At 40.6% G+C, this 288,358-nt stretch overlaps 2 protein-coding genes and 2 pseudogenes across 3 annotated transcripts; 2 read left to right on the forward strand and 2 right to left on the reverse strand.

Annotated features, from left to right (window-relative positions):
- The first annotated feature begins 23,106 nt into the window (after positions 1-23,106).
- Positions 23,107-178,891, forward strand: LOC141956223 (CNK3/IPCEF1 fusion protein-like). The gene is given in 22 exon segments (XM_074896532.1): positions 23,107-23,247; positions 55,500-55,663; positions 63,140-63,342; positions 66,190-66,277; positions 68,985-69,026; positions 70,888-71,007; positions 72,765-72,824; positions 75,634-75,702; positions 76,443-76,589; positions 78,338-78,462; positions 80,885-81,093; positions 81,574-81,668; positions 136,043-136,093; positions 142,044-142,080; positions 142,746-142,915; positions 150,752-150,825; positions 152,470-152,541; positions 155,508-155,569; positions 159,326-159,414; positions 164,764-165,130; positions 174,110-174,300; positions 177,785-178,891. Coding segments are annotated over 22 exon segments (2,688 nt in total). The 5' UTR covers positions 23,107-23,195; the 3' UTR covers positions 177,986-178,891.
- A 17,697-nt stretch (positions 178,892-196,588) lies between these two features.
- OPRM1 (opioid receptor mu 1) lies at positions 196,589-221,599 on the reverse strand. Of its 2 annotated transcripts, none has more exons than XM_074896535.1 (4): positions 221,163-221,599; positions 206,609-206,961; positions 205,182-205,702; positions 196,589-198,469 (listed from the first exon to the last, which is right to left on the reverse strand). In XM_074896535.1, exons 1-4 carry the CDS (start codon positions 221,495-221,497, stop codon positions 198,437-198,439), a joined length of 1,242 nt encoding a protein of 413 aa, XP_074752636.1. In that variant the 5' UTR covers positions 221,498-221,599; the 3' UTR covers positions 196,589-198,436. The 2 variants fall into 2 exon arrangements, with proteins under 2 accessions (XP_074752636.1, XP_074752635.1); XM_074896534.1 differs by having other exon boundaries at positions 196,589-198,991.
- A 5,172-nt stretch (positions 221,600-226,771) lies between these two features.
- Positions 226,772-230,905, forward strand: LOC141957560 (uncharacterized; annotated as a pseudogene).
- Positions 230,906-244,049: 13,144 nt separating this feature from the next.
- On the reverse strand, positions 244,050-246,379 carry LOC141957564 (uncharacterized; annotated as a pseudogene).
- Between the last annotated feature and the right edge of the window lie 41,979 nt (positions 246,380-288,358).

The raw sequence follows: 288,358 nt of genomic DNA on the forward strand, positions 1-288,358 counted from the left end.
TTATAGCGAGTTAAAACATGTACCCTTACTATTGGCAGATCCTTAAGGTTAACAGACATACATGTGCTGTTAGAATAACAGCTATGGTGTTGCTTTTCCATTTCTTTTTTTTGTTGCATCCAGAGCTATTTTTGGTTCTTTCCCCTTTGACACACATTCCTGGTAACAATTAAAAGTGGCTCTTCTTAGTATAAAATTAAAACTGATAGCTGAGCACTTTATGTATCAAATACATTTTCTGTTTAGATTATGATTATCATACATGGAATAGAAATGTGAAGTCTGATTTTCCTTTTATTTACAGTGGTGAAAAAAAGCAGAGATGGGATGAAAGATGGATAGGAAAATGATTCTGGGAATCTATTCATGTTCGATGCTTAGCTATCAAAAGAAGAAAGTGATGCAGAAATAGGGACTGCTTGTGACTGTGGGCTCTGAATGATCCCTGTCCCTGCTTGTGGAAAGTCTGCTTGGAAGGAAAAGCAATGTACAAGGTCATTCACAGCTTTCCCCTCTCGAAGGAGTAAGAGACAACACTGCACTGCATTGCACGAACAGGGTTTGTCTTGACCTCAGTGGGGATGTAAAACTGGCTGGAAAGGGCTGCTGTCGTTGTCCCTGCAGATTGTCACACTGGAGTTACAAATCCCATCTTCCCTTTGACAGAGCTGTTGCCCTTGCAGGTTGAGATGGACTTAGTATCTGTGCTCTGTCTTTGGACAGACTCTACCCCAAAGCTGAAAGGAGAAGTGGATGACCCTGGCCATCATAAATTCCTATAGCGGGCCTTTAATCTGCCTTAATCCCCAGGTGCTCTCACTGTTTTAAAATACTAAGTGACCCTGCGTCTAATTGATTTCCTACAGGAATTTATAAAGGTGTTCTAACCTTTTCTGGGGTCAGTTTCAGGGACTCAGGGCTCTCCTCTTTTCATATGGCCTGGGCTAGCCAGTAATATTTCCTGGGATGATTTTAGCTTTGCTCCCCAGATTTGAATTTCCAGGTGCCGGCAACAGAAGGTTCTTAGTGGAAAGTCCCTGGGATGTTGACTCATTTCCTCTTTTTTTTTTCCATTAGGGTCCAGATTTTTTGACTTCCAGCATGCACAGCCAGGAATACTTATTTAATTTAGCATTCCTGAGTCTAGGCAAAATGCCAGGAATTTATTTTATCAGTGGGTGGGGTGGGCAGATGGTGGCACAGCTTTGGGTATTTGCCAGTGGTTGACAATTTCATTTGTTTATTTTTCTTTAACTGTGCACTCTGCCTACACATGGCATTATAATAATGGGGGCAAATATCCATGAATAGTGATGAAGGAGATTAGCTTCTAAGATCGTCATTATGGTGAAAGGGTGTTAAACTCACAGCCTATGGACGTCTGCATGGAGTCCACAAAGCCTATTAACCCAGTTCTACAATGTAAATTGGAAAGTATCAAACCCCTCCTCAGGAACAGGTTCCCTTCAAGGGTAGTGTGAAGGTTTTAAGTCAGTGGGATTTAAGCACATGCTTGTTTCCTGAAGTAGGATTTCACTAAGTTTCATTTTTTCCGGCTCAGCTGCAGCATTGCTGTCTATTCTTCAGAAATGAAAAGGAACCAGAAAGTGAGTTTACACTTAGATTAGCTCTTGCACTCAGAGCCACTGGGTTTCCAAGCAGACTGCAATTACGTTTGGAAATGGCCAAAAGTAGGGGGGAAATGTCCTGTTTCCAGGGTGTTTGCTGGGATAAATGTTGAGTGTGGTCACCAATGGATGAAGAGGACTTGCTGTCATCCTGTGGTGTTTTGACAAACACATATTTCAACGTAAGAGCAGAGATACTGTATAGTAAAGAATATAAGAATAATTAATATGTTCCTATAATAAAGACTGGACTAGTCGTAGGCAGAGCATGATATGCAAAGGGAAGTCTCGTTCATTGTCAGTAAAGATCATACAGTTGGGCCTTAAAAGCAGTACCTGAAAGACAGGAAATATCATCTGTATCACACACTCTGTGTGTGTTATTTATCCTGTTGTGACATTGCCTGTAATTGCTCAGGTGCTTGCAAGCTTATGACACTCCAGGAGACCAAGGTGCACACAGAAGCACTTTTGAGATCCAGCATAGCCCAGAACCTGGTGTGACACTTGTCTGGGATGCAAAAGACTGCAACTGATGTTCATTAATATGCCATCAATGCTTTTATCAGGGCCACAAATCAGTAGTTAGCCACTTCTATGTACATGTTTAGGACAACTCTTTCTTGTGTAAAGTTGTTTACTAGAAACATTTGCAAGGGACAAGCTTCAACCCAGCCTTGAAAAGGCAGACTTATGTGAGCACTACTGTCTATGTGACAGCCTGAGTTTGAATCGCAGAAATTCTACGTAGCTTTTTATCTGAGTGTTGCAGGTGCTCTGATCATAATTCCTGTAATACTTCATCCCATAAACCCTCAGTACAATACATAACCAACACTGTCTGGTAGAGCTGAACTTTGTGTTTGCCTCATGATAGTCAATATTCATTCCATTTTAAGGGCCAAGCTTTCTGGTTAAGTTATACTTCTCATTACAAACTCTGCTCAGGTGAATACCTTGATGCACCATGTCATACAGTCAGGTGATGGCTGTTCTGCATCACTGGAGATGTTGTAAAGCCACAATGCTCAGCCCAGACCTAAGACAGCAAGGTGTTTGGTCTAGAGCTCCTATGAGGCAATTGGCCATTGGAAGGAAAAACAATTTATCTAACTGACTTAAAATGAAACATCTCGAGTCAATTCAGTAACTCAAAATACTGTTTTTCCCAGAAAATGACATTTAAGTATCATTGTCCTCTGGAAAGAAACAGATTTATGGGAACTGTACTTTCTGTTGGAAAGGCATTACATTCAGAGATCCTTGATCACTTCTAGTAATTTAAGCACTGTAGCTTTATGGGGTATTATTATTGACAAATAAACAAATGTGTCCTTTGCTCCTTTTTTTTTTTTTTTTTTTTTTTTACCTGCAGTGCCCTCCTTTCTCTTTCTCTGCTTCCACTGCATTGGCGCTAAAACGCTGGCTAGACAAACAAATCATCTAACCTCACCCATCTCGTCATTTTTCAGCTAATTACTCTGTGCTCCCAACCCCCAAGCAATTTTCATGTAAACATGTTTCAGGAAATATGTTTCATTGTGGATAATTCCCTTGCCACCCTCAAGTTCAGGCAGGTGTTTTGTTTGGTTTTGTACAGGTTCTTATTCTCTGTCATTAGTCTTTGTAAGTCATAATTTTTGTTTTAACTGCTTTGATCTATTCACTAACTTCAAACTAGCCCAAGTAAAAGTTGACTCCTGTATGTTTTCATTCATTGATTTTCATGTTATATTAATGTTCCTAAATACAGCTTAACTTCATTCAGCTTTTCATCTGTGCTCAAATAAATGAGATTTCTGCCACAAATCAGACCCACAGACCTTTATTTCCCACAAGAAGAAATACACATCATCGCATGGCAAGAGCTGTCAGGCAAAACCTCAACCTACATCTCACTGGGGATGCATGTACTGCGTGGTCATACACGGGAGATCTCCTGTGGCTCTGCAGGATGCTCAGCTGTGGCACGTCATGCTGTGGAGGTCCAGGTTTTGAGAAGAACACCAAAGATGTCCAGAGCAACAGCTCCACTCCAAATGCCAACCTTCAGCTTCAACAAGGTGGAGAAAATTTGTGCCCTGAAATCTTTCTTACCTCCAGCTTTTACCTTTTCCATCTCTTATCTCCAGCTCTGACTAAGCTTGGCTTACCTTTAAAATAGGTGATGTTGCTTGATGATTATACTGATGTATGTAAATTATCACTCAGTATTCTCCAGCAGATGCAGGTTTTTTTCTCCTCTTTTCTCATAAGTATTTTAAAAAATTGCACAATCCTAGAGGAGAGGCAGGGCCTCTTGGTATACACCTCTTATGAAAAAGAGCAGGTGAATATGCTGCCTAGAAAAGTGAGTTTTCAGAGATCAAATCACATGACAAAATAGACTACGGGGCAGTAGTTGTTGAGGTAGCAAGTGAACATTAAGTCTCTCTCTTGACATGCTGAAAGCTGAGATGACGTGTCAGACCACTTCTAAATTAATTGGAATTTTGTGATTGAGTTACCAAAGTTCCTTTAAAAGCAAAACAAAAAAAAAATCTTTGTTTCTTTAAAGCAATAAAATCTTTAAAACTGCTGCAGAGAAGGTGTCAAGCTAAAATATTGCCAAGTTTTATTCTATTTAGTGAATAATATAAAGAAAGGATGCAAAACCACTGAGGGAAATAATAGTATCTGTCTATAAAGCCTTTCATCTCTACACCTGGTATGGTCAGGTATACACAAACCTGTATCAATGTCATTACGCTCTTCCTGAAAAGAACTAGGTGGGGTTTTTTTCTGTTTATAAAAGAGAAACAGTGGAGAATGCTTAGCAGAAGAATTCTCCATCATAACTGACATTAGTAACATCTTTGCTGGTCCCCAGAGGGAAATCTATTGAATCTTTTGTAGAAATCCTATTGGCTTCAGCTGGGAGAGCAGCAGAGACACTGCAAGTTTCCAAGACCCAGCTGTCAAATACAGCGTGTAGAAAGCTATGATTTAGAGTTTCCTCTCTAGGGTTTCCCGGTAGAGAGTCTAAATGCAGAGTGTGGCTTAGGGAACCCACAGTCTCCCCAGGGAGAAAAAACAAACACACCCAACAGTCAGAAAATAATCTGTTCTCATAATATTTCCAGCTTGCTTTCAAACCAGCTGGGATTTTCACACTGTGAAACTTGGATCCATATGGGAATGACTGTATACTACTCTGACCCTAATTTTGCTTTCAAACTTTAGAGTTTTGTCCATGTCAGGGAAATAATGAAAAATAAGATCAGAATGGACCTGGAGGAATAAACATATTTGTGCAACACATTTGGCTTCACGGTTAGGCATTCTTGCTGCTAAACTCAGTAGTCAAGTCATTCATGACTTCCACGGGAATTTTTGCCTGTTAGTGCAAAGATAAAAAAATGCAAAAATTTATTCCTACACAGAAAGTTATGTGGTATGATTTGACCTGACAGTAAAAACAGTGCTGACCTGACTACCCCCAGGGTCTAATGGGCTAAAGCTTTAATTCACTAAGCTACCACATCACCTTGCCTTTCCCTTTCTGGCTGTTTTGAAGAGAGAGCTCATCTCCTAATTCCTTATGCCAACCTGGTCAGTGTGCCCTTCGTATGAACACAGTGAACCCCAGGGTAAATCACTACATACATTATCATTGTCTTCAGGTTAGTTCAAAGATGAGTGCATTTATCTTGTCTTCTATTCCTGTGTCTTGTTGCTTTCTTTATACAGTATATTGGGGTATGTTCTGACTTTCTTGCTATAGGGTGCAGGTGAGTCTTTCCCAGGTAAGCATAATAACTGCCTTTCCAAGGCGTAATAAAATGTATTGCCAACAGTGTTTGTTAGTACAGGAATAGTAGCAATAACATTACTACAATTGCAGATATGAGAGGGTACTTTCCTCAGTGCTTGGAAGCTTTCCTGTGTCTTCTACCTACATCGCATAAATGAGTATCTTCCTGCAATGCTTGCTTCTGTTTGTTAGTAACCTTAGAGACAGGTCCACATAAATTAATCCATAGCTAGGATTTTAGTTTACTGACTTCCCTAGGCTTCTGAAACTAATTAGGACTTAACTAATAATTAAATAAAGGATCCCTTTACTTTCCTCTCAACTTGCGGATCTGGAAGTAGAGTGGAAACAGACCTGGCTCCGTGTAATCTGTAATATTACTTCCATTATATTTTTTTTTCCCCCTTGAAACCTAGTTCCCTAGGGTTTACAAATCTGGGAAAATTGGCTGATGATACTTTTCAATTATTTGTTGATGGAAAAGGGTGCAAACTGATCCATGTAACCAAAAAAGTTTTAAAATAAGTCTCTTATGACATGGAAAGCCCTGCTTTGTCTTCACAAAATTAGCTTGTTCTTGTAAATAGGCAGTGCTTAACAGACCACATAGAATTTTTTTTTTCTTTTTTATTAGTATTATAGTGTAGTGTTGTAAGGTCATAGTAGCAGGCAGTTGTTTCAATTTACTCCATATGTTGCTTAAAAAAACCCAAACTGATTTTTGGCAGGTGTTTGAAAATAAAATATAGACCAATACAACTCAGAACTTTTCACAATGCAACTCTATCTTATGAACTTCTCATCAATGGCTCATGGAAGTTATTTGGTGCAGTAGAAGAAAAATTGTGCCCCTGTTAAGGGCAGTTTCTATAAATGAGCTCAACTGTAATACCAGCCACTAGAAAATGCCACATGGGAGACAGATGATGGCAATTTGGAAATGCTCTGATCATACACCATACTTTGTTACAGAAGGAAATAAATCACATGTCATACAGAGACATAAGAAACTGGTCTTCACAGCTCCTACTGCCAACTAGTCTGTTTGATTTAAACGAACTGTGTTGCATACATCACTGTAGAAATATTATTTTGACAAAAACGGAACAAAAGTAGAAGGTTCAGACTGAAGTTTAAAACCATACAGTTGCACAGGATGCTAGAACTCCAAAACACTATTTATTCTCTATTCCATTGATTTTTTTAATTGTATGAAACCTATAGGGCACCTTGTGCTGGGCACTTCTGGGTTTGACCCTATCACTGGTTTCCAAACTTCCAATCTTCATTTAAGGCTCTGACAGAAACCTTGCACTGAATCAATCTGTTTCCTCCCAGTGTTCCCACACAAGCTGTCCAGTGCACCTTTCTACTGGAGCTTATAATTTCTGCTGCTGAGTTGCCATGCAGCCTGAGTGGTTGTGCCTGGGCTGTTCCAATGCACACAAACAAAAAAGGTTTGAGCTTGGGCTAAGTAAATCATCTTACCTATACTGATCAGTGGATGGTAGCCACTCCTGTGAAATAAAGATGATTTCTCTTCTTCAGTCTCTTGCACTGATGGCTATGTTTGGATGAGGCAAGCTGGAGCCTGAAGCTTTTTTGTTTGCTGACTGAATGGACACAGAAGTCCGATGTGGTGCAAGCTTCACCAAGCTCCCTAGCAAACAAAGTTAGACCATAATTTCGAAATGTACTTAGGTACGTTCTCTGCTTTGAGCACCTGAGTAGTGCTCAGATGCTCAAAATGAATTTGCATGCTTAAGCCAGGCAAGATCTTAAGTGTGCTACTGAATCAGCAGCATGCATGGTGCTGCAAACAGAAGATGTGAGCTCTGGGCCTTTCTTTGCTATTGATTTTTGAATTACTGTGTGCAGATAAGTCAATGTTTATCACTTTCTCTGCTCTCTGAGATTCACTTAGCTATTTGTGAACTTTCTTGAGCTCCTTGGATGAAAGTCTATACAAGGACAAGTCAAAATACAGTATCATGATGTAATTCAGTGGAAGAAAAATATTCCTTCTGCTTAGCTTTGCCTGATAAGGTCAACATTATATTTTTTCTTTTCCTTCTGAAACCAGACTTTCATTAATGTCAGTGAGACCTCAAAGTGCCTTTTGCAATAATGTTTTTGAAATATCTTTTAGTAACAAAAATAAAGTTGCTGTTCCACTGAAAGGATTGGTTTCAGCAGATGCTCCTCATATTTGTAACATCATGATAAAACATATTAACAAGGATCCTCTTTCTTCTCCATTAATATATACACGATATAGATATTAATCTCAACTTGTTGCATGAGAATTTGGCTGCTCAGTTTCCTTCACTGCATGAGGAATTCCATGTATTTATTTGGCAGCACAGATTTTGATCTATGACAACACTGCTGAAGCATTTTGGGAGAAAAAAATGGATAAAAGCCATTATCTTTCTATTTAAACTTGGACCGCATTCTGTCTTACATCAAATGACAGAGTTAATTATATTTCACAGGCTAAGCCCAATATGACAAAATGACCTTTGAGAAAGAACTGAATATAGACAAATGGCCAAAGATCGTGACAAATATCTATTTTGTTATTATCTGCTTTATCAAAAAGCAAATTTTCCTTTTGATTCTTCTCCTTTCTTTTTCTGTAGAATGATTTTTTCCACACATTTCCAGAAATACGGGACGTAATCCAAAGGGGTCTCTTGCTCACTTCTTCTATACATGAGTCTTACATACATGAGTGGGGTCTTTCAGGGGACTAACTTTTACGTTATCTCATTCCTTGGGATTTGGGGAACAAAGGCTGGCTATTGGGAAACACGGAAGTTTAAGCTGCCAAAAATTAGGCATTGCAGGATAACTGCTTGTGTACCCTGTTATGTATTATTGCTTTCCTCCGCAGTATCTCCAGTTTTATTTATGCTCTTTCCTTTCTACTCTTTGATGTGTTGGGCCTGCCAGCTCCTTCCCCTAGAGTTTCTCCATTCCTCTATCACGCTGTCCCTGACAGACAGAATACCCTCCTGCAATGAGTGCTGCTCCCTCAGGCCTTCAGTTCCTTCTCCAAAAAAAAAATGTTGCAAGGCCAGTACCAGCTCTGGTGAACTGCTAACTAAAACTAGACAATCCTGCCTTCTTCTTTGGATGCCTGCACCCTCAGGAAAATGTGATTTCTCCACCACAGTGCTAGGCAGGTGTTTGCAGTTTGGTGGTTATCTCTGTCTGGTTAGAAGAAGAGCTCCTTGAGGCACAGGTTAACCTTAGGCTATTGTCTCTATCAGCCCAAGTACACCACTGGCACATAGCTCCAAGTAATAAATGTAATACCTGCCCACAAAAATCAGGAACTGTTATGCTGTTAAAATCTTTCCAAGCTGCAGGTTTCAAAAGTAAATTCCTTAAGGAATTATGGGTCATATTGAAGGAAAAGGAATAACTCAAGTTTAAAGGGTTATTAACATGTATGGAGAAAATATTTAAAAATTTGAAATAAGTTCATCCAGCTCCTCAAAGCTGAGTACAGATTGAATATATATTGCTGCCCTGATTTACTCCTTGGAATACTTTGGCTGCCTCAAGTTCTTTCTTTTCCCTTCCCACAAGTGTGTAAATAGCCAGATATTTGGACAAAAAACCCCAGATCAACCCTTTTGCAGACTCCCGGATAAGCTGAACATATCAGGACTGCACAAGAACTGTCTGGTTAGAGATGCTGTCACTTATATAAACCTCCCAAAAAAGATCTGCCAAGTCACTGCTGAAGCCACCAAGAAGACTGAGCTAATTATTGCCACCTCCTGTTTTAAGCAAACTCTGTAGCAGTTAGAACCACAAAAGCAATACATCACTTGCAAAATGAAACCAAAATCTCAATTAATTTGGAAGCTTTTAATATCAGCTATTGCTCAGTTATCAGAAGACTGAGAGTTAAGTGGGGAAGATAAATATGTGGGAAATCCATAAAGATAATTAAACAATGATAGCTAAAGAAGGATGTTTCGCAAAAGATTCAGAGTCTCCATTTAGTTCAAATCATAAACTCTTAAATAACTTGGTTATTTATCTATAATGACCTTTTGAAGTGCAGAATGCTGAATCTAATTTTATTTGTATTGAAGTCAGTGAGAGATCATTCACTGACTTCCTGTACAAGACATTCTTCTGTGTTAACAGAGACTACTATGAAATATCCTTACTTCAGCATTTGAAAAATGGAGGTGTACACAATGTCACAAATTGTGACAGCAAATGTCACAGTCAGTACTTACAACTTTGACTAAGTTCCAGAATACTTTGGCAAAGAACAAGACCAACATGGGATATCCAAGATTAGCACCAAATGTGGCTTAGTTCACTCAAAAAAAATCCAAGTAAGACCACTGGTCTTTACAAACGGGAGTTGCTTAGTATTTCAACAAGGTTCTGTATACCCAGGGGATTCTTGACAGGGGTCTGTATATCCTTAAGAGTCTACACAGAAGTTACCATAAACCACACATATGATATCTCAAAACTGTCCATATAAGCACAAGAACACGTTTTAAGAGACTGCGAGAAAATTGAGTGTAGTGATATGTATCCAGGGGAAGATTCATCTGAGGCCTGATCTTATTTCTATTGGTTTGAGCAGTTAAATATGTCAACAAGAAGTCATTCAAAAGTTCCAGATATCCTAAAGACCTCATTCCTTCATTTATAACCAAATCTTCTGAAGCACGATTTTAAAAGGTAAAAAGGTATAAAGAATTCATGATGGCAAAAAAGAAATAAAATTTTATCATTATGCTGCTATAAAAAAATGGATAAATGAAATGCAAAATCCCACAAGCTCCATGAATGCATTTCTGTATGGTTTTTTTTTTTTAGAGAGATCTGTGAAAAATAGCCCTAAACTGCAGTCATTAGAGACTGGTTTATTTTGCAGAGGAAGACAGTATTACTTAAACACAGAACTTTTGTTTTGTTGGCATTTTTGTTTGTTTGTTTGTTTTTTGTTTTGTTGTTGCTGTTGTTCCTTTGCACTTTTTGTTCCTGAATACCTGTTGTAAATGTCATTCATGAAAAAACATATGGAAGCAGAAAGAGCTGAGAGTGCACCACCTGTTTTTGTTTCTGAGATATTTTGTGTAGAAAAACAAATACTAAAACACCCACTTGAGCCTTACCAATTTTGTAAACATTCTCAAACGCCTTGCTAAGAATTGTTTACCCAAGTTGTGCCAGCTGCTTAATGGTTAAAGACTTTACCTTTCTTCACATTGAAGCAGCAGGGAAGGAGACACATGGAGGAGGAGCTTGCAATTAGGAGCAACATAACTGATCGTTCAAAGACCATCTGGAAAATTTGCCTGTTGATGGACAAACTGCTGATGAAGGTTTCAAGATGTTTAACACTTAACACCCAACACTACACTACGCTCACAGAATTTATGGATTTAGGGGCAAACTATCTGGCATCAGTACCAACTGGTCTTCTGCATTTCTTAAAACCGTGAACCTACATCTTCAGAATTGTTTTTTTACTTCAGTTAGCTAAATGCATTGATCATCTACGTTTTGCATTAGAGAGATTTTCCTTAAGAAGCTAACAATGTATCTCTTACTTATATTGACTATTTTTTTGTTGCTGCTTATGGGGTTAAATCCTTTTAAATCACATATTAATGATACTACTGAAGTTTCTGCTTCCTGACTTACAAAGGTATAGTCAACTAGAGAAGCTCATCTTTGGAATTTTAATAAAAGCAGCTATTTGATGACTTATCAGGAAGTGGGAATATTTTTTCACATATATGATTTTTTCCCTTAAATGAGTCATCTCAGCTTAGCCCACAGCATTAAGGTTTGATTCCACAAAGTACGTAAACACAAGTGTAACTTTAAACATATGACTAGTGGTACTGTTTCAAAAATAGCCCCATTGGTCATGCCCCTAAATTTACAAATGCTTAAGGACCTTGTTGAATCAGCAGCTTCAGCAAAATTGGCAAACTTTCATTGCTCTGGATTACATTTAGTTGCCTTTTTTTTTTTTTTTAAGTATTTTTTTTTTAAAGCATCTCCAAAACAAGAAAACCGGTGGGGAAAATCCCTGATTCAACTGACAGTAAGCAGAGGACTTAGTGATAACAGCCAATATATGATACTGTGAAACTGTGCCTATTAGTAGATAACTACACACAAAGATGGAAGAAGAGTCAAGCTTCACCAGGCAATTTCTAGTCCATTTCTAAACCTAATTTGTTCAAACATACGCCAGCAGCCTTAACTACAGATTGTTACTAAACGTGTAGTAGTTCAATAAAATCCCAGCAATTGATGACAGTAAAACTAGAATTTTGTCAAAAGATAGTAAAATATTGCTATATAAAATAATTTTCCAGTATGATAACACTGAATGAAAAGGGAGTCTATCGTGAAGCCTTTGGGATATGTATTTTATTTTTCCACTGAATTTGGCCCCTTTCAGAACATAAACAAAGATTGCACAGTGCTGCCTGGCTCTTCCCTGCTTTTTCAGGAGAAAAGATTTCTGCTGATCACTTTTCATGCGCAGTATATGTGTTTACCTTTTTCATTAAGAGGTTTGTGTTTTGACACAAACACTGCAGAAAACATTGTCAGGGATCCAGAGGAGGTAGGCTTCGTGTACACATGCTATGGGCTGTAAATGAAGAATCTCATTCATGTTAGTGTCGATTAGGCCTTTATAGAACAAATCCTGACCACACTAAGAGTCAGTGAGTGGAGAAGCTGCTCCTGGCCTCCAGAGCCAGAATTCACCACAGAAATCTGCTGGGAGTCCCGCATGGAAGCATGCCCTTTCCACTTACAGTGTTAAAATCTTGTAGCATCTTTTTCAGTCTTGGTTAAAATTAGGTCCAGTTTGGTCCCATGGGACCTGAAGGTGTTCACCTTTGAAATATCTGCCCACTTTTCCCATCTGCAGCCATGGGGGGCAAAATAAACAACATGAGAACTTCGAAGAACCCATTTCTCTTGAGCAAAACCTCCTTAGACCTCCCTTGAAACCATCAGAAAATGTCCCAGAACAAGCTGTAAAATAAAGAGAAGTATTTCAAGATTGCTGGAAGGACTTAAGTGATCAAATCTTACTAATGATTGACAGGAACTTTGTATATAATTCAGTGGAGGAGGGATTCATCCCACCCCCTTCCCAACCAAACACATTTGGCCTCTAGTGATCTCTCCCTGTGACTACTGAAAGGGAAGGGAGTCACTAAGCAAAGCTGACTGTAGGTGAGATCAGTCTTTCTCTTGGATTTTGCTTGAATACTGACAGTCATGCTCACACAGGACTTGGTATTAAAATGAGCATCTCCCAGTGTCTGGGCCAATTCCCCTCTGCTTTCTTGAAAAGGTAAGTAATTTTTGGAAAACGGAAACAGAGATCCTTACAAATAGTTGTCCATATACAGCAGGGCTGCAGTGCTTTGGCAAGGCTGAACGAGAAAATGGGTTTGCAGTGAGCTTTATACGAAGGCCACTGTTGCCCATGTGCTCAGCATACTGTACCTTTCTGTGCCTTACTCTGCAAAACCTCTTAGAGCTTTTGGTCTCTACATCTTCCCATGACCATGAAAATCACTTTAAAATTGAAGAACAAATGCCAAAAATATATAGTGCCATAAACTAAACCAAAACCACAATAAAAAAAGTAGGCCCCAAACTAATAAGTTGCAAATACAGCTCTGTGTGGGAGGGACGGATAATTGAGGGCCGAATGAGGATTCTGAACTCAAGCCGGATCCTTGTGGTGCTTTTTCTCTTTCAAGGAGCATGTGAGAGATGCCAGCCTTCCAACGAAACACTAAATATTTAAAAACAAAAACCCCACTCATCTGGTGGCTGGGTTTGAAAGAACAAACATCAGTCCATTGTCTGGCTTCTGCTGTCATCCTGTACATGCAGAAAGCCAAAGACTCCAAATAATTTTGTGGCCTCAGGCATCAACAATAAACTATGTATATTTGATGTGTTGGTCTAACTTCTATCCAGTGAATCTGCTGTTTTAAAGCTGTTTCCATGCCTTTTTTTTTTTATGTTCAAGTCTTTATATGCCCTGCAATCTTTTTTTGAACCTTTCTCAAGTCGTCCAGTTTCATGTTTAGTTTGTTGTTACTGAGGAAGAGGTGACCAAAGTGCTCTTTTACACTAAAAGCCCACCATAGACAGGTTTCTTGCAGAAACTTGCATTTCCAGTCTGGTGAACTCCTTGACTGTTGCTACACTTTCTAATTAAATTATCAAATTTTGGGGAAGAAGTCCTGAAAGCAGGGGAAAGGAAACATAATTATCCTTGCAGTGAGACAAAGAATACTTACTGAATGTGGTTTCCAAAGTTTTTGTGCCAGACTTCTGCTATGAAAATTATTGTCCAGAAGGGAGGCTGTAATTGTTGAAGATCAGTATGTTTCAAGGACTATTGTACTTCAGATAATTGCTTTAACCCTTCTCATATGATTTACAAGGTCTTCCAACACTTGTGGTACCAACATTTGTTTGTGACTTTTATTGCTCTCAGAGCAGTCACTGATTCAAATAACAGACCTACTCTTTGGTCTCTGCAAAGCTGTATTTTCAAAGGATTATATGACCTCTTTTCCCTCTCCATTCCTCTGAGCTTCTCTCCCCTGGGCTTCACTTTGCATCCCAGGCTCAACACAACCAACGAGTCAACTCTTTGCAGAAGCAAGAGTAATATACAGTCTAAGGAAGCGTTATATACATAATGTAGTAGTTTATTACAGGAAAAAGCTTGTGATGAATGTACAGGAAATATTTCAGTGCTGCTCCTTGAAAGAATGACAGGTATAAACTTCTCAGCAATGATGATAAAAAAGCTGTAATGTACAAAGCAAACTGTTGAGTGTGATTTACCATTTAAATTTCAAGCAGTGTTTTATAATAGTGATACTTTGTCAGTACCAACAGCACTTGCCGCAAGGGCAAGTGCCACAGAACCGAGGCATTTGTTTTCTCCTCAGATTACACAGGCAACATGTGAGGAGATCTGGCCACATAAAGGGTATAAAGCCATGAAATCTAAAACGCTCTGAAAGAAGTAGCTGAGCCAGTCCACTAAGAAATACTGCTAGTGTTAGACTGGGGAGGTGAAACGTATAGCTAGAAATGGCTCCAGGAAGCAAACCGAAATCCTGTGGGGTAGAGGTGAGGGGTGCTGAGCTGAGATGCCCCACAGCCTGGGTGAGGCTGCGTCTCACCCAGCTGGTGGATGGAGCCCCAGCGTTTTCACCGAACTGGTTTGATCAGACCTACTCTGAACATGCCTATTAATTCAGGATCCCCACGTGCCATGGGGAAGTGAACAAAGTTAGCACCTGAACCCAGAAAAGGCCTTGCTAAAAGGCAGTCATTGCTTTGTAGAGCTTGGCCAAGCCTGGACCGACGGCTTGGACAGATGTGTGCCAAGACAGCTGCAGCAGTAGTTAAAGGGTTGTGTTTCAAGATATTATTGCTCTCCTTCCTACTCCTGCTCTGCTCTTTCCGGCAGACCCTTTGCCACAGATCATCCCTCTACAGGGAAGTACATTAAATTATTTTTGGAAGCTCCTTAGGGGCTCCGATGGACAGTTGGACATGAGGCTGTTAACAGCTGCAGGAGGGTTGTTTGGACTTTGAACCCAAAGGTACCCTTAAATCTCCTTAATATGGAATTTTTTAAGCATGTTCTTCCCATTGAATTTTACGGAATTACTCTCACGCCTAAATTTAAAGCACTTCAGGATCAAGAGTATTTCTTAGTCTTGCATGAGCTGACTGTGACCGAGCAAAGCTTTGAACCTCTTTCTTTTGAAAATGAGTTGGGCTGTCTTAACCACAAGACCACAGGTATTTTATGAGACTGCTCATTAATGTTTGCAGCATGTTTTAAGATCTGAAGATTTGAGAATGCTGTGGAAGATATACAACGGTAGCTTGCTTTCCAGCTTTCTAGAGAAACTGTTGCTAAAGTTAATGGGGTCTTTGATTCCTGATTAGCTTGATTTTCTTGCCTGCAGTAACCAGTTGTGAAACTGCTGCCAATTCTACTTAAAACATTTAAATACATGACAACTAGTGCAATAAAAAAAAATTAAAAAATCAAACCTTCTGCTCAGATTTTAGGTATTACTTTTAAAGCTAAGAAATATTCAAACAATTTATTTCCTATTACTCTTTTCCACTTCCAAAAAATAACTTCTATTTGTAAGTGAAGCTCTAACAGCTAGAGTTAATGCACCTTTCTTTCATTTCAGAGTCTGCATATAAATTCAGGCTATTAAGAAAAACATCTGTATTAAAGTACTTGGATATCTAACATCCTTTAAATAGAAGAAGCAAGAGGAAGGCTGCAAAAGAGAGCAAGAAATTCTGTCTTCTTTTTAAGGCCATACAGCTTTTAAAAAAGCCTGTTCCTAGCTCACAGTTCGACTGCTGCATGCACACATTCAGCCAGTCTGGCCTTAAATCCCTTTGGCTGTTGTTTCCTGATGTCTGAAGACTTAAGTAAGAGAGGGAGGAGGAGTGGAGTGGTTTAGGCAGAACACAGGCTTCTTGAATCAGAGTCTTTAAATACGATATACAAAGGACTATCAGCATGCTCCATGCAGGAATAGCTCTGGTTTTCCATCAGTAAATTCCTGTCTCTTAGACCTTGAAACCTGAGCAAGTTTCCAGATGAACATGGGACAGGGTGTGCTGGTGCCATCTCTGATATACAAGAGATGATCTTCCCTGCTTTGGCACATGTGTCCCCCTTCGGTAGAAGGAGGTTTGCATCTGCGTGTGGTTTCAGGGGTGGTAGGGACATCCTGTCTGCTCCGTCGACCCTTCTCCTGCCATGGCAATCTCACTCCCCACACTTCCTGAGCCCAGAGCAGCGTGGTGCTTGAAGGAAGCTGAACAGTACCTCTGCCTCCTGCTCTGCTCTTGCACAGGGGGCTCGGCTATGCTGTGTCTGCTTCACATGCCAGTGGTAGAGCACTGTGCCACTTCTCACCCTCTCTGCCCTCCAGGCGTCAGGCAGGATTAGGTCCCGGTCTGCCTCTGTGTGCCTTTGGTAAATGACTACTGGACAAATGTCCGCAGCAGATGGGGCAGATGCTGCTCCCGCTAATTTTGCAAAGTGCTTTCCCTGCTCTACCAGCATACGCTTTTCCTTGCCTGTTTTAAACTCTCAGCAGTTGTTTTCCATTTGGGAACATAATTTTTCTGTATCTGATCAAACTGACTGACAGGGTGCATTCAAGACAAAACTTTCTTATTGAGTGCCATCTGGGCAAGGAAATGAGGACCAGGTAAAATCATCTCCCTATTTCTATGTTCTTTGGCTTTAAGTTTCTCTTTAAGCATTGATATCGGCGAGTTTTGTAACTTTACACAAATCACTTCTGTGCTCTACTTCCCTGAGAGTCAGACAGTTTCATAGCCAGGTAAAGGGATCTGAGGTACGTTAAAATAAATTTATAATCCAATTTTTATTAACCATAAAATATATATAATAAATTTATATTTTTCAAAACAGGTTTGTGATCTTATAAAACTTGCTACCTCAGCAAAAGGTGCAGTGGAGGTAATGATGTCTGTGCAGTGATTTGAGACTCACTGAATAAAATCACTTAGTGGACTGAAAATGTCAATATATGGCAATTCAGGTCCTATTTCTGCACTCTTGAAGGAAAAAAAAAAACCACAACCAAACAACTGAATAAAGTTTAGAAGATCTTGCTTTGAGTAAAAACTTCAGGAGAAGACCTTTCTTCTTACTGCTTAGCTCAGTTCAGCACAGTGTCACCAGTGTGCATATATACACACATATGTTTATATGTAGACATATATATACACCTATAGCAGCAGGCAGTGGCAACTTTCACCTAACTAGGAACTTTGTGTAGGTTGTTTTAAAGCTGAGTGGAGGAAAACAGGGACAATCCAAGTACAGGATCCAATACAGCTCTATCTTTAGGAAATAAGTAGTGCAGGAACCTTATCATGGGAAAAAAAACCCCAAACAGTTAATCTATAAGAAGTCTGATAGAGTCACTGATGTATGTAGGTCTTCCTAACAACTTTGTTTACTGATAAACCAGCCATAACCATAGCCCTCTTTATTAAACATGTGTTATATTATAGACAATTGTAAATACACAAAATAAAATTAATTTAGCAAAATCATTAAAACCACTTTGCACCATCTCTTATCTAACTATTTCTTACCCCTTTGTACCTAGAAACATTTCAGGTCTTAGAAATCTTTCTGTTAACTGGAGTTAGCAACTTATTTTTATTTCTATAGATATTTCAGGTATTTCAATATGAAGAAAAATGTCTCATCAATGTGAGATTATTAACCTTTGAGTGGTGACAAGATGGAAATACAGACATCAAATTATTTGATCCAGGCCACCAAGGGAAGTGGCATGAACACTGGGGCCAGAATTCATACCTTTCTGGTTTTGTTTTCTTGTCAATCTGTATTTCATTTAAGGTGAGACTTTTTATATACTCCATCTGATCTGAAATTATTATTTTTGTTTTACTGTGGGAAAGTTCAATTATCAAAATAATTCTGAATTTATGAGAGTATTGCATCAAATGACAGTACACCTCAATCAGCCTGTTCTCTCTAGGGCACAGGGAAGGCATGGCCAGGACACTGTTATTAAAAAGTAAGTGCTGAAGCCAGGAAGACCCCTCCTTACCCCATCCAGATCAAAAAGATTTTCTTTGAATGCATTGTATTCAGAAAAGGACTAGGCAGACCTATTTTTCTCAACAGGCTACACCGAGATCTCCCACACCTTCATGTATAGAAGAGATACATCACTAACAATTCCAGTATCAAGGTGAGAAGTAGGATGTTGATTCTTGTGCAACAACAGTTTCCCATTAGTGTGAATTTTTTTAATTACATGCTTATAGAACCAAACCCAGTTCTGAACCTGACTCACTCTGACTCAGTTAATTTACCTGTTGCAATTTCCAAATGAACTTTAAACACTCACTGACCTTACCAGGAAGCTCTCAATTGTAGTTAGGTAGAGTAAAATTCTCTTGCTATTGTGCAAAAAGTCTGCTGACTTCTGTGGACTGTGTGTGTGATTAAAGTAATGCTTGGAAAATCATACGTAAATTGTATTTTTTTGTTGTTGTTGTTGTGACAGTAGTAGTGATGGACGCTGAAGCATTATGAGTGACAAAAGGTCAGGGAATGACTATTCCCTAAAGATCATCTGTGGATTGTCAGTAGAGGCAAACAGTGGATTTTCTACCCATATACTGGCTTTTGTTCCTGATACTTTGTCAATTTTCACAGCTTTCAACTGTGAATATTAAATAAATAAAACTATAAGCCTTTCATGAATGATGCAGTGAAATACAGTAAAACTTTCTTAGACAACATTTTGCCAAACAGGATAAACATCCCTTCCACTCAAAGATACAAACTGCAATATGCTGACCCCTCTAAAAAATTTGAATCAATAAGAAAAATAACTTTTTGTGGCCCTGAACAGAAAACACACTTTTTAAACTTGGTATGTGACCTTTGGCTAATTACTTGTTTATTCATCCCTCTAGAGATGAGTAACAGCAGTTACCTTTCTTAGAGAAAGGGGCTTAAGACTCAAACCTGCATCCCCGCAGGCAGGGAGCCCTGCAGCTGTGCAGAACTGCTGCTGCCTGTACAAATCTGCACTGTGCCCAGGGACCTGCTGCGTAGCTCTGGTAGCTGGTAGTAAATCTGGGAACAGGCAGACTGCGATGCAGCTGTCAGGGGACACAAACAGCCATGTGACATAAAGTGATAATCTGGTCCACTAAACTCAATGAATTTTGGTGTTTTCTCTCTGTATGAGCAGGTTTTTGGTTGCTAGATCAGCCCTCATCTGTCCCCCTGATATCAGTTTGAAATCTGAATATAATCCTTACTGTACACTTCGGCTACTTTGCCAGAATGTGATCATCTACCTACCACACATGACTCAGATCCAAGCTGGTGACCTGAGAGCACACAGATTTGGTATGGAAAACTATGGCCTAAGAGTCAGGGTCAACCAGATTGTGTTTAGATAAAATAGTAAATCCAGTGTTAAGCCATACTAGAGCCAATATAGCTGCTGAAATGATGCTAAGCCTTTCCAACGATTCAAATATACTTTTTTTTTTTTTAAAACAAAACAAAACAAAACAAAACAAAACCCAATGATTTATTCCAGCAGACTTTCTGTTATAAAGAATCACCTGACCTCCTTCTGCTGACCAGCTGCCGGGATAGAATCCTGAAGGTGACAAACACTCTATAGCTTTCTCTGCCAATTTGACAGGGGTGCAGCTGTGGGTTTATGACTATTTTGTAAGTCTTTGCTGTGGAGTGATAGGAGAGTGCATGGTGCTGCGTCCATGACTATAGAACCATGATCTTGGTCCACACTGAGATACGTGTTGCTAGACTGCCTATGCAAACCAACCTGATGTTCCTTTGAAAACCTGATCTGCAAGGGGAAATAAAAAGAAAGAACAAACAAAGCAAGCAAGGAATCAGCAAACAATTGGTCTGAATCTCCTTCTCAGATCTTTCTCAGATTTCCACTTTTGTCACTGGAAAATTATAACAAATGAAAAAATGGGCACTTCTGGAGAGCTGGTAGTCTGGTTCTTGCCACAGCACTGAACTTTGTGCAAGGCTGCAAGCTGGGAAAGGGAACTGACATCTTTCCTAATGCTCCATACTGGCACAAAACTCATCTACTAACACACAGAGGATTGGAAGACATGCAAAGGGACAGTGTTATTTTTTGATTTGGCATTACTGGAAATCAGGCAGAATTGTTGTAAGTTTTTTTTAAATTTCTTTCGGCAATGCGTACTTTTTGAATACAATTACCTTACTCTACAATCAGAACTTCTAATTGCATCATGCCAATTGACTGCAAGTTAATCTCATCTCAAATAAAGACAAAATTGACATGATGCAATCATGAGAAAAATAAACTCAAAAGAACAGTTGTAATCTGGGTTTGGGAAAAGTAGCACAGGTAAGCAACATGGCTATGAATTCCTCTGAGAAACTGGAGACGTGCTGCCTTACCCTGTCAGCTTCCATTTCATTTGTCCAGAGCAGGCTGTAAAGCAGCTGGTGTTGGGGGCCATAATGTAATAAAAGAACAGACAGTCACTGCAATACCGCCCCGCTTAAAAAAAAAAAAAAAAGATTTGTCATTTTGCAAATTACAAAAAACACTGTCAACGAATAGTAGGTTTATCAGATTGGCAATCAGCTAGCAAGTGACCAGATCTGCATGCCTTGCTCACGAAATACAGCGCTCATATCATCTCATCCAAACCAGACACAGCCCAAGATATGTGACAGAGAAGGATGACAGCAGATGAATGCTCCAAACACCAACAGTGAGAGACATTTGCTTTCCTGCCTGCAACCTTGGGAAGCATCTGTGTAGTTAAGACAGAAGCACTGTTACATTAACCCTTGTGAAACCATTAGCAGGGCACATAGTAAGGTCCATCTGTTTACTCAGGCCTCTACAAGGGGCGAGATCTGCTGTTTTCTTGTTCTTTAAGCATCAATGACACATGATTCAATGGGGAATCAGGACACTTTTAGTTGTTGTACCAATATTAAAGCCGTGGTGAACTGTATTTTAACCTTTCAAATAGGTAGGGTTAATATTTCACAAACTACAAAGCAAATAAATTAGTTAAAATGAGTTGACCTCATAATCAAGAACTAAAAATACACCTTCAACCATCATGTATCAAAAAGAATGAACAAATAACTAATTTTTAGGTACACATGCAAAAAGACAATTTTTTAAACTAAATCCCAAAACTCAAACTTGTGAAGTGTTGCTTCCTGTCTCTGTGACAGGGGTGTGCCGCAACTGCGTGCAAGAAGGCAGATGTTTGTGCCTTGGTGGGAAAGCTGGGTGTTGCACAGCTGGGTGCTGCACAGCCACGCACAGAACTGACAGCCCCTGTCCCAAGGAGCCTTCGTTTCAAGTCCATGACTAGGCATAACAGATGGATAGAGATGGGAGCCGATGAAAACAATGGGATACAAGACAGTCTGAAATCCCAGCTGCTTATGCACTCTCTAATATTGCCAAGTTAAAATTTCACAGTCTTATTGTCATAGCAGAGTTCACTCTGCTCTTCCTCACTGAGGAAGAGGAGCAGCAAGACCTTGGTGCATGTTACAGAAGGGCTTTGGGCTGGAATTTGCTGCTGAACCAGCAAATATGATACACACAATAAAAATACCTTATTTCTCCACATCTCCTTGCTGCTTCATTAATGGAAAAGTGGTTGTAGGCTGAGATGTGTGTTCAGTAGCAAGGAATGGTGGGGGTCTGTATGCTGGGCACACAGTTTTGGAGGTCAGCACTTAAACATCTGAGTAGAGGCTGACACTCACTAGGGGCTTACATGGGCTTCAGGAGGTGGCCAGGACACATGACACATTTCCTCCTAGAAAAGCGAGCCTGAGGTACAGCAGATAGCTTAACGTAGCTCCCAAATGATGGTGGCAAAACAGAAGTAATCTATTATGGTGAAATGGCCTCCACACCCAAGGATTCTTTTAAGTTCAGGATTCAGAAACAAAAAACCCAAATGCCAGTACTGGGACAAGCACGGCTAAAGGCAGTCTGTAGCTGCTGCTAAGATTGCCACGGGGCCATGACTCACACAGAGTTGCCACTGAAGTGGGGTGAAAAGCCTGGCCACCACTCCACCCTGTGGGCAGGTCACCACTCCTGGGGGCAAGATGCCAGTCGGCTCCTGAATTGCCACCTTTCTGCCTGCCAGGCCTCCCCCATGCAACCTGCGGCGAGGGGAAATGTCCCGTACGTCCACTGCTCCCCCCCTTTCCTCACTGTGGCATCACTAGACACAGCCACCCCAGCGGTGGGCCTTCCTTCCCTTGCGTACATGGAAATCCTGAGCCTCCAAAATATGTTCATTTTAAAAAAAAAAAGCATTTATCACCGAGTACAAATTAAGCAATGCTAATGTGACAGGGGTGCATGTGAGTGGTAGTGATTGCTGTTTCTAGTAATAATTATTGTTTCTCTTCACTTGCTCTCTGCCTGGATTCTCTAAATTTTCCAGGCTGGTCTTCAGACCTAGGAGAGCTAAAACTGCATCTTGGCTTTAAAGAAAAGTGAGATTTGTATCACCACACATTCCCAAGAGCAGTGCCTTTCAGACATGACACACGTGAGGAGTCTGGTAGCGTGGTCTCAGCCACCACGCTGCTTCAGAGTGTCCTTTCTGCGCAAATTTATACACAACAAAGTCAAAGCTGGATGTGACTTACGGACAGTAATGAAATCAAAATGTTAGGCGAAGTGTCTGGTTAATGCATGTTTTTGGGACTTTACAGGCTACCAGTCTGGGGCAGGGGGTGCAGGCAGAGTCCGAAAGGTGACAGGCGTTTAAAAGCACTGTCTCCGCACGCCCACCCCCTCCCCTTTCCCCTTCCCGGGAGAAACCGAAGGGACCCCACGAAGTTTCCCCTCAGCACTTTTCGCTACGGCCGTAACGGCGCGGCCCGGCCCAGGCCAGCACCTGAGGGCGGAGCGGCAGCGGGGCGGGCCAGGCCGCGGCCGGCGGGAGGAGCCAGGCCGCGGGGAGGGGGCGGCCCGGAGCGGCGCTGCCGGGATGGGAGTTTGAGAGGAGACGAGGAGTCCGCGTCCGGAGGAGCCCGGTTGCGGTCTCCTGCGGGGCTTGAGCCCGCCATGGAGCCGGTGACCAGGTGGAGCCCGAAGCAAGTGGTGGATTGGACCAAGGGTAAGAGGGCGCCGGGCCCGGCCGGGTTTGCGCCGCGGGAACTTCCCGGTGCCGGGCTTGCCGCGGGGGGGGGACCCGCCCGCTGCCCCCGCGGCTTCTCTTTCCCCGGAGCCGGGCTCTTTCGGCGGGGCGGCCGCATGGCCGGCGTGGCGAGCGGGGCCTTGGCCAGCCCCGGCGCCGTGGCCGCCCCGCCGGCTGAGCTCCGGGACTGCCCCGACGCGCTGTTGGGAGTTGGCGGTTTACCGCTCCCTCCCGACTTGTCTCCTTACCTGTTAGTGCACTTGTGTGTACCTGGCGTTGTGGGGTTTAGGGCTTTTTGGTTGGGTTTTTTTTGGACGTGGGGAGGGGGGGAGGTGAGCTTTGCACAGGGCTGTGTGAGGGTGGCTGGCTTGGCGGGGCACGGTCCCCTTCTGTGGTCGTGCTGGCCAGTCTGCTTGCACAGAGATAGTAACTGTTCTCCTTCGGGCAGGTGGTTAATCCATGTAAGTTAACTTCCAGTTTTTCAAGCAGAACCCACACACTAGTCGCAAAAAGTCAGTTTTGTAAGTTAAGCAAAAACTTAATAAACTAGCTCAAGTAAGCAAGAACTCTTAATCCTGTTTAATGGTGATGGGGATTAATACCCTGGGCTCCCGCTCAGAGCGTTGAATAGCGGCCCCTTCGTCTGTCTGTCCAGCCATCCATAGAATCATAGAATAACCACTGGGTTGGAAGGGACCTTAAAGATCATCCCTCCCTGCCTCCCACCCCTCATCTCTCGTGTGTGTGCTTGTTTGTCTCCCTCTCTCCCTTATAAAAACTTCCTGCTCTGCTTCGAGGGACATTCACGAAGTTGGCAGAGCTGCGGGAAATCTCAGCGGGACTGATGGGTGAAGGAGGCCTTTGGGAAGCCTGTCCCTGCGTCCAGCTCTGGGAAGCACTTTGGTGGGTGGGAGAAGGTGGGGAAGAAGTGGGTGCTGGGTCGTGGGCTGTGCCCGTGGGGTACCCCCTTCCCGCCGTGGGGGACCTTTGCAGTGCAGGGTGTCTTTGGGTTTTTCTTTGGAAGCAGATTAAAGCTCAGTTTTGTCAACTCTGTTTGGACCTTGTGCCTGCTTTGTGAATGCCAACTGGGATATTGCTCTCACAGTTCCCACTCTACGGGGAGTAAATCAAAAGGGAATAAAACTGAGTTAGGTGAGGGATTTATGACTCATGAAATGTACTTCTCTTTTCTTGTAGGACTACGTTTTAGTGTGATAGTCTTTTGTTACATGAAGTATTTTCACAGGCTTTGCTGGAGTTGAAGTTGATGTGAAGTTAGGAATGTTTTCAGAGGTGAAAGTTTCCCTGGATTAGAAGCGGCATTTACTTACAGCAGCCATTACTCCTCTGTCTCAGGACCATAATGCTGATTAGACTGCGTGCCTGTGGTCAGCGCTTGGCAGGAGCTCGGCTCAAGTCTGAGGCAAATTTGGAAAGCAGGCTGATGTTTTCATAGAGTGCGAGATGGATACTGCCGGCCCTCCTGAGCGTGAACATGTGCATGAGGGGGCCGGTGCCAGTGAGGGATGGTCCAAGCAGCCTTTGTGAGAAGAGGATTCCATACAAACGTGCTGTGAAGTTATGCATTGACATATAAATAACTTCCACAGAAAGATGTCTCCCCCCCCCCCCCCCCCCCCCCGATTGGTATTGGTTTAAACAGCAGTGCATTGTTCCAATTGAAATAGGCTTTTTGCTTTGGCATGTGGAATATTTATATAATGCTTTTCCTTCATCGTGTTTTTTCTCTTGGGCACTGAAAGTTTGTTACCTTGCCAGATTAAAGAGTAAACCTGCTAATCATTTTAAAAGGCTTTATTATACTTAAGCATGCTTGGCTTGCTTTCTTGCATAATTTATTTTACTCGCAGGTTCCTTAAACAGGTAACTCTTTAGCTGGACTCTCAATTAGTGTTATGCAGAGTAATTTGAGGGCTGGCTGTAGTTGGGAGGTGGATCTTCTGACTAATGCGAACACGTGTCCTTTGAAATGCAAAGGAATAAATTAAAGACTGCTGGTGGCTTTTGTTTCTGCTGTTGTTTTTCAGTTTCTAGGTAAGCTTTTGACCTCTTTGGTGCACAGCGTCATTTTATGTCACTCCCTGCATGTCAAGACTGTAATAAAGAAATGAGATGTGAAAAATTTTTCTTTATGGTTACACTTTCATCTCTGCACGTTAAAATAGACACTGTAATAGCTAGCTAACTGCCTTGTTAGCACAGTGTTTCATAGCTTATTTTTAAGTACTGTGTAGTTCACAGCCACTGGATTTTATGTTTGACTGAAGACCAATATTCTGTGTTTTACCTTATGGAATATTATATTTAGTTCTCAACATTAGTTTTATAAAACCAGTGATTGGAGGGGAGTTTGTCATTTCTTCTCTTACACATGCCATCGAGGAAGCGTGATGGCCTGACTGTCCCTGAACTGGTCAAGCTCTGGGAGAAAGTATTTGGCTGGTGATAGCTGCTGCCTGTAGTTAGTGCTGTGGTGCCATATATTCTAGAAGAATGACATAAATAACTGATGGGAGATGCCAACTCTCAGTGGGGAGATTGGTTTTGCAGATAATGATGCATGCTTATCATACAACAATAAAAACATCTTGGAAGAATGTAGAGAGAAGCAGAAATAAGTGGTCTGATTTAATCCATTTTAATGTTCAGTGTAAAACTGAGAATATTTCTCCAGGAACCTCTTTTTTTTTTTTTTTTCTTATTCCAAATGTTTTTATAATCAAACACCTGTAAATCGATTTTTTTTTTTAAAATAGCTTTTCCAAACTAAAAGAAGCATGGAAATTTCCCCCTGTTCCATGAAAGAAACCCTAAAAATCAAAGTTCAACAGTAAGCTGTATGACCACTGCTGAACAGTTAGTTATTTGCTCTTGGTGAATTTGCCTTTGGTTTTTTTTAGAAGTGGCTTTTGAACTAACTTTTTTTAGCAAGGTAACTTTTATCCTGAAGAATTTTGTTATGTGATATTTTTTTTTAGCTGTTCACTCCTAGGTAAATACTCTAAATAGTATATATCTAGAATTTAAAATAGAACCTATTAAGAATTAGTAAGCTGAACATGATTTTTGTAGTCAGGTTTTAAATAAAGTGCTCTGGTCATTGTTACCAACAACAGCTGATACAAAATGCAGTTGCTTGTCTTCTCTTGCTAATTCAGACTAGAATGCTGCTATTTTTTGCGAACAAGGGTGTGTTTTTCTGGCAGAGTGCGCTGTGCTGTTGGTAGCAGGCTATGTAGCTAGTAAGAGTTGGTCTAGTTAAACCAAAGCTGCTGAGGAAGAGTTACACTTTTACTTGCTAGCAGTTTTCTGTGTACACAAGGCATTTCTCTAGCTTTGACCAAACATGTGATAACTTTTTAGTTAGGGCATGAGTGTTTGAAAACTCTGATATTTTTATAAGCACCTCCTTGCTTTCTGTCTGGAAGTAAGTGGTGGTATAGTTACAGGTTTCTCTTACAGCGTGACACACATTCAAATAGTATTCAGGGGCCACTGCCATGAAAAGGTACTACATTGGCTGGGGTGCTATGCTGATTTGACTTCTGGCTGAGTTGATGTGGAGTTTATGTTCTTTGAATGGTATAGCCTGTACTGTTTTCATGGATATACTGGGAAGACTTCTTTGTTTTTGTTGTTTTTGTGAGTTGATTCTTGTTGGGGTATAAACTAACATCTGGATGGTGTTGTGGCTGACCTGTGGTCTTGCTCCTGTGAAGGCTAAGATGCTTACAGGCTCAAAGTCCTCACCTGTGTCTAACAGCAGCCCCTCATGTGTCTGTGAGACTGAATTCCCCCAGAGGTACTCAAGGGAGATTCCTGGAGTTACTCAGGTTATTGTGGGACAGGTCATGGAAGTTGTAACACATCTGCAGTACACTGCTGGTGTGAGTTTTCTGGGCTATCCTGAGTGCAGAAGCCAGCAAGAACCTGTTTAGTTCCAGAGGATTGTGCACATGGTGAAATATCCAGCACAAAAGTGACTTAATTTTGCTGCTGTAGCAACAGTTTGAAGGAAACAGAATCATCTGATGATGTGGAGAAATTTTCTCTGGTCTTGGAAGCCCCTGGCCACTGAAGACCCTGTAGCTAAAGTCATTCCTCAAAAGATGCGAGGGGGAGGACAGCTGTATATGGAATAGAGGTTCCTGTGTGAGAAATGTCACTGTCTTTTTAGAGAACATCTATGTGCCTCCTCATTGTTTGCTGTAGCCTGATCTGTCTCTTCCCCCTGCCCTCAGGCCTCACATACTTAACGTGAGTTGTGACTTCAAGCCAAATTTTACACTGTAAAGACAGTTTGACGTGCTTGCGGTTAGAAGCCTTCGTTGTTGTGAGGCTCCATTACAATTTGGCCTTTGTCGTTGTAGCTGTAGACTCAGCTAGATGGGGATCATGCGTCTGCTTTGCTCTCTTTATTGCACTCCAGGTTTGGTTATTCCCTTCCTCAGTAGTTCAGTGATATCGCTTATTCCTGTGCCTCTTATATAATGAAATACTCTGATTTCCATTCCTGGTAAAGCTTTCGGGCAACTATATTTATTTATAGGTATGCCTGGGAGAAGAGGGAGAAATATGCTAATTTATTAATAGTTAGCAATTAATCGTGAGGGCCTGGTGTTCTTTTTTTGGAGCTATCTTGCTTACCCAGGGCAATTTCAACAAGGTCAGTTATGTTAACTGTGTGTACTGGGAGCTGTAAACCATAGCTGGATTTTAGAAACAATTATGGGTGATGCATAGCACTGGAGTTATTTTTTTAGCCTTCCTTTTCTTTTTAGGTACTCTCAAGTGAATGCTGTTGTGTTCAAATTACTTGGGAAAATCTAACATGAAGACACCCCTGGTTATTTTTTGAGACAGAGTATTTTGCTTTCAGTGAAGAGTAGAGAGCTGCCCACAGCAGAAGAATCTCTTTCATCTGTTCACTTAGTTACTTAAAAAATACTTGTATTGAGTATTTGTTAAATAGATCAGAAAATGACATTGAATAACCACTCTTTGCATATCTCATCTGAAGTTCTGAATAGAGCTGGCCCATAATGTTTTACAAGCAAAAGATAAATATACTAAATACATCTATTTGTATGTATTTGTGGGTTGAAACAAAGTAAAAAGTTGCATAATGAGTTTGTACTGCTGCAGTCTTAAAATTATTCATTCATTGTTGCTAAGATCAGTGAATGTGTATGAAAAAAATAAACCAAAGTTGGCCTCTATTCATGTGTTTAGATCCCATTTTCCTGTGTTTTGCTGTGTTACACTTTCTTGAGCTGCTTGTGGGTTCTGTGATTTTTATTTGGGTTTTTTTTTACTACAACTCCCCCCCCCCTCCATCTTTTCACGTTCACAGTCAGCTCTGTTTATTTGCTGTTGAGTTGCTGTTCAAACTATTTTAACCAAACATCAGAAAGTATAGATGCTGAATGCTGTCAGTGTAATGTCTGGAAAAGCAACACTTTAAATGCTAAAATCACAATGGGCATTGGCGAAAAGTTGATAGTATCCTTTGTAGAGGCATTTAGTGAAACTGACAATTTTAGGTATACAAGGTGTATTTAGGTAGTACCTGAACATAGGTAGTAGCGTTAAGAGCGAAGATTCTTACTTAGTATTAATCAACTAGAGATGTAAGGTGGTATTAAGACAATTTTCTTCTAACTGCTCAGTAGAAGTTGCAGAGATTGGCCAGGGGTCAGTTGCTTTTTTCCTTCTTTAAAGCTTTTCCTTGAGTGGCACGAAGTCATTTGTATCTGCTGTTGGAGACTTCTGCAGGAAAAGCCTCATTTTGATGAGGCTGCATGTGTGTCAGATTTTTGTAACTCCTGTTATGGGTTCATTCCTTGCACTTATGCCTGGGACCCCAAGTTTTCAGCGTGTAAATCCTGTTGGCCAAGGCTCATGCCTTTGTTTGTATGCTGTCTAGCACTGCAAGAGCTAAGGGAAGACAAAATACAGGGCACTGGATAAAATGTGTGATGAAATTTGTCATGATGTTTTACTTTAAGTAAAAGACCCTGACAAAAGGCTGTTATCCAACACATGCTATTAGATGATTTGCAGTTATGAGTGATGTGTGCATACAGCCTGTTAGCAAGTATTCAAAAGTATGTGGGGTTTTTTGGGTGGTGTTTGTTCTTTTCTTTTGATTTCTTAAACGTAAACTTCTGGATTGCCTCATTTAAGTCATGGTCTAACAGATGAGCTCTTTCCAGGTACGTCATACAGACAGTGACTAGTGACAGTTAGGGATTGCAGAAGAGGTGGTGAGACTGCTCAGCTTTCAGTTTGCTGCATTGTTTTAGGACAAGATTTTTACTTACAGGGAAGCTTCACAAAGAAGGTATGTTAATGAATAAATCCAAACAGTGCCTCTATGGATTAAATGGAAAAAGTTGATTACCGTTGCATTTTTTCCATAAAAGTGATGATATTGGTCTTAATTTGTACCTTGCATTTTCTTAATAATGTGGCACAGTCAGGTCTCACCTCCCAAGAGGGATGGTGTTTCCGCAGTGTCTTCTCGCTCCGTCCTGCACATAACTCAGCTATGTAAGTCCTGCTAAAGGGAGGAGGTAGTGTTGTTTTCAGCGCTAACTTGGGGAGAGGAAAGGAAGAGTGGAGAGGAGTTCATGGAGCTAGGGCCTGTATAGCAACTTCTAATGTATTTATGGTAGTTCTTCAGGACCCAACGTCTTGTGTTCATGGGAGTGCTCACAGATTTTTAGTGTGTTTGTCTACAGGGCTGCGGCAAGAGATAGGAAATTCAAATAAAAATGTTGTTTGACTGTGCATCTCCATCTGATGTTAGGCAGGGTATACAGTCTTTTTGTCATTTGGGCTCTCATTACTAGAGTGTGATGACTTTGGAGTCTGAGGCTATCATTCAGATCCTGGAGCCATGCTTCCTTTGCACGAGGAAATTGCCTGTGGGTTTCCATATGCCTGCCCCTGTCTTTTCAGAGCATAAGCAATAATGTTTCACAGTTTGGGGGATCTGCGGGAGGTACGCTGAGTCAGCCTGATCAGTTTCACTGGCTTTAAACATTTATTACTTATTAAAATAGATATTTATGCTATTATAAAATGTAGCTAATTTTAATCAAACATTACACATGCTGGACAAAACCAAGCATCTGTGTTTGATTTGGTGAGATCAAATCACTGACCTCTGTAACTTTGGTCTACTGACATGCATTCAGTATCTGGCTAAATTATGTTATAATATTGCATCAGTGCTGAGTTCATGTAGTTTCTTGTATGTGCTTCTCTGATACCCTTTCACATGAAGACAGTTCTTTGCCACTGCAATGACAGAATCTCTTTAGGTTTTTTGGCTGTTTTTTGTACTAGTAGTTAGGTGTAGGTAAGCAAAGTGCCTGGTGTGCTGTTGCACTCAAAGCTCTGTGGCATAAATGTGATCTTATCTTGCTCCTTGATCAAAGGAGAGAGCTCCATTTAAAACTTAATTGGTGCTCATCAAGGGCTAAGGCTTCTGCTAAAGCAAGTGTTGGTACATGCTTCTAGGCTAATGATCCTGATGTCTCTTGTGTGTGCAAAATGAATGTTGCTTAGGTTGCCATCCTTTTATCATTAATAATATCTTTCCTTATCTCAGAGTCTTGTATTACTGGAATGAAGTTTGCTGGGTGAATGCTTTATGGAAAGCTCTGCAACATGCCCATTTTGTCATTAAATAAAAGATATCTTGTCTGATACCTAGCCAGGACAGGAGGGAAGTGCTCAAGGTATTGCCTCCTTTGGATATATTACTACTCAATGAGACAGCCTGGTTAAGGGCTTCTGTTGGACTTTCTAGCTTTGTAGCTTGTAAAAGACCCTTATCTAATAAGAGAGGCTTTCTGCCTTCTCTTGTGATGTTACTGCTATTGCCAGTTCCAGAGACGCTTTGTTCCGAGCTGCAGGTCTTGGCACTACTTACTTCCTTCTCCTGAACTAGCATTGTGAAAGAGCTGTGTCCTTGCTGTGATGGCCAAAAGGCAACCTTTTGGTGACAGGTGGACATGTAAATAGAAGAATGAAAACCTACCAGTCTTTTTCATCAGGACCGCAGTATCATAACTCAGTCCCTTGAAAATTTAATTTTGAGTTGGCTGCTATCCCACTGCTGCAGGAGTCAGAAAGCTGTACCTGAGCAGGTATCTTGGCACCCTATTGCTGAGAAGACGTGTGCTTGGTTATGAGAGTTGGGAAGGAGAAGGGAACAATACGGGATGAAGGCTCCCCTGGCCCCCCCCATGTAGGACTTCCCCCGAGGAAGGAGGGCTACAAGAACAAGTTCGGACATGCCTGAAGAATGTGGACTGAAAAACATCTGCAGGGACCAGGGGATGGAGCTGTGCCCAGAGAGTATTGTAGAGGAAGAGTGGGAACCTAGTGAAATGCAGATGCCTACTCTGACATGAGTGTGTTTGTTTTTTTTTTTCCCCTTTCTTTCCCCCCCCTCCTGAATAGTTCTAGTGGTGATGTGTATTCACTGTTTCACTTGCCCATCCTTCACAAGGTGCAGGATTCTTGCTGTTTGTATTTTGTTAGCTTCACCAAACAGAATTTCAAAAGGATTATAGCAAAACATAAAACTTAGTAATTGTTGGCATTCCTAGTGCAAGCTGTAATGGAAGCTCTGGAAGAAAAAGGAACCAAAAGATAAATATGCTATAAATTCTGTGTGCTTGTATTTTTTTATCTTTAAAATTTGTAGTGTTCTGTGTAGTATTTGGACTTAGGCCGTACTCACCCGAGGATGTAATATTATACCTCTTGTGAAATATAATCCCTGTATAAACATAAAAGCATTGTAGTTATTTCCTTGTATTTAAAAACAGTCCTTTATCTTTTCTGTAACTATACATGCTTCACACTATTTCAGACAGTAACACCAGATAAATAAATCCATATGTGATCGAAAAAAGAACTTGGAAATCAAACCTGCCAATAAATTTTTTTATTTCTTGCTGGTTTTGGTTGTACCTCACAATAACACATGTTAGATATCACTGCATTATAAAAAAAGTTAACACCATTTGGCCTCAGTTATTATTAGGATTTAATGGTAATCTTGGAGGAACATATAATATTGGACTTTGACTGAGAATAAGATGCGCTGCTTATTCGGGAGGGTAGATGTGGGTTTAATGCAGCAGTGCCAAAGCTGGAGCATTAAAATGGACTGGGGTGGATGCTGTCCTTCCATAGCAGGTACTCACTGGCAGTGGGGGCTTTCAGTAGTGAGAGAGATGTTTTCATGGTTGCTTTTATGATCATTTCATGCTGCTTAAATGTTTTACTGCTTACTACTTTATTAGAGTATGTGTACCAGACTGATGCTGACTGGTAGGACTCTAGCTAGTTATGGTACTTTTATTGAGATTTCAAAGTGTCAAAAGAAGATGACTGGAATAGAGCCTTGAGAAACAAAGTCTCTGGGGGCTGATGAAGTGTTCTTGGTACCTTGTGCAATTCTTATCTTCATTTAACCTTAATCCATCATTATCACAGTGTTCCTGGTGTTTTACAGTCTCTAATTTATTCTTTCAGCACCCACTTCAGTAGGAATTTACTGTTATTTTAATTTTAAAGATAGGGAGTTAATTTTGTGAGGAATTTGGGGTGTGACTACCTTACACAGTGCAGGTCCAACTAATCTGAATTAGGCATCTATGTATCTATGTAGTAGAAACAGTATTAGCATGATTGTCTTAACTGTTTTCGTCACCTAATGCAGTTACATTGCTTATAAGGTCCTGAAACATCTGTTTGGGCTACTTCACATGTGCATTTAGGGTTGTGGAGCATATGGTGAAGGAAAGTGATTTGCCTCTGGTCAAATCAGGATTAAGACATGATTGAGATGTCTATACTCCTGTTATAGTCACTGGAGCCTAGAGAGTAGCTCAGCAGATCTTGTGCTCCGTGTCTGTTTCAGAGTGAGCTGAATCATGCTCTGGGCTCCATTTAGTACCGAGTAGGTCTCCACTGAGTATCCTGGGAGTTCAGGCATGTCAGTCTCCAACAGGGTCCATCCCGTGATGTTCACGGCAGAGGGAGGAAACTTGCAGGTCCTGGCTCAATGTTGTAGATACTGGCCTTTCCTCATCGGTGACCTGAGAACTGCCAGGGTGCAGAAAATCCCAACCACAAATGAGAAGGCACGCTCATTTAGAAATTATGTGTATGCTTAAGAAAAGAGATCATTCAGGGTTGTTGGAATATTGCTAGTCACTAGGCATCTGATGTACAAAAAAGTTGTTGAACGTAATCAGTGTGATTTGTATGTGGGAGAGCTGTAATTGTGCTATTTGGCACCTGATGATATTTTAACACAGACTTCTTGAAGTGTTGCATGTGAGAGTAATAACAGGTGCAAGTGGGATAATAACTGACCTCTTCCTTCTGCTTTGTCTAGCTCCAGTGCAGTGTCTTTAATTTGTGGATTACCTTATAAAGCTACATGGAAAGATGAGCAGCACCACATGTTACTTCACAAAAAGGCAGCATCTAACAGTTGTAATTGAATCAGGGGTAGATGATACTTTTTAGATCTTTGTGGTATAATTAGAAACACTTGGAGGAGCTTTCTGGGACTACTTTTTATTCTTTCACAGCAGAAACCCTCCTATTTCATGGTGCTAGCTATGACGGGAAACCGGTTGGAAAATGATGTTTTCCATTGATGTTGCTGGAACCAAACCTTTGATGAAGTAGCTAGTCTTGAATATTTTGGGAAGCTGTTGAGTATTTTTTTTCTTCTTAGACCACATCACAATGCCTGGGTTCCAAGCTAGTGGGCATCTTTGATGTATAAAATTGTCTCTTGAAAGAAGGCCATTGACAATTTGACACTGAGATGTGGCCCATAGTACCACTAGCAACACTGTATGTCAGGTTTTAATGTAGTAAGATTAGTACTGGCTTCTCAGAGCAGTGTATTTGGGGAGGAGTCCCAGCTCCCAGTAGAGTCAGTCCCATGCTAGTCATGCCTGGAGACTTTTGTTGAACTGTCATTCACAAAGTAGTCATTTCCTAGATTGTCAGCTTGTATATGTGCTTACAGGTTCTGCTCAAATTAACATGCCTTGGTTGCTGTGGAATACTGAATGGACTGTGTGGTTTCTAACCCATGTATAATTGAGCATAATTCATGTAATTTTATTGTCCAGTATCATCCTCAGTTTTCCAGGGGTTAAGAGTGTGTTGAAATGATAGTTGGAAACTTAATTATCTCTTGTGGCTTTACTGAAATATGTTTTCTCTTTAATATTTCCTCCTGTCGTTTGGGTGTTCTCAAAATTCTGTTAACTTTTGGAAATTAGTTTTATATTAAGATTTAAACTATTTTTATTCTGCCTGCGGCATCCCCCTAGCAGCTTTGTTAGCCATATGTATGAGGGCCCTCCCCAGAGATGCTTCTGGCATGTAGGAATTATATGCTCCCTGGAAGCTGCACCAATAAAGCTTTATTCTGTAACCGATCTTTGAAAAAAAAAAAGGCAAAAAAACCAACAAACCACCAAACCAAATTTAGCTGAAATGCTGTGAGAAAGAAGCAAGTAGCCATCAATTGAATTGCCTGACTTCTGATGGTGCTTTGCTGTGCCTTAAAAGTATCAGAAAGTTTGGAGCTTCAGCAGAGAGTCAGAAATATCTTGTCACTACCCTACTAAGAGGGTGAATATGATCATGCTCTTGCCTCTTCACAATCACAAAAAATACTGTATGAGAATGTCAGATGGAGTGGCTGAGATAGATACAGGCTCTTTCCTGCCCTCTTCTGCTCTACTTTATATTTAGGAAGGAGGTAGGACTCCTAGTAATGTTGGTAGTGTTTTGGATTTGTGTATGATTCAGACAGATCCCTCAGTCAGCTTTGCCACTGCTGATCTTAGATGCCTTTGGTTTTCTTACAGTTGGAGTGGTTGCACTTGAACTCTGAGGTCTCTGCTATTTTAGGAAGTAGCATCATCACTGCACACCTAGCTAGGGCTGTAAGACAACATGGAATAATGAAAATGTCAGTCAGCTAATTGTTTGAAGCAATGGTTTTAGATGTTTAAAGCAATTATAAAAATATGGGCAAGCTGAGAGATTTGGTGATTGACTGTTCAGCTGATAAACCTTGTTTCTGACACAGTGTGTTCAAAGGAAGCTGAGGTGCCTCAGCAATATGCTTTAAAATGCCTATTGTATTGACTGCCTTGAGGCAGGTTTCTCCTGTCACTGGGACAATATCATCAGTGTGTTTTGCTCCTGCAAAGTTTCTGGGATTTTTTTTTTTTGTCTAGCTAGATGTGCTGTCTTTTCTTCCCCTCTCTCTGCTGTCACTTTTATTGTGTCAAATGCCACTGTCCTGCTTGACATCCCTGCCCCTAAATTGGAGAGATACAGATTTGATGAATGGGCCACTTGGTAAATAAGGATTTGGTTGGATGGTTGCACTCAGAGTTGCAGTCAATGGCTCAATGTCCAGGTAGAGCACAGGGATGAGTGGTGTCACTCAGGGGTTGGTGTTGGGACTAGTGTTATCCGAAAAGTGGATTCATGCCTGGCACGCAATAAACCAGTGTTAGCACACTCAGGAGAGATACTGTATTTATTCAGGCCTGGGTGCTCGGTGGACTTTCTCCACAAATCAAGCACCAGTGCTGTTCAACATCTTTGTGATATGGACAGTGGGACTGAGTGCACCCTCAGCAGTTTTGCCAACGACCAAGCTGTGTGGTGCGGTTGACACGCTGAAGGGAAGGGACGTGCCATCCAGAGGGACCTGGACAGGCTTGAGAGGTGGGCCTGTGCAAACCTCACGAAGTTCAGCAAGGCCAGGTGCAAGGTCCTACGTGGGGGTTGAGGCAATCCCATGCACAAATACAGGCTGGGTGATGAGTAGATTGAGAGCAGCCCTGTGGAGAAGAACTTGAGGGTACTAGTGGATGACAAACTGACTGTGAGCCAATGTGCTCTTGCGGTTCAGGAAGCCAACTGTATCCTGGGCTGCATCAAGAGAGTGTGGCCAGCAGATTGAGGGAGGTGATTCTCCCCCTCTACTCCACTCTCGTGAGACCCCACTTGGAGTACTGTGTCCAGCTCTGGGTACTCCAACGTAAGAAGGTCACGGACCTGCTCGAGCAGGTCCAGAGGAGGCCACAAAGATGATCGGGGCCTGAAGCACCTCATTTAAGAGGACAGGCTGAGAGAGTTGTTGTTTTTCATCCTGGAGAAGAGAAGGCTCTGGGGAGACCTTCTAGCAGCCTCCCAGTACTTAAAGGGGCCTGCAGGAAAGATGGGAAGGGTAGTGTTAGGACAAGGAGTATGGTTTTAAACTGAAAGAGGGTAGATTTAGATTAGACATGAGGAAGAAATTCTTCACTGTGAGGGTGGTGAGACACTGGAACAGGCTGCCCAGAGAAGCTGTGGCTGCCCCCTCCCTGGCAGTGTTCAAGGCCAGGTTGTTCAGGGCTTTGAGCAACCTGGTCTAGTGGGAGGTGTCCCTGCCCATGGCAGGGGGGTTGGGACTAGATGATCTTTAAGGTCCCTTCCAACCCCAAACCATTCTGTGATTCTATGAAATGTGTGCTCACTGCTTTTTGCTCTCAGATCTTTGTGGCTTGGCCTTCTGGTGTTGCTCTGCACATCTTTCCTCACTCATTGTTGGGAACTCAATGGCTACTTTACCTGAGCACCTTTAAGCTTTCTGATCCTTTTCACGTTGCTGTTAAGCTCTCTTCAGAGCTGTTGGCTGTGATGGCATCAACCTTCTCAGCCCTTTGTAGGTGAAGGGTGATAGTAAGCTAAGTGAAATGGTTGATTGTCCAACCGGGTGGTGTAATTCCTCTTCTTAGGTTTCTCTCTCTGTTTCAAGCTCCCTTTGTTTGGACAGGGGTTAGGATTTTTGTTTTTTGGTCTTGAGGCTCCTTCTGTGTCCTGGCTCATGGGATGAACTCCAATGTGCTATATAAAATAATGCAACCAGTTACTTTTAAGAAACTAGAGTTCCTGATGTAAATGTTGTGGGGATTTTTAATATGAAGTAATGTATACATCCAAGTAATGACAGCATCTCCTAGAAGAATCCAGAAGTGATTTCTGGGGATCTGTCCATGATGGAAAGAGGTATTTGCCATCAGCATTTTTTTGTTCATTCAGCTTGCTATGAGGTATTAATGTGATTAGCAGGTGCTGATGGCTGGTGATTCTTATGTGCCTGTACTTATGCCTCCCTGGTGACTGCGAGATTGTAAGGTGCTAGTCATAGATGTTTTGTAACAGTGTAGGAAGTTGTCAGCTAGAAGGCTGGCTATCTGGCAACTACATCAGCTGTTTCCTTACAGCACACTGCTCCCTGACTAGCTCATGGGTGTAACAGCAATCACAGTGTTTGCAAGGGTGCATACACAAAGGAGAGGCAGATGTGAGTAATGGGCCTTGCTGCAATCAGCCAAAACAGTTCCACATGGTGGTGCGAGAAGGCAGCCAAACCAAATTAAAGGGATCACCCCATTTCTTCTTGGAAGCCAAGAGTCAGGCAGTTTTGCAATGTTCCCTCTTGTTTCTACTGTGGGAACAGGCATCAGGGTGTTCATTACCAGAGTTCAAGAAAAGGAGCTCTTGTGACTAATGAACTACTCCTTCAACCACAAAAACCTTGAAACTTTTAAAAAGCAAGCTCTTAATTGCATGTTTGAGATGAAGGCCCAAGGGCTGGGGGGGTTTTAGGCTGTATTAACCGTGTGAAGTTATCAGGCAGGTTTCATGTGCTGGAGACACAAACAGGTAATCTAGAGCATACTGTTACTGCTTTTAGAAAATGAAATGACTTTGTGCTTGACCTGTTGAAGCATAGTATTTATTTTTAGGGCCAGCAAAGGTCTTTTTTACTTGATAAGGAATCTTAGTGCAAAGATGTTGACCTATTTTCCCCGTACTGTTAAAGTTGACAAGCTGTGGAGGCAGCCACCGTAGGAAGTATGCCTTAAAGGGGACAGTGCTTTTGTGTTGCCTGTAGTCAGTGTTTAGTTACTGTGATGAAGATTAATATTGCATGTGATTGAATTCTGTGCTCATACTTGCCTCCATTTTATTCCTTTGGAAGAGTATTTATCCATGCTGTTGTGAAGATGATGTTAGCAACAGTAAACCAGATCAACAAAGGCTTGGTGATGGGATGTATGGGCTGATGGAAGTCCAGCTCTGGATAAAGTGAGCTGAAGTTTTGATTTTTATCTTGGAGAGGAATGGGTTTGTTGTTTTTTTTGAAGTTGGGTTGTTGCTTTGCCAGGGAGTTTTGCTATGTAGTTGCCTCTAAAGGCTTCTCTTGCCGGAGATTTCGGCATGGAGATGGAGAGAGTGTGGCTGGATGGGGGTTTGCCCTGGCCCCTCTGTCCCAAAGCTCCCCAGGCCTCGCCAGTTCCCCCTCTAGGAAGAGGGTGTGAGGTGCTGCTGTCAGCTCTGGTGTGCAGATAAATGCATGTTTTTGGTTTCTGTGGCCCTCATTCCAGCATCTTTCAGCAGGATTAGTGTTTGTGTGTGTGAGGGGGAAACACTAGTTGAAGCTTAGTGTTGGCAAATCAAGAGGTTGATGATAGTTAAATCTATTAGAATTGAAAATGTTGGGGGTATAAGAAATGTGTGTCTTATTTCATGTGCGTGGGATGGGATGTCTAGAGAGAGTCACTTTGGGATAAGAAGTCTTATATGTTACACTGTTTATTATATGCCAATAATGCTTTTCTGTGGATTGCTTGCTTTTGAGATACTGCTACTTCTGTCAGTTTAAAATAAATGCTAAGATAGGAAAATAATGAAAAAAAATGTGCTTACTGTAGTTGAAGCAGTGTAACTGTTTTAAAGGTTAGTTAAATTGCCTCTTGGTTGAGTTTCTCAAATGGAAATTTTCAATAGTAATTCATCTTTCTTCTTGAGCCTGTATTTCCCTTTATTCCCAGTATTTTCCTGTTATGTGGTCTTCTTTCCCAGGTGCTATTTGTCACATTGGTTTTACTTGGGTGGGAACAGCCTCACTGTCTCTTGTCTGTTTTATAACATTTTTCAGAAGATTTTGGACTTCCTTTCTCAGTAAAGAAGATGCCTATAGAAGTGACAAAAAGCAGCAAATGTTTTGATGAATTGCATTAGACCTTGGGTGAGAAGCCCTCATTCTTTTCCAGATAATGATAGGCAGAAGAGAGGAGTGCCTGGTAGCCTTTGTGGTGACAGTTTGGAAGTAAGTTGGTACTTCACAGCTTTCTGCTTATGAGTCTCCGTTACTTGTGGAGAGAGCACCGCTAGAAGTTTTGGTAGAGAGCACATGCTCTTGAGTAGCAAGCTTGGTTTGGGGATGTGCAGCTAAGTCTGCATGAAGAGAGATTATCTGTGTGAGACACTGTTTCTTTGGGGTTGTTTTTAGTAACTTCTAAAAATCACTAATGCTTTTAATTTGGAACTGAAACCCTCCTTTCCCTTTCTCTCCCCACCCCTTACCTTCCCCCACTGTTCCCTACCCTCTGTAAGACCTAATGATTAACCTAGGTGTACATAAGGTCACTACAGTGCCTGTAAGTGAAGAACAAAGATGAACATCGATCAAACAGGCTTCCATAAATCACTGTCTTAAATCCGTCACCGCATAGTTAACAAACAGAAGTACTCTCTAGGATTGAAGAGGATCAACCTGATTGCATGTTTTGTCTCCCTTTATGAGGTAGCACATCGAGGTATTACTTCTTAATTTATGTTTCAAAATACATCCTTGAGCACAGTGAGCAATTTCTCATGATTTGGAAGTTTGAAAATTTGATCACTAGCTAGAGATTGCTACACAGCACTAACCATGCAGCAGACCAACTTGTGGAAGTCCAAGCTGTGGAAATAAGCTCCAGCTTGAAGAGGTTGTTTGATCTCCTTAGGTAGTTTGGAAATTAGTCTCTATTGTACTTGAGATAAAGTATGCACCCAGGAGGGAGGCTGCTCAGGCAGCTTTAAGTTGTTCAAAGGAAATGACTGCATTCGGATAAAACTTAAGATATTTCTGGATCAAATATAATCTTTTTATTAGTGGACAAACCGCCTCTTCTAAGTTTCCGTGACTTTATTTCATATATTCTTCAACCCATCAGATGGCACTTTTATGAAAATGATGCAACTTTTAAAGATGGAAAAGGGAGGGGGGTAGAGAAAAAAGTAATTTTTTTAAAAAGGAATTTTGTAACCTTTTACATGTTTTGAATTAATAGCTCTAGTAAGTCCATTCTGTGATTAAGGTAATAACTCCCTCGAAAGATCAGGGGAAGAGGAGGGCATATCATATTTCAGTTTTGCTCTGGATGGTGATGTTGAAGGCAAGATAAGTTTTTGTTGGAATAAAGGGGTTAGGCTTCTTCCAAATCTGTATTTCAAGGACCAGCAAAGCTTTGAGAATTTTTCGGTGCTTATGAAATATAACTTAGCTCTTCTTTCTACCCCATTCTTCTCTTCAAGTGTAATGTTAGCCATGGAGCTACATAAGGCACTCAGTTTCACATGAAACCTTGCATTTACTGCTTCTCATTATTTCTACTCTTTGTACTGATTTGCAAAAAACACTGAACTTTGTAACAACTGGTAGTGGACAGCATAAAACCTCAGAGCACCAACAGGATGCTTGTTGTTTTGTTGTTTTGTTTTTTTTTTTTTTTTTTTTTAACTTAAAGATATTTGAAAGGTAAAGAGAGGAGCAGTAAGTAGAAAAAAAAAAAAAAAAGAAATGAATGTCTAGGTCACCCTAGAAATAGAAACTGGGAAGGGGAGCATACCGGATTAAAAAAACCCCAACAGGTTAAAAAATGTTTGCACCTACTGCTTTTAGGGACAGTATTTGTATCCATTTGTTTCTAGCCTGTTTTTCATCTGTTTTGGAGACTTCTGGATTGAGTTCATGCTTTGTGATTATCCACTGTGTTAAGAATAAGTGCAATAATTCATCTTGTGCTCTTTGCAGTTTCTCCTGGATGTCTTTGTAACCCAGGCTGGGGACATTACGTTGAAGAGTTTTGTCTGTATGATTTTATTGTTAATAGGTATCTCCTGTTAAGTGTTCAGCTGAATAGTCATATTCTTGTGATTATGTACTTGTGGTTGTTAAAGCAGGGTCTACATTCAGGAAACTGTAATATGCTCTGAATCATTAATATAAGTGTACAAGAATTATCTGTTGAATTTGTTTATATATTTATAAAAAGAGCAACTGAGGAGAGTGAGGAAGAACTGGACTTGCAGGGAAGCAGGAACGCAAACCTGTTGTGGTGCAAAAGTTAATAGATGACATTTTGATCACTGTTGTTAATACAGCAGCAGAACTGTAGGTTATTTTTGGTGCTTAAAGTAATGTTACAGGTTCAGGATTAGGGCCTCATTGTAAAAGATTGCATGCAATCTGCCACAAACACACACGTACACTCGTAGTGCTCTCCCCAGGGAATAAATTGTGTCAGACACTAAGAATGCAAACCATTTATGGGATTTTCATCCCTTCTTGCATCTGTTTTGCAAATACAGAACTATGAGCCTTAAGGTGAGATTGTCCACTTAACACTCTCTTAGAAGTAAGGCTGTTAAATGGTTAGTTTATCACTTTCACAAATGTTAACTATTTAGTCTTAATTAAAATCCAATTTAGAGAATCCTCCCCCTTGGTTACTGTACAGCTGTAGATCTGGCTGATGTGAAGCTTGATATAACTGAAATTTGGAGTGGGAGTATTTGAGATGAGGGAGAATGTTATGGTCCTTACAAGGTGGATCAGCCACTGGGTTAACAGACTTTTTCCTCCATGGGTGACTTAGTTTTTTGGAGGTATCTGCCTGGTTTTGCCTCTTGTAATTGTTGCTTTCTCTACCAGTTTCTGTCCATTCAGCTGTTGAATTTGTGCTTAACAGAGATGAGCATGGAAATCGTGATTATTTTTTTAATTGATTATTAATTTGTTTTGTATGAAAGCCAACCCTAATGGAAAGAGTTAACATAAAAAGAAAAAAAGATATTTTCCTAAACCAAGCTTTGAAAGTAACATTGTTCTTTTTAAAAGAAAAAGAACAGATAGTGACATAGAAAAAACTCAGTATGAGGTAAAATTGACTATACATAAGAAATCAGTGGTGCTATGCAGACAAAGAATTGTTAAATGCATGAGAATAATGAACTGAAGAAGCATTGCTTTGAAGTGTCAGCAGGCAAAATATAATATAGGTGGAAATACAGGTAGCTGTATTTTACTGAGGTTAACTCTCTGTGAAGCAAAAATATTTCCTCCTTCAAACAGCTTTGAATTTTTGACACCTTGAAGTTTCATTTTGTGATGGTGCTGATGTAAACTGCATGTTACTGTGAATGCATTAACATTACAATTGAAATTACAAGACTTTGAGGAGAATGGCTCCTGGGAATGCTCCCATGTCTGGTGCTGTTGTGAAAATTGTTTTTTAAATTTGGTTGTGAATTACTTTAAAATCTAGTAATATAGAAAAGTACAGTGATAGGGATCTGCCCCTTGGTAAGCTTAGCTTCATATATCTGCTTCTTGGAAAATTGTAGCAAGAAGATGTGAGGGATGAGGTGAAACCTGCCAAAGGACATACCCCTCAGTAAGAAGTGAGATGTTGCTTCACTTTAAGCAATATTATACGAAGTGACTGATGGTAGTAACACCCGGGTCCCAGAAGACCAGTCTGACCAGCAACCTGGGGATATAGCATGTGCAGATTTGAACACTTAGGCAGTAAATGCACTTGGTGTGCCTTGAATATTTTGTATCGGGGGGATATGGCGAGAGCAGTGTCATGCAGGAGGGACTTTATTGTTGTTACCTCAAATACTGGCAGTGCAGAGACCTTCTCTGTACATATCCCATCTTCTTCCCTGCGCAAACACCCACTGAGCAAATACATAGAGTCAAATAGGATTGTCAGCTATACCTTGTAGGACCATGTATTAATAATGTGCTAGCTGTGCAGCCCTCCATCCCACACCACACAGTATTCCTCGCTGTCCTCTGTTTTGTGGCATTCAGTACCTCTTGTCCAACATCCCATCAGTCATTACAGTGCTTTCTTATATTCATTAAGTCTGTGGTGCCAAATACAGTTCTGCGACATCTTTCTGGTTCCTCCTATATGGAACCTACGTAGTATATTTCCCAAGACCTGTGCTTTGCGTGGTGTCATTTATTTTCAGGCTGTGCATTAATGTCTCGGGGATTGTGTGTGCTGGTCCACAACACAGAGCTTGTCCAGCCCGCTATTTGCAGCATTTCTCTGGTGGACTGCTGTGCCTCCTAGAAGATGCTCAGACACAGCCAGAACACCTGATGGGGGTCCCTCATCACCGCTAGTTTGGCTCTCTCACCACTTTTGCTATGGATAGGATCTGGAATGTTTTCTGGTGAGGTGGCGGTAGTATGGTGCAGGTGAGAAAGAAGGGGATCAGGGATGTTGGTTGGAGACCGGAGTGGGATGGATGGTGAGAAGAATGACACTAGAGCGCCATACAACATGACTTACAGACTGTGTCCTAATTCTGTAATTTCCACAGCCAGAAGTTTTGCCTCTGAGGACTTAAATGATTTCATATTCCTGCTATGCATTAAGCTATAATATGTGTTTCACTAGAACAATAAAACAAAATTAAATTGTTTCCATTAAAAAAAAAAAAGATCTGGTTCCCGTTATCTTGTGGATGACTCCACAGCTAGCATTGAGACTAGTTTAGGTTCAGTGCTACTATACTTCCGTAAATAAAATGATAAAGTGTTTTAAAGGCTTGTTTTGAGTAGAAGTTCTCCTGCAAAAAGTGCATGTTAGAACAGTGGTATAAAAAAGAAACCACCCAACAAATTCAGCATGGTTGTGTGAGTTAGGAAATTCTGGGAAATGTATTTCTCTGTGGTTGCATTGGTTTAATGAAAACATCTGTATCTGATAGTAGCAAAAGTAAGATTTCTTTCGGCTTCTCTTTGGAGCTGCTAAAGGGTGTGAGGAAATACACCTCTCTGTAAGTGGGGTCTGCAGCTGGTCCAGTGAGGAACAGTGTGGAGGGGCTCATGAGATGTAAGTCAGGGATCTGACAGATGAGCACTGCTGGGCATAGTTGTGCCACCTTCTGTTGTTTGTCCCCCATCCCTGTGCAACTTTCTGACCTCGTCCTCTGCAGATGTTTTTTACTTCCACAATAAAGATGGCAGACCAGGTTGTGTCCTCCTACATCTTTTTCCAACTTACAGCCCTTTGTACTAACTGAAGCTGCTGCTGATGTTGATCTTATAAAGGTCCTATTGCAGTGGTTGAGGCATAGGCATCTGTGCAGCTTGGCATCTCCTGTCAAGATGCTGATGTTAAGTGGCTGGGATAACTATGTCTCTGGTGGTGCAGGGGAGCTTTATCTCAGTTTTGAATAAAAGTGAGTTGGCAGTAACGAACTGTGTGTCTGTTTGTGCCATCTGGGATTCAGTGAAGTGAATATTCTGAGGTTATGTTGTCCTCCTGTGTGTGGCCTACTTACTGAGAGAGTGAGTCAGGGTGTTGGACCAGTCTGAAGATGAAATGGCAATTGGTCTCCTACCTCAGTCCTTGTTGCCACCTAGCTACAGAAGAGACAAATGCTGTGGTATGCCCATGGGTGGTTTGTTTCTGAGGTAGTCATCCCATCTGCTCTGTGTGGGAGAGGGCATGTGGTAAAGTGGATTGATTCCCTACAAAGACTAGCACTGTACAGAGGGAGGGACAAAGGTCTTGTCTGTAGATTCTTCTCAAATGCAGCTTTCAGTGGCCAGATACCAATCTGCTTTCATTCCTGCCAAAACCCTACTGTGCCTAAGCAAAACTGTTATTTGTATCAGTGGAATGAACAATTACCTGTTCAGTGAGAGAGAAAAACAGACCTACCTTATCTACACAAGTTGCAAATTCATGTTTGAGTATAATTTAAAACATATTGGCCAGCATGTCTTAAAGTGTACTTAGTATGAAGAAAAAAACCTTAGTGGGGTAAGAAAGCAGAATACTGGAATCATCTGGTTTTCTCCACTTAGGATTTTACCACTTGCTTTTGTTTCCTGCTGGAGAAAGTCTTAGTGGTCCTTTGAGTCCATGTGCATTGGGGAACAACTTCTGAACATCCAAAAGGAGTGAGATTTTAAGCGCAGGGTAGAGGAGAGTCCCTGCATTTAAACTTTGGTGAAAGTTTAATTGTCGGAGTTTTGACACAGTGCATGAGGATGATGCTTTATGTCACTAATAGCCTGTAGGACACTAATTTATACTGATACATGTGGAACAGTTCTCCACTCATTGCTTGGGTGGAATTAATGAAGCCACTCTACGCTGGTGTAATAAGGTAACTAACTTCTGTTGATGCCCACTTTAAGCAACACCTTTTGATTAGTCACGGACATCGGTTGCAAGCAACAAAAAAAGACACAAGATAATTTTTAGGGTGTAGGAAGGAGCTGGCAGTGTTTTTAGACCTTTTAAATCCTGTTTAATCTCTCACTATAGCCATTTAGTTGGTTTTTTTGCCTTCCCTAATGCATGCATGTAACTTTAAAGTCACATTGAGTGATTATTCTTTTACCGTGCTAAAAGCTTCATATTTGCTGACACTGTCAGTCATGTCTTCACCAGCAAAGTGATTTTAATAGGTTGTGACAAATACTAGGGTATATTCACTGATGCGATGGCTGTCAAGAGTTTGAATGAGTGCATTCAAGAACAATCTTTTTTAGTAACAATTAAATGTGATTTTTTTTTTTAATGCCATTGCAGTAGTTACTACAATATGCAGTGCCAAGCTCTGTGGGTTTAAAATAGTTTTTCTGGGAAGATAAGTTGACTGCTAGATATAATGATAAAAACTTTGGGTGAAAAAGAATAACAAGATCTGACTCATACTTGCTGGAAGTGTTGCTGTGTCAGTGGAGAACCATTCTAAACCCATTTAATTAAAGTTATTTTAAATGCAAGCAACAGACAAATAGGCACACCTTTGCATGTATTAGTATATTGGGCAATTATTGGGTATATTTTCTTGTTTCAGTTTGGAGTTTGTAGTAGTTCTTAGATGCTACTTGAGCAATAAATGTTGATGAAATAAAAGGGCCTGCTGAAAGTGTGGGAATCATTACAGCTACAATATACTGCCATTTTATTTGGTTCACGTTACCTTGCTCATGCTGCAGTATACCCAGGGCATGAATGCGAGTTGCATTTTGCCACAAGTAGGATATTGTTTTTACTGTGAAGTTGAGGAGGATGTTGTCAGCAGTGTCCCTGAAGACATCTTGTGGTATTGGCTAGGAACCTATTTGGGCTTGTCTGCACAGGGCAGGTGTGTTCTCTGTTTTAATGTGTTTTGCATGCATTTGCTGAATGTTGGCTTTCATCATATGTTCTGTTGAAGATTAGAGTGCCAGGTCTATCTGCAGAGAACATATGGATATGCTCTGCTTCCATGTCATTTATTTAGTTTGCCAAACAAAATCTGTTAAAGCATGGAAAGATTGCTTTTGCCAAGCATAGCTGGTCAGTGGGTGATGCAATTGACTCTTAAGAGAAAACCAAAGCACGAGTGTTGTATTGTGTTAAGCTCTTCATCACATGGAACTTAATCCTTGATGCAGACGGAGAATGTACACCAAAGTCAGCAGGAAAAAATGATGTGCATCAGGGTTTTTTTTTTTCATCATCTTTCTCTGGCCAGCAGTACTGTTCTGGTGGTGGCAGGGATTAGCAAAGAGTTACAGCTGAAATGCTGCCAGCAAGATATCATGCTGCCAGGTGTTTGAGGTCTTGAATATGAGTTCTTGTTTGGGGTTTCTGTTCTTCCTTGTTGGAAACCCATTTTTCCAAGATAAGTATTTGGGGTGGCAATGTGGAGTCTGGCTAACTGGGGCTGAGTGGTAAGTGCTGAACAAGGGCAGTTCATCCCTTCCCTTTTTCCTTCTAGGTGAGTTAAAATTTCAGCCCCACAAGCCAAATACTACTTAATGGCCTAACATTCAGAGGTGGAGTCAATTGTGTTCTCTCAGGGAAGTGGGTGATGTTAGTGAGAATCGTGGCAGCAAAAGCCCCTAGGTTATGGCCTAGTACGTGCCATGGGCCCACAGATGTGCAGTCAAGCTCTGCTGGTGAAAAACGTGACTACATGGATATTCTGACCCATGTGCCTTCAAATCGGTGGAAATGTAATACAATAGATTTTTTTGTTTTGTTTGTGTTTCCTGGTGTACTCTGCTTTTTCATGTCTAGAGGGAATGCCCTGTCAAATTGGAAAAGGCTTTAATTTATGTCTCTCTATGGTTGTGGCATAATGATTTATTTTTCAGTGTAGTTAAGTATGATTGGCCTATGTTTTCATGCTTATATTTCTTTTATAAAGAGATTTTTCTGGTTAAACCAGTATGTCTTTATGCTGTGTCCTATTTTTTCTTTTTTTTAGAAATGTTGAAAGCCAGCACAATTTATTTTTCAATTTCTATAGCATTACATTTTAATTTTGCCTTCAATTGGAAGCCTTAAAACTATGTCATAATAAGAAAACCCCAATGGTAAATAGTAGAAATAAATTTCTCTTCCCCCACACCATTTTTTTTAATGAGTTCTCTGAAAAAGATCTATTAAAAAGAAAGAAAACTCAACTTTGGGTTTTAGCTGAAATACTTTTGGAGTTAAATACCATTAACTTTTCATTTATTGTGGAATTGTTATCTCAGTCTACTGTAGGCTATTATTCACTCCGGTATATGTTTGCAGTTCTGATGCAGGTTCACTCATTGTCAACTGAAGGTGCAGTTTCTAAATTCCCTCTTGCAATTTCCCACTCCCTGTTAATATCTCAAGCTGGATTACAACCCACAAGAGCAGCCGTGTGGTTCAGAGATCTATTTCCTAGTATTACTAGGGTCTATTTTTGCTGTGTTTTTTTTTTTTTTTTTAACCACTCTGTAAAAGCTTAGAGTATATCTTTGGCTTAAATTGATGTCACAATCCAGTATTGTTTATCCTTTTCCTCTATCCCCTCTCCTCCCTTCTATTTCTCTATATAGAATTTTTGCATTTTGGGGAAAAATCTTGTGTCACTATTACAGTAAATACTAATACCAATAGTAGCTTTCATTAGTGAAGAGATAACAGTTTTCTTAAGTCTTAGGATAAAAGTAATTAGAAAGAAGCTGCCATCTATATTTTGGTGCTGTGTGCGGCACAGCTGTGAAAATCCTGTGTCCTGTGCTCAGTGTCTGATCCTGAATGTTTGCCAAAAAGGTATATGTTAAGGAGGATCACAGGAAAGATGCCATATTGTGGGTTTCCTTCTGTAGGCTTCCTGAAGCCTTCAACAATTTGAGTATTTCAGAGTCAGACATGACTTCTGTGGCACTTTTTCATGAATCTGTTCACCTTCCCCTGAACCCATATGGGTTGAATGCATGTTGAACATGCATTGCATACTGCTGTGTGAAGAATCACTTTTTTATTGCTTGTTTGGACCTGTTACATGCTAGCTTCATTGGCACTCCCTAGTTCCTGTATTGGAAAAGAAGATGCATTATCAGTGCTCTTCCTGTTTTTCTGTGCCACTTCTGCTTTACGAGGCTTTATCATGTACTTCTCCTCCCTACAATCTCTTTCTCTGTAAAGACTCCACTTTGATTCCATGTCTGCTTAGTTTCCTGAAAATATTTTGTGAGGGAAATCTGTTTTTTTTCTGGATTCTGTAGAGAGGTGTCTTGCTTTGCAAACCTGCTGGAGTTCTTGTAAGGGTTCAGCCAAAGTGTGGACAAAAGCTATTGGCAAAATACTTCTCAGGATTTGACTCGATGAAACAAAAGTCAGAAAAGAAGTTTCCTTAACATATGTCATGATTTACCCTGTGAAGTGGTGAAGCTTATAGTTGTCCTCAAAGTTACAGTCTGGAGCATGATAATGGGTACTGCTGGAATGGTCTCAATCAATGGCTTTGTAGGAAGGACTGCTAAAAAGTGTAGCACTGCAGAAGGCCTGTCAATCTGAGATTGCATCTATATGGAGTGACTAAAGGTTAAGCACAGTCTCCATAGCTCTTCTGGTCAGGGTGGTTTACAACCCAGTTTTACCCACCAGTTCTTTTATTACAAGGCAAAGCTTTCAGTTTTTCATTAAAAAGAAGCTAAAGGATTTATAGATGGATTTTAAATGGAATGAGTGGATTTATTTTGAGGTAGTGTGAATGTATGTGTATGTAGTCTGTTTTTCCAGGCTAAATATGTTGGTTGGAAATACTGAAAATAGGAACATGTTGCAAAAGGCTTTCTGTGCAACTGTCAGTCAGAGGGGGACTGTAAAGCACTCATTATCAAAGTTGAAGGTTTTGCCCTTTCCTTCTGTCCTGCTGTGACCTTCAAGAGAGAGATGTCCTTTGCATCCCTGCTGGCAGACAGAGACCAGCAATTCCACCCCTGCAGGAAGGTGGGGACAGACAAGAAACGTCTGTACCATTCTGGCTGTTCTAGGCAAGCCTGTCCTCAGCAAAGCTAAACCTAATGCCTGGTGAGGCCACAGACTGTGCCTGCTTGGTTAGGATGCAGATGATTAAACAGAAATGTGGAAGAGTTGCTTAAAATTGAATACACGAGGAGAACTTCTTTTATAAACAAGCTGGCTTATGCAGGAGACATTTTGTGATGCTGACCATAAGCAGCTCTTGTTGTTCAGTTCTATTTGGTGGTGTTTTTTTTGGTTTCAGAAGTAATTGATACTTAAGAAGGTGGCAGTGTTATGAGTGATTGTGAAACTACTTAAAAAAACCCCTTGTTCCATTTTTTACCTTTGTACACTGGACAGTAATTCAAAGATCTCTTGAAGGCTTTTATTTTTTGTTGGCAAGCTAAGGCCTTTGAGCTCTTTTCTGGCCCCTATAAGTGGCTCACACCAACTGATAAAACTAAAGTTTTGCTTTGAAAATTTATGCAAAGGTAAACAATCATGATAGCTAAGAAATCATCAGGTGTGTGGGTCCTAGAAAGTCAGTTCTACCTAGGCTCAAATTATTACTGAATTAAGTTTCCACTGACTGCTCTAGATTTCATTTTTATCCTTTTAAAGGACCTTGAACTCTTCCATTAAAGTAATCCCTGTCTCTGTCTGTAATACTGCAGAATGGCATCTGTGGTGTTACACTGGAACCTTCCCAGTATGTTCTATATTAAAGAAAACTGTGTATTTGTTTTCCTTCTCCTAGAACTTTTCAGTTTGTTCCTTTTCACCCTGTACCTGTCCTATTGTGCTGCTTCAGCTTTTCACAGCTGTCTTCCAGACCGTTTTTACTTGCTTTCATTTGTCTTTTCAGGTGCTGGTTCACCCATTTAGTAAATAACTCTTTTTTCTTTCTAATGTTTGTTTGCTGTCTTGATTCTCTTCTGCCTTTTCTTTTATTAATTTCTTTCCGTCCTGGAAATATATGGAGGAAATGAGGCAGTTATCATAATAACAGTTATAAAACGATGTGGACTGTATAATGGCACGTACCGTGGGGTATGTCAACAATCCTCCTGGAACTGATGATCTTTCAAAGCTTGGGAGGATCGACTGAAGTTGGTGTGTGCAGGGGGTCTTTGGAAACTAAAAGTGGCAACTGGATAGATCCTGAAGGGGGAGACCAAAATAAGAGTGACTTTTTTAGGTCGGAAGGCTGTATTCTTAGAACATTTGAATGTGTGAAGGTAATGACGCAAAGAAGATATTGGTGGTCCTGCCTAGCCAGCTATCCAAGGTCTAAGGGAGCCCCTCGATGGGGTGAGGGTTGTAGTTGAACTTGGTGCTACCCTGAGACACCAGACGCTGTCAGTTTGTTAGTCACCCAACAGAGAAGAGATGAGTACATGTTCATAATAACAAGGCTGTATTTCCTTGAGACAGTGAGCAATGATCCCTATGGCAGTGCTGTGTGAAGGAGAAGGTCTTGTACTTATGTGTTCTTCCTCTGTTCAAGTGGCTTGTACTCCACCTGCTTCCTCATGGCAGCTTTAACATTTTATGAGCTATCCTGAGAATCTGTGCAAGTTCCTGAACTAATGGAAAATGATCCCTGTCACCTTCCAGTTTACCATCCCTTTTCTTTCCTCAGTTGCTTGCTCTGTCTATCTTACCTGTCCCTTGTGCTCTCACAAGAGAAGAGAGGGAGAAAGGGTGGGATGGTGTGAGGAAAGAAGAGGTGGTGAGTCAGCTGGTTTTGGACCTGTGCCTGTAATACATTAGTTAACTGTTTTTATTGCTTTATGGTAGGTAAATTATTTGGTAATGTCCAGCACAGAAGTTGAGCAAAAAACCATGAAACTACTTAATGACTCTACTTATAAAACACACATCTCTACTAGCTTGGGAGTCAGATATGTCATTGCTGAATAGCTGACATCTATCAACAGTAGAAGTGTTAATTCTCTCTGAATAGTAAACTGATAGTTAATGGCTTAGTTCCAGGTCTTCCCCTTAACCCCCTCAAAGTTTTTTTTTCTCCCCTCAATTCTTACTCAAAATAATGTTCTTAATCTGGGAAACAGACTGAGATTGGGATCAGTGCAAATCTGTAAGTGTAAGCCCTGTCCTAATGTTTTTGCATGAATGCAAGGTATCAGATGTCTTCTGGGGTGCTTTTCGTGGTGGTGGTAGGTTATTTTAGACAGAAAAGTCTAGACGGTTCTTAGGATCTATTGCACATCTCTACACCTGCCAAAATTTGGGAGGGAGTTTTGTTCAAGTTACACTGCCGTTCCTTGGAAGGGTTTTCACAATGCAAATAGACTAGACTACTCTCCCTCCTTCCCTGCTGCCCCTGCCCCCCTCCAGTCACTGCTAGTATTGTTGTAAAACTTGGGTAACATTCTGCAATTACTGTTTGTATTTCCATCTTCCCTTATTCTCTAACAGTTAAGTAAGTAGGAAGGTTGTTATGTTTTGTGCATGGTTTTGTTGTATGTGCAAGGAATACTATAAAGATTTCTTACCTGCAATTGAGACATGCTATTTAAACACTTTGAGTGTAAAATTAATATATTATTCAAAAGGGTTCTTCAGTGAGTAAGGGAGATAAATACAGGTATCTTTTCCAATGTCATCTTCATTCTATTTTAAAGAAATAAAGAAAACCATTTTCTTGCTTGAACCTGCTAATAGTGCACTGTTGAAAATGACCTGGCATGTAAGAAAGGGTCTCTGAGTAATATAGACTGCTTTTTATAGTTTTTACTTAATCTCTCAAAAATATCCAGATTTTGATAATGGGGAATATCAAGTCTATGTGAGGCTCTGAAGTTCACTGGGAAAATAGACAGAAAGAGCTGAGATGTTTAGAAGAATGAAAAAATGAATAGTAGATTACTGGTGGCATTTGAACGCTGACTTTTTAAACTTCAATTGTTACTTAGTTTATTGAAATGATTTAGGAGTCCTTTTTTCCTCTCTTTACCTTTCCCTCTCAGAGAAATAGGAATTTTTTTGGTTTGCATATGATGTTTAAACATTTCATACAATGGAAAATTGAAACCACATTTATAGCCTATTGTTTAATCTCAATTAAAATGCTTAAGATTTTTTCATTTGTTTCTTATTAAAAATAATAATACTAATGTTAATAATCTATTTATAAACAACTAGTAAATGCTTGCTGTGAGTGTGTGGGTCTGTCTTGCTTTGAATAGTTTTAATCACTTAAATACATTTCTAGCTGAGTGACTGTGCCTTTGACTGTTTTGAATCAATATTTGTGAGATTTACTAATACTTTATGAAATGTAGTTATGGTGTGATTGTAGAAGTATTGCTTTTAAGGACTCGTTACAAAAATATTTTAGAGGTAGCTGTTCAAGTTGTAGTAGACTTTCAAGAGCAGGCAAGCATGAATTAAAACAAAACACAGGCAAGCTGAAAGCCGTAGTTGTATTTCTTGGGGGCAATATATACATTTGTGAGTCTCATGTTTTAGCACAGAATGAGAATCTAGACAATTTAGCCAACACATAGAAAGGATAGTAGGGCAAAGGAACACTGCATCCAAAAAACTTAAAAACTTCATTGCATGCTGAGTAAAGTGTTTTATTTTAGGTGTTTGTGTAATTTGTAATGGAAAGTATGGGCTTACAACGGCAAATGATGGGAAACAGTGGTCTGCAAGACAGCATTAAAAATTGGGAATGCCAAATATGTGCAGTGTATGTCAGCCTTGGTTGAGAATTTGTTTTGAAAAAATAAATTGTTAAACAATGAAGGCCAGATCTTTTTATTATTTTTCCTGGGAAAAAAGTTTGTATAGCCTAAGGGAGAATTTAGTGCCTGTGGGAAAGAGAACACTGGGCTCAATTTTCAAAATTTATGCAGCCCTGCCAAGACAGATGGGAAGAAACAAGAGTGCACCCCAAACAACTGTAGCCCTGGGAGACTGCTCATCTTGCATGTGGGTTTTCCCATTCATAATTGTGCTTAAAAATCAAGCTGTGCACACTAGTAGCTCTGCACGTGGAGGAGTCAAGCTTGTTCAGCCAGATTTTGATATACGGCAATAATTAAGCTTGCCCGAGTCATGTAAAGGGGTGACTGTTAAGTGGCAGTGTGTCTATCCTTATTAATTTCAGAGTGAGCATTATAAAGGCAAGTGATGTGTGTTAAGTAAGCCTGTGCCTTTGACAGTCCATAATCTACAGATCTGCTGTGACTAGACACTGCAAGACATCAGTGACTGTTTGTGGTGCTGTTATGACATGAACATATTTCATGTGACTTCTAGAAGACCCTCTTGTGATTCGGCTTGAATGTTTTCTTTGCAGTAGAGTGTGCTGGGAGTGCTTGTTTTCCAGTCTGCTACTGCAGCTCCATGAGTGGAACTGAGTGCTGGTCTTCTGGCTCCCGTTTCCTTGTAGTTCAGGATGCTGTTCGTGTTTCTCATCTGCAGCATTCAACATCCTGTCCATCTCAATGGCTTCCTTTTGAGCCAGCATAGTGGATAAACATCCTTTATACAGCTTAAGGTTCAATTTTTTTAAAACTGAGTGGTCAAACAATGTAGCTGTTGTGGATGCTACAAAGTACATGTTGAATGTGTATTCTGTATTTTTGCTAGTGTCAACTATTTTTGGTGAATGTGGCATATTTCTACAAAACTGTTCTAATTGGATCTGTTCCTTTTGCTCCGGCGAATATGTTGAAGTGGAACACGGCATCAAGAGCACTGCATCATCTTTAAAATAATACATCCATCCAATTTTTTTCCCCAGATTGTTGCTGCTCACGGGATCTTTAAGAGCAGATCAAATGAGCAGAATACACAGGGAAACAGGATTAACACATGAAGTTTAGTTAAATAATGCAAAATGAAATCCTTTCTATAATCCCAGAGGAAAAGATACCGTAGAGAACAGGATCATAGAACCACAATCTAAAATGAGGATTTTGGGACAAAATATTTTGAACTGTTTTAAAAATACTTCATAGATGCAAAAGTGAATTAGATTTCTTCTGATGTGTGCCATTAATCCTTAGCAAGGGAAAGGAATGTCTGATTCGGGAAGATGCAGGGTCTCATAAATCAAGGGAATAATGAGACTTGAGCCAAACATCATTTTGATTGCCTTTGATTGTTCCATTTTAATCATTCATTCAGACCTTTTATATAAAGGATGGGGAACTGGGGGTTTTTGTGCTTTTGTTTGTTTCCTTGTTTAACTAGGATTTGGGCAAGATCTTTGTTCTTGCCTTGTCTTGTTTTGTTTATATTTTTTGTGGTCAGTTGTTATTTTTTGTTGTTGCTTTGGTTGCCGTTCGGGGTTTTGGGTTACACTGAGAGCTGACTCTGTGCACGTTCCCTGATAGCTTTGCCTGTGCAGACACCAAAGGGACATTCTTACCTGCTGCTGCACTTGTTCCACAAGGAGCGGGTGGCTTCTGCATTGACTTAGGTGACCCAAAGACCAACATAACCTGCATGCTCTGTTTCTACTCCCCTGTGGTACAACTTAAGTAGCACTGCAAGTTTCTTTCATAATTTGGCATTGCATAATGTATGAACTGGCAATTTGTGCCTTTTGCAGGGTTTGTTTTTGTTGTGTGTGGGTTGGTTTTTTTGTGTTTTGTTTTTAATTGTGGGAAGGGGAAGAAAAGACAGAAATTTCTAATTGCACCCTGTTCTCTTTCTTTTGTGTTTTGGTAGGCCTGGACGATTGCCTGCAGCAGTATGTCCATAAATTTGAACGGGAGAAGATAAATGGTGAACAGCTGTTACAGATTTCTCACCAGGACCTTGAAGATTTGGGTATCTCACGGATCGGACACCAGGAACTGGTTCTAGAGGCTGTGGATCTCCTGTGTGCACTGGTTAGTTAAGTGGTAAACAGACACACAAATAATTTTTTAAAGTGCTCTTTTGAGTGAATCACTAAGGCAAGTCTGATAAAACCAGAATACCTCTGTCTCTTGCTTTCTGTTACACATCATGGTAAAAGAAAAGAGTAGGAATTTCTGTCTCACAAACTTTGAATCTATAGCTCTTCAACTTTTTCCTAAGAGTCAATGCTAATTCATTTGGTTGCATTTCTTAAGAAGTTTTCTGAGTATCATTGTTAGATTTTGTGGCTCCTGTTAGTGAAAAGAATGATTAAAATTGCTGTTGAGTAGAGTGAATTTGCCATAGAAGATGTAAGATATATTGTTGAAGTGACAGCTGCAATGGTTCGTCACATCAGTTGAAATGGGTTTAGGGCAATTCTCTAGTCTACATACAAAATAAATACAGTATTTTTGAAATGAGGGATGTTTTGGTAACTCGAGTTCAACTCTCATTGGATTCAGAGCTCAAGCTTCTCCTCTGTCTTACTACTGACATATATAACTGCACAGATACTTTTAAAACAAACACTGAAAAGAACAGATATATTTCAGATTGTTTTGCTAGTGCAGGTTTTATTTAAAAGCTGTAGTTTGGACACAGTCTTGAAGATGTGTTTGATATAACACAGTGAATGAGAGCCAGAGGTATATATGATTACATCAGGGCGAAGAGTGGGAAAGGCTGCTCCATGATTCCTTGGCCAGCACTAGCCTGCCTTCCCTTCATAGGCAAGACTTGCAGCACTGAGCATACTCTTCTTAAAATGGAGAGTCTTTATTGCCTGTGTGTGGGCTTTATTTACTGCAGAGAGGTCTTGCAGGGATCATTGGTACTCCACAACCAGAACAAATTGGATAGCCTGTACTGAAAGAAGTGTATTTAATGAAATCACTTCATACAATCTGAAATGTTTCCCAAAGAGTTGCTCTTACATTTGGAAAATGATTTAGTTCCTCTTCTGTATTTGATCTATCAAAATTTTTTAACTTGAAAATCTAACAAAAGAATGTAGTTAGCCTGGAATGCAGTTCATGTTGTGGGAAGGGATAATCTGTAGGGCAAGTAAAGGGGTCTGGTAAGTTAGTAAATGTAGTGTATACTGTATACAATCCTGACTGAGGTAATGGATGTGGCAGCCCCCAAAGGCACTTTTTTCTTCTTTTTAAAATATTAGAATGAAATGAACAAAAGCTGGATGACCGCCAGAACCTAAAGCTGTGTTTTATCTCCTACAATTTCCTTCTAATTTCCTTTGTAGACAAAAGTTTTGACCTCAGACTCGTTTCTGGAAATCCTTTGTGAAATGCAGCTCAAGTTAATGCATTAGACAGGTTCACATATTGCAGCTGAAATGTCCTTGTTCCCTTTTAAGAGGTGGAGGAAGAATTCCTGTGTTTTAGTTATGCCCTTTGTCACCTTGATGCTCCTTCCCTTGAGTTTTGGGGATAGTCGTATAAAATCATTGGTTTTGTTCCTGAGGGCATGGTGTGTTTTAAGTTCTAGTGACAGCCATTTTTTTTACTTTGTGTTTCCTTTTTGTGAGAGAGAATAAAGGTTTCCCTAATCCACTTGTACTAGTTCTTTGAAAGTGGATCTGTGTATTGATATCATTTAGTGGATGTTTTTTGCATGTATGTATGGTGACATTTCCCTATCTTTTTGGGCCTTGAATTAAAAAGCAAAGGAACTATTTTTGGGATTTCTGCGGGATTTTTTTTTCTTTTTACCCCTTCCCACTATGCTTTCAACTCACACTATGGAAATGTGGTGTTGGCTGGGCCAGCCTGAGGTCAGGCTTTGAAAGTTGGCCATGTTGGCAGGGGGAGGGGCTGAGAGGGGGTTTTGGTGGTTCCCCAGTCTTGGAATTCTCATGAAGAATTTCCCTTCTTATCCGTTGGCAGAACATCTTTCTCCTGCAGTAACTCTTTTCAAACATTGACCATACAGACGTTTTTTCCAGCCTCAGTAGATCAATTATAAAAATACAGTGTGAAGGTAGTCCTTCCTTGAGAAAGGACACCAAATACCCTTTTTTAATGAAGATTTTATAGGGGTAGAGCCCTCTTTGACAGCTAGACTACCAAGCTGAAAATATGACTGCAAGTTGTGGTGTTTGTTGTTGCAGTAAGCGAACTCTAGAACAATTATAGCTGCAAGAGAAATAAATGCATCTTTCTCTGCTGCTTTGGTGATGAGGCAGCATTACCTCATCTCCTCATAGCAGTGGCCATGTGTGTGACAAAGCTGTAGCTGAAGAGGCAGCAGAAGAGAGGGTGAACAGGGATAACAAGTGAAGGTTTCCTGTGAGCACACTTCTGTTGCTCTTGAGCTGGTCTAATAGAATTTTCTGAACAGGTTTTGAAGACTTATTTAAGAAATTTAGAGGACTTATCCAAGTAACTGAATTCCCCAGAAGGGAAAAAAACATCACCTTGAGTGCCTCCATCTTATAGTTAAGGACAGTATTTGCTTGGGGGAGAAAAGGGATGGGAGGAAGATTTCTTAGTTGACTGAAGTATTTGGGGGGGGAGGGGGATGATGACAACACACACGAACATACATAAATATGCTTTTAAACTCATGGAAAACCACAAAAACAGGGGCAGGGATTCAGAAAACAAGCTTTCTCAGCCAAATAATTGGAACAAAAAGTATCTAGCATGGTGGTGAAAACTGAATACTTAGACATCATTCCCTGATGAGTAGACTTGCCTGTTTGGGCTTCAATATAAAACAGTGCAAGCATTAACAGGAAACTTTTTCACTTTTATTGTGTCCTTTGGATTAGATTTCTGAATCTTTACTTACACAAGTGCGATGGGAGAGTTTGGAAGCGAAAAAGCAGCTTCTAAGCAATCTAAAAAACCAAACCCAAACCACAAAACAAAAAGAACATAGTTCTTAGTGTTGTGCCTTTGGTAATTTTACTGGTAGTAATGTTCTGCCAGCATATTTGCAGTGCAACAAAATATAATGTCATAACATAAAATAGAAGATGCATACATGAGGACTTACCCTTTCTGGCTAATCATTGTCAAAAGCACCACTTCTATGCACCACCTGCTAAGATTTCAGCTTTCTAGAGGCATCAACTTAAATCTAGTGCTGTTTAGTAGGAAATTTGGGACTCCAAAGGATTATTTAGGATGCATTTTTCTTAAAAGGTAGAGAGCAAGAATGGGTGACTGTGACAGTACCTTGTGTTAACTCTATATAGGCATGCAGTGTGTTGGATCAGCTTTCGAGCAAGTGTTCAGTCTGTTTTTATTACATTTTTTTCCCAGAGCTGGTTTTCAGTTGGATTTGCCAGCAGATCCAGCTCATCACAGTGCAGCACATGGACATGGTTGTGAAGGGGAAGGCAGTGCTGCCCCTGGACAGCAGCAGAGCTTTCAGTCAGCCCAAGTCAGCTCTGACAGAACTGCTGTGCTCTTTTGACTTAAGTTAGTCAAGCCTTTTTTATTTATTTTTATTTTATGTTGGCTGCCTGATTGTGAGCAATTATTTGGCCAGTGTACTTTTTCTAATTAAATATAAGGGTGTTTGAAAAGAGCACTCTCTTGTACGCATGTGTTCTCTTGTGCACGTGTGTACGTTGTCTCTCGCTCCAGCCCTGCGCGTGGCTCCCCAGGTTAATGAGTAATAATCTGGGAGTGTTTGACTTAGGGTGGTCTTGACCTCTGGCTTCAGCCTGTGTTTTGATGAAAGCAACTTTGATGTTTCAAATCAGGAGTGATAAGAAAATAAAAAGTGTTCTTTGGTTCATAAGCAACATCTGCAACCTTTTGGTTGCTTAAATAATAATCTGTTAAATGTTGTAGTCTCAATCGTGTAGAAATGTTTCAAAAAGCCTGCTACATTTTGCAGTTCAACTGTGTGTCACTGTGAAGGCTGTTTGGTGTGCTGCCATGCTATCAGCATTCCTATCTGTCCTGAATTGGGGCTACAGCTCCATGACAAGTTAGATTAATCCAAGTCAGCTGCTGCCTCCACCCCCTCCTGTCCTTGGATTAGTGATTTTTTTTTTTTTTTTTTTTGTGCTTGCACTCACCTGACCCTGAGGTGAGCTAAGTCAGGGAGCTAAATGAGCTGAGAGCATGCTACAGTAAAAAAGGGAAGAGATTTTTTTGAATTGTGTAGTTCCCCAAACCAGCCATCCCAACAGACTGGACACTGAAAGTGAAGGAGCAGAAAAATAGCAGAAATTGGTGATTATGTGTGAGGTGGTCAAGATAGAGTCAGTTTGGATAGAAACATTGCTCTATCTGGTGAAGAGACATAATGTGTATTAGAGCAAACAAATGAGGAGACTGGCTTGCCCCTGGAGCAGAAGTGGTTTGGGTTGTGATGACCCTTTGTTCTGGGGAGTTTTATCCCTTGGGTCTGATTCGTAGCTGGAGGATTTGGTTGCCTATATTGAAAAGCTTCATGCTCCCTGTTGTGCTGGATAAGCACAGTGTTTATCCAGGACTTTTCCTAGAGCACAGACTGCTGGTTTAGATAACTCAGGTATACTCCACAGAGTCTGTGGGGGAGGTTGTAGGAAAGCTTAGTGTAGTGACTGGAGAGCTTGGCTGTGATGTGCTCTTGACAGGCTGTGGGGACACTAGTTGCAGTCATAAACTGAGCCCCTGTATCTCTAGAGGCAACACCTGTGTTGCTGAAGTCCACCTCAAAACTGAGAACTACATGACAGAATTATTTAAAACTAGCTGAACTAGAAAGGTCACACCAGATAAACTCACTGTATAAATAAGGTGAAAGAGGTGTGATAAGGAGTATGTGAATGTTTTGGGGCCAAAGCCAAAATCTGACCTGGTATATCGATGTGTGTCCTCTTGAATGCTGGGGCCATCTCTAGTCACAGACACCCATGGGTGGTCGGCACAGTTTCTGTACCTGAATGACAGAAATAAAGACCTGGAGATACTTAAATACTCTCTCAAATTCTGACGACTATACCACTGTACAGAAAAAAAATTATTTTTTTTTTCCATCCCTTTATGGAAGGAGGTGGGGGTCAACATCCTCTAATTCCCCTGTTAAAGGGGGAGATTTCTGGCACATGGATACTTTCAAGTTCTCGTGTTCACAAGAATTTACCCCACATCTAGACCTGTTGGTGAAAAAGTATTCCTCCAAAAATAGACTAATATGCAGTGTGCTATGAGGAGAAGAAAACTAACTGCAAGAAATGCATCTGCATGATGCTCTTGGTTTGTAGGTTTTTTTGTGTTAAAAGGTGAGAAGTTCACACATGACAGGGTGCAAGTACTTTAACATTGTTTAGTAATCCAAATCTTTTCCTTTCTGTGATCATGGAAAATTTAAGGATATCCTTTGCTGTTGCAACAGTAGCATTTTTTAAATTGGATATATCCTTTTAACCCCTACTTTTGGCTGCGCTTTCATGATACTTCCTTGCCAAGAGCCAGCGGGGAGGAGGGAGGCACTTGTGTGACTTACACCCACTGGGATCCTACCCATAGGAGGTGGTCAGTATTTTAAAGGTAGCTGAGTGGCTGAAACCTCTCCATACACTGGTGGGTTTCTCTGGGGCATAGGTTCTATTTCATCTTTTGTAAATGACTTTATCTAAGATTTTCCAGCCTGTTTAATGGATGCTTGACTGTGGAGGAAATGGAGTCACAAGTCAGCCAGCAGTGTGCCTTGGCAGCAAAGAAGTCATCGGTACCTCAGGCTGCGTTAATGGGAGCATGGCAAGAAGAGGGAGGGAAGTGATTATCACCTTTTACTTGGCACTCATTAATCTACCAATGCCCTCCACCCCCAAGTACAGAAAAGACGTGGACAAACCAGAGCAAGCTCAGTGGAGGCCTACCACGTTGGTCAGGGCTGGAGTACTCACTTGTGAGGAGAGGCTGGGACTTCTTCAGCCTGGGGAAGAGATGGCTTCAGGGAGGCTTAACAACAGATCCCCAGCACCTACTGTGGGGTGCAAACATGGTTGACAGGATGACAGAACTGGGCTATTCACAGTGGTGCATGGCAGGAGGATGAGAGACTTGGGCAGAAGTTGAAACAGAATGTTCAGGCTGGGTATAAGGAAACACTTTCTCACCCTGAGCATGGTCAGTCAGTGGATCAGGTTGCCCAGAAAGGTTGTAGAGTCTCTGCCCTTTTGAAGACCTGACTGGATAAAGCCCTGAACAAGCTGGCCTGAGCTCACAGCTGAGCCTGCTCCAGCTTGGGTGATGCCATGATCCTGAGTGGAGGTGTGAGGAATTCCCAGAAACTTGGAACTGAATGGAATTAAGATTTACTTTAGTTGCTCTAGTTTTTTGAGGGGGAAAGGAGAAATACTAGATGGTATAGCTGACTAAACTATGGAACTTTGAGGTTGATAGCAAGAATCTGCAGAAGCAAAAGAATAAAGGCAGGTAGGGTTTTTTTGTAGGGGGGGGATGCATGGGTTTGGTTTTGTTTGGGCTTTTTTTTGTGTGTGCTTTTTTTTTTTAAAGAAAAGTAGGAATTTTTACTCTAAAAGAGCTAAGCATTGCCTGGGACTTAACTTCCAGAAGATGTCCACGGAGGTTTTAGAAGATGAGATAACTCAAAACCAAAGATACTCAGCAACATGTTACTACATAATTCACATATTTGCACACTGACAGCAAGAAGATGATGATCTTGATTACAAAATTGAGTTATCTTCAGAACATATATAGCATTTCTGACATGTTTGGAATGAGATTGTCAATATATTGCTTAATTGGGTTTCAATCTTACAGAGTGTGGTTTGGTTGTATTTGAATTTTCAGAGTTGAAGTTACAGGCACAACTTACAGATTTTTTTTTTTAGATTTCAAAAATTTTCATAAAGATGCTGTTGAATGAAAAACATGACATCTAAGAAAGGTTTTAATTACTATGTGTAGTGTTAATGCAGTCCTCAGACTTGCAAATAATTGCACTGCTGTAACCGAGGAACACAGTAACTGAAAACTTGTGATCCAAATATTTATTCCATCTTTTGAGTGTGAAATTACATTTGCTTCCTGTGGATGTTTTTATCTCTTGCCAGATTAAACTTATCTTTAATTGTGAATGGAACGTTACTTCGGTGTTTATGTACCACAGTATAGAACACATTTTAAGAAAAAAACAGCATTTACTTTCCTTTAACAAAAAGAAAAGCAACACGGTCCTGTTAGTCTAGATACATTTTAATGGTAAATGACATCTGATAGGACATTGGGACTTGATTCTGATTGAAATATGTCCTCAAATCTCATTAATATCTAACTGAGGGGGTTTGGCACACACAAATACATTCTTTAGTGGCTGTAGCATAGAACAAATCTTTGATGACATTTTTGCCAAAAAACAGAATAAAATTGGACAAATCCTCAGACCTTTCATTCCATATGAGTTGGTAACTTGTGGTATAATAGGATGACTCAGTAGGGAGATTTATCAAGCTTAATAATAATTCCTTGCAGAACTATGGCCTTGAAACAGACAATATGAAGAACCTGGTTCTCAAGCTGCGAGCATCATCCAACAATCTGCAAAATTACATCAGCAGCCGTAGAAAAAGTTCAAATTATGATGGAAACACTTCTCACAAGCCCCCCAATGAATTCCTTACTTCTGTGGTAGAGCTTATTGGTGCTGCTAAAGCCTTGCTTGCATGGTTGGACAGGTAAGAATAAAATCTTTATATTTTACGTCACTTCTATAATGAATTGCTTCTCCTTGTAGGTCAATTTCTAGAGGCTTGGGTGTCGTCTTGATCTTGCTCACCCTAAAAGGCCTCTAGTGGACAAATTTAATCTAGAGTATATACTCTTGTGCTTCCACACTTCACAGAATCACAGAATCATTAAGGTTGGAAAAGACCTTGAAGATCATCTAGTCCAACTGTTAACCTAACACTGACAGTTCCCAACTACTCCAGATCCCTCAGCGCTATGTCAACCCAACTCTTGAACACCTTCAGGGATGGGGACTCCACCACTGCCTTGGGCAGCCCATTCCAACGCCTAACAACCCGTTCTGTAAATAAATGCTTCCTAATATCCAGTCTAAACCTTCCCTGGCACAACTTGAGGCCATTCCCTCTTGTTCTACTGCTTAATATTTGGTTAAAGACTCATCCCCAGTTCTCTGCAACCTCCTTTCAGGGAGCTGTAGAGGGCGATGAGGTCTCCCCTCAGCCTCCTCTTCTCCAGACTAAACACCCCCAGTTCCCTCAGCTGCTCCTCGTACGACCTGTGCTCCAGACCCTGCACCAGCTTCGTTGCCCTTCTCTGGACACGCTCGAGTCATTCCATGTCCTTTTTGTAGTGAGGGGCCCAACACTGAACACAGGAATCGAGGGGCGGCCTCACCAGTGCCGAGTACAGGGGTAAGATCCCTTCCCTGTCCCTGCTGGCCACGCTATTGCTGACACAAGCCAGGATGCCATTGGTCTTCTTGGCCACCTGGGCACACTGCTGGCCCCTGTTCAGCCGGCTGTCAATCAGCACCCCCAGGTCCCTCTCTGACTGGCAGCTCTCCAGCCACTCCTCCCCAAGCCTGTAGCGCTGCTGGGGGTTGTTGTGGCCCAAGGGCAGCCCCCGGCATTTGGCCTTATGGAAACTCCTCCAGTTGGCCTCAGCCCATGGCTCCAGCCTGTCCAGGTCTCTCTGCAGAGCCTCCCTACCCTCGAGCAGATCAACACTCCCACCCAACTGGGTGTCATCTGCAAACTGACTGAGGGTGCACTCGATCCCCTCATTGAGATCATCAATAAAGATGTTAAACAGGAGCCCTGGGGGCCACCACTCGTGACCGGCTGCCAACTGGCTTTAACTCCATTCACCACAACTCTTTGGGCCCGGCCATCCAGCCAGTTTTTTACCCAGCAAAGCGTGTGCCCATCCCAGCCACGAGCAGCCAGTTTTGCCAGGAGAATGCTGTGGGAAATGGTGTCAAAGGCCTTGCTAAAGTCAAGGTAAACAACATCCACAGCCTTTCCCTCATCCAATAAGCAGGTCGCCCTGTTGTAGAAGGAGGTTGGTTTTGTCAAGCAGGACCTGCCTTTCATAAACCCATCCTGACTGGGCCTGAGCATCTGCTTGTCCCGCACGTGATGTATGATGGTGCTCAGGATGAACTGCTCCATCAGTTTCTCTGTCAAGCTGACAGGCCTGTAATTTCCCAGATCATCCTTCTGACCCTTCTTATATATGGGCGTCACACTGGCTAATCTTGAATCTGTGGGGATCTCCCTGGTCAGCCAGGACTGCTGGTAAATAATGGAAAGTGGCTTACTGAAACACTTGTTAAAACCCGTGAAATGATTAACATTGCATACAAACTGTTATTTACAAAAGTAGGAATCTTCCCATTCAGGTCAGTTTCTTATACATGTGACTCTCTCCTCTCCCCTTCCTACTTCTAAAATACTTGTCATTGGCAGGTCCCTTTCTAAAAGAATTTTTCATATTCTGTGTAAATTGTGGCCTTAGCTCTGCAGTTTGAAAACTGAGCAGTGGGAGAGACTCTTCCCTCTACCTGTTTTTGTGGGGGTTTTTTTGGTTGTTGTTTTTTTTTTTTTTTTTCCCTTGAATTTTTTTTTTACCTGGCTAGAACCAGAGTTGTTTTGTGACAGCTGCAGCAGAAGCAAACAGGCAACAGAGCCAGTCAGGTGCTGGCAGGGATGCTGTTCATGATAGCAGGTAAACAAACTCTCAAGCCCCTTGCCAGCTTTCCTGAGAAGGAAGGTTAGGAGGAAAGCTGCATGGGGACTGGCAACAAGGAGCACTTTTATTCTTCAATATCCCTGCACTCCAGCAAGGAGTTGGTTACATGTCCAGGCAGTGATGTTAACAGCTTGTGCCTCTCACCTGGTTCTCTCCTCTCACCCTGTTGCTAACAGCTTGCCCTGAATATCTTCTGTAACTCACTGTCAGCCAGATGGCTGGTTTACTTGTTTCCAAACCTGCTGGGATTAATTCTCAACCCGCTTTCTAACTCTTTCAGTTGTCAGGGGAGCCTGAGCTAAGACTGTACAGGCTCTAAAGCTGCCCTATCTATAATGATCCTTCTCTAAGATGCAGCCTCACTGCACCTCTGTGTGTAAAATTCGAAAATCCACTTTTCTTCTTTTAGAGAAATTTCTTTTCTCTCCAGTCTGAGTTTAGTAATCAAGGACCTGAAAGTTAGGAATATACTCACTGGCAAACCTGAGGGTGTGATTTTATTATTTTTTTTTTTAACACACAGTGTGATCTGAACTCAAGCATGCAGCTGAGAGAACTGTAGTTTGGAAAATTGACTGTTTCTTCTGGTTTTGCTCTCTGAACTTGCTTTCCACATTTACAAATTTTGGTGCAAGGATGGAGCAGGACTATGCAGTCAGGAATACTTATATTGTAAAACTGTATCCTCATGGTTGTGTGGATGTCAGTTACAGCTCTTGCTTTCACATGCTCTTCTTCGCTGATAAGGTAGGATGGGAGAAGACTGGCCCCTCTGATCTAAGGGGAACTTTCTCTTTTTGTAGGACCCCATTTACAGGTATCGCTGATTTTTCATCAATGAAGAACAGAATCATTCAGCTCTGCTTGGATCTCACTACTACTGTTCAGAAGGTCAGCTGATTTATTTTTCTCTTTGCTTTCCAAAAGGGAAGGAAGGGGGGGGTGTTTGAGAAAGTAATGTGCTCAGTGTGTGCAGAGTGCTAATTGGAAGGCAGGTCTGGAAATGAGGGCTTACTTGAAACTGTGAAGTTCCACGAAAGTCAGTTTCAGTTGTCCATTTTTCGGAGGTGTTTTTTGTGTTTTTTTGTTTGTTTGTTTGTTCGTACCCCCCCCCCCCCCCCCCCCCCCCCTTAACATCCAGTTTTGCTGTTGTTGTCTGCATCTTAAGTCTGTGGTTTAAAGGCTACTTATATTTTCTTAAGCTTTAATGGAAAGAGAGATAGTTTTGAAATAGTTTGGAACTTGAAAATCTTAAAGTTTCAAACAACGTGCTGTAAAGCAGTTACTCTAAACAAAATGACTCCATTGGTTGTTACACCCATGCTTGCAGATTCCTTAGGTGTTGTACCATACAGAGTGTTTTAGCGATCAGATGGGAAATGCTGCATGTAATGGAAGGAGCTGCCACCTTTATGATACAAATCCTGTTAGCCAGGCTTCTTCTGCCAGTAGTGTGAGATCATGATCTTTTGTTTCAAAACTTTATCAGCTGTATGATGAGTGCTCTTATTGGTAATAAGTAAAAGGACATGTAGGAACCATGGTAATCTTGGCAAATGATGTCATTTTGCTCTCTGAATAATACTGTCTGTCTTTGAAACTGTTCTAACAGTGTGCCACTGCTTTGACTCTGAAGCACTGTGTGCACGCTTCAGTTCTGCCAGACTTGCTCGTAGTCGTTTGTTTGGCCGTATATTGTTTGAGCTCTGAAGCGCCATGTCTTGTGACATGGGTGATTCTCTCCCTGTTCTGAGTGTATGATGTCAAAGGATAGAAACATCCATCGAGTTGTCAAGCTATGATGACATCCAATTATATCACTTGGATCATTGTGAAAGGATCATGTCTGGGTATTGTAAGCTCAAAGGTGCACAAATTTATTTTGTTGCTGAATGCCCTTCTTGTTTGAGCGCTGTGTGTGCAATTGCAGAAAGTCAGTGATTTACAGCTACGGAGTTGCAGATTGCAAGTAGAACAGTAAGCGTTTCTAGCAGCAGATGGTGTTCACCTAAGAGTGCTATAGGAACTGAGATATGAGATTGCTGAACTGTATTAATAAAACTACTAAAAATGGCATCTAATCTGTCAGCTAAATATGCCTCTGATGACAGGGGAATGGAAGTTGGCAAATACAACCCTAGCCTTTTAAAAAAACATCAGAGTATTTCTTTGCCAAATTGATAGGAGCTAAAATAAAGAATGGGATTGGTGCATATGAGAGGAAGCATTAATGGGGGAAGGATCAACGCTGGGGCATTGCAGATACATTAGAATGGTCTGAAGAGGTCTGATGATGTGGAAGAGAGAGATACAATTCGAAAATCTTTAGGTGAGTTTTTAGACTTCTTATTGGGGAATAGAATGTAGGAATAAATGGTCAGTTCTCAGTGGAGAAGAGGCTAATGTGGTTCTCATGGAACCAGTGCTGCTCTGCATAATCATAAATGATGTGTAAAAGTGGGTGAATAATAAAGCAAGCCAGAGATGCAGTCATTATTGATTCATGCAGATATATTTAGCAGAGAAAATTACACTGATGTACAACAATGGAGTTTAAACTATGTAGTAGTGTCTTGAAGCTTTTGACAGAGTGTAAAAAGTGTGGCCTCAGTATTTGGTGCTCATTACAGCAGCGATCAGGGTGTTAAGACTTACTATGAAAAGATTAATCAGAACATAGCTGAGCTGGTTTTATGTATCCATTGTGTGTCCATATCTGGAGGACTACGGATTTTTGGATTTCTGTATTTAAAAGCACAGAATAGAGGTAGGAAGGAACAGAAGTGCTGAGGATGATCAGAAGTACAGAACAACTTCAATTCACAGCTCCTGGATGTATGTCTCGGGCTTTATGCGGTAGTTCTGGAGGTTGAGGTGTTAGGGGCAAATATCTTGGTATTTAAGCTTTTTTAAGTGCTTGGGGTTTGGGGTTTTTCTGCTTATAGATATTGTAAATCTTGTTTCACTATTCACTTGCTGTTTTAACTTTTTAACCTGACAATCTAATACCATTCTCTAGTTCAGCTCTTCTTGCAGAAAACAATGGTGACTTCTGTCGTTTGTCACATGAACTCGTTTCAGTTCAAAGGCTTTTGTACCTGGGCTGTGTAAATAATGCTTTGTGTGCGTCCTCTGCCCCTCAGGAATGTCATTGATAGCATATTTAAAAAAACAAAAACCAACCCATCACTTTTCATTCTATCTTTAACAATATGTTTTAGATCCATTTTGATGCCTGGGACAGAGGAACACTTGAGTCGGGGTTTATCAGTTTAAGGCAGGCTCATGTGCTTGGCCTTCTGAGAGTCTAGTTTATTGTGCAGGGTTCTGCTTTTCTGGACAAGTCTGTGGCTGTAACTGAATCCCATGTTCTCTTTAGTTTTCAAGGTTTATTATTGCTTTCTACCAGGGCCAGAAAATAGTTGTTCAACCAGTAGGGTTCAAATGTACTGTTAAAACTAATCTGATTAATCCCTGCAAGCATGAATAACTCTATTTCAGTTCGAGGTTAAAGTGACAGTTACGCAGAGTTTTCAGAGAGGATGTGCTTATATGTTTATTGGTTAATGTAGGGCTTTTGTTCTTGTTTTGTTTTTAGGACTCCACTGTGGCTGATATGGAAGATAAAGTTCAGACAGTAGTAAGTACAACTTTTTGTTGAAACTCAGCTGCGTGCATTCACATTTATTTCAGTGGTTTCTATGCTGACTGTACTGACAACAGGTTTCCAATCGCACACATAGAAGTGTATCATGCAAGTAAATATTGTTATGAGCCATTTTTTGAATATTCTTTACTGTAGAGGAAATCAGTGAAATCTGAACATATGGGTAGTGTGTGTAATAGCACAGAGTCAAGTATTCCTTAAAGTTTCATTGCACGACTATTTTTTCAAGATAATTTAGAGCTCAGATTTTCAAGGGAAAGGTAGTGCTGTAGAATGATTGTAGGCTAAATAAACCAGTTATGCCTGTGATGTGCAGTTAGTGCCTTAATAAGCAGATGCTATGCCTATTAAGCTTCATGTAAAAGAACCGCCCTGCCACAGAGCTGAAGTTCTGTCTCTGTACTTGAGCTTGAGTTTTCAGGGTTGTTCAAAGCAGCCTTGTGACCAAATGAGGAGCGTAATGGAATGCTCTTTATATTTTGTAACAGTTAATCATCGCTTCCTGCTTTTGACATGAACCAGGCTGTGCTCTTTGATAAGGCCTTCCGCTAGCTCATAGATGCTTAGGAATTTAGTAGCACAATAACTAAAAATAATTTTGTCCATAAATAGTGAGACCACGTAAAAGGGAGTTTTTTGCATCTTTTTCCATTTGTGCACACCCACTCTGGAAGTAGGTATTGTTGTTTGGGGTTCCCTTGATTGAGCAGTTCCTCACATTCACACTTAAGCATTGTTTTGGTTTATTCTATTGCTGCTCTATAAATGTGATGTAAAACAAAATAAAAGACGTTGGAGCTATTGTGTCTAGGGACCATTGTAATCCAAACCAGTGTCCTATGACACAGCTCCCCCCATCCTATAGTTACATATGTCTGCTTTGACTGAAGGAGTCAAACCCTTTGTGAAAGGTGTCTTACCTTGCCGGCTCCCAAATTGTGTATAACTAACTACTGTACTGTGTACTAATCCTCACTACCCTCTCCTTTAAGCTTTTGTAACCTATTTTGAGTTTCAGCATTGCTTCAGATAATGTCAAGACTCAAAACACACTGTAAGCCATGAGTGAAATTTGAGTGTAGGGAGGCCACAGAATTTGGATTATGATTTTTTTTTTTTTTTTTTCATGATTAATTAGCCATTCTGCTAGTTAAAAGTTTTACAAGACAAAGCCGTTCTGCCTCTGACTTTACTGACACACACTCAAGGTCAGAATTTGCCTTTAGTTATAATGTTGGCTTAGGATCAATTATGTTTTGGTCAAAAGGAAATATGAACCTTGCCTGCGTAAGCATTCCAGAAGAGGTCAGTTCAGAGGCACGGTGGAGAGAAGAAATGCTGAAAGGCTTAAGTGCTAAATGTCCTGACTTATACTGTAAAGCTTTGTGCAGATAAGTCAGTGACCAGCACTGCACTTCTGACACATGGCCAATTTTATTCTCATAGTAGAAATAAAGAACAACATGAAAACCTGTCAGTTGTTCCCACAAGGAATTATCAAAATGTTTCAGTATTTTAATGGGTCATATTTTGGTTAAAGCAAGCAAACCCCTAACCCAATTTTTTGCTCCATTTTGTGTGTTTATTTTTTTAAACAGAGGATATGTTGGCATCTGTTAGTGATGATGAGTTGGCACTAATAAAAACAGGTTGTTTATACTAGGTTACAGTAAGAAGATAAACATTTGTAGTATAGATCTATAAAAACGAATCTTCTATTTTGGTGATTCTTAACTAAGCTTTATTAGTGAACCCAGTTTTGAAACTCGTTTCCGTTTTCAGAAACTGAAAGAGGAAGGAGTCAGGAGAGAAACTTTGTATGTTCTCATTGTAGGCCAAGACTTTAAATGGCATTTGTGATAAAGCTATCCGATCAACTACAGATCCATTGATGAGCCAGTGTGCGTGTTTGGAGGAGGTTCATTTAACCAACATTAAACCTGGAGAAGGCCTGGTAAGAACTGATTCTGGAGCGTCCTGATATCCCCAGTGCTTAATAGGTAGTCTTGTGAGCCACTGCATGTGTGTGTATAGCAAGAGATTTCAAAACCAGTAACATTCTGTGGGGAACAGAAAGAAGTATGGGGAGGAACTCTGAATGGTAATTGTCAGGCGGTGTGCTGGAGTGGCTGCCAGAGGCAGCATGTTAATAGGTTTGATCCCAAATATAATTTTTTGATGGTAATTTTTTTCAGATTTGTGTCTTAACCAGGATGTTGGGGAATTTACAGATGCTTGTGGAATCAGTTGTTTTATTTTTGCAGGTTACTTTAACAAGCTGTTTTTCTAAGGGGGGCTTAGGGGAGGGAGAAGATGATGAGAAATGATGATTGTGTTTTGAAAGACATGTTTTTATGTGTGTTTATAGCAAGATTGAGGATTTTTGAGGTTTGCTGATAGAAGGAATATGAGAAATCCTTTTAAATGTTCAGTGGCTACGTAATGTTACTGAATCTGGTTTGTTCAGTGGATGGTGCTTAGCTGAGTGCTGGTTATGAGAAACTGAGTTTGACATCTTGGTGGATTTTCTACCTGGGGAACAGGCATGTTATAATTTGTTGGAGGGAATTTAAATTCTGAAGTGCATTTGTATTCTCCTGCCTCCCGCCTCCTGGCCCCGAAGGCAGAAGAGATGAACACTTTCAGAGGAAGTTTTACAGTCTTACTGTGCTATATAGTTTTACGTAGGTCACTAGATTTGACTGAATCAGTCATGCATTCTTGAAATTATGGGCACCTCTTTGTTAATGCACAAGCTACAGTGAAACAAAGTCAGCCTAGTTTGGACTAACTAAGAAACGAGGAGGTAGGTGCACACAATTGGATCCCGACAGACAAACGGGGAAGGGAATTGGCTGGGGAGGAAGGGGAAAAAAAATCTTGTGTTTTAACTTGTACTTCTAAGCAAATGTGGTAACTTCAGGCAAATAAACTGCCTGCGACTCCTGAATAACAGCCAGTTCCATACAGCTCAGTGTGAGTGCTTCTACAACAGACATAGTTAGGAAAAGTAGAGATGTATTTGTTCATAAATGATGAAACCCATGTACTGGTCACCTCTTGTGGGGATATCTATGTAATTATTAGTTAATAGTCTGCTGGTGATTTTTAATATGGTCAACACCCACTTCATCTGAGTTTGTCCTTGCATTCATGCTTAGTATTAACATACACAGCCACAAATACTCAGTTCTGCCAGAGCTTTTATTACCTACGTCAGCACTGTGGTTACAAGGCAGTCTGTATATTGACTTGCCTAGAGAAATTGTAAAAGAACATGTAGACGATATTTGTACTGCACTGTATAAGTGTGCTTTGTACAGAGAGAGCTGGTGGCCATCTAGTAAAACCTGCAATTCTCCAGTGCACACCAGGAAGTAAGGAAATGAAGTTTTGTTCAAGGCCAAAGCCTGACAAGGCAGCAAAACCAGCAGTGTTTGGTATTACCAACCAGACAGTGTTTCTAAATTGCACTCTGTATATTAGGTGTTTTAAGTCATTATAAATATTATAATTAATTACAGTAAAAGTGATCTGTAAAGAGGTTTAGAATGTTGTAATATCAGACCACACACTTTTCTAGGGAAAATATGTGCATTGTTAAGTGTTTTTAATAGTATTTTGAGTTTGTTGCCAACAGTTGTTTAATCAGATACGTTATGCGGGTTTTTTTGCCTTTAAACTTGTTTTTCCTTTTCTACTTACATTTAGGGAATGTACATCAAATCAACTTATGATGGATTGCATGTAATTACTGGAACTACAGAAAATGTAAGTGAAGTAAATGTAGATTAACTTAGACTGACATTATCTTTGATTGAGTTAGTTTGACTTTTTTACTACTTTTTCCTGTTTTGCATATGGCTTTCATATTACTGCTTTAAATACTGTGTGATGCATCATTTGTTTATCCAAAACTTGTAAATATTTTTTGTCTGTATGCTTCACTGTTAGTCTAATTAAACCAGTTCCTGCAAGTGTATGAGTTCAAATGCTTGGTCTTAAAATATTTGCTTTAATAAGTTACTGTATCTGCTGTTCTGAGTGCTTATGGTATCTTGCTAAAAGTCTTGAATGTGTTTGCTCTCTGCTGGCAAAGGCAATCACCCCTAATGGGAACATATAGGTGGCAGTGTGCTAAATTCAGTAATGAGTAATGAAATCAATAAGCTGTCCAGTGACAAAATTAACTTGCAGAGTAAAAGGACTATGAAAAAGTAAGACTTTTAATAGCGGTTTGCTGGAAGGAAGTGGTTGGCATGATAGGCAACTGTATCTTTTGCTGCAGATGGTTGCGTGTTTTACTCTTACATTAAGTTCTCTATAGCTGAGGCTTTAATAAAGATTTCTGAGCAGCTATTGCAGTGGACCTCTGGCCAGCAACTGGCAGCTGAGGCTGGTGGATGCTGCTGTGGTGTTGTCAGACATGCCGCTCTGCAGGAGCAGTGGCTGAAAAGAAAGAGCAGAGGAACTTGGCTCTTTTTGAATCATTTTTTGCAGTGACGCCTTTCTCTTCTCTTTTCTTTTTTGTTTATTTTTTATTTTTTTTCGAATAGGAAAGAACCACTGGTTTTAGTTGTACCCCTGCCAAGTCCAGGGGCCAGCGAGGAGTGGGTGGAAAACTGTGCTTGCAGTTCAAAGTGAAAACTGAAAGCTTTTATAGCTTTTATGTTATTGCCCTGGTATAACTCTGAACAGGATCTGCAACAGAGATCAAGTGCACTTGGACAGCAATTTCAACATCTGATAAATGCGAAAGAATGCGATGTTGACTGTCGACAAGCTACCTGTATATATACATCTCATTTTGGGGCCAGGAGCGGGGTTGTATTGTTTCTATAGCTGTGAGCATTGACCTAAATGTCTGCTTTTTTGTGAACATTGGTTCTTCCTCTGGTGAAGCTCTTTACTTTGGAGCAAGAAGTTTGAGAAGTGACTGAGAGGTCTGCAAACTGATGTCTTTCTGGTGGCGTGGGGTTGTTTAGATGACCCAGGCTGGGCTTTAGCTGGATTTTCTTGCTAGGTTTGAAATGGTATTTTAGTAGCTATCCCCAGAAGCCGGTGTGTTGGAATGCAGTGGAATTGCCCCCCAAAATCAACAGTACTGTACATTGTAAGGACTGGGGATGTCCATGCATTTGATGTCAGTCAGCAAAGAGAACTCTTGCGTTGTGCCATCCTACTTGTGACTTTCTGTGTCATGTTGGTCTAGATCTAAACTTTGCTCTTTCCTCTGTTCTCACAATGCAACTGCAGTCTCTGCTGTGCTCTAGCTGGCAATTGTAGGAGTCCTCTGTGCAAGGGTCCTCCACCCTCCCCCAGACAAGCTGTTGATAGCCCAAAGGACAGCTTGAAATGAGCTTTGTTTTCCACAAACTTGACTTTTGCCCAGCATTTTTTCATGATCTTGGTTGACTCATATATACACAGCCTTCCACAGAGGCATTTCCTCTCAGAGGAAGCAAGAAGACAATGAAGAAATGGGTTTACTCATGACAGCTAGAGCCTCCCACAGGTTCCCCCATGTTTTTTTTGTCTTGTTGCACTGTTTATTCCTATAGATCCTTTTATTAAAAAAAGTTACTTGAGGTTTGAAGGTGTGATGATGAAGAGAGTCCTTAATCCAAGTGCTTAGTTCTGGAGTCAGTAGGAAGAGCTGGCCTCGTGCCAGGTAGTTACTCATGGGGTGGGGGTTATGGGAGGAAAAGTTGTCCCGTGACTGGGGTGTAGTATGCCACAGTTTTATGCCTGTGCACTTTGGGTGTTGTCATGACTGGTCAGGGTTGGTGTGTTATATCAGTGAGACAGTTTTAATAACTTCAGTGATAGCTGGTGCATGGCACCAGTCGTAGATAAATCTAAATAAATATTAACACATTTAGCTGTTCCCTGCTAGTGGTTCCCCAGAGCTCGGTGTTTGTTCCAAGAAAATTGTATCTTAAGGTGTATAATTATTATTAGTTAGGTATTTTTCAAATATCTGTCTGTGCACACTTGATGTGTGTGAGAATATATTTTTATGTGTTGATCTTGATGATGCAGGCAGGTAATTTCATATTAAAGTTGGTAGCTCTTATTTACATTATGAAACAAAAAGAGAAAGTGCAATGGATCTGTTTTGTGGGTGGAGGGGTTTTGGTCCTTTGTTTTGTACATTCAGAATCCTAGTGTATTTTTTTAAAAGTCAGTATACGTTTATTTGAAAGCTAAGTTTAAGACAGTTACTATGTTAGGACAGAAGTCTTCAGTCCTCTCCCACTGCTGTGTGAAACTACAGTACAAACTGGAGGCAAAAGGACAGTGGAGACTGTCCTATGAGTTTAGTATGATTTGACTTGTGACATATGTAGGCTATGCTTCTGCCTTTCCCTGTAGTTCCCCCAGCATAAAAAATAAATCTTAAGTTGAATTTGTTTGCATTTCTCAACTCCTGAACAGATGTAATGTGTGATCTAGCTGTGGGACAGTTTTCAGCAATGCTCTTCATTCTAGATACAACCTTTGACTTAGCTTGGCAGGGATTTTTATGGGGGGGAAGAAAATCTGCTGAAGCACGTGCCTCTTGTTTTCCTCTTCGTAGTCCCCTGCTGATCGATCTCAGAAGATTCATGCTGGTGATGAAGTGATCCAGGTTAATCGGCAAACCGTGGTTAGTAACAAACACCCTTACCAACCTTTCCTTATGCTTGCTCTGCAAAGCTTGCTTCCCACAGGTCAGGAGGTGGTTCTGGTGTTCTCCTGTTGTAATATTTGAGGCTTTTTAAAATTTTGTTTTCAGGACAGATTTTATTCTTTGCAATATTTTGATAAATATGCAGTATTTCATGTTTAAATGCTGTGTGCATCATATTAAAATACTTCATGTTGTATTTAAAGCCTGTTTTAAAATGCATTGTTACAATCTACTGAAATGCAGATAAAACCAGCTTTAAACAAACCCCCAAGTATTTGTCAAATTGTTTGCATCTGAGAACTTAGAGAAGATTATTACATTTTTGCTTAGCACAGGTAAGCAATGCCTTTCAATGTGAGAAAAAAACATGACAAAACTAGTTCACTGTGAATTCTTGTGTTACACAATTTGAACACATCTATACATCCTTCTAGGACCAGACCTGAGGTACAAATATATAGCTGCGGTATAAAGCTTGATATCTCAGTGTTTAATTTACAGCTTAACTAGAGATCTCTCTTTGAAACAAAACAAAGTACAACCTTCCAAAAAAAAAGCAGCTTTCCAATTCTTTCCTTCATTTTGGCTTTTTTCTATCTCTGTTCTCTCTAGGTTCATTTTAAAATGACAGTTTGACTTGGGGGATTTGGGTTTTTGTTGTTTGTTCACTTTCAGAAAAGCAGCACTGAATAAAAGATGTCTTTATTCTCTTCCAGGTTGGATGGCAACTGAAAAATCTGGTGGCAAAGTTGCGAGAGAATCCTGCTGGAGTTAGGCTGCTGCTTAAGAAACGTCCTACTGGCTCTTTCCATTTCACTCCCGCTCCGCTAAAGAACCTGCGCTGGAAACCACCCTTGGTGCAGGTGAGAGGCTGCCGGCTCAACTCTGACACCAGGATGGGAAAGCCTTGGTTGCAACTTGAAAACGAGAAATACCAGAAATGCTTCCAGGTACTCATGTTTAAGTATAGATAAAGGAAGATGAAATGGCTGTCCTCTTCTGTGTCCTAGATAAAAGGGATAATGTTCCCCTCTGTTCTGCTCTTGATACACAAAGGGACTAGGTGTATTGAACATTTTAAGTTCTCCCAGTGGCACACAGACTGATTATCTGAGGCAAAGCTGCTGAAACCCCTGATATGTTTGGAATTCATCAGCATGGAATAATTAATGCTTCCTCTGTTTAGCAGAGTAATACGTTTTGCTGAAATAACTCAGATTATTCCATATATTTGTCCTCTTTTTCGTCTGGTGAAAGGTGGGAAAGTGTTTTTCAAGAAGTTACTTAAACTACTTGTTTAAATAAGATTTGATTGTTAGGCAGTTCACAGATTGGGTAATGAGCAGACATAGAAAGTGATATTAATAACTCTTAAATAGGTGTGTTGAGGAATGGCTTGTATTAGGAAGCTGAGGGCTTTAATGCTCATAGGAGAAAGTAACTGAGTTGAATCTGAACTGGTGTCCTGAAATAAAGAAAACCAGGGAGAGTTCCCATTCCTATTCCTGTTCTGATGTGGGTCTCCCTACAGCTGTGAGGATAATTTACCAACCTGTAAAACGCCAGTGGCGATTACAAGCCTTGATGCAGGCAGGTTTCTCTTAAACTGGGTAGAAGATGTGTACTTGACTCCTTTCTCATCCTTCCTTTCACCAATGCCTGTGTCTTGGTTTTGTGGCATAATGCCTTTCATTTAATCAGAGCCAAAGGAAAAAAAAGTGACTTTTCCAGAGTTACCCAAAGCAAGGGCTGTGTTACTGGTGTGAAGAACCGAGGTGGGCTGGGATATAGGCTGTGCCAAGGAGGGTTTCCTTGAGGGAATGAGTGATTGGAGAAGTCTGTTGACAGTTCTGGGCTCCAGTGTACTGACTGGTTAAAGGCAGGTGCTTGTGCAGGAGTGCCATTAATTGAATGGCCAGAGTGAAAGCCTGGGCAGACCCTTGACAAAAAGGGGAGAGTGCTGTCCTCTTGCTCTACAAAGGTGAAAGGGTCCTTCAAGCCTTTGTCTCCTAGAGGCAGACAGGAGCCTGGCAAGATGCTGGGGACATAAAAGTAAGCCACAAAAAGCAGAGTGGCAAACTTGCTCAGATGAGCGATACCAAATATATTTTCCCTTTGCTTCCCTTACTCTATTTATATCCCTTGATGCAATTTTTGGTGAACTTTACCATATTCCTGCCCATACCCCACACATTGGGCTGTATGGAATAAGAAGTGTGAGCTGGCTTTGTATGTGTTGCAGATCATATCTGTATTTAACAAACTGCATTCTTTTAATGGATCTAAAAATAGAAGAAGGGGTTTTGTTTCTGTTGCTTTTTCTGTCTATGGAATTTGCAGGAAAAATAGAACTGGAAAGAGCAAAATATTCTTGAGCAATGCATTACCCGTGGTAGGATTTCTGTAGGAGGGACTGCAAAGCTAGCCAAAACTGGGGGTGGAGGAAAATGTAAATGCTGAGAGTTTTTAATGTGTATATTAAACATAGAAATAGTAGTTGACTAGGAGATGATGCTAGGAAATGGTGCTATTGATTATTGAATTATCATTTTGTGAATAAGTCAGATGTTTGTGAATGACTCCGATGTTTGATAGCTGTCTAACATTTCAGACGAATCCTCCGCCAACTTCAACCCAGTCGCCAGAAAGCACCATGGATACCTCACTGAAAAAAGAGAAGCCAGCCATTTTGGATCTGTACATACCACCTCCACCAGCTGTTCCATATTCTCCTCGGTATGCAAATAAACATACACTACTGAACAGAAGAACTCCTTTATTACGCTTGTTTCTGAGCTGCCTTGCTCTTAGAGCTCTGTGCAGGTTAGCTTGAGGAAATTGCAGGTCTCTCAGATTTCGTTCTGGTTGCTTAAATGCACAGGATTGCTTAAGCTTATGCTTAAATGCATAAAGTATCATAATAGATTTTATTATTAGAAGATTGTGTGACACAGTTGTTCCCAAAACATGAATGGATGTCATCCCTGGTTTTATTGTGAAGTTATGTCTTTGATTTTGTTTAAATCTAACTGCACACAGCAAGAAGTTGTTTTTGTCTGTAACTTTTTCCACCTTTTTTTTTTTTTTTTCCAGCAAGTAACTGTTGTGGGAGTTAGGATAGAAAACAACTTGTTTTAAATTGTTAAACTTGCAAGTTGTATAAAACAGGAATGTTCCCACTGAAGGGAAGGGAGAGTCAATGAATTAATTTTTTTTTAAAAATCCTGTGCTATAATCTATAAAAATGGAAACCCGTGTACACAAAAGGCAGGGAGGGGGTAGGGCTGGTGGGTGTACACTATGGCTAGCTTTTGTTCTCAAGTCCATGCTGACTCGGATCAGAACGCTGCTAGGTGACCTGGGAAGGTGATGGACAAAAGAGTTTTCTGGCAAGGCATGCTTCCTGCCCTGCCCTGACACTTAAGGTTACATGTAGATAGCCCAGCACATAAACTCTGACCTTTTGCTGCAGGACTCATGGGAGCTTGCCTCCTGTCATGTAAGGCCTGGTACAGAGACCGAGGTTGTACTACTGCAGTCTTTGGGGCAGTGCTGGGGCCAGGGGAGAGGCTATCTCCAAGGTAGGGTCTCTACTGAAGTTGGACTCACCTTGACCTGCGCTGTCCCTGGCTTTCATGTTTATGTGTGTTCAGTTCTTAAGAACTTTAAGAAATGTAAGAACTTTATTTCTTAAGAACTTTAAGAAATACATTAAAATCAAATCTCTTGGCATAAAACCAAGTATATTTAGCAGCTCGGTTTAGAATGCCTTGGTCATTTCTTTAAATTGTTACATTTGAAGCCCATTGGTGAATTCTGTGCGTGTGCTCAGTCTTTTTATCTTTCCTAAAGAGTCACAAAATTATATCTAGCTTCAGATCCTTTAGATCTGAATCCCTGTTGACACGAAGAAAGTAACAGTGCGAGCTATAAAACTTGTCTTGGATGATGTGTAGAAAGAGGAAGGCTTCCTGACTTCGAATTTTAAAGAAAGCAAATGTGGGAAGCTGTGGCAGCCAGGAAGAGGAGAACAGGCATTTATTTTGCCTTCTGTTTTGCTCTTTTCTTTGGTTGTTTCTTATTTTCCCCCCTCATCATCCTGTTCTCTTACCTTCGTGGCATGGATCTTCTCTGGTCCACACTGCGGAGGCAGAGAGCAGTGGCTGGTTTCCCTCCTCACAGCAAAGTCTCCACATGGTGGTGTTGTAGGAGAGCTCTCCACACATACGGTTGTGGTGTAACGCTTCTGTGCCATTTTCTGTCCCTGAATCTCTATAAATAGCTTCCTCTCCATTCACTGAGCTATAGTATTGTTCTTGATGGAGAGCTGGAAAAAATGGTATGTGCTGTCCAGGGGCTCTGTTGTGAATACTGGGGCGTGTGTGTGCTTAGTCAGCTGTGTATTTTTATGGCTGACTTGGCTGATGGTTGCTTCAAGCCATAAGACTGTAGCTTGTACAGGGAAGGGGAAAAAAAACCCCAGGCAAATCTTAACTTGGAAGGTAGCTTTTCTTCCAAAAGTACTCACAGGAACTGGTTCTAAAAATGGCTGTTCCTGGCCTTTGGAATGAGGGATTGCTCTGGGAAGGGAGTTCATGCACAAATTGCTCAAAATCATATGTATATACACTATGAATTTATTACTGAAAGTCTCAAGGGAGAATCACTTTTGGATGGAGAGAGATGATGATGAATATTCAGTGGCAGTTACTGGGCTTTCATAACGACTGAAAAGCACAGTCCCTCAGATGGAGGCAATAGGTGTTGCCATTACACGGAGATGGATAAATCTATGTATGCATTCCTCTGTCACAACTGTGTACCGAACAGGCAGTGAAACAGAAGCTTTGATACCCTCAGGGCAGAAAGGTCTCATTTCTCAAAAGCTTTTTCAGGGGTGGTACCTCTAAACTTATCTAGTTAAATTACTGACTCATTAAAAGTTAATTAGCATGAAGGGAGATAGCTTTCTTTTCTCCTTGCTAAATGTGTTTATAATGAAGTCTTCAATCACCTGACTTGTTGGTTTTTTTCAGCTTGTTTTCAGCACAATGCCAGTTGTCAGGAGCATGACTGGGTTCTAGAAGTATCTTTCAAACCTGCTCATATAGCGTGAAACTCTTTTTAAGCTTCTAACTGAAGTGAAATGTTCTTTCAGAGATGAAAAGGGGAGTTTTGTGTATGGAGGAGGCAACAAACCCAATCAGCCACTACCTGGGTCCAAAGGTGCTGAGTCTCCGAATTCTTTTCTGGATCAGGAAAGTCGAAGGCGAAGGTTTACTATTGCCGACTCTGATCAGTTGCCTGGGTATCCTGTGGAAGCAAATATCCTACCAGCCAAGATGAGGGAAAAAACACAGTCCTATGGTGAGTTCATTCCTCTTTTCATTATTGCTGTTTATTGTGTTGCTGTTTGGTCAGTTTGGAATACTTTGTGTTAAAAACCTGCTCATTAGACTTGATGGTTATTAAGGGTAGTCTGTGCAAATTGTGAATGTGAATGAAATTCCACATCTGAAATAATTTCACTTAAATGCTGTTATTTCTTTAATGAATGTTATTCAGCTGGGCTTTGCTGCTGCTACGGTTGACCATTTCCATGTGTATTTCGGTTATAACTTCTGGTCATTATGTGCACTGCTACTGTAAACAAGCAGAGTGTGGCTGTTCAGTCTCAGCACATTGCTTTCTTATTTCACCAGTGGAAGTATCTTGAAATTTTTTATTCTGCAATTTTAACTCCTTATTGCTGTATCTCTTCCTTTGCTTAATTGTGAAAAGTATCAACTTAAATACTGTTTTTGTAAACTTAATGTAATTCCTCATAACCTTCTGTGTTGCCTTTAGGAAAACCTCGTCCTTTGTCAATGCCTGCTGACGGGAGCTGGATAGCAGCTGCAGAACCCTTCTCTAGGCCACGAGCACCAGGGAGAAAAGGCAAGGTTTTACGTCTCGTCCCTCTTTCTCTTCACTTCCTCTCCAAAATTTACTTGGGGTGAACTGGATGGAAGTGTTTAAATTAGCAATGCAGGATTGGTGTTTGAGTATTGCTGAACTGATCCAAGATGACAGTTGTTGGTTTTAGCAGGAATGTCAGATGGTAGTTGTGAAATTTGTGAGGCTGTTCAGTGCTGGGGCTCAAAGTTTGTTGTCCTGTCTTAGAATTCTTGTAAGTGTTAAAAGTAGACTAGAATGACTAGGGCAGATCTGTACTTGTCTCATTATAGCACAGGTTTGCCATTTTGCTCTTACATGCACCCCTGTCTTTTTCTTCTCAGTTAAATATCGATCATAAAATGTCTTTTTTGATAAGTCTTTCCGTTTGTTTAGCTCTCTCCGGAGACTGTTGTAGAAGCAAGCTTGTTCTCAAAAGTAAAATCTAGGGCCTTTTTGCAGTTTTTCTGCTACAACTGCTGTTAGAAAACAACATACCCTGCAAATGTCATGGAATGGGAGAGGCACAGAAACTCTTAAGGCTGGGTGGCTTTTTTCTTTTTCCCCCACTGCCCTTCTGTCCCTTCCCCCTTTAGCATCTGGAAGGCCATGAGTCCTGTTAGAGTGGGAAATAAGAAAGGATGACTATTTAGTTTATTACTGAAATCAGTTATGAAAGCTAATGTACAATTCTAGGGAAAATACAAACTGAATTCTATTATTTTAATGTAAAAATAGAAGCTGATAACAAGAAACATCAACCTGGAGGGATATTAGAAACAATCTAAGTAACAAGTCTAACAGAGCGATCACCAGGTGGCAGGGCTGGTTCTTATCTGTATGGCTGTTCAGTTTTGCTTTTGGTTTTGTGTTGGTTTTTTTTTTTTAATGCTTGAAATGTACTTCGGTGCTGCAGGCTTGTATGTAAGCTGTGTTGGATCAGAACAAAGGCTTGTCTAGCCCAGTAGAATGTCTCTAGCAGCAGCCGCCATTGTCAGCTGTCTAGGAAAGAGTAAAAAGAGAGAAAGCATTGCAAATCAGTGGTCAAAACCAGGGAAGTGCTTATATCTTTATATTTTTATCTGCAAAATTAATTTCTGTTGTCCAGAGGAATATTTGTAGCTTTGTAGTTAGTCATGAGTTACATTCGGGTAAACATGGATTCAACTCTGCTCTATCAGCATCTTGAATGATACATTACAAGAAGGTTTGTTAGGTCTCACTCGTAATGATTTGCATGAAGGCAGCCTGCACTAGCAGTTCTGCTGCAAGTGAATCTGAAATTTAACAGTCAAATGATAACTTCTCTGTGTGTGAATTTATTTTGTTGTTCTCTGCTTAAAAAAAAAGATGCCAAAAGCCGTAAATCTATTGACAGGTGCTTATGTCCAGGTGTGTTATGAAAGGGAACCAAAATCTAGGTAATTTGAAAAGTAACCAAAATTTTTTTATAAAAATAGAAAATGTTAATACAGGGTTTTGAAGTCAGCAATAACTGGTTATGCTCCTCCTCTTTGTACAGGTGAAGATGTCCTCTGCAGGTACTTCAGTAATGAAAGGATACCCCCAATCATTGAAGAAAGCCCCTCTACACAACACCCCCTCTCAAGGCCAGTGTCTGACAAGCAGTTAGTGAGGGGAACGGATTATATTCGAGGCAGCAGGTGTTTTATGAACACAGACCTCCACAACAGTGCAACAATTCCTTTTCAAGAGGAAGGTGCTAAAAAATCCTCTGTTACATCGTCCACAAAATCTTCCTCTGCAGAGCCGTCGCTGCTGGTCAGTTGGATCACAAGACTGAAATTGTTGACTCATTGACTGTTGTTCACAGGACTGTTACCAAGTGCCTTTGCTCATCGGTCAGACTTCTCCACTTTTCAGCTTAACTGATGCATAGTGACTAATGAGGTGTTCTTTCCTGGAGAATCTTACATTTTTGCCTTTTTGTTTGTGATTATTGATGGATCAGAGGTTTTCATAGTGCAACGAGGGGAGAAAGATAAAGTTCCTCTTCCTGGCCAAAAGCCTGAAGGCTTTTCCCCTGGAAATGAGTAAAATTTCAGTGATATAGAGGCCACGCATGACCTGAAAATATGCATAATGATTCAGAGGAAACATTGCGTTACCGTAAAGTCCAGTGGCACTTCAGTTGTCTGAATGCTTGGAGACTGGTGCAACTGGCGGGGTGTCAGAGTATGTAGAGCTCAGCAAAAATTGTGTTACTCTCCTGACCAGGGAAGATAAGCAGGGAAACAGCAGTTTCATGCAACTTAGTGATGCTGTTGCAACTACAGCATGAGATCGACCTTGTGAGGAAGAAGTAATAGTATTGCCTGCCTTTCTCTGATATCCAGAGATCTTGGGAAGAGTTCTCTTATTCAGAGATGTTAGGAAGTTGGACTAATTTAATTATATGTCAATCCAACCTGATATATAATCCATTTTATTGAAATCACAGTACAAATAAAGAGTGCTGAACAACTGCAGTGCTCATCCATAAAGATATATGGATTGCTACAACATGCCAAGGAAATGCATCTGTAGAGGTGGTAAAAGAATATATATTTTTTCCTTAATTGTTTAAGAATGATTTGCTGTTAACCAAAGTAAGCTTTTACATAGTCCTGTTGGACTTTATAAAACTTCTACAGTGGTTCAGTTTTTGAATGATGTGTTGTTTTTATGAAAAATATGTGCTATGATACATTACAATTGTAAGACATCTTGCTATTTTCTATATAGCTCAAATTTTTTCCCTTCCAGAGTTTTAAAGTAGCATTTGGGCATTTTGGGGAGGAAAATAAAACTTGTTTAACAAAAGAAGAGGATAATTAAAGAGGTATTGTTTAAAAAAAAATGTATATAAGATTGTTAGTATGCAATGGTTGTGTTTTAAAGTAATTTAAGTGCTAAATATAGTTGGATATATTTTTTACACTTAAACAGATACAGTTTGTACCTTCCTCTCTGGTACTGGGCACAGATTAGTCCAATGAAAAGAAAGTCTTTTGTATTCCCTGCTAATTATAAGACTAACTATTTTCATAGATCATACGTTGCCAACAGCCTTTACTCCTTTGGTCTTGCTGAAAAGCAGAATAATTTATATTTAATAATTTGTGGGGAAAAAGGAGGTTAAATGCTAGCCTGTACTTTGGTCTGGGGCAGGAATTGTATGTGATAACATGAGTGTTAAAAGCATACCGGAATTCTGGATGTGAAGATGTGACAGTTCTGCTGCAACAAGCTTATGAAGTTGTGCTGCAGCCCCTCAGAGGTGGGGGTTAAATTCCATTCTCAATTAATTACGTTTATTTGTGACTCACTGGTGATTTAAGTGGGGGCTGATTTGGACCTTTCTGATCAAAGCAGATTATAATATGTTTGTCTTGTGCCACTCTTCTCCACTCCCTGAGATGGCAGTCGGTACGAGAGATGTGGCCAAACACAGCTGCAGTGCAGTTGAACCCTAGACCAGTTTGGTCCTGCCTCTGAGAAGAGGGCTGAAACTGCTATGCTGTAGGCACTGTGTATAGTACAGTCCAGCCTCCAATTGACTGAACTGTTTTAAACTAAATCAGTTATTGAACTAGAATAAAGTCAGATGTTGTCTAAACCAGACTTCAAAATGAACTTTTGCTCATCTTTAATGTTGTGTTTCCCCATGGTTTAAAAATGAATGGGGAAGCATCATGCATGTTGGTGGGGAAGAACCTATGGATGTACTTGGTTTCTTAGGGTTGCACCTGGGCACACTTTCAAGACACTGAAAAGTTTGCCTCCTTTGTTTGGTTAGGTTCTTAAGTTTCATTTAAGAGTAGTGAAATAAGCTTGTCCTAATTTAACAGGTAGCTTTAAAATCACTGCAGCTGTGAGGGGAAAAAAAAATTTGTAAGCATTTAAGCAGAATGAAAATTTCAAAATTTGCCTTGTTGCCTAAATACAAGCTAATCCCTCACAACAAAAAAACCCTAACTAACCAATGTCCTCTCTATGTTCATCCTCTCCAAGCTCCAACATCCTAGCCGTGCTGAGTTAAGGTTCTGAATTTGACCTTTTGTCAGTCATAAGAATCCAGTAGTTGATTGTCCAGGGAAAGAGTTGCCTGATTCTTATGAACAGGGGAAAGAGAGGTACATTCCTGGAAATTACCAGGAGTGGTACTGCAGTTTCGTAGAATCACAGAACAATTGAGCTTGGAAGGGACCTCTGAAGGTCATCTGGTCCAACCCCACTGCTCAAGGCGGGGCCAGTTGCCCAGGACCATGTCTAGACAATTTATTAGTATCTCCAAGGATGGAAACTACACAACCTCTCTGGGCAACCTGTGTCAAAGCTTGATCACCCTCACAGTAAAAAAGTGTTACCCGATGGTCAGAGGGAACCTGTGTTTTATTTTCTGCTTCTGGCCTGTCACTGGGCACCACCAAAAAGAGCCTGGCTTTGTCATCTTTGCGCCCTCCCTTCAGGTATTTATACACATTGATAAGACCCTGCTGAGCCTTCTCTTCTCCAGGCTGAACAGTGCTGGTTCTCTCAGCCTTTCCTCATAAGGGAAGTACTCCACTCCTTTCATTATCTTGGTGTCCCTTTTATTGGGCTCTCTCCAGTGTGTCCATATCTCCTGTACTGGGGATCCCACAACTGGACACAGTACCCCAGATGTGTCCCCACAAGTGCCGAGTAGAAGGAAAGGATCATCTGTCTCAACCTACTGGCAATACTTAGTCTAATGCAGCTGAGTTTTCACTGTAAATTAGTCAAGATCATTGAGAACACATTCATGCATGGTTTCTCAATCAAAAAGGAATAACGCTGGGGTTTTTTTGCTCCTCTTGAGCTTTATCCATCATCTGCAGATGGCACTAAGTTTGGCAGGAGTGTTGATCTTCTTGAGGGTAAGAAGGTTCTACAGAGGGATCTGGACAGGCTGGATTGACGGGCCAAGGACAATTATATGAGGTTCAACATGGCTAAGTGCTGGGTCCTTCACTTGGGTCACAACAACCCTGTGCATCAACACAGGCTTGGGGAAAAGTGGCTGGAAAAGTTGCTGGGTGTGAAAGGACCTGAGGCTATTGTTCAATAGCTGTCTGAATATGAGTGTGCTCAGGTGGCCAAGAAGGCCAATAGCATCCTGGCTTGTATCAGAAACAGTGTGTCCATCAGGACTAGGGAAGTAATTGTCCCTCTGTACCCAGCACTGGTGAGGCTGAACTTCAAATACCGTGTTCAGTTTTGGGTCCCTCGCTACAAGACAGACATTCAGTGCTGGAGCATGACCAAAGAAGGGCAACGAAGCTGGTGAAGGGTCTGAGCACAGGTCTTGTGAGGAGTGGCTGAGGGAACTGGGGGTGTTTAGTCTGGAGAAAAGGAGGCTGAGGGAAGACCTTATCACCCTGTACAACTACCTGAAAGGAGTTTGTAGCAAGGTGGGTGTCAGTCTTTTTTTCCAAGTAACAAGTGATAGGACAAGAGGAAATGGACTTAGGTTGCACCAGGAGAGGTTTAGATTGGATGTTAGAAAAAAATTCTCACTGAAAGTGTTATCAAGCATTGGATTAGGCTGCCCAGGAAAGTTGTTGAGTCACCATCCCTGGAGGTATTTAAAAGACCTGTAGATGTGGTGCTTAGGGACATGGTTTAGTGATGGACTTGGCAGTGTTAGGTTTGCGGTTGGACTCAATGACCTTAAAGGTCTTTTACAACCTAAATGATTCTGTGATTCCATAATTATTGATGGACTTTTGGCTATTAGAGTATACATATGCAGAATATAGCAGAACGCAGTATACCTGTTTTTGTTGCAAAAGCCACATCCTTACTACTGTGAACTTACTGTAAGCTCAAGTAAGCTACCTTGACTTCTTGATACTCTTGTGTGCAAGTACTCCTTACTGCACACTATGTTGCAAACTTTTTTATATAATATATGTTATGTAGGAAACTTCCTTTGGGAAGCTGGCATCATACTGGTCTCAGTAGAGGGTTGTTGGGTTTTTTTTTTTTGCTCCTCTGATTATTAGATGGAATAGCTCCAGTAGCTGTTCTCAGTGATAGGCTGTTTTGGTTTGCGGTATGAATTGTACACGTTGGATGCATGTGCTTTTCCCTTGCCCCTCTACCTCTCGTGACTTTAATGCAATGACTTCACTTACAGTAACAAGCAGTTTAACACAGTGACCTAAAATGTGGCCTTATATCTGGTTTTTGAAACATGAGGAGATAAGTGCAGTTGAAAGACTTATGGGAGCAGACTACATTCTTTCTATTATCTGTAAACTAGAGCTTTTTGCTTCCTATGGTGGTGACATTGATTACCGAAAAACAAAGGCATCAAGAAAACTTCGTAATAGGTAGCTGTAACTTCAGGCATTGGGAAGGTCAATTAAACACCAGATCCCTTTCTCCTTTGCTTGGATAGCTTTCAACATATGTAACTTGACCTTCTTCCAAATGCCTGCATCTTTTGAAAGACCTGATCTGATCTTATGAAACAGGTAGCTGTTAAGATATTGGCTGCAAGATTCTCCTCTAATATAAATTTTTATTAACAGTTGTTGGGCTTTATGGTTATGCACTCATCAGTCACTCTGGAAATCTTGGTTCAAAGTGAAAATGAGTTTTACTTGACACACATTGTCCCTTTTCTCTCAGGAAATGTGTCAATTGTCTTTTATGGGAGAGACCTGTTGATAAATTATGTCAAGTTCAAGGGGAATTAACAGTGCCCTCTTCTTGCATGGAGCGGGGATGGGTCTGAAGAACTGGGGGAAGGCTGTAGGTCCATAGCCACCTGAAGCCATGGTCCTCCTGCAAAATACCTTGGGCTCCATAGACCTCCTCTGATCAAGATTATTCTTAACCAGTATGGCCAACCCTAGCAGAAGGAGCCTCACTTACATGTTCAAGGACTTTACAGCAGCTGCTTTGCCTATGTGTATGTCACACCAAAGCTTCTTTCCTCCATCCTCTGGAGCCTCTTGCTATGTGGGGTGATTCTATGTGGCTCTGAGAGGTGACCACTGAGAAAGGGTGTTTCTTGGCTCAGGTATGCACAAATAATGTCCGAATTATTTCTTTACCCAAGAAGGATGCATGTAGCTCTTACTTTTTTCTTTCTTTCTTTCCTTTATATATTTGTTACAAAGTGTTAATAATACTAGAAAGGTGTTTCCAAGAAACTGATGGAGTAGATGGGGGAGTCAGTCTCTGATCTGGAGAGGGGCTTGTTCTGTAGAGTGCAAGTGTGCTGTTGCTACTGGATGATGACGCAATCCATGGAATAAGCTGCTGCAGATGTGTAGTGGCAGTAAAGTCCTACGTTTTGTTTCAAAGAAACATTGAAATCCCTCACTGTATGAACCCCAAATGACAGGGAAAATACAAGTACCATCGCAGTAAGAGAAAGAAAGTGAAGTGGCAAGGAACTGGTAGAAAGAAGATCTTTAAGAGCGGCTTTTACACTGTTCTATGAAAAGCAGTTGGACTTTAGATGGTTTGCTTTCCTACATGACCTCTCTTCACTAGCAAAGGATAGAGATTAAAAACCCCAGCCTTTCTGTATCTGTGCACAACATGCGATATTAACTAGCTGATATTTAGCAAACAGCAACATGGCACAGGTCATTTACCACTATCATTATCATTTGGGAGAAATGCTGCTGTTGGTTTGGGAGGATGGTTTAAAATGCAGGAAAGACCCATAGTACTTCATGTCACAATATTCCCAAGAGTGGTTATTTTTCTTCTTTACAGTAAAAAGTTCCTGTTAGAAATTATAGTGTATAGAGAAGTGTTAAAAATTCAACCTTTTCATATTGTTCCTTTTGCATTTTAATCTCCTTCAGAGAGGGTGAAATTTGTCTGGTGTTTGTGTAATAATTTCTCCTACCTGTCTCTTCTGCTATTCCTCTTTGTACCATATTAATTGAAAAGTGAGGGGAAATATCTGAAAATTCTGAACTCCCAAAGGCTAGTGCACTTTCTTTGTCCAAGAGCTTAAATTTGAAAAATATTGATTGCTTAAGTTCTTACTCAGTGAATTTAGAGGGTGCTCTGTAGTTTGAGGGTTAAAAAACAGAAAGACCCATAGATCTAGGAATAAATCACAGGCAATATCTTTCTGGCTTGGTCTGAGAAAAATGTAGGTAACAAGATAGAAACTGCTGTTATGCAGAAACTTGGCTCGTCTCTTGGTACTGAAGGTACATGTATCTGTTGTAACAAAAACTGAGCCTAGGTTGACTTCCCTAATGAGTACATCATGTGTATCCAGATATCCTGCGATGGTATAGTACTCCACAATACTCTGAATACTTTGTTGTGGTGGCAAAACAAGAAAATTTAATCGGAAAAGATTGTAAAACCCACAAAAATATAAAAGAATATTTGGTACTCTTGCATATACGTATAGTAAGGTTTCAAGAATGTGCAGTTCAGAAATATTGAGCAGGCTTCTATTTTAGTCTGTAGAGTATTTGCATGTCAATACCTTGGATGTTCTCTTACATAACCATTGTGAAAAAATACTATTCTAGATGGCAATGTGCAAGAGGAAATAAGATATAAAAATTAATACTAATGGCTTGTAGAGACAGAGTTCAGGGCAATTCTTAAAGCAATGTGTTTCCTCTAATATTATGGAGAATTAAATTACTTAGTGTTGTAATTCTGGATGGCCAACAAAGGCGAATAGAGTACTGTGAGTATTACACTAATTTTATACTAATCAGTGAACTTTTTCCTCCTAAGCAGAGCTAGTTATAAAAACAACATACTGCATAAGCTGGGTGCTCATTGAACAGAAAGAGTAGGGAAAAAATTACAAATCTAAAACAACCAAACAAGGAAACAGATGGTGACAACTAGCTTTATAGTTGGAGAGGATAAAGAAATTTTTTTTTACAAAAATTTTTTGTTGTCCAAATCTTATGTCCTGTTTTATTGCCTTACGAACAGGCAGTCTTCACAAACTACTCTATACCGGCAACCACATTCTAAATAGACCAAGTTAAATCCCTCATCAGGCTTTAACTTGGACCTTGATGATAAATTCAGCTCAAAACTTTTTTACACGTTTTACTTCCTCAGGAGCTTTTCTGCATGCGTCAGTTTTTGGAGTCTCTTATGTATGGTCTGGGCAGCAAGACTCTTGTGTGCATGCTTTTGCCAGCAGGATTGGTATCTTGGAGGAGGGTGTGTGCTGGCTTGTGCTTGTGCTTTCTGCACTTAGATAAGTACTTCTTCCCTCAGCTTCCACCATACGCCCTAGTGCACTATCTCAGAGTGTGAGTTAGAAATGCTTGTACTCAGTTGGAAAGAAGTGTTGGGTCCTTTGGAGTAAACTAGCTTTGTCGTGTTGTAAAACTGTGGCTTCTTTAGTCTGAGTTTTCCTTTGCACGTGCTGTGGTTACGGAGTACACGCTCTTTGTGGCCATCACACAGAAATGCTTTTGTCGTATTGCAGGCTGTAAGGTTTTATAATGGACAAGAGCTCTCGAGAAAGCCATCGGCTTAAACTAAAACATAGAAAGAGCACTCCAAATAGACTCAGTTTGGAGAATGAAGAAAGAGGGGCTAGGCTAAGCTGAATGTATGGGTCTGCGTTGTGTTGAACACCATTTCAGCTGTGTAGCAGTAACTCTGCAGAGAAAACAGCCCACACAAGTGCTACATGCCCATTTGTTTCTTCTACTACATTTGTGTGGTGCTGCAATATGAAACAAGAGCAGTCACTCAAAGTAGTTATATATAGTTCCACGCATGGCACTTGAGCTGTAAGATGCACGACAAAAGCAGTCGAGTTGCTGTCAATATATAATTTCACCAAATTTTACTGCCTACACTGCTGCTGCATCAGTTCAAAATAGTAACCCCTCTTTATCCTGTAGACTGCACAACACAAACCCAGCTCTCTGGCAAGTGCATAACCATCCGTTTTGCCTTCTTTTGTGATAGTCTGTAACTGCTGGTGAGGTTGTGTCATTCCCACGGGGCCTTGCACAGTGGTCCAAAAGCTTAGTTAGTTTGGGTTACTCTGAACTCAGTCCAGAAGTGGAAAGTCAAATTTTAAAACAATATTGCTGGGCCAGTATCACTTAGTTGGGGATGGGGTTTATACATATTAAATATGAAACAGGCAGTTGTCGTCTGTTGCACATATTTTGTCAGTAGGAAGAAAAATGAGGGTTACATATTCAGTGGAGGAAAAAACCCCAGACCTTTGGGTGTCCTCCAGTTCCTGCCAGTGGGAGAAATGTGTTTGTTTTAGAATAACATAGAATAAATGTAAACATTTTTTTAAAAAATCTTCCTGTGTGGCCACCTCAGTTGTTCAGGATGATGTAAGCCACTGACTTTTCCCCTTAAGTGGCTTAATACATTTTTTGGGGGGAGAGGGCAAAGATCTTTCCTTAGGGGATTACATGATTTGTTAACTGGGTATGGAGACAGAAGAATAGACTATAAAACAAATGCTAGACAGTGCTGATTTACGGGGACAATCCTTGGGGTCAGCTTGTGATTGCAATTTCTGTTTGTTCACTGGGCTCTGGTGAGGATGAATGTTCACAACACAAGGTAGCTGTTTGGCAGATGAGTAGTAGCCAAAAAATCAGAGGACCACCAAGTCCAATTTATAGTGCCCCTTTCAGCAAAGTGGGTTAGTTGCTTGGTGGTGGTGTTGTGGTGGGGATTTTTTTGTTGTGGTTTTTTGTTTTTTTTTTTCCTCTAAGTGTATCCCTCTTTCAGTACAGATGGGCCAGAGTAGGAACTGTTGAAACGTACCTGTGGAGCAAACCCAGTGAAGACCTGACAAAGCAGTGGGCTATGCTTGCTGCCGGCACTCAGTCACCATGTGTTTTGATGTACTCTGGGAGTGCCTTTGCAGGTAGTGAGCCTCAGACCCTCGTGATCTGCACTCAGAGGCTTTTTTGTTTGGGAAGTATTTACTGAGAGCCATAGAAAATGCCACAGTCAAAACTGATGTATGTATTTAAAGTTTTTTTTCAAGTAATTGGGTGTTTCTCAGTGCTACTTATTAATGTGTTTCCCTCTTCCATCCCCCATTAGCCGTTTCCAGTACAAAGGCTTCTAATGTAATCCTTACATATTTCTAGTGAAAATGTTAATAATGCCAGGTAGTCACAAATGGACCACAAAGTTTTATCTGTAAACTGTAAAAAACCTAAAAAACCCAACCAAACAAAAAAGCAAAACATAAGAAGAAACCCCTTTTCTACTTTATGAATATTAACTTCATGAATTATAGTAAATAATAATGTAACTGAGGATTTTCACCCAGGTGAAATGATGAGCCAAATGTCAGTGGCTGCATCTTGGGTGATTTATTTAATTTTTTTTACATGATAGTAGGAAGTGAGGGGTGTAGTTCAGGTATTGTAGATTCTTGCAGAGCAACTGTGGTGTTTAAATTTCTCTCCACAGAACTTGAACAAAGACTTTCTTTAAGCATAACGCAGCTTTAGTTGAGATTCTCTTCCCCAAGCCCACTGAATGACCCATCGAACATGCAGAAGTCTTAATATGTTCTGGCACAGCTCTTGACTGTTTGTTTCTAGTGGGAAGTTGGTATAAGTTGCTATAAGTGAGTAGGATGAGAACAAAAGAAATTATCTCCAAAATTAATTACTTCCCTTTCCCTACTTCTTCCTTTCTGACCTTCTCCTCCCTACGTTAAGGCCAAGGGACTTTCCAGGAATTTATTGCAGAAAACAAACAGCTATAAAGCTTTTAATATTTATAGTGTAATCTAGTTTGCTTTGTTGTCCGAGATAGTTTTGGCCAGAGTTTGCCAGTAGAAATAGTGCTGCTGGCACTTCCAAGCTCTGGATTCACATAAGAATTCTTCTTGGTTTAGTAAGCTGTTGACTTAGACTCTACTTTGAAGCTGCTTAGACCACCCCAAGCAGTCCTTGGGCCTTTATCTCCAATTGGCTTCTTATCACTGGAGAGGAAGAAAGCTCTGCTTTTTCTCTTCACTCTGAGGTTTGTAACTGGTTTCTCGGGTCCTGTTGGAGAGATGGGTGTGGATCTACCACACAGGCTTCCTGCCCCTCTCCTGCTGTCTGTGCATTTGCTTGGCTGGATGGGGGGACGTGAAGGCAAGGAGGAGCCCGGAAGCTAAGTCAGCAGTTCCTCTCTTCTCCTCTTCCTGCTCAGGAGCTGAGTGATGGGCCTCTGGTTCAACTCTCAAAATACAAATCTAGAAAGTTTTTGGTTGTAGAAGAGACGAGTGATTGTTCAGGGTTTTTTTTTAGAAGTAATAAACTAAAAGACAGAAGGTACAAATATTTAGGATGGAGTGCACCTAATTGTTTCCCTGTTGGAAGGTTTGTCTGGGATGCTGCCAATGTGGCTGGGCAATAATCCTTGAAGAAGCAGGCCACTGGTGAGCTCCATGGCTCCCTCTCATGCTGTCATGGAGGGACTGCTCTGTGGCTTTTTTTGGAGGATGGGTTGGATTTTTACTAACAGCACCTGCCCTGACAACTTCCTGCTGCCCTGTGGTCAGGTTAGGGGATTTCCTTCTTTCCCCAGTGTAACTTTTTCTCTGAGCTGGGGACCAGGTAAGACTCACTCCCCCTTAGCAGGCAGAGTGTGGGAGAGGCTGACGTGGCATGCTGGGTCACACATCTGGTGCACATAGGCTCTGTGGTGTCCTGAGGTGAATAACCTGCACTTGATTGCTGTGACTGTGGTCCCAATGAGTTGTAGGTCAGAACTAACTTACAAGTATAGTTGAATAGCATATGAACCTGGGACTAGAAAACTAAAAACCAGAATAAAAGGCTAATGTGACAAGACACTGTTCTTTAATTTGCAGATTGTTTTCCTGTGGAAGCGTGGGAACAGTTTGGAGGGATGATGTTAATGGTGTTAACATGGAGGTAATGCAAGAGAGCCATTATTTAAAAACCAAAGTTTTAGTAGTGTATGAGCTCCTTGTATAGCATGGGCATGATTCACCTAGTGCTGTGTAGAAAGAACTTTAATAAAACAAAATGGGTAAGTAGTCTGGGGTTGTCTGTTTGGGACTGGGAGGGAAGCAAGGCAGTGAGACAGACATCTGGGGGTGTTCAGGCATGAGCCTGGCTGCAAGAAATGCATTTGACTTGCTACTGACTGGAGTTTGCTGTTGTGCTTGGATGGACAGGGTCTGTGTGTGGGGAATAAGGCCTCTAGCAGGATGTGGAAGAGGCTCAGGTTTCAGTATCAGGACTCATTTTCCCAGTGGTTTACCAAAGACAGGGAGTGTGATGGGAAGCCATGATGATAAGTACTCCCGTTACTATCAAGAAATGGCAGGGAATGAAAAAATCATCACTAGAAACTTGAAGTTTAGAAAACCTGAACCACCCTTGGTAATCAAAGCACATGATATCTCCCACAGCTCACTCCGGCAAATGTGTTTTTTTCATCTAGTTTCCAAGGAAGTATTTGACATGTTTTCAAAATGCAGAAGCTTTCAGGCACCCTCTGGTCTCACACAGTGCTTGCTGCCCACATAGCTCAATGTGATCAGAGATGTCTTGGCAAGGGCGGGTGAGTCCGACAGTGTTGACTCAGAGCAGGAGCTGCAAGGTGAGAGTTGCACCAGTCTGACTAGTTTGGGTTGGACATATATAACATCTCTATATCCTAAAATGAAGTGAAAGCCAGTTATAAAAACGCAAAAACAAACCAAAGCCATTAGTGGAAGAACAGATGCTGCCAAAGTATGGTTCTCTGGTTGCTTTCTTGTCCTCTTACCTACCTTTAACCCCTAAGACAAAATCCCAGGTGGTGTCCTCATGGAAAGGGGCACACTATGTGACCTCAAAGGCTTCTTTCTGTTGATCAAAGCACCAGGCCAAGCAATGTTTCTGTTATTTTTCTTGAAGTGTTGAGCGACCTCCTGGGATGACCAGTCCATTCAATCTGTTGCTTCCTTCTTCCTTTGCTTAAGCGAGGTGGCCTGTGGTGACATGGGTGCTGCATGTGCACTTGGGCAACAATGGTGTGTTCCTCTAGATAGCTCCAGTTTTGCTGCCCTTGCTGAGAACCTTGGGCAGTTCCTGCATTGTCACACTTGTGTGCCTGCAGAAGGCAGTGTTGCATTTGACTTGCTTGTGCTGCTTTTATACTCTTAACATTTACCTCTAGTAAATAGGACTTGTCTGGCAAGAGGTTTTGTCCAAGGCAGCACTAGGTCTGATTCTTCTTTTTACTTTGTGTCAGCTGTTTGATTTATTAGTCATTTCTGATTTATGGCTACAGAGTTGAAATGAAAGTAGGATCTTGTTGATGAAGAGGATTCAAGTGAACATTTAAACAAATGAGAAAAGGCCAAGGAAAATAGAGAAGTAGAAACAGGCATTGTTTCTTCATCTCTGAGCAGTGCTAAACCAAAAATACACCAAGTAAACATGTATGTGTTTTGCATTTGTGTATTTTTCTTCTCTCAGCCTACTGTCTGGAAACTTTTAATACTATTCTCCTACAAGTTTCTAGACAATGAGAATATCTTGAACTTTCAACATGTAGCTGCAGGTAACTTTGTGGAACATTTACGCTCAAGTTGCTGCTTATTGAGCTGTTGTATCTGGGAGAGCAGACTGCTTGCAACATCTGGCTTTTCTGTTCCTTCCCAGCTCTCCCACTCTAAAACCAATGCACATCACGTCAGGTGGCTTTCAGAATGATGAGCTTGTCACTAGATCCTCTTTTCACTGTCCTGTTTGGTGCAACTTTTGACAACAGTATAAAATGGATTCTTAAAGGCTGGAGATACTGCAGTATATAAGCACAGGTAGATATTATTATTAGGTTTGAAAAGTGGAGCTGTTGTAAGGTAATGGATACACTGCTGCATTTCAGAGTAAAAGTTGTTCTTCAACTAGAAATTGTGTTGATATGTACTTGGACTATATGCGTTTGATTCAGAAATGTACAAAGCACTATTTGTGTGCAACTTCAGTAAAGTTCATGTGGAAAAGCTGAATCATCCAAGCCTTCTGAATGATGCACACTATTTGATGGCTGTTTTCTTCAGCAGGCAGCTGGTGATCTCTCTTCCTGTATTCGGAGGGGGGGGGGCGGGGGGGAAGAAAAGGAAGATGGGAAGGAGTTTCCATTGCGGGGGGGAGCCCTCTTGCTTCATATGTGCAAACTATGATTTTCCTGAGAGATCTCTAGATTTGTGGTAAGTTAAAAGTATATTCAGAGGATTGAAGAGGCAATATATATTACAACCAGGTTATAAAGTGGTTTTATTTTAAAGTAATAATGCTTTGTATACTTTTTAGTCATGATTTGCTAAGCATATGTTATATGTCAAGCAGCCCTTGGTAGGGAGGACATGGGAGTTGTGCTAGGGCTGGGGATCCTTCAAACTGGATGGCTTCTGTGTCTCCTGCTCCCTTCTCGAAATCAGGAGGTAAACTATGAGATTTGGTGACTCTCAGCTACCAGCCAGAAAATAACTTATCTCTTGCGCTGCCTACGTTTGTAAACTTAACCCTTAATTTGCATGTTTATGTACCTAAGTTCAGTGGTACTGAAGGGCTATTTAATGCTGGAAAAAACACACAGCTAAGGGGTGGGACACACAGGTGATAGGATTTGGAGGGAACAGTAGTTTTGCAGGCAACCCCTAACATGCTCCCTGTAGTTACATCTTCAGTTTTCCATGTATAGGATGTATCTATTTTTTTGTGGGATATTTTGTTTACATTGACATTGTCAAACAAGTTAACTGTTTTTATGCTCTATCCTTTATTACAGTCTGTCTTATCTGCTTAGATCATAAGAGGTTTTTTTGTAGCAAGCCGTATCTTACAGTTGTAACTCCCCGAGTGTGCTGGGTCAGTGATTTAATTGACTTCTAAATAGTAATAATACAGTTCAAAAGGCCTAAAAAGCAGCAGAGTGGAAAAAACCCATGTGAAGAAGCTTTGCTCAGAGATAATCTTATTGGCTCAATTATTCTTTTTTTTTTTTTTTTTTCCCCCCCCAGAGCTGAAGAGGGACAACCAGTAGGCATTCATATCTTCTTTTGAGTCTATACCAAACTTTGTGACTGTGTCAGTATGAATAATAATCTGCCTGGGAAACAATGATAATTTACTTGTATTTCTAACCAACACAGAACAGATAAAAGGGTCGGGGCTCTTGTTCTCAGCAGGGTCTTCAAGAGAGTCTCTCATTGACTGTGCTAGAGCGGCGCTTCCATTCCTTTTGGTGACTGTCATTTTTGGGCTGGCACTGCCTGTCACATAACCTGCAGTAGTCACCACAGCAGGTAGTTTTAATGAGGGGGCAACAGCCCCCTTACAAGGCTCTTTGCTTAGAAAACACTTGCCTTAGAGGAAATATTAAATAAAATGATGCTGCATATTCTTAAGAGGTGACTGAATTAGTGTCATAAGAACAAAAATTATAAAAGTTTATGTAAGGAATTTATAGGACAAGAGACAATTGGCTAAATTACAGCATGGAGCTTGAAGTTAGTAGAAAAACTAACATCAAGGAGAGTTAAGCACCCTGCTGAAGGAAGCTGTGGAACCTCCATTATTTGATGTCTTTGAGAACAGGTTAGGCAGCCTCTGTCAGGAATAGTTCAAGTATAATTGATCCTACTGGGAGGGACAGACTTAATGATCTCTTGATGTCTCTTTCCAACCTCATGAATCTGCAGAGATGTGAGTAGGCTGTATATAATTGCATCCTAGTAGAGTTCATCAAGTGCTTTCAGGTTGTTCTGGATAAAAGCCACCATATGCACTTCAGATCACTATAACTGTAGTGACGTTTTTGAGGTTTAAAGGAAGTTGATTCAGTTTGCTGGCACCATACAAGAAAAAAGGACAGGGAGCAATAACATACAAAATCAATACTTTTGAAATTTTTTAGTTATCTAAAATAAAATCATCATCTTCTGCAGTTACTGTTGTCATTCCTTCAGTCAAGGAACTTGCATAACATTGGAAAAACACAGCTATTTATTTTGAAGAACTACATGGGGTTTTTTCCCCTTAACAAAAGGAAAGTATGAGGGGTGGCGCTACACTTTTGAGTCGTTGAGGGAAATCATACTGATAGCTCTAAAATATATTTTAGTCTCTGAAAACCAAGAGATCTATAAAATCTAGTCTTATATTTCTTCCTTTAATATGATAGAGTGGAAAGGTGACCGCCTCCAACTCCCCCATTCCTATTGTAATCCTTAATATTTAAAAAAAGAAAATAACTTGAGAACAGGCAGGGTAGCTCAGTGCTTATGGAAGTAGCTTGTTTCTGTGTATAAGTTCCTTGTTAAAACAAGCTGTGAGGCAAAAACTAGCTACCCTCATCTTTTTTCAGCCAGTGGATAAGGGCTTTGTGGGGAGACACAGTGATGGCATTATACTGAGAAATTAATTTCCCACACAGGGCAAGTCATCAGTGGCCAGAGTCTCCAGAAAGCAGCACCAGGTGCCCTGAATATTTGGCATGCAAGTCTGTAGAAAACTCCAAAGAGGAGGAAGTGAAAGAACGGTGGCAAGTCTCTTGCAAGCAATTTTAGAGATGTGGGACTTCATTTGCACATGAGTATGATGGCTTTCTTCAGCAAAAAGCATGGCGGGAAGTGGGATAGCATCTGCTGAGAGCCATCTGCTTTTCCATGTCACCACTGAACACTGTCTGGTCTGCTGTCTTTATTCTATGGACTATTCATTCTTTCCATAAGTAACACATGCACTTCTTCAGACCTATCACTATTACCCTCACTGCAATTCAATGCACATGTAAAGGCAGTAGTTATTTTAGGAAGCAATAGCTGAGTCTGTTCATCAGATTCTAAGATATGTTCTTGGGCAAGTTTTCAGATAATCCATTTATATGCAATTGAAGTGCTTTGAAGATATATAGTGCTATGTTACTGATAAATACTGATTAGTCATGCAAATATATGGAAATATTTTAATTAGGGCAATTTCAACATGACTCGTACTGTGGAAAAGAGCCTATATAAACATATTAAATAGGTAATTTATTAGTGGGAACAACCTGTGATTAAGGGCGTTGTGTTTTAATTTTTTTGGGGGGGAGGGGAATAATACAGCAAAGTAGCCATGCAAGAAAATAATAACCTGATAAGCTAAAACCCAATAACTAATAACCTCTAGTTTTCAAAGTATGCAGAAAGCTACATGAGACTTGTGTCTCTTCATCTCTGCTTGAGCCACTTTACAACTCTGAGTAGGTTGGGGGTGGTCGGATATATGCTGCCTGAAATGTGGCAGCTTTGCAAGCTGGTCGCTGCTTGAGTCTACCTACCTGTCCTATGATGCTATAGTAGTTTTGTTCTAGGATTTACCATCACTTTTCTGCCAGAACCCTTCTTTCTTTCAAAGAGGGTTTTTTTGGGTGATTTGTCAGCATCCTGACTGGGAGTAACAGCAAGTGGCTGGGAGCGGTTGCCACGAGGCCTTCGTGTGTTACATAGGAGATGTATGTCAAATGTTGCTAGGTCATTTTATATCTGTTTCATAGTTACTTTTGCTTTTGTGTACAATTACATGTAAGATGAATCTAAACGGAAGGCCAGGATCAAGGTATTGTGTTATGCTAGACATGTTCAGAAAGGCTTTGGAGAATGAGCCAGATCTTTCATGTTCTTGAATGTGGTTGCACCCTATGCTTCTATTACCCTTGGAAAGTAGGATCAGGTACCTCTGTGATGGGGAACGGTGCAGAATATCAGACTATTGTTATTGATATGTGTGTGTTTATCACCTTTGACAGTATATCTGGGCAATGTAAGTGGAGAGTTGTTGATGGACTATGGGAATGTATTCATTAAATTATTCCTTGTCTTTTTGTTTTTAGTGCCAGGACTTGCTTATAGTGGAGTGTACCACATTTCAATTAACCTCCAATTAAGAATCAGGAGAAGCAACAGTTTACTTCATGGTAAATACCATGTAGTGCCTCAATTTGCTATCTGTCAGTTAGTCACAAACACCCACAGTCTGTTGAATTTATGAATAAAATGCAAAGGTTTAATGTAAAGTGAATCTTCCAGTCCAGCTTCCTGGTATCAGTGAAATTTGCCTGAGCTTTGTATGAGTGCATTTACACAGAATCATAGGATGGTTTGGGTTGGAAGAGACCTTAAAGATCATCTAGTTCCAACCCCCCTGCCATGGGCAGGGACACCTTCCTGTCCAGCCTGGCCTGGAACACGTCATCACTTCTCTGGGCAATCTGTTCCAGTGTCTCACCACCCTCACAGTAAAGAATTTCTTCCTTATATCTAAACTAAATCTACTCTCTTTCAGTTTAAAACCATTACCCCTTGTCCTATTCCTACCCTCTCTGATAAAGAGTCACTCCCCTTCTTTCTTTTAAGTACTGTAAGGCAGCTGTAAGTTCTCCCTGAAGTCTTCTCCAGGCTGATGTGTATGTCTGTGGGTATACATATATATATACCTATGTATCTTTGAATTCTTCCAGATTTTAAACCTAAATATTTATCAGAGATGGAATGGCAGGATTTTTCATCTCTCTCAGCATCACTCTTTCACCTTTGCTGCAACCCTTCCCAAAGGATTTAGACATACAAACTATAGTCAAGGCACACAAGTCTGCCAGTTGCCACATTTCCCTGTCCCCACAGCAAGCTCCCTTACCTAGAAAGGGGATAAAACCCAGCTCAAGTGGAAGCTCTTGTGTAACTTGTAACTTCATGCCCGTACAAGGGTATATTTCTCCTGGTTTTGTTTGTTGCTTTTTCTTCAAACTGAGAATATAGAGCAATAAATTTTCACAATCATTGAGGTTGCGATGCTTACTGAGTAGGTATTTACTTTTTTTTTTTATGGCTGTCTACCCAAAGTTCAGTGCAAAATATCTTGATTGTTGCTATTCTCTTTCTTAGCATAAGGTTTACACACTCCAAGTGCAGCTGTGTCTGTCTCTGCCTTTAAAAAGAGGTCAAATTGACATTTAGAGTTGTGCTTTGAAAAAACTGCTGTGACTTCATGACCTTTCGAAAACTGGTATTCTCTGCCTTTTAAATAGGGACTTTCACTTGAAGGAATTTAAAACAGATTTTCTTCTCAATCCTTCACACTTAGATCCTGGCTTTGTTCCAGATTGTAGAAACTAGATTTGTAATTGCCTTATTTACAAGGTGTGGTTTCCCCTCCTCCTTGTTTGCTTAACTTGACAGATTGTAGACTATCAGGCGCCACTTAACCTTTTTTTAAAAAAATGTTCTATTTCAATTCCTTCTGCCTTAAAGATCCATTTGTTCTCTTGAGAAACTGTCATCAGAATGAATAGAAAAAGTGGATTATTCTGGATTAAATTTGTAATACCAGAGACTGTGTCAAATTGCAGGTTTAACAGAATGGGAGAAACTAGATTAAAGTTGTGCTCAGTTTGACTTAAAATTCCTGTTTTATTTTTCCCATAAATTTGCAGATTTGGATAAAATTTGGGTAGAACTGTGGTCTGAATTTTTATTCCAAGCTTAAAACAAGACCTGAACATAATAAATATTTCAGGGAACAAAACCCTTAATCCAAATGGTTTCTGGCTTGATACTATGGGTTATTTATTTTTACCTTCAGTCACTGACTCTGATATCTGTCTGGCATTAGGAGTCTGTAGCACAGCTGGGAGGGACCCACAGCCAGCACAGGGACACTTGTTGGGAGATTTTGCATTCAGGACATGCTCAAGCCTTTCTCTCCCAAACATGCCATCATGTGCCCTTCTGCCTACTCGCTGCCCTAAACTGCTCCTCCTTCTTCTTCACAACGACCCTTCTAGCACGTCCTGGGCTCAGCATTTCCTTTAGGAAGAGATAGTTGATGGGTAAGAGAGGATGTAGTTCAGTTTGTTTTGGGACCAATGGCTATAAGTAAGCTCCTGAGTGAGCTGGTTGTCCTTCTGGTGTCAGTGGTTCTTCACTAGACTCCTCCCACTGTGTGAAAGGGCTGCAGCAGGTCCAGTTCCTACACACAAGGGCTGGGGGTGGGGGAAAATGGTACCTCGTCTTTGTTGTGGTAGGGCCTGGACCATGGCTGGAGGAGTTGGCGTGTCTGTCTGATTATTCCTTTGTGCCAGAAGCACCGTCTGTTGTTGAAGATCCCTGAGGAGGATTGCAGATTACAGCAAAGAGGAGGATACCCTGCACCAAAGTAAGTTTGATGTCTGCAGAGTCCATCCACACATCACCGTTGTCGTGTGAGGTGAAAACAGATACGGTGGTACCACCACTGAACCTTGCTCCTCGGAGTCTGGCAACAAGTGACTTCCCAGCATTGGTGCCCTGAAGCATTTGTGCTTGTGGCACTGGTCGGAAGGTCTGTATAAGAAAGTCTTTTGCTGGGACGCAATACTCTTTGGTGCTTGCCTGCTGGAGCCTCCTCATCTTGCCCCCTTCACAGAGCATGCAAGGACATTAGAGGTACAGCTGGAGAGATCTGGTGCTTTTCTGCAAACTGCAGCATCTGGTGTTGGTAACGCTGGCAGACCCTCTATCAGTCTGTGGTTTTGGCCAAGATGAGAACTTCTGTGTGTGTGACTACCGAAATGTGTGTTATTTATACAGCATGTGCTCATACTGCTTTCTCTAGACTTATTTCAAATGAATCCATGCAAAAGACTAGCCCTCATCTGGAATTTCTGACAATGTTTTATTGCTGTATTATTTAACATCTTTTCTCAAATATCACTGTGTGAGCAGATGGCGCTTGCAGTCTGACTGATTGGCCAGTTAGACTTTTATCTCTAGGACTCTGCTGTAGGAGAGCACAACAGCAAGCTGGGCTCTACTGAAACATTGTCCATGGTGACTGGCATTGCATTTTCTGGTCTGCTCAGCCCGCTCTTATATTTTATGTCAAATAGATTGTGAAAACATTCTGAATTGTAGAAATGAACTTGTTTGTAACAATGTGACAGGCAGCTCGTGTATAACAGTCTCATGTACAAGTCCTTCAAAAACGCTTTGTTCTGTGGTTCCCTATTTGTTATTTGTGGCATTTGACTGCCCAGCTGAGATGTGTGGGTGTCTCTCTGTTCCCTGACAAACTTTTACAGTGGGAGAAAGATGATTTATTGTCCTCTGTGGCTGAATGCGGCTATTCATACAAAGCACAGACTGTCCAGTTGTGCACATAAATAAAAATCCATTCAGGATAATGATGATGAAAAAGGAACATACATACGTTGAATAGATCATCTTCTGTAAATCCAGATAATAGTGAGGTCTGTAGAATTTACTTAATTTAGGCCCTGGTCCTGCAAGCATTTATCAGCATGTGAATACATTTATGTAGCACCATTGACATTTAGAGGTAGTCCAAAGGCTATGGAATACCCAGAGTCATTCTGTTAAACCTCATCTATTTTAACATGTTACCATCTTCAGGCTGTGGTCATATGTATTTCATATTTCATAGGCAGGGGAAGACTATTCCAGAGGCAAACAGCTGTTCACTGGGAACTTGCAAGTTTTAAGCACAGGTCCCACAGCTGCTGCAGCCTGCCTGCTATCTTGCATCTCAGCAGTAGGAAAAAGAATGTCATGGTAGAGGAGGTAATGTTTAGTTCTCATATTACAAAGTCTTATAAGAGTGAACACTTTTAAAACTGTGAAGCAAACAAGAACTAGCCATGGCTCTTTATATTTCCTATTTGGAGTCAACGGGATGACTGATATTTGATAGTACATGTAGCTTATTGCAAGGTTGGGTTGTGAAACTTGTTATAAATGCTTTCGGGTTTGCCATCAGGAATAAAACTTAGAATGACTTGATTGGCCTCATCCACAAGCTAAAACAACCAAGGAAAAAGGGTTTTGGAGCTAAATGACGTTTAGAACCACTCGGGTAGACAAGACTGAACTTACTAGAATTTTTTTGAGAAAAAGAGATTTAAAGCATGTATATATTAAATACAAAAGCAACAAACATTGACAGTCATTTATAACTATAGTCCTTTTTGATACATTGAAGACTGGTAAGCTGTGGTTTCTCAGTAAATGCTGAGCAGAATGATGCTCATTCCTGAACCATCATTGTTGAACTGACTGAAATGTGAAAGTCCAGATGTCGCTTTAGGGGATAGTCTCACGCTTTATCATATATGTGTGTGTTATCAGAATTCACATTTGAATTGAATCCATGACAGTGAAAAATAAAGTATAGCTGAGTGGTAATGAAAACCTGGATACAATGAATAACAAGAGAACTTGGAGGGAAAGAATGAGAACAGGAAGTCTAATCTTGAGCTTTTCTATATATAGAAAGCACCTCAAGGGCAAGCACATACTGTTTTGTGTAAATATGTTTAAAATCTGTTTTGTAGGCACATATTTTCACCGTGTTGTCATGATTGGAAACACATGTAGACTGAAAAATTATGTGAAGCATGCAGAGCCCTTGCTCATACACATGAGTAAAAGCTGTGCACAGTGTATACGTGTGTAAATATTTAGCTGGAGGAACAGCCACATGAGAAGTACTTCAAAATCATCCCCAAGTCAGGAAGCCACAAATTATAGGTCTGAAATTTACCACACTGGCATGTCTAGGTAAATAAAACCAACTGGAAAGATAAGAGGGAGAAAAAATGCATTACAAATAGTATTAGATTAGAGAAGAGAAAAAGTGCTAAACCCTTTTCTTGGCTCTAATCAGAAGGCAGGAAGATTATTATAGGCAGGAGCCTGCAGACTTCAGCTAAACAACTTCCTGGATCTGAGTTAGAGTTTGTTTTTTTTTTTTTTTAAATTATTTATGTGTATGCATACTGTCATGTCTCTACACATAATAATTATTTTGATAGAGGCTAACAGGGGGCATGGTTGGATTTGGTTTTTCCTTTTTCAGGAACACTGCCATTATCTTATTCCCTCTTTATCTTTGCCAAGTCTTTGGGATGGAATGATGTCATCTTCTTTATCTACCTACTATCTACCATGCTGAGGCCTTGATCCTAACAAAGGGTGTTGGCTGTTTCATGAATGTTGAATTGGGAAGCAGCCACAGGAAACCTGAATTTCTATTGCAGACAGCAATACTTCAGCTAGAGTAAATACAACTGATACTTGTAAAACCACCAAGACAACTTCTGGTTGTCACAAGGCCTTATACAGGCATTGGTATGTCAGTCCTCCTCCAGTCCTCCCATCCTTTGCCTACACCAGAGCAAGCTCCCAGAGCTTCTCTCCCCTCTCAGTTGTCACATTTGCAACTTGAACTTGGCTGCAGCCAGGCTGCTGAAGGCTTGGAACTACTGGATGCTTCTCAGATCCAGGTATTCCTGGAGCTGGAGTAAGAACAGCAGGTAAAATACAATCCTTTGAACTGAAGAGTAGGAAAAGGGGATGTCATTAGGTCTGAAAAAAGAAAGCAAAACAATCATGTATGCTTGTCTGGAGTTGTCTTTTTCTTCTGTGTGTCTGAAGAGAATCTGAACAGAGTTGTAATAATCTCTGATGTGGAGCATCCCCACTTGGTACAGAAAGTCCGGCACTCACTTCATCTCCTGGTTGGGTCTGGGAGGTCTGTAGCACGACTGGCAAGAATGTAGCAATACAGACTTCTCCGGGCTTTGTCCACGTCCTCTGCTTCACCGGCTGAAGGGATGCAAGGGAGGAGGAGAAGGGAAAGCATTATGTAAGTTGGGGAGACTTCCTTATTATCTAGCAATGTCTGAAACTTTTAAATGGGGGGGGGGAGGGGGTAGAAGCAAGCATTTTCTTGAGACCACATGTTGTGAAACTAGAATTGAATGGCTTCAGCTTTGTCACCTGGCTTCTCCAGAAAGGAAATATGAGGAGTTTATTCTGTAAGTGCCTCAAAGCTGGAGGCTTGGTGTGGGGAACTCTTGCTACAGAAGAAGGACCGGTAGGTTTAGAGAGTTTAGTTCTACCCTTGGGCTTTGATGTCAGAGATCATAAGTGGACGTTGCATATCACCCTAAGGAAAATGACTGTTAAGAATGTGTCTGCATTAATGGCCTTGTGTGGCAGCTCCTGGGAACTGAAGCACTGGTAGCACCTGGAGCAGAGGTGTTTCTGTGAGAGGATACCTCCTGTTCTCTCACCAAGAGCTGACGTCCGTGTCATTGTAGCTATGGCATTGTCATCAGCTTTAGTAACTGAAAACCATGACAGTTTGGTCAGCAATTAGTAGTCTTTGCATCTTTTTAGTTCCTCTGGTTGAAAGGCTGACTACTACTATTAATGAAGTAGATTGATCTCGATTGGCATCTAATAATAAATACTTGTTTTGGGTGGTACCTGGGGACTTCAGTCCCCACAGCTGTGGAGCCAAAGTTCCCTATAGCATTTAGTGGATTTACGTCTGCTTTTCACAATGCTTCCATCTGCAGAAGAGAACAGCTGTCACTTTCGCTGGGGGATCTGGGGAACGGAGATGGAGGTAAGCCAAGTTTGTTCAGCACTGCAAAGCCAATGGGGGAATGGAAAGCCCTTGAATCGTAAACTAGTGCTATTCTACAGCTGGATTATCTTCCCTGCTGTCATCCTCTTAACTATTCAGTGGCTGTGGATCATTCAGTAGTATGTGGTGGTCCCTGAAATGACCTCTGTTTGATGGGGTTCCTGTGCCTGCAGAGAACTTGTCTGAACTGTATTTAATGAAGAGCATGAAAAATTTAAGTTTGCAGACTAGCATTGAGGAAAAACATCTAGCTGGATATTTCTCTGTCCAGAATGAGTTTTAGTCTGTTAATATTTTTAGACATCACTTTGATCTATTTGGAGTGATTCCACTTTCTTTTTGTGGTAACAGAAGTGGTCAGGGTCTAAATTTTTTTTTTTCTGTTTAATTCTCCTGGGTTAGAATATGCACAGTTCCCCTTACTAGAGAAGGGGAAGGAAATGGTTTGAGCTGTGGTATGGTAACGTTGTGTAAAGAGAGGCTCAAGGTTTTTGTGATGTTTCCACTGCCCACTCCACTGTGCATGTATAGACAATGGTCTCTCTGGGGACAAGATACATGTACTGTTGTCACCTTCTTCAGCAGAAGGCTGAGTAGACAGCTGCAGGAGGGAGCGTCTCTGCTGGGTTGTAATAAATGGAACATAGTTGTTATCTTTTACAGATTTTGGTAGAGTTGGATTTATACATGGCACTTCTTTCAAAATATCTTCCTACATATTTCCCCAAAACTTTAAAAATATATGTAATGTTCCTTTTGGATTTCCAAATATGTGATAGGGTAGGATTGGGAAAAGATGCTTAAATATTTAATGTGACTATTATTCATGGAATTAAAAATTGGTTATAACTAGTGCTTTCTTGAATACTTTGTATAACTGTGATGTCAAGAATTTTACACAACTGAATGGTGTTCCAGGATAACCAGCTTCTACCATGCTTTAGTTAGATAGAGCTGATGGACCCATACACAGAAACTAGATGTCTTACTAGACTCTTCTTATTTCATCTTGGAGCGCAAGAGATCCAAGGGAGACTCCCACTGAAACCTGAGCTCTTCACGGGGTGAGCCCTGCATGCAAGCATAGGTCTCTGCTTACCTCTCTGCTGGAGGATGTCACTCCACCAGCTGTCATGTTCTTCTCTTTAAGCCAGAGCTTCATCCAGCTGTGAAACAGTGACTGGACCAAGAAGTGTGCTGCTGATATAAATCCTCCATGGTCCAATACGTTGTTAATAGTTAAACACACTGTGGCTGGTGGAGGTTGGGTCATATGCTGGTTCAAATTTTTTATGTGGGGTTAGGCTATAGAGAAATCTTGAACTGCTGCAGTTGAGTGTTTCTGGCAGACAGCCTAAGGGATGGGATAGAAAGGCTTTTGTAAATACACTGCTGTACAAATGTATGCTTGATGTGTGGACGCATACAAAGTATTTATTAAACACGTAGCTTTGCATAGCAGGAGAGGCAAGCAGCTGTTCTGCATATGGCTGGGGCATGGTGCTGCTTTCCTGCAGAGCTTGGCCCCATCCTCTCCTGCCAGGTGTTCCAGGCCCCAGAGCAGGGCAGCAGCAGCACCCTGATGCTCACTGCAGCCTCTCTGGCTCCCTGCAGCTGGGCTGGCACTGCAGGGGGAGCAGTGCCCCAAGCCCTGGCTTTGGGGTGAAATTGCCATCGGGATTTTTCCTTATTATTGTTAATCTTCTAACTCAGGATTTCTGAGAAAAGTGAACATTGCCACTTAGTCTATAGGGAATTTCCTTCTGTGGATGAAGAAATCTCTCATTTCTAAAGATTGTTCAGTTGGAAGTGCTTATCAACAAGAAAGAAAACATCCTGGATAAAATTTTAATTCCAGCTGTCAGTGGTTAGGGGAAATGCTAAAGAAAGCAACACATCGCTCACCTTCATTAGGTTAAACAAGTGTAGAAACCTCAATGACTTCAAATTCAGCATCAGTCTGTTAGTTAAAAAAACAAATAAAGTAACATTAAACGGGTGATCTAAATGATATGAGAATGTGTGTTGAGACAAAAATAAGAGGAGCATTTAAAAGGACAAGCAGTTTGAAATGGCATCATGTTTAAACATGCCATTATTAGAAACTAAATGTTTATCACACATTAAGAAAGATTTAGAAAGTACCCATAATAAAATGAAAAAGATAGTATGTGTAAACAGCAAATTACAGGAGTCAATTAGAAATGAAATAATATTTTTTTTCAAAAAATGAAAGTCATATCCAATAGAGTAAAATGGAAAAGACCGTAAGTTCTGGTAAATAAAGTTGTTAGTCCTCTTGGTTTGATTGTTAAACTCCTAAAAATGGACTGGGGATGGAGACACACCAAAATTATTTCAGATCATCAGAAACAGAAACCAGAGAAAGATTTTGATACTGTTTCAGTTGGAAAGAGTGGGAAAAGATGACAAGACCATAAGAAACAGCGTTAAATGAGCCCTTGTACTAAATGTTTCTAGAGGAGAACCTTTTTCTGTGGAAGAAATCTAAGGAACTGTTTCAAATTTAACTACTGCAATAATATCTTTTAAAACAAATAAGTAATAAAGGCTTACAGATCGTCAGGACTTGGGAGTGTTCATGGAGAATTCTAAAGCAACTGGGAAAAGGAAATGCTAAATTATATACTTTGGCATGTAATTTATTGGCTGAATTAGTTACAGGATACCAAAGGAAAAGAAAGTGGCAAATTAATAACTTGTGGATTCACAGGTGTCAAGGGAGAGTAATACTAACTTTGTTTTTTTGGAGTAAAGATGATGTTCTTCACAAACCGAGTTCTTTGGATTTGTGAGACAACCTGAACTGCGGATGTGTCCAGCTGATAAAGAATGTGATGCCATAGGTGGGTTAATTCAGATCCAGAGTGTCTGAAGCAGATCTCCTGATTATCGCCACTTACCTTGCTGTGGTTCACATGGTACACTGATCTCACATTATACAAAATGAGTATCCTTTGAATAAAATTAAACCAGATGTGCTTCAGGAGTTCACTGCTAATCAGTCCATGAGATTAGACTACCAATTCTCATTTGCAGTACTTGTGTGCATGTCAGATCCTTGGCACCACCTATTCTGCTCTACAGATTTGTTGTGGTTGGTCTACTGCACTGCTTGCCCGTGTGTGTATCAGTGCAGTGGACGTGGATTTCCAGAAATCTTTTGTCAGGGCTATTGCCAAATTCTTGTTACAACTAGGCAGCTACAGGTCTTTTTCGAGTTAACAGCTAATTAAAAGATGGGAACTGTAGGTCAGAAACACAGTATGGTAAAGGGGAACTAGACTTTCAGGACATCTGGGCTCCTCAGCTTGAAAAAGTGAATTGGGAGGTAATGTGTTAAAGGTCTGCTGGTTATGACTGGCACAGAAATGGTTACAGGGCAGCACTGGATAGCTACTTTTTCACAGGAAAACTAATATGCACCATTTATTAAAACAAAAAACACCCCTCCTGCCCCAGACAAACAAACAAAAATGCCAACCAGACAAAAAACCCAACAAACCTGACAGTAAATTTAAGTGAAAAGAAAGTACTTTTTCTACACACCACACATTTAAATTGTGTGAGTTAGTCTGACTGTATGATATACTGTTGCTGAATGTATAAATGGGTTCAAAAAGCAAGGATAAAAGTTTATGGAATGAGAGGCTGTTGAGAGCTATTGTATACAATGAAGCTGTACAAATCTTCCTTCAGGATGTTCCCAGACTGTGGAATGGCAGAAGTCCCCATGGAGGCCTCGTTTGACATTGTTCCTGTGTTCTCTATTTCGGTACCTGCTGTTGGCCAATATCATAGGTGGGGTTTGGGATTACCTTTATTCTCACCCAGTTCAGACCATTGACTAAAAATACCACTTTTATTTACCCTCAGAATCTGGCATTCAGAAAAATAATTACCCAAGAGATCAATTTTCTTCATCTCATTACTGAAGATACAGGTACTTCGCCTCTGCATCCCCCTTGGAACACCCATCTTATCCATATTTTTTTTTTTTTTTTTTACATAGCTGCAGTGGGTCAATTCCCTAGAAAGCGCTGGGGTTGAAATCTGTACATGTATGTTCTTCTCAAACAACATTGTAATGAATGGCCAAGGAAGATTGCTTGAATTCTGGAGATCCTGCTAGTACTATGAAGACTTGCACAGGGCCTCTCAGCCTTGTGTACCACCCCCTGTAAACTCACTTGCAGAGTCTTGCTGTAGTATCCAGCTGTGGGAAGTGCCTTGCTCATACTATTTCTGTGTCAGCCTCAGGACTGACATTGCCCTGGGCACTTGGGCCAAAGCTCAGTGGTAGCAGGGAGGTGGCTGGTGGAGCATTGGGCAGATGGAGCGCGGTGCTTTACCAAGGACTAAGGCAATTAAGAATGCTCATAGTGTACCTTGGTAGTTTCTGAATGTGGAGAGTGCCAGGGATGTTACAGCTGTGGTTATGGCTGTTGTAGCAGACTGTACCACAGGAAGGGAACTACCTTGAAGTGGTGACACTGGGGAAAACATGTAGAACTCCTTACAGAGCTAAAATTGGAAGACCAGTTGGGTGGGTGTCCTGGAAAGTAGAAACTGCCCAGGGTGCTATGGAGAGCTCCTCAAAAGATATGGGGGTCTTCTAAGTTTGGAAGGTCCTTTGAACTCTTCAACAAAGAATTAGTGCAGGCTCTTGAAGAAAAGGTGTGGGTGCAAAGCAGGAATCTGTACCATTGGCCTGTCTGATTGCATCTTCTCTCTTGCCTTCCCACTTACCCTTTTTCACTCTTTCCATAACCATTGACCTTTATTGCCCTTTGTCTCTTTTTTGAATAGTCAAAGAATTCCTATATAACAGGAGCTGTTGGAACTGGAAATACAATATGTGAGCTCAGAGTATTTACTGAAGTTCTGCTATGCCCAAAGCCTTTCATGATGAGCTGTTTGGATCTCAGCAACTGTTTATAGCAGTGGAACAACTCTATAGGGAGTAGTGGTGGGTTGGGAGCAATGAGCCCTGCTTGAATTGTTGAAGGATAGTATGTGGTAATGCCACTGAGTCACGCTGGCCTCAGGGGTGGAAAGCAGTGAAAGGGCTCTTCATCAGCTTTGTTTCCAATTACTTGAACCTTGCTGTTTTCATGGGAGCTGGCCAGAAGACTGGTCAGTTCCCATATAAAAGGAAAATAAATTTCTGCTCCTGTGATGAGTTTGAAAATTAGAGTTGATGATACCCTAGATAATATTATCTTTTTAGTCAAGAGATATTTGGAAGGCTTTTTTGAGGGCTGATTAAGCAATTGCTCCATTATGACAAAGCAGAAACCAATGTGATATCCTCAGTGGGCCTCCAAGGGAAGTTTCAGTACCTTTTCAGATAATTGATGGCATTAACAATGTAAAAGTGTTGGTAGAGGTGTCACACAAGTTCTTAGGGTTTTGTTTAATCAAGGTACCATCTAACCTTAACATTTTCACATTCCTCATCTTTACAATGGGCTTAACACTGAGCTATCTTCCTCAAGATGTTCAGAGATCTCCAGGCTTAAGTCTCTACCAAGGTGAAGTGTTCTGTTGAGGCACATGTAAGCCTAGAAGAAAAATGCCTTGGTAAAAATGGAACAGAGAGTCCCAATTATATTTCTTGGAGCCTAGTGCTTAGGATCCTATTCAAAATAGAGAGAGAGATTTTAACCACTAGACCACAATGACTCAAATGTTTACTAACATGTATCAAAAAATGCTTATATTCCCTTCTCTCACCTTGCTATGACTGACTGTTGATGATGAAAAATGCAAATAAGCTGGGGGAGTGGAGAAAGGGTAAAAATCATAGCTGGGCAGAAAGAGTGACTGGAGAGGATCCTTCACCCTCTTCATCCTGGTAGGTTCATTGCTGTGCTGGGAATGAATGCTGTGGGGGAGGGAGAGAGAGGGTTAACAGTCACAGAGGCTTTGCAACCTCAGCAGAAAATACTGCTGAGAAGCAACAAACACACAGCTGAGGCTGGTGTTCTTCCTGGTGAAATGTGCCAGTGTGACTGCATGATCTGGTTTGGTCCTTTGAGGTGCGAAACCTCAGCAGTCAGCTTCCCTCAGCCCAAGGAAGGGAATCTGATTTGGGGAAATTAATTTAATCCAGATGAATGCAGATCATGTGTATATAACTAATGATAGTACCATTTGAAAAGCCATTATTTGATAAACAGTTGTGCAAACAAAAAGTCTATAGTATGTCAGCCTTTTCTTACCAATGGTTCAAAACCTGATCTTTTGCAAGTTAAAGATTTTTGAAGGCTCTGCATTTTAGATGGCTGTATCATGACAGCATTTGAATTTAAATGCAGCCCATGTGACCATAAAATATGATAGAATTCAGTGCATGTTCAGTGACTTATATACAAAGTGAATAAACTTTATTATGAATTGTTAAATTTGATGAAACTAGTCGATGGCTGTGTTGGCTTTTTATCTATTTATCATATAGCTGGAATGGGACATCCCTCTTTTGGGTTCTTTACAAGTAATTAGATGGGTTAGCCTTAGGAAGTTTAGAGTACAGCTCTAGAATTACTTGAAAAAGAGTTACTTTGAGATATAGGAAAATTATGGTTTTTTTCAGAAGACTTTCAAACACTTTAAAATATTTTCATTTTCAAGATGTGTACTAGTTTTTTTCCTTTTTAATTTTTGCTTTTGTGAAATGATCCTGTTTGGAATTTAAATGGTTGAGTGAGAATGCAAAAAAAATGTGTGTATATGTATTATTGGTTTATTTTTTCCTGTTTTTTTTTTTTTTTTTTTTTCCTTCAGAAAAGCATTATATCCAGTAAACTCCCCTCTTTTCTTAAATACTTTAAAAACATGAAATAGTTGTATAAAAGTCTTATTCCTTTTTCTGTGTGTGAAAAAACCATGCTTTAAAAACTTGAAGTTTGGATGACTTGGCAGAACAGCTGAAACGTATGAATGAAGGAGAAGGATGTGTTGGCATAGTGCGAAAAGAAAAGTTCTGGTGTATTTTTGAAGGTGTATAGCCTCAGTTCATTACCATATGCCTAACTGATATTTTGTAGTTGGATTTTAACATAGATTTTTACAAAACAAGCACACAGGTCCTCCTAAATTTGTAATTGTATTCATATATGTCCTGCTTTTTGAAAATACAGCATCTTTCTACTTCTGGTAAGACTTTTTAATATCTTTGCTACAGGTTTGTGAATGATCTGCTAGTCAGAGGTAGGTTTGGATCTAACAGGGAATGACAGGCTCATTGCACCACCCAGGCTGGAGGGAAGCTCAGGAAGTCTTGGTCCAACCTCCTGCTCACAGCAGGCCCAGCTGTGAGCTCGGCCCACCTCGCTCAGGGCTTTACCCTGACTTTTAAAAGGATGGAGACTGCGCAACCTTTCTGGGTGACTGGTCCCGCTGTTCTCATGGGGAAAGAGGTTTTCTTTATAACCAGACTGAAGCTTTCCTGTTTCAGTTTCTGCCTGTTGTGTTTCATCTTTCTGCTGTACTCCACTGGGAAGAGCTCATCTTTATCACCTTGCTGACCCCTTCATACAGGGTGGAGGGCTGCTGATAGTTGTCCCTGAAGCTGTCCCTTCTCCAAGCAGGAAATGTCCCCACTCCTCAGCTTCTTCTCACAGGACGAGTGCTCCAGCTCCAACCATCTTGGTGTCCCCTGCTGAGTTTGTTCCGGTTTGTCATCATCTTTTCTATATTGGGGGCATCCCAAACTGGGTACAATATTTAGATGTGGTTCAAACCAAGCAAAGGGGGATAATTATGTTCCTCAATCTCCTGGCTATGCTCCCATCAATATAGCCCAGGATGCTGCTGGCTGCTGGCCTTCTTGCAAGCCCACTGCACTCCCAAGGTATCTGGAAGATCCAGCATCTGTCACAGGGTTAGTGATAAAATTGTCCACGTGAATATTTGCAATGGAAAGCTGTTGCAGGCTCTCTGGCAGGTCGATGCATTTTGAACCTATGCAGCCACAACAAGCAGCACTAGTGTTAACACGACTGGAACTGCTGAAGGCTTTTTATCAGAGATGAAAGGAAAGCAGTGGCATAAGGTTGCTCAAGAAATGACTTTGAAGCTAAGAGTAGGATTTAGGATTCTGTACATATGTTAAACTTCTTGATTAGTATAGTGCTGCAATAAAACCAGTGTCTAATGTTTAACTTTGACAACCATTTGTTTTTAAGACCTTTAAGCAATTTTTTTGTCGAATTAAAGGTGTTTTGTTTTTCTTTTCTGATAATGCTGTCATTATAAAGATAGCTAATATACGTCCCTCCTGTGAAACAGTTAATTTGGGGAACTCCAAACACTTTAGGGGTATTAATTAGCAAATTTTTATAACATTCCTACAATGTAGGTAATTACTGTGTACTTACTTTAAAAGTGTGGAGGCAAAGCTGTGGAAGTGGTTGGTTCAAAATCGAGTGGTAAGTCAGTGCCAGAGTCAGAGCTGGAGCCTCTGAGTGCTCATACTCTGCTCAAAGGCTGCCAGTCCTGTGTTGTCCATCAGTATTTTATTCTCAAAGTCTCACAGTGGGATTTAGCCGAGTGGTAGAAGTAAATATAGGGCCAATTTCCTCTCCTTTGATTTTACAAATAATGATCCCACAAGGTTGACTTGATCTAAGGGAGGGAGAAATGCAAAACTGATGTGTGTGAAACCCCACCGTTCTCTCAACAGTGGAGTGTTCAAGGGCTGATTAGTGATCTCAGTTTCAAATTCACTTCATTATGTGAAAAAAAATTTAAAATAGAAAGGAAACCTCACAGGGGAAGCTAGAACATCTTTACTACTTAGAAGGAAAACTTTATGGTAGTGGGAGTTGGTAGCTTTCAATCATAAATGTTAAGTGCCAGCAGCAACTGGTTTGCATGTAACAGATGGGTATGGCAAATATGAATCATATTAGTTGATAGAGACTCATCTCATCCCACTTGTGGTCTCTGCAGCCTGTGGCAGAAGTCATGCAGCCAAGAGGGTTTGTTGGTAAGTGATAAGTAATCTGCTTTCAGTGGCTTTCCCATACCTTTTGGTATGTTCATCAGTTACTTAGTTGGCTGAATAGGCAAAAAAAGCTCAGATGATACCTTACTTTCCTGACAGGTAAGAAACAAACACTTGCAGAGCATTTTTGAATCAAAAAGACACAGTGTCTAATGGGAGTTCATTGCAAATAAGCTGCGAACTAGGTCACTTTTTTTCTGATTTGTGTGACAAATGCTGGTTGGCTCAAGGAGAGAATACAGATGCTATGTCTTGAATTTTTAACCAGACAGATGTGTTTTCCCCTATGCAATGCCCATATCCAATGGATTTAAAATCTGCTGTAGGAACACAATGGAAAAGTAGTTTAACCTGCCTGCTTTCACCAAGCCTTACTCATGTCTGTGAGCTGCCCTCATGTTCCTGGTACATATGATTTTGATTATTCTACTTCCACAATCCTTTGCTTCCTCACAGGGAGCTTGACAGATAAACAGGAATAAGGAATTCCTAACTTTTTGTGGTTTCCCCCCGCCAAAAGTTTTCTTGTGTCCTTGTAGCCACACTGGCAAGCTGACAAAGACTTGGACATTTCTTCAGAAATCTCTCTCCTGCTCCAGCCTCCCAACCACCCTGAATGGAAGCCTAGTGATTCCCACAGCTTGTAACTGCACAGTTTTATGCATAATTTTTTTAATTCTCTGCATCACTCATCCTACTGAAATTTTTATTCTTGTGGTGTGCAGTAAATACCTCAAAAATTAGTGAAGGTCTCTTACTCTTTGCCGCTGCTGTGGCCATAAAAAGCTAGTGAAACTGAGAGAATAATTTTCTTATGCTGGAATTTACTTCATTTACTGCTCTATGCACACAGTGAGTTACTGTTTGCTTGCTTCAAAGACCGATATTTTCAATTCTACACCAAATTCCATGCTCAGTTCACAGCAGCAGTGAGTTCCAAATACTGTGCTCAAAACCACTTCCTTTTGTGCATTTTGTTTATCACCTTTAATTGTTTTTTTCCTTCTTTTTTTTTGTTTTATATGACCAAGAAAGATTTATATTTTCCCTATATACATCATAATTTAAAATATTTATGTTGAATCCCTTATTTTACGCCACACTACAAAGCATTGCTTATATTAAAATCCATCTTCTCACAAGAGCTTTCTTTTCTTGGCAATTTTTGCTCATTCTTTTCACTCTTACAGAATTTTTTCTGTTGTTTGTTGGTGATGTTTATTTTACATAATATTCCACACAAAACTGCCACAAAAGTGCTCTTAAATCTGTTAGATTATTCACCATTCCCTCCCTCTTTGGTCTGAACATTTTGTTCTGCTTTTGACCACAGCTCAACATTAAGCAGAAGATGCCTTTGAACATGTCGTACACGTCCTTTTAAGGCTGTTTGTAGCAACAGAGTTAAGTTAATCAGCTGAGTATTTTCACTTCAAATATTATTAATGGAAATTTAACAATAAAGGTGCATACCTTTGTCTTACTGTGTACTTCAAATGATACATTGGAGAGAAGTCTTTACAGACATCACCCTAGCTATGTGTTGGAAGAGTGGAAAATGAACTTGATGGTAAAGGGGGAAAAGAAAGCAACACAAGATATGTTGATTAGTATATTCTGAAGGATATACAACTGCTTCCAAATGCAGATGCAAAGTACCATATGCATGCAATGCGAATACCAGTCATTGAAGTGTGATGCACTGAGTTACACAGTCAATAGCTAAAAAGTAAATTAAAAGTGGAAAAGTTAATAAATAAAGAAAAGAAAAAAATTAAAAAGATGTGCAGCCATAAAGGAAACTTTCCTTAGATTTATCTGTTTAAGGGTGATGTCTGTCTTTGGAAATGGTTGAGGATGTGACAGTTCTCTCCTGCTTACAGTGGTAAGCTCTAAAGGTGGATGGACTATGGGTGCATGGTACTGTCACATCCCCTTCCCACAAAAGATTAATCTTCTGGATGTGCTGAGGTACACAAAACAATACATGTTCCTCAGTGTGAGAAAGGCTTTCAAGCTACTCCCTGTAGACTGACGTGAGTCATCTAGTTTTTATGTTCTTATGCTTTTGCCAAGACTACTATAAAGCCCTATAATTATAATAACTGGTATTCATGGCACCAGCAAGGCCCAAATTAAATTTCTTCTGAGTGTCCTACAGGTGGCACTGTAATTTCAGTGTCATGAATAATAATAAAGTATTCAGATCTCTGGATGTCTCCTTTACCTGCCTTTGGAATCTGGAATTTCCCTGCCACAGTGGAGAGAGGCCTGAGGAAACACAGGAGAATCCTTAGGCAACAGCATCCTTCTGTCCTGCTTTGAAGAAACTGGTCTGTAATATTCCAGTGAGTCAAAAAGGAAAAATTAGTTTTAAAGCATGTAATGATCTACCTTATTTTTAGCAATGCTTATCACTTTGAAGAAGGATAAGATTTAACAGAGTGCATATGCTCTCTTTTCTAGACTAATTGATATATGAAGTAAAGAGTAGTGTAGAGAGAGCAATGAAAATTAATTAGATGTTTGTGCTATGGATATTTATTCATTCTTGAAGTCCACATACCTGTGGCTTAAACTGTTGAATACACCAGCTAGAAAAGTACCCAATACTACAACGTTCTGATTTTTACTTTTCTTTGTTCCCCAAGCCTAGTCAAAGTGTAACTTACAGAGTATAATATCATAGAATGGTTTGAGTTGGAAGGGACCTCAAAGATCATCTTGTCCCAACCCCCCTGCCACCTCCCACTAGAGGTGGTTGCTCAAAGCTCCGTCCAGCCTGGCCTGGAACACTGCCAGGGAGGGGGCAGCCACAACCTCTCTGGGCAACCTGTTCTAGTGTCTCACCACCCTCACAGTGAAGATATAATCTAATCTAAATCTACCCTCTTTCTGTTTAAAGCCACTACCCCTTCTCCTACCACTACCCTCTCTCATAAAGAGTCCCTCCTCATTTTTCCTGTAGGCTCTCTTTAAGCATTTGTCTCATATTTTTAATAAGGCTCTTAATTTTGGCTTGTCATTGCATCAGCTAGGCAAAAAGGGAAAATGGGAAATAAAGACTGTCGATTTGAATCTATTAGACCCGTGCGCTCTTCCACAGACCTTTCTGTCAGCTCCATCTCTGCTTGGATGGTACTTCCTGGAACACACCTCGCAGGTGACCCAGAAAAACTAAACCAGTAGCACTTCATGCCCCATCTTTCCTTTTTTCCCGAGGGCTTCCTGGCCTCTGGTGGCTGGGCTCCAGCTGCCCTGAGCTCTCCAGCACCTCAGGGTGCAGGGTTGGACCCTGGAGGGCCCCTGGGAGGCTGAGGCTGAAGGGGCTCTCTGGGGGGATGGGTAAGCAACAGAGGCTGTGCTGAGGCTTGGACAGTGCCATTTGTTACAGGGCACCCATAATATGCTTTCTCCTGTCTCCCGCAATATACTCTGACCTCTTCTCAGAAATACTTGATAACACAGTTTTTAAACCAGTTTCCACTTGTGAAACAAAAAATACAAGACTTTTGTTATCTGGGAATATTTCTAATTTTTTAGTCCAGTTCCCTTCCCCATTTCAATCTAGCTTGATTCTAGTATTAATAGATCTGTCAGGCATGGCTTTTAGCACTTGCTTCGATGCCTGGCTTGTGGTTTGCGTAGTCATGACTTGTAAAAGAGACACCAGTTTCCTCTTGGGCAATGTCATTGCAACCAATTTCTGTAAGAATTTACTCTCCGTTTTGCGAGGTGTGGGAGTTGACACGACAAGTGTGTCTGTTCATCAGAATTCCTTGCTGGTAAGGTTGTGGCTTCTTTCTTTCCTCTTAAGTGACAAATATTAGTTGTTTCTGTCTAAGGACATCTACTTTTTTTTTTTTTTTTTTTTAATATGGTTTTAGCTGATGAGAAACAATGCTTAATTGGTACAATAAAGGAAGTTCACACTGGCAAGTAATTGCCCTTTTTTTAAGGGCTGTGTAAAGGATCATAAGCTTCTCTTTCCCCACCCCCACCCCCTTTTGGTTAAAAAATACAAGTGAATGACTTAAAAATAATTAAATCATTAGAAATAATGGAGTTTGTGGAGTGAGGACAAGTGACAGCGTGTATATGTGAATGATTCCTATTTTGGACAAATTTAATTCAGTTATAAGATCCATCAAAGGCCAGGGTGACAGTCTACTCATGACTCATGTAAATTGGATATTTGTGAAGACAAGTGTATAATATGGAAATGGAAACAATTCCTTTATTGATTTCAGCTTCCTAGAGAAAAATGTGCAAATCTATTATTGTGTAAAGAGCATTTACAGTGTAAGACAGAGGTAGACTGTAATGTGCTGTGGTGACAGCACTGAGCAGATTGACTTCTGGTTTTAATGTGAACATAATTTTGGAATACATTAATTTAAATGTTTTTCTCATAGAGATGAAATTGTGAGAGTGAAGGCACAGAAAAGTACCGTGTGAATGGGCTTACCCATACCATGAGAAAAAAGGACAGCTGGAATTAAAATCTTCTGTCCTTTGCATTGAAACAGAAAACCCAAAATCCTGACTGCATCTCAGGTTTTCCTCAACAAAATGTGCCTCTGGTGGAAGCTGAGCTTAACAGCTTTTTTAATCGTTCACTTACCTACTTGCTTCCAACAAGTCCTTTTTGGGGTGTAAGGTACTATCTTTCTTTACTGGGCTCAATTGTATTAATTGAATTTCTTGGAAGGTTTATTATCCCTGCTTAGGAACTGCAGTTCAGCTCAGCAGGATTTTCCCATCTGCCAGTTACACCAACACTTAATGGTTTGTGATAATGCACAAAAGAGAGAGAAATTGTTTGGTAACTTCTCATGAAATGGCTTTTCTGTAACTTCCCCTGTGGTGAAATATCTACTTTCTAGAGGCAAGAAGTGCCTCTCTGTGAAGGAAAGACTGGCATCATGCCCCTCTCTTGGCGTTGACTCTGATGACACAGCTGCACACGATTTGATCAGGTGGAAGTCCTGTGGCATGGCAGAGGCTGTGTGCTGTGGGTCAGGGATGCTGAACCTCTCTGCTTTCAAATGCTGCATCACTTTGACTTTGCCCAGGGTGCTGCCTCACCACTGCCCCTGAGAGCAATCTGTTTGCAGAGTGTGCTCCAACACCTGCTTTCCATGTGAAAGTCATACTGGTTTCATAGGTGGGAAAGGTGAAAGGACACATTAAGATGCGTACTGTCTACAGAAGTGTGTTTCATGACAGCATCTGTACCACCTGACAGCATCTGTCAGGAAGAAGCAGGGTGACAGAAAGCTCTGTTTCACTCTCTAAATGGCAAGAGCCTTTAATGCCAAGCAGCTAATGTTCACATGAACTTTTCGTGCAAGCTGCTTGCTACTGTCCCCATGCATAACGGGAGACCTGATTTCTTGTGGGGCTGTCCAGTGGGCAGAAAGCAACATTTGCTTCTCACTTTTTTGAGTGTGTTTCCCCGAGTGGGTGCAGAGCCCCAGCTGCTGCATGCTCAACACAGCACACTCTCCACCAGTGTCTATGCAGTCTCTACAAGGTGGCTGGGCAAGGCATCGAGCCAACATGGGCTGAAAAGCTTCCACAGTTGTTAAGATGCTCTCTGTTTTGTCCTTTTAATTCCAGATGTTCCCCCTTGCCCCTAGATCCATCCGTTTCACATTCCCACATGATCTAGCTAAACTAATAGTGACTTCATTGTGGGTGAATGGGATGAGGACTAGTTTGAATAAAGACTCATCAGTAGGACACTGTACAGACAACAGTATTGTGCACTTGCTTGATTAAATGGTACGGATGTGCAGCCTCCTGCTCATCAGCGTGTCATGTGGAGGTTCTAGCAGATTCTCAGTTGGTGTTGGATCCTGAGGTAGGAGCAGGAACCCAGAGAGAGGGCTGTGTTGCTAAATGACATGTTGAATATCACTGTTTTGTGTGCAGAACTGTCTCCAAAGGATCACTCAACCATCTGCTAACACCTAGTAGTATTTGTGGGCCAATGTAGTTAGTACTCTTTATGGGTCTGGAGAAAGGGTCCTGCCCGATGCATCACTTATTGCTGATCAAATTGTGCTGAATGTGGTTACACAATCAATAAATAGGGAGATGAGTACTGAAGTAATGTTGTGTGTGAAACTATACCTGTTACCCACTTCTACATTTCAGTTTCCCTCTCAGCTGAAGCAGAGACACATTTCTGTCTCTTAAGGATTTTTCTGAAAAGCAATACATGCAGTTAAAGACACAGCTCATCAAAGTGTCTGTGTGTGTGCACTGTGTTTATGCCTTAGTGACATACATTTCTAAAAATATTTCCCTTCTGCAGCCTTCTCTACCCTCTAATTGTTCACTTCTCTTTCCTATCATCAAGTTACATGCTGGCTGCCCTCCAGTGTCTGCTTCTTTTGCTTTTGCTATGGGGCATGTCTGGCATAAGTTCCATGAATAGACTGAATCCTTCTGCCATGATGAGTGTGTCTGTCCTCCTTGAGCATTATCTCCTGCCTCTGGCCGAGCTGAGTCACACTTTCTCTGTGCATACACTTTCAGTTGTCCCCATGTTCTTGCCTCTTTCCTCTCCAAACAGGTCTTGCCGATTGCTTCCAAGGCCAAGGGGTAGGAATCAACATAATAATATAGCCTTACCTCACCTACTACTACTTAAACTACTTTTTCTACAGATATGGCTTCCTCATCTGGGTAGAGCTTATCTTCCTTTGACTTCCTGACTTGTTTTTTTCCCCAGAACCTCCTCTAGTTGTTCTCCCTTTTGTCAACTAGTATGTTTTTATTTCTTCTTTTAAATACAGTCAACCAACAAAACCTTCTGTTCTCTGCCATCATTTTATCCTGACACCCTTGATTTTATCTGAAAATCTCTTCTTAAAACCTACTATCTGTGATTCTATCTGCCAATGGTTCTCAACCTGTTTTCACTTACAAAATTCCTTTCAGAAGACCCTGGTATATCCCAAAATACCGTCTATGGTCTGTTGAAAGATTTTATCATCTGATCCATTTTTCCTCTGAATCTTATTCCTGAGTAATTTTGTTCACAAACATCAATATGGCTTTTCCTATGAAGGGCAGATCTACTTTTATAACACAGAGGTTTGTTTTGTTTTTGTTTTTGTTTTTGTTTTTCCCAAATGTAGAGTTTGGCCTGTCTTTCTGATATGTTATGGCTCAGTCTTTAGTTGGATCCAGCACAATCAACTTATCTTTCCCAAATCATCTTTCGTCATTACTGACAATGACATTATGGTCTAAATGCTGCCTGTGCCCGCATTTCCAAGCCATGTTTAAATTTTGCACATTCAAATGTCTTGACTCTATACAGTGAAACAAACTGTCATCCACATTGTCATTATCTCACGTCATATTTGCTGAAGTCTCCTATTCTCTGGCTTTGACAAAAGTGATTTCACCACCTTGTACCAATTCAGAAACTCAGAATCAATTCAGAAAAAGGATGATTTTCTCACTCTGCTTCTTTGTTGACTCTCCCAGCCTATTTATTTACACTTCTGGGCAGCATCAAACATATTGAGCTTTAACTCTCATTTTGAACTCCCTGGGATCCCTCTCTTAGTTTTACAAACATTTGGAAACATTGTATCTCGTTATTTTTCCAAGCCACTTGCTCCTGCACTAACGCAAACCTTGACAATGTCTGTCTTCAGGCACGCTGAGACCCAACATATGATCCTGATGACTGTTGTCTTACTATTATCTTGGACTCTGTCTAATTCCTGTCTACATCTTCCTGTTGTATCCTGTCTTAAACTGGAAGCTACCAGGAGCAGAGTTACCTCCTCTTCCATTTTCCTACAGTACCTGCCATGTGGCCCGTTATAATGGGAATAAGTATACTGCCAGCTTTATTGCTAATACTTCAGAAAGGTTAACTGAATAATATTTTGGGTGCTAATGCTGTAAATCATTTTACGTAGTACCCTGCTTTGTTACATTATGTAGCTGCCTCGTTATCCTTGTTCCTTCTTGCAGCTTCTGGGTACAAGTACTGCCAAAATGCTGTACCAGCTCAGTCATATTAATTATGCTTAATTTCTCTTAATCTAAAACCAAACGCAACTGCTAGGTAATTACAGAATCATTAAGGCTGGAAAAGACCTTGAAGATCATCTAGTCCAACTGTTAACCTAACACTGACAGTTCCCAACTACACCATATCCCTCAGCGCTAAGTCAACCTGACTCTTAAACACCCCCAGGGATGGGGACTCCACCACTGCCCTGGGCAGCCCATTCCAACACCTAACAACCCCTTCTGGAAAGAAATGCTTCCTGTTATCTAGTCTAAACCTTTCCTATCGCAACTTGAGGCCATTACCTCTCGTTCTATTGCTTATTACTTGGTTAAAGAGACTCATCCCCAGCTCTCTGCAACCTCCTTTCAGGGAGCTGTAGAGGGCGATGAGGTCTCCCCTCAGCCTCCTCTTCTCCAGACTAAACACCCCCAGTTCCCTCAGCCGCTCCTCGTAAGACCTGTGCTCCAGACCCTGCACCAGCTTCGTTGCCCTTCTCTGGACACGCTCGAGTCATTCAATGTCCTTTTTGTAGTGAGGGGCCCAAAACTGAACACAGGAATCAAGGGGCGGCCTCACCAGTGCCGAGTACAGGGGTCAGATCCCTTCCCTGTCCCTGCTGGCCACGCTATTGCTGACACAAGCCAGGATGCCATTGGCCTTCTTGGCCACCTGGGCACACTGCTGGCTCCTGTTCAGCTGGCAATTCAGTTTAGCTCAAATCTCTTTTGTAGTTAGTATGTCTCAGCTGTCACATAGCAACTTGCTTATGTGTCTGAACTTTCTGCAGCTCCCTAACACAGACTTTAAATGATTTGTGTGGATCTCACAAAGTGCAAGGAGAATAGACATGATGTCAAATAGTCAAATTTTCTCAGAAAGCAACCGTGTGAAGATGTTTGTAGTAAGTAGGAAGTAGCACTTCTCAAGTTTGCTGTTGAACATCTCTTCAGTTAAGAGCAAAATAGGAAACTGGGAGAGGAGGGAAGGGGAGTGGAATGGAGAAACAGAAGTTATTAATTAAAAATAGAGGGTTTTTTCTACTAGCAATTTAGTGCACTGGAGAGGTTCTTCTCAGATGTGATTTTTGTCTTGTGTCTCTATCTGGAGTCTTGTGGGTTGCACCCAAGTGCACTAGCAGCGCACTTAAAGCACTTTTCCTCCTGCTGAAATGAAGATTGAAGCTGTACTCTAAAGTGCTATGTAGTACATGTCACTGCAGGGATAAGCAAGATCCTCCAGCAGCTTTCTGTTTTCTGGATAATTTGTCTGTGGCCAGCATAAACTGCGTTTCCAGTAAAGATGTGTTGTGGAGATATGATCCTAGAAACACAGTGAATCACAGAACTTTAACCCCTGTCTTGGGTTCCTGCAACAACAGAAGAGACATCTTGGTCTTGTGTTGGTTAATTGCCGAGTCCGTAGGGCTTTCTCCAGTTCCTCTGCTTTGATGATTTCTGAGGAGATGTACTTTCAGGTGGTGGCTGCATTCTAGCCTGTTTGTCTCCAGATGGAAACCTTTGGACATCTTTAGAGACAGCTACTCAGCATGCTTAACTATTTTGCCTCTACTTTTGGGCCGTAATATTGCATTATACTATATCACATGATGTTACATTTGGGTCCTATATTGCTGCCTCTGGATATGCGAGGACATTGGGTGCTCAGTTGTAGTTTGTATTATTTCTTCACTGCTGCTTTCTCTTCTTTTACTTCTGATGAAGTGATAGAGTAGGAACATATTGGTTGCACATGCAACACGTTATGAAATTGCTGAAAACTTGACTGATTTCCAATTTGAACAGCTGTTAAACTTCTGACCTGACTTACAAAATCCCGTGGAGTTTCAGCATTGGCTACCTTGAATTCAACATTTCATCATTCTTTTATCCTAATATTTGTGGTCAGCTCACTTTCTCATACTAAGAATTGGGGCTTAAAGTCTGGAGTGGCAGATGTTTAAAAAACCGTCAACAAACCATTTTGAGAGTGGGTCCTCTGAAGTAGTTTGATTTTCTTGTTTTGGAGTAGTTTGGATTTTCTTCTTTCTCATTGATCTCAACAAATTACAGATTGATGGTCAAAAGTCTGTCCACATCATGAGAAGTGGATTTCTTGTGCCAACCTTCTCATGAATTTGGGTGCATTTTATATTATTGCTCAAATGTAAGTAAGTTATAAAATTGAAATTTAAGGACTGTAATAGAATTTGAAAAATATGTATTTGAAAATCAGGATATAATGAACTTTAGATATGATATTGTGGCTAGATTCCACTTAATGTTTTTGTCATCCTATGTTAGGCTATAGGTTTCAGCAAAAGGAGAGATTAATGGAAAAAAATGAAATAATATTGTGAAAAAATACAACAAAAAATTATTTTTGTCTAAACAGTAATTTAGTTGTTGGACTGCTTATCTCATTTGTGTTTTTAGATAAAAAATATTTCCCTTTTTTTTAATAGTAAGAAAGCAAGAGTTTTCCTTCAAAGCTTTATACTTTTTAACCAGGTTTTTTACATTTTCTGTTTTAAAATCGGTTGGGGGAGCAATTATTTTTTTTTTTTTCAATGAAAACATTGTTTTCTCTGAGATTCTCTTGGAAGAGTACAAAGTAGAACTAATGATAGCTTGACGATGAAAAATCTTCTGTGGTCATGATTGTGATGTTAATTTTTTAGCATAATAAAACTCATATTAGTTGATGGGATTTAAGGTTGTTATGTTGTCATGTTGAAGTCATTTAAGTGCAATGCTTATTTGGTCACATTTAGACATTCTTCAAGGTTTTTCTTCATCACTGAAAAAATGAAGGTGGAATGGACAGTAACAGCTCTTGCCGAGAAAGATGAAGTGTTTACTGGTATCGAGCAGGACTTTTGCATTTAGGTGTTGCCCTCAGAGCTCTGTGTGCTCACTGAGGTGTTTCTGGTCATGCCTGTGTGTATAAAAAGCACCATCACCCATTATGAGGTAGTAATTCAGTTGTGTTCTGCCAGTGATGTGCCTAGAGGAGTTGTAGCCAAATTTTCCAATGATCTTTCAATCTTTCCAAACATTTCCATGACTTTAACAAGATGGGAATATTACAACCTTGCTGTGCTTGTAAAATAGATGTGCTCATTTATAATATCTGGTCAGAAGGCATGAGAAGCGATCTAGCTGCCAATAGAAGAAGGATGTGTTGTGGTATGCACTTGAGTAAAGACTGAGAGATCAGCTAGGAAGACAAATACACCATTCCTTCCCATGTCAGAAAGTGTGTGTTGAAAGCTGTCACCAAGTGAGTTGATTTAAACTGAGGTAATATAGATTATGGGTGTTTCAAATCCTTGTTAGCCTCAGGCTCTTTAACTGATATAAATCATAGCTCTGCTGCAGTGGGAATTACCAAGCATGGGGTTGTTTTTCTCTGAACATTTACTTCTTGTTAATTATTTGTACTACCATGGGGTTTTTGTTGCCAAAATAGCACATGCCATGAGAGGGAAAACTGAAGCAACAAATTAGAATAAATTATTTAAAGATGATCATAAAAGTAAGAGTAACTATTAAGGCTGCAAATACTGTGAGCTATACATTGCCATTAAATAGCTGATAATACTAAATTTATTTTGTCTTCATTAATATTTTTTTTCTCCCTGGGAAGTCTAAAACTTATTATGTCTATTTGCTTTTCTTATGTAAAACTTGAAAGATATTAACAAGTTAAAAAATGGAGGTACTCTATATTGGAATACACTCATCTAAATACAAAAAGACAAACAGCTGGAGACTGGTTTAGAAGAAAAACAGAGGAGAGAGAGTCTCTCATTAGAAGAAAAAAATGAAAGAGACAAACTTTATATGAAGTGCTGTAAGAGCCATGACATGGCAGAATTTAAGGGAAAATGTTTGGTGAAATACAGATTATGATATCAAAAAAGTCCAGATCTTCTGAGAAAACCTGAAAATCATTCCTGTCAAAGAACAAGCTCAGTTTTAAGTTTTATGTAAATAGTTTCACCATATTACCTACTTCTTTAGAAAAATGCTTACAGATTTCCTTTCAGATTTTACTACAGTGAGGACAACCACACAGAAAAAGACTAAGGAAAAGTGCTCATTTCTAGGATTCAAGAAACAACCATCCAATGTAGTCAGATCTGCATTTGCAGGAGTAGCAAATAGTCACATTTAATGATTTATTTTTGTGTGCAGGTGTTCTGGCAAAGGCTATAGTGTTTAAGAAGCAAGAATCATAGTAAATCCTGAATGCCTAGAGGTGCTGATGGCTGCAGAAAAGTATTGCAGCAATCTTTTGCGACCAGTAATAGTTTTTTTCCCAAGCTTTATTTCAGCTCTCAGGGCCAACCAGCTTGTTATACTACCCATCTCAGTCAAGACACCTTTGTCACACTGGTGAGAGGCTAACTTCTAGCAGGTATTTCTTACTATGGTCTTTTTTTCTTTGTGGTGAAGCAGGCTTTCTTCTCTTGTTCATTGCAAATATGAGCCAAAGTAAAGATGTCTGCTAGCAATTTGAACATATAATGAGAATTAATGTGATTAAAAGAAGAACAAACCTACTGCTGAAATAGTCTAGAAGCAGGGAAGCCACGGATGATTAAACTGGATTCCCAGGGCAAAGAGTTTCTAAGAGAACCTTCTCATCATATCTCTGAGCACTTATCCTAGAGATGATTCTTTTTGCCTCTCACCAGTCTATATCTAATTCAGATGTACTGAGAACATCACTGGGCTCCCAGTTGCCTGCCCAGCTTGCTGGCCCGACTGTCCTGGACCTTGGAGAAACTCTATGTTATATATTGGCATGTGGAGCTGGATGTTGAATTGAGGACTAGGTCTTGGTTAAATTTCTCTGTAGAAGCTCTGATGTTAGAAGTCCGTTTTTCTCCATTCTCGTGTTCTTATGGAAATGCCTTTCACCTGTGGGGAAAAGAAGACCACATGCAAATCTCTGTGGCTGACCAGACTACACTGTAGTGAAGGATCAGTTCCACCTTCCTCTGGTGCAACCTGCCAGGGCAGTTTGCTGTCACTATACTTTGCCTCACTGAGATTTCTCTACTGCAGAGGTGACATCTGAGTACAGTGCATGTACTTTGTATACTGTGAAGGCTGAAAGGAAAAGTTGAAAAAACTGAAAAGTTGAAAAGCTGAAAGCACTTCAACGCTCCTGATCTTTTAATGAAGAATCAAACAGGAGTTTCAAGACTTCTGTTTCTTGTGGGCTTTGTGAAAGTGGAGTGGAAGTCTCTGGTGGAAGAAACAGCAAATCCCCTAGCTACTTCTTCCTTACTTCATCCTCATAACCGTCAGCATAATGATTTTGTTTTACTTTTAAAACCTGTTCTCTAAACCTGTTCTCTTGACTTTTCTCTGAACGCTGGCCTTTTGTATAGTGCTGTCGATATAATGAACACTGCCTGAGTGGAAGAAAAGAGGAGAGGATTTACATCTAAGCTTCGGAGAGTGCAAGCAGTTGCAATTTTTTTGTGGCCTTTTGTTCTGAAATGCAGGAGCCAAAAGTGTGCTCCTGTTATTGCTGTATTGTTTATGATGGTGTAATGATGATGCATTATGATTATGTATTGATGTACTGATTATTGATATATTTATGTATTACAGTGAAGTTGTAATGGGACTGAATTTCCTTGTTCCATCTCTTGTCAGAGTGGCAGCTCAGGAAATATTGGTCAGCTAACTGTTGTTTTGGACATAGGCAAAACTCCATCCACAGTGCTCGGAGAGTGTCTGTAAACAGAGACAGGACAGGTCAGCTTCTGCTCTAGCCTTGCCCTCACTGTCTTAAATCCAATTACTGCTGCCCAGGAGATGCCTCTAGCAATGTGTGGGTGGAGACTGAGCCCCTCCATGCAGCCTGGCAGCACTGTGGGGAGACACTTCCCTGCCTGAGGGACTCCTGCCCTGCCTTTGAGGTGTGTTTTCATGCTGATGGCTGCTGGGAGGGAAATGTACAAATTTTCCAAAAGGAAAATGCCACTGTGTTGTGCTAGGCAAGGGCCTCGATGCCAGTTTGTTCTTGAAATGACATGGGAGCAGAGCTGGAAGATGGGGTGTACCAAGCAGTCTCACCGTGTCATCAATACAGAGCAGAAATTTTTTTCATTAGTCTTATTTTCCCAACTAGAAAATCTGTTTCATTTTGATGGCAATACCTTTTCTCATTCTTTTTGACTCTGAACCCTGGCCTTCAAATTTGCAAAATGTTTTGCAGTGGCTTATCACCGTGACTAATTTTTTCAACTTTTACTTTCCATTGGATGCACAAAACTTTCTGCTTTTCCTTGACAGCAAATGTTTGTCAGAACAGCCTTCTAGTGAGGATGTCTCACCTTCCTGTCACTGCTATGATCTACATTTATGATTAGTGCGGCAGTTCTGTGCCTTTGTGCTGGGGAAAAACAACCCTGTTGTTCTCTCTTTAGGTGCTGGACCTTGCAGTGTTCCCTCAAAACTGCTGAATGGCTGATCTGAAAAAACACAGGAGGGAACGATGCTCCCTCTCCCCTCATTTATATCTTTTTGTAAGGGACTTGCTTCAAGAGAAAACCCTTAGATTGTTGTCTCAGGAGGGCTTTTCTTCCAGCCTCCCCTCTGTGTTTCATCTTTTGGGATAGCAAATAACCATGCGTCTTTGGAAGAGAGCAGAACAGCAGGGAAGTGCTTCTTTAGCCCTGGAGTGTTTCCTTATCCCCTAACTGCACTAACTCTTCATTCATTTTCACAGCCAACTTAACTTTGCCAGTTTTTATTGCCCGCCACAGTAAAAGAGCCAGCTAGGAGGCAGTAGTAATTGCAGTATTGCACTTAATGTTTCTGCAAACCCTTCCTTGGCCTTCAAACATTAACAGCACTAGGAGTCAGCTCAACACTATAGGGAGTCTGCATGCAAACTCACACTTGGGGCAGACACACTTCACTAAGCATGCCATTTTTATTCTTTGTTTTTGTCTGTGAGGCCACACAAGCAGCTGGAACATCTCTCTACTTGCTGAACCTCTTCTTCCTTTCCAGCCCCTCTCCCCCCGAAGGCAGTGAGTGTGGCTCTTGCAACTGCATGCTCAGAGCTGTCAATGCCTGTAACCTGCCACTCTTGGGCTTCCCAGCTAGACTGACAGGGCCTGCCTGTGATCCAAGCAGGGCAATGTCTCCAGACCCTTTCTGTCTCCAAGACAGGAGCCGTGAACTTTGTTTTTGCTGGCCCTCTCCCAAATGGAGTCAAAGTTGTCTTTTTGAAATGCTTACAGGTGAGGAGATTGAGAAATTTCCAATACATTTGAAAATAAGTTTATAACTAATGGTATTATAATGTGACAAACGCAGTTTCTTGCTGTTAAGCCTGTGATAAGAACGCTTTTGGCTTTTCAAAGAGTAATTTAAATAAAAATTACAAGAAACAAGCTTAAATTTATCCATTGTGGTCAAAGCTGAAGGTATGCTTTAATTGACTTGTTTCCAGTGTTAATGGTGAATCTGTACTTTAATTTGCAGTTGGAAACATGAAGTCATAGGGACCAAGGTGGGTAGGACACCACTTAACTGGGGTGGGACAACCCACCAAGTTTTGTGAAAAGTGGCTTAATACTTGTTTGTCATTGCCCTGTGGCAAAGCACCAGCTTAATATCCAACTTTCCTGGTGAGCCAGTAAATGAGAAAATCTGAAGATGAAGAAACTGCTTGTACAAGTAAGATAGCCAGTTTAGATAGCTAATGAACCAGTTAAGTAACCAACTCTATCCGATTAATTAGTAGCTAATGGTAAGGTTCTGTCATATTAAATTGATCTCTAGTAACCCAAAGGACAATTATGAGCTTACAATAATTGTGATTTTTTTTTCGCCCTGCATTGTTTCAACAACCCCAGTTAGAGGTAATGTGGTAGTTTAGGACTATTATGTGAGGCTGTCTCCTTGACACAGACAGTGCTTCAAACACTGCTATAATTTGGGGCTATGGTATTCCTAATTCTTGTTGTGAGATATGTGATTAAATTTTTTTTTTTTTTTTTTTTTTTTTAAGGGAAATCTTTGTAGCGCTATCATTAGTTTCATCTCGACTCTCAATTCACTGCCCACTGTAGGGCAGATTGTTGCAGGCAGCCAAGTAAACAGAAAGCAAGTGGAGAAGTCAAAGTTGGTGACCAGTGTGAGAAATGTAAACAGAAGGCAAAAAGTTTATTTTCCATGTTGTCCTACAGCCCTGACTAGGTGCTTGGCAAAGCAGAATTCTTTTTTCTGAGTAGTCTGCGTCAATGCCATCTGAACAGGAACTGAACTATGCATATTTGGGTGCCTCTGCAACATAAATAGTTTTAGTCATGTTACAAATCATGTTACAAATCTCAAATATTTTTGCTCAGAAGCAGGAAGGCATATGCCCACTCTGGATGTCATCTGAGGCATGCCTGGAAGGCATGTCTGGCAGGCTTATACCAATATCATTCAGATCAATGTACTCACTGTAGCTTGTAACTGCTAGGAGACAGTGTCAGGCCTTGTGAATTTTGACTTCCACAAGAGGAATATTACTAATCAATTAAGATTGCTTTTTGCAATTAGAATCATTGGAACCTCAGTGGTTTTTTTTTCCTTTTTCCACCTTTAACATTGCCTTTGATCTTTAACAGAGATATTTCTATTTCTTTCAGAGGAGATGATGTAGTCAAATGGAAATGATTGCAAGATATTTCTGATAAGTCACTTGCTGTGTTTCCACATTTGTTGCATCAGCTCTTACTCATGTACCTACTTGTTTACTACTCTTCTTGAAAGAGCAGGAGAGAAATGGGACTAATAAAGCTATGCAAACTGATATTTAGAGTTCAGTTGTTAAATCAAAATTAAAAACCCTCAGAAACTTGAATTAGAAATTTTTTAGCCAAAACCACATTTGACATATATTCAATTCAGACTGAAATTAAATTAGCTGTTTTGGGCACCTCTAAGAAAAGTCAAAGAAATGTAGGTAACGTTTACAAACTGATAATGTAAATCCGTCCCCTTTTGCTTTTATCTAGTACATCTAGTACGTTTTATCCTCCAGGAAGTGAGGCATTCAAGTCTGTTTGCTCCTTTATAAAGCCATTTGAAGTGGAAGAGGCTTCACTGTCCCTGGTTTTATTTTCTCTCTTTGGTTTGTTCCACTTTGCGGTTTTAGTGAATTGAACATTCATTGCAGCAGACTGCAATCCTGGTATGTTTTCAATGTGGGTGCCTTAATCAGTAGGCTGGAGGGTTTTCCTCTCCTTCTGTTACTAGATCTTACCTCGTTGCAAATGGAGAGACTTAGGATGAGGGCTGGAATCCCTCACATTTGTGCTTAGGGTACACCTTTGGGGCTGACACCCCACTTCAACATCCACCTAAATCAGGACAAGGATACACACACACGGGTGTCTCTGGTCTGTAATATAGCACCCTGAGTGCTATGAAATGAGGTGGTCTGGGCCAAGGCTTCTCCTGCTGCAGCTGTTCCAGTTAGGAATCGGGACACTCTCCTGGTGGTAGGAACTCAAGTGTTGTCTCCTACTAACCTCTCGCTGGCTTGCCAAGCTCCCAAGTTCAGGTGTAGCTTTTGTGGGCTGGAAAGCTCTTCTGCCAGAAAAAAATGCCAGTCCTGGGCTGCCCTTGTATGATCACCTACTGTCACGTGAGGGGCACAGCTCAGCAGGGAATGCTAACTGCAGCCTGCGGGAGGGCAATACTGGGGGGTGGAGGCCTACGGTTCCCAGAGACAGCCCCTGCAGATATATGCTGGACCATCTGATAAGGTGGGTATAGACTAGCTCTGCTTGAGTGGCCTTATTTATCTTGGCCTCCTTCTCCTGGTTCACCTGTCTTTTTAGAAAGGATAGATGGTTTTTCCACAGTGCACCTGCAGAAAATTGAAAGGAAACACTTATTTTGCTGTAGTGCAGAGATAAACAGGTTATGCCTTTCTGAAATGTTGGTTTTGCAGCAGTTGAATACACTTGAATGGACATAGAAATCCTAATGCTGTTTCACAGTGTAACTAATCTCACTCAGGCTGGGTTTACTTAGGAGAAATACACTCAGGTTATGTTGTAGGAGAGTTATTTCTGCAGTGAACAGGCAATAAAAAAAAAAATATCTTTACACATGGAATAATAAATTATACTCTTAACTAGAATGAGACAGAAGTCAATGCTGCTTTTGAAAATTGGATGCTGGCTCAAAGATTGCTTATCCAGTTTCTGGAGACTAAACAAAAGTCTGAGTTAAAGTCACTGAGAAGGTTCTGCTGAAATCAATTTCAACTCCTCTGGCACAAAGCACATAGGCGGAAATGTTTCCTTGCCAGTTAACTAACACTTCTCCTCTTGCTCCTGGTACCATGGCTGATTCAAATCTGTGCTGTTCATATAATTACACCCCACCCTCCCCAAACCCAAAGCACGCATGAAATGAAGAAATGACAGGAAAAAGGCCACATGTCACAATAATGACTGTAATTTGGACTGTTATTCCCTTGTTTTCTGGCTCAGTATTTAAGGCTTGATGTTAATTTGCTTGTATAACTAAAGGTGTTTCCTCTGCTTGTTTATACTAGCTATGATTTCCAAACAACCTTGAAATTATTTGCTGTAACATTTCTCCTCATCATGATATTACTTCAGTTTGAGCCACTTATAGAAAATGCTTTTTCTATTTTTGAACAGAAACAGTTGGGAGCCAGAAAAATGTGTATTTGTTTGACTTTCTATTTTTGGTTTGAAATTACTGGAAGCCGGTAGGTGGGTTTTTATTTTCTGTTTTAAGATTTTATTTTCAAACTAAAACAAATATTATGTATGAGAAATGGCACATATCTTAAATTACTGGTTCTAGTAACAGGAACAAGTTCTTGTTAGAAAGTATTCTGAAGTGTTGCTCTATTTCTGGAAATCCTTTCGTGCTCACTTCAGCAGAGTCTTGTATCCTCTCCCATTTCACTCAATGATTTTTTCATAGGCAGAGGGGTGAGTTTTGTAGGAACTTTGCTGACACTAAAAAGTTGGTATGTTCTCCTTCATCTTGTATACTGCACTAATTATTTTATCATGTATCCGTTCTACCAGACTAAGGAAAATCATGCAGAGGGTTGACAATTGGTTGTGTATACCAAATGAAATCACCTGAACGGACACCTGAATGGATAACTATGTTGTGTATCTTTTTTTTTAAAAAAAAACCCTAGCATCTACTTTGCTCTCCAGAATGGAAAATTGCAATTCATTATAAAATGGGTAGTCCAGTATGAGATCTCATCCTATTCAAGAGAGCCAGCAGATTACCTAAGTAGAGTTCCCAGGAAACACTAGGAATAACTCAGCAAAGCGGAAATCACAATTTTATAGACTTCTTTCAAAGTAAAAACCAAAATGAACAAAAAACCCCAAACTCAAACAACCCCCAGTTTTACTTATTTATTCTCCACGCATTTCCTAAAAAAAAAAAAAGCAAACACAAAAACCCACCCAACCCCAAAACCAAACCCAACCAAACAATAAGCAACCCTCTGACTATATCCACATGCTTTATTCTGTTTATTTCATTGAAAACCTTGGACAACTTCGAGTTAGTGTTCCTTATGGTTGACTTCTAAATCAGGCAAATCAGTTCACATAACATAGTTTTATCTTTGGAAAAGTTTTTGGTTTTTTTTTTTTTTTGAGGGGATGTGGAGTGGGGAGGGTAAAGTTGGCAGGTCAAAACATATTAACACATTTTTTTACTCTACTGCCAAGACTCATGTTAATATGAAAATATAATACAGAACTTAAGTAACAAAAACTTTATCTTTTTACAGATTTCCTGCTAAGCTTTGAAACCATTCATGGAAACTGATGGCAATGCTCTTGTAAGTATAACTGAAGTTATGCCAGAATTACTCATCAGCTGAAGAGGTGGTGTGTTGGGGTTCTGTCCTCGTGATCATAGAAGACTGCGGACAACATCAATATCCAAACAAAATCTTGCTTATAGGCCAAGTCAAGTGGTGAGACTGCTACAGGCCTGCCCTAGTTTTGCTCTAAGGACAAAATGAAGTCTATTGTATGGGCCTAATGCCAAGTGTGCCCTCACTTCCAAGTTCTATCCCTCAATAGATAGAAAAAGCAGTAATTTAGGATACATGAGTTTAGCAAAGGATTTTGTTAGCCACGCATCTCTCTAACCCTTGAGAAGCCTAAGGAAAGTACAGCTCTGTAGAAGATGAACTGTCAACCACAGTTTCCTTTGGTACCTTTTCAGACTCATGCATTGTGAGGTGAACTTTATGAGACATGAAGTCTGGTCTTCAGTATTAGCCCAATGCCCCTGCTTTTGCTTTTAGAACAGTTTTTTTCTTTCCCCTAAAACAGCCTCATACACCTATTTCATCCCATTTTTTTTCTCCTGGGGAGTTTACAGGCTGCAAGCCCCTCAGTATCTGGGCAGAAGCATCCTTTGGTGTGATCCTTGACTGTTCTTAGCAGCTCCCCAGGGGGATGCTGCCCATCTGAGTTTGGTTAGCAGAGATGATTTCTCAAAGTCACCCATCTAGAAAGGAAGTTGGAAACATGTAGCCCCCGTGCTATATACCTGCAAATCCTTGTTGTCAGGCAAGAACAAGGTAAGGGGAGCCACAAGGTTGTGGGCTGAGGAAGCTCTAGCAGCTTTTAATGATTGTGATTAACTGCCCCTGACCCAGGGTGCCTGGAGCCTCTGATTAGGGAGGGTCAAGCACCCTTTTAACTGGTGCTCAGGAGGAACCTGTCTAAGAGCCAGCCCCAGAGGGTAGCCAACAGACCCAGCAGTTTGTGCATCAGGGTGTTAAGAAGGAGCAAAGTAAGGGAGCTACAGTTGAAACTGTGCTGCTGTAACAGTCTTAGACATGGGAGTAACAGGGCAATTTTGCCAATAGATGTGGGAGCAGCTGCCCCTTCTAGGGCAGATATTTCCACACAGACTCAGTTTTAGATGGCAGACAGAGCCCTCAGAGTCCCAGAATGCAGGTTCTCGGAGTCCTAGCCTGAGACTTCTCTCTGAGGCCAGGAGAGATGGCCCTCTGCCCTTTAGGAGGTGCCCCATCTTGGAGAAGCTGTGCTAGCAAGTGGAGAAGACATGGGAGGAAGTGAGCAGGCTGCACAGCATCAGAAAAAATGAAAGGGAGATAGGTGAAGTTTCCTCTGACACACAACAGCTTTAAAACCTCAGTCCCCACCTGCAGTGGAGAAGCAGGCAGTGTCTACCTCCACTACCAAAGTAATCAAAACCTCTGGAGAAGGGGAAGGATGGAAGCTGATGACTTCTAGTACCAAGAGGAAGGCTTCTGCCCCACCTAAGAACTTGCAACTGCAATATAGGTTGACTGCCCTCAAACTGAAGAGGAGCCAGAAGTGCCTACTAGAAAAGGACCTGGTTCATCTAACCATAAACCATGCAAGGCTACCAGGAGCAAACGGTGAGTAAACACAGTGGGTGACTCCCCACTGTGGGGGTCAGAGTCACCTGTCTGTAGGCCTGACCAACCATCTAGAGAGGTTTGCTGCCTGGCAGGGGCCTGAATCCAAGATGTTGTGGAGGGACTGCCAAAGCTTGTCCAGCCTGCTGACTTCTACCCCCTACTGTTATTCCCTATGAGCACAAATGATATTGACAGAAGAAACCAGTATATGCTAGGGGCCACCCAGATGGAAAGCAGCTTTGCAGGAAAGGACTTGGGAGTCTTGGTGGACATCAAGTTGAGCATGAGCCAGCAACATGCCCTTGCTGCAAAGAAGGCAAATGGTATCCTTGGAGCATTAGACACAGTATTGCCAGCAGGTCAAGGCAGGTGATCTTTCCCCTTTATTCAGCGCGGGTGAGGCGATACGTGGAGCACTGTGTCCAGTTCTGGGCTCCCCAGTACAAGAGAGATATGGACATACTGGAGAGAGTCCAGTGAAAGGCCACAAGGATAACTAAGGCACCGGAACATCTAATATATGAGGAAAGAGTGAGTGAGCTCGGACTGTTTAGCTTGGAGAACAGTCTCAGTGGGATCTTATTAATGCATGTAAGTACCTGAAGAGAGGGTGCAAAGAAAACAGAGCCAGGCTCTTTTCAGTGGTGTCCAGTGACAGGACCAGAGGCACTCAGCACAAACTGAAACACAGGAGGTTCCCTCTGAACATCAGGAAACATTTTTTTACTGTGAGGGTGACTGAGCACTGGCACAGGTTGCCCAGAGAGGCTGTGGAGTCTCCATCCCTGGAAATATTTAAAAGCTGTCTGGACATGGTAGGTGTCATTGTTTGCGTTGGGGGGTTGAACCATATGACCTCCAGAAGTCCCTTGCAAGCTCAACTATACTGTCAATCTGTGAAAAAACAGGATCTCTAAACTGACAGAAGTCTCTTACTGAAGTTATCACTTCTCATATGTTTTTGCTCATTGGTGGAACCTGCCTGGCATAGCAGTCGTTGTGAACAGCGCTAGTTGTACAGCTCCCTTTGCAATTGGCTCATGGGTGTATTTGCCAAGTGGAAGAGTAATGGATAGCAAACTTGAAGTCTACGTTGTCCTGCAGGATCACTATCTCATCCTGTTCAGGTCTCAGTAAACTGATGAGTAAACCAAAACCTACCTAAAAAGATTAAAACCTACCCTCTATTGCCAGCCTTGTGCAAAAATGATGACCCTCCTAAAGTTGCAAATAACTGTAATGTTTTGCATTAATTTCGGAGCTTTCTGAGGTTTATTGCTCTTGGATTTTCCCTGGTAACAACAAGAGATAGAAAGAGGTCTGATATTTTTTGGTTTGTTTTTCAGTTGAACATGTGATAATGAAATAAATAATTTGCCATCAGGAAACTGAGATTTATAGAGAAACATCCACCATTATCAGAAGCATAGTAAAATCCTGACATCTGATTCAGTTTCAGATAGTTTCAGTGATTATGTCTGGTAGTTACAGTACCTTGACATCTGAAACTGCTGTTATGCCACTGGTTGGTACCATTGGCTTTACTGGTAATAACTCTGCCTTCCACAGTTTTCTCTTTGTTTTGCACTGGTGTTAATGTCACCGTTAGAGGTGAAACTTGAAAGTATCTCTTAATCAATTTTCACTCGGGTTCACTGAAATGAAAGATTGTTGACTCTAAACCAGTTTTTGAAGGAGGAAACTTTAATTTACTTCTTGAGGAAAGGTTTGCCACTGGAGACTTGCTAGTGTGTTGTATTCTCATGGAAAACTGAATCTAAATCCTGCTGGTGAAGCATTTTATGAATTTTGTGATAGATTCGTTTATATATAGGTTTTCTATTGGTTTAAGATGAAAACAGTTTTACTGAAAAGTGTTTGCTTATTTCATAAAATATTTGACTTCAAACAATGGTGCTTTGGAGAAAGAGGTTGTTTTTTCTTCTTCATAAATCAGCAACATTTGGGAAGGCAGTTTTGTGCATAACACCAGATTTCATTGTTGCAGTCTAGGATTAGAAGTTACTCTTGCACAGAGCAAAACAGATATTTTTAATAAGATGATGCTGGGCTTCTGAACAGCACTAAAAACTACTTAAGTTGTTGAATTTCATGTTTAAGATTAATTTATTGAAAGTTTAATTCGTCTTTCAGGAATACTGGGAATGAAATCCAGAAATGTACCTTAATTCATAAAATTTCACTCAGCAATGATTTTATTAAGGATTTATCACGGATTTTATCCAGACAAACTAAATGCAGTGCTGGCTGGGTAAACTGCCCTTCCATCCCCCATTAATTTCACAACTCCTCCCACAAAATATGAAGAGATGGGGATTCATCACCCCTGTCAAATTGCAGCAAGATACTATCATTACTGCAGAATAATAAATGCACATTTATAAATTCTTTTTGTTACCCCGAGCTCTTACTAGGTAATCAATCTTTTCATCAGTCTGTATACAAAGCGGGCCCTTACAGATGATTTACATAATATGGATATTAACCCTTTCTTGACAGATAAGCCATAGACTGTATTATTTTGCTTTAGATCATCAATAAGGTTAGTGGAAAGATCTACTTCTTCCTCGGTTGTTTAGAGAGCCACATCCTGTCTCAGTAGTGCTGCTCTTGTTGTACTACTTTATGTTGGTTAAAGATGAAATGACCCCACTGTAGTGTCATGGCAAAGTTGTGACATTGCCCCACTACATAGTTTTTGTGGAAGGACAGCTGATTCATATTTGTTTTTCTTAATATCACTTTGGGTAGCTCTAAAGGAAAGTAATTAGCGTGACTGTGTGACCCATTGATTCACTGAGGCCATATATTATTTCCACGTGTCCTAAATAGGGCATTACTTTCTTTGCAATCAAGATGCAAAAGGTGGCCCGTATAGGATGGGGAAATAGCAAAGCCTCCAATAGAGCTGATGTGTTTTCTCATTGCTTTTCTTTGTCTGTTGTCATGGAGAATAGGCTGAGAGAAGGCAGTGGTAGAATTAAATTTAAAAAAAAAAAAAAAAAAAAAAAAGAAAAAAGGAAAAGGGAAAAAGAATACATGATGATTAAGCAGGAGTCTGGGATTATTCATTCCTGGTAAGGCCTCCCACAAGTGTGTTTCTCAGGTCATCTCAAAGAGGCATCAGATAAGCGATATGCAGTTCTGCACTCGGTGATACATGCTGCGAAGATCACTGGTTAAAGAAAGTTCTAGCTCTCGTAAATACTGGCAGTGGTCTCTTCTATTACTGTTTCCAGATGGTGCAGCTTTACTCACCTTTAATTCGCCTATGAGAAAAGTAATCAAATCCTTCAAGAATAAGATGAAGTGGGGTTTTATTTCTCTGAAAAGCTGGCTGGCTAGGCAGAGGGGCTGCATTAGGGATGTTCATAGCGTAGCTCTGCAGCGGATCAGGTAGCTACCAGCTTTGCATAGCAACGTTGTGGCCAGCATATTAAATCATATGTCACTTTATCCAGCATTTGTCATCCGGAGGCTTCAAAACCTTCCTAAAAATAGAAAAAGGTAAATGCTTTTGTTCCCATGCTAGAGATGGAAAGGTTGAGGCGAAGAGAAGTCAGGTGCTTTGTCCACAATCGTGTGACCAAACAGCCTGTCTGGGGAGAATTTACTTCAAAAGCCAGACTTTACATCTCTAATGACCTCTTTTTTAGCCTGTGGTCTTCAATTGTGTTATTTTTGACGTGACTAAAGCTGTCATATATGGCATGGCAAACTTCTGGCATATTTATGTTTTACAGTTTGGATGTTCTGCTAGGTTTGTAAGGTTATCATTTTTTTTGTTAAAAAAGTATTATAAAACTCTTATATAGAGGGAAACACATTCTCAGCACTAAGTAAAAAAAGAGGAAGGCAAAATCAATTTTTTTTATTTTTCAGAATTTCTTAGAATGAGCTAAAGGACAATCAGACACCTGGCATGTATTTTTCATCTCCCCACATTTGTAAATCCCCCTCGTGGAGTCTAATGAAACATTAAAATGTTGGAGCCTTAACTTCTATTTTTTTAACTTCTGAACACAGAATACAATTCAGGCAAACACGTAGCAAAGTAGAAGCTGCCTGTGGGTGTGAAACAGGAAGCACTAGTAGACACACACGTGTATAATATAGTTACGTTTGCTCTTGCTCAACTAGATATACATCAATTTTAATTAACACGTTTTATGCTTCAGCTACTAACGTCCCTTCAGCAGTGAGTGGGTTATGCGTTTCCATCCTGCATATACCACCAGCATCACCACCACGTCCTTCTCTAGCTTCCCCCTCCCCTTTCTACACAAATGTTGCAACACAATCTGAAATTTCCTCTTTTCTTTCCTTCCTGCATTTCTTACAGGTTCCCTTGCGTCAGAAGACAAAAAAGAAAAGTCAAGGTAACGAGAGATTGTTTTTTCTTGTCTCTTCTGGGTTCCTCTTTTGTTATTTTCTTAGTATGTCTTATTCCTGGGAGGGTGAGGATTTTACACTGCTACTCAGCTGGTGGAAGGCTGCTTTTTAACTCCACTGATTCTTGCACTGATTCTGAGAAAAATGACAACGGGCTGCTCCTTTGGACTAAATCCTTGTGGTATGTTAATTGAATCGAAGCTGGAAATCAGTGAGGTGGAATCAGCTGCCTGCACATACACACACACTAGCGGTTTTCATGTACTTGGCATAATAGTTTTCTCTAGCTGACTTAAATAGATGTATTCTTTTCAGTGCATCTGTGTCATGGGAAATATATGCATGCTTCTCTTAAAAGGATCAAAGGATATATTTTTAATTTACAAAAACTTGTATATGGTTATCTTAGCAATAATTAGTGTCTGCATTATCTATAGCTTACTATTTTGTTTCTGCACATCAGAATGCCTTTCAAATGAATGTGTGTTACTGCCACAGCCATTATAAAACTGAATTACTTCTAAGTATATTTTAAAATATGCTTGGAGGGCTTGCTGAGATTGCTAAGTAAGGTTAATATCTTTAATTGGCAGGAACATCTTTCCTGGTAATGCACTTTTAAACAAGCAGAACACTATTTTTAATGGCACAGGGTTCTTTATAATGAGCCGACGGAGGATATCGTGTAAAGAGCTGGGGCAAGCCGACTGTCAAGGATGGCTCTACAAAAAGAAGGAAAAAGGAGCTTTCATTGGCAACAAATGGAAAAAGTTCTGGTGTGTGCTGAAGGAGTCATCGCTGTATTGGTACAGCAGTCAGCTGGTGAGTACAGTGTCCATCCAGCTCTGGGTGCTGGACAAACAGCATCTGCTGGGACTGAGAGAAGGGGAGCTGGGGTCACAATTTAAATGCACTCTGGAGACCTACAAATGACTGGGTTTATTTCTCAGCCCTGACATTTCTGGTAATCTGGGAAATGTCTATGTGAATGTGAAACATGCAGAAAACTATGTGTTTTCTAGTTTAGGAAGTGCTTGTAAAATGTTAACTTGCTGTCTGTTCTGCCCTTTAAAGAGCTGCTCTTCACAGGCACTGGTGGCATTTGAATTTGGGAAATGTTTTCCTGGCATGGGCAGTTTGCAGACACTCACTATCAAGACCCAAAACAGTAACGCTACTTCACTTCTAATTAGTTTAATTTTCAGAAGTCTCTCCTGCTTCTCTCTCTATCCTCTTCCTCACTGAGATTAATCAGTTTATTGGTTTGCTTTTCTGGACTTTTTAAAGTATTTTTTTATTCTTTTTTTTTTCCTCAGTTTGCACTGATAGGGTTGCAGGTATGAGAACTGCCAGTTGGTGATATTTTTACTCCTGGTCTTGCTGATGTCTCATCCAGAGCACTGTGATTAAAGGTTTTCACGTTCTGCTGATTATTAACTTCCTGCTCTGATGAGTCAATGCTAGCAGTCAAATCTGCAGGAGAACACAGTGTTTTGAATTCAAGGTCCAGCTTTCTTTTCGGAGGATGAACTCTTAGAACAACCAATATAGATAGTGTTTCTTTTCCAGCCAGTCCAGCCCAAGTAGCCTACTCCACTTGCAGTGTGAGTGGGAAACAGAGACAAAGAACAGCAGGCCCTGAATTCCTGTAATCAGCTGAAGAACTAGGAATTAAAAACTGAACAAGTAGTGGTGGGGGAAGACATGGTGAGAAACCCAGAGCAATCCTTTTAATGAAAGGTTATGGCTGAGTCCTAGGGAACAGTTGGTTTTACTCTAGGCTGTTTGCTACAGCTTGGCTTGATTGGGCAAAGATGGTGTCTTGCCCATCATCGGAAGTTTCAGACATAATTATTCCCTTCACTTTGCTCTCTTGCACTGCTGCCTCTAAGAAAGCTCCTATCATGTTCAAGTGATGGAATGACGGAGCCCAGAATTGGGGTATGCAGACGATTAGGGGATGTTAGCAACAACATAGGTTGAAACTCAGCACCTTTAGTGTCAAATTGTGAACAGGCATCAAGTTTCCTAAATGCAAACAGACTGCTCTGGAAATTAGCATGCCCCATGCCTGGGAAAAGATGAGAGATAAAAGGAACACTTATTAATTGTTAGAACATCTTAAGAAATCAAATGCAAGGTTGTTTCCACTTGTTTATTTCTATTGCAGTAATCCCCATTAAAAATATTGCTGTTTCAAGGTACAAATAAAATAGTTTAAACCATAAAAAAACCCACCTAACCCCAAAACTCTAAACAAAACTTTACTCATATAAAGAGTATTTCATATTCTCCCTTCAGTTGCACGTTTTTTTTAACATGATAAAAAATTTGGCATTTAAATATGGTATTAGCTATTCTTTTTTTGGGTAAAAGTGAAAATAACTGCTGGTCTTGGGTTGTTGTTTTTTGTGGTGTCGTGGTAGTCTGATTTAGCTTCCTTTCAAGACCAAGTCAAATACATGCATGAGAGAAAGAGAAAAGAGAAAGAAATAAGTAGGAAAAAAAGATAAACAAAAGGCTTTGTTTTCCCAGTGCTTACAATATCTCTACTTGAAAGACATGGCCTGACAGGTAGAGTCATCAGTGGCATAAATACCCTGCAAACCCTTATTAACACTACCTGTTCTGAATTACTGATTGCAGTTGTACTTCTGGCAAACCAGTGTTAAGAAAGGTGAGCTGGATGGCTGATGTGCCTTTTAGACATGGGAAGTATCAGAAAAGAATTATTCTGAGGAGTAAGCAGAAATAACAGTGACATATTCACTTGCTTGCTTGATATTTATTTTTACTATCTGGCTTGGCTTTAATTCTGCCTGAACTTCCACTGACTTCAGTGGAGTTAATCCTTGGTCGCAACTGGGCATCCAAGACAACAATTTTAAGTTCACAGTTGTGTTGAGAGAGGAAGAGTCCTGCTCCTCACGTGCTTGAGGCTTCCCATGATGACCCCTCTTATAGAGGCTGAAGCACAAGGCGGTGGTGGAGGAGCAGGGCTGAGGCCAAAGGAACTGGGGGACGCTCGCTGGCTGCCTGTAGCTCTGTCTGACCAGTTTCTTTCTAGTGAGAAACAAGCGTATTTTGTTCGTGGCTGTGTGGAAACTGCAGTCAACCAGACACTGGCAACTGTAGCATAGCAACAGGGTGATGGACCTAACCTTTCTTTCTAATGGAGATGGAGAAAATAGGGAGTGGGTGGAATTTGTACAGGAATGTGCATTGTCCCAGATTTGGGTAGGTAATCTCAGCTGACATTGTGTTCTCAGTGAAGTCTGTCTTCAGGCACCTCTGAAGCTCTGGATGTTTCTGTTGCTCTGATTTAATTTGCTTTCAAGCCACTTTGGTTCTGGGTCTTTCACATGAGGCAGGTTGGGGGAGGTGATATAAGACCCTTGTGGTGACATTTGCAGAAAGTAGTTCCTTCAATTTAACATAAAATATGTTGTGAAAGCTACAGCTCAAAAGAAAAGAAAATAATAAAACGCTGGGAAGGGTCACCAAGGGCAGATCCAGACACCCCAAGTCAAGCTTCTCCTTCACTGAAAGCAAAACAGAGCACACAGTCAAATCCAAATTAGCTTTCAACCGGTTAGCTGAAGTACTGGGAACAGTGAAGTTAGGGCTCCAGTAGTCTCAGCAGGTTTGGGTAGGCTCCCCTCAAAACTTTTCCCATGTATGCTTGCTCTTTTTATAAAACATGGATATCACATGAGACAGGTAAACATTTGTTTGCAACATGGATGTGACCCCAGCCGGGGGAGGGGAAGGTGTTTGGTCTAGGTAGAAACACAGAAGGGTTTGTTTTGCAAAGGAAACACAGAAGATGGATCTGAGCAGTCAGACTTTCTGGGTGCATTCACCAGACTCCTTGGACAACTGCTCTTTGTTAACCTTTGGTTCCCTCTTTCAAGTACTGCTTTCTGTAGGGAGCAGCCTTGAAGATAACTGTTTAAAGAGGAAAGTGTGTGGTGCTGCATGCCCCTTTAGCAGTTTTAGTTCTCATACTGAAAGCCTGGAGGGAATCAGTACTCTTGTGTAGGAAAATCATCACGTGTAATCCCAGGCTCCCGGCTCTTGCGCTTGTTGCAACTGTGTTGGATAGTGTTGGCTGGAAAGTGACAGAGCACTAAACGCCTCTGTCTTGTGGGCCTTTAGGATAGCTCATCTAGTTTTCCAAGTAGAGTTGAAGCAAGATGTGTTAACGATGGTTGTCATGGGGATTCAGCTGAAAAGAAATATAAATATAAAATCAAAGGGTTGCAGGCTGTGATCTACTGTCACTATTTATCTTTCGGGTTTTTTTCCCCCCATTGACTGCATTTAAATTGTTCCTCACTCCAACAGCTTTGCCAGGAGCTGTATAATTGCAGTCTTTTAAAATGGAAACCTTTCACTTTTGAGTTATAGTAGCTGCTTACATGCATGATAAAAAGTCACTGATGTCGGCTGGTTGTGCTGAAGCCTTTGGGGATCTCTGGTCCGATATCTTACACAAATTATTCACAGTTCTGTAGGTTGCCGCACTGGTATACTTGGCAGAGAGAAAAAAGACTGAAAACGCTTGAGGACCAAACTGCTCCTCCAGCATCCACAGGGTCTTCTGGGGGCAGCATTGAAACACTGTGGTGAAGCCATGAGGAGTATCCTGAATTGCAGATTGGAGCTGTTCCGCAATAACTAGATATTTTGACTTTACAGCGCTATTTAATAAAAAAAAAATCTTTCTGCACCACTATGCTAATTTTAAATACTGAAAAAGATCTATTAAATTATTTACTAAATCTCCTAAAGACACAACTTTTAGAGAATGTATTGAGGCAAACTAAAAAGGACCTTAACCTCCTTCATTGTACTCATGCATTATGTTTCCTAAATATTTTTGATTTTTATTTTTGAGTGAAAAGCCTTTTCTTTGAAAAAGTGTTTTTGTCCCAAGCATTTGCTGAGACTGTTGTTACTTTTGAAATTATTTTCCTACAATTTGACATAGCAAAATGTGTGAATTTATGTGTTAGGTTAACCTGCATAAAAACCACAAAAGATAACAGCTTATTCTTTTAAACATCCTGATTAAATAGGAAACAGGTCAAGGTTCTTTTAATCAGAGTCTTTTAGGGCTATTTTACAGAATTGCAATAAAATCTGAAGGAAGTTTGAGTGAAATGTGTGACTTAAATAATAGCATGATTGAAGTCACATTAAAGATAACATTTAAGAGAAAACACTTAAGACTTCTGTACAATTTTAATGATTTAAAATGTCATTTTTATTCCAAGAATGACTGAAAAGATGACTTCCACATGTTCTGTTCCTAGTGTTTATTTGGAATTCTATTTGCTGACTGTAATAACACTCATAAGGTTTTACTGTTATGATTTGGTTTCTTTTTTTCTGATAATTATGGAACTACGTACCATCAATCCCTTATTTTCTGTTATACAGATGACACATCTGAGATGTGTAGCAATAGTGCATTAAAATAATCACACCACTATCCTCCTTACTTTCACTCATACATAAAATGAAACATTAAACTTTTCTTATAAATGAATAAATGTGAAATCACTGACAGAATTAATATAGAACCTGAATGCATTGAACATTATCTTTTGCCAACTGGAACTTACGAAATACTGCATAAGAAATCTGGAAATTTCTCTGTTGTAAAACTAGTAAATGTAAATTACTTAAAGAACGATTGTCATTAGCAGTATAGGGAGTACTCCTCTAATTTAGACCCTGATTGAATATGTCAGTGGTACAAGCCCAAGTTCTACCTCTGCATGGATAGGAGAACCCCAGGTGAGTGTTCCCACACTGGCTTACAGAATCCTGATAATTTGCTAGTCCAAAGCAAAATCTAAATGCTCAAGTATGTGTATACATTGACAGTAGAGACAGTAACTTATGTAATGGCATTGCATGGATTTAATCTCCTCGTGAGTGCTTGTGCAGCACCCTAAGCAATTTATAGGATACAGTCTAGATCAATGGCTACTGCACCAGTAGATAAAACTGGCGGAGCTGTGGTTGCATTTGTAACAGGTAAGCTCAACCTGCCCCAGACCATGGTCACCCACTCACTCACCTGGTGGCTTATGTAGCTCAAGGATTGGATTTATTGTTGTATGGGTGAGAAGGTACCTGGGTATATCCTATCACACAGGGTCTTTTGAATCTTTTTTAAAATTTGGTTTCTTGATTCATACTGCAGAGAAACAACTGTCATTGTATGTGTTTCTCATCCAGAAATGTGTCATGATGGCTTTGATACCTTATGAACCGCTTTTCTGAAGTTGGTCTCTGGCATTCTTAGACTGGTCTTGGCAATCAAATAGGAATTTCAGTGTTCTTGCTGCACCTTGTCTAATAAGTGACCACTCTTTCTGGTACAGAAATGCAGGATAGTAAATTCTCTATCTTTAGTACAATGCATCCCATGAATAGAGCTCCTCCTTTACTCACCCCTACTCATTTGCTCATTCCTGTGTCTTTGATACACTATGGATTTGAGATGAAAATACTAGCATAAAGTCTAATTGAATGAAACATACATTAAAAAAAAAACCCCTTTAAAAAAATCTTGTAACATTTTTTTCTTTAATTGTTAAGTCAATAAGTTTAGTCTCACTAAATTTCAACCTGTGGAATGGAAACAAAAGCTCCCCAAGCCAGACTCTAAACAAGTTTGACAGATACAAATATGATCAGAGAAAGTTAAAAACACACAACAAGAAATAGGCACTTTTTGGTACAAATGAAGCCAAGTTGCAAAATAATTTTTTTTTTCAGCCCAGATGCTGATGAACATCATTGTTTCTTCTGTGCTGAAAGAAAGAACTGTTTGGGTTTTTTTGTTTGTTTCTTTTTGTGCTGGAGCAGGCAAAAGCATTTACTGGTGAAGATGCAAAATATAAACCTCTACTATGAATGACTGCAGGAGTGGTTATGCCATGATTTACTGTTTACCAAAGAAGAGATATGCAGAGATGCGGGGAACCCACCCACTGAAATACCCATTCTGTATCCATATTTCTGTTCTCAGAGATTCATACTTCCAAGCATTAAAGCGTTAAAGCTCAAAGGCTTGTCTCAATGAACATCTTTTTATAGTCTTTTCATATTCATGCATAATGTGACTTGAGATGCTGTCAGTCATCTTCATTTATCCTCTGTCTTTGTAATTGTTGTGTATATTTTACCTGCTTTAACTCTATACTTCTTCAGAATTTTAATGTGCCCAGGGATAAGAGCCGGGAGCAGCAAAAAAAAAAAAAGTGGTCCAGGAATGAACACTTTCTGTATCTTAGAAAGTACAGTTTTTCCTGATGTTACATGCTACAGACTTTTGTCTCCATTATTGCTCCTCTTAGGAGGAGTCCTAGTCTTACTGCAGCTGGGTGAATGTAGATAGATGTAGTGATAGGTGTTTCAGCTGCAGGCATCAGCAAGGACAGGGATTTGAGGCTAACTGGTAAATTCAGATTTGCTGGAGCCACTCTCTGACACAGAGTGCAGCTGACCCAAAACAGAGATGCCAATGGTCAGTAAACCTTCACCTGTCCAGAAAGGAGTGACTACATCTAAACAGTGCACTTTAAATGTCTGCCTAGCTTTTGCTACCTTCCTGAACCATGCCTTCAAATATCTGGGGGGAGTGATAGCTGGTGGCCGAAGCTCTTTAGGGCTGGTTCATGGTGTTTAACAACAGAGCTCAGCTGTGTGGGACTGTTCCCTTGCACCATTTCACCTCCTGGCATGGGAGCAGCTGGTCTCGCCTCTGCCTTGCTCACGTACAGGAGTACATAGGCGACCCTGCAAAATGATCCACATTACAGTTACCCAGGGGACAGTCCTCCATCTCTGCCTTGGATCATTTTGGGTCACTGTTCAATTCCCATCGCTATAGTAATGTATTTTGCAAATATGCGTATATCATGCGTGTTGCTGTTATGCATCTGTGTAACATACATGCTGTATAATGGAATAAATGCTCCTTTGAGATTGTATGTAACATCCAGACAGATGTAACAGATTGTATAACCCTTATTTATCCTCTCATGTCATCTGTCTTTTCTGTTTTTAGAGCTGAGAATCAGTAGTTTCATTTTCTGTGGTCTATGCACAAAGTGTGGCTGGTCAATTTGTTCAGAGAAGTTGTATGATCACTGATGGCTGCAGAGGGACTGCTTCTTCCACCTTCCTGCTGTTTTTAGTCCTGGTTTGATCCAAATGTAAATTTTGCCCTTGACAGTTTCAGACTCTGGACTATACTTCAGAAATCCTGAAATGCTTTGAGATGAGAAGGAGGAGGAATGTTGTAGGAGTTGAGGAACCTTCCTCTTTCAGGCACTTTGATATTTGGAAGTGTATAACAAATCCTATGCTCACACTCTGCTACTTGCAACAGACAGGAGTGGTGGCTTTCTAGCATCCAGGACTTGCACAAGTAGTAGCTGGTATAGGAATATTTCTTGTTACCAAATATCATCCAAAACATTGGGTGTTAATCTGTCCCCATGGTGATGAGAATATATATTCACACTATAAAAAGCCATCAAAACCAAGCACTTGCATGTAAAATGTCTTTGAGCATTGGAGTCTGGTAGTTTACCAACTGGTTGACGTGGTGATTTTTATTTTATTTTATTGTAGGCTGAAAAAGCAGAAGGATTTATCAGACTTCCAGACTTCAGTGTGGACCGAGCAACTGAATGCAAAAAAAAGCAGTAAGTTTATCTCTTGCCTCTGGTTTTGCATGATTTTTACAATGTTGCAAGGAATTCAGTCTCAGTAGAGCCTGGCAATGAAACTGTGGGGAGCTCTTCTGTGTTGTGTAAATAATGAGATACTAATTGAGCTATTGAAAGAAAACCATATTGCAAAAAAATTTTTTTGAAATTTCTCTGCCAGATGTGCTCTGCTAAAGCTACAAATAAAAAAGTAAATCAGTATGCCAAATGATTTTCTTTTTTTTCCTTTTGTTCACTGATTATATGTTGTAGTCTATCTTAATACCTTCTCCTAGGTGGGGAGGTCAGTAGTGGTGCAAGTAATGCTGCTTCCCTCTGAGCTGGGACTATTCTTTAGGCCACTGTGGTGCAACTGATCTTGGGCTGTACTTGAAGCCTCTGATCGATCGTGAAGGGAATAAAAAGTTTGTTTAGCTGGGTACACATTTCAAAATATTCTCTCCAAACTCTATATGCAGCACTGGCTTCCAGCTGCTTCTGAGTACACTTCAAAGGTTTGGAGGGGAGTCGCTGCTGTTCAAAGTTATAAGGCTCAGCATGGTTTTTGTTCTGTCCCTAAAGAGAAAGCCTTCGTTCATCTGTTCGGGTCTCATGCTGACATTAGCTGTAGGTGTACTTGAGACTAACTGTGGGCTTGACTCCTCCAAAGAAAGGGAACAGCTTTTTTGAATATGGGGAGTTCCATTTTGTTTTCTCAGAGGAAAGGTTGAGTCACATAGTACAGGACCACAAGAAAATGTTGCCCTTCTCAGCTGTTGGCTGTCAGTGACTGGGAGGAAAACTTTGCTCATCACTTATTTGGGATGGGGTAAGTTAGGAGAACTGAGAGAAATGATGAGGGCTGCTGGAACCCAGTCAAATAGTGTGTGTGCTTCCATGGGACAGTCACCTAATGAGGAACAAAAGAGGGAAGCCACACAGTCTCAGGATCTGAGACTATGGTTTAGGAAAAAAAGACTGAAAAATAGTGGATATTCAACTAAAGCATTGTCTGGGGCTGAGACCAACAAATTAACTATTGGGGTTAGTCAGGGGCCTACCTCCATTTTGTTTGTTTCAAACCTGCCACCTAGCTGCCTCTTTGGTTCCTCCTAAAACTTGTCTTGGAAAAGAGTGAAGAGTCAGTCCTTATTCACCTGCTGTGCACTGCTTGTGATTTTAATGTATCATATCTCCTTTCCCTCAACCATCATTTTTCCATGTTGTGGGTCTTAGCCTGATTAAACAGTCATGGAATCTGTTCCATACCTTGGGTCACCTGTAGTGCTTTCTCTGAACCTTTTACAGGCTTACTATGCTTTTCTGAGCTGGGAGAAGTAAAGCTGCACACAGTATTCAAGATGTGGGCACACAACTGAATTATGTGATGACATAATGAAGGTCTTTGCTTTATTCTTCCTTCCTTCCTTTTTAGTTCCTGTAGTTTATACCCTCTGAATAATGTGTGCCTAGCAAATGAGCTAAAAATAGACTAGAGTTTTAAGAAAAGGCTGTATGGATGGATAAGATGATCTGGATTAATATAGTGGAGGAAATAAATATTTTTAAATAATTCATCCAGCTATTTTTTTCTTATGTAAACTTGTTTTCTTCATATCTCCTATTTTTCTTTTCTTAAAGTGCTATTAAGATCAGCCACCCACAGATCAAGACATTTTATTTCGCAGCAGAAAATGTTCTGGAAATGAACACGTAAGTAGAAGCGACTGGCCATGTTTCATCCTGTCTCACGCCTGAGAACACCATTTGAAAGTTCATTCTCTCACTGTCAGGTGGTTGTTGATGAAGTTATCTGGGGGTTTACTGAGTCTGTTTTGTTTTCTGGTGATTGTACAGAAGGAAAATACTGCTATTTCTTCACTAATGGCAGTTGAAATTAGAATCACATTATTAGGCTGATTCTGATACTAATCTTCCTGACATTTGCTGGTATAAATCCCTTTCTGTTAGAGAGGTGCAAAGATTTGATAGCAGCTCATCACCTTGGGAGAAGTGAGGGGAGGGAAGGGAAGAAAAGAAAGAGAGGGAAAAGCTTAATATAGTTTAGTCCCAGAAGTGATCTAGGACTAGAATATAACAGTATCTGCTTTCATAGTAGCATGTCATTTAACAAGGAGGGTTAAAGGGATAGAAGGGGCTGTTTCTTTAATGTAAGTGTTTACTTCACCACCAAACTATGTTGCAGTTAAACAATCCTCACAACAGACCAGAAATTTTATGTGCACAAATGTCTGTAAGAACAACAGTTCATTCATGTGGTTTTTAATTCAAGAATTAAAAATTGGTATGAATAGTGTCATTTTAGAAACCACTGAGCTATCAGAAACAAGCATAGTTTTCTGTTGATCTAGTTTTTGCAGATTGAGATACATCTCATACCTTTGTCTTTTTTTTTTTTTTTTTTTTTTACTTCAGATTGCAGTCTGTTTACAATGCTATTGCATTAAATGGCCAAAGCTGTACAATTTAGTTGGAAAGAGAGCTTCTATGGTAGTCAGATCAGGATTTTAATCATGGCTCTGCTGGTATCCTTGTGAAATTCTTCATAGGGTGCTGACTGTTCTTTCCTTCTATAAACAGGAGACCTCATACATATTTACCACAACAGAAAAGGATAGAGGTTGAGAGAACGTGTGTGACCTTACAAAAGGGCTACAGATACAGAAATGTATGATACTACAGTAGTGTAGTACACATTCATAAATCTGTACTCTATAGATGCATACAAGTAAGTATAGATGGAAAGAACATTTTGTCCTTTGCACCTTGGAGCAGCACAGAGCATACTGATGGGAAGATAACCCTTCATTTTTGTATTGTTACATTTCCTATCTGAGCTCCTGATGGGAGCGTGAAGTTCTTGAGGCAGATGGGCTGAGGATGACTGAGAATGAGGGACTGCTGGACAGAAATAGTTCTGTTGAGAGAGAAGAGAGGGAAGGGTGTAGGGAGAAAGGAAAGGAAAAATAGATCTAAAGGAGGACGTTAGTGAGTGCTAGCAGGCAGTTTGGAGCCCAGCTGGAAATTCTCAGTGTCTTAATGACACTTTTGAAATGTTTAGTCTCATGTGAGCGAATGATTGAAATCTATGTAGGTGTCCCAGGTCTTATGCCCCCAGAATGGCTTTCTTCAAACTCCACTTCTCAAGTAAATTTCATCTTGGCTTAAATTTAGGTAGCCTAGCATTAGAGCAGCTTATACTGTACTGCACTAATAACAATTCCTCTCTGTTGTAACTGATGATGTTTTCCTTGGCAAAGTATAAAATACATGTATTTAATACATAATGTACACGCATACTCATGCATATGTCAAAATAGACTAAAAGACATCTGTCCTCTTGGCTCCAGTCCCACAAATACATATGCATGTAAGTGGTTCCACTGAACTCACTGGGGCATTCGCCTGTGTCGAGTTACTGGCGTGCATAAATGCTTGATGGATCATGACCTTTTGTAACTCTTCATGTATATATATATCTATTAAATCAACGGTGGATTTATTAATACAGTAATCTGCTTCATTAATTTAGCATGTATTTGCTATTGTCATGCACACATGCAAAGTAAATGTGTGCTGGCTACCTGTGTGCATTTACCTGGCCAGTTGCACATGGTTACTAGAGATCTGTCTGACCTTGTAGTTAAATGAAGTCCTAGCTATTTTAACAAACCTTTGCTTTTGTTAAGAATTTTTTTTTTTTTTAGTCATTCTGTTACAATTAGCTGTTAGAAGAAAGTCAACAATTCACTCTCACAGAAATGACATTTTGTCTTCTTGAATTATATGGCTTTGTTCATACTGCAGTCTAAAATCCATTTACTTTGACAATGATCTTACTAGCAAATTTCCCACTGCTTCAGAAGAATCAAGATCAGAGACAATGTTTTTTCAGAGTTATGAATCTTAATTCCGGCCCTTCATACATTCCTTATTTAGGCCTTGAGTTTTCATCTGAAAGGCTTGAGCTTTTTTAGTGGCTAGTTTCTTAAAACCTGGATAGATCTGAACGGCCTACAGGCAAACAAAATATACAAAAGGTTATCTAAGGATTGTTTCTAGCACTAGAAAAATGCAGCCACCTAGGAAGAGAAATGAAAAAAACCCAACTGCAAATAACTTAAAGCAACACAGGAAGTGAGACTTACTAAAACCAAAAGTCATAAAAGGTTGAAGAAAGCAGTATATAATGGTCAGAAAGTCTGGTTTTAAATGGCTTAGATACTTAGACTGTGCTGTGATAGCTATGGCCAGCACAGCTGACACTATCTTCCATGGCTCCTATGCCTTTTTGCTCCATCTCTGGTGAAAGATGGCACCTCAACAGCAAGACTAAGCCACTGGCATTGTGTAATAGCACACATACTTTTCCTTTAGCTTCCATGAATGCAACTCCTTGGTCATCAGTATTGATTTTTTCAGGATCAGGGAAAGAAGATGTCCCAGGCAACTCGTTCTGCTCACTGCAGGGAATATTAGTATTGAGGTAACTGGTGCCTTTCTAGAAGATGATCTAAGAAATAGGAAGAAACTTTCACATTTATTCTTCAGGTTAATAAAAATAGATGTGATGATGTAGAACACATCTGAAAGGGCCAAAACTCCATCTGAACAGCATGCAAGTATCCCTAACTGTATTCCCTCCATTTCAAACACAGGTGGCTAAGTAAGCTGGGGATGGCTGTAGACCCTCAGGCACCCAATGGGAAGAATGAGGAAGGTATGTTCCTAATGGTGCTTTCAGTGTGTAACTACATCATGTTCCTCACAGTTTTTGCTTGGCCAAATTTTTGTCAGCTCTTTTCTTTCTTTTAAATTGTCAATTTGGGTCTGTCTACCAGCTGAGCTCAGAGAAACCATACTGGCCACAGCACAGAGTAATCACAGGAGAAGAAACAATGGTGAGAAGCAGTGCCACTGAGAGACACTTGGTGGTCTTGAGCGGTGTGTAACTACTTTCTGGCAGTTTGCTGGCTTGCTAAGCCTACCAAGTGTGAAAAGAAACATCTGTGCTACTCTTGGGTTTTGAGCTGGTAAGGTATATTACAGGAGTTGTGCTGTGACCCAGGAGCTGGCTAGTTTGGGAACATCTTGTGCAATGTAGACCTGTCCCTATTGTCTCCTTAATTCCTGGGGGTTCCAACAACAGCATCTTTGGAAGGGGCAGTAGTGATGTACTGAAGCTTACAATTTCCTTCAGAGCACAACCCAAGAGTTCATTGTGGAATGAGTAATTTTAAAAGTTCCCTAGCAATTTATTTATTGTCTTAATTTGCATATTGACCTAATAGAATTTTATAACGGAGAATACCTGCACTTGAATCAGAAATCTGGGCAGAGGACAAAGCAAGTCACCTGTCAGAGTGCTTGGAAAAGCTGCTGGTGAGGACACACGTGCTGGGAGCTGGTTTAGAATGAGAAGTGGTGTCGGTAGTATTATATTAGCAAACCAGGGATGGACTCTGGCCTGAGTAATATATATAATCTGGGGTTTTTGCCCTTCATTTTTAGAGTATTGGTATCCAGTGCCTTTTTCAGAACAGCTCAGGTTGTGAAGGAGCTGTCATTATGAATAAGAAACTGGTATTTGTGGTAGTATGAACACTTACATGATGCAGCCTGTTTGTCTAAGCACTGAAATGCTCCTCTCTACATCCCTTCTGCTTTGGTTTATATCCAGGCTTTAGACATTTAATTCTATTATTGATTAGTTTGATCTGGCTCTGTTTATACTCTGACTTCATTTATACCCTGCCACTAAAAGCAGCTTTGGGGCTGGTAAACATAGATACCACTGATTTCTGGAGATTAAGCAGGTCCCATCAATTTCTTTGTTTTCAGTTCGTGGTTCCTCTTTATTTCATGTAAGGAAAATTGTTAATTTCCATACCCCCAAATTCCTCCAAAATGCCGGCGTCCTCTTTGAACCCAATTTTGTATCAAAACAGTCTGAGATAATTCAGATAAAGTGCTATATTGACTATTAGGCTGTGTAGCAAGAACTGCGTGGTAATTGTACTTGGGAAGTGTTCAAACACGTACATGTTTTCACAAAGGAGGACTTTGATGGAAGATGAAGATGGCCAAAATGCTATACATGAAAACAAATTATTTTTTTTAAGCCTCAGAAAATGTAGTATTTGTTGTGTTGGCCAAGTCAAGAATTACAAAACAATTCAAAGTCAAGAATTACAAAACAATTCAAAGTCAAGAATTACAAAACAATTCAAAATGAGTCAGCCCACGAATCTTAGTTAAAAAAAATATGACAGAAGGATACAAAATAATCTACTCAATAACCTCTGCAGCAGGTTTTCTAACTACCCTGCAGTAAACATAACATAGCCAAGATTTCTTCAGCTGTTGAAGTTGGTGGCCCATTTTGCCCTTCAGAAAAAGGCACTCTGATTTAGGTGTCAAACACCTCCTTGTCTTTCCACACATGTTTTGTCACAGGTGCTTCAGCAGCTGCCCTGAGTGTGGGTTCAGCACTCCACCAGCGCACCTGGGTGGATGAGCCCTTGCAGAAGCATTACTACATTTCAGAAAAATGCTGTCATTACCCACAGTCACTTCTTGTTCCTGCTGACCTGGTTCTCCCCTCTGTATCACACACCATAACTCTTCAGGAGGGTCTTGGCTCTTGTTATGACAGTTCTTGTATGTTCATGTACTTTCTATGCATTTTAGCATCCCCTCCAATCCCATTTGCTTATTTAGAGTATCAGAAACAGCTGTTGATTCTTTTTTGGTTCTTCTGTGTACCTAAAAGTGGAGCTGTAGAAACAACAAGCTTTTTACTAACAGTTATTCAAGAAGGCATTAATAGAGCCTTAGAATTTGATATAAGCCTTATTGCAGCCAGTCGCAGTCCTTTATGCTAAGATGTACCCGCACATATTTCCAGTAAAGAGAATAGCAGCTATGCTATTAAAAATCCTATAATTCTGCAGAGTATGGGGATAAAAAGTAATGAATCTCTTTAAGTTTTACTTTGTTAACATCTTAGGAACCTCTCTCTTGTGTATAATTATTTTTTCTCTTAAAATTTGGTTCACCTCACACTGTCATTACTCAAATCCCCCAAATGACATGCACAAAAAGAAAGTGTGTGGGTATTGATTTAATTAAAAGATGAGATAATCACAGGTGATTTCCCAGAGACAGTGCTAACATACTGCTTTCTAGTGGTGTAAACCCATGAAGTCCAGCTCTTGCAAAGTACACCCAGAACATAAACAACCCTTGCCTAATTGGGAAGAGAGCAGGATGGTTGCTTCCACTGGAGAGACCCAGCTGCGCTTGGACAGCACAAGCTGCTGTGCACAGCCGGCGGAGGCAGTGCAGAGTGCCAGCTCCTGTGGAGGCCACAGGGGCAGCCTCTGCTCTTGTGACACTTGGCACTTACTCATGTTGTTCTCATTAAGCTCTGACTATGTCTTCGCAACCTCTCATGTCCCCAGCTCAGTCAGGTGGGGTGAGCACTGTTGTACTTCCCACGTGGCACAGGGCAGGATGCACGCCCTTGCTCCTAGAAGGGTTGGATGTGGGAGGCTGAGGCATCCTGGGAGATTTAGCAGAGGGAAGTGATCTTGCCCAGTGGTTACAGCCAGGCCCTGGGAATAGGAACCAGCAACTTACTGCCTCCCTTCTTCTGTGTCTCATTTTGTCAATGACTATCACTTCATTTAATCCGCTTTTAAAAAAACACCTGAGAAAATGCTTTCACTTGCTACACAGGTATTTGAAGGAAATAAGAAGGTGACTGCCTCTCTGACACATGTCGAGAGATATTGAGGCTCTATCAGCTTAGTTTTTATTTTTAAAAAAAAAAAAAAAAAGTGGGCTGTATAGTCCTAGAGTACTGTGTTTACTTTTAGTACTATCTCAGAACATGTACTGTTATGCTTCATGGCATGTCTATGTAAGATACCATGTGGTGACAGAAGACTCTCACAAGGCTGCTCTGTGGTTTCTAAAGCACCATGCGAGCAACCTGTGTCCTCCAAAATTGCAACCAAAACACTAATGCCTCTTGCTAGCTCCAGGAAAACTTACTGATTACAGAGATTAAGGGACAGCATCTATTACTTGCAACAGGTCTCCCTAATTTAATACTGGAAACGATGCAGCCTTTCTTTTAAAGGCTGCAAAGGGGGGAGGAAAGAAACCCCACCCCAAACCTATTTGTGAAGTTATCAAGAGCAGTGCCACCTAGTGTTTCCTGTCATAGCAAATTGACAATTCTTTTTACTTAAAAAAAAAAAAAAAAAGAAAAAAGAAAAAACGTTGCCATGAAATAGTGTAACATTACCACAAGTGGGTTAATTTTCACTGTAGGAGACACTGACCTGTTACAGCATGGTCTTCAGTCCAGAAACCCTACTCAGTGATCTTTTGTTACCACAGCACTGCAAGGAATAAATGAGTGTCCATCTAACACTTTGGTTTTGTTCGTTTCTCATATCTGCCTCAGAATGCTACAGTGAAAGTGAACACGATGATCCAGAAATAACAGACACACCACCTCCCCCCTACACAGTCCAGACACCACCTCCTCCTTTGGTAAGTGTTACAGTAATTAGCTTGCTTCTTGTTGCTAGCCAGTTGGAACAAAACTTTCTTGAGGTGGTGGACCTTTGAGGAATAACCTAAAACAGTGGCTGGAAATGCTCATGCTGTATTCCTGTGAGATGAGGATGCATTGATGGTCCCTGCCCTGTGGCAGAGCATGCAGTGATTGCAGCCTGCACCACCGGGAACCTCGCACTGTAAAAGAACAGCTCTTTCAGATGGAGGCATATTTATCTTGCTAGAGAAAGGAAGGTGTCACTCTACCTTATACACATGCTGTGTCTTTTCTTTACAAGGTTTTAAACACACTGCTGTAACCTAATTTTTCATACTACTCTTTTTCTTTAATCAGACTCAAGTCTTCTTTCTTTTTGTGACCCTGGTAGCATCATCCAACAGATTTGTATTTGAGTGAGTTGTTCTTAAAACTGCTGAATTTGAAGCTGATTTTGTGGCAGTGAAGAGAAGTGAGGGGAAAGAGGCCTCTTCTTAAGGTGATAAAATGGGTTCTTTACTTCTGAAAAAGAGACTATAAAAAAAAGATGGGCATCCTCCCAAAATCGATTCCATTTTTCTCTCTTGCTGTAGAGTATTTGCCCAGAATATCCCTTCTTGCATCGCTTCATTTCATAAATTATAATAAGCACTATGCACCCCCATGTGTCTAATCAAATTGACTTGCCTAATTATTAGCCACTTATCACCCTATTAATCTTGTTTCTGTATTGTTCCTTTTCCCAATGATCTCATCTCCCCTAACATGTGCTTTAAGATACAAGGTTTACTTAATTCTGTGTTTAGAAATGAGTAATCTGGTTTGGGGTGGTAATGCAGGTGAAATCAGGAATTCTGAGTTCAAGCCTTTCCCTTCCCCAGCTGAAAGTTGACACTGAGGAGTACACAGTAACATGCTTAATACTAAATCATTTCATCTCACAGAGGTGAAGTGTCTGATGCTTCACTGGTGTGGTACAGGTTCCTGTATGGCATGCTGAAATGACATCCAGTAGTTGGGACTGGTACAGAGACAATGAAGCAGGAACAAATTTGAAATATACAGATGAGCTGGAGACGCTTGTGCGGTCACAGGCAATAGTAAAAGGAGATGTCATGCTCAGGGTTGCCTGTCTGGCAATCTTTAATTTACTCGCATAAAGCTGGGAGCGTATGTCACACTGTCACCCACTTGCCCTCTTCTGTTTCAGTCAGATAAGTCAGTCTTCACTTCCTCTTCTGAAACAGTTGTGTAACATTAGTCATGGCAAACCAGTCTGCCTGGCACTCAGGAGGTGCATGGTGTTCACTGTGTAAAATGTGATTCTTTATTGCCTGTATTAACTGGAAGTTAAATGTGGCTGAGTGGCTATAAATATCAGAGAAAATAAGAACATTGGCAATACGTCTCCAAGAGTTATTCTGGGCTGAGGGCTGATAATGAAGCATCTTGAATTTTATACCTCAGTGGCTTGCCTTTAAGAAGCTGTAGATGTCTTTTCCATCGCTCGCTTCTGAGCGAATGCCTGCATTTTTCCAGATGATGAGGTATAAACAGGTGCTGGGTTTTAGTTTTCTGTTTTTCTGGCTTCCTGCTGCTTGTCAAACTGTTGCTGCAGAGGCCATGTCCATTTGTCTCCTTCCCATATGCTCTTCTTGAGTGCTGGCCTCCACGTGTGAGCAGGGGACACATGGGAGGTAGGCAATGCTGCAGGTGCCAAGAGGTCCTGCTTCCTCAGCCTTTCCCTTAAAGGTTATCTTCTCTTCAGCCTTAAACTCTCTGATTTCCCTTCCCCTCATCCCCAGCTTAAAGTCCTTTCTCCCATGGATAAAGTTGTGTCTCCTGAGCAAAGCTGTCATCTTTTCATTCCAGTAGTGCCACTGGAATAAGTTCCAGCTGCCATGGGTCTGCCCTATGCTCAGCTTATGTGGTGGGTAGGAACAGTTAAGTACCAATGCAGCTGTGTTTGACTGCAAGTCAGAGTCATCTTTTAAATACCCAATTTAATACCCCTTTCCCTTCTGGACAAGTACTGGAGCAAGAAAACCACTGGAAGGACTGGGAAAGCACAGTTTCTAGTGGAAAGTCAATTCCAGGAGTGGAGCTCTTGATTGTCTCAGGGAAGGCTGGTTAAACTCTGCTTGTGGCCTGTTTATTTGCTGCGGAGTTTTTGAACCAAGCTGTGAGGTCCCAAACATGGATGGATTTATGTTGATACTCTGTGGGTACACCGCTTTTGGAAGGTCTGCTTGAATCTTCACAGATTACTACTGGGAGAGATACTCATCCTGGGAACCCAGCACAGCATCAGGAATGCCACAGACATTTACTGGGGTTCATTTCTTTTTATTTTTATATTTTTTAAAAGTTGCACTTCTTCCTCCTGAGTGATAAAGGGATCTTGCAAAATAGGAATTAGGAGCTATGGACATTCTAGAAAATCAACCCAATGCTGTCTTAAGAAGAAAGTCCTCCAAACCTCTTGAGACCAACTCCAGACTGAAAACTTTTAGTCTGGAAACCCAGGTGCAGGCTCTGTTACGTGTTAGAGTAGCAAACATTTTGCTGTACTTCTAGCACACAGTTTTAATTTGCTGTTCTGTTCTCTGCTGACCCAAACCATTCTGAAACTTGGAAAAAGTAGTAGTCATGAGCTTTCTATGTTTTTCCATGCTTTTGGGTACTGTGGAAGAAAACAGCAAGTGAGGAACAAGTAAATTTTAACATCTGTAGGACAAAAGTTAAAATGACTGTCTACATTAATTTCTTCACATGTGAATGGATTTACAGTTCAAAAACGATCAGCTATGTTGAGACAATAGATCACAGCAGTCTCAAAAGAGCAGTTGAAGTGTTTTGTGGTGATAATTTTTCTCTAAAAAATGCCTAGAGACTCATTGATCTCCAGTGGAATTCTTATGATCTTCTGACTCAAGAATCTGCTTTAGAAATGTCCCTAAAATGGAGATTTATTATTATGTGGATCATTGCAAAACTTCCAAAGGAACCACTCGAGTAAGTAGGTAAACATTTATCGTGCCAAAGAAAAAATCCCACAACACATATGTAGAGAAAAAGAAACATTCTGGCAGTCATCTTTATTCTCACCCACATTTTTTTTTTTTATTTAACACACAATGAAAATGAAAACAAAAATATATTCCACTCAGTGAGGCACAGTTTTCATTTCAATGGCACTTTCTTTTGCATGAACAAATGCCAAAAAAATAGAGGTGAGATCTAACATCTTCCTTTTCTGTCTTTGAACAATTGAAATTAGACCTTCACACCATGGGAGGAAGAGCTTTTACAGTTTGGTTGTTCTGTTTGACTGTACAAATGCTTCAACAATTTTTTTTTTGCATTAGGAGCTCTTAGATTAAGTGCTTCAGGTCACCTGTGTTCCCAAGGGTGTTTTTATCACTCGTACATGTAGTTTATGACAGCATCACCTTGTCTTTTGTTTTAGGATGCTTTTGTGAAAGTTTCCTTTTTAAAAACAAAAATGCACTTGAAACACAATGTTGTATTTCTTGTAATAGGAATATAAATTAAGTCTGGTCTCACAGTGTTTGGCAGAGTCTTGGAGGAATGGCTTTGAAAATTTACGAGTGAAGCAAGTGATACAAAGAAGTGTATCACTGATATAGGTGGCCCTCATCTTCTGAATTGGTTAGTAGATACATGATACAGCTAGATTCAAGCACAGGAAGGCAAATCAACTTTGCTTGATTTTTTTAATGTAAAAAGGAAATAGTATACATTACAGCAACACTGAATTGCAGAAGTTTATATATCATAATCCAAAAAAATTGTCGTCCTTGGTTTGGTTTATATGAATACATTTTATTTCTAGTTTACCAGGTTAGAAATACATATTACAAGCTAGTCACTTTATTGTGTTTGCAGCTTGCCCAGGTTTCCCTAGCAACACCTTCTCAGTAATTTTCAATACTTCCAGTCTAGTTATCATCTGTTTTAATCCTTACAAATTTATTCTACATATGTATTGAGAGCATAAACTTGCCAGAACTCTGGCCCATCAAGTCAGAATTCTGGCCAGTGCCAGAATCAGATGATTTGCACAAGGAGTAAATTTCAGCAGTAGCAGATACAAGAAATCTGGCTTTCATATCATGACGCTCTCATAATGATTTCTGATAGTTTCTGCTAAGAGCTTCACCGTAAGTCTTTGTCTCCCCTTGTCTTCCATTACTTCATTTATTACTGTCGATTAATCCTCTTCTGGGTATTTGTATGTATATTTGTGTGTTTGTGTATGTATTACTTGTCTATTTGACTTTCTTGACTCATCTTTTCAGTGACGTTTTGTGGCTAAGAAGCAGACTAGTGCTAGTTCTTCCTATGTGAGTTGTAAACGCCTACTGTAGACAAAGATTTGGGCATCTATTTTCTTGTCTAGGAAGATAAATACTTTTCAAAACTTTGTTCTTTCTCTCAACTTCTCTTTACATGAAATTGTGCATCTATCATACCCTCTCTTATTCAATTCCTAGCTCCTAATGATGACTGTAAGATGTTCCGAGACCTCTTTGATTGTATGCACTCTTGTTGAGTCAGGGTGACAAGTACAGTATGGAGGACCTTAAGATGTCTGAATGATTTCTGATGTGTTTCTAAGTGAAGTTTTGGCCCTTTTCCAGATTTATGTGCTGAAGGATGAATTTTAGCAGGTGAATGAGCAGCACAAATCTTGTACCCTTCCCCTTTTCCTGCCCTCTGTCCCATGAGTTCTTCTTTCTACCATTAACTTGCCATCATATTACCCATCAATTTTCCTGTCTTGGTGAATAATTAATCCCTAGAATGGACCAGGTAAAATGGTTCTGTGTGCTGAGAAGGTCAAGACACATCAGTGCTTGGGTCCATTTCTGTCTATCCATGGTTATGGCATTGGTGGATTTATTGAATGCTTCAAGGCAACTTCATGTTCAATGGCTAATTCAGTTTTTCTTCTGTACTCTTGATAAGACCAAGAAAGTGAAGACAAACTAAAGAGTGAATGTGGGTGTGAGACCTAGCCTGGAAGTCTACATTCAATGCAATATTTTTCCTTGGTCTATTGTTTTTAGGCATTGCCAGGTTTTTATCTGTTTTACCTCTGGCTTCCTTGTGGCTTAGTTTCTGAAGTTACTGTTCTGTAGGAGATTGGCTACCATACCTCAGGCTTTTTTTGATGGATAATTAATCACATTACATCAATTTTCAGTCAGTTAGCATTTCAACTGCATATCTATAACATGCAGAACCTGGGAACAGGAATAATGTGGAAATATTTTTTCTCACCCCCCCCATTTCTTTTTTTCTTTTTTTCTGGAATGCAGGATCAGCAGAAGTCTTCTTTCACCTCGACTCTGTCAAGTGAAGCATCTTGTTCTCTCTCCTCTCCTGAAAGCACATTCAACTCCCGAGAGTCATCATCTTCCTTAACGTCCAAAGTGGTTTATTCCGAGAGGCAGTCCTGCCGTGACCTAGTTAACAGCTCTGCCACAGAAGAGGGTGATCAGCCTTTAACTTTCTGCATACAGATTCACTCTGATGAACCGCCAGAAGTAGACTGTGGAGAGGCAGCAGAAAGCCAGGAGGTCCAGCTTTCCAGACCCAGTGGTGGATCCCAAAACTCTTTTTTAGGTCTGGATACACATTGTCTAGCTGTGCCAGATGCAACAGGACAGAGATCACTAGCCAAAGGTGAGCTAATGAGAGAGGAGATTTTTGTCTGCAGAGCCATACAATGTGGGAGTTCAGGGGTTTTCCCCAGCTTCCTTTCCCTTTCCTTTCTTTACGCTCTTCACTGAAGTTTTCCACTGGCACATAATTTATAACAAACATTTTGTTTATTGCACATTAAATATATAACCTAGTCTCTAACTGGTAAGTACGTTTACAGCTTTTCTCAATTTTTACCTCTATGTTTAAGAATATAGCCTTTGTACAAAATCCTAACATAGACATATTTTTATTAGCTTGCTTTATGTCAGTACAGCTGTCTTGTTAGGATTGGATCAAAATTTAAGAAAGTGTGTCATGGAACTCACACCCTAAGCAAAATGGCATATGTAGGAAGTGGTGAACGTGGGGTTAGGCCGATCCAATTTTAAAAATAAATTTGCATTTACTTCCAGTACATATTTCCTATTTGTTTCATTGAGCTTCATTGTAATCAAGGGGGAACAACTGCAATCCTGAATCAAAGTCCTTCAAGACTAGATTTAAGCAAGTGGGTATCTGCACAGGTATTCTCCTTCTGAAATGTGCTGCTAAATTAAAAAGGTGGTATAGTTCTAGAATTTGGTCATCGTTACTGTTAATAACTCTCCTGCCATAGCGAAGCAACATATCTTGCCTTTTGAGCAAAGCTACTTCTTCCTGCATTAAAAGCAGCTGAAGCACAAGAGGCGTTTCTGGCATACAATATACTAAAATGAGAAGATCCTCAGTGTGCTGCCTAGAGAGGTAATACATAAGGAAACAACGATATTCTTGTGCATCAGCTCTACCCATGATTCTAAATCCGTGTAAAGATTTGAAGTGAGTACTTTTGCTGAAAGAGCAGTGTTGTCTCAGTACAATGCAAAACAAAGGTGCATCCAAAAGCTTAGGCTGAAGGTAGTGCAAAGGTGGAAAGAAACAGCACTGGACTCGTTGGGAACTTAGGTTATCTCTCTGTAGGTAAACTTGGCACTGATTGAAAAATTATAGTATAAGGCACATTAGTTACATTGTCAGTCTCCTAGTTGTTTTACAAATATCAACAGTTAGCACACCTTTAGTTTGTCATACGTTTTTCTGATTTTACAAAAAGAAAAAAAAAAAAGGAAATTGAGTGAAGTACAGTTTTTAGCAAAAGAGAAAATTAATTCAGTGTGTTTTGTGCTCAGCTTCATTATCAGTCTTCTAGGCTGCTCTTCTAGAGACTTCTGTAGCAATGAAGATCAGTAAGAATTAAAAGCAAAATTAAGCATATGTACTATTTCTATGTAGCAGAAAAGAGTGGATATTTTGTGAAAATTACCGTGGAATCTAATTCCCATAAAGTCTGGCTTTGTAAATAGTGAAAAGGCTGAGGCTGACAGAAATGGGGTCCCTAATGAAAATATCACAAAGACTTAGTAAATGCATTGTCTTCTGTAATTTCACCTTCTGAGTTAAATTTGACTAAGTAATGCCTTTGGGAAACATTACTAGGTACATTCAGGTTGATAGATGGAGTATAGGTTATATATGGCATGGTGGCTTATAGATCCTGCTGAGCAAGATTCAGTGATTGCTCTTCAGAAATCTAAACTTTGGCTTAGACTATGTTACTCCAGTATTGTCACCAATCCTGCAGTAATGCATAGGTTAATGCTTTCCATTGTAATGGTAAGGGGGACAAGTACTTTTACAGATAGTCATAGAATTAACATGACACATTCATAGTCATTTAAAGCATAATTTGATAGGCTACATAGTAGTAACCTATTAAAATGGGATGAAAATGTAAATTGAGATACATCTTAGTATGTTTCTGCCATTTGCAAGGTGGTTTAATTTTCCCCAAAATATTCCTGGGGATATAAATTCTTCTGTTGCTTACTGCTTAGATGATGGCCAACCCTGATCCAGAACACTTCCATCCTAACCACACTGGTGATCTCTGATAGAATTCCAGAAATAGATAATTCCAATGAGACAGTCACTATGGAAACTATATAACCTCACTAGTTACTGTCTTCATCATAACCAGTTGCTGAACAAGTTAAGACATACACCATACACACATTTTTTCTTTCCTTTATCAGTCTGCAAAATATGGGGAGGGGATGGAGAATGTTGGCGTGTGTGGCCTTCCCCTGCAATGGCCACTAAAAAAAAAAGAAATAATTTGCAAGGAGATTAGTGAAGCTACTTTAATTTGAGAATGAGGTGGAAAATAAGGACTAACCTAAACTAGCAATTCAGTTCCAAATGAAAGTTATGAAAAAGGATGCAATTCTGGTTCTGTGGCTTATGCCCCAAGAATTTCCCCTTCCAGCTAGTTGATAAGGATGTGCACAAATACTGTGAGATGAATTCAGATTATGGCGTAAAAGCTAGCCGCATAACTTCATGATTTACAATAACTAGTAAGAATACCTCTGTTATCTGTTGGTAGACAAGAATGCATACCTCAGTGCAGTCCATATTTGTTTTACAGTGCTTCAGAATAGTGCATTTCTGACAGCTCATCATGTTTCAGAGTAATGAGACTGTCTAGGAGGAGACAGGTCCGTCTTGCATTGGCATCTGTCCTGAAAGCACATGTCCTGTGTGCATAAAGCCAGCCCTGCTGTTGTCAGAACAGCTATGTGGTCTTCTCAACCCACTCCCACAGAGCCTTCATGTGTGTCCATGCTCTCTCCTTCTGTTTGTGAGGATAGAAAAAACCTGTCACACACTCTCTTTGTGGACACATCTGCGTAGTGAAACCCCATGAGGAATTTCTGGCTGTAGCTGATAGCTGCCTAGAGCTGAGGTGAATGTTTACAAGAACTGAAGAGCATTTTTGTTGGCAAAAGTCAGAAATGAAGGCTAATGTGAGAAAAGTTAGTACCTAGAAGGAAGAAAGAGTAGCTGTGGCTTTGTGAGAAGAGCTTATCATGAAAATACGAAAGCATTGGAGAAGTGTCAGTGATGAGTTAAACAATGAAATAAAAGTTTCCCAGAGATAAATGGTTGAATCTTTGTAAGAGAAACTACAGGTTCAACTAAATGATCATGGATTATTTTCTCAGTTAAAATTATTTAACTAAATCTGGTAAGCAGCTGTGTTTTGTGCAAGGAGCTGTACCATATGATATTTTTAATGACACCACTCTAAGTGGTGTTATGACCATTCTCAGCCTTAATTCTCAGAGCTTGATTACTGGGGAGAGGTTACATACCGGAGAGTAATACAAAGATACAAAAAAGGAGTTTAACGTTTTTATCTTTTGAAAGATCAGCATTACATTTCCATTTACTTTGTGGTATTATTTAATATTTCTATGTTGTAGCTTGCTACATGCACAGTGACAAAGGATTCAAAGCTGCCTGTGACACAAAGAAACCAAAAGGTAAACAAGAAACACTTGAGAATACAAACATTTATCTGACTACGTGCTCTGTATCCAGAAGCTGGCCTTGCCCTGTCCGGGACAGCTAGACACACCCTACAGTCAAACTCTATCCTTTGTATTTCTCTGGCAACCACTGGAACAAAAAGTATCTGATTATGAGCCACCACCATCATAATAAAAAACTATGATAAAAAAGGAAGCTGTAGAAACTGAGAGATTAATATAAGAGAACAAGAATGTGTCTTTGTATTTATTTAGAGATCATCTACTATAGCAATAACATCCTTCTTCCTTGCATTTTTCTGAGGGGTTTATGATAATGTGAAGTTAATACATTTTGGCAAGGAATTCTTATGCTATGACTTCTGGTTTATTTATTTTACCTTAGCTCACAGTAACTGGTAGAAGATCTGGTGTGTGGTGATATTTTGAAAAAAAAAAACAACAGAAAGCTTTTCAAATGCCAGTTCAATTTTATTTGGGTTAGTTTTGTGGGAATGAGTTGGTTAAATAGGATCTGGATGCATTCAATTCCTTCTTTTCTCAGAACTGACATCCTCTTCCCCTCTGGAGTCTGCCTGTGCCAGTAATAGCCAGAACAGATCCTCTGGTGTGCTCTGGCCCCTTTGTTCCTTCTGCAAAAGTTACAGAAAACGGTTAGATCGTGGCTGAGACTAGCCAAGAAGTGTGCCTATGGTGAGAACAACTGTGTAGAGAAAAACCTGTGTGTGGTTATTTTGTTTCTCATCAAAAAGGCTTTAGAAATCACAGTGAAAACTATGGTGTTACGGTTTTCTGAAACCTCTGAAAAAGAGATTCTTATTTGTGGTGTTTGTAGTTCAGTCGGTTTGTTAAAATGCCATCCCTCACTGTTGAGTCCAGTATACTGTTATAGTCAAGAGCATTTAACTGTTGGTGGTAACATATTTTTCCTGTTATTTCTACCACTCTCTCATGCCTTTAGTTCTGAATTTGTCAGTGAGGAGTTTGCCTAAGCTATGCCTACCTAATTAAATATTTCCTGTCTTTTCTGTTCTGTAGTTATGTGGAAAATGTGATTTTCTCAAGGTGTCATCATATTTCTATTGAAAACTTTACTACCACAATGGAAGAGGGATGGGGAGGAGGGGGATGAGTAGGTAGGTAAGGGCAAAAGCAGATTATGCTTTTTTTCCTTTGCTTTCTCCAGCCTGGGCATATATGTTGTCCCATCGGTATAAAAAGTTTTGGCAGAATCAGAAATGGAGGTGCTGGCACAGCTACAAGAAGTTCATAAGAGTAGCAAAGATGAGAGGAAGAAGCAGATTTTTTTTCCTGGGATTAATACACAGTTGGAGAGCTGTGACATCTCAGTTAGAGAAAGGGAGAACAAGTATTTACCTTTCATCTTAGATTTTGCAAGATACATTCTGCTGGTTGTGGTTTTCAATGCAAAATGCTCTTTCTGCCAAACATTGCCAATTTCTATATCTTTACTGCTGGGAAACAATCAGCTTGATTTTTCACAGCTGCCTTTTGAAAAGTTCTGGATAATTTCACGTTTGTAGGCTTAAAGAGCATTAAAGTTGAGATTTCAGGCAGGATCCTGCAGGGCTGCTGCAAGGTGGGGAGTCTCAATATGTTAATGTCTCCCACCTGTGGCAAGTTGGCTGACAGGAAAGTGGAAGCTGAAAATTGAGGAGGTGAAGACGCTGGAGTGTTGAACCTTTGGCAGCTTGCTCTTGTCTGTGATATCTCCTGTCAGTTAGAGGGAAATTCCAGGTAAGTGGCACCGAGCCACAGAATTGTGTTTTACTTCTCCTGAAACAGAATTTGTCAGAATTTCTGACTTGCCTGAAATATTACTTCATTTTCTCACCCCAACCTAGAGGAATCTTTCTCTTGAACACTAAAATATCTCAGGGCAGAACTTCTCTTTTCCTTAGCTCAACATTGGTTCTTTTTCACTTTCCCCACTGTGGAGTCTGACAAAGTCAAAAGAGCTGTACAATGCTACAGAATTTTTCCAGAAGCGCTATGAAGATTTAGGAGGCTGCAAGGCTTGTGAATGAAGGGCATGGTACAGCATCCCAGGAAGACTGATCCTTCCAGTGACATCACTCAGCAGAATTGCTTGTAGTTAATACTGTCAAGGGAAGGGAAAAGGACACAATGCACATGTTCCCCTCTGTGCATGTACACACTCATAAATGCACACAATATTATCCTTCACTCTTGCTGTTTGTTCCTTACCACTAATCATGAAGTAGGATCTGAGAGAAAAATGTATGTATTTTATCTTTAAAATAGAATGAGGTAAAGAAGTGCTGTAGTAGCATTTCAGTTTCCTAACTTGCATGCCTAAGACAGAAAGTGCTTAGCTTGAAGGGTACTGGTGGAAGAGATAACTTGCAATATTATATTTTGAAGTGTTTTTGACTGTGCCTGGTGTTAGCTGTGTGACCTCACTGGAAGGACTCACTCCCACCAACTAGTGGGTCTTAACCTGTCACGTTAAGAATTTTTGCCAGCAAAATATATCCATCATTATAAACCTTCAGAGGCTAACAAAGCTCAGAGTAGGGGTGGTACATTTATCTTTGGGAGGCTGATACAGACAATCTGTTCGTTTTTCCATCAGGGCCTGAGCTTATGTACTGTATGCTTTTTGCATAAATTTTTACTTTGTGATGGAAAGCAAATATTTTGTAACAATTCAGTAGTACAGTCTAGACAACCCAGGTCTCACAGGAGGAATCCAAATCACTGAAACCTGATAATACAGAACTGCTGAATGCCTGTGCTTCTGCTGGAGGCTTGCTCATCTGCAGGTCAGTGCTCCGACTCCGGATGCAAGGGAATTAAGCAATACCAAGTTCTGGGAACATGTGCTGTGAATGTTTGAATCTAGAGAAAAAGTCTAGTCTGTGCTTAAGCCTTGAGTCACATTGCTTTATCTCTATTATTCAACCTTAATTTTCTCTCAGGTGTTTTGTGGGAAAAACATGCAAGCAAACTTCAGGTAGTGCTTTCTTTGTTTACTTTTGTGGCATTAAGAGGCTTGTGAAATAACATAATGCACCATTGTGTGAGTGAAGAAAAATCTATTTTCTTATCACAGATCATTTTATTGGGCTTGTTAACTGATTGCTAGACATAATGCCTCTTCCCTTCCTCCATTACCTCTCCCCCTTTCAGATTTACAGCATCAAGCTAGCATGTTCAGTGGCAGCTTCAAGCCTGCAAAACATGGGCTTTTGCTTTCTGAGCTTGGCTCAGGGGAACTCAGGACATTGAGGATAGAAGTCCAGATAGGTATCAGACAGTCTAGCTTCAATTTATAGACATTTATTGGCAGACATACTCTTTGTCAACAGCAGTATCTGATTCTATGCAAAAGCACAATATTAAGATACTGTTTTGTTATTTTTTAACTGTTGTAGAAGTTCACTGTTGATCAGTGTAAACAAAGATGGAGACAAGTACTGTATACCTCATACGTGGCTCTACACAGCCTGTAGATTTCATTCACCCTTGTTTTCCAAATGTTTCCTGAAATTCCATTTAGGTGGTGTACTGTCACTGCCTTTGTCTACCCAGTCTGAAGAATCCAGCATGCTCCTTTCCCTCTGGATTTAGCTGACCCTGATCAGTCCTTTGTGGGTGGGAGTGGTGGAAGAATAAAAAATAAGAGAGGAGTTTAAGGTTACAAACTTGAAAGAATACAGGAGCTGAATGCACACTGCTGGTCAAGTGTATCATCTGGGAGCCTTTTGCTGGGCTTTTCTGACTTTGGCTCCATCTTTTCCTGTGCTGAGTATTACTGTCCTCCTTACATTCACCCACAAGTGCATGGAAGATACTAGAATACTTAGCATGGAAGAAGAGTGTTCAGTTGAGGGTGTTTTCTCATGCTTGCTGTTTTGTGACCTCTTTAGGACACTGAAGAGCATCATGAGTTAGCTTCAAAAAGTATCTGGAGCAGGCACCTTATGTCCCCCATGGCTTGACTATTTTTTAAAGTTGCTAGACAGTATCAATGCAATTTTTTTTTCTTCTTATATATACTCTTTCTTGGAAATCTGATAAAGGTCAATTTATTGCTCAAAGTGATACTGTGCACAGTCCTGATGGGTGATGTCTACATTAGAGCTGACCCAGTCCTGTGCAGGAGCTGGATAATGGAACAACCAGCTGCTTCATCCCAGGAAAGTAGGCAGGAAGCTAGTTATGATTACGAGCCTCATGGCATAAGCCGACATTTTTCAGGAAATACTACTGCCGTGTATTATGCCTTACGCTTCCATTTTTTTCTATTTCCCACAGCTTGTTAAATATACAACAGTTCTCATTTTCCTCCCCCAGCACTGTACTAATGTTGGAAGCTATATTTAGTTCTTGTCAAGTTACAGCAGGCTTCTTATAATCACAAAGTAGTGAAAAAAAGGCCAGCAACACAGCGAAGGCAAATATTTGTAGCATATCATAAACCTTTCTTGTAACCTATATATTTAGAAAGAACAGCGTTGTAGGAGGATGTTGTACTTTTAAAAACATGTAAAAGATAAGGAGCAGCCTCATAAATGTGCTGACATGTTGAAGAAGTCTTTTGGCTGCAGCATGAGTGAGCAAAAGAACTTCCTCCTTTTGTTCAGAAAATGTTTGTGGACCGAAGATGATTTAGAAAAGTCAATGTTTAACTTTTCATTAAAAGGAAAAAGTGCCCATCCAGCACATGGAGGACAGCATTTGAGAAGAACTACCACTGCTGTCGCCAGTGAAATAAACACAGATGTTATCCCAGTGGATCCTGAGGGACTCATTAGCACCCTGAAAACAGCAGTAACTGTTTTTCCTTTAGCAAACACTGAAGTAGAAAAGCTTGTAGTGTAGACTGAGGGACAAGAATTGAGTTGCACAGTCTGTTGCTGAAAATGGCCTTCTGCCAAAACGCCCCTATATATGCCTGATACAGTTTTTGTTTTATTCTGAAAAATGTCTTTGCTTCAATTTTTATCTTGTTTTATGCTGTTTCATTCTCAGCTGTTTACTAGCTTTTCCTTTTATGTCCTTTCATGGAAGATGGTGCTGCAGCTTGGGAGCCATCAGAATAATTAAGGTGGAGATAAACAAGGCTTTATTGTTAGGCACCACAAGCAAATTCTGTGTTGCAGTCTGTGAACTGGTACACCAAATAGAATTTGACCTGTGAGTTGCCAGGTAGAACTGTAATTCACTGTGTGCAGGATGCAGGGAAGGGTGAATGGCTATAGGTGCTATCAAAGTTGTTTTCATTCAAGTGTAGCATTACTGACAGTTGTTCAATGTCTGTGATATATTCGGAGCATTAAAGCAGCACTCTATCTGTGGAAATACATGCTTGTATCTGTTTGGATCATGACCTGATTCTTATTACCAAACTCAAATGTTTTTATGTCTTTCTCATGTGCATTATTTCCCTATAAATTACCCTAAAAATTGCCCTTGGTTTTAACTCTAATACCATTACTTTTTGACTTGGCTAAGAACCTTCCTGATGGTTAAAATTAACATTTTTGCTGTCTGCTGCCATGTTCATGTTCTCATACCCAATTTATTCTTTTTTTTACAGATCAGGAAAAATGTGATGATGATGAGATGGAGCGACTTTACAAGTCATTAGAACAAGCAAGCCTGTCTCCCATTGGTGATCGTCGGCTGTCAACGAAGAAGGAGCTTAGAAAGTCATTTATCAAACGCAGCAAAAACCCCTCCATTAATGAGAAACTCCACCAAATTCGAATGCTGAACAGCACGTTAAAGGTGAGGTCACAGAACTAGCCAAGGGAAAGCCTGAGAGAAAGAGACAACTTGACTGGAAAAAAGAAGTAAGCCTAGACTTCAGCCACACTCTAATTACATATTTACATAAAGCCCCAGAGAATTTGGTTAAGTTTTTGAAATTGTTTTCTACTTCATTCTGAATACTGATCTGTGTTTTGTTGTTCAATTTGAACTGGAAGCAGAGGCAATAGTTCAGAGGGGACTCTTCTTGCAGAAGTTCCAGACCATTTGGAAAATTTAATAAAGAAAGCTTCTCTTAGTTATCTGGAAAACTTGCAAACTCAGCTGAATGCACTAAACAGAGTAGCCTTAAAAAAGAAAAAGCAGACAAAGTAAGCTGATGCTAAAGGACATGAAAATGACCCTGAGCCAAAAAAAGTTTTCCTTATGTGATTATTGGAGAATGTACAGGATATGCCAAAGCTATTGTAAAGGCCTCCTGTAACTAAAATATTTTTAATAACAAAAGCATCCTGCTTTTATGTTGGAAATGTATCATGAACTGGAGGGGTGGAGGGGTTCAGAGGACATTCTATGAAAGGGCCAGTAAATCTGTCTGGAATATGGGGATTTACGAGGCTGTTTACTCGCCAGCATCAAGTATCATGGGATTTCAAAGCCTGCTTCTGAATGGTACTGAGGGAAACAGAAAGCTTAACCATAGCATTTAAACTGTAAGGAGAAGAAAGAATAAATGTAAACCTGGGGCTTCATTTGTTTCTTTTTGTATGCATTAGAACCAGGAATTGAGTGTTTCAAGTGTGTGTGTTTGGCTTCAGGCATTGTAAGCTGGAGAAATGCATGTAAAAACTTCTCCTACCAGCACAGTTATTGATTTGATTATTAGTTGCAATGGGAGGCTTGGCCTTGACACCTGGGCCTGTGTTAAAATTCCTGAACATACAGTTGAGAAGACAAGTGGGAATAGAGGCATTCTCCATGGCTCAGTATGAGACCTGATGGAGTCTCTCCTCAGTATCACAGAGTTTTCAGTGATGTACTGACTATAGCAGTATTCATCTGCATCAGTGATAAAGCAAGCTCACCACTAACAAGAAAGTTAGCTTAAAAAGTATGCCTGTTTTATGGGACAGGAAGCTAAATATAGAAACATACTGTAGTTTTCCCTGATAGGAGCCTCCCTGATAAATCTAAGAAGCAGTTAGTACAAAATAGAGTTGTATCTTGTGGACAATCAACCTCATTAATACAGAGCTGAATGGAAGCCTTACTGCCAGACATGGGCAAGGAGGACAGCTTTACGTTGGTTTAGTATGGGTGTATTGTATAAATTACGATTAACAGTGTTTATAACCATAGGCTTGTCTGACACTTGTATTTAATATGGAAAAATAACTTTTGGAGTGTTCATAATGTATAAAATGTGTTGATCGCTTTCTTCAATCTAAGAAACTGGACTATTGACAAGACAAATACAGCACAGACATTTTCTCACAGACACAAAGAGAGTTCTATACACAGCAGTGGTTAAGTTAGCCTGTCTGAAGGGCAAATGTCTGCAGTGGTAAAGTGCTATATTATTTGCATCAGTGGGATTATGTGCTTTTAAAGTCAATTTTCTTAATGTATAACATGAGGCAATTGGAAATGATCTATTGGAAATTTAAAAATCAGGGAAATTTTTCATCTGATCCGTATTTACTCTGTTTTAATTAAACCCCTATTAGTTTTAGAAGTTATATGAGCAAAATTCAGTGCAATTTTAATTTTAGACTTTTGACTCCACATCTTTAAAATGGATTAATGTTGCTGCCACAATATATCATTAACAAAACATACTTTGGATTGTTTGGAAGAGAAGAAAGCTGTGCACAAATGCATCATAGGCTTAATGGATGTGGGAAATAAATTTAGTGGTACTGGAAAAATTCCATGTCATGGCTTTTTGCCACCGAGGTCTTCCACTGCAAAAACTTTTTTCTCCCTCTACCTCCCTATCAGCTCTTCTTCTCTTAAGCTAACTACGCATATCTCTGCATCGAAGTCAGAAGCATTCTTCCAAGGACTGATGCTAGCTAGGTCTTTAGGGTAGGACCTGTGTAAGACAACAGTTGAACAAGGTTTTTGTGTTGAAAAAGCAGCTCAGGCATCACAGGGATTAGAGTAGTTGATAGTTCATTATAGTAGTAGTGAGATATGGATGTGTAAGCAATCAATTGCTACTATCAGGAAGTGTCGTGAATGTGTGGGAGTATTTTCAAGGTGTTTTCAAAGCAGCCACTAGCACAGAGTGTCCTCAGGCATGATGAAGCTGGTGGCAGTAGGAGAAGATGCTTAGAACTATTCCATTGCTTTTACACACAGACTGGGGCAGGGGGGGATGGAGCCAGGCAAAAGCAGTAAAGGTTTGTTAGTGCAGCATGGTGCCTCCATTAAGAAACTGTAGATGCTAACTAGGGCTTCTCTATCCTGTGGTCCACTGCATGGATAGGCAATAAGGGCTGGAAAAGCAAAGTGGTTCTCCGTGTCAGAAATGTGAGGACATCAATGAACATAAATATCTAAAGGGAGGATGTAAAGAAGACAGAGCCAGGCTGTTCTCAGTGGTGCTCAGTGGCAGAAGCAGAAGCAGGGGACAGAAACATGGGAGGTTCCCTCTGAACATCAAGAAACACTTTTTTACTGCGAGCGTTGATTGAACACTGGCACAGGTTGCCCAGAGAGGCTGTGGAGTCTTCCATCCTTAGAGATATTCAAAAGCTGCCTGGATATGGTCCTAGACAGCCGGCTCTAAGTGGCTCTGCTTGAGGAAGGGGATTGGATCAAATGACTTCCAAAGGTCCCTTCCAACCTCAAGCATTCTGTGATTCTGTGACATAAAGTGTCTCAGCGTCCCTATATCTGTGGCTGTTCATAACTTACAATTGAACCAGGGTGCCTGCAGTATATGGTCTGAGTTGCTCTTGTGTAAAAGTAGAGACCAGATTTAGTAGTAGTAGCTGGCAATAGATGTATTAGCATCCACATGTGCTCTCGGCACTCTACTGCCAGTGTACAGATTATATCTAAAATGATTTTCTGTCTAGCTCCCAGAAGAGACCTTTATAATGTGGCCTGGGAATAAGTATTTTTTGAGAAAGTTGGAACTGATGTGAATTACAGAAATAATGCTGTTGTGTCTAGTTTCATACACATGCTAACTTGTTGTGAGACAGCATAATGATGTCTAATTTTCACATGAATCCTCTCTCATCAAGTTTTGCTAAGAAACCTACAAAATATAAAATCTATATGAAATCGTAACCTTGAGTTCAACTGGGATGAATTTCTGCCGTGGACTTAACTTTGATGATCTCCTTTCTGAAAATGGAAACATGTTGTCAGGAGGATGGATAGTTGGTCATCTCCTTGTGACATGGTTCTCTAATGTTTCTGGAGTGTTTTTTTATGGACAATGAGCTTGACAGTTTCTGTGGGAAATAACCACTTGTTCTCTTCCTAGTGTAAGGAACATGACCTGGCTACAATTAACCAGTTGCTAGAGGACCCAAAACTGACAGCAATGAAGTACAGAGAGTGGAGAAACACAAACATCATGTTGGTCCAAGACATTTATCAGCAGCAGGAGGTCCAGGACATGTCCACAGAGAATAGTGAGGAGCAAGAGATGACTCCACAGCCTATGACTGAAAGTGCTATCTGAGGCCATGGTTCGATGGTTCATGGCAAGATTTTTCCCCATGGGTCTTCACATACAGGCACTTTAAACTGCTGCATTTTGAGGATTGCTTTTGTTCAAGTGTTCTTCGAAAGGAAAACAAATTCTTCTCCCAAGTTTTAGTTCTTCTTGCAAAACTCATGTCAAAATGGTGAATCCCCCAAATTAAAAAAAAAACATGCCTGAACCTGGGCTGCATACCTAAGAAGATTATTTTATGAAGCAGTGAAGAAATGTTTTTCCATCCTTGGAGAAGTAAATTAAGTATGTCTAGCTCTTGGAAGTCACAGAACTGTATAATATGTACTGTATAAATGTGAGATCATTTAAGTTGTTTTAACCATGTAACTTACCGTTAAAAGGAAGCTAGAACAATGTTGACAGGATGTAGTCTACCTTTTTACCCTGTAAGGTAACCTGCTGTATGCATTTTCATCTCTACATTAATTCACTTTCACCATTCTACCCATTTAAACTGAGACAAATAGTAATTATGCATGAGTTTATACTACAGACAGCTGTCAGGCACCTGGTTTGTGCTCTGCCTGATGCTTTATGAGTTTCAAATTTATTTATGGACCAGACCAAGGTACTGTCTTTCTACATGAAGAGAAGGTCTTTCAATGTTTGTTAACATGTAATTTTCTGTGAGGCAGCTAATGCTTCAACAAGTATCAGCTTTTTTTACTGATTTGGTAGAATTCCTTGGAAGATTATTTTCCTTCTAATTTTTGACAGCTGTGAATATATAAGGTACAAGTTCATCCCAGATTCCTACTTAGGTAGGTGATCAAGTTCACAAGACAGAAGCTAAATAATTCAATTCCTGATGTGGACCTGAAAGTGTAAAACATAGCTGCATATATTTTTGTAAATATATGTAATTTTATGGCTTATATGAATGTGACTATGTACTGTATATATGTTTTATTTATATATTTATATATGCTGAATTTCCTAATGTAGATAGGCACATATGGACCAGACCTGCCCCAATGAGAATGCTTACAGGTTGACTTGAAATGCCTCTATGTTTTTTGTTCCATTATGAATCACAATAATAGCTCTACAACTGAAGCTACACTGGGACATCTGATGTAACTTCTTCTGTCTTTCTAGCTTTGAGTTTTAGATGAAGAAAATCTTCAGGGCAGGAAAATAAGTTTTCTAGAAAGTTTCAAGATTTCCCTTTGGGCAAATAAAAATAAGTATGTTAGGGGTTTTGTTGGAGGATCATAACTTCTTGCCTTCACTGTCCTCAGTACAAGGTTTGGGGTTTTTGCCTTCCCATCTTTTGCATGTGTACAAGTATGAGGAACTTTGCAGAGTGCTGAATTTTTAAAAGGAAGAATTAGTCCACCATTCTCAAATTAGTGCCACTTCAGGAACTGTGGCAATCAGCCCTTCTGTTGGCTATTTCGTAATGGTATTCTTTGTCATTAGTTTTCAACACAGTTTATCTTTTAAACGAAAATACACTTTACAGATGCACCTGTCTTTATACATTGTGTTTTATCATAGCTTGACTGAGAAAACAAAAGTTAATAGTGTTAGTGGGAACATGTGAAATCTTTTCCACCTGTGTAGTGATAAGTTTGACTGTTGACACTGCATTTTTAACAATCAGCAGCTTTCCTTTTAAAATTGAGACATGGAGCTATGTCCCAATGCATCCAAAAATGGCAGTTAAGGCTGTATTGAGTGTGAGAACTGAGGAGCAGATGATAAGCTATAAGAAAAGGGAAATAGAAGGAAGAATCTAGGCTCCTTTGATATAGGCTTTAATGGGAGAGGGTCAGGGGAAATGGTGGCTGGTTGAATGCTGTACTTGGGGATAGTGTTACTGCCTCAGGTATAAAAGGGTTTACGAGTGTGAGGATAAGGACTGATATTGGGTCAGGACTTAATAATTGGGGCTAGTCTGCTGGTGCTAAATAACTGATAATTAATGGATGTCAAATTGCATGTACATTTTTCTCTCCCAAGTGCTAGTTTCTCATAAAACAGTGTGTAAACACCAAACGCCATTTTTCTTCAAAAGCATCTTAGATCTTAAAAAAAAGCACATGCTTAAGTGGTCTGTTGAACAGGGCCAGACGAGTCAGTGCCTTGCAGTTCTCAGAAAAGTTCTAGTCAACTCCGTTTGCTGAAATAGATTTGCACTATACAAAGGAAAGCACTGTGTGGCCTGCACATGCTGTGTTGGCTCTTTTCACACTGTGCTTGTATAAGCATATACAAAACAGGTTTCCCAAATATAGAGATAGACAAATGTCTTTGGACTACTCAAACTCTACTATTGGTTTTGATAGATTACATAGCCTAAAATAGCTTTTAAATTACTTTCAGATGGTCAGTAGATACTTACTGTTGAACAACTGAGGTTTTGGAAACCTACTGAGTATGGTCTGTATCACCCTCTTAGAAAAGAACAGAAAATTCTTGAATGGTATTCTTTAATGCAGTCATTATTTTAACAAATTTCTGTGTGTTCAAGAAAACAAATGTATGGGTTTTATGCAAGTGCAGCGCTGGGGGTCTATCTCCATTCTCTTCGGCTATTGTTTAGACAAGTGGAAAACGTGAGAAATGTGAAGTGAAAATTGTAGTAAAACAGGATTAATTTTCCAACACTGCTAATTAATGTGATAGTTTTCACTTGGTGCTGGATTCATCGCAATGGGCTGCACAGCTACAATCGGAGACATAATTGTGCACAAGCAGACAGCTACAGCCAGTGAATGCAGCAGGGAGCCACCTCGGCTGGAAAAACTTGGACAACTCTCTGCTCCGTTCAGTGATACTTGGGGTAAACAGTATCTGTCGGTCTGAATTTGGAAGGCCTGCACTATTGACTCATAGCATAAGAAAACTGTGCATCCCTAGTGAGTGTCCAAAAGTCTTTAGCTATCTGCCTCATGGGACTTGTTTTCTGTACTTTTTCATGAGAAAGTGTGTGTGCATGGATGTGTGCATGTGCGCAATTATTCCTTTGTCAGTAAAGCCTTTTGCTATTGGTGCAGTCAGTCCGGCTTTGCAGATTTTGGAGTAACTAATGACAATGTCTAATTTCAGCTGTTTCTGCAGCTTGTTTCTGGTGGCTTTTCTGGAAATCAGATTTCTCTGGTTTGGTGGTGTAGATCTCATGAGCTACCAGAATGAGGTGGGATCACATTTCCTTTCCTAAGATGGGAGAGGTTTCATGTGGGGACTGTGAATTGTTTCTGCATCTAGTTCTGATTATTTACTCAATACTGGGTTTCATCTGAAGCACGAATAAACAGGAATAAATAATGTGCTACAATTTTTTTTTTTTTTCCAAATAATTTTATTTTTGGAGGAAACCTTCATATTGAGAGAAAAGGCTGTTTTGGGACAGCCAAGGAGGGAGAAGAAGAAAAGAGGTAGTATTTTATTTAAAACTGTGTAGAATTTCAGAATTTAAAATTATTTCTAACTAGGAAAAATTATGGGCATGTTGCATCTATTGTGCGAGCCTGTAAGCTTACATGTGTATTGCAGTTATAATATAAAAAATTTGTATGTTTTAACTCTTAAAGAAGCAAGGAGTCCATGTAAACATACTTCTGTGTTAGAAACTCTTATGTTCTGTGGCTGAAGTTTGAGGGTTGGGCTTTTTTTTGTTGTTTTACTTGTTTGGTGGTACAAAAGTGACCAATTGCAACGAGATTCGGGTTTAACTCAATTTATGAGACATGTCTTTCTGTTAACAGGAAGCCAAAGTGGTTTTCTTGTAGTAGCAGAGCCGAAGTGGTATTTCCTGTTTTGTGTGGGGCATTTCAAAGCAGCAGACCTTTTAAGATGTCAGTCAGCCTTTTCTTGACAGCTTGAAGATTTATCCCAGTTTGGTCTGCTTCAAGCTGCCATATTCTTGCATTTTTAAGGACTGGTTTCATTATTAACTAAAACAAAAATTGAAGTTAAAAAAGGAAAAGGAAAAACAGAACAGAAAAGCTCTGAGCTAAAATGAGGCTGAAATTCTTGTCTCTGTGTATAAAGGTAATGGGAGATAAGCTTCACAAAAGCTAGGCATTTCAACACTGAAAAAAGATTGTCAGATGTTGAGGAGAGTACTACATTCCTTGATATTTGCTACGGGAGAAGTTCCAAGATCTGTCTGCTCTGGAAAAATGAATATTTTTCTAATTTATTTCCTCCTGGTAAAAATCCAGAGGGAGTGGTTTATAAGTTGGCAGAAAGTTGAGAATGAAATATGCATATAATTCATTGGTAGTTCATCAACCTTGACGTATTCCTTGAAATGATTGACTTTAGATGACACAGCCTTTAATGCAGAAAATCCATTTCTTTGGATTCTTTGGGAAACCACTGTACCTACCACAGTGTCTGAGGCTTACGTATCCCACCTGGCCCACATGGGGTCCATTTTGAAGATGTAGGTGTATGGCATTTCTATAGGGTAAATAGCTTAAGTCATCATACCACAGCTTAGGAACCATGTGAACTCTAACACTCCCTGTGTCCTAGATGCCATAGGACCTACCCAAATTATTCTAACTCGAAGTTGCTTATGGCAGTTTTACCTTCTCCCACCTAAAGATAAATAAAAGAGGATATGAAAACTTGTCTCCCACTCTCATGTGAAGAAAAACTAGCACTAGTCTAGCAAAGATTCAGGTAAGTCACTTTGTTTACGGATGTTTAGCAAACTTTACCTGGTGAAATGCCATATGTGCATGCTAATAGCAGTGCTCTTGTGCAAAGCTTTCAATGCTGAGGACTGCCCAAAAGGAGGAGTGGGGGTGTCTATTCCATCACCCTCTGAGGAGACAGGGAAAGCCATGCACAGAGGAGTACTTGCAAGGATATTGGTTAGGCAGGGACAGGGCCTCCATCATCATGAATGTATATGGAATCTCAATTTGGTATTTTATCTTCTAAGTCTATTTTTTTTTTCACTGGTTTCAAACTCAAAGCACAATGTTTTCACCCAGCGCTGCCTTTTTACTGTTTGTTGCCCACACATGTGACTTGATTTTAATGGAATGATACACACATCTTGCAGAATGAGAGCCTTATGTTTGCACTTGTCAATTAAACACTGAAATGAGAGAATATTTTGCTCAGCCTTTTTTTTTTTTTTTTTTTTTTTTTCACTTTTCACTGTGGATTTTTCAGTTTACTACTATATAATGAAATAAGGATTTTCTGGTTGTTTAAACAAGCAATTTTCTCTTGTGACTAATATTACTATTAATTTGAATAATCTGGGACCAGGAAGAGACAATGGTTTAACTGAGGAATGCCTTCCACTAGTTGGTAATGTAATTTTTGAAACTGCTGTTAAATTAGTTAATTCCCTTTAATTGGTTACTGTGGCCACACTTAAGGCAGGATGGGTTTTTTTTTGTTGTTGTGTGTGGTTTTTTTTTTTTTTTATGGGGATCTTTGTCAAAAGAGTTTCAGTTTAGATGGAGAGACCAGCCCCACAGAAGCACAGTGAAAGCATGTTTCCTAAGAAATGAGCTTGTCTAAGGGTTCAGCTGCCCTGGAGGAAGAAAGTCACCGTCCCCCTCTCTTCCCTCAATCTCCTACACTGCTTGCCTCGGGCTAATCCGCTCATCATTTGGCACCTCTTGTCAGTTCAGCCAAGTCAGGTAACAAGGAACAGGCATAGCAAACCAGAGAGTCGTCTACTGCGATGATGAATAAAGTTGGATTATGGAGAGGTTCTGTGCCTGCCAGAGTCACCACAGGGGAGGGAGCTGGATTGTGTAGGCAGAAGCAGAAGAGCTGCATAAGTGGGCGGGAAGAGGGGGACCTCTTCCTTTTAGGAGCAGAGCCTTAGTTTGACTCAGCTTCCCCCAAACCTATAGCTTCACTTTCATCAAGTGATTATTTCCCTTTTTTCCCTCTGCAACACGTGGTTGTGAAAACAACCTGAGGGAACAGCTTTCATGTGGAGTTCATGCTCTTTGTTTCTGTGCCTCATGCATGGCCAAATGTTTTGTTTCTGGGCCTGAAAGCCAAACTTTACAAAAAACAATGTTATGTTTCCTTCAGCTCCTTCCTGGCATTCCTGCTGCAGGGGTGGTGGTGCAGGCAAGAGAGAGGCAGTGGCTGGGGCTGGAGCACCATACATGCACCCATTTACACCCAGCTATGAAACCACACCTCATTGGTTTTGACCACCTCTTATTTTCCTCTGGCTTTTGATTTATGCCCTCCTGTGGTAGTACAAAACTTGACCTGTTCCAAAGTTTTATAAGAATAGAAATGAATTGCTCATCATGATTTGGACTTTGTCTTTTGTCTGCTTAAAAAACCAGCTCGGCTTCACCAGGCTTCCAGACAGCCCCTGTGAGCCTGCGGTCAGTATGTTCCCGGGCAATACAGAGGGCAAAGGTGCCATTCCTGGCATCTGTTTCATCACTTCCATGTTTTGGAAAGGCCCAGTCATACTTTTTCTCATATCATCATGGGCTGTTTCTTACTGCTGGAAGAAAGTACTTACTGTCAGGAGGGAATTTGGTCTATTACCTTCCTGTGCTCAAGAAATGACCTAGTTGTCACTAGGGGATGTTCAGATTTGTCTGCTGGAAGCCTTGGTAGTACATGGGATACTGTGCATGGTGACAAAATGCTCTGTTATTTTGATGGGGAAATGTGTATCTTTCATCTTCTCAGTTCTGGGCAGAGCCGTGTCAATCTCGGGCAGACTCATTAGTTATCCTCGTGTTGCTGGTGGGAAAACACAGCTTGCAAATGGGTCTCAGCGTTTTTTCTGATGGAGAAAACTGATCCCTTAGCATAGCCTGCTGGCTGTTAGCGAGACAGCAAGCAAGGCAGAAAATTACGGGTTTATATGTAAGAGGGGAAGTAAAAGTGTTACTGCTGTAGGCGTGATGATCTCAGTCTACATTTGGGCAAGTTTTACAGTGAAGTGACAGCATTTGCTGCAGGTGTAAAAATGGAGATGCTGTCTGGCACACTGGCCCTCTCCAGACCTGAAACAGAAGCAGTAAACTGAAACCAAGTGCAGTCTGAGGATAAAGATGCTCTGTGAGGAAAAGCCAGTTAATGCCTGAGGGGCCAAGGCAGGCCTAGTAAAGGAGAGGTGATAAATCTCTGTGAAAAAGGGGTGATTATTGCTGGGGGAAAATGAGGGGCATGAGATCAGTGGAAACCCACAACCTGCCATACAACCGGTGTCTTGGAGGGGATGATTTTTAGTATTTGGTTATTTAACATCCATGAAACTCAGCTGGTAACTTGTTAAAGCTGTTTTGCAGACCACCCTAAAAGATGAGGGTTGAGAGGTCAGAGGTTGTTTTGTGGAAAATACTCTCATGCTGGTGTTAAGGACCATGGCATGTTCCTGTCCCTCATGAAATGTCTGTGTGAGTGTGGTAAAACCCAAAAGCCACCATCATGGTGTGGCACAGGAAGACAGCTGAAAATTAAGAGGCATCTCCCATGTCCTCAGCCCCTGCAATGGCAGCCATGTCCTGATAATCTATGAGCCTATCTGTGCTCTTGCGGTCCTGTTGCTGAAGTAGAAGGTATATTTCTCAGGTGCATTTTCTTAAATCTTATTTTTATTACAGACAGTAAATTCAGTTCACCTTGGCTAGCCCTTAAGTTCATAAATTACAGCAGCGATGAAGATGACCCTGGTGGTGATGTCTTTTCCTGTGTAATTTGAAAATTTAATTCAAAAATGTCAGGAGGAGTCCCAAATAAAATTTCATACTGCTGTAGAACACACACATCACCTTTCCAGCTTGATGTGATATTTCATCATGACCATCATTTGTTTTCTGTGAAATAATTTGTTCTGCTCATCTTGTAGATGACAAGTTGAGGCAATTTGGGTGGCTGCATCTTATGTGCTGCCTCTGAACTGTGTTTTCTAACACACAAGAAAGGATGAATTATGGTGCTGATACTGTCTGGAAGAAGCAGATGAAAGTATCAGAACTGAGGCAGCAAACAAAGCTTAGCACTTTGGATACAGTAACACAAATTATGTATATGTCTTGAAAAGGGGATGTGGGAACCTCACTCATTAAACAAAGGAAGGAAAACAGTCCCATGAGGAATCAGAGGAATGATGAAGGCAGAGTTTGTGTGACAACACTGTTCATACAAAAATCTGAGAGTGAAGTAACCCCTGGGAACAAAGTCCAGATGCAGAATGGTGTTGGCTGGTTTGGGAGCGTGGCTGCTCTGAGTGATCGCAGGGCAACGTGCTTGGGCCATACCCCAGGCAGGCCCGTGTGCTGGGTCAGAGGAATGAGAGATGACATGGCCAGGCCTTTCCTCCAGATGTTATAACCCATGCTAGCTGTTCTCTGACATGATGCTGATTTGTGGAACTGGGCTCAGCTTAGATCACCTGGTCTGCATTTTTATTTCTGCCTGAGGATATATGTGGTAGGGTAAAGGATGGCAATGACTGAAGTGCCTGGTTTATTGGCCTTCTCCTGTGAAGGCCCTTCCTTGGACTGCAGTTGTGTCTAAGGCTGGCCAGGGTTTCTTGTTCATATTTCAGTGTTGGTCCAATTTCTCTTGCTGATAAAGGTTAGTCTAAAATTAAGATAAGCTTTAGTGCCAGAGAAAGTGCGGGTTAATATTGGGTGTGGGAGAGGTCACAGAGGTGAATGCTGCATCATGCACCTATCTTTGCTTTGTTTCTAGCTGTGGCCCTGGTGTGTGCCAAGGGGGATGTTCATGATTGAGTTTAGGCTTAGACTGTGTCAGGGTTCAGGACAGAAGTAATTTAGGATCTCTATTACTAGGTCCTTCATGAGCAAATGGAATTGATTTAAGATAGGAGATCCACGGGTAGGCAGAAACTTGTCTCTAGGGTTGCATTCAGTTTAGCATAGTGACAGCTGATGGTACCATCATTACTTTCTTGGTAGCAGAAAAAGCTCAGAGGATATTTTAGGATTAGCAAAAGCTGTTCCCTTTTCTTTTAATTTTGATTTGGGGATGGGTGGCATTCTTAGATTAGGGTGACAGCTAAGGTTTGGGCTATGGTTAGGCCATGTGTTGACTTTTGCTTTTTAGTCTCTGCCCACCCTAGATCTGTTCTACCTGTGCCCTAATTGTCACTTTTGTCTGTAATAACCCTAAATGTAACTTTTAAATGCCTTTAAAATAAAGAGCAGCCCTGTTAAAATGTTTGTACCTGTCTTATAGGCCCCCTTTAAGTACTGAAAGGCTTCAATAAGATCTCCCTGGAGCCTTCTCTTCTCCATAGTGAACAACCCCGATTCTCTCAGCCTTTCTTCATAGGAGAGATGTTTCATCCCTCTGATAATTTTTGTGGCCTTCCTCTGAACCCACTGCAACAGGATGGTGTCTTTCCTGTGCCAAGGGCTCCAAAGCTGGACACACTGCTCCAGGTGGGGTCTCATGGGAGAGGAGTAAAGGGGCAGAATCTGCTTGCTTGACATGCTGGCCACACCTCTCTTGATGCAGCCCGGGATACAGTTGGATTTCTGGGCTGCAAGTGCACATTGCTGGCTCATGTCCAGCTTTTCATCTACCAGTACCCCCAAGTCCTTCTCTGCAGGGCTGCTCTCAATCCCTTCATCCACAAACCTGTACTGATATCAGGGGTTACCCTGACCTATGTGCAGGACCTTGCATTTGGCCTTGTTGAACCTCATGAGGTTCACATGGGCCCACTTCTTGAGCTTGTCCAGGTCCCTCTGGATGGCACATCCCTTCCCTCAGGCATCAGTCACACCAGTCAGCTTGGTGTTGTCTGCAAACTTGCTGATGGTGCGCTCACTCCCACTGTCTATGTCATTGATGAAGCTATTAAACAGTACTGGTCCAGTATGAACCCCTGAGGGACACCACTTGTCACCAATCTCCATTTGGACATTGAACTTTTGACCACTACCCTCTGGATGCGAACATCTAACCAATTCCTCATCCACTGAACAGTCCGCCCATCACATCCATATCTCTCCAATTTAAAGACAAGGATGTTGTGGGGATCTGTGTCAAAGACCATACAGAAGTCCAGATAGATGACATCTGTATCTCTTCCCTTGTCCACTGATGTGGTCATTCCATCATAGAAGGCCACTAGATTGGTCAGGCAGGAATTGTCCTTGGTGAAATCATGCTGGCTTTCTCAAATCACCTTCCTGTCCTCCATGTGCCTTAGCATAGCTTCTAAGAGGATCTGTTTCATGATCTTTCCAGGTACAGAGATGAGGCTTACAGGTCAGTAGTTCCAAGGGTCATCCTTTCTACACTTTTTAAAAAATGGGTGCAATTATTTCCCCTTTTGCAGTTACCAGGGACTTCACCCGACTGCCACAGCTTTTCAAATATCATGGAAAGTGGCTTGGCAACTATATCAGCCAATTCCCTATATGCTTTCAAAAGGCTCTGTATAAAGGAAGAGGAAAGTTAAAGAGGTTTCCTGCTTAAGTGTCCCCTGTGACTGGAGGTGCTGCATCCTGGAGTTGACATTGTCTGCTGCAGAGTTAGATCCCATGAGCCCAATTCTTCTTGCATGGCTTTGTCTCTCCTGAAGTCAGAATATGGTTGTGTGCAGTTGCAGATGCCTTTGCAGAAGAAATACACAGTTGAGCTGGCTTGTGCCAGTTCACTTGGCTAATGAAGGGAGGAGTGGGCTTAGCAGGCACCCTGAGGAGTGTGACTGGATGGTTGAACTCCCTGTCTTTTTGGCTTTATTGTTATTCAAGTTAAGGCAGCATGAGGAGGTTTATCTGTGCTACAGGCACCTGACTCTCATTTTGAATAACGGGAAGTTAATGTAGAAATTCACATCAGATTCTTCCATGTCTCCAAATGAACAGAAAAAGATAGGGTGCTGATGGCAGATTGTGTCACGGGCAAAACAGTCTTGACTAATTCTTGGCAATTAACATAAAATTTTCATCAGGATTCAGGTACTGAGGAAAAACTCTGGAAATCAACTAACATGTGACAGCTGTAGTGGTCAAAATACTACTTTGGTGGCCTCAGGTGGGTCCCTGCCCCAGTGTGGGTTGCCTGCAGCCATGAGCCCTTAGGGTTGTCTCTGTCTTTCTTGTTACTTATTATTTACTGGGTTTTTTGACCAAAAAAGGTTTCAGTACAGGGTCAGTGTTTTAGTAAAGCAACTTGAAAAAAGATTAGCTATGATTTTCCAAAGATGATTCAATACTCTTTTTTGCAGTGTCTTCGTTCTGAGTTCCTTGATTTTTTTCAGAACAATGGTTTTTAAGATTATGTTGGGTTCTCTTGAAAGCCTCATCCTACACAGAAATGAAAATGTCTCCTTTCAATTTTTGCTTTGTATCAAACTATTATATGCATCATATAGGATCAAATTTATTACTCTGTGGCAGAACTGATAACTGGTTGGAAAATACATCATATAAGGATTGTAAATACTGAAATATCCAAATCAGGTCATAAGATCAACACTTTACTTTCAACTGGTATTCAGTTTCTAATTTGACCATCTGCTGTTTCTCTTCACCTTTTCAAAATTGTCTCCTGATCAGTGCTTCCATTTACTAGATTTTAGGAAATATAGTGAAGGCAAAACTACTTGTACTTTCATATATTTGAGCTGATTTTTTACCAGGCACAGGATCATACTCTTCTTCTTTCTCCCCTGAGATTTTGAACAACTAGTATTTTCTTTTGAATTTTGGGAAGAAGCAACATATTTGTGAATAAGGTGCAATTTAGTTGAGGATAATCTAAATTCTCTCTCATTGCTTAACAAGCCTGTGAATGTACATATTCAACCTCTTTTACTGAATGTTTGCTTAGTTTAGTCAATAGTGCAGAGGTGATACAGGCTGTTCAAATTTAATTACATTTTGTATTCCTTCATTGGAACATTTCCTTGTATCTGATGTTCCAGAGAATCAGAAGACAAAAGAACAGGTAACTGGGGGGCTCAAGGCATGCACCATTCATATGTAAATGATGCATTACTTGGGTGTTTCTGCACATCTGTTTGCTGTCACAGCCTCTTTCTGTAAATATCTATTTCATTTTTCTCTTGTAATGCTGTTAGTTTGAAGCATCAGAAGAAAACATTCTTCCCAGTTCCCTGCGTGTTGAGTCAGAGGGATAAATACAACCTGGCAGATCCAAATGTGTTAGGGTCTGATGACAAGGGCAATCAAACCCTCCTGCTCTGAAAAATATACAAATCAAGATTGCTTCTGTGTGTCATAAAGCAATTAGATAAAAGCAGAGAATAGTGGCATCTTAACAATGGATAACACAAAAGTTGTTATACAATGTTTAAGAGTTGGGTTGTTGTTTGGTTTTTTTTTTCAAGAGAGGATCAGACCAAATCTAAGCATCAGTTTATGGTGTGTCAGAATTTCATACATTGACATTAATTCTTGGTAATGGTAAAGAGGAGTATCATCACTAGATGAACTTTGAACAGGCCTCCTACTGGTGTTGATAATAACTATAACCTCCATCTGTGCTGATGGTCTCTGGCTTAATGCAGTGCATTACAGAGCAACACAAGACTAATTTTTTTTTAAAGTATTCGATAGAGCATTTACTTTGCCTTTTTATATTGCCATCATTAACTCTGTTATTTGGAATTCAAATATGGGATAATTGTAGGAAAGCTTTTCTTCTCTATAATGCATAAAGCTATGCATTAGAGCTGGCAGAGAAACTCCATGTTAATTGTATTAAAATAGGAAAAGTAGCAGCAAAATTACATATTCACAGTCAGACCACCTGTGCTCCTGTCTATTGGTTGCACTGAAGTGGAGTCATAGAATCATTTAGGTTGAAAAAGACCTAAGATCATCATAAACCTAACACTGCCAAGTCCACCACTAAACCACGTTCTCAGGAGCCACATCTACACCTCCAGGGATGGTGACGTCACCACTTCCCTGGGCAGCTGTTCTGATGCTTGACAACCCTTTTGGTGAAGAAATCTTTCCTAATACCCAATCTAAACCTCCCCTGGTGCAACTTGAGGCTGCTTCCTCTCGTCCTATTACTTGTTACTTGGGAAAAGAGACCATCACCCACCTCACCGCAACGTCATTTCAGGTAGTTGTAGAGAGTGATAAGGTCTCTTTCAGCCTCCTTTCCTACAGACTAAACAATCCCAGTTCCCTCAGCTGCTCCTCATAAGATTTGTGCTCTAGACCCTTCACCAGCTAAAAGTTGTAAATTTGAATGTGGATATATAACAGAATTTTTAAAAAACCCATTCATTTTTTTATCACTTTAATTTTCTCAAGTTAGTTTTTAGGAGATTGAAGAGTTTGCTTCAGTTTCATGATCAAACTTATGTTTGTCCATTATTATTTTGGTTTTTGATGATTGAGATTGGTGAGGGAGACTCGTCTGAAACTTGTAAGTCTTAGTTCAGGCAGATACAAAGTCATGGATCTGGGAACAAAAAAATTGCTGAAACAAAGTAACTGTGACATATTTGTGGATAAAAGTAAAAAATTACATGTTTAGGAGCTCCTGGTAAAGTGAATAAATCCCTTGGAGATGCTGATAAAGTGAATAAATCCCTTGGAGACTATAACCCCTGGATGAACATGCCCCCACCTCCCAGTATGTATTTTTCGGGAAGGATAGTGGCTAGTATATGAATGCACTTCTGAAATGCCATACATGTGTCTGAAACTTTGGGTACTGTTCTCAATTCCACATCAACATGGACACCGTTATTATTAGCAAGCTAGCTGGCAGTAAATGATAAACAACGAATGGAAATTTGGAAATCATGTCTTATAGGAAGAAAATTATGAAGTGCAAAGTGTTTCATCTAATGTTCAGAGAAGCGGAAAGATTTTGCAATGGTCTGTTTTTCTCTAATAAGGCTGAACCTTATCCTGGTTCAGATGAGGTTCCCAGTGATAAATGCTCTGAACTGCACTGGAGGAGCCTGCATCTCTGCCTTGAATTTACTCAAGAGGAAGTTGGGAGAATAAATTCACTAGATCAAAGTTTTTCCTCTAAGAAGCATCTTATACAAGCCCAATATCCAAGAAAGTGGCTTCTAATAGCAGGGAGTCCTTAAACTCAGAAAAGGCACTGCAAAAGGTAGGAAGAGAAACAATAGCCAATTCAGGTAGCTCTCCTGTGTAAAATATATGTAGAAGAATCATGGTTTGGACAGAAGTATCATGAGGATATAATGGGATTTCTGTCCTTTATACTCATTGTATCAAGAATACTTTCCTCCTCACTTTTTTTTTTTTTTTAAAAAGTTACACCATGCTGTGGGATCATTTCGACTTGACAGAAGACTAGCAGAATGGTTTTGTAGAATGTCTGAACAGAAGGATATAGCATTTGTTTTTGGTCTTCAGATCTCTGGATTGGTGAATTTGCCTTGTAACGGATGAGCAAAGCACCATCTGAAGAAATCCTCAGAGTATTTTGATTTAAAAGCAGTAATACAGGTCATTAGTAGCGGTAAATTTTAGGTAACCATGGCAAAACTTCAGCAAATCTCTTACAGGCCCTGAACAAACATACATCAACAATAAAATACAATTTAGAAGTATATGAGAAAAAGAGGACAGAATGGTGTAAGTAAATTTATTACACAGGAAAATGCAGTGAAATCAGGATTACCTATACTGGAGTAAAAACCAGGACAAGTTTTAAATGTCATGTTATCTCTACAGGCTGTTTTGCTGAAGTTTCTGCTTCCTACTCCCCTACTCCTTTCCTTTCAGCATTATTGTCTCTGCTTTGTAGTTGCTATACTACCTCCTGTCTGGTGTAAGCTCAGTAGACCTACTGCTGCTTCTTCCCAAACACAGCAGCAATCTTTTCATTGTGTAATGCTTTTCCTTCTGGCCCTATTTCTTTCTAGAAATGAATGTTCCTTTTAAATGCATAGTTTCTATTAATGTATTTGATGCCTGTTGCTGGTCTTTCTGAAGAGATATCAGTGAGATTGTAAAGAGAAGCATCACTTTTTTCCTCTAAGTTTATGATGAAAAGAACAGTGAAATAAAATGCTATCTAAAAAATGTTATGAAGACAAAAAATGCTGTGAGTGTTCAATAACTTTACAGGCTTTAACACACTTTTCTTTAAGCACAAGGTATTTTGTTTTACTGCAACCTATATCAGCACATTAATCTGTGAATCTGTGGGTATGTGCAAATTTATGTGTAGTCCAGAAAAGGCTGTTGAATTAGAAGTAGTTGGAGTGATACACAATAAATATCTGTCATCTTTAGCCATACTACTTTTTACATTTCTCACTAATGTAGCACTTAGGAATTCAGCCTAATATTACATATAACTCAAAAATTTTCACTGAATTGTCCAACAAAGAAAAAATATCTTGTTTCTTTATCTAATGCCAAAGGTGAATTTGGTGCAGTGGAATTAATTTGATGGTACATTAAAAACTGAATACATGTTTGTGTATAGTTATTGTGCTGATCCTTACTGTAAATTTTAACAGAGTAGGAGTGACAAAGGTCCTCATCCAAAGAAAACACTATGTCCTGCCCTTAACCTGATGAGTCATTTTATTGTGGGACTTCGGGAGGCTGCAGATGGCTCTACATCACAGAGGTCAGCTGTGTCTTGCTGGGGCATTGTGTGGTGTCTGTGCAGCTTCCCTTGGATCATAAACAGAATTTATCACTCTTTCCTATCCAGGTGGTAGATAGTGCATCGGGGAAGATGCAAACTCACATAGTTAGGTTTAATCTCTTCCAAAGCACAAAATCATTGAGAGATTGAAGGCTGGAGAAACTGAATTGTCAGTGTTGCCCAAAGTGGTATCATTGTTCAGGCCGTGCTCCACAGTTCAGGCCCAGGGGGCTGACCTGTTGCAGCTGCCTGCTACATACAAAAGTGTCTTTGGGAACTGCACCTACTGTGGTTTCTCTCATGTAACCTCCTCATCCTTTCTTGACACCAACACATGGTTTACTATGTCTAGATACTCACTTTCTGGCTAGGTGATGTCTATGAAACAAATGGAACTTGGGGATTGATGGGGTTTTGCATCATTTTTTTTAAATCTCTGTGGGGTCCTCTTGCCTTGTGCCATTAGGCTAGTTCCTGATGTCAGTTGATGTGCTCCTTGAGGACAATGGTTCTTCTCCAGGGGCTTACGCAGGCTGGGAACGGCTGAGAGCAATGTGTTCAGCAGCTGCTGGCTTGCTTCATCTCACTTCTATTCACAGAAAAATGTGGGTGCAGAATGGACATAAACCAAGGCCACTAATATAGAGCATTTATTTTCTTTCTTCTATATTGAAACCTTCACTGAAGCCCTGTGTGTTGTACTATGCAGTCACAGAATCATAGAAATAGTGTTTTGAAGAGATTTCTGGATATAGTAAATTACTTCTCCTGTACTTCTGATATTTCTCCAAATGATGCGGTGTCTGACTCTTGACAGCAATCATAAATCAGTTAATTATTTTGCTATGGATTTAGATTATTTGACTACTCGTGTTATATGTTGGTAATATGAAAAATTATTCAGACCTAGAGTAAACATAGCATGGCAAACTGAAAAGCTGCCAAGGGTCCCACAAATAACTAGGAAATAAAAGACACAGAGGAAAATTAAATGATGTGTCAATCCTTTGCATGAGAGTTCATTACAGAGGAACTTAGGAGAGTTTCTGTGTTGCATCCTCCATAGAGGATAAGCCTAAAGAGGCATCTCAGAATGAAGTGTCAGCTGAAGTGGCTTAGAATAAATCAGGTTTTCCAATAGGATCAAATAGTGAGGGCCAGATGTTATTCACTCAAGGGTTCTGAAAGTACTCAGGTATGAAACTGCTGAGCTACTGTGTTATATTATGCACTTTACAACTGACTTTAAAACTAAAATACATGGCAGTTGGGAACTTCATATTTTTTAAAAAAAGAACTTCAGGAAACAGGAACTGCACACAGATAATTCTGATTTTTCGGTAAAACAGGTAGGTGGAAAAGCAGAATGTATAGACAGGTGTCAAGACAGAATGAAGAACAACTGACCCAGGATTTCAGAGGTCACTGAAGGAGCTGATGAGCATGTGGACAAAAGTGATCCAGCTGAGATACTGTGCATCTGTTCCAAAAAACCTGTTGGACACCATATCTCACCAAAGGCTTTTAAAGAGATCAAAGTGCAATGATATAAAGGAAAAAGAAAAGTCCTTCATTAATTAATAACTGAATGAAAGGCAAGAAACAAACAGTAGGAATAAATAGTATGTGGAGAGGAGGTTTCCAGTCATGTCCCAGAAAGCTGCTGTTGCATTTTGTCATACGTAAGAGGGGCATGCACTGAAGTAATGTTTATAAAAACACAGAGTAATTTAAAATAGTGAAAGCTAGGCTAGATGTGACAAAGAGCTCATAGTATTGGGTGACTGGGGGGCTTAAAGGATGGGTGGCATGCAAAGTTGATATATACAAAATAATGTGTGTGTGGAAAAAAAATCTCCCAACCACGTACATAAAACAGTGGATAGTAAATTAGTCGTTACTGATCAGGCAAAAGATCTAAAGAGTTGTGAGTAAACCTCTGAAAACATCCATGCAGTGCTCAAGAGTGTTCAAAATGGCAATGAGCATGCTAGGGAAGTAACAACTGAGGAGTTATACAATAAAATCTGTAAAATCATGACTGGCATGAGGAAGAGAATAAAAATAGTCATGTTTATTCCTTACTGAATAGGTCATATGCATAACGTCTTGCTCTTATGTCATACTGAATGGCCATTATTCACATTTTTTCTCCCTCAAATGTAAGAAACAGTTATGCCCAAATAGAATATCTAGAGGAACTTTAAAAAACAACAAACCAAGAATATTTCAGCAGAACTCAACCATGGGACTCCTTGCTAGAGGACGTTTTAAGTAACAGCCTCTATCAGTTTTGAGGAATTTGTCCAGTCATTCCATAACAAAAAATTCACCAAAGACTTTTGAAAATTATGACTACTTCAACAACAATAAAGAAAATGTGCCAGTAACATTGTCATTATCATTGACCAACTGGGACAAAACAGCTTACATTTAAGCTAGAAAATTCTTTTAGGCTCCAAAATTTTATAGGAGCATGCATGTCAGCAGGGAGCCAGGCAGTAGCATCAGGCTCTACTCTGCCTCCTGGTTTAGCGGTACAGGTGAGCTTGTTCCAGTGCCTGGGCGTGTGCCCAGGCTGTTTAATGAGGAAAGACCCTGGGAAGCATCTGCCTGCCAGAAGCTGGAAAGTTTCCTTCTGCTCTCCCTGTCTTTCTGTTGCTGGAGACAGGCTCCCACACTAGCTGGCTCCTGGAGCTGAGCCCCTACAGCAAGCTGTCAGCACAGGAGGGACATGTGCAGTTTGGATCAAAACTGAATTTTGTCCATATGCTTTTTAATTTATTATTTGTTTTATAAATAATGGAACTATTGGGATTTCACCTTTTCTAAAATAAAATATACAATATATTCTTTAAAGCAGTCAGGTAATTAATCTAAGAACCTTCAAGGCAGTTGTGTTGGTTGATTGCATGTCATTTTTTAAAGCTAAGCTATTAATATAGGACATAAAATGTTAATCAATGTGTATCTGAATACAGTATGTTGCAAATATAGAAGAAACACATTTTTATTAAAGGTTTACAATGCAGATACAGAACTTCTGTAATAATATGCTACTTACTGCAAAGCACTACCAACAAACATTCAAGCCTTCTGGAAAAAGCCAAGACATTTTACTTATTTTTGCTAATGCTTTGCTAATAAAGTTTGCTTCCTCATATCCTTAGACCATCAAGGCTACAACAGCATTACTACTGCTAAAAATATTTACAGTCAGGTTGCTCAATTAATTATTGGACTGTAGAAACCAAAAATATCTTTAAAAATATTAGGCTGTCTGTTAGCAAGTCACAGTGAGCATTTCATTCTAAGTACAGAATAAATAATGGTTTCAATTAATTATGTAAATTCTGTGAAAGCTGATGAACTTTTGACTAGTCATGAAACTATGATTTTAAGCTTAGGTGATTATTTCTGATCTGTCAATTAAGACCTTTCAAATAGTTATTCAGTGTATTTCAATTTTGTGACGTGGTTGTCTGTGAGCATGGCAGGCTACTCAGAACTTGTCAGATAGTAATGACGTGGTATGACATTAGTCTGTTTGCATTTCTTGTGTATTCTATGTTCTTGTTATCTAAATAATACTGCTGTGTAGTGCAAAACAGTATGTCAAATTCTTCTGAGTGCCCATCATGCTGTTTACAGATTAGATACAAAACCTCTTAAAATGGTGACAGCTCTGGTTTAAACTTTAATGATCACATCAGGGGACTCCTGCTAAACTAATACAAAATTAAATATTAAATCCCTATGACAGCACAGTGGAATTTTCAATAGAAAGGGGGAAAAAATTAAGGCACTTCTACTATATCTAGTTTCATATGCTGCTTATATATAGGGCTACAGATTTAGCTGCAAGTGATGAAACTCAAATATTACTTTAATTTAGAACTTGTAAGGATTTGGCCTTCAATTTTTATTACACAGTCCATTGCAGAAACAAACAATTTCACATTAAAAGCATATTGCTACACAGATTTTAACAATGAAAAGAAGAAATACATTTTGGTTGCAGAAATAAAAAAGACAAAAAAAACCCTGCTCCATAGAGCTGTATTTTAGAATACACTTAAATTCATCAAAGTACATTTTCCCCTGGTTAACTACTGATGACTTATTTACAAAGCAAGTAACAAACAATGGCTAGAAAATACCATTGCACCACAAATTGCCTACATGGATATTTCTATTTTTCATACTAGAAAACAGCTAAGGTGGCATTTACTTCAGTACAATGTTTCTGTCATAAATCTTAATGTGTTTTAGCTAATACAAAACGGAGAAGCAGACTGTATTACATTAGTTAGAAAAGTAAACATATTATGGGTTTGGTTAAGAAAAAATAGATGTCTAACAAAATGTAACTTTTTGTTATTATTAAAAAAGGTCTAATGCATTAACTGCTCCAAGCACTTCATACAGGGACTGTCGATGACTCACAAATTCAAAATGTTGCTGACAGGGCAGGTGAAATTTGAGAAACTACTTGACAGAGAAGTCATCAGCCTGTGCGAGCTCTGACAGGCTTATAGCTAGGTTTCTATGCACATATGAATTTATGTTAATAGCATCTATGCTGTTTTGGGGATCATTTGACAATCAGTACAACATGGAATACTTCCATTTATTCATCTCTTTTAGATGAAGTGGTGGGTTATTGTTTGGATTCTAAAGTCTAATTTTTATGTGAGAAACAGGAGCAGAAGGTGAAGCTTGGAGTTTTGTTTACATGAACCCTGAAAGAAATATTTTCCCTTTGAAATTGTGGAACATGCAATCCTTGTAAGAGAAGACCTCTTGAACTGCAAATGTTGTTCTAGATGACCATGTGAGACTTCAGCACACAAATAACCTGCACAGAAAACACATCTACAAATAAATTTTAAGAGTAAACCGAGCATCCAAGAGTATTACAACTTCATTTCCCATTATTTCCCATCATTAAAAGCTCACCTTCGTTTTTCAAATGATAGTTGTCTAGCCTTTGAATTTTTGTTTCCAACCTATTTAAGACTGTAACTTGTCAAGATCATGTCAGATCGCTACAGGTACAGTAGCTTTGTTTTAGCCTAATGTATATATTCCTGGTAAACATGACTGTTTTGAACACTGGAGCTTGGCAAGCCCCCATATCCCTTGGCTCTGCTTGCTGTTAAGTTTCATGCTTCTGTGTTATGCGCAGTGTAGAAGTGCTGCAGAAGCAATTTTTGACAAGAGTGGAAAAGCAGGCACTTTCCTCTGTGGTATTTTTTTGAGGGAAGGTGTATCCTACACACTCCCACAGCATACAGCCCAGACACACTGTGGCACTGGTGTGCAATTGCTTTGAGAGCTATGCAGCAGGAGACACTGTCACGGCAGTGGAGTAGTTTCAGCTTCTTGAAGTTCCAACTGAAAGGAAAGAAATTGCAAATACAATGAACAATTCCTTGATTTCTTATCACCCACAAGTTTGTGTGTGTATGTTGGCATGTGTGTGGTTTTGTTTGTTTGTTTGTTTTTTTTTTTTTTTCAAGAGGAATTTACTTCTCATTTGCAACTACTGTCCTGCTGTATAGAGCCAAACAGGTAGCCCAGAGTAAGGCAAGACTGTTTTTGCCATGAAGCAGTGAAGGCAGATGAAATAATCACAGAAAAGTTTCATGTCTGACCTTCAAAGACAAACATTAGTAGATCTGAAATTTGAAATAGAATACATTTTATAGCAAGACAGTTCTTCTCTTTCTAGAGGGGAACTCTCTATAAATTTCATGAGTATGGAAGGATTTTTCTCTCTTCCTGTATTCTTTTTGTAGCAATTGCAAGTGAGTTAGTATTTTAGATGATACATTCTGTGCTCACATCAGTAGATTGGCTAACTCAGATTTGCAGTTATAAGTCTAGTTTAAATTCTGTGTGAGATGGCCTTACATCAGCAAACAAACCCAAGAACCTCTCAGCCCTGTGTGTCCACAGTATCTGTGTTAAGTCTTATTTGCACACAGGCACAACAGCGCGACACATATTTTCATCAAGAAAATCTGCTTGTGGCACCACACATTCTGAAAGCCTGCAGCCCTTTTTCCTGTCCAGCAAATGTTGCCCTGCAACTCTAGAACATGTTGAGAACAGGGTGGGAGACGCTGCAAATAAAGGGTTTATGGTATGGAAAATAGAGTCACAGATGAAGCCTGACTGAGATGAGAGGGGATGTTCTCCTGTAAAAGTAATGGGACATGGGTAAGGATTTTGGGGCAGGGAGAAGGAAAGTGCATTTTCTAACTAGATTGCTTTCGAAGCGTGTGTGGCCGAGTGGAGGCTCTTAGGACTTCTGATTTGGAGATAAATTTTTCCAAGGGCACAACATAACTCAAATGCTCATTCAATTTAACGTGCTATATTTAGGGATTTTCTTTATTCTGTATGGGGAATATTTCTCCTCAGTTTCTTTTGGCTAGAAAGTGACCTGATCCTAAATGTGAATGTCTCTCATCTGGAGAAGTCTAGATTCAGAAATGAATTCTGAAGTCCCTATTCACTTCTCATTATGGATTAAATAGAAGCATTTCTTTTGTATTTTTTTACCAATGAACTTTTTCTAATTTATTAAGGAAAAAAACAAAATGTTTTTTTTCCCTTTCATTCTAATTCAGTTTAAGGATGCCACAAACACAGGCAACCTTAGAAGCCATTTAACTAGTTCTGGTCCTCGTAGTATAGCTTATTCTTGTTTCTGCTCATGAAATAGTCTGATAAACACATTCTGTTTTCTCTGCTACACAGAAGATTCACAAAGGGCCCGTGTCAGTGCAAATGAGCTACAAAAGAAAGACCAGTTTTAAGGATCTACTGACTTTAGACAAGATTGTTATAGATCTCATTATTTTGCCAGTAATGGGCTTTATAAGAAAAAAATACTTCGAAATTATTATTGAAATACAGTGTTATTTACAAAGGAGATATGTCCATTTTCTAAAACTACACAGAAAAGCCATTCTCTATTAATACAGGTAGATGTAGATGTGAATCTTCCAAGGTTTGGAGTTACAGAATCTGCCCAGTTTTTGTCATGTTTCTGCACAGGACTCACCGGCATTCTTCATATTTGTTTGCAATCTGTCATATAGCTCTGACAAAATCAAAATGCAAGAAAGTACTTTCTTTGTTTATTTAATCTAAGTGAACCTAGCTTTCAATTTTCCCTTGTTTCAACTTCCAAATAGTTTTTCTTTAAATCAATATCCTTTTTATTTCTACATGCGGGTGTCAATCCAAGCAGTAAGGGCAAAGCTTTCAGGGCTGAGCACAAATACCAGAGCTTCTGGTTACTGGACATATCTGAGGCCTCACTTTCAGCATATGAGGATTTGCAGCTTCCATTACAGCATTTAGACATTAGCGGTTAAGGAGAAAGCATCAGAAGCTAAAAATACAAACAATAGTTGCACAGGATGACTAAATAGTCCTGAAAATGTGCCTATACATAATTTGCTTAGTTGCTTGGATACATTCAGGTGAGGCTGCGATAAAACTTAAATGGGTCATAAATAAAGCAATTCACTGAAACAAATTAAATTTCTTAGAATTCTATAATGATTAAAGTATTCCTTAGTATTTAGGATTTTTTTGTTATTAATGGATAGATATTAATAAAATAAAAGGTATTTGGAAAGCATAGTTTTCAGGAAAAAAGAATTATCAATGACTTTTAAATTTAAAAAAATATCCAAACATTTTTAAATCTCAGAGATAAATTAATGTAGAGAGTCTCTGTACATCTTAAGTAAAAGCTATTTCAAAATACTTGTCCACGTCTTTGTTATAAATCAGGTTAATGTAAATGACATCAAAAAACCTCAGCCATTTGCAAAAGCTAGTATTTGGTCCTTTATTACCATTCCCTACCAATATTGGGTCATACAGACAAAAGTTCAAAGTAAGCAACAAGCAATTTTTCCAGGATTCTCTCACTCCTATTCTTGTTTTAACTCTTCACAGAAATGCACTTATAAGATTACATATGCTTCCCTGAAAATTAAACTGAGTCAGGCCTTTAAGGGTGCTTTGGAACAAATGCAAACTATGCATCTTAACGCAGGAGTTAGTTGATTGTAACACAGAATGCATCCCTCACAGACATGAAACATCTGTCTGACAACTCTTCCAGTTTTTGTGTGCCTGATTAGCCACTGCCTTTTCTCCCTCGTGTTGCTCCACTGAGGAAGTACAATTTCTATAAATGCTCACAACATCAGTGTTAGGTATCAGATGCTACTCTGTACCTTTGAAAGAAGCTGCATTTCTGCAGTTTTGAACTTGTGCTGCTCTTCCACTTTTCGTAAATGCTGATACTAATCAAACTCAATCTAGATCTCTGTGGTAATGCCAAAGCCATAGAGTAAGTGAAAGCCCTGTATCTTAACTCAGAATAATATAAATATTTATGATGTTTCCTGTTACTGCTTTTGCACTGACAGAAAACAATTGTTCCACCAGCGAATGCTTATTTTTAAGTGCTTTAAACCTGTGAGGTCTTAAACTGTTGAACGACTGAGTGCTTGCAGTTCTCATTAATTTTAGCAAGACTAAAGAATTCTCACTTGGCAAGAAAGCAACTTGTAGAACATCTGTTTCTTCAAAAATGACATAAAATGTGCCGAGTAATATACAGACTTGCAATCAGAATTCATACCAAATGCTCTCCAAGGCCTTGTCTATACAAAAGTGAGCTTGTCAGTATACCTAGATCAATACAGATGTACTAGCTAAACTTTTTTGTACAGAAAGCACTTACCTGTGAAAAAAATGCCTTGTCAACAGAATTTACAAAAGTTCACTGTTTGAGCAAACAGTGGTTTGTTTGTTATTTTTTTTCTTAATTTTTTCTTTCTTCTTTTCTGAGAGCAAAAGCTGCATTCACCCTAGGGCTTTTTCTGTTTAAAAATAGTAATAATAAAATTGGATGCACCACTTGTAAGTACTGTCCCAGAGAAACTTTTTAGTGTAGATTAGTCCTACAACCTTGTCTGTCATTATGATAGTAGCTGGCAACAAAAATATTGTCTCTTACATAAATGTTTTCTGGAGAAAAAAAAAAAAGTGAAGTTTAATATTCAGGTTTGAACATGGCTTGGCATGAATGTATTCTATAGACGTGGAGAGTGAGAAAGACTGCTCGACTGTACACCAGGGAGCACAGCAGTGAGAAGGCTCAGGTCAGCATCCAGTGAGCACATCTGGCAGAAATGAACCAGTGGCAGCAGCTGCCAACGCAAGGACTGCAGGGATGGTGGTGAGGGAAGTGAAATTGAGCTCGTTTATGGCTACTTCAAATTCTTTCAAATACCAGACCGTGCAGAGAGACCTATCCATCTATGAGGACATGACTTCCAAGTGTTGTCTTCTTCTTGCCAGACCTGGAGAAAACTGATGGCTAGTTGCTAGGAAGAGCTATCAAAGTAGACAAAACTGGGTATCAAACAATTTCTTACAGCTCTGCATACACTTTTTTGGTTCCATGCCTACTGGTTTCACTCTCTCAGTTTCCTTCCTCTCTGCCTCACTCTGACCTCATTCCTGATGTTCCCCTTTCTCCTCTGCACTCTTCCTCTCTTCTCTCTCTCCCTTCAGCATCTTCCCCTTCACCTCTCTTGACATGTGCTTTATATCATTTAACTAATTTCATCACTATTCCCTGCATGGAAAAAAACCTTCAACCAACAAAGAACCCAAATATGAGACTAGCTTCTTCCTTACCGCCACTATAAAGTTTGCTTCACTTGCTTGGTACATCCCTGCCTCAGCTGGCTCTCTCCCTTGTTGGTGTAAGTTGAAAGATCTTTGTGGGAAGGATCACATTCTATTCTGTGTTTGCTTAGTGCCCAGGGAAATACCCTGTAATACAGTGTATATTCTGAAATACACTGTATATCTCTGGGCAGTACTACATTAATCTTTGCTAAGGGTAGACGTTTAGAAGGCTACAGTTCTCCTAAAAATAATACAAAGGTTTGTAACTAAATGTAGAAAATGTTTTGCAACTGCTTTGTAAAAAGTTGGAATTGTAGTAAACATAGATACAATCCTGTTGTCAGACACATGCACAAAATTGACTCCACTGAGGATTACAAATGCATTATTAACAGCTGAATCTGTCTAATATTTTTTTTGCTACACCTAGTAAATAATACATGTATATACATACATATATATGTATGTGTCTATGCCAGGTTTGGCAGTTCTGCTTCACCACAAAAGTGTGTGTATGACTGAGCAGGTGCAAACTGATTTCACAGACCACAGTTTGGCATGTATGAATCAGATACTGGTGACCACCGCTGCTAACTGCAGATGCTTAATAAAGCATCTATTCCCTCCTCTTTTCTGATGGGATTACTATTTTGTCTGTTCGGAGATGGTAATGTTCTGATTTGGGCTTCCTGGCAGCAGCCAAGTGGCAGGTATGCAACTGCTTTCACAAGAAGCCATTGACTTCTGCACCTTGAGGAGGCAGCCAGCTTGTGGCTGAAGTGGCAGCAGTGAGAAACTGGTGCAGGAGCAACCTAAGTAGATTGCTAAAAGGTGACACGACAAGGAATGAACTAGGCTTGTGCCTTTAGTTCTTCTTTTTAATGAATTACAGAAGTGACTCAAACTTTTTCTAGTGCTTGTTACTTGTGCTTGAGTTACTTTCATGAATGTTAAGATTTGCTTTCCTGTTTTGCTTGATGTTCACTGAGGGATGGGGATTGGAAATTCTCAGGATTAAGCACAGGATCATGGATGTTGATCGTGTAACAGAAGAGCTTCTTTGCAAAAGCTAAGCAAAAATAGCCAGAAAAAAAAAGATCTCTCTTGGTATCTGCTGTGCCATAAACTTCTCAAAGGCTTTTTCTATGTGGAAAATTATATTCTCAGTATACCATAAATGGCAAAATGGTAGAATACTCCTTGACATATACGTGTATATTTATACATATATCTAGCTGTATATATTTATCTATCTATTTATATCTCAAAACCCACCTTAGCCAACACAGATAATTATCTGATACAAGACCTGCATGGAGAAAAGCCTTTGTCTACTTCTTGCATGTCTTCCAGGACAAATAAGGCCAGGTAGGCCTTCTTCATACATCAATCAAAAGTGTATGAGTACAGTTTCTTCTCTTTTTTATTCACTGTTGCAATGGGAGAAGAAGAGAGATCTATATTCTGTCCCACTCCTGTCTCCAACAGCAGACAAGGAGTATGGCTAGAGGAATCTGATTAACCTCCAACCGATTATAAAGCAGTCACCTGTTGTAAACATTCTGCAAATGAAACACTGTTTTGTGTGCTTTGTATAGGCATGCACGCTGGACTCGTCATGCAAGGTACCTTTGAAAGCCCTCAGCTTCTGAGTATCAACTAGAAGAGAGAACAACTAGAACCACACAGGACTGGGGTCTCTGTGTATGCATAAAACAGTTTCAAATATAACCCTGATGCAGTTTAGACCTTCAAATACCTACAAATCAGTATAAACTGTAACTTCAGAATATATGTCATCTCCAAGCGGGAGGCCTGGATCCAGAGATGACATCTCCACTGCTAGTCATACCTGATGGTTAGTCCTGTCCACAGTGTTGGCAGTGGAAGCATGGTCACGAGTGTTTTGTCGGACTCGGGTGGAGTTTTGCTGCTCAATGGTTGAGGAAGTGGGGATGCAGAACTCTCTGAAACACCTTTTGAAATTCTCATCTAGAAATGCGTAAAGGACTGGATTAAGGCAGCTATTTGTATACCCTAGAGCAATACAGAAGTGCCAGGAGACAGTCTGGAAAGTAGTTTCTGGGATGTTGACCAGGGCTTTAATGATGACATAAATATGGATGGGAGTCCAGCAGACAATAAACACCGCCACCACTACAAGAACCATCCTCGTGATTCTCCTCAGGTTCCTGTCCTTCTCTTTGGAGCCAGATAACATGCGAACGCTCTTCAGGCGTAAAATCATCAGCCCATAGCACACAGTAATGACCAGGACTGGCATGATGAAGGCAAAGATGAACACACAGATTTTCAGGAGGTTCTCCCAGTACCACGCAGGGTGTGAGAACGTAAGTGTGCAGTCAATAGAGCCTGGAGAAAAAGGAGAACAGCAGAGAAGAACAAGTGCCTCAGTTTTTAATTTGCTTTTCTTTAAACCTTTTTTGTTAAATATCACGGGCCAATATATGAAGATTTACTAAGTAAACAGGTAAAATGAAGCAATCTGTGACCTATCATCAGCACGAGCATTGACAGGACACAGTGCTACAAACATCTATGAAGTGTGAACTGGAAAACCAAAACCTAAGTAACATTTCTCTATTGCATTTTATTGCTTGGAATTGCACGTATGTTGGATAAGAGTTGAATTGTCATAAATGCTTAAACTTTGACTCATTTTCACTTTCAGTATAAAATCTGGTGTAAAGAAAGGTGGTTTAACCACCATATCTGCTGAGAGTTTGGGCATTTCAGGGCAATGGGGAAGAGAATGACATGGTGACTGTGCACAATGGAGGGTTGGGATTTATGTCGAGATGCCATCACTTCATGGAAGGGCTTTGAGCACCAGTGTACTCTTTGCTTTATACCGTGTCCTGCCAGACTAGGTGCAACATACCTATGACCACCAACTTCAGTGGGAATATTCTGGGTAAACACAGGCTTCTGCGCTGTAGGACAGTGCATAACCACCCCAGACAGAAGGCAGGCAGGCAGGCACAGATGCTTTCCCAAACACTACAGTAACTGTGTGGGGCAGTGAGACTCGCACGGACCCACAGGAGCTAGAGCTGCCTGTTGTAAAAGACAGATCATGTGCAGTGCTGTGTCTGGTCAGCTACAGCCAGATGCAAAAATTGTTGAAGGGGTCCATTTGCACTAACACCTGCTTTATACAGGTTGGAGGTCAGAAGTTAATTCATTGACTCTACAGTGAAACAATGCAGAACGTTTAAACATTTAAATACTCAATTTAGGAATGAAAACCTGACTTACCATGCCTGTATTTAGTAGTTGCCATGAACATAACTGGCAGGCCAATGGCAGAAGAAAGAATCCAGTTGCAGACATTGACAATTTTGGCATTTCTGGGGGTACGGAAATCAAGGGCCTTAACTGGGTGGCAAACAGCTACGTAGCGATCCACACTCATGGTGCAGAGTGTAAAGATACTGGTGAACATATTGTAGTAGTCTATGGATATAACAATCTTACAAAGGATGGTACCAAATGGCCATGTTCCCATCAAGTAATTCACACTCTGGAATGGCAGAGTACTCGTTGCTAGTGCATCTGCCAATGCAAGATTGAAAATATAGATATTGGTGGCAGTCTTCATTTTCGTGTACCTAGAAAAAAAAATCAGCAAAGCATGTGAATGACCACAACTGATGATGTTAAAAAAAAAAAAAGAGTCCAGTGCACCATCTACAAGAAACTTCTGTGAAGTGATGTGCTAGATACTGTCAAAGATCATCTTTTCTAATTTTAATCAAATGACTTTGCTATGGTTTATCTACAACAGTGTTTGTGGTTCAGTGAGGCATTAGCTAAAGGGTGTAAGAAAGAAAAGATTAATGTAACTTGTGCAGAGAGAAAGGATACACGTAGAAAAAACTCAATATTATAGATGCTAAAGAACTGAGGAGCTGAAAAAAAGGTACATATCAGACACTGTACTAAGGGGATAGATTTTCTATATCTGCTGATGTCATGCTGAGTATCAGAATCACATCTGTAGAAACAGAGAACTTATTTGTGGGTTGTGGAGCGGTAATGTCATAATTCCTTAGGGAATAAGTACATAAAAGATTAGTATCATTATCAAATCCACTGTGTCTAAAAATTCAGGCTTTTAGACTTCCTCATTAATGTATAAAATTCTAAAATAATTTGTAATGATGGTTACTACATTGCTTTACTAATCTCAATATCCAGTGTAAGTTGGACAGATGTTCTTTCAATCAAACGAGAAGACAGATGTTATTAACCATTTGAGCTGAATGTATCATTAGAGCCACCACCCTGGCTGGATCCTTGCTTGAAGTAGGAATGCTTGTTCTGCTCCACAGTACCTATTTCCTAAGTCTGTGCTGCTAACAACCCAAAACCCACTTCCTGAATTCTGAATATGCCACACTTCAATTACAGCTTAGCAGGGGGGGATTTTTATGTTTTAATTTATATTTGCATTGCTAAAGGTAGAGTCCAAATTCCTCCTTAGTGTCATCAAACTTTTGAAGAGCCCTTCACTGTTTCAAGTCCCTTGTGTCAGCTGAGCAGCACTTGAGATCAACTTGTTATGAGGATGCTATACTTTTGCAGTGGTACAATGAATGTTCACTCTAAGTAATGTTCCTGGCCATGATGTCCTGACATCCTGATTGCTGCTGAGGTTGCTGGGCACTGTGGCTGCCTGTTTTTTTGGGGGGTCAGATGGCTTGCTCTTTCGACAAAAATTTCCTTCTGTTTCTGCAAAGTAACGAGTACAGTGTTCGATCAAACATTTTACAATTTAGAGAGTGATTTGCAAAAGGAATAGACCATTTGAAAAGATCTTTCAGGCAACATGCCAGGGAAGACAAAGTATAAAACCCAGTATTTCATGTTTTTCCATGCCTCTCTCTTCTGGGAATGATTTAGAAAAAATGTACAGGATTTCCCTGTACATCCGACAGTGTGGGAGAGGTGCACAACAAGCTGCAGCTCTAAAAACAGTTTAGAGGGAGGAGAAAATATTTTCTGGGCAATTTTCTGGAGAATCTTGCAGAGGACAATGAAAAATAGCAACATTTTTACATTTTTTAAACTACATTTTTATATTGACTTTACCATTACCTAGAATGAAAATGTTGTACTAAGCCCTCTTTTTGCCAGGTCCCATGTTATTTATCATAAATTAATGTCTTCTCCACAGGTCTGACAACAGACCCAGGACTAGCTAAGGTTGTGTTCAGAGAGCCAACCCGGAGGTTTCATTGCATTCTGCGCAGACATATCCAGCTTGCTCCAGCCTTATCCACTCAGGCAGCAACAGCAGTGGAGGAGCAGTGGCTCTTGATCCTGTGCAGACAAGGCAAGGTGATGAGGATCCTGCACCCTCACCCAGGCTGCTGATCCCTACTCAGCCCTGAGGGAATTGCCCTATCTTTATGGCTGGACCAGAAAGCACACTTAGGTACACGGCTCAGTGCTGCTGCCATCACACACAATTCCGGCATAGTTCTGTCTGGAGAGCACATCATCAGATGATAATGTTTTTTTTATCGGTAGTTAAAGCCATTCTTATGATTTAAAGGAAATGCTTGATGCAGAAAAAAAAAAAAAAAACAACAAAGTAATATCAACTAATATAAGTGACTTAGGTTTGCATGCCAGAGGATGGGCAGGGAAAAGCTCTGAATAAATGGAATCAAGTTTGTTCACTGGGACTGGCATGGGCCTTATGGCATTTAAATGCTACACATTTTCCAGTTTTGCTATTTTGCTTTCATTGTCAGTTTAAGCTTAAAAGTTCTTGGACTTAATTTAATTTAATGGGCTCTATAGGCTATTAATGAAGGATTTTGCTTGGCGTACTCTATAATCTTTACATTTCTATCAAGCTGTTCTTACAAAGAAAGGAAGCAGAGCTTTTGTGGTGAAAGTATTTACCTTCGCAATTACCTAATCAACAAAAGCCTATTGAAATTTGCAATATTCTTTTCAGTGAATTCTATGGGATTTGGGTGTTTCTCTGTATTGAATATTTCAAGATTTTATAAAATACTTATTTCTGCAAGGTACATTTTGTTAAGCACGTATTTTTCCAAATAAGTAGATTATCCATGTCCCCAGGATTATTTTTTTGGTACGAACACATAAATACTGAAGTAATTGATTAAAAGTAATTTTAACAGCATGAAAAACAACAGTCCCACAAAATGGAGCTTTTCAAAGCCTTGATCTTAGCTGTTATTATATCCTTTGCTAAGTCTCAGTCTACCTATTTTAACAAGCAGCACAAACATTTCCATCATCCAGACACAGATGTGCATGTGATGAGATTTCTATACTTCAGAGGGACTAGATTTTATATGTAATTAAAGTCATAGCATATCTGTATGACTTATAATACCACAAATATTGTGTCTGTAAAGGCAGTCTTTTAACAGATGCTGTTTTCACACTTTCACTTAAGGCCACTTGAGAATCTAAAAATGAAGAGATGTGTAAAGGAAGAGTCTTAAATGCAAACCCATGAAAATCTGAATGCTGGTATTTAGATTACATTGAAATTTCAGCATCTAAAACACTAAGTATTGTTTTGCATGACAACTAGCAAGGTAGCAAGTAAAGACAGAAGTTGGCTTTGGGCAACATTACTTTTTAAAACTACAATGAAAGACTAATAGAGCCACATGATGATTCAATTTTTTGGTGAATATTTAGCTTCACACTGCTCTTGATACATATTCAAATTCATCATGCTCATTATAATACTGACTTCCACTAGTATGCTCTTTCTATCTCCTCAGTGCAGGTTTTGTATTGTATCATAAAATGTCTATGTTTATGAAGTATTTTTTTGTTGGTAGTAGTAGATGATAGATGAGATTTGCAACAGTAATAATATACTTTATGCCTGTCTGATTCTGTAAGGAAAATTCAGCCCTGCTTTTATCTTCAGTCCAGCAAAACCTTAAAATACACTTGAAGTTTGAAGATCTGAGCTGCAGAGGTCCACCCAACTGGGATTTGCTTGAAATACAAAAAAGCAGTAGAGATAAGCATGAGAATCCTACTCAGATAGTCACTAAGTTCCTAGCATTCAAGGATAAACAGAAAGCCATGAAATGACCTCTTCAACTGGCAGCTCATGGGCCACCTGTATTTGGCAAACCCATTAGAAGTTCACCAGACTCCACTGCACAAAGTGTAACAGCATCTTGAGCAGGAGCCACGAGCACCTTCCTTTCCAGCTTGCAGTCATGTCTCTCTCTTTCTGCAAGACATGTGCCACAGCTCTGGTTCTGGCCTGCCTACTCCAATGGTTTAGTCTCCACTTTATCACCTCCAAAAATTTTTGAAGAGACATTTCTTTTAAGCCTCCGTGGCTCAAAAGTAAAGAACAAATAATATGAAGACCCTGTATTTTCTTAAAAATAATGCAATTTTTAGTTCGCATCACACTTCATCTAAGCCTAATAGACACAGCTGGTATACTGCCACCTGAGTCTTGACCCCCCCACTTCTTGGACAAACCATTTACATGCATGTGGACTGTTGAAATATACCCTCCTCCAGATCCTTCAGCCCTTCTGTACCAGAACAGTTTTATAGTATCTCTCTACCACTAGGCTGGTGCAAAGAAGCCAGAGAGGGGGTCCAGGGCCACATTTAGTCCAATGAATATAGTAATACATGCCATTACAAATTAATTTGAAAACTGCTCCTATCTGAATAACAGAGAAAAGCAGAAACAGTCTTTTGCACTTAGGAAATGGGCTGATGATGATAGATTGATAACTCAGCAACATGAAGGCATGCAAGCTTTTGTACACAGAATGGTAACCTGGAGACAGAGTGCCTCAACTGATTTAAGTTCAGTGCAAAATATATGAAGAACTGGCTTAATTACAGGAGATTCATTGCAGAGAGCAGTTGTTCATGAAAATGGTTTGGCTGCTGAAAGAAACAACAGACAGCAATTAGGTCTTGGATACAGACAACCTGACATAACTCTTGTGGATGCTGGAAGAGATCAGGTTAGTGTTTCAAATTCATGTTCTTCTTGCATAAATGACTTGTTAAACAAACGAAGACTCATTATGTGCATACATTAGATTAATTGAGGTCTCCTTGGGTGGGAAGATTAAAACATGTGAAGTATGCCAAGTTGAACCAATTTAAATCAGCTTTTATTTCCGTGGTTGTTCTGGTACATCTTGTATATGCAACTCAAAAACAGTAGGAAAGAGGGATTTTTTGTATGCTTTCCTGAGATTTCAGGTCCTTTCAATTTTCAATGAACCCTTATGGCTTATGGTCATGTCATATTCAGGATGGTCTGGAAACACCCTCAAAAATTTCTTCTGTCTGCCAATCCAACTAGTATGTTTGACACGGAAATGAAATAGCTAAGCCATATTCTGGAAAGTACCTTTGAGCTAAAGGGTCTCAAATGATGGACTTAACTGATGACCATCCTATCTTTTTGTCCTTTTTCTTTCTTTGCATGGTAGTGGACCTCTATAGAGAGAAAGATCTGTACTGTATCTCAGCCACAGTTGTGACATGTGCTGTGGCAGACTGTTACCTATTAAAAGTTTTGAGGTCATATATATACTGGATGAGCCTAACCTACCTGTCTGGGAGCATATGATTTACTCAGCTTGAAGACTTAGTCTTTGATTTTCTGTTCATGGGTACTTTAGAATGCTTATGGCTTAAACCATTAAATTCAAGCTCTGGGTACAAGAATCATAAATTTGTGTACAACCCTTACATGTTATTAGGTGGTCAGGCCACCTAGATTGGAGGTGTCATACTATGGTTAACAATCTACTCGTCCTTTTGATGTATGTTCCTGTGAAGAGATCATATACAAGGAAGTAATTAAAAAATAGTAAATCCTCAGGGAAAACAAAAAGAAATAATAAAAAAAAACCCCAACCCTCCAGCAGGTAGAACATCATAGAAGAAAATGTTCACACTTGGTTACAATGAAATTGTGCAACTTGTACCACATTCACTTACTTCCTGCACTGATCATGAGTTTGGAAAAAAGCTGTACTGGGGAAGGGAGGAAGATTTCACTGCCTTTAAGAAAGACAGAGGCAGTGGTTGATTCTTCCTGTTAAAGCCTTGCGTCATGACTCCCAACAGGGTGCTACCCAGTAACTGCTCTGACTGGTGATGGTGATTTAATTAGAGATGAAAAAACATACGAATACCATGCATCACTTCAGGTGTCAAGGCATGACACAGTAAGGGAGTGTACTGGATCTAAAATCACAAGGCACAGTTATTTGACACAGTTGGTCGGGAGCACTGCAAGGCCTTCCCCTCCCTTCCTCACACACTGGCAAGGGGATGTCCATTTTCTGAAGGAGTTTGAATGTATGTGCTGAATGTGGATCTGAACACAGGGTCAATAACTTCTAGACTGTAATTGCTACAGCTGCTACCTCTTTTCTCCTCAATACTTTGTTTTCTCCCTGCCAAGTGCATTTTTCACTTTAATCTCCATAGCACAAAGGAAATTAAGCCAGAATTTCACCAAAGTTTATTTCCCTCAAGTTATTTTGCTAGCAACTTTGACTTCCCAGCTTGTCCTTTCCTTACATCGGTGCAGCGTCAGATCCACCAGCATTTGCTTACACGACCCAGGCAGGAGAGGTAAACAGAGCTTACCATTTCCCATGGAGGAGCACCAGCTCAGGGCCGTTTCTCCTGTGCTCAGAACCCACTAGTGACTTCTCTGAGACCCCAACTTTGGGAGAAGGAGAGCTAAACAAAAGCCTTTCAGGCAGAGTCAGCTTTCTTTAGACTCTGGTCCTGGTCTTTTGGGGAATGATGTAGCATCATGAGAATTGGGAGGGCATCCGACTCATCCTGTTTCCAATTAATTACAATACTGTGTTGGGCTTTAGGCCAACTTGTTGCTTTCTTTATGTCTCTTTCTGCTTTTTTGCTACTGAAAGTCATCAGAGGTCCTCCTTCTGCTATGTAGTTCAAATCAGTGAGTATATTCCCTCCCCAGAGAAAACAAAGTAAGCTTCTTTCTTTGGGAAAACCCGCTATTTTGGGGAGGAAAGCTGGTCCTTTCCCTTGATGCCTGACTGAGAGGATCAACAAGCAAGGAGATTACTTCAGACAGAACACATGAACTCCACAGTAGTCACAACAGGTAATTATTTATTATTATTTTTCTCTTATTATTTTTAGGCATTCTTTAGTTACATGTATATGCAAAATATCCTGGCAGAAATCTGTACAAAATAAGGTGGATGTGATGCATTCTTTCTTTTTTTTTCCAAAAAGGGGAGGGGAAACAGCCAAGAACAGGTTTTTATAGATAAATTCCTATCACGTAAACATTTAAGATTTTGCAATGCCTTATAAGTCCTATTACCCTCATTTAATTTTCTTTTTCCAGACACCATAAAAAAGCTACTTAATGATAAAAAACAAATGACAGTAAAACATATGCTCTAATGTCTAGTCATCTGCTATACTTCCTTCCCTTCCAGCCCAGTTAAATTGGGGAAAAATTATCTCCAATTATTTTAGGACTTAATCTAGTCTTTTTGTTAAATCACCTTAAGCCGAGTCTCTGTTTGCCTGGTGCTGAGGCATACATGGCTCTCCAGTAAAGGTTGCTGCTTTCGCAGTTACTGTGTAACACACCTCTCTGAAATAAATCAGTGGTGCTGAAAAGGCTAACTCCAATATATTGCTGTTACCCAGCAGTGGGTGTTTACTGCTGAAGTTTTTGCTTTGCTAGGAAGACAAAGAAAGGAAAGCTGTCGGTGTCTTCAACTTAACTTTCTCCCCGTGTCTTCAGGGAAGTGTGATTGAGAGCAAAACCACCCACTGTATCTAGAACCAAAGCTACATTTTTCTAGAGGGGGCGAGCTAACAGGCATTTTCTCTGGTTTCCAGGTGCTTTTCCCTCCTCCTGATTTGTAGACTGATCACCTCTGGTGAGGACTGAACATCAAACATCCCCTGCTCAGCAGGGAAGCTGGCAAGGAAGCCTTCTGAAGAGAGTTTTACAGCTAGTAGATGTGAGATCCTCAAAGGTGTGATGGGAAACAGCATTGGAAATCCCCCCTGGTCAAAGGGTATCAGGGAAGTAGCATGGGGCTTGAGGCAAAGCCTCAGCCTGTACAGATCAAAGTAATACTAAGTATACAAGGTATGGTCTCTTGCATTACAAGAGACTGGGTTCTAGAGAAGCTGTCAAGTATGACGTGTAAAGGAGTAACAGATGTGAGACAGAAGTGAATGGAGAGGGAACAAATGCAGAGGAACACTTGCCTGTGATGGGGGAAAAGGGGGAAGCAAGCAATGGTGGAGGCAGGCGTGACAGAAAGGAACACAACTATGTGTTTTGACAAGACTGAATCAAAAGTACCGCAAATCACGGATTTAGTCTCCATGTGACAAGGACGAGATTGCATCTGAAACTGGGGCTCTGAGAGAGGTACTGACACCATACCCTTATAAGAAGGATTTGGGTAACTGGCTTCTTGGATGATTTTCCTTTAGAGGCATCATATTGCAGGGCTGGAGGTTTGCACTGTGCAAGGGGAAAACAGGAAAGATACCCAAACTGCTGCTGCCTCTTCCCTCTTAAGAAAGAGATGTCTCTCAGCTGGGATCGCTCCATACAACACAATGAGGAGATGCTCAATTTTACACAGACATTTTTCTTTTGAAGTTTTATTCTTGATCTGAGATACAAGATCTTACAGCTGATAATTGAACACTTCTCAGTAAGAAAGTGGAAAAAACATGCTATTTCATGTCCTTCACAGTTATTTGATTAGCTATGGTCTCTCATCCCTGCCCTTTTTTCGTCATGTAAATTCAAAGGAAATATAAATAAAATTCAGAAGTGTCTAATATTAACTGGATGAATGAGAATGTTTCTTAAACGCTGTGGAATTCCTTGCTAGTGAACACCATTAAAAGCTAACTCCAAAAAGAGAGCAGGGGCTTTGAAAGATAATGGTAGCATCCCTACTTACAATACCATCAACCCAAACTTCATGGTATAAACCAAAGAAGGCACAGATGCTTATTAAAAGAACTTTCTTCGAGATCAGCCTAACCACAGCAATTCAGAAAACAGTTGCTTTCATGTTTTTAAAAAATATAGTTATAATAAGTAGATTTGTATTTTGAAGAGAATCAACAATGATTGAAAACTTCTTTTTGCTTGAAATCATAATGAAAATAAATAATTTTTTGAAAAGTCCATTAATCAGGATCTCTACAACATCCATCTTAGAACACCTAAACTTAAAAATAACCAACTTAGAATCTTTAAAAATGTTTCATAATTCTGAAATTTTACTTTGGAGAGTATTTGTTTCAAAGAACCTTTGTTTAGAAGTGGTAATATCTGTGACCTTTTACTTCCAACCTTATTTTTGATTCTGATTTTTTTGGGACTTCTGCATATTAGAAATGTTCACAAAAAGCTACTGAATAAATGCTGATGCAGACTGCAGCTCAGAAAGTCTCTCTTCAGTCTAACAGACTGTTAGAAGGATTCTCACTCAGTGATGCCCCTATTTCTTCCACTTTTTGACAACACAGCTGCTGGCTATGGCTGGAAAAGAGGTTAGTAAACTAGACTATAATTCCAAGACATCTGGGCTTACATCATATTAAGTTTGAGACTTTTTGTAAGTCAGTCACCTTTTGATCTAGAAAAATTATAAAAGCTTATCAACAGTGCTCAGCAAAAGCTATGCCTGATGATTTGAAAAAATACTGTAAATTAGAACAAAATAAAGCAGTACAGCATTATGTAAGATCATTAGCTCATTTGTCATTAACTTGCTAACACTTATATAATGTAAATAATTGTGTTCACAATATTTTCTAATTTTCCTGAAGCCCTGAAAAGTAGTAATTTGAATTATTTTTATAAGGAAAAAAATCAGCAAGTGTTTAACATTATTTTTCTGAGAGCCGTTACAAAATGATAATCCAGGAAAAATACAGTGGGATAAACCCAGCTTTTTCAAGAGAAATTGAGTGAGAGGGGATATTTTCTGAGGGGAGTCTGCCCTCCTGGGGCAGGAGTGCTGTCCCGCAGGTGAGAGCTCATTGGGACTGGGGATAGGCACAGGGTCTGGAGTTGAGTCGGGGGCTGCAGAGCTCTCACTCATCCCACAGTCTCTGCAACCTCAGGGAGACTGGGGTTATCCCCAGGTTGCAGACTAATGTATTTTCAGCCAAAGTTTGACCATGTTGGTATCAATATTAAAAAAACCCAGAGAATATAGATGTATACATTCTGTTTTATCTGTCTGCCTCCCTAGATCTTGAGGGAGGGAGGGGAGCCGCTTGGTAGTCAAACATTTACCCATTGGCAGAGGTTGGTAAACTATCATAAACGGTGTGCAAACAGGGACACCTGCCTTTCTGTAACGTGGGATGCTGAGGGTTGCCCCCTTACTATGCTGCTCATTTAATTCAGCTTCTGTGCTGTTCTTGCCCAACCTAATGCCCTCAGTTCTGTCCCCAGATCTTCTCTGACTTGTGCTGGTTCGTGAGCAGTATCAACTCATGATTGGCATGACTGGTTAAGGCTGCTGTGGCTTTAGTTAACAGCTCTTAGCAATGGGGTGGAACCTTTTCAGACAGGAGAACAGGCAGGACATGTTCGCACACACAATGCTATCCAAATGCTGGGAAGTTCAAAGCTGCAGACAGGAAAGAAAAGAATGAATTTATGCATTTCTTGGTTTCTAAGTTCCCTGATCTGTGCTGCTACAAGAGATGCTGTACGCCTTCTTTCACACTGCATCCTTAACTCCATGTCATCTTCCAAAGAACTCATTTTCCTAAAAAACTTGCTTTGCTTTAGCTGCTTTCAAGCTTGTGATCATTTTCAGTTTATTCCTCTAAACAGACTCTCTCCACTTTGTATGTTATGACTGTTTTCCAAACCCTTCACTTTTACCTTTCTGTGCACATGTGTGAGAATATTTATTCCTCTGGTGAAATCAATTCTTTCTACAATTGAAATTTCACCTGAAATTCTGTTCTACTTAGTAAAACAGTTTTCCTTAAGTGTGAGTCAAGCTGAAGTAACCAGAACTTTCAGTACTGCATAGTCTTCTCAGATTAGATGAAGTTTCAGTCTCAGCTTTTTTCGAAACACTATTACAAGGCTGTTTTGAGAACTGTAGGAAGAAATTTCTTCGTTTCAGAGAGGACTTCTTCCCCCCCCCCCCCCCCCTTTTTTTTTTTTGTTTTTTTTTTTAAGCAGAGTCATCATTTACTCTAACGAAACAACATTTCTTTTTTCCTGTGAAGGATCACAGAGAATCTGAGGCACCTTTGTTTATGATGTGTGATGAAATTAATAGCAAAGCAATTAAGGAACCACTCTTGACTTGAGTGACTTTAGCGGCTGTTGGTGGAATTACAGCACTTGGCATGATGGAAGAGTGGGGCCTCCAAGAGCCATTCCTCTCTTTCAGGCCAGCGATGCTGAAGATTTTAATCTACAATCTATTAAAGCTTTCTAGCATATTGCCTTAATCACAGGGCATATTCTTCCCACTCTAATGTGTGACTAACATCCCACTGACTTGACGAGAAAGCTGGAAAAGCCTATAGATTACTGTGTAAATTAATTCAATACCACATGGTACCAATTGCACGCTGTCTTGCACTCTGCAGCAGCCAGAAGTAGCATTTGCTGTTGACACAGCCGTAACAACACTGTGTTCATAGTAGTAATTTATGCTTATAAAAGGCACATGAGGAAAACAGATAATAAAAATTATTTACAGATTTTTCAGATTACAGGAAATTCATGTCTGGGAGTAAAACCTATTACTGCTGTCACTCAGAAGGAATTTTTTTTGTACTTGACAAAAGGAAATAGCTCAGTGTTAGTAACATGGGTTTCAGCCTCACACACTACAGCTGTAACACGTAAATATTAATTCAAGGATGAAAGTATTCAGCTGAAAAGGAACCATTTGAGAGAATGAGGAGGGTTGATGAGAATGCATTAAAGTAACATATATATAAATTGGAAATCCATGGATGTGCTTTGCTTGAAGAGCCTGATTTTTGTATCGATAATGACATTTCTAACTCCCTGTTGGACATGTCCACTCTCTGACCCATTTGCCTCACCTGAGATAACAGGGTGGCATTGTGGGCTGATAGGGACAGTTTCACATCAGGCAAGCATTTGCACAGCTCTGGCTCCAAACCCATGAGTCTCCATGCAGAAAAGTTGTAAGAATGTTTAGAAGAATAATATAATAATTATTAAAAAAATATTTCTAAAGAAGTCAAGCATGAGATATTAGCATGCAGCACACTGAATATGAAGTCACTGTTGCTTTCACCTGGGCTGGACTCCGAAAGGTGAGTAGGGAGAGAGTTTCAAATATCTAAGCACCTACCTCCCAACTCCTAGCATTTTGAAGGCAAACTAGGTACCGATAAGACTTAAATATCTTATTTCTAGTAGTCTTAATTCTTCTCAAAATTAATACGAACTTCAGTGTTTTGTTCTTTCTGAGCAGGTGTGATGTGAAAGGTAAATAAAAGAAGGGGAGCTTTATACGAAGCCAAATTTAATCCAGTGAAGCGTTTGCCTCCTATCTATAGCTGGATCCAAGGATACACAAATGTAAGCACATACACTCTCCATGTCATATTATATGATTGAGAACACGTTAGTATGCTTGCAACAGGAAATAAATAAAAAGTTCCCTATTGCTGCCCAGATACACTAAACCTGTAGAGAAGCACAGAAAGGAAATTCATCTTTGTGTTGCTGAAACCACAGATCCTATTCAGCTATTAACATGTAAACTTTTTTCATCCCAAACTGGTAAACAGCTGCATGATATTAACTGAGAAGAAACTCTGTCATACCAAAAGCTGTTCTTGCACAAGAGACCTGGGTTCGGTCCTGTCTTTGCCATAGAATTCCTAGATGGTTTTGGAGAAGCCATTTAATTTATTTGTGTTTTTCTCTGTAAAACAAAAATACATTTTTGCTTTCTTCTATGGCTTCTGGCTTTTGTTTTAAAGCTGTACTCTCAGGGAAAGATGCTCTCTTTAGCTAGAAATCTAAATGCAAGTGCCTCATTCAATTTGGCTTTGTGGTGCAAGTGTAATTCAATTAATTAATGTAAGAAATATTATGGGCTATGCTCGCTCTAAGTATACATAATTCCAGGGACAACTTGTGGCATATTTCTCTGCTGACAGCAACCATGGCTCTGTCGCGCTGTGCATCTGCTTTTTCTCCCAGAGGAATGCGTTCAACGCTGCTCAGCCGATCGCAGCCGTGCCCCGTTCCGAAGCTGCATCTTCACGCAGAGAGCCTGAGCCCCGGACTCACCACAACCACAGGGCAGAGGCGAATCTCGCCAGCTCCGCGCACTCAAAACGCAGCCTCTCAAGTAGAACTAAAAGCCCTCGGTTGCTGAACTGCTGTAGCTTGAACCACGGATGCCTTATTACTTGTGTTCCCACCAGGTCTGCGGGCTGCCCGGGCTTTGCAGTGCCACCCCCGAGAGACGTCGCGGGAACCGAGCCCCGCCGTGCCGCGGCAGCCTCACCCTGACCTCCACCCTCAGCCCGGGCTTCCCCCAGCGGGCACTGCCGGCCCTGCGCCGGCCGCGGAGCCACCCGCCTGCCCCGGGCCCGCAGGCGCTGCCGGGCGCCCACCCCTGCTGCCGCGCCGACTCCGCGGGAGACCCGGTGTTGCGGGGGAAAGGGGCCGCCTTCCAGACCGGGGGAAACCGGCGGGCAGGGAGCACGCCCAGGGGCACCCCCTCAGCACCGCCTGCTGGGTTTGGAAACCGAGCCGGGCTCTGCAGGGCTCAGCGCCCGCTGCGTTTGGAAACGACAAGCAGGCACCGAGGGAGAGGAGCCTGGTCCGCCCCGTCCCGCCGCCCCGGCCCCGCCGCTCCCGGGAGGTGGCAGTGTTCCTCCACCGACCGGGCGGGCAGAGGCGCCCGGTGCAGCTCGTTCTCACCCGCTTTCCGCCGGTTTACGGGCATGGGTTTTCTCGTGCGTGGAGGACACGCTCCTGCGCGGCCTGTAACAGCCCGGGTGACCTCGCGGGCGAGGAAGTTGCGAAGCGCTGCAGGACAGCCGGGAAACCGGGATTACGGACCGCGGCCGCGATCCTGGAGGATTTAGACACGTGTAGACGCATGTATATATACATATACATACATATACATATATAAATGTCTATGAATATAAACGTATGGATCGAGTCTTGAGGGGGAGGATCTATAAGCCCACGCAGACAGAAGCGATGCCATTTACATCTTGCTTGTGCGTTTGGGAGAGGTGGAGGGAAAGCGGCGTGGATGTGTGCCGGGTGTCCGTGTGCGACCGCACACGCTCACAAGCAGTGGCTAAAAGCCTCTTTACACCCTCCCTCGTCGGCGGACAGGTGCGGGATTCAGGCCTCGCCGGCCACAGCTGCTCGCAGAGGTGCGGCAGCACGGAGAGTTCGTGGAGCATCTCTGGACCCGCAGCGGTTTCGGACCAGCCCTGGCCGGTCCTTACGGCCCCACCGCAAGTTTCTCTTCCCCGACCACCCGCGTTCCGGCGCTTTCTCAAAAGCCGCCTTCCCATCCCTTCCCTTTTGTCCCCTCGGGGCTGGAGCTGTTCCGCGCCCGCCGGTGCGGCCCTTTGCGCGCTGTCCACCGGAGCGGGACCGCAGCGTCGCCGTCGCGACGCCACCCCGCAGCCCCGCTCCCCGCGGCGGGGCGTCCGCCCCGACAGTCGCGGCCGCGGGCTGCGGGGCAGGGCGGGGCGGGGCGGCACTCACCTCACGATGACATACATGACCAAGAAGTTGCCGAAGAGCCCCACGACGCAGACCACGGAGTAGAGGGCCATGATGGCGATGGCCGTCACCACGGAGGGGCCGCCGCCCGCGGGCGCGCAGGGCCCGCCGCCGCCCGCGCTGCCGTTGGCGCCGCCGCAGGGCTCGGAGCGGTTCCAGCCCGCCGCCGCCGAGGCGTTGCCCCAGGCGCCCGGCGGCGCGGCCGCGCAGGACGGCGCGGGGGGGCGGCAGGCGGAGGCATTGGCGGCGAAGGGCACCTCCAGGGCGCCGGCGAGGAGCGGCGCGGAGCCGTTGCCCAGTAGGTAGGCGACGGCCATGGCGCGCAGCGGGGTCAGCGCGGCCGGCGGCTCGCCGCGCCCGGGGGGTGCCCGGCGCGGTGCCGACGCGCTGTGCGGTGCTGGGGAGAGGCGGCGGCGGCGCCCGCCCGCCCCGACGGCGCGCCCGGCCGCTGGCTGCGGGCACATGTGTGCGGCGGGCGGGGCGGGCAGGGGAGGAGGGGCCGGCGGCGGCGGCGGCGGGGGGAGGCGGGGCGAGGCGGGGCTTCCCCCCTCAGCTCCCCACGGGCCGGCGGGGCGCGGGCAGCCCCCGGCGCGGCCACCTCTCGCGGTGCGCGCAGCCCCCGCCGGGGCGCACCTGGTGCAGAGCGGGGCCTGCCCGCCCCGTCGCGGCGCTGGGAGGCCGGGGGCAGCGGCGGGAGCGCCGGCAGGTTTCCCCGTCCCTGCGGGTGTCACTTGAAAGCCGAGCGCTGAAAACGTTCCGTTCCCCAGCGCCGCGGGTGTCGGTGGCAAACCCCAGGGGGAAAGCGCCGGGAGAGGCTGACTTGGCGGGCTGAGGAGCGGGGCAGGGGGGAGATCAGTGCGCGGCTGATTTACGTAGTGAGTCAGGGATCTTGACAAAAGGATGTCCTCTGTGATGATGGAAATAGCTGAGCGTTGCGATAAAGTGTGGTGAACCGTACGGCACCAGGAGGGGTGACTGTGAACAGGACTGTGCTTTGGACACGGCTCGGATCTCACGGATCCCCGGGATTTTCAGAGGGCTCGCTGATCCAGAGCTCCAAGGATGCTCTCCCCTAGACACCGGTGTGATTGTTACCGGATGCGGTAACACAGATAAGGAAGGCATCAAAACCCTTCTCTGGACTGTACGTGCATTGTGCCGGGTGCTTGACTCGCGCACTGCCTACTTGCATCAGCACATTTCTGTGATCGGTGTGTTCCAGATGAGCCCAAAGATGCACCTCCAGGACTGCCTGCTGGCGGGCTGATCATTAATTACTAGGACTTAGCTCTTTTACTGCCTCATCAATGAAATCAGAGGGGATCCTTGGTAAGGCAGACAAAATACCTCCTGGTGAGCAGGAAGGAGACGGAGTGGCAGTGATTTCTCCTGCTGCCTCATCATGGCCGCACGCTTGGTGTAGCTGCTCACCGTGTACAGGGCACCTCCCGCTCCTTCAGGAGTGGTGATGGCAGAAGTGGAGAAGCAGCAAGTTGCACCCTGATGGAGAGATGCAAAACTCCAGGCAGGCATTTTAGCCTGAGCAGTTCTCGTGTTTCCCCACCACGGGCAATGGGGGCCAGTGCCGATCAAGGCAGGTAACAGAGATAGACCACATGCTCTTCTAAACTCTGATCAGTAGCAGTGGGGAGGAAGGAGGGGAAGTGGGGTGTCACTGAACTTCGAGAGGGACATAGATCTGGGTAATTGGTATTCCCTTTTTCAAGTTATGTGCTGCCAAGTCTTACCAGGCACGTAGTGGAGTGGAGGAAGAAGATCAAGTAAGCTGTTAATGGACACTTTTGGTAGATAGTATGTATTATTTCATGACCAGAGATTTTCAGCAAGCTTTATTGATAGGAGAGAGCCATTTAGCATTATATTTAGAAAAAGAGCTTTAGAATAGAAGTTATATTGTCACTGGAAAAAATTGTGGACCAGGGGAAATGAAAGCAAGAACTCAGAGATTTCACATGGTCAAAGTCACTGCCTCTTTATCCCCTTCTGAAGTACAACATGTTTAGTCATACACAGAGCAGGAGGAACAAGGCTTTAAAACTGGGCTGTTCTCAAAGACTTTAATCACTGGGTATGTGCACAGTGCTTAGGAGCCTCTCTGTGCTTGCCCTTTGTTCCACCAAAACCATCAGAAGAGTTTAATGTAAACCTGAACACAATTGGTATTTAGCCCTTTGAATACACCTGTGCCTGGCTGGCAGGGATGGGGAAGACTGGGAACAAAAATCAAGGCTGCTAGGAGATCTACTCTGTATCATGTGGCATAGCCAGGTTTGTATCATTCTTGCTGTCTGAAGGGCCTGTGGTGTATTAAAAATGAGTGTCTTAAAAAAGCCTTAGAAATAGATGCCCAGGTAAATCCAGTGTTATATACAAGTCTTTTATTATTAAAGTCAGAAGAATTATTATGCCTCGTTAAATCAACCTTTTGGCAGGTGCAGATGAAAACTTGGGCTGCAGAGAGGACTGGCAAAAAGCCCTGGGAGTTGAGCCTGTTTAAGATGGGCCTCATTAAGCAAAATTTCAAGGTAGATGAATGGTAGTTAAATGTACCTCTTTGCAAAGTTATTACAAATGTTATTTCTCAAGGACATAGGTGATATGAAATAAATCTTTACAATAATGCTTTCCGATGGTGAAGGACATTTTAAGTATAGTAATGCATGAGACCCTTTCTTCAAGTAATTTTGGGTAATAAAGGACTGTGTAGTCAAGATTCTGCTGAAAAGGTATTTGTGAAGTTGCAGACTGGTAATTCCTTCTTGCGGGTAGTAGTGTAGTGCATGTGGAAAAAGGAAATACATAGCTCTGAGTCACGTACATTTTAAATGGACACCTTAACATCAGGTTGGGAACAGAATCACAAATCACAACCTCCATCTCAAATTTTTGCTTGTCTCTTTTCTGCCAAAGCACTAGCAATAGGAAAGTTTCCAGGGCTGTGACTAGAAATGGATGGACTGAAGACTTGAGAAAGACTCAAGACTTGCAGAGAATTTTAGAATGAAAATAGTTTGTCAAAGACTTTATTAGGAGTACTTGTCAGTGAGGTCACTCTGACACAGTTATCTCTCTCCCTCTCAATAGGAAACCCAGAGTTTCATGTAGCACATTCACTTCCACAGTCTCCTCATGAGTCCTAAACTAAATAGAAAAACCATGTACCTGGCTTACAGTCTAGTTAAGAAACATTGCTGAGAGATGAGTTGTGGCTTGGCACTTTGTAAAGATGCTCTGTATACTAATAGCATGGTGGTGTGACGTGTTTCTTCTAGGAACAGAGCAAGAAGGGGTCTGGAAGCAGACTGCTGGTGGAAGTAATCCTTGTCCTCGCAGTGTGTTACCTAAGAGCCTGTGCTGCATCCATGTATCCCAAGCAGAGTGAGGAGCAGGAGAAGTTACGCAAGACAGGGGAAGGAAAGCAGTATCTCACTAACCCCAGAGGCATTTGTATCATAGCTTCCAACCAGTTCTGAAGTCCTTCAGAGACACATCCTCCTTTCTTCCCCCAAGGACATGCTCAAGGTGATATAGCAATAGTGTTTTGGTAGCAGCATTGTGAAGCCTTGTTTTAAATTGCATGGATGATACTAGCAGGCTGTATGACCTGATCTCAGTTTTGCATGGGATTTGGGAAGAGTCCAAGTCACCATGCAATGTAAGGAATATGTGGCATGGAAAATGCTATTTAAGAATTTACAGGCAAGTCTGTTAATTAACATTAATATTTCAGTGGCCAGAAGGGCTGACTGTGGTCACATTAGCTGATATTTTATCTAATGTAGCTCAGATAATTTCTCTATGTCTTGTTTCTTCTTTAAGTCATTTGACCAAAATCATACTAATTGAGATCAGCATGTCACCATCTCTGGAGTTTCAGTGAAATATGTTATCCAAAATTTATCTTTCTTCCCTGAAGTAAAGAAAACCTCCACTGTTGAACGTATAGGGGTTGTAAGTAAGAAATTTGTATTATGATGCTACATAACCCTGGAATTTAGGTTTAGACTACAGAATTCAGATGATGACACATACACATAATCTAGAATAGTAGATTTCAACACTTTTTTCATATAACTTCAGGATTTAGTGTTGGCCTATGTTCTTGTGAAAATTCTGTTCCTAATCTTCATAGACAATGAAAATAATTGTGTGGGTTTTGGCACAGGAGCCCAAGAGCTTGCCAGCCAAAGAAGAGGTTATGGTAAATGATGGTAGCTAAAGAGAAGACATGCAGAGGCCAGGGTACGGAGCAGCTGGTAGGAGGGAAGTAGTAATGAAGGAAAGATCTGGGATGTGAGAGGCTTGGGTAGGACTGTGGTGTGCCTCGGTGAAGGGGAGATGGACAGGTGCTAATGGAGTCAAGGACAAAACCAACTTGGTTTAGGTGTCTGGTACAGGTGTCTGGCCAGTGTCAAGAGAGGTTAGATGCAGAGTAGGTCACTGGTCTGACAAAGCAGGGCTTTTACTTCATCCTTACAGGTGTCTAGCTGTGAGGAAACCAGGTGCTGACTTGGGGAAATGAGACTTGTTCTGACTTCTGGCATAAAATCTATATGCACATCATTTAAAGTGGTATGACCAGTTTGTGCTCTACAGTAGCCATGTGAGGATGGATTTTTGGAAGTAAGTGCTAACAGCATGAATGGCCTGGAAGGCTGCTGTGAATTCTGGGGTGCTAGGAGTATGTGACGGGCTTGCTACAGTTTGGGTGCCTGAAATTAATTGAATACTTTTAACAAATTTGAGACTAACATTTTTGCCCTGTTCTCTAGCATACGGATAATAATAATGTATTAATAACTCTTGTAGGAGGCTGGTCTCCAATCAGTTATCTTTGTGGAAAGTAGAAGTTTCTGTCTGCAGCTTTTTCCTTCTTCACATTGACGAAGCAGTCTCAGTCATTTGCCTTTGTATTAGTGACCCAGGTCACCTGTGTCTCCTTGCTATGTTGTGACAGTGACTCTGCTGATAAGGGTAGTCTGTCTTTGGGGTGCCAAATGCTACATCCATTAGTTGAAAATAAGTACTTTAGGTTCCAGGATCTCTGAGTTCTTCTGCACTTGTGAAAAATAAAATGTATCTTCAAAGTTTAATAAAGGTAGTTATGAGTGATAGCTTTTGTGTTTGTCTAACAAGTCTGAAGGGCATCATGATTTGGGGATATAGACTCGGACTTTCTGACCCAACAAGGCTACTAGGCAGATTCATTAGTGTTTGTTAAAGACTATATTAACAGAACTATCCTTGAAGAAGCTAGTAATTTTGCATTTGCTGAGCTACATATTGAACGAGAAGAATGAAAGGTGTTCTGAAAAACTACCACTGTACTGAATAACCTAACAGTCTAGAGGAAGTTAGTATGTGATATCATTAAACTCTATAGTAAGTGGAACACTTAACTTCATACAATCTTGCATTTTCTAACTCCTGAATATTTTGACTCTACAAGTTTAATTCATGGTCATTGGTTAGGCTTTCCAAATCCAGTAGCTCAACAAAGGGGAGGCAGCTGCAGCTCTGTGTCCTCAGGTCCAACCAGTAGCAAGGCTGGGCTTGTATTTCCAATAGTCATGCATGCAAACGCCTGTATAGAATGTATAGATGAACATATACACACAGCTGACCACACAGACCAGCACAGACACATACTCAGCACTCACAGAAGCACAAACGGCACCAATGGCCTCATCCTGTTGCCCTCTCTGGCTGTTCGGGATGAAGGTCTGCTAGTGGATATACATATACACCACGTGGCTCTCTTCAGTGATCAGCTGGGATCAGACAGTCTGCCCAGTAGCAGCTCCCTGCAGCCCAGCTGTTGGCACCTGGACATACAAGCCCTGAGGGTGCAGCACCACTCCAGCTGCTCATATGTACGCTCTTAGAGACACCAACGCACACACAGGGACACACACTAAGGACCCCTAGGAACTGCCCTTAGGTGCTCAGTCTACCCAGTAGCTGTCCTGGATCCTGCCCTTTCCCTGCCCACGATTCCTCCCTTAAGCACCTCATGATATGTTTTGTGCAATCTGAAAACGCTCCTCCCCTGCATCTCATATTGTGTCCTATATCCCCAGGTGGTGACACCCCTCGGAAGCTGCTCCCCTAAACCCATGGTGATGGGTGTCATGCCTGACCCATGGGGCTGAGACTCCTCAGGGACAGTCCAGGGAGGGATCTCATTTCTCTGATGGCATTACTGGTGTTCCCCCACCTGCCCTTGTGCTCCAGTGATCCTTCCTGTCTGGGGAGATTTCAGACTTGTGACTTCTTCAGGTAAGAAGGAGGGTAATTGTAGTGGGTGACTCTGTTCTGAGGGGTATGGAGGGGGACATATGTTGACCAGACCCATACCATAGAGAGGTCTGCTGCCTCCCAGGAGCTCGGGTCAGAGATATTAAAAGGAAGGTCACTGCTCTAGTGCGGCCCTCTGATTACTACCCCTTGTTAGTTATCCAGGCATGTGACGATGAGTTGGTAGAGAGAAGTCTTAAGTCACTCAAAAAAGACTTCAAGGCACTGGGGTGGCTCATTGAAGGCTCGGGAGCTCAGGTCGTGGTTTCATCAATCCCTCAAGTGGAATAGAAAAACATTAATAGAGGGTGGAAATCATATCTGATTAACACGTGGCTCAGAGACTGGTGCCACCGTCGGAATTTTGGGTTCTTTGACCATGGCGAGGTTTATAAGGCACCTGGTCTGCTGGTGACAAATGAGATGGGTGGGATGCAGCTGTTCCAGGGGGGGGAAAGGATTCTGGGGCAGGAGTTAGCAGGGCTTATTGACAGGGCTTTAAACTAGATATGAGGAGGAATGGGGAGATAATTGGGCATGTTAGGAACAAGCTCAAGGGAAGCGTGCCAAAGCTTGAAGGATGGTGGACTGGTGAGGGCTCTCCCTCTGCCACTTCAACTGAGAGAAGGGAAAGATGTTTAGGAACTGTGGAAGCACCTGAGAAGGGTCTGGTAGGGAATGGGGTCCACACTCACAAAAACATGTTGGATTAGCTCGAGTGCATCTGTACCAATGCACGCAGTATAAGCAACAAATGGGGAGCCTGAGGCCATGATGCAGCATGAGAACTCTGACACAGTAGCTATAACAGCAACGTGGTGGGATGCCTCACATGACTGGAGTGCAGCAATCAAAGCTCTTCAGGAGTGATAGACAGGGAAGGAGAGGTGATGGAGTGGCCCTATTATGTAAGAGAATGCTATGACAGCTCAGAAATGAAGTATAGTGATAACAGGGTTGAAAGTGTTTGGGCCAAGAAAGCAGATCTTTCTGTGGGAGTCTGCTATAGACCCCCCAACCAAAGCGGTGAGGTGGATGAAGCTTTCTACAAGCAGTTGGGAGAAATCTTGTGATCACTTGCCATTGTTCTTGTGGGGGACTTTAACCTCCCGGGTATCTGCTGGAATCACAGCACAGCAGGGAGGCAAGAATCCAGGAGGTTCCTGGAATGTGTGGAGGATAAATTCCTCACACAGCTGGTGAGAGAACTGACCAGGGAAGGTGCCCTCCTGGACCTGCTTCTTGTGAACAGGGAAGAGCTTGTGGGGGAAGTAAAGGTTTGAGGCCATCTAGGGTGCAGTGATCATGAGATGATTGAGTTTTCGATCCTTCGAGAAACAAAGAGAGGGGTTAGTAAAACTGCCACCTTGGGCTTCTGCAGGGCTAACTTTGACCCGTTCAAAAGACTGATTAACAAAATCACTTGGGAGGCTGCCTTGAAGGATATGGGAGTCCAGGAAAGTTGGACATACTTCAAGAGAGAAGTCTTAAAGGCACAGGAGTAGGCTGTTCCTGTGGGCCAAAAAACAAGCAGGCAGGGAAGGAGACCTGCCTGGCTAAACAGGGACCTTTGGCTGGATCTCAAGAACAAAAGGAGAATCTATTGCCTTTGGAAGAGGGGCCAGGTCTTTCATGAATACTATAAAGATGTAGTGAAGCTATGCAGGGAAAAAGCACAGCTAGAGCTCAACTTGACTACAGCTATTAACAAAAAATGTTTCTATAAATTCCTTAACGGTAAACGGATTAGGGAAAATCTCCCTCCTTTGTTGGATGCAGAGGGAAACATGGTAACTAAGGATGAGGAAAAGGCTGAGGTGCTCACACCTACTTTGCCTCAGTCTTTAGCAGTGGAACTGGCTGTTCCCTGGACACCCAGCCTCATGATCTGGGAGATGGGGAGGGGAAGCAGACTGAGGTCAGCACAGTTGAAGAGGAGGTGGTCAGAGACCTGCTGCACCACTTGGATGCACACAAGTCTGTGGGACTGGATGGGTTACACCCAAGGGTGCTGAAAGAGTTGGCTGATGTGCTCACCAAGCTGCTGTCCATGATTTACCTGAAATCATGGCTGACTGGGGAGGTCCCACTGGACTGGAGGGTGGCAAATGTGACACCCATCTACAAGAGAGGCAGGAAGGACAATCCAGGAAACTATAGACCTGTCAATCTGACCTCAGTGCCAGAGAAGGTCATGGAGCAGGCCATCTTGAGTGCCATTAAAAGTCATATAATGGGCAACCAGGGGATCAGGCCTAGTCAGCATGGGTTTATGAAAGGCAGGTCCTGCCTGACAAACCTGATCTCCTTCTACTACAAGACAACCTGCTGACTGGATGAGGGAAAGGCTGTGGATGTTGTTTACCTTGACTTAGTAAGGCCTTTCACACTGTTTCCCACAGCATTCTCCTGGTGAAACTGGCTGCTCGTGGCTTGGATGAGCACACGCATCGCTGGGTAAAAAACTGGCTGGACGGCCGGGCCCAAAGAGTTGTGGTGAATGGAGTTAAACCCAGTTGGCAGCCGGTCACAAGTGGTGTCCCCCAGGGCTTGGTTTTGGGGCTACTCCTGTTTAACATCTTTATTGATGACCTAGACAAGGGGATCGAGTGCACCCGCAGTCAGTTTGCAGATGACGCCAAGTTGGGTGGGAGTGTTGATCTGCTCGAGGGTAGGGAGGCTCTGCAGAGAGACCTGGACAGGCTGGAGCCATGGGCTGAGGCCAACTGGAGGAGTTTCCATAAGGCCAAATGCCGGGGGCTGCCCTTGGGCCACAACAACCCCCAGCAGCGCTACAGGCTTGGGGAGGAGTGGCTGGAGAGCTGCCAGTCAGAGAGGGACCTGAGGGTGCTGACTGACAGCAGCTGAACAGGAGCCAGCAGTGTGCCCAGGTGGCCAAGAAGGCCAATGGCATCCTGGCTTGTGTCAGCAATAGCGTGGCCAGCAGGGACAGGGAAGGGATCTGACCCCTGTACTCGGCACTGGGGAGGCCGCACCTCGATTCCTGTGTTCAGTTTTGAGCCCCTCACTACAAAAAGGACATTGAATGACTCGAGCGTGTCCAGAGAAGGGCAACGAAGCTGGTGAAGGGTCTGGAGCACAGGTCGTACGGGGAGTGGCTGAGGGAACTGGGGGTGTTTAGTCTGGAGAACAGGAGGCTGAGGGGAGACCTCATCACCCTCTACAGCTCCCTGAAAGGAGGTTGCAGAAAACTTGCGATGAGTTGCTTTAACCAAGTAGTAAGCGATAGGACAAGAGGTAATGGCCTCCAATTGCGCCAGGGAAGGTTTAGATTGGATATTAGGAAGCATTTCTTTCCAGAAGGGGTTGTTAGGCATTGGAATGGGCTGCCCAGGGAGGTGGTGGAGTCCCCATCCCTGGGGAGTTTAAGAGTAGAATCTACATAGCCTTAGGGATATGGTGTAGTTGGGAACTTTCAGTGTTAGGTAAATCATTGGATTGGATGATCTTCAAGGTCTTTTCCAACATAGACGGTTCTATGAGATGGGTCTTTTATAGGCTGATGGCTCCTGTGGTGGCCCCTGGAGTAGCCAGGGCAGAGCATTATCTAGATTCCTCCACCTGCTGCTGCTGTTTCTCTGTGCTCCTTGAATGTGTGCAGACACATATCACATAACTTAAGAGTCATCATTGTCAATCTCCCTACTAAATAGTGATTTGTCTGGTATGCCAGAAAGACAGTGTTAGACATATGCAAAGAGCATATGGATAAACACTGTCCGCAAAGAGACTGACTCTGCCCAGTTGCAAATGGTAATGTAGGGAAAAAAGTTTCTGCGGCAATACAACTGGCTTTTGTTGAAGGGAGGAGATTCAAATAGGCAATTTAAAAAAAAAATAAATATATACTTTTAGGAAACCCTCAGAATGCACTAGTAAAGTACTTGTTATGGGCCTCAAAGATTCCACTAGGCATTCTGAAATAAACAGAAGACTCTGAGAAGCCATCATAAATTGCCCTGTAACAGATATCATGCCTAAATCTCAGTTTAATGCCATTTTGGTAGCACTGAAAATAGAGCATTATGTGACACTAAGCAATTGCCAGCTATTGTTTATTTAATCAAATTATATAATAAAATGTTGCAGAGTAAAGAAATTAATTTGATTCTTGCAGTGGAAATACACTAGTGAAATCACTACAGAGTGGGCATGGTGTTTTGCCAATTATTAGGCCTAGCATAAAGGACACAGCCAGCATAAAGATGAACCAATAACCAAATTGTATTTGATACAAAAGGGTCAGTACATGGGTGAGTGCTAGGGGTACAAACAAGTCAGTCAGATTATACATAATCGACATCAATCCCACTGACCACAATAATGACACCGCACGACCAAAAATGGGTGGAATAAATGGTGAAATGCAGTTTCCCATAGAAGGGACAGGAGACAACTGAGTCAACAAGCCAAATACAGAAGACCAAGGAAGCCACATACTGAATCTCTACACAGCCTGCATTTAGAAAGGTCAGACCTGACTGGAGCCCAGTTCCAGGGAGGCAGGAGGTCCTTCCCCAACAGGAAACTCTGCAAAGTGCATCTACCTCACAGACAGACACCACCCCTCCCTGCAAGTGGTCCCAGCTTTTATCCCTAAGTGGGACACCTGACCTTTGCTTACTGAATGTGGGACACCTGGGGCTCATTCACCCAATGGCTCTCCCTGCAAGGCAGCCGCACCCTGGAGGGAAGCCTAAAGGCAAACTCACCCCCCCTTTGTGAAGGGCTGTGGGAATCACCCATATGTCAACCTTCATTTGGGGCTTGGGGTTGAAACCCCAGCATTTCAGCATAGTGATGCCTAGGTTTTTTATTTCGAGAAATAAATTCATTTCAGAATTAAAAGGGGAGGGAAAATACTATGTTTTTGAGAATTTTCCAATGTGTGTTTTGGTTAATTTTAGAAATAATTTAGAAAAAAAGCTACAGAATTTAAAATGTAACAAGCTGTACTTATTTTCAAATGAGGAAATAATCTCAATTTGCTCCTGTGTGAAGTGTGAGTTTATGATTCTTTCCATAAACCCAACTCTAGGATCTTGCTGCCTGATATGTTTATCAAACTCATTGCCTCTACCTGCTTACATTTCTGAAACCTTTTCATGGGCATCCTTTACCGATCTCTTTTAGGACTGCATTATTTATTCTATCCTTCAAACTCAGGTCCTGTTCCCTTTCAAACCCTGTTTCTCATTTCCTCTGCAGCACTTATGAGAAGTGATAAGAAAGAAGTACATTTGATCTGCCACGAGGAAATCTTCTGTCCGGTATAACTCTACTGATATAATTGCTATCATTCACATTCCCACAGGAATGCTCTTAATTTGAAATAATGGAAAGTTTTAAATATATTGGCAGTTTTATTCCTAATTATTCTTACATATCTAAAATGTCAAAGATAATGCATACCTTGGACAACAGTAGCTGTCCAAACACAGTTTGATCTCCACATTGTGTGTTTATATGGTCATTATCACACATCATGAACCTCGTTGCACCAGTGGTTTAGACATGAATGTATCATTAGTCATAGTGTGCATGTTCATGTGGTTCTCTGTGTCTTCATCAATTCTATTCTTCAACTGACTTACAAGGGAGAAGATGGGGGTCTATTGCAAAGAAAAAAGCTAACCTGACTCTTAGTACTTGTGCAGATGCTCAGGATGCTGCAAGTGTCCTAGATCACAGATATCACAGGATGACTGGTATGAGGAGGCCCCTCTGGAGATGCTCTAGTCCAACAGCCCACTCACAGCAAGGTCATCTACAGCTGTCTGCTTAGGGCTGTCCTATCAGATTTTGAATAACCCCAAGGAAAGAGACTCCACAGCCTCTCCAGGCAACCTCTTCCAGTGTTCAACCACACACAGAGTAATGAAGTTTTCTGTTATGTTTAAATGGAATTTCCTGTATTTCAGTTTGTGCCCATTGCTGGCTCCATTCTCTTTACACTGCCCCGTCAGGTACTTGTACACATTTATAAGATTCTCCTGAGCCTTGTCTTCTCCACGCTGAACAGTCCCAGCTCTGTCCGCCATTCCTCATATGTCAGATACCCCAGTCCCTTAATCATTCTTGTGGCCCTTTGCTTGATTATCTCCACTATGTCTATGTCTCTCTTGTGATGGGGAGCACAGAACTGAACCCAGATGTGCCTCACCCATGCTGAGCAGAGGGGAAGGATCACCTTCCTCAACTCATCGGCAGTGCTTTTCCTAATGCAGTCCAGGAGGTTTCTTTGCTGTGAGGACACGCTGCAGGTTCATGGTCAACTTGCTGTTTGCCAGGACCCCCAGGCCTGCTCTGCCAAGGTGCTTTCCAGGCACTCAGCCCCCAGTCCGTACTGCAAAGGGGTCATTCTTCCCCAGAGGCAGGACTTGGCATTTCCCTTTGCTGAACTTCATGACATTCCAGTTGGCCTATTTCTCCAGCCTTTTGAGCTCCCTCCAAATGGCAGCACAACCTTCTGGTGTTATCAGCCACTCCTCCCAGTTTTGTATCATTTGCAAACTTCTTGAGAGTGCACTCTGTCCCATTGTCCAGGCCATTAATGAAGCACTGGCTCAAGTATTGACCCCTGGGGTACACTACCACTGACTGACTAGTCTCCAGCTGGACTTTGTGTTGCTGGTCACAACCCTTTGAGACCAGCCATTCAGCCAGTTTTCAGTCCACCTCACTGTCTGCTTATCTAGTCCTACTTCATTAGTTTGTGAGGATGTTATGGGAGACAGTATAGAAAACCTTGCTTGAGAGAAGATAAACAAAATCCTCTACTATCTTCTCATCCACCAGGCTAGTCAGTTCACTGTAGAAAGCTATCAGGCTGGTCAGGCATGACTTTCCCTTTGTAACAATCTATGCTGACTACCAATCACCTTCTGGTCCTTGAGGTGTCTGATAATGGTTTTCAGACAGATTTGCTCCATCATCTTCCCAGGGACTGAGCTGAGGCTGACCTGTCATTACCCAGATCCTCCTTCTTGCCTTTTGTTGTGGTTTGAACTCAGCTGGCAGCCAATTGCCATGTGGCCAGCCATTCACACCCCCCCTCCCTGGTGAAACGGGAGGAACGAAAAAGAAGAAATTCATAGGTTGAATAAAAATTTACTAATAGTAACAAGAAACAACAGTAACAATATTGAGTCCAAAATTGGTAAAAATGCAGTGGTGGCTTACCGAGCATGGTGACAGGTACGCAGCCCTCCCCTGCCCCCAGTAGCGATCCAACTGCACCAGAAAATCCCACCATGCTGACCCGGAAAAAACCTGAAAATGGCATGCACGAGAGAGAGCCCGCATCTGCCTGTATACACTGAACATGACTTCACATGATATGGAATGCTCCAGTGATTGATTAGGACCCGGCCCTCTAGCTGTGCTCCCTCTCAGCCCAAGGAAAGTTAACTCTATCCTGGCCGAAACCAGGACACCCTTCCTGAAGACAGGAGTGATAGAACCTCCCTTGATTACCACAGTCTTTGAAAGATAATCAAGAATGACCTCACAGTGACACCAGCCAGCTCACTCAGCACTCCTGGGTGCATCTCATGAGGGCCCATGGACTTGTGTATGTCCAGTTTGTTTAAATGTTCCCTAACTTGATTCTCCTCCACCAAGGGTAAGTCTTTCTTTTTTCAGACTTTCTGAAGGGGCTTGGGCCTGGGATTGTTGAAGGGCACTTTGTCCAGGTTTTGGCTGGGATAGAGCTAATTTTTTCTGCTTAGTAGCTAGAATACTGCTGTGTTTTGAGTTCAGTATGGTATTTGGTATGAGGAGAATGTTGATAATATACTGATGTTTTTAGTTGTTTCTAAGAAATCAAGGACTTTTCAACTTCCCGTATCCTGCTAGCATACAGGTACACAAACCTGTTGCATAGAAAGAGCAACAAATCCAAATTGGCCAGTGGAATGTTCCGTCTCACACAATGTCATGCTCTCTATATAGAGGAGGGTTGACCAGGAAGCTCGCTCTTGCTTCTGGGACTGCGGTTTCTGGATTCTCACACTAGCTGGGAACAGGCTGGGCATTGGTCAGTGGGCAGTGAGCAATTGCATTGTGCATTGCTTGTCTGTATTTCCTATTATTGCCATTATATTTTATTATTTTTATTTTATTTTATTTCCATTACTAAATTGTTTTTATCTCAACCTATAAGTTTACCCCTCCAATTTTCTCCCCCATTCCCTGGAGTGGGGGAGGGTAAGCAAGCAGCTGCGTGGTGTTTGGCTGCTGGCTGGTTTAAACCACAAGAGTTTTTTTTCTGTAAAAACTGAGGTGAAGAAAGAATTGAATATCTTGGTCTTTTCCTTGTCCTTTGTCACCAGCTCTTCTGCCCAATTAAGACATTAGTCTGCCCACTAATCCTGACCCAGAAACTCTCACCTGGCTCCTCATCTATTCCTAAGCATTCCTGCTGCTCTGTCCCCTCCTTGCTGCCCCAGCCTGTCTTTCCTGAAGAACCTGTATCCATCCATTGCAGCTTTCCAGTCATGTGAGCTGTACCCCCTTTTTCTTGTGATCCCAATGAGATTATAACCCTGCAACAGCATGCAGATCTCTAATTCCTTCTGTGTCCTCACCATGCCATGTGTTAGTGTACAGGCACTTCAGAGAGGCATCCAGTCATGTGGGTTTTCTGGAAGAGGTGTTAAGGGCTTCCCCCACCAAACTGTCATGTAGGCACTTGCTTGTTTGTGTGCATACCCTTGGGGTGGGCCCCCTTCTGGCCTCTCTTGTTAATTATCTCCTGTTCATATCATCTCACTTACTTTACTTGTCGCCCCAGCCCAACACTTCAACACTCGACTGTTGGTCATCCACTCCCTTCCCACCATTCCTAGTTCAAAGCTGTTCTCACAGGCTGCAGCCTGTGGGCCTTTGCCCCACTGCAAGTGGATCCCATCTCTTCCTAGCAGTTCTTGATCCTCAAAGTGGGTCCCATCATTGTGTCATCCCAAGAACCATGCTGAGAGAGGCTGCTGTGGTGCAGGGAACAAAACTGTAGAGAGCTAATAAAAATATAATATGAGTTGCATCTTCCTGCCTTTCTAAAATTTCACAGTTTAGAGAAGGAAAACTAGGATGCCAAGTCTGAATAATCGTCTCTACTAATGGTAATCTCAATATTGGGGTATGAATCTCAATTTTTTGAGGTTTAGATAGAGCACACATGCCAGCTAGCTTTCAAGGCAAAATTATGATTTTCAGTGCTCAGGAAAGCCAAATGTAAGCTTCGAAGTTTGGAAAACTGAAAATGTTTGGATCCTGGCTAATGGAAAGATGGAGAGAGGAGGAGACAGGATTTGACTTAACTTACCCCTAGGACAGGTCCCCTGTACCGTTAAGCATATTTATCTTTGTTGACATTGTATTTAGTCAGATTCTCAGCCTTGTCTTTTGTCATGCAACAGTGAATTTGTTCTTTTTATCAAAAGCATGGGGGGGAGAAGTTCAAAAAGTATAAGCAGTAAGCAGCAGTGACTTCAGTCAATTATTCATATATATTTTCATAGAGAATTTTCAATGTCTCACTGCTCAGAATGGGCCTGACTTGGGAAATTACTCCTCCCTATGCTGGCCAAGATTAAAGTATCTCCTATTCTAATCTTAAATTTATTCAATTTAAGAAAAAATATATGCTGAGTTACTTTAAAAAGGCCTCTAGTGAAAACAGCTTAACCACATGAGCTGAAAGCATCGTGTAAAATTAAATTTGCAAGTTCCCTCTGGTTATCAAAGGTATTTTTTGGTTTTGATGGGAGAAACTGTTGCCCCCTTAGAGCAGTATTTTGCTACATTTCAAGAAAAGAACTTAAAATCTACTGACTGGCAAGGCTTTGGCAAATTTTCCTTCCCTTTCTGATAGTGACATCCTCGTGTTATGTGTATTGCAAAAGTCATGCTGCATGAAAAAAAGATCGCTGCTTCTTTGTGTTACGGTGTTCCTACTTTATTGCCTTTTTGCTGCTGTTTGCTCACACGGGGTGAATACACTGAGACAAGATGAAAGTGCTGAAAAAGTGTGCAGCTGACAGAACAGTGTCAGCCTGACTTGCCTGAATCAGAGATAGTATGCTTTTACTTCTGTATGTTTTTCCTTCCTTCGTTTGCAGCTGAGATATACTTTAAGGGTTAGTTAGATTTAAATATTAGTTGTTCAATATTCTAATGGATCATCTTGGTAATGTTTCCCATAAAGGGATACACTGTTTTTTATAAGCATTCAATGGGACTTTAATTCTCTGTATTCTTCTGGAGGAACCTCTGAAAGAGGTCTTTAGAGAGCTTCATTTACATTAGTGAGTTCACTCTTGTCTTCAAGCCCTTCAGATACTCCTTTAGTTTCAATACGGTTTACTTAGGAGTATTTGCCTTAAATGAACTCAAATATCATCCTCTCATGGACAAAAATACCAACTATCAAGAGGATTTTGGTCATCAGGATAACAGCGTAGTATAGGCTCTGAGCTTCAAAATTATGAACCTGTCAGCTTTTCCTTAATTCCAGAGACATCTGAGATCCGTAGAACCTAGATTTTCACCTTCAGAGTTTCTGGGGAATTTTTTGCTTATGCTTAGATGAACTTCAGCCTCCACAAAAGGAGAATTAGGATTTTTTTTGTAAGGGTATGTGTTTTGGGGAGATTTTCTGGGCTTTGGGGAGATTTCTGGTCCTGCTGCAAAGATTGTTTATGTATTTTGTGTTAAGTGATAAATGGAATATATTTCTTTTTAGGGGGAAGAGAAGGTCGAATAAATCCTAAAGACAGTATTTCAAATTTAAATCTTAATCAAGAAGGTATGTTCTCTTTTTCTTAACATCACTGGGAAAGCTGAGAACATGTTTTCTAGAGTTTGTGGGAAGATATTACTTATGCTTTTCGGATAATTATTGATTTTTAAACTCTACAATGATACTTTGCACTCAGTTTCTAACATAAGAAGCCAGTGGTAATCCCAAATGATCTTTTTGTCTGTTCACACAGAGTGTGTTTTATTTTTGTATCAACAGATATATGCTTGCTGTTAATATAAAACATGAAAATAAACTTCCTAGAAGAAGCTTTTGCCATTCAGAAAATCTAAAGGAATAATAGTGTTTCAGAGTGTTCCACTGGGGAACTGTGTATACTGTATGAAGTCAGTGGAAGATTTCAAAGGCTAGTGAAAAATTGTATTAGATAGGCTATAAATTGCTATGAAGAGAAGCAGAGAAAAGATTAATTTCTTGGTTCAGTTTATGGACCTTAAATTCTAGAAAAAGATTTTCTAAGAAAAGCGATGTTTCTTAACAAAGAGTAAATATTATATTTTAGGAATTATTTTGCTATTATTTTAATATTTTTTTTTTCAGGCCAAATTGAATAAAATCTATTAAATGGGGATAAAGAGGGAAAACTGTTGATGTGCGCTTCAAATACCCTGCTTGCTCCCTCGTGAAAGCATAAGCCAGAGCTAAGACAAAATAAAAATTCAGCACATCTCCTCACAGCCTTTATCTCACTATTCTTTCACATGCAGAGGAAGCACACTTCACCACTGTATCTACAGTAATTTGTGGGAGATAATTTTAGAGGCTCATATAAATCACAAAAGCAGTGTCCTCACAACAGTTCTTGCAAAAGGTGCCAGTAACAAACCCGACTGGGAGCAGTTACCTACAGGCATGCCATGAGCTTTTCTTTTCAAACCTTTCCACAGTAACTGATACTGTAAGATGAATTAATATCTCTTTTTGTCTTCCCAGTAAGTATCAATTAGTGTAAAAGAAGGCCTTCTGTTTGCCAGTTCATGACAGTAATTGTTGTTTCCTGCTTGATTTGTCTGGTATGGCAATTAATACTCAAAATACTTCTTTAAACATCAGCGTGCACTCTTGCTGCAGACAGTGTGCTTTGCTTCTCTCAGTAATAATCTGGAAGGCTGCTTATTTTCTGTAACCGAGCACTGCACTTTAAAGCTTGCATTTAACAAGTGTAGACCAGAAGGGAGAAGCAGGGCTGAAGACAAAGCAAATATATAAACAAGTGAAAAGGAAGAGACATGCTGGAAAAACTTGAATTCCATAAAGAGTCTGATGTCAAACTCTGGCTTCTCATACACACTAAGTGCAGTCCTAGAAACCCCTGCAAATAGTGAGGGAGGCTGAACCTTGTGTTGGGTCACTAGGTGGTGGGAATAATTGTCTTGAGATGCAACACAGCTCGGCTTGAGTTCATAGAGGTCAAGTCATCAGCTTTTGACCAAAAGGTTTAGATATGTGACCACTGAATCAGAAACCCTTTCCAAAATGTAAACGTCCACACTTCTGTTTGGCTGCCATTTATCACTAGATGCTCAATATTTTATACTTACAGCGTTCATGGGAATAGGAACTGGTACTGAGGTTCACCTCAGGAAGGAAAGCTCCTTAACTGCTGAAGCAGGAATTATCATTGTACTTTCGCTCTGGCTAAGTAAATGGTTAATTATCCACAACAAAATGGAGCGGCTTAAAGAGCTTTCACTTCCTCTTTTCTCCCATTTTCCCCTGAACTATCTTCTACTGTTTAAACACTCTGCTAAAACATGTGCTTAAGTCCTTTTGATCTCATGAGAGATGTGAGCTCAGGGCTTCCAGCTCCTGTGCAGGTGTTCTTGTCCTTGAGGTGTGTGGGTTAGGATGTATGAAGGGAAAAGCATCACAGCAGCAGCAGTGATTTATGAAGTGTCACGGACTGGGTGTCATAGACATGAGCTTTCAGCAGTGGAAGAAGAAGTTGTGGCTGTGATTTCAAACTGGAGGGGGACATCTTGAAACGTAGGGTGACAGAACTTGAGTCGCAAGGACAACTGCTGATTTTGGTGCTCAGATTCCCTTTAACATTTGCAAATGCCTGCTGTAAAGAAACCCTTGCATCTGAACTCAACCCACTCAATTCACTGTAGATGACAGTTGCCTGATAATAACATTGTCTAAACAGAGTACCTTAAGCAGAATGCTGATGTAGTCTCCTGAGCTTCAGTTTAGATTTATGACAGAAAACACAGCACTTCTCTTTCTGAACTTGCTTACTCGTATTTGTCCTTGTCATAGCTTTGACAAATGTTCAAGATTTCATCTTACAGGTATTGTGTCTCTACATGATGCACCAAAGAAGGGTACTTAGACTTCTCCACTTTTCTTGCCTCAGAAAGCTGAACTATCTTGGGATGATCCTTCTTTCACCTGTGGCTTGCCAGTTCACGGTCTGAGGAAAGAGGTGAACTGTTGCAGCCTTGTTGCCACACTAATCCATTTTGAATGATGAATCCAGTGAAAGGAGACATTGCAGGAAGACAAAGAGTTTTCCTGACTAATTTTTGTTGGAGACGTATACCTGCTCAGCTTACTTCTTTGACGCAAGTACAAGAGACAACTTACAAACAGGTAGTAATCTTTCTTGGTGTCATATGGCATAGGATTTCAGTGGAACATGAAGATGTATTACTGCATTCAGAGTGCCATAAGGTAGTTGTGTTGTGAATGTGTGCAAGCATGCGTAGACTCTGCTCAGTGAATTATTAAGCCTCTTTATCAAATGCATAACAGAGTCAGCAAACTACACTACTTGTCTGAGTCATAGTTTTTACATTTGTGTAGGAGGGATAATTGTACTACTTATAACAGGCTGAAAGGTTGTAAGTATGTCCTGTAGGTTCTTTTATGTATTTTTAAGCAACATAAAAACTAAAATTTGAAAGAAATACTTGTTTTTTATTTCTCTGGCTTATGTTCTGTCTTCCTTCCTTTTCTATTTTCTGTTTATTTATAAGTAGCCTGCAGTTACTAAAAAGAGAGCATAGGAGATGACTCATTTCCAAATAACTACAATAGTAGAAAGAAATCAACTTCAAGTGAAGCTTTCACACTTATCTGTATAATAAGCACTTGTAATTTCTCATCAATTAGTGATTCCAGAAGCTAATTTGCAGTAGGAGATGACATATAGGAAGATGACCTTTAATTTGTCACTAAGATTCTGGATGCTAGCAGCCATTGGCAATAGGAAAGTATCCTGTTGGGGTAGACTGACATTTGAAGTGAAAATAAAAATAAGGGGTTTTTTTCCCTGCTTTGGACTGTAGAAATGATTGTTTATGAAAAGTTCCATAATTCCAAGTAATTTGAGTACCTTTTCTCTCCGATTTCTCCCTTCTATGAAATATCTGTAGTATATTAAGTTGAGATCTCTTGTAACCTCTGAAGTGTGAATTTGATGTTGTCTTTGCCTGGGAGAATTAATAGAGTGAAGAAGCATCTGCATTTTTGCTTGAGTAAATGGGAGCACATATGGGGAATGCAATGGAAAGTTGCATGATGGATGACATAAAGACATGGATGTCATAGTTGCATATTTTTAAAAAATTTTTAGATGTTTTTATATATTTGAAGTGCTTGAAATGATATAATAGTAGTAGCTGTGTTAACTATTCTTGCCTGGTTTGGGTATCTTACTCTTAGCATCACATTCAAATATCTAAACATTTGCTTTTGTGGGTGCCATTATCTTTATGTACCATAAATCATTTGATCAGACAGCAAAGTATGAGACTAATTTGGCTTTGATGTTACTAAAGTAAGGAAGGTATAATTCTGTTGAAATCAGTCAAGCTGCAAAGGACAAGAGGAACTTCAGGAAAGACTTCTTGTCAGTTATCGTTACCTGGGTGAACAGATTCTGACTGTTATACTGATTTACTTAGACTGCAAGTTCTTGGAAGGGAAAGATCTTCCTTTTTCTGTAACTGACTGTGTAGAGCACCAAGGCAAAGAGTCGTGGCAAATGAAGTCACTAGAGCCTTGCTCCCATGAAATGGGGCTGCCAAGGAAACAGCAACAGGAAGGCCTTCACCTACCCAGTGGTGTCTGAGGCCATGCCACTGAACTGCAGCCATGTCAGGGCCCACAAGTTTGGAAGGCTGTACAGTAGCCATAATTGATGGTATGGCTACCATGAAGTGCTAGCAAATGGTGGAGGAGGTGGAGGAGAGAAGCAACAGATGGCACTTTTTGGCAGAATTCTTACTGCAGCAGTACTTCAGAAGGAGTTTGGGGGCACTTGTATTACTAAAGGATCAGCTGTTCTAATAGAAGAGAAAAATGAATTCCTGACTTATGTGTTCATTAATGCTTCAGTGGATCTGAAGCTTTAGCCTTCTAGAATAAACTGCTACTGAATTCCCTTTGTTTTATTTCAAAGTAACATGCTTTCATTTCTCACATCCTGTTGAAGTGTTTATATACTGTCAGATAATTTCTTGCTTCTCTCTTGGAAGCTAGTACATTTTACTGAGAAGCTGAAGCATCCATTGCATCTTTTATGTATCTCAGAAGGGTATTACGAAGTTCAATTAACATTTGAGAAATGTTCTGCAATCCTCAGATGACATGTACAGTGGAAGCACACAAAATGGTTATTATCCATTGAATGCATAATTTTTCATGAGTATGTATCTTAATCAAGTTACTCTTGGGTAGAAGTGTTATTTTCTTGGGTAGAAGGCCACTTGAATTTGTGCAGTGGTACTCCCTAGCATGAGATATTTTTTCTCATTGAAATTGCTCACAATTGAAGGGAGAGTGACGAATCATTGTTCAAGACTTTATTTATATAAAAATCTTAATTCTCAGTTTTGCAGCTTGTAAGAACCTATGAAGTCAGTGTGAAAATAAGCACAAAAGAAAGGAAGTCTAAAAGTCAAGAACCATGATCCTGCCACTGTGAAGATTTCACCTGCCATTCATGACTGTCTTTTCAGTCCTCACACCACTTCTGAGGTCAAGTAGAGCAAGCATAGTAATTAGAACATGAATTTAGAGTTCAGATCATCATTGAAGTTTGCCCTTTGATATTGTAGATTGTAGGAGGATGGATTGCCAAAACCTTGACGTTCCATTAGTCCTGGAATGAATCTTTTGTGCAGAAGAAAGGCTGAAGTCAGTCTGCCCTCTTTGAATGAATAAAGGGTTTTTCTTACATACAAGTGTGGTGAAGCTGGTTTCAGAGCATCCCATGGTTCATGCTTTCCAACAGCCCACTTGATCAGTCAGGTGGCCTTTCTGATGGAGCTCTCGAAACGCAAGCACCCATTGTACCATCAAATGCTATTTGGGGTTACAGCGTAAGTGCAAAATAAAATGCAAGCAAATGCATACAGTCCTTCAGCTATAATACAGAAGAGTTAATTGCAGCTGAGGATCTGGCTCTAATACATAACTCATCAAGTCAGTGAGTTTATTTCTTCCCTTCCAGGTCCTGCTAGGAAAGTTTTCCTTTGTGCTTGAGTATCCTAAGAGTGTACCAACTTCCAGTATCCCTTTTCTTATGGCACCTGCTATTATTCTAGCCCAGCCATAATGAGATTTCCTTCCTGCCAGGAACTGAAGAAAGAGTCCCAGCTCTGCAGAATGTAGAAGAGGAACAGAATCACGGAATCATCTAGGTTGGAAAGGACCCTGGAGATCATCTAGTCCAACCGTTCACCTAGCACAGTTCCCACCTACAGCATATCCTTAAGCTCTAAATCGACCCGACTCTTGAACACCTCCAGGGATGGGGACTCCACCACCTCCCTGGGCAGCCCATTCCAACGCCTAACAACCCCTTCTGGAAAGAAATGCTTCCTAATATCTAGTCTGAACTTTACCTGGCACAACTTGAGGCCATTCCCTCTTGTTCTGTCACTTTCTACTAGGCTAAAGAGGCTCATCCCCAGCTCTCTGCAGCTTCCTTTCAGGTAGCTGTAGAAGGCGATGAGGTCTCCCCTCAGCCTCCTCTTCTCCAGACTAAACACCCCCAGTTCCCTCAGCCGCTCCCCGTACGACCTGTGCTCCAGACCCTGCACCAGCTTTGTTGCCCTTCTCTGGACACGCTCGAGTCATTCAATGTCCTTTTTGTAGTGAGGGGCCCAAAACTGAACACAGGAATCGAGGGGCGGCCTCACCAGTGCCCAGTACAGGGGTCAGATCCCTTCCCTGTCCCTGCTGGCCACGCTATTGCTGACACAAGCCAGGATGCCATTGGCCTTCTTGGCCACCTGGGCACACTGCTGGCTTATATTCAGCAGAGAACAGAGTTACAGTGGGGAGAAGTATTAGTGGCAGTGTGGAAAGTACATAGAATTGTGTGCGAGAGGGATTTCTCTCTCCAGAAGAGACATTCTCTCTCCTGTCTCTCTGTTGACTGTGTCTCTGCTGGACTATGCTGGACCTCAAAATCCCTAACACAGCTGCCTCTGTTAGCACCCATATGTAATTAAAATTAATGTAGACTTCAATTTCCTTAATTCCCATGTGATAACTTGCCCATGACAACATGTAATGACCTATATTACCCTGGGATAAGCTGAAATATTTTTTGTTGACTAAAACCATGAGTTTTTCAAGCTGAGGCAACAGAAGTTTGACCGTTTCTTTTATTCCATGGGATTGTAAAACAGGAAGGAACGGCTATTATGCTCCATTCGGTGTAATTTGAGGTAGGTTTGCAGGAGCCAGTGGACTTGTGCCTTTTCAAGACAGCTGGTACTGTATTCTCTTGAATTCATTCAACATAGTATTTCTTGTAAGTCTGTAGTACAATAAAGTACCAACTTTTTCCTTGTTTGGAATAGATTCTGGTGCTTGTTGCCACAGTCCTGGAAAGGCAGAATGGGATGCAGGTGAGCTGCAACAAATGAGTGGGGGTGGTTTGTATCTTATCATCTGTGTAGATCTGAGAAAGGAGTGGTGGAGAAAAGATCAGTCGACCTGGTGTAACTTGTTTATGAAAGGACTTGTTTGGTACTCCTCGCTTCTGCTTCCAGACACCAGTGCATGTGCAAAGGGATTGAACCCTGAACTGCAGATGGGCACATTCCCTGTCTAGTTCCTTACCAGACAGTTCCTTGCTGCTGGATCTGTCAACATGCATTCAGATCCCAGGCTGTGCCCTCACTGCGTTGGGTGCCCAGTGTACCACCTGCCTCTTCTGGCAGGTGCACTTGGGAGGTGCCAGGGCCAATTCCTTGCTTGGTACATATTGCTCTACATTTTCCTCATTATTTTTTTTTTTGTAATTTTCTAGAAGAAACACTAGCAAATAAACACCATATCTGTTATCAGATATTAGTGGATGATATGTCTTCTTGCTCTAAATATATTGCTATTTTTACCTATTGATTTGAACTTTTGATGATGGTATAGAAAAATACAAGTAGAGGTAGCTGTATGCAGCATCAGAGACTTTAATTTTAACAAGAGTGAAGGGCTGATTTTTTCCCAATGTGCTATTAGAACAACCTGATACCTCCTTTTTAAAGGATTTGCTCATTCCATCTGATAGATATTTGTGTGGCAGAGGGGATGAAGCACCATTACCAGACATTTCCAGTTGTCTTAGGAAATAGATTTGTGTCCTGAAGGCTGGAAGCCATTTACTTCCTAAAAAAGAGTTTGCTTGTAATCCCAGAACATTGTTTAAAGATGCATGTGTATGGGTATTATCAATGTTCACTTTTTGAGATGTTCTTTAATATGAAGATGGATCTATGTTTTTATTTTGACTGTAACTCCACACTTCTACAAAGCCCACCAAACTTTTGAGGTTTATTTCTAGCATTAAGAATATAAGAAAGAGGAAAGAATGGAGAGGAAAAGAGAAGGCGGCCTACCTGTGGTGAGATGTATTATGTATGCAGTATGTGACTTCCTTTGTATGGTCCACCGGATAGGAAAAAATTTCAACTGTTTTGCCTTCCTCTGAAATCTCTCTCTGGAAGGACACTGTAAACGAAGTCAGGAGTCTATATTCCAGATTGAAATTGGGGGCATCAAAAAACAAGTGACCCATACTGATATAACTAATTTATGTCCCAAACAACTCCACAAATGCAGAGCACAAGCTGCCTTCTCAGTCTGGCCATAATGCTACTTTCATTTAGAATACCTTCACCTTATGTCCAGGCAAGGTTTGGATGTAATTTATCAGTCCAGCAGCTAAAGGGCAATTCAGTTATAAATAGCCTGATAATGTAAATTTCAATAATTTACTTTTACTTGCATCTTTTTCTGTCTCCTTCTAAGATTACTTGTTCCTGTGTAAATCTCTCAAGCCCATGCAGAATCTCTGAGACACACGAAGTAGAAATTCGTTCTCTCAAAGTTTACAGTTTTAAAAATTTACTTTCATTTCAGTTAGATATGAAACCTGATATTTTAAAATTTCCCAAGAAATAATTCCCGTTAAAAACTATTTCACACAGAACAGTGTTCTACTTTCCAAGCAATTTTTTTGTCCGTTTTGGTTTTTTTTTTTTTTTTTTTTTTTTGTCTATGATTTATTTTTATTAGTCTCATCTGCTCTAATTGCAATTTTGAAATGAATAGTTGCAATCAGTATCAGTTTCCACCACAGTCATGGCACTCTGTGGAATGTTTTAGCATGCCCAGAACCTCCAGTTCACATACCAAGATCTTCTGTCTCTATCACTCCATCTCTATGAGATTCACTGTGTTTGTTTTATGCTTGGAATGGTCTTCTAACTTTGCACCACTGTATTACTCAGTGTTGGACTCGCTGTTGTTTCTCTCATTATGTTCAAAGGATTGAAATTATATTAATCAACTAAATGAACAAAATCTTCAAGTTTCTGACCTTCTCCAGAGCAGGTCCCACAGAATTTCTTCTCTGGCTTTTAGACCATTAGTACCTTCTCTGTGTCCCAAGACAGCTGAATATTTAAGTGTGCATTAACAGTTCTCTGCCTAAAAGCTTTGTGAAATGTGGGCTGCTGATCTTGAATTAGAGGGCTTGGTCCTGACAGGGTCTGTCTCAGTGGCAGATCCAGACAGGGTGAAGTTCAGTTGCTTGGACATAGACATCTATTGCCATTAAAGATATCCTGTATAGTGTTCCCTCATCCTCCTGTTGTGTCTTTAGGAAGTCTTGTGTCATTGCGGCCACGTAGTGTCCTTAAATCGTGCAAGAATCCCATCCTTATTGTCTATTTAAAATGAATCGTATCAACAGTTTTACTGAATTTGGTGTTAAGCAAATGCTCAAGTTAACATCACCTACTGACATGTTTCTGCAGAACATGTTTCTGCTTAGATTTCTTATTCCTCAACCATCTTTTTTTTTTCCTTTTTTTTTTTTTTTCCCCCTAGGCGGAAGAGTTTTTATTATAAATATATTAATAATGAGCTATAATCCAGGAAGAACTGTCAATAAGCCTTCCCTGCTTCCCATTTGTAACCTTGTATTTTTTTTAATAGACAACTTAGTATGGTATATGGTAATGATATTTTCTACTGTTTGAGATCAGCCTACACTATCTTTATCCATACATATTCATCAAAAATCCACTGTCAGCTGTAAATAACAACAGAATTGAATTGTAGGCATTTTGTACTTAGCTCTTTCTTGTCTGGAAGACATTAACACCCATCTGTACTTAATGTAATATTTCCAAATGTCAGTGTCTCTACCAATGCATCATGACTGCCAGTAGGTGATACAATTAAGGATGGAATTCAATGATTTCCAGAGATATAATACTGTAATGTTAAGTATACAGACATTTTCTACAGCAATTCATATTTCTTCCTGTTTGATATTATGCTTTTTTTTGGCCGCTGTTTGCCATCCACTACATATGCTTTCTTAAGAGTGACTTGCTGACCTCTGATTGGTTTTCTGATTAATCTCATGGCATGCCTTTGTTAAATCTCAACTTAAATAGTTGTCACTGAAATGATGCCAGTGTTTGACATTTTGTTTTGGCTCTGGTTTGCACGAGACTAACAGCATGATTTGTCAAGTCTGTAGCAGCTGGAAAAAGCTTTTTCCAGGACTGCAGGACAGCACTAGAGGGCATTCTTCTTGTAATGAATGTAACAGGGAAGAATACTTCTCTATTCAGTGATTTGGTGCCAGTTATAAATGAACTCAGTGCTGCCCAGTTACACACAGAGGTTACTTCCCAGGTCTCAGGCTGGACTGCTGCCATGTAAGGTCTGCAGGATGGAGTTTCCTGAGTGCTGGCATGCAAACACACCCCCTGACCATCCAGTTTGCCTCAGCATACTTTCACATACCTCTAGTACTATCTTTGTGAGTAGTTACTGGAGTGGAAATACATTTCTCCTGTTCATAATTTATGCAGTCAGAGAAGTAGTTTTGTTCGTCTGCTAAAACTGCACCTACTCTTTGCTCAGCATTGTCCTTTACGTCAAAGCTGAATTAATTTGTTAAGAATGTCCTCATATGCTGATCCATTAAGAAGACTACTGGGACAAGGCATGCAAATCCAGAGAGCCTTGGGGTTGTAAAAAATATTTTTGTCAAAGAAAACAAAGTGTAAAAATGGAAAAGCAAGCTTTTATTTTTTTATTAAAAAAAAAGAAAAAGAACATTTCCTTTTTTTTCCTTTTCATTTTCTTTGCCCCTACCTCACAGCTTGAGGAAAACTGGCTTAGGACTGCTAGTCTTACCTCATTTGCTTTCTCCTCAGGAAGAGAGTGCTGTTTACTGCATGAGCAAGAACCCAGTGATGGATTAATGTTTGGTGTTACTTGAATTGCTCCCATGTTTGGAGGAAAAAAATTAAATCTGTAGGCATGCTTTATGAATGTTAAGAAAGCTGTGACCTTAGTATATGAATTCCTGATTTGGAATTCAGCCAGAGAGGTATCCATGTATTCACCTCCTATTTAAATTATGTGCTTTAGGTTCATTAAATCAGGGCTGGATCTAAAAATAAACAAAATATGCAGTTTCTTCAGGTAGTTGTGTTCTTTATGCATTTAAACCAATTTTTCCAGCAGGCCTAACTGTAGCAGTTACTGTCAGATAATATAGGAAATTATACATGACAATCTACAGAGAGAATGAGTTTCAAGTATCAGTGTAGCATTTATGTGTAACTGTTTCAAGTGGTTCATGTCAGCATAGCTTTAGTTCAGTTGAAAATTAGATGACTCGAAACCTGATATGAGAAAGAGAAGTGAGTTAGGGATCTACCAGCAAGAAAGTCAGTAGAACTAGGTTGACCACAAAGGATGCACTGGAGATATATTTTATCTTATTTTGCTAAACTGGTATCCAGCCACTTCATATACAGTAAGATGATTTTATATTAGTGATTGAGATAATGAAAGAATAGTCCTTCACCAAGGTGGTGCTCCTCTGGCACTGAATTCATATACATGCTGAGTCTCCCACATGCTCCAGAAACCTCCCTGAAACCCTCCTATGATCGTAGGCAAAATTTTGCACCTTAACAAGTTAGCTTTAAATATGACTCTGACTTCTGACTTTTAATAGTTATTTTTTCCTCTCACATTCCTTTTTGCTTTTAATTGATATCCACATGACCACCAGTGATATGATTTTAAATGCTATTCAGTGCATCATCAAGTAGCTAGAAACAACTGTTGTGAAGAGATTCCTTTGAAGATTGTAATTATATTAGCTCTTCATTCTCCTAAAGCCAATAGCTACACATTGTTTCTATGTATTACTCACTGCCTGAGGTTTATTCAGGTAGGCTACCAGCTTTTAGAAGAAAGGAACATTTTTTGAATTGACCTCTATCACTCAATCATTTTAGTAGCCTAGGTAATGATTATAATTGATATAAAATACTCTTTTTCATTCACTATGGTGAGATTCTTGTTTCAGCCTTCCCTGATCTGTGGGCTTGAGTCAAACACAGGGTGGAAAGGTTAAGGGAGAAAGATTAGTTTAATTCCAAAGGTGCTATTCATATTTGATGCGTTTGTTTTATACTGTGATATCTGTGCCCTTTTTTAAGTGCAAAACCTATGAGTAGCTTAGTGGTCAATGCGTAAACCTGCTCTTTGAGGAATACCCTGGAGCTGAGGCAATATAATAAGCCATTGTGCTGCCTGATGCTTTGGGGACTGCTGTATCACAGGCAAGGCAGGACTGTTCACTGCCTGGGACAATACTCTGCCCCTGTGGTGGAGTGTCTTCTTTGGGGACAGATAACCCTTGCCTAGGAAGATCATGGGATCTTCAGCTCTGAAGAACTGAAAAAAGCTGGAGAGTGGCTCACTCATCATTCATCAACAACTAACCCTGATCAGGGAGGCATAGAACAGATGACATTCCATTTTTAGGGTCATTTTTAGTTTAATCATTTTTTGCTCTATTCAGTCATTCTGAGTAGTGTTCTCCATAATTTCCAGTTTAATTTTGTTCAAAACCAGAGGTAAAAGTAGGGTGTCTTGACAGCTCTTGACTCAAATTCTTAATTATTACATGGGATGCCTAAGGGTTTTGTTATGTGAAGTCGGAAGTACACAGTGAAGAGAAGAATGGGAAGGAAAAGAAAAAGGAGAAGGCTCAACGGGTAGACTTCGCTGCTGACAGGCCAGTCCTTCTAAAGTTTTCAGTCCAAGGTTTGTTTAAGAACAGGATGGACCTGGTTCTGGTACCAGGGGAAGGAATAGACATATGGGCAAAAAACTGAGAAGAGTTAAACTGAACATTGTGACACCTGCAGTCTGGTGTCTTGTTTACCAGTTAGTTCACTGGTACATGAAAGGCAAGCACTGATAGCATGCCCCACGCTTTATGAAATTTTAAACAACGAACTAACAATATATGTCATATGTCTGAAGTGTTTAAACAAACACAAGAAGTGAATCAGTAAGTAGGTCCAGTTTTGCATTTCTTCTGTGCATGTAATTCCCTCTGAGGTCAAATTGCTCTCTGCTGACTAACTGAACTGTATGTTGGTATTGACCACTAATAAATTCTTTGAGGGCTAGTGAGGAATATAATCAACTTTCTATGGACTTAATTTTTTGTAATAATTTGGCAAAATAATTGTAAGGGGAGAATGAAATGATGAATTTTGGGTAGGTGCAGAGAAAAGTGATGTTTGTGACAAGCAGAAAGTCACAAGTTCAACATTTACAGTTTGATCTAGCATAAATTACAGAGAAAAAGAAGGTAATTTTATGATTAATTTCTGTAAAACATCTGTACATTCAATTTTCTTGGTGGTTGTGACATATTGAAAATGAGAAAAGGGAGACTTCCAAACCACTATAGCTATCTGCTGTGCATGATTGAGACAGAATATTTTATGGAGGTATATGCATTATAGAAATGCTCGGTTATGGCAAGATCTGTGAAAGGAATGTAGGGATCTGAATTAAGACTTAATGTTGGACCTTGGCACTTAGTTAAAGTTCATTTTAGCTACCTGAGAATATTAAATCGAACAACTAGCATCTAGTTGCCAACCCATAGCTGGTAGCAGCTTTTCTCGCTGAGACACAGTATCAGACAGTGTGACATTTCCATTTTACCACAAAATAAAGGAAGTCCATATGAGATGTCATTGAAGGTGCTCCTCTGCCTGTCTAGATTGAGGGGTTTGATCTTGTGGGAAAATTCGGAGCATGCTGCTCAGGTTGCAGCTGATATTGCAGTGACCATTGCTTCCATTCCAAGGAGATGTCTCCTTGCTAAGCAAGGGCTCCCTGGTTACAACACATAGGCTGAGTTCTGCATCTCCTGCCATCACGTTCCATTTCCCCCTGAAAAAAGGAATCTATATTTTCCTTCTGCAAGGACTGTTGGGATTCTAGAGGACTTTCTGCGAGAGAATGGACATGTGAGCAATCCTGCGTGAGAACAAGACTGATAAGAGCCTCAGCCGAGCAAGAATGCGATAAGGATGTGATCCTGAATGAGGGGGGAGAAACTCGACGAGACAAACAACCCCCGGAAGGGGTTGGGATGGAAGAGGAAGTTACACAAGGCAGGAAGCCTGGCAAGGCTGATGTGGCACTTTTTATCCAACCATAAGAAGGTTTAAAGCACGGGCTAAGTTAACTGTCCAATCTTGAGGACTTGTTCTGCATGTTACTCACGTGTGCAGGAGAACATTATAAAAGGGCTTTCTTAGTTGTAATAAACAGGCATTGCTTGATCACATTGGTCATGTGCATGCTCAGCTCTCCCGCAAAGGACTGTGGTTTTTTTGTTTGTTTGTTTGTTTGTTTTTGTTTGTTTGTTTTTTTTTTTTTTTTTTTTTTTTTTGTTACAGTTGTGGCATTGCTCATAAAAGAGTTGAAGGCAGTTGTGAAAGAAGGTAAAAAAAAAGGTCAGATCTGCAGCTACATGTTTAGGCAGTTCACCTGAGACATAAATATCTTGGGGCTCCTGTTTCAACAAGTCACTTGGGTATATATGTCAAGCAGCCATTGGCTAGAATACACAACTGGTCTGTAAACCAGGGGTGGGAACCCAGGACTTAATTTAATCTGAATGCTCAAACTACTAAACTACCAAGCCACATTCTTGTTAATATTCTATCTTGGCTGCTAATTAATGATTCATATTCTTTTCCTGGAGCTTACATTCACTAAGCAATTTACAAACAATAGTAAATCAGCTAAAAAGGCAAGAGCTTCAAGAATCATTGAATAATAGAATGGTTTGGGTTGGAAGGGACCTGAAAGATTATCTAGTTCCAACCCTCCTGCCATGGGCAGGGACACCTTCCATAGACCTGCTCAAAGCCCTGTCCAACCTGGCCTGGAACACTGCCAGGGAGGGGGAATCCACCACTTCTCTGGGCAACTTGTTCCAGTGTCTTGCCACTCTCACAGTGAAGAATTTCTTCCTTATGTCTAATCTAAATCTATTCTCTTTCTGTTTAAAGCCATTACCTCTTCCTCTATCACTACATGCCCTTATAAAAAGTCCCTCTCCAGCTTTCCTGTAGGTCCTCTTAAGGCACTAGAAGGCTGCTATAACATGTCCCCAGAACCTTCTTTTCTCTAGGCTGAACAACCCCAACTCTCTCAGCCTGTCCTCATAGGGAAAGTGCTCCAACCCTCTGATAGTCTTTGTGGTCCTTCTCTGGACCTGCTCCAACAGATCCATGTCCTTATGTTTGGGGCCTCTGAGCTGAATGCAGTACTCCATGTGGGGTCTCACGAGAGTGGAATAGAGGGGAAGAATCACCTCCCTCAACCTGCTTGTCACGCTTCTTTTGATGCAGACCGGGATAAGGTTGGCTTTCTGGACTGCGAGCACACATTTCTGGGTGATGTTGAGCTTCTTGTCAACCAACACCTCCAAGTCCTTACCTGCAGGGTTGCTCTCAATTCACTCATTACCCAACCTGTATTGATACCAGGGGTTGCCACGACCCATGTGCAGGACCTTGCACTTGGCCTTGTTGAAATTCATGAGGTTTGCACAGGCCCACCTCTCAAGCCTGTCCAGGTCCCTCTGGATGGCACATCCCTTCCCTCCAGCGTGTTTGCTGCACCACACAGCTTGGTGTTGTTGGCAAACTTGTTGAGGGTGCACTCAGTCCCACTGTCCATGTCACTCATGTTAAACAGCACTGGTCCCAATACTGACCCCTGAGGAATGCCACTTGTCACTGCTCTTGACTTGGACATGGAACCATTGACCACAACTCTTTGAGTGCAATCACCTACCCAATTCTTTATCCATGGAGTGGTCTATCTGTCAAATCCGTGTCTCTCCAATTTAGAGACAAGGATGCTGTGTGGAAAAGTGTCAAATGCTTTGCACAAGTTCAGGTAGATGACATCAGTTGCTCTTCCCTTATCCACCAATATTGTAACCCTGTTGTAGAAGGCCACCAGATTTGTCAGTCATGGTTTGCCCTTAGTGAAGGCATGTTAACTGTCACCAATCACATCTTTATTTTCCATGTGCCCTAGCATATTTTCCAGGAGGATGTACACCTTGATAGTGCTGGGCACAGAGGTGAGACTGACTGGCCTGTCATTCCCTGGGTCTTCCTTTTTTCTCTTTTTAAAAGTAGGGATTATGTTTCTGCTTTTCCAGTCAGTGTGGACTTCATTTGGACTAATATGACTTCTCAAATATGATGGATAGTGGCTTAGCCACTTCATCTGCCAGTTCTTTCAGGTCTCACCAGTGTATCTCATCAGGTCCCATGGACTTGTACACCTTCATGTCCTTGAACCTGATCTCCTACAGTGGGAGGTTCTTCTTTCTCCCAGTCCACACCTTTGTCTTTTGCAACTTGGGTGGTATGGCTGGAGCACTTGCTGGTGAAGACTGAGGCAAAAATTTCATTGAGTACTTCAGCCTTCTCTATGTTCTGGGTAAACAGATCTCCTGTTTCCTTGTGAGGAGAGCCCACATTTTCCCTAGTCTTCCTTTTGTCACCAGTGTACTTATAGAAGCTTTTCTTGTTGTTCTTGATGTCCCTGGTCAGATTTAATTCTATCAGGGCTTTGACCTTCCTAACCTGATCCCTGTCTGCTTGGACAATTTCTCTGTATTCCTCCCAGGCTACGTGTCCTTGCTTCCACCCTCTGTAGGCTTCCTTTTTATGCTTGAGCTTGCCCAGGAGTTCCTTGTTGATCCATGCAGGCCTCCTGGTGTTCTTGTCTGACCTCCCCTTTGTTGGGATGCATCGCTCTTGAGCTTGGAGGAGGTGATCCTTGAATATTAACCATATATAAATACTTTCTTGGGTCCCTCTTCCCTCCAGGGCTTTATCGCATGCTACTCTACCAAGCAGATCCCTGAAGAGGCCAAAATCTGCTCTCCTGAAGTCCAGAGTAGCAAGTTTGCTGTGCACCCTCCTTGCTGCCCTAAGGATCTTGAACTCCATCATTTCATGATCACTGCACCAGCCCCTCCTTGTTAGTGAGAACAAGGTCCAGCATAACGCCTCTCCTTGTTGTCTCCTCTGTCACTTAAAGAAGGAAGTTATCATCAACACAATCCAGGAACCTCCTGGATTGCTTATGCCCTTCTGTGTTGTCCCTCCAACAGATATCAGGGTAGTTGAAGTCCCCCATGAGGACCAGGGCTTGTGAATGTGAGGCTGTTCCTATCTGTCTTTAGAGGCCCTCATCCTCTTGGTCTTCCTCATCGGGTGGCCTGTAGCAGATCCCCACTATAATGTCGCCTGTCCCTGCCCTTCCTTTAATCCTTACCCATAAGCTCTCAGTTTCTCATTCATCCCCAGGCAGAGCTCCATGCACTCTGGCTGGTCATTGACATAGAGGAAGACACCCCCTCCTTGTATCTCCTGCCTGTCCTTCCTAAAGATCCTGTATCCTTCCATTGCAACACTACAGTCATGGAAGCCATCCCACCACATCTCTGTGATGCCAGCTTACACCATAATTTATTATCGAGAGGAACATAATTACTACCCAAGTAAACATGGATAATCTTATACTTGTGATACATTAAAGTGAATCAGAACTTCAGCCTCTCTGAAATAATACAGTGTTATATACAGTATTGTACTGTAGTCCATGAAAAAATATTTGCTAACCTTACTTTATATTAACTGTATATTAACTGTATGTATGTGAATACTGTTGGAACTGATGAAATGCTTTATCTTAACTTTTGGTCTAAAAACGTCACAAAAGTCTGTATTTAAGACTGTACCACACAAAGTGAGCAATAGGTGCTGACCATTAAAAACCATAGGCAAATGACTGATTAAGACCTGTGAAGAGTGAGAAATGAATACACAAGGAAATGGATTTACTCCACAGAATCGTAAGGCTGGAAGGAACCTTGGGAACATATTCAGTTCATCCCCAGTCCTAAGACAGAACTAAATATGCAAAATACAATTCTGGCAAATGTTTGTCTATCTTTTTTCTAAAATCTCCAGTGATGCGCTGCCTTGCCTGAGGTCATGTGGAAGGTCCACAACTGAGCAGAGGGTAGCTGTAAGTATTTCTAATATTCCAGTCTTCAAGCAGATTCACAGTGTTATTTCTCCAAAAGAAGTGTTGTATTTTAAATAGCCGTACAGCTAGAGAATACCTAGATATAGACTAAGATTAATTGCAACCTTCTCTAGTTTCAGAGAAGACAAAATGAATCACTCCCATTGATATATCTTATGGAACTACATTTCAATTATGAGGAATGGTGCATGAGAAGCGGAAGGCTACTGAAATTTGCTAAAGATACAGACCTGGGCCCAGCACAAAAAAAGACAGCAGCAGAATGTCATACAGAGGATTGGTTGACACTGAAGGTTCTAGTACTAGAAATTTAATTATGCAAAATACAGTGTCATGAATTTAGGGAGTAATAAAATGGTTTTCTATGAGAAGTTTGGAATTCATCAGTTGGAAATTGTAGAGGAAGAGAAAGACCCAGATATACCGCTTGGTCATGGGGTTACTATAAATTGAAAATCTCCATTTTGTTAATAAATGCAACTGCTGTTCTGTAAAGTCTTGGATTAAGTATTATCAGTACAGATGGGAAATGTTCAGTCCTTTTAAAAGGTACTGTGGAATTGCTCTGAAATACTGTGTTCAAATCTCCTGTCCCCTGTTCAGGAAAGAACACCTCACATTTCCCTACTAAGAGAGACAGCTAGGGTGAGGAGACGAAGGGGAGACACTTTATGAGAAGATATTAAAAGAGGTTGGGTCATTTAAAATGGTAAATGTCAGGTGTGGGAGGGTATGACTGCTGTCTGAAAATTCATGGAGGGGCAAACTGCTGAAGGGGAAATAACCAGGTTAAAGGGAGTGGCCAGCAAAGCTAGTGGGCATGAATTAACCATTAATGGGCTCAATACTGGGAGGAGGTTTCAACTCCAAAGAACAAGGCTCTGGAAACATTTTCCAAGAGCATTAAAGGGATTGAAATGCTAACTGGTGTCAAAATTGGAGCCCCACTGGTTTGTGAAAGGGATCTGTGGTATAACAACTCATGCTAGTAGGAGACTGGAATTGCTTAAAAAAGTCTGTATCTGCTCTATATTCTTAGGACAACCTAAGTATTCTCCTAGGAATAATATTTCATTTGATTCTGGAGAATCCAGGCCAAAACTGTAGCTAACTGTAAATTTGTCTGCGGAGTAGGTGCAAGCAAGATGTTGGAATACAAAGCAGCAGGGAGCACACCTGGGCTCAGCCTTAGCTTCTCCTGCCCTTAGACAGGGACATAGGAAGGAGAACAGACACAGCAACACAGGGGAGAAGAGAGACAGAGAGGCAAGGGAGGCAAAGTCAGGGATAGGTGAGCTTCTTGTAGGGGGGTTAAATAAAAGCACGAGTGTGAATCCAACTCCCTCCTTCACAATCAGCTCTGTCCCTCTCCCTCACCAGCAGCTGGCCTGGATTTCTAGGGCCCTGGCATGGGCAAAGGATATATTCAAGCTATGATCACTGGTTGCTGCCCTGTTGCTTTAGGGAACTCCTTACATTGCCTCTGCCAAGGCATCCCTTCACTCTTGTAAGCAATTGCAGTAAGAGTTGGACAACCATTCCACCTAGCTGGACCAGAGAAAACTTGTCATGATGGCTTGGTGCCATCAACAAGCCTTCTATGACTCTTTCTTTTCCTCATTGGCCATATCAAGTCCTGATGGCATATGACCACCTCTCAAGTGTTGCCAAAATAATATTAGATTGAAACTCCTAGAAATTAACACCCCCTTTGCTCCCCTTCATCCCTGATAATGTGATTTTCAAATTATGAGGAAGAGCTGTATGGCTCTGATAGGGCTGAAATCTGTTCCTTTTAGCAGATGTCTAATCATGATAGGTGCTGGTTCTTGTTCAGCTTAAACTGCAATCTGGATTTCTTGATATACCCGATCTCCAAATTAAATATTGTCTTACATTTCTTCGAGGTGAAATAATGATGTTTTCAGAATAAACCTGTCAAAGAAAGTAAGCTTTATTAGCAGTAACAAAAATGAAAAGCAAGCTGTCTTGAGTGTATGCAAGACATAAAACTCCATGACTGTTGATAAAAGGGCAGTTTTTATGTAGTGGCAGCCTTAGATCAAGAAAGTGAAACAGAGAAGTGATAAATGTACGGAAAACAAATAAATGCACAGCAGACTGCTTGGTAGTAAGACAACATTAATTTTATCTTGCATAAACCAACATGACTGAAGAAAGTAAAATATTCAAGAAAGGCTGGTAAATGCTTAAAATAATGTAGGATAGTAAGATATTTTGTGTAGATTTACTTTGTATTATTCAAACTTTTTTACACAGGCCTGTCTCAGTTGCATTAAATTCCATCACCAAATGAGTACTACGAATAGGTTCAAGCTTTTTTGATTCACCCACAAGCAACAACTTCATTTAAGTAGAGTCCAGGTTGAAAACATATCTCAAAAGTTTAAGTTGAAATATGTTGAAATATATTTACAGGCTGTTGCAATTAATTAGTCCCAACTAAAAGTAACAACTTCATGTATTATTAGATAGGTGAATCTAAACATTATAAGCCATAAGAACACATGTTTGAGTGAGCTAGGAAATGTAACAGTCCCTTTCAGAACTTTTCCAAATTCTCACCTGGTCTAAGGGCTGCAATCCTGCTCACTAAATAGTTAAGATATTTTTCCCACTTTTTCTTTATTCATCATTGAAATTACCTCCTTTGGAAGAAATCTTGACTTTCCTTGTAGTGACATTGTGCAAAGCCTACAAGATGACATTGGGGTAATTTTAATGTTTATTGATCTAAAGTCATTTACACTATAGCAATTTTTAAATCTCACTGTTTTATCTCCTTACTCCTTGGTGGTCTTGCTATAAGAGAATATTAAGGCAAGAAATGGTGGTAGGTATCTGGGGGAGATGGTGGAAGAAGATTTGGTTTGTACCCCCACCTTATTTTGTGAACACATTGTCCCAGTTCGCAAAGAGATTTCAGCACTCTATTCGAGGCAGGAAGGATGAGAACTGTAAGTAGTAATGGAAAGCCAAAGTGTGTTTATACCCTGTGGGGTGGGGTGCCAACTGAGAGGACTTGTCACGTTTGCTCTAAACTTGCTTGCTTGGGTACAGGAGTGCTGCAGCCATGGGAGCAGCGCGGGGCAACTACTGTGCTATTGCCCTGTTATTCTTGGCCTGGCAGAACAGCCTTGGGTCCTCCCAACTATCTTCCCAGCAGCGTACCTGCGCAGGGTTGTGATGTTGGCTCAGAACTCAGAAGGTTTCACATTGTTGGCTTGCAGTGGAGAGATACCTGCTACCCCCTGAAAGATAACCTGCTACCCCCTGAAAATCATTTGCACTGGCAGAAAGGAGAGCTGAGACATATGCCTGTGTTTTTGCTTTTGAGTTTCATGTGGAGCTGGTGCTTCTTCCTACCTTCAGTGCTTATCATTCCTTTGTGAAGGGAATCCCAAAGCCCACTGACATCTACTGCAGGATTCCCAGTGGCCTGTGTGGGTTTGGGACTGGATTCTAGCATGTAGTTTATCTTCATCTGCACTACAAATGGTCAACTCTGAGTATAAGTTATGCCATATCTCAAGCTGACCCACTTTTTATTCAAATCCAATTTTCAGAAAGTATATAAATGACAATTTTTTTCTAAGTAATTTAAAGCATCTGAAAGTATTTAACAATTTATGAACATAGCATAGTTAATGGCAATTCTGAGAGTGTTCTGCTTTTATCTTGTATCCTCATGAGTTGTTTGGAACAGTAACAGTCCCCCCTTTCAGCTTTTAGCAACCTGATTATGCTCAACACGTGCTACCTTACCATCATATAACTTACCCTACCAACATTTGGTTCACTGTGAGCTACAAACTGTGTAGTGTTAGATCCCCAGCTGTCATAATTCAGCATCTTCAGCTTATATTTGTTGCAGAAGGCAGCCTTATGCCAATTGTAAAGGTACTATCAAAGAGAAATCAATTAATGTTTGTGCCAAGTGGCCGAGTAAGATCATTATTGCTATTGCTAGTAGCAAGTCACAGGCTCTATGCTAATTTTGCAACATGAGCAACAATATTTTTAGGGTTATAAATGCTTAAAATAGGTATATGGGTCAGAGGCTGATACACTTTTTATTCATTGGCCTCTCAGGAGAGCACTAAACACTTTAACTTCCAGAGTGGCAATGAAAAATATGTTTAGTGTAAAGATGGATTTATCGAAGTGAGGGAAGGTAATGGTTGTCAGGAGATAAATTCATTGGTAGTGAAGATCCTGACTAGACCTCAGACTATGTGGCTCTGATGAGATTGACTCAGCTGAGCAGAGGAGCTGACTGTGGAAAACAGGGGACCAGTCAAATGATGCAAAGCAGTAAGAGACCATTAATTTTTCAACAATGTAGTTCCATAAATATGCGCTTTTTTTGTAGAAATCTGTCTATGCCTAAGGTGGCTGTCTAGAAAATGGAGTATTTTAAAGAAAAATGTTTTCTCATAATCAAGGGGAACTGTCAAAACCACTTGGCAAACAAACACACAAAGTTCTTAATGCCAGAAATATTTATGCATTATTCCTAAGGAAAAAAAAAAAAGCTGAGTGTATTTGAGAGTCTAGCAAAAGTTACCACACAGGTATTTTGAGGCCGAAGGGATGGAATGTAAAGTGTTCATAAGCTCTGAAACTGTATTTCCCTATCGTTAAGAAAAACAGAATAAATACACCTCTCATTTCTGGTCAATCTGATCCATTCTAAAGCAAAGAACCTTGTAAGTATTTTATGAGTTTCTTGGTCTCATTTCTAGTGTGGCTAATTATTTCCATTGCCCTCAAACTCCACCACCATAAGGACTATACTTGCTGGGATTTACTGTCACTCAGTGTTTCCTAGAAAGCCATCTGATGACTGGAGGCAGAGAAGCAAGTACAGATCAAGATTTCTTTGATTGCCTTATCTACAACTTTTTATATGCGGAATCAAATTTTCTTGCTGATTCCTACCTTCTTGTGTATGATTTTTCTGTCACTTTTTACCTTCTTTTTCTTTCTTGCTTTGCCCTCTAGCTTAAAAATTACTCCAAACTGAACACAGGGTGACTAGTCTGGCAGGCTCATGATAATGACTGAGCAACTGGATGGGTTGCAAGTTTCCTGAAAGTAGCATCAGGGCAAACCAGCCAGGAGTTTCTTAGCAATAGGGCTGTGATGTCAGGATTTAGGCCCATCTCGTGGTGATGCCAGCTGCTCCCAGCCTGTTTCAGGCAGGGAGCAGCAAGCTGAGAAGGGGCATTTCATTTTCCTCTTTTGCCATTTGACTCATTATCTCCTTTTGTTTTGTTTGAAGAAGAAAAAGCAAACAGAGCAACAGAGGTGAAAGCTATGGCCTTATCCCTGTTGTCTTCTTTGCCTAAGGAGGGAGGCTTTGAGCCAACAGGTTTTTCTTCCAAGGTGTTTTTCCTCCTGTAAAAGAGAGAGAGGAGGAAGTAAAGGAGCTGCCTGTCCTTTTCTCAGTTACTACTGATTTAATGTTTGCTGACTTGGATAGTTTGTCAAGCCAAACAGGTACCTGACAACCAGCTTGAAGCATGAATGGCTCCGAACGCCGGGGTGGCGGACGCCCCTGTGGTTCCTCCCCTGGCGAGCGGCCGGTGGCGTGGGGAGCGCCAGCCCACAGGCAGCAGTGCCCAGTGGGCTCGCCAGCCCGCAGGCCGGCTCCTGCCACCCCCGGCAGCCTCACCCCGGCCGGGGTGCCCCGGCCTGGGCAACGGGGCAGCTCCGCGGGGCTCCCAGCCCCCTGCAGTTGCGATTTCAGACCCAACAGGTGGCAATCACAGCCCAGGCTCTGCACCTCGGCCTGCACCGAGCACCCCCACAAACAGCCTCTGCCTTTCCGAGTCCCCCAAACCCCGCAAACCCAGCAGCTGCCTCTGAACAAACTGCTGCCTTTCAGGTTTCAGGCCATTTTCTGAGCCTGATAGAGTGCTCTCCTCCATGTCAGAAATCTGAAATAGAAGAAAGCAGATGTAAATGACGGCTAAAGCCACAATCTCTTCTCCGTGACATTACGTGAAGTCACACTTAAGTCCTCAGGCCTTCATAGGTTTTAACCCAATGCAGGATTTGTCTTATTCTATTTTCATTTCCATATTTTTTCCAGAAGTATGAAAAAATAAATAGTTTCAGAAAATGAAGGGGGGGGGGATTGTTGGAGAACGGTGCTGTTAGTGAAGCTGAAGAGTTCACTCATTGCCATGGAAACGTTCACATCCTAGCAACAGCTTATTGATAGCAAGATGACATGGAAAGACAAGAGCTGATGCTTTTGACTCATGGGAAAACAAACTATCCTGGATTGCTACTTCTTCACCTCCTTTTCTTTTCCAAAAGTGCATAGTGGTTTAACACAAAAATCCCTGATCAACATTTATTTTTTTTAACTGTTTGTGCTTTTGTGTTGAAACATTACTAGCTAAGAAAAGTTGATACAGCTAAGTATTACCATCATTGGCTATCTGGCCAGAAAAATTATTAAAATGCAGCAAAGAAACCCAAAGACATTAAACTTTTTTTTTTTTTTTTTTTTTTTCCCCTTTAGACATTTGCTAAGATGTTTTTGGATTAGCTGAAAACATCTAGAAGGTCAATGCACCAGTTTATGTCATCTCTGCACTTCCCAGAACATTTGCTGCAGCTGACATCACTAAGATGTCACTCAGATGGATGCAGGGTGAAATCGGTTGTGGTACAGTCCGTGTTCCTCATGATGCCCAGAGTATGCATGTGCTGGGAAGTACTGAAAAGCTTTCTCTATTTGTGTGCCCTTGGGTTTTAGGGTGCGTAGAGCATCACTCAGGTGCATTTGCTGAGAAAGTGCATTTCCTTCATTTTTCTGACATACAGTTGTACGAGAAGCTTCTCCTGGGTGAAGGTAGGGTACCACAACAGTCACTGTGTGTGAAAGGAGGTATCTCTGAGACCAAGGATCAAACTGTTGTCAGTACTATTATTATTGCTATTAAGAACAATAGCATGGTGGAGTCCCAGTCATAAAGCAAGATTTAAATGTGACTTGTTCCACACAGACACAGAAGGTCTTTTTCCCTAGGAGCTTATGATCGGTTTGCTTACTGGTATGATTATTCATGGGTAAGAAGAAAACACAACAATTCTTTTATTGATTTTTCGGGGGGGCGGGATGGTGTATAGTTGTTGGAAATGTTTCTGTCAAAGTAGGTATTCCAATAAGCATTTTGGAAAAAAAGAAAATGTGTGATACTGTTTTATACATAGCATCACTACAGTGTAAACCTTTGTTTAAGAGCTTTGCTGAACTGGATCCATATAAAGGACTCCCTGAACATTACATTTATTGTGAAAAGAACACTGAATCATAGTATTTCCACAGCCAATAGAAACCACTTTTCAGAAATGTGACCCTTTATCTATACATGAAGTAAAAACGGAGCTAATGAAATATCCCAAGAGAAATCAGTGATGTTTACAGAGTTTATAAATCCTACATATTTACCTACCTTTCTGATAACAAAACTAATGCAGACTTTCTGACTTTTTTGTTCTGTTTTCCCCTTTGGAGACTTCTTGACTGATCAGCAAACCAGATCGATGTTCTGATACTACCATTGCATTATGTTTACAATAAAAGCGCTCTGGCGCTGCAGAGCCATTGGAGGAACGGTTAGAAGTGTCTGAAGGAGAAGAATACAATAAGAACACCACAAAAATAACTGGATATTTTCATGCCTGCCCTTCAGGTTCAAGATTTCTATAGGGAGAGAGAAGAAGCATCTAGAAAAGGATTATGACAATTAAGTCAGGACTTAGATGAACTTTAGGATCCCATACTGTGATCAGTATTTTCACCCTAATGCCAACAGCACTTTAGCTAACTTGGTACCTTCTGTTTTGACCTGGATGTCCCTTCAAGGCTGGCACAGCTGTGTTGCTGCATTTCCAGAGCAGGATCTATATGAGTTAAAAGGCAGAGGTCTCTGGCCAACACCTTACTTGCTTCCCAATAGTAAGCAATAAATCAGAAGTAATCCTGAGAGCAGGAACCAGACTTGCTAGGTTCTGCACAGACTTTTGCTTGGTCTTTCAGGGGTTCCCAGCTATGATTTCAGCTCCAGGCTTGAGAAGAGTGAAGGCATAGATGGGGGTGATTGCCCTAAAGAACTACAGTGGAGCCTCTTCGATCTCCTCAGTGCTTGCAAGACAAAGCAACAGGCACTGTGAATGGTGGACCAGGATCTGCTGTGACTTTCAGTTACTCATTTGTGTATTTGAAATTCTTTTTCCCATTCACCATTCCTGCATGAGTTCCAATTAGAGCTAGTGGCAAGGGAGAAAATGGTAAAACAAACTCCTCTGTCAAGATTGAGGAAGAGGGATCAATTTGGGTGACAGTATGTTATCAGGTAGCTTAGGTGAAACCGCATTTTCCCTCCACTGAACCTTTAGAGTCTTTACAGGTTTGAAATATATATGTTTTGGAAAGGAGCAGGCAGGCAGGGAACAGCTACAAATTTTACTGCTCTCTTTCCAAAGAAGAATCAGGAAACAGTTATACATGTTGAAACTCATGATTTCTCCCTCTTTACTAAAGAATAATATGCAAAAGTTATAATTCAGGCTTTTCAAGAAATGTGATCAATGGTATTTCCTTTCTTTCAGGAGCTGGGGGATATTTTTTATACAGAAATATTTTTTTAATTCTAGTAATGCACATTAATTGAGGACCTGTGGTACATATCTAATGCTTCTGCTATCCTGATTTCTCTTGATTGATTTCTTTACTGATGCACTGACTGATTTGGGAAAATGCCCTTTCATTTCTTTCAGCTGAAGGTGTGTTACCTGTTAATAGCAGATTGATTAGTCAACATTAGCATCTGGCAATGCCTGTATTTTTATCACTTCAAGCAAATATGTCTACAGTTGGAGACATAATTATATGCATTACTGAAACACATTTTTGCTATTCTTTAATTATATTTTGACAGAAAAGAAATGTCAAGGGAGTAGCACTTGCTTTTTAGCTCTGAAACATTTATATCTGTTATACATATTTGTCTCTGCTTTGTCATGCTATCCTTTCAGATCTTACTTTTGCTGCCTTGTAGTTAGTGTCTGCCATTGTTTTGTGATTTAAACTTAAGAATTTATACAAGGATTCCATGAAGAGCAGCTACAGATTGTCTTCTCTGAAGCTATAGGCCATCTTCATACAGTTGCAAAAGTATGAAATCCAGTGGAGCTTTGATGATTTATACTGACAGAAAATCTGGTCAGTGACTCTAAGATTTCACTCCTGGCACATTCTCCTCTTTATCAAATCCCAGTGGAGTCTCTATCCTGTGTTACAGAAGTCAGAGACATTAGTAAGGATTACACATGACTTCAGGATTAGTGTAAGTACTTGGATTCTGGTTTTTTTGATGTTTACTGTGATATGCATCAAACAACTGTGAAGAAGAGATAAAAACTGGGAATGCCAAAAATTAATTATGTCTTTCTGCTATTTAGGAGGTAACATTTCTGTCTATTTGGGTTATTTCCCTATACAACAGCCAAGGACCAATCTCATCTGCAAGCATTTGTATACATCTGAAATACAAAGTAAAATTTAGTCTGGGTTTGCACCAAGTTGTTAGTGAAGGTAGAGTTTGTCCCACTGTCAGCAACTGTTTCCATGTTCAAAGACATATTTCTAAGGGAAAAGCTCACTCTTAAAAAACATCCAAAGACAATTAAAATAACCCAGCTGTAAGGGGATATGGGACAGACTGTCACTGGACTTCTGACAATAAACAACAGCTGTCATTGTATCCCAGTTGCAAGAATTTACTAACAGTTCTCTTAAGTAATGAATGACTTTTTTGTATCTAAGCTGTACTGAGAAGTCAATGAGAAGGACACCATGTATTGTGCTGTTTTCTTGATGTGTTACATTACTTGTAACTGAGAAATACTCTTAAGAGAAGGATATGCTATCCATAAGTGATGCTGATGATTTGGGTGTCACATTTCCCATCAAGTTATTACTGAGCCAGAGCTCCGATACGATGTTAGGAGACACCGTACTGCTTTGAAGAATTGTCATACAAGGCACAGATGAGGCACAAACTTCAGGATTCTGCTGTTCATTGTCCTTGAAGGTGCTTGTGAGAGACTGAAATGTCAAATGGTTGCCTCAAAGCTTGCCTATGTGTGTGTGCAAAACTCAAAGACAAGCTGTGGCCTTTGGATTAGTCTAAGGAATGTCACCCAAGGAAGTGGGAGTGTATCGAAGGATGCACCCCTTACTCCCTTGCAGTTGCATTGTCAGACTCCTTAGATAAGACTCAAAGGGGGAGACATGGACTGAGTGAAACCAAGTGTTTCCTCTCAAGCACAAGGACTGGTAATCACTGGCTCTATTGCGTAAACCAGACGCCATGCTTGCCTTGCAAATGACGTTGCCCTTTCGCCATTGAACTGATAAGAGGTGAGCATTTCTGCCCCAGAAGCTGGATGATTGCTCAAGGAGCATGAAGTCTGCAAAATCTTGTGGGAACAGAGGGAAAACCAGAGGTGGGCAGGGTGAGTACAACCCCTGATTAAATTGGACAAGGGCTGGTGCACCCCATTTCCCTTTAATGCATATGCAGAACCCATGCTCCACCTTTTTCCTTGTCTCTCATGGAAATGAGTTTGTGGAGTACCTGCCCCTCCTTGTCTAGTATGCTAATCAACTGATAGATGAACTTAGAAGGCGGCAGAAAACTGCTGTGTGTGCACCCCCCACTGAAGAACCGAAGACTGTGGACCAATGGGATGCTGCTGGATCCATGGTGGTGACTATTCCGAGTCTATTCTGGATGCTTGCTTTATTTCTGTCTTTTCCTTCCATTCTGTCCTATTGCTACCACTCTTCACTTTCAATAATAAAAACATGTTTGAGTGTATGGCATTTGAACTTGTTTGTGTCTTAATCTTGCTCTTGGGATCATATTGAAACCTCCCCTGACATTGGATTGAGATAGTGCTGTTGTAATTTTTAGGAGCAAGCAGGCATCCTGCTGAGATTTCTGTATGTATAACCATACATTTTTTACGTAACACAAGCCTGCAGTTCAGGTTGACCACTGAATTGCTGCTAATTCTTCTTTTCTAACTTCATTCTAGCATACGATTTGGAATCACACTTCAGAAAGGTCTTGTAGCTACCCTACCATCCCCAGCCTTACAGGGGCTTAGGATTGTGAAATCTGCAATACAGAAAACATGCACAAAACCCCAGTTGTATGCCACACATTCTATCAACAGTTTCTCCCCTCCTTCAAGTTGATCTCTTTTGCATTTGTTAGGCTCTTTTTTCCTGAACTGGGAGAATAACTGTTAATGAAAGGTTATTTCAATAATGTTGTTCCCTTTCTCTTTGCAGCATGCTCTGAAAAAAAAAAAAGGGCCATTTTCTTAACTGTATTAATTGGAAAATATTTATTTATGTTTTGTATGTTTGTGTTTAGTCTAGGACCCACCACTGAAATCAGCACTTGCTTGCTTGGATCAACCAAGATTGCGCACTACTTTGTAGTGCATTGAGCCATTTCTCTGGAACATGAACTTCTGAATACTGCATCTCATGAATGAAAATTTCAGACCAGGTTCTTGGCAATAGCAGAGGGAACCCTGCTTGAGAGGAAGGTAGGAGTAAAACAAGGATGGAGAGAAAGTGAAGACAATTTTACCTCCTGATGATTTTTTCTTACTGTTTGTTTTATTCAAGGAACCAAACTGACAATTAATGACATCCATGAAGCAGTCCAGGGCTTTCTTCAGTCTTATAGTTCCTACTTTCCCTCTTTCCCCTCGTATTACCACTTCAGCCAAGTAGGGTTAAATGTTACCTAAAAGTTGTTTCCCCTGACCTGGTTGTTCCTAACCTACTCCCACAGAAGATGCTCTAGGTCTGTGAGCAACTTCACAGGAGTTGTGAGGTAGAAGAGGCAACAGGAAGGTTCAAGTACATGGGGAAACCTTTTTCCTAGTAAGAAGATACAAAAAAAGTGGGGCATGTGAAGGAATGGTTATATAGGAGTCCTGGGGTGACAAAAGAGGACAGTGTTAAAGAGGAATGGGGAGACCTTGTGTGTGGCAATGTATAAAATGGAAACATGGGATCACAGAGATGAAGATGAACTGATATGGAGGAGGGTGAAGGGGGGGACCCCTTGGATGAGTTAGAAGCAGGGTGAGGGGGATGGATGGCATGCAGGGAGCTAAGGGAATAAACTGGAGGAAAGCAATGAGCCCCTGCTCATGTAGCACTTGCTCAACTTTCAGAAGCCATGAAGAATGTGATCGTGTAGGGCTGAGACACAAGTGACATCTGACTATTGCAGTTCCAGGATGGCATGAAAGCTAGATGATTATAATCAAGTTTCCAAGTTTTTTTGAACACTGAGTTTTAAATCCACTTACCTCAGGTATTCAAGGATGCACGTCTAAATTTGTTTTCTACAACCATCTTGTGCTGTTGAAAGTCAGTGGCTTTTTTACTTTAACAGGAAGAAAGCATGCAAGGAATGAGAAAACACAGGAAGTCAATTAGCCTAAAAATATGAGCAAATGCTCTGTGAATATACATTTTTTTGCTTGGTGAATAGACATGTTTTCTGCTTGTGGTTCCTGAGTGAAGCATTTTCCATGCTTGCCAGCGACTAATAAAAAAATAGAAAGAGAACTCAGATTTATTTTTTATGTCTTTGGGACATCTGAGAAAATGTAGTGGATTGGTTCGCTGGTATTTCATGCTAGCTACTTAACATGCCAATGATATGTTTAAATTTAAATAGATGAGAAATAGGTTTTCTGATGTAGCATTGTCTATGATTTAGATTATCGTAATACTTTTATTCTAAATTGTGATTTTAGGCCTTTGTAGATTTGAAGTCTGATTTTTTTCTTATGCATCAACCTTCTTTTTGATAAACAATTTAGTCCAATGAGGTGATTATCAGTTTGTAGTGGGAAGAAAAACATTCAGATGCTGTAAAATGTGAGACCACAATATGAAGATGGAAAGGAAGACTTGCGTTAAGTTTGTTTCACTGTGAATTTCTGAGTCATTTTGGGTCAAGGACCAGAATTTAATGTGCAACTGAAATATACTCCTGCACTTTACACACTCTCATAAATGAGATGACACTGTCCTTGTTGTATGTGCATGCAAATGCGGTTGAAAATCTTGGTTTCCTCTTGGGCTTTGCTAAGTATTACATTTGAGACCATGGGAAGAATACCAGATGTGGATAAAACCAATTATAAATCTTAAGGCTTGATCTAATCCACACAGCCTCAAAGTTGTAGTTTTTTCATATATACATGCATGTAGGTATGTTTATGTATGTGGGAGAAGGGTGTATGCCTGTTACAGCTTATGTAACTCAGGGGGATAATTTTTCAACTCTAGTTATTCCATATTTCCTGTGTATTGTTCAAACTCCAACCCTGAAATAGGAATCATGCAGCCAAATAAGTTAAACTTGATTTTTTCCCAAGATTTGAAATCAGAAGTGATGTGCAAATTAAATTCCACATATTACCTTTATCCTTCAAGTATATTTACACTTTAGTTTATGAAAGAAAGATGCAGGGTTTAATATAGGTTAAGATGGTTGGGGAGAACATTTTTCTTTGTTCAGATGCATAAGCTCAAATTCAGTGTTTTCCTCTGTAATAATGAGTCTTTGGATCCGTGGTTTAGGTTTGGTTCATTATGGTAAGGAACCAAGCAGGAAATACGGGTTCAAATCTCAATAGGGATTTCTTCCTCACACCTTCTCCATGCCTAGTCGACCATTCTGCAGCTATGGCAGAGTGAAATCAATCTAAAGGCAGAAAATGTTGCCATCCTGCAAAAGGAAGCACACGGTTTTAATGCTTCTTAGATAAAGGAGAAACAAAAACACAAATTGAAAAGCATAATGCATAATATGGAGATTTATAGAAATTTTGTAGAGTTTTATAGAAAGAACAATCCAATTTCACATGTTTTTCACTTCTGAGGGCACCTTATGTTCCAGATGAGCAAGGGTCTTTGTCTACAAAATCTTCATGACAACTTAAACTCTCCTGAGTCCTCTGAATTTCATACTGGGGATTTCCGTTTATTTGAATTTAAGCTTGTACTTTATGCAGCTGGCCAGAGATGGTGCTGAGTGCTCAGGTACTGCAGAGTGAAATGCAGTGGGAACTTGAACAGAAGAGATTTGAGGCAGTAATCATAGCTACACTCAGCTGCCATGAGTTATGAATTTGAGTGAATTTAAAATTAGAGAAAAGCACCCTACTTGTAATACTTAGCTAAACAGCAACATATACAATGATATTAGAAAATGAGAAAAGGGTTGGAAAACTCTAACACCGGGAAGAAGATATATGTTTGGTATATTTGCTGATATTTTATTTTTCAGCGAGATAAAGGTAATCTTCTGAAGGTGAATTAATCTAGCCTTCATCAGATAGGTAGTGGAAGTGGAGATAAACTCAATTTACTAGTAGCACCTGTGCGTTGCAGCTCATTTCTCCCTGTCTTTTCTTAATTGCTCTCTCATTTCATATCTGTCTTTGATTCCAGTATGAAAGTCTGTGCGGTAGCGTGGCACTCAGAACACACGAGGAATTGCACCATAAGTCGAGGTCAAGCTCTGCAAACCTTTCTTTTGTGATGAATTCTTATCCAAAACCAACCCTATTTCAGTCAGTGCCAGGACTCACTGAGGTAAGGACCTCTGAGACTTTCTGAGATGAGGTTGGAGAGTTATCCTGCTTTGTGACATACACTGGTCTTTTCCAGCTTCTTCTTACCTGTGGCTTTTATTTTCTGATAATGTCTTTTCTGATTCATGTAAGTATCACTAGGACGTCAATAAAAGAACAAAGAAAACCAGTTGAAAATTCCCTTTCACAACCTGATTTTTTTCCCAGTTTTTATTCCATGTTTGCTGCTGCTAGCAACTGGGTCAAGCCCTTCTGTTGCTGGACTTATGGTACTGATCTCATTCGTTAGTAACATGAGCATGCTCCCCAGATGCAGCTGGAGGGCGTTCTCATAGATTGAGAAGGACTTGTCCCTGCTGAGCTCTTCATCAGTCCTCTAGATGGCTCCAGGATGTCTTTCCTGCAGGGGCAGGTGTATAAACCTGGTGCAACCTTAGGTCCTGGTCCCCTGCCTGTCCAGGCAAGGAATTTTTCTGAGTGGGCCAAGATGCCTATTGGCCTGTGTCAAAGCCAACTTGCCATGGAAACCAGTGCACAGGGAGAATGATGTGTATTTGAGTTTAGTCCTGACAGAGCCTTGGCTTGCTGCTTAGTCCCATGGTGTAGACATTACCTAAGCACAATTTATGGGTCTCTTGCAATCCCATTCCTTTCCACATCCTCATGGTTTTTTCGTGTCTGTCGTGCCCTTACTAAAGTATGAATTCCTTTTGACCTTATTTACCAGACTACAGGAGTAACTTTTTTTTTTTTCATTAAAAATGTTAATTACACCCTGAGATTTATATCTAGAAGATTGGAGCCATGCTTTCTTCCTTAGTTTACCTTAATTTTCCTGTAGAGAGCAGGATCTCCCTAAGGTCAGAGCTTTCCATGTTTGTGTTGTTTCCTTCTCATTCAGTATAACATCAAAGTTCGTCCCTTTCTCTCTCCTGCCATCCTGTGGCTTGGGCTGCTGGCCTTCTGCAAGGATGCTCCTGCATCAAGTGTTCAGGAACATCCAATACTTTAAGTCTTGGACCATGAGGGCAGTTTTTCCTAACCAAAGAATTGGGACTGCCATTGATTCACAGAGTCAAGAAGGACTGTCAGAAGACCGTGGGAGTTGTTGCAATCAGGAAATCAAGGCAATTTTTGCTCACTCTCACATCTAGGATATTTTCATTTGAGGAATTTAGGCAGTTTTCTGTTATTTATGGAAGCTGTTACACAATGGGATAGGTATCTGGGAGTAGGTTTTCTTAGGACATCTCTGGCTGTAGAAGTGGTGGCCGTATCAGCAGCAACTGTGTTGACCTCAGCTATCACAGCTGATATGGTAATGAACGGGGGCTTCTAACCCATACTAACAAAGCTTTTGGGGGGTTGTTATAAAGAGAGATATTCACTGAAGCTTCCTACTGGACATTATTTCCTATGCTATGGGTGTTTTGGTGCAGGGGATATTCCAAACCTGATATGTTTGTACATGTTCTTGGGAATAGGGAATAGAAGAGACAGAAGCATTGATTCAGGAAATCGTAAGTGGTACAATATGCTTTTTATGAACTCAGTGGGCAGATAGTACTGTCATTAATAAATGATCCTAAGTTTACTGCAGGAGCAAGCAAAAACAAAATATAGAAAATGGGGAAAAACCACTCAGATTACCTATCTATTCTTAACCGCTGCTGAAGAATTGGCCAATATTCAAAAGCAGGTTAATAAAAATAAGCAATACAAAAGTGGGGGAAAAAAGTTAATAAGTTTTTAGTTGTTCAGCAGTGGTATTTACTTAAAGTGGGCTTTGTCAGTGAAAATATTTGAAAATAATTTTCCTGATTAATAGGGCAGGCTTGATATGATGGAACTGTAATTAGTTTCTACACTTTCTGCCCATTAATATTTTGAGTGAGGGAAAGCTTGTTCCACATCCAGGTTGCTTTTGGGATAATGACAATTTTAAAGCTTTGTGGACCATTAAAAGGGAGCACTCCTTCCACCAACCCCTTGCCCATGCACATTATTTGTTGAAAATGAAGAAGTTGAAGAAAAATAAGGCCTATCCTAACTGAAAGACCCCAATGAAGGGGACCTTAAATTGTGAAATATTGGATCTGCTCACAGTGTCTTGAAGATAAAGAGGGAACAGAGATCATTATGTATTTCAGTCCTGAATCATTTACTTACCTAGAAAAATGAATCGTAATTGGGCAGATGAGTGGAGCAACATGATAATAAAGTGCCTGATCTGATCGCACTCTTTTGGTTGTGTATTTTGTCCTGCACATCATGTACACACAAATAACAAGTTAGTAGGTGGTAATTATGACCTAAAGGGTCCTATTTTGTGAGCACAACATGGAAGGCTGATGTAATGAGTAATCCAAATAATTTCCTACTTTGCCAAATATATCTTGACATCTTTTTAAATTCAAGTTTGCATTCCTTGACAGGCATAGTACTGGGCAGCAGATAAATAATGCATGAATCAGTCATGTTATTTAGACATGTGTAAAATAGATTAGGATATGGAGGGAAAAGAACTATGAATTAATATACTCAGTGCTCCATTGCATTCAAATAACAGCTAGAAAGACCTTCCAGCTGTCTTAGAGTATGAATTACAAGCCTGCTCTGAGAGCTTCTGGAATAGGTGTCCCTATAATTCACTGTTTTCAATGTCTCAGAGATGTCGGAATACACTATAGACAGTATAATAGTGTCCTGTCTCACCTGTCTTTCTGAAGCTTTGTAAAAATTTCATTACTGTACTGAAATTTTTGTGCTGAGCTGGTGAGCAGACCTGCTGTTTGTTTGTTGATAACAAATTCACTTGTCAAATCTTCTCTGATGTGTGTTTTCTCCATTGCTTATTCTGTTCATTGTGTGTCTGGCCTTTTGTCAGTGCAGAGTATTTCCCTCTATGATCTCTGACACTTGGGACACTGTCCTGTGTAGCTGTCATCAGCCTTATAAACTTGCCTTTTTTTTTTTTTTTTTAACTGAGAATATATCCTTTTCCCTTGACTAAATTTGAGAATGTGAATCAAAGTGTGTGGATAATATTTCTAATTTGAATCTTGGGCTCAGCTCCCACCACTGCCCTTGTCCATGCCCAAGGTGTATTTTGGGTGTGCATTTTCTTACATGCCCACCTTTGCAGTGCAAGGTAAATTAAATTAGTTTGTCAGAAGATATCAACTAGGTTTCTGGGTTGGTCATAGCCTTTCTTTCTCTCTACATGGTCCAAGGAGCACTGGCAGAACCATGACATGCCCATACCTGTGAGAGCCCATGGTATATCTACAGGATCCTGTTCACATGGATTTTTCCAAAAGGCAGTGAAAGGCGTGTGGGAGAAAAAAATCATATTGTCACGCTGACTACGGATGAGATATAGATGCACAAGGCTACCCAGTTTTGTGTTACTGGGAAAAGTGTTCAGGACTGAGGTGCATAGGACAAATTGAGAGGGATTTTTATGGTTTTTCCTTTATTTGATAGTGAAAGCCAGTACAGTTTTAACTCCTGCCTCCAGGGCATGATTAAGGCCTACATGCCATAAAGGAACAGCAAGTTTCTGGGAAGAGGTTTTAAGAAGCAAGCCAGGGTGCCAATGCACAATGTTATCGACTGATGACTGACCACCTGTGTTCATGCTGGTAGCTTCTGCTAACCAGCTGCATCTGGGAGGCGAGCTAACTCACATTTACCACCATGCCAGGGATGCACATGAGCAGTTATGCTGTAGCAGTCATGCTGTAATTTCAGACCATTGTTTACCACAGGAGAATTTGTCTGTGTGTGCCTGAGGGCACCCGTAAGAGATCTGAATTTTAGTCATTTCCAGAAAAAAAAGCAGATGCGTTCAGTTTTATGTGCATAGAAATGAAGCAGTATATTTCATTTTTTAAACAGAAACTGGTTTAGGTATTGTTTAAACTGAAACTTCTGCTTTACATTTTCCTTAGTTAAACCTCTTTTTCCTTCATTTCAGTAGCTGTATGTAATAAAGATATTAAACTCCTTCATTATTATGCAATCTCAGGACCTGAAGTTAAAGCAACATTGGCCTCCAGGTTTTGCTATTTGCCTCTAAAACAAAGCAGTAATAATTCCTCATGTGGCTTGAAGGATATTTGTCTTAATGAGATTTGTTTTCACAGCTTTTACATGAGCAGTAGTTTCTAACACAATTGTTTGGAAAACTGTTTCAATTTGAAGGAGAAATAACAACATTACATGCTAAGCAGCATGATGTTTTAAAAACTGCATTAGCTACACAGAAGCTGGAAGAAAAATGTGTTTTGCATTTAAATTTAAAAAAAATAAATCATAAGTAGAATTAAATACATTTAGTTCTAAGATAAGAAAGGAATTTTTTTTAAAAATTCATTATCTTCTGCTCATGAGCCAGTTCCCAGAAAACTCACTGAACTCTCTCTTACGTTATACTGTGAAGTCAAAGGATTAAAACAAAAAATGCAAGGGAAAGCTGGGTCATTGCGGATGAACTAGATGATAACTGTCTGTTTCTCTATTTTCCATTAGAACTAGTGGCTTTATCACCTCTCTCTTCCCAGCATCCTATTCTACTCTGAAAATACAAGCCACATTTTATGCGAGATTGTCCAATTGATTAAAATCATCATGCTAAATATGGAACATTTATTCTTAACTAGCATTTATATTTGAAGTTTTCTGCTTCTGGTTCAGTTCTGAAATGGAGCTTGTGTTTTTGACAGCTTCTCTTTTTTTTTCCCAACAATAACAGCTGGTCTAAGAAAGGATGTTATTGCTTTTCACAAGCTTTGTCACACTTTAAATATTTAAATTTTGGGGGAAAATTCAATTTTTGTTTCTTTGATGCTCAGTGTAATAGTCCAAATTCTTTCCTGTTTGAATATTCAAAACTAATCTGAACCCTTTCCTTTTCCCCCTTGGAGTAATAAATTTATTTATTAGCATACCAATGTATGCTACACTATTAATGCTCAGCTTTTTGAGACAGGAATCTTGAGAAAGAAAGCCTGGGTTTGTGATGGGTCCAATATGATTTTTAGAATAAAGAGGGCAAGATGAACAAGGGTACACATTATCTATGCTCTACAATATACTTTAAGCTTCATATGAGCACTGCCGTTATAACCAGTTGACTTTTATTTCTCAAGAGGCATTTCTTATCTAAATTATGGTATTTCTTTTTCAGCTGGCTGGAGGGGCCTCACCTGAGCTTGACACTGCTGGCACCACATGCAGGTGATGGTGCCATCCCTGAAGGATGTGATGTCTTGCCATATAAAACCTCCTGGGAGGAAGGAGATTCCCTTGCTGTAGCCCTGCCAGCAAGTACACATGAATTAATGGGGCTCAAATACAGCCCATGGACCCCATCACTTGGGGCTTATCCGTACATCACACTTACCTGTGTGAATCGAGCTGTATGGGTTGCCGTCTGTCTGTATGAAGATGTAGTTGGGGAAGGTGCAGCATCTCTACCTGTAATTCTGTGGAAACAAACTCATCATTCACTTACTTGTCCAACTTTCCATCCCATCTTCAAAAATGCAGCTAGTTACATTTTAAGGGAGTAAATGAAAGTGAAAATTTGGCTAAGAGAGGTTATTTCCATGTGGTGTAGTAGCAGAATGCCAAACACCTCACAGGCTCAAGTCCAGAGACTCTGTCTGAACTCAGAATAGGCCATGATGAAATTCAAGAATTTTATTTTTAGAAGAAAGGATATACAAAAATCCAGCAAAACACACTTCTTCATCTTCACAGAAATCTGTTACCCGTCACAGAATCTTCAGTGCTGATTTTTGTTGTTGCTGATGATTTCTACAACATCAGTGTCCTCTTTCTTTTTCTCAAAAAAAAATGTTCTTGTATTCTGATAATAATATTTCTTTATAAACTTTGTATTCTTAGAATTTGTTGATACATTTTTTGCTTCATGAACAATACTTCAGGCATATTTCTTCTTTATCACTTTTGCAGTCTTCTTCATTTCTGTAAAATTTAACTTTTTTTTACCCCTGTTCTTCCCAAACTGATCTGGCTTTGCCGTGAATTAAGAATCTCTGCTATGTTCTCAGTAAATCTATTTTAGCAGTGTAACTTGCCTAAAGACTATTTTTCTGACATATGTATTGTGGGAGGTTTAGATATATTGCTTTACATTTATTTAAAAAAAAGCAGTGAAACAAATGAAAAAAGAGATAGTAATTTTAATGTCTGATCTTACACTGTGTACTGAAATGATTGGTAATTTAGGTGAAGAAAGAAGGCAAAACCTGAGGGTAACACCATCAGTTATATTTAAGCTAAAACTTTTTTATTTTACCATCTGATAGCAGCTTTAAGGAGAACTCTTAAAACCAGATATATCAGGTGTGAAGACCAGAGCAGGAGAACCTGAAGAGACGGGCAAGCAGCAACAGATACTGAGGTGCCCAAATACCCTGTACAAGCAGTGAATTAGTCAAAACCTGTTGCAATACATTTTGGTGCCATGGGAAAGGTGCTGCCAGAAGACACAGTGGGGACTGCTCACAGCCCGTCTGGAGGCTACTCCTTTACAGCAATGTTCAACATAGCCACCAAAACCTAATTTTGAAACCTATGGAAGAACAAATGTTTTTATATTAGGTGCATCAGGTAATTTGAGATGTTTTTCACTACTGTGAGAGGTAGTGAACTCCCTTTATCCATTATGGCTACTTGCAACCATTTTGCCTGTGTAAGTCTGACATGATTCAGATTGTGTCATCCTGTGCTGAATAAAGCCTGAGAAATAGAGAGAGAAATGAGGGCTTGTCAAGCTGACATAAGAAAGAGTTCCTGGTAACACTGCAAACAGGTGAACAAAAATCAGAGAACTGGAGAGAGAAAATGAAGAAAATGAGAGGCAACAGGGGAGAGCAATAGTAGGTGTCAATAGTTGGTTCACTGTATGAATACTACACTATGACAGTGTAGGCTGACCTTTGAGGGTTCAGCGGTATCTATATCTACTTCCCTTCTCCAAGTGGTGAATGTTAAGGTGTCCCTTATGATGGAACTTGTTCAGGAGGCAGGGAGCTGTGGCAAAAGTTAAATACTACTGCTGAGGGCTGGACAGGGCAGACAGTGATTTATTGAAACACTGATCACTGTAAGGCCATAGACTGGAAGATGGGAAAGGGGGAAGCTCAGGGCTCTATAAAAGCTCTTGGATAAATGGTATGAAAACTCTTATGTCCTGAAATTGGGGGAGAACATGAGTTTCTTAAACCACCATAGATTTTTTGTTAGAGTTTTGACTTGTCCATGTGGGTGGTGTGGATTTCTTTGGCAGGATGAAAGAAGAAATCCTGATGGTGCAGTGGACTAACCTGTCCAACAGTGAATCTGTGCTTAAGGCTGGTGGAGTGGAAGTGGAATTACCAGGCATCAGATGTAAAAAACACCCTGATGCAGTTTGTATATAGAAACTCAGTTTCTAGGAGTCTTTCTGCAGTACATAGTACAGGGATCTCTGCAGGCAAAAGGAAATTGCGTATACAAGTTAATCACAGTTTACATTACTGAGAAGGTGAATGAACTCTCATATTTTGTGAAATGTCTTCAAGTCTTCAGCCTCAGTAGAATCAGTAAGGTTTGTTATATGAATTTAATTAACATGAAAATCTGAATATCACTTGAGTTAGGAAATAATTATTAGGAGAAATTCTACATCATCACTTATGCGTGAGTGCCCCAATAGAAGAAGCAGAGGGGCTCTGAATCACGAGTGGCTATAATTGCTCTATATACTTGCATATGAACTTTCAACAAGCACCCAGTTTCTGGCACTATAAGTTGCCTTGTCTTAAACCTTTAAAAATGAGCCTACCCGGGAGAAGGCCAGCTCATAATAATAAAATGTAGCAAAAATTCCTAGTGGTGATGAAATATCCATTTGCAGAAGAGCATATTAGGATTCAGACTAACATTATCTTTGAATTTTTTCTGCAATTCTGTCCCTGAAATGACTACAGCTGCAAATTATAAGCTGAATTTTGCAGAATATAATAAACATATGTTGCGCATCTGCTGATGAAAGCTTTCTGCAAACACCAGTGGAACATTGCAGCATGTACTGCTCAGCAGGAGGGAGTGGTGAGCTTCCACCTCTGCTGCCCGGTTACTGGGGTAGAACAGCAAGGCGTTTTAAAGTGTGCAGTGTCACTGTATGAATCTCTATTCATGCCAAGTGGATTTGCTTGTTAGACATAAGATTTATGCTCTCATTATGGCTATTAAAAGGAAGGCCATAACCATTTGTGGTTACAGAAGCCTTGAGAATTTTTTCCAGGAAAGAAAAGAGTGCTGTTTCCACTCCAAATGTCAAACGTACAGAATTCTTGTTGGCATGGCTAATGTCTTGTGCTTTCACTTCCGTGGTATATCCATTCCATACTATCAATAAGTTGCATGGTGCATAGGTTGTGCATGAGGTGTTTCTCTGATTAATGAGGAGAGAGCTTGGGACAGTTTGGAATCTTATTTATTGTCTGTTTAGTTTATGGACTTCACTGGAAGCTGTGCTCACAGAACAACTGTAGAACATAGTAAAACACGGATCTGTTGGGTCAAGAGGCAATGTGTAAATGTGGGATCATCACAACTGTTGTCTATATGTAAAGCTTGATTAAAACACTAGCACAAAGAGAGAATCACAAGAGTAAAATAATGCCTTTCAAACTAAGCTACTTAACGAAGTTAACACTTATTTTCGTAGAACTGAAAGGCCAAAACATTTTCAGGCATATAGTTAGGTAAGTTATTCCCCAAATGTATTACCTTCTTTGCAGTCTATTGAAAAAAATGATTTAGTCAAAATTATTTTTCTAAATTTTTGTCAATAGGTCATTCCCAAAAGAATCTCTATTGATCACCTGATCATCTAAGCTGTGCTGATTAAGTAAATTATGTTACTAATTAGGATCATAAAGTATATTTTTATTTCTTGGTTTGTTCAAAGACAAACCCAACATGTTAACATCTCAGAGCTTGCTTTTATTTATACTCCGTAATATTTCCTTCATAGTCACTAATTGGGAAGTCAGTGATTTTGCTAAAAAATGTTTATCTGGAAAGATAACAGAAAATCAACTTAAGCCATATAGACACAGGCAAACTCAACAACAATTCATTTGTCCAATTTACAGACACAGGTAAACACTAGCCCCCATATTCTGTTGCTTATGATATGTCTTTATCTGCAATATCTCTCTGTAGTGTAGCACACTGAAATCACTTTTAAAACTTTCATTTTAGCAATTCTTAAACATGAAAACAGATAAAAGACCTTTCAGAGCAAAAAAGAATGAAAGGAATGTGACTAATCAGTGTGATTGAAATGGCCCCTTATTAAGCAGCAGTACAGAACAGGTATTTTAATTGTCAATTGTAAATGGAAATGCTGACTGTCAAATTATATATATTACACATGTAGGGACAAAAGGGATGCAAAAAGATTTAAGGGGAACTGACAAAAATTTTGCTATAAACTTTTCTAGATTAAGTTATGTTGTAAGAGATATGATATTGCATCGCTGTGTAATCATAATTCAAGGCCCTCTCTAATCCTTCAGAAATTCCCCATCTAGCCTCCCACCTTCATCTGGAGGGTTCCCTTAATAAAAAGAGGTCATAATCCATTTTTAGAGACTCAGACATTGAAGATACTGCCTTTGAAAAAATACTTGGGCCTTGGAAATACTAGAAATTTAATACGAACAGTCAGTGCAGTCTGTATGAATTATGTTAATGTGATCCTAGGCTGTCTAAATAGGTGATCAGACAGGTGTCAACATAGAGCAATGCTGAGACTGGAATTCTGAGCACAATTCTGCTGTTGTCACTATAAAAGGACTTGGAAAATTTGGAGGGAAGGGAAAAACAAAAGCAGTGTTTGTTCTGGGAGCTAGGGAAAATGCCTCTTACAGTAGAGAGTTCTCAGTCTGCTAAGGGCAGTGAATTGTAATTCTTTCCTTGGGGCGTGTAAGTATTTTCACTAAAAGAAAATATGAGGTCCTAAAAGGCTACTTTTTGCCTAAAAAAGCACACTGTGAACTCATGGCTGGAGTCTGCAACCTGAGCAACTCAAGAGTAGAAATGAGAAACTTGTTTTTGGTTTCCCAGCAGGAAGCCTGTAAAATGCCCCACAGAGTGTACAGTCCTAAAAACATGGTATTAGATGTCACACCAAGCCATTTCAATACACTCTTTCCTTGTTTCTGAGAGTTTTAGCCAGACCTGTGACAGTAATCCTAGAAGCTGTAGCAATTGATGAGGGTATTTTATAGTGTTTCGTGCACTCACTAGATTCTGAACCAGAGAACGGGATTTTTTTTTTTTTTTTTTTTTCTCTAGAAGAAGAGACAAAGAACCAGAAATACTGATTACTGGACAGAGTAGACACTCCTAGAAAACATTCATTAAAAGTCTTTACACAAGAACAGCCTGTTTGGGGAAAGCAGTTAAGTGTCTTGCAAACATTACAAAGCAGAATAGCAACTAGTCTTCTCTCAGCAAGACAAGGAGTAAAACTCTTCCAGTGCTCTTCTTAGTTTGCAGCAAAGAGCTTGGTTCCTTGATGTCAACAACTTGCGAAATGGAAGGAAGCCACTTAATCAGCAGCAATGTGTCTGTTTATTATGCAACATGTAGAAAACCTGTTCTCATCACTGGCTTTGAAAATACCTGTTACAAAGCTGTCCAATTACCTCTTAAGGTTATAAAGTGCCCAAGAACACATATTATTCCTGGAAACTGCATCCGAAGAGTCCAGTTTTCCTGAAGGTTTTCTCCCGTCTCTTAAAATTACTTTATTAGATCAGTTAGTGTTTATCAACTGTGTCCATCATGATACTTTCAAGACTCATCTATTTGAAGTCTAATGGCCACCATTATGCAACCTTAATGAAAGTACGTAGGTCATTGCTGTAGTAGACACTGAGCGCAATACAATGCAAGTATCATTATACAATATTATTATGTAAATAAGTACTGTATAGTCCCTTTCAAATACACTTCAAAGGAAGTTGGAGGAAATCTTAAAAGCTGAAAGCCTTGAGAAGAAAGTACAGTAATATCAGGCAGGCATTTGAAATGTGATGCTCTCAAACATATGCATATGTCAGCATCTTGTAAAGGCACTATTGGGTTGTGTACGTAATGTTCTAAAGAAAAAGACCAGGGAGGTAAGAATTCCATATCTCAAGTAAGCATGATTATTTTTAAGAGACTACTGACTAATTCTAAGAGGATGTTCAGAGAAAACTTTCTGAAGAATTTCGATGTGAAAGCTCTCCAGAAAATAATTCTGTACAAACTGCAAGGGACAGAATGCCTCTAAGCGCTATTTTATAGGGCATTTTGTTCTCCAAGTGGAATTTAGCTGAATGTAGCATCACATTTAAAATTGTATCCACAAGAATCTAATTAATAGAAGAGTGTTTTGACAGCATATGTTTGATCTTGAATATTCAGCAACTATTTTTATCTAGACCCACTGAAGAGCTGAAGTGAAAAACTGTAATTATGTTTAAGTAATGTAAAGCTGCTCTCACCCTGCTACTTTCTTCAGTCTGTGCATGAGAACTAAACTAATCATGTGCTGGCCTTTTGCTGTTGACATTTTGCAGTGTCTGAGGGGAAAGTGTTGAAATTCTGAAGCTCAGAAGGGTTGAGGGGAACCTTAACATTTGTTTATTTAGTTAAAAATTAAAACAAATCACTTTCAGAAGGAAAAGAGAATAGGATATGGGTTTTACTGGTTTTCTGTAACGTGGTAGATAAGCCATGGTACTATTGCTGCTTCAGCAACTGCTTATTGAGGACTCATAGAATCACAGAATGGTTTGGGTCAGAAGGGACTTTTAAAGATCATCTAGTTCCAACTCCTTGCCATGGGCAGGGACATCTCTCACCAGATCAGGTTGCTCAAAGCCCTGAACAACCTGGCCTGGAACACTGCCAGGGAGGGGGCAGCCACAGCTTCTCTGGGCAACCTGTGCCAGTGCCTCACCACCCTCACACTAGAGGATTTCTTCCTTGTATCTAAATTTACCCCCATTCAGTTTAAAATAATTACCCTTTGTCCTATCACCCCAGGTCCTGGTAAAAATTCTCTTTCCATCTTTCTTTTAAGCATCTTTTATGTACTGAGAGGCCACAATAAGATGTCCCCAGAGCCTTCTCTTCTCCAGGCTGAACCACCCTAACTCTCTCATCTTTTCTTCATTAAGAGAGGTGTTCCAGCCTTCTCATTTTTGTGGCCCTCCTCTGGACCTTCTTTAACAGGCTTATGTATTTCTTGTGCTGGGGGTCAGTCAATAATAATAATATTGGTAATTAATTATAACTACAAACATTTTAAAAACCCCTTGATTTTAACTATGTCAATAGGCAACAACTCTCTGAATGCCAGATATTCTGTATATTCATCCTCCCTCCGACTGTCCACAAACTCCAAGCAATAAGTAATAGGGTACAAAATGTTTTACAGATTTTTTTCCCCCACGGTGTTCTGTAATCCTTAGGCTAGTGTTCTGAAAAACACAATACCAAAGTATAGACATGCAAAAGCTATACTAACACTTTGTATACATAACAGCAGAAAATGAAATGTTGCTTGTGACTGAGAGGGGAATGTTCATGGCTTTGCATTCTAATATTCATGCTTAAATATAATTTATCAATATTCTGTCTATTAATAAAAAATGCCTATTTTTTATTAAAAAATGTATATTAATAAATAGACATTAAATGTCTATTAATAAATAATGTTTACATTAAAAACTTACTGAAATTATTTTTACTGTGTCTTTTAGCTTACTGGAAGTGGTATTCTCTATATGTCACCATTTCACCACTGAAGTTTTCCCATTGTGATACTTCAGTATGCTTATTCATTAAGATCTGGAGTTTTCTTGAAAACAGACTTGGCTTATGCTTCAGCAAATAGGTGTGTTTGAGAAAGAAGGAAAAATCTTATTAATTGTATCTAACATTGTGCCCTAATTTAATTCATCTGCATGGCATATGTCTTCAGTCCTTTTTTATAAATAGAAACTTTTGAACAGTTTTGTTTTAAAGCAGATTATTTTTTTGATAAGCATTGTCTTTGGAGGAGAGGAAGTTGACAGTATTTGTGACAAATGAACCTTTTTTTAACCTAGAATCATCTGAGGATGACAAACCCTGAGCACATATCTGGTTTGTATTGATGACTTATACATGCTAACAGTAGAGCTGACCAGCAGATGGTAATTTGCTTTTGTAACCTACTGAGGTTTCAGTGTGTGCTTTTTTTTCAGATTGAGGGGGAAGAAAAGACCTTATTTTAATGAAATAAAACTGACAACATGCCAGTTTGTATGTTAAAAGGGTTAGACTTCTGATTTTACATCTCGCATAAGAAATGACCAGTGACTTCTGCTCCTCAAAGTCTTCCCTGTAAATCATCTATCTGAACAATCAGAAATTTGCTTCTCAGGAGTATTTGAGGTAAAAATGCACTCCAACAAAAAATAAATATGTTGTTTCTGTTTTAAACATTGAAGAGTAAATGCTAAAGATTTGCATACTTGAACACCTAATACATTTTTTCAGTTATATCAGCAGACCTAATAAAATATCTCTTTTTATAAACCCTGCTTCTCTTATGGTATTATTACTTGCAGAGGAACAAAATAAGTTGAAATAAGAATCTGTTAACCTGGAAGTATAGTCATATTCTCAGTAGAGTCTGAATTGGTACATACACTCATGCTTTCTGAATGTATAGCTGAAATAACTTTAAACAGCCAACATGGCCTGTCGTGCTGGAGTGCTCATTTTACTACGGTGGCACATACTGAAGATGAGAAAAAATGTTAAGGAAAACCCTCATCTTGAAAATGCAGACCTATTTAATCAGATATTTACAAGAATAGGTTGGGGGGGTGTGTTTGTTTGTTTGTTTGTTTTTTCCAGTTAAAAGCAAGTTCAGCAAAATACCTTCTGTCTTTGTTTCCATATTTCAATAAGATCCTAATTTCCACTGTGAGTCTTCCAGCTGGAGAATGGTGGAATCCTAAATTCACTGAGCCTCTCATTTATCATGAGAACTGTTACATCTTAATACATTACCTCAACAGTTCAGAGATCACCTTTCAGACAAGAAAACAAAACCAGGTGTAGAGAAGAGCTGAATTCAGTACCTAAATCTGTCATATCCATCTCTGAGACTCTGCTGTCAAGTTCAATGCAAATGAAAGGACCAGGTCCTGAACTTACAGGAGTCAGCAGGAGTTCTGCTGAATGTTAATGTGTGGTGCTGCATTACAATAGCTAAGGAAGCTGCTTTGAAAGGTGTTTAAATATCAGTTTGATTTTGGGACAAGGCAGGGTGAGAAGCATTTGACTTCATCCCAAGCATAATGCTGCGCTCAGCTATGTATTTTTTCTGAGTGCAGTCTGGAACATCTTAATCATTTTTCTTTGCTCAAATCAGCTGCATTTGTCTTCAAAAAATTATGCAGACAAACGACATGAATGTTTGATCTGGAAATTGTGCCTAGGCGACACACACCCAATGTGTGGCCACAGTCTGACCAGAACAGCCATTTTATTAGAAGGATTTCTAGGCGGTATATTTCATGTTTTTCTCCCATCTTGGTCTTGGTGATTTACCACTGTAGCAAACAAGAACTTAACTAAAAAAGGAATTGGAAGAAGAGAGAAAGGAGGCACTACAATTGACCAGATACTTTCTCTAGGCTTTACCTTTGTCTTCAAGCACCTCTGATTCTGCTCTCTATAGTGACATCCAGCCTTTGTTCCCTCTTTCCTGAAAGGAGGACAGTGTAAATAAAATGTTTCTGGGAAAATTTTCCCTCAGCTTGCTGCTTGCTGGTAGTACTCTGATTTTGCTGTTGAGCTAGGTGATTGTGTTTTGAAACATATCATCTTCATTCTTTCCTCATTTCAGTTTTCTCTGGGCCCTTTTGGGATGGTCTCTGGGGCCATCTCTGTGGTGATACTGTAAGATGGAGCACACTGTCTCTGACACACTCTACTGTCTTAGGGCAGATCAGAGTGCCCTGTGCTCAGCATGCTGCACTGTAGACACCCAGAAGCCTTTGCTAGTCCACAAATAGTCACTGAGCACCTCCTCACACTTCCCAGCACATCCTAGGATGCCTGCTGCACCCTGCTCTGTGCCCCAGCCAGTAGGGCATAGGTGGGGCATGCTATGCAGTACAATTCTAGACCTGTAAGGATAGGCAACTGCTTGTTTACAGTGACCAACACAAACCTCCTGCTTCTCAAGACACGTTATTTATAGGAGTCAACAGTTTGAACTGACACCATAAGCTGCAGATTTTAAATACTGAGCAGTCGTTACCTCTCTCTTCAGGATATTTAAGGCTGTACTGACTGCTGCAGTAGGGTACAAGAAGTAGCTGCCCTGTGATCTGGCTGTCATGGTGCATGAAGCTTGCTCCACTGCTCCAAGGTTGTAGGGCCAAGTAACATCGCTGTGTATTTTCTGTCCATCTTCCAATTTAGTAGTTATCGGAGGCATAGATTCATTTTTTGAAAGGCAACTAAGAGGCTAGCAACCCATCAGGCAAGTAGTGTCTAACGTAACAAAACAAAACAACCCCCTCCACCAAAACCCCCTAGAACTTGCAAGATTGTTCTCATAGCTGCTGAAGCATCAATGCCTTGTCTGGGAAGTTATGACCATAGAAAAAATGCCGTCGAAGAGGTTTTTCACTTTTCTGCCTCTCAGGCTAGCTGTTGGGTACAACATGACCCACTTTCTTTGACTTTAAGCACTTCCAAATTTAACAAGCTGTTTTACCAGTGACAATGTTGCCTTCTGCTCAGGTTTGCTATGTGCAATAAAATGCACAGCAACATCTGAAAACAGAGCAAGTTTGTAACTGCTGCCAGTATAGCAATTCCACAGGCTTCACTGCACCTCATACGTCTTTTCTGTTGACATTTTTTCTGTCCCTTGACGTGTGCATCAGAAGCAATTTAGTGACTGTAAGATCTCCAGCATGACTGAGAACTGAAAGCATTCACCTTTATATCCATTATGTTTTCTTTCTCTTTCCTTGTGGCCTGGAGTTGGTGGGCTTTCAGGTGCCTACAAAGATTTGCATGGTTGAAAATATGATGAGACTCTTTTCTCTCTCTACTTCCACCCTGTAGGAAAATACAAATTACTTGAAACCCCAGGTTTTTCAGAGCAGAACTTTTGTTTCAGTGCATTTCTTACTTTAGAAATGCATGGAAACCTTTTAAAATGATGCAAATGTTTCTTCTGATATGGTAACAAAGTCATAATCTCAATTTCAATCTCTCTGAAATAATGTATTTTATATTTTCACAGTTAAAATGTCCACCTTTAAAGTGAAACACTGAAATTTAAAAATAAAATCTGAATACAACCATTTTGTTTTTTCTGATCTTTGATTAAACACAGACATTTTTTCCTCAGTCACATCTTTAATCTCTGTAGTGGAAATTGCATGGTTTCTGCAGCTATTTTGTATGGTATCAGGCATTGTGAAAATCCAATTTCTTTTGTGGGATAATCACAGATACCACAGTAACTGCACTTCAAAATGCCAAAGAATTAAAATATGGGGAAAGGTGAAATATTTTGCTGTGCTGTATGCTATATTCAGAAGATTAGTGAATGTGTTCATGAGTTGAAAGTCCCATGAAAAGACAATGGACATTGTTTCTAATCCAGTATTGTGGAAATGCTACTCTGAATAGCTATTATTCTAGGCTACATGTCCCTTGAAAAGGTGCTGCAAGATGATGGGAATTACAAGCTTTCTTCTTTCATGTAGAATACTCTTGATCCTAATTTTTGCTGGCCTCTCTTTATGCTCAGAAAAGAAGGTAATAACAAAAAACAGTGGGTTCCCCCCCCCCCCCCCCCTTTTAGTGAAATGTCTGCTTTAGACCTAGTTTCTACAAGTTTCTACAAGCATTTCTTTATGCATCACCACTCCTTCTGTCATCAGGGATACTGCAGAAATAGTGCAATTCCTAGTTTCTCAGGAAAAGCAGTTTGTTTAGTGTAGCTCCTATATCCCACACTGGATTTATAGCCATCCACAGTAGCCATGTGCTGATTTAAAGCAGTAAATTAAATGAACCTAGGACTGTTCTCAGTGTGAAGGCAAATGGCACTGAATGGCCTGTGTCTGTGTCTCTGTTATCTCCCAAACTGGGTGATCACACCAACATTTCCTTTGTGAAGCTGGCCTCAGCCAGTGTTTATGCC

This window comes from Athene noctua, chromosome 1 (genome assembly GCF_965140245.1).
Source record: "Athene noctua chromosome 1, bAthNoc1.hap1.1, whole genome shotgun sequence".
Taxonomy (NCBI): domain Eukaryota; kingdom Metazoa; phylum Chordata; class Aves; order Strigiformes; family Strigidae; genus Athene; species Athene noctua.

What these genes read in the sequence shown, in the direction of transcription:
- OPRM1 (XM_074896534.1), bottom strand. Translation starts at nt 221,497, where the DNA reads ATGGCCGTCGCCTACCTACTGGGCAACGGCTCCGCGCCGCTCCTCGCC. An exon ending in AACTACTAAATACAGGCATG is followed by an intron (nt 205,703 to 206,608) that starts GTAAGTCAGGTT and finishes CTTTTTCTCCAG; the next exon opens with GCTCTATTGACTGCACACTT. An exon ending in TGGACAGGACTAACCATCAG is followed by an intron (nt 198,992 to 205,181) that starts GTATGACTAGCA and finishes CTTTCCTTTCAG; the next exon opens with TTGGAACTTCAAGAAGCTGA.